This window comes from Myxocyprinus asiaticus, chromosome 2 (assembly GCF_019703515.2).
Source record: "Myxocyprinus asiaticus isolate MX2 ecotype Aquarium Trade chromosome 2, UBuf_Myxa_2, whole genome shotgun sequence".
NCBI lineage: Eukaryota > Metazoa > Chordata > Actinopteri > Cypriniformes > Catostomidae > Myxocyprinus > Myxocyprinus asiaticus.
This window is the reverse complement of record NC_059345.1, coordinates 48,338,111-48,626,468: the sequence shown is the minus strand read 5'-3', so window position 1 is coordinate 48,626,468 and position 288,358 is coordinate 48,338,111. Positions and strand designations below refer to the sequence as shown.

General features: G+C 38.9%; 1 long non-coding RNA gene across 1 annotated transcript in view; it reads right to left on the bottom strand.

Annotated features, from left to right (window-relative positions):
- Positions 1-283,601: 283,601 nt before the first annotated feature.
- Positions 283,602-288,358, bottom strand: part of LOC127410106 (uncharacterized) — an 8,040-nt gene continuing 3,283 nt past the window's right edge. The window contains exons 3-4 of the long non-coding RNA XR_007892080.1: positions 284,706-284,875; positions 283,602-284,002 (exon numbers count right to left, since the gene is read on the bottom strand). This is a non-coding gene — a long non-coding RNA (uncharacterized LOC127410106). The remainder of the gene's footprint in view (positions 284,003-284,705; positions 284,876-288,358) is intronic.

Here is a 288,358-nt window from a genome sequence, read left to right as displayed (position 1 = left end):
CCATTGCGCACCCTCTCTGTGTTTACACCAGCGCTTTTACCGAGAACGTCAACCCAACCCCCCCCACCCCCCAACCGGGCCCCGGGGCTTAAGCCCAGGCAAGCTCATGCATTAATGCGGCTCTGTCCATCACATATGCCCATAAACATACACACACATAAAAATCTGAGACGTTCAATGTGTGTGTTATTTTTTTTACAATTTAAGAATTAATTGATTCATCCATCTTTCACTCAGACAGTCTTTGAGATCACTTAATTTCCACATCTCCATTTAAACAGCAGTATAGTACTTTAAGCAAAGATTAAATTAAAATGAAAAAAAAAGAAATGAAAGGCAGGAAAAAAAGCATAGGCTACCTGAAGAAATGCAATGGCTAAATCAAACCCGAGGTATGCCAAAGAGGTAGCTATTAGCACTACATGCATTTATTATGAGATACAGTAGGCAGGATTTAATTATATGATGAAGTTGGCCGGGTGTATTTTGCTGCGAGTGACACAGGTTTATGCAAAGCCAGTCATTATCACTGTCAGAGACAGGGAGAGCCAGGTTTCGCTTTCATGGCTGAAGGTGTCATTAGAGCTGTCTTAGACCCTGCTTGAGCTTTCCTCTTTGTCCTAACACACCACTAGTGTCTGTGTTTGTGTGTGTGTGTGTGTATGTTTTAATATGTCTGCACAGTTCATCAGATCTTCTTAGAAGTCAACCGAATGCAGTCTCACCCAAAGCCATTAACCTTTTACTTTAATTCACAAGCAGTCACTGTCAGTAAACTCATGAATTCCTGCGATACTGAACTAAACTTCAGCCAATTTCTCTGGCTTTATGAATGCAATGAAAAGAGTTTGAAAGTCTGAGTCCACATTCAAAATCTAATTTAAACATGGGAGTGAATCTACAATAAAAAATAAAAAAAAATGAAATCAAAGAAGTATTTTGACGTAATATTAAAAGAAATATTTTAGATTTTGCAATGATTTAAAATATATATATACATACACATTATATGTCATATGCATGTCATAAAATATCGATACATCAATTATTGATCGGCACGTTATTTTATTTACGTATATATTTTTGAGGCATCGATACATTAAAATTAGGCAACATTTAAATTAGAAGCCTAATTTGCATGCTTTCCAAATTACTTAATTGGCCTTCTGTTTAGTGTAGTCTGGTGTAATAGCATTGGGAGACCATGAGAGAGTGATATAACATTTACTGAAATCGGGTCGTGAGTAGGAAAAGCACAGGTATCACACACAGAGGACGAGCTGATGCAGCGCAGCAGAAGGCAGTCCAAAGTTAAGAGTTTTTGTACTTCAAGACTGAACAAAGTGACTCTGATGAGTTTGCAGGTTAGTGTATGAAACTAGTGTAACTGTGCAAACTGAACGATTAGAAATGGTGTAATTTATTATGCAATTTCTTAGTATGCAGACTTGAATAGGTCTTTCATTCAAGCTGTCAAACCATAAAACAACGTACGTGTAACTGAAAATACATTGTGTAGGCCAAATGAAAAATACATACAGTATAAACAATACATCATCCAGTGATGGCTAGAGTAAATAATCTTTGTCGTTTGATAATGATTTGGGTCGAATTTAATGGAAAACTATGCAAATTACGCTCCGTGGCACTGCAGAATTTTGATGCTGAGAGTTGGTGGTGTGTGCATACCTCCGTAGAAAATAATTGTTTCGATCCAATTGTTTGAATTTGTCCAGTCTTCTTGTTTATTGTGAAGAATCCCCATGCTGAAATCGAATGAAAGAAATTTGCCCTTGGGGATAAAAAAAAAAAAAAGACACAACAGACTTTTAAATCTGTGGCTTGAAAAAAGAGGAAGTTAACTGTTTTATGAACAGAGTCTACGTAATATGACTAGCAGGGTAAGAAGGGGGTCTGAGACGGCCACATGACCATGTACTGTTAGCTGAATGAGAGCATCAGGGCTTGATTTAATTCGCTATGATAACAATCATTTCCTCCAGTCAGACAGCACACAAACAGCCTGTCCTTTTCCAGCTTGCACACTTCAGTTAAGGCCACATAAAGACCCCATCATCATGTTTACTTTTCTCTGTTTAATTAGTCCCTTTCATTCATTCTTTTTCTGTGCAGAACAGAAACTAAATTACCAGGTAGCATGATAGTTGCCATGTTGTTAACAGTGGGTCACTATACATTTACAAATTATTTTTATGTTGTTATAACATAGTTACTAAAGATTGCATTATTGTAATATTGTCACAGTGTTGACTTGCTTGATAACAGATGTTACAAAAGGTTTTTCCATTGGATTTTATCTTTAGTATAGGGCTTGCAGAGCTAATCCTTTTTATTAGTAGATTATTGGTCCAGAGCAAGGGTCTGCAACCTATGGCATGCGGAGGGGAAATCACTGGCACGCCAGCAACGGCGAGAGCGGAGGCTATTTTATTTATATAAATTCCGCACCTGCATTCCAATCTATGCATTCCTTCCTCATGATCATGCAGCATGTTGTCATGAGCTGAATGGGAGGCTTAACAAATAGTTAAAATGTGACAGGACTGCAGTATACCCAACAGATTCGTGCAGCGCGTGCAAGCCATTCACGCATCACGAGCCAGCAACGCTTCTCTTTTGGTTAATCGCGAGAGTAAATGCGCCTGCTTTAATTCAGTCAGGCTGCGTGGATGACAGCCATTGACCTGGAAAATATAAAATGGCAATCCATGTCGAAAAGGTTGCCGACCCCTGAATAGACGCCCTTAGTTTCACTTTATTTTCACTTTTTCATATTTGGCCATTACAGGTTACAATACAAAACAAATGCCTTGACTTGTAGTAGAACCAGTCGTCTAGTCAGTACAACTCATATACTGATGAAGCCTAGAATGGACCAATCACCCATATCAAATCACAAATGTTAAAACCTTTAGTTTGATACATAACCACTGCTACATTTCTTGTAGAACTGTAGAATTACTACTACTACTTCCCTTCTCTCCACCCAGACTGTAATTTCAGAAAGCATTTAAAGGCCCCTGTGAGAGATGGAGAGAACAGGAGAGAGAGTTGAGATAGACAGAGGTGTCAGAGCGATCCTGTACTTTTGTCTTTCACACTCTCATTGAGAGTTCTGCATCTCACTCTTATTGTACTTTTTATTCTCTTTACCCCCTGCTATCTTTGCCCTCCCAATTCTTCTCTTGCCATGGTTAAAGAATGACAAGAGCAAATGATCAAAACCTCCAGCTCCTTTTACCCTTGTCCATCACTCTGCATTGTGTGCCTCTCTTTCTATCTCACTGTCTGTTCCTTTCTCTCTCTTCAGCTGACAGGCTTTAGCTTCAGAATGAGTCAAGTTCTCTTCTTTTCCATGTGACCTGATTCCTTCTGCAAACACTGTACAATTAACAGTCAAATTGCAAAGAGTGGATATGAATTATATTGTAATATATTATGTTTAATATATATTATTATTAATATGCATTGGCAGGAATTTTTGGAACATTCTTCCTTACAGAACTGCTTCCACTCAGCCCCATTCTTAAGATGTCTGGTGTGAACGGCTCTCTTGAGGTCATTCCACAGCATCTCTATTGGGTTAAGGTCTGGGCTCTGACTGGGTCACTCCAAAAGGTGAATTTATTTTTTTATTTATTTATTTTTTTGAAGCCATTCTGTACTGGATTTATTTAGATGTTTAGGGTCATTGTCCTGCTGCATTACCCAACTTCTACTGATCTTCAGTTGGCGCATAGCCACCCAGACATTATCCTGTAAGATGTCTTGATAAACTTGGGAATTCATTTTTCCTTTAATGATGGAAAGTGGTCCAGGCCCCGAAGCAGCATAGCAGCCCCAAATCATGATGCTCCCTCCACCATACTTCACCGTTGGGATGATGTTTTCATGTTGGTATGCGATGCCCTTTTTATGCCATACGTTGTGCTGCGTTTTCTTTCCAAACAATTCGACCTTAGTTTCTTCAGTCCACTAAACATTTTCATGTCTTGCCAAACCGTGAACAAGTGGAAATGCTACTGGAACCATTCCTTGCCGTTCTCAGAACCGTTCAGCCCAATGTTGGAAAAATGGCTTTGGTTCAAACTTTTAATTAAAATGTACTTTCATATACAGTATAACTGACCCTTGACTGAATGTATGCCAGAATGGTTTTGTGTTTACAAACTATAAATGAAAATAATGAAATTTAAGTTTGGAAGATATAATTCACAAAAATAATTCTAATTTAAGAGGATTTTGAACAATGGGTTTTTAAAACGTACCTCGTGTCTTCAGAGACCCGGGACCTCATTCCACCCCCATACCTCATCCATGTTTTGCAGTTGTGACCAAACCTCTTTAGTATTCCTCATTCTATCTCTTATAAATAGTGTAGCAGAAAAAAATTATAAATAGGGTAAGAGTATTTTATTTTTTTCAAACTTCCATAAATTATATAATTTTCATGATTAATTAATGTCTATTTAAGTTTACTATCACAGGATTTTTTTTTATTACAAGAGAAATGAGTACTATATTCATACAAATAAACACTATATCATGTTGATTTTCTGTGCAACAATGAATTATCAACAATGGTGAATTATCAGTATTCCATATACGTGTAGACATACATAATATACTTCTTATTTCTTAATGTGGTGCTGATGTTTCAGTGTTTGATTTGATTTACATTTGACATTGCTAGCTAATGTAGAAACAACACTGAAGTAAACTATAGCAAGTGTAACACATGAACAGTATGATATGACTATTGTCATTTGGGTGTACTACTGAAATAATGTACATTGTTTATCTATTTAGACTCAATAAGTGCCTGAGAAAATACATATGTGTAATGTATGTGTAACTTAGGTGTAGCTGATGTGTATCTTATGTGTAAATTATGTGTTATGTGTAGCTCAATATGTGTTTGACCGCCAGTTGCATCTCATGACATTTCAGTGTGAAAATAATGAATCCAGTTGTCCTGATTTGTTGCATTATCTCTTTGATTTATGAAAAATAAAGATCAAAAATACATTTAATTTAGTTTTTTCTAATTGTCTTGAAAATATTTGAAAAAAATTGGCACTATCTGGGCATTTTGTACATCCATTTTTGTATGTAATATGTAAAAGTAATTGGGAAAATTACCATGCATTTAAGGGTTAAAACCAACTTATAAATCCACTGCTAGAGAAAACACACATTTAATTAATTAGATATTTGATTTAAAACATTATAGTTACTGATGGTTGATAGTTACTATTGTTCTTTTTTTATTTTTATTTTTTATTTATTTATTTATTTATTTATTTATTTATTTTTGCTCACTCATCACTTTTATTTATCTGGCTGTGTCTCTCTTACATACTGTATACATGAATACACACTCTCCACTAAGTGTTCTTTCCATCAGAAAATGTTCTTTTCCTTTAACTACGGTTCATGGCATGATTGAGGAGTGAATAGCAATGCATATGTCACCTAGTATCTGCCGACAGGGCCTGTGAGAGATACAGTATTGCTGCCGTCGCCCTTGCCGCTAGTACGCAGCAGTGCAGCCATGCTTATCTGCGCTACACTGCTGGTGCATTACCTGTCTGCAGGTTGCGGATCACTTCGGACAGTATCATTAAATGCCATGTCATTACCTGTTATGGAGTGATGCCCTAGTCCTGCTGTCTCATGAGAAAACATAGAGGGGGTTGTTGAACGCTTGTGTGCGTATGTTGCATAGAAATGCTGAAGAGGTGATCGAGGCTCAGGACGGACAGCGCGAAAGACAGAATTGGCATTAATTTGTTGAGGGGAGCTGGATTGACTTTGACTGCAGCAGGAGAGGGCTGTTAGTGCATGTGCTACATGGTGTTTGTCACTGAAGTGAGGGCAGGCTGAGCAGACATGCCGGGCGCTGGGAGAGAAGGTGCGGGCTGAGCGATATGGATAGGTGAAGTCTCCCGGTGGGACGTGCTGCCGGGCTGTATGGAGCTGGGAGGAGAGAGGCTAAATTGAAGGTTTATTTATCCAATTCGCTGTCAAGGTCAGCTTGTCGAGAAGCTGTCCTGTGTGTGCTCACCAAATGCCAAAATCCAGACGAATTGTTAAGAGAAAGCTGAGGGCCCTGGAATCAATGACCTTTGTGCATGAGGCATCAACATGCCAGAGTCTCTTAAGGCCATTCTTTACTTGCTATTACACGTGCCTTTTAAAACAAGAGGGAGGAGAGGAACCGTTGAACCACACTCACACACCAGCACACATCTTTACACTAAAACACAGATATACAGGTGAATAAATGGGTAGACAGACTTACACATAACAGGTCACGACAATACATGCCAGTTTGGGAGATATAGCATAAAAAAAAAACATTTATGTGTAAAGACAGACCCTACAAAAAGCTGATTACAATGAAATAATGGGAATGCAGTTAAAATTCCCTGTCCGCTGCATTGCTTTAAACAAAGATCCAAGTGTCACATTTCATAAAAAAAAAAAAAAAAAGGAAATGCATTTCATGATTATTACTGAGCTTAAATAAAACAAGGCGGGTTCAAGAGGGTCAGTTGTTTCACTTTGAATTAAGATAACTCTCAGAGAGTAATTGTTTATCATGCTGTGCAAGATTAAGTACAGATGGTTAGCAAGATGACGTGTACGTAGTTTTTGTTTTCTTGTACTGATTTCATACTCCGAGACTGAACAAGTTTTATGTACATAAAGTGTTCATATCTCTTGCATCTATGAAGAAAACATGACCTTATTTATTTTTATTTTTAATTGGCAAGATAAAAATGGCTGTAAACCCACTAGTTAAAATCATGTTATTATATGTTTTTATTTGTTGGAAAAGTGGGACGCTGTTTTAAAAAAAAATACTTTTTAACCCTCTGTCTTCAGATTTTGGAGTCAAAGCCTTGGAATGTCTTGTACGTACTGAGTTTGGCAGTGAAGGTTTAAACTCTGTCTGATCAAGATGTGAGATTGGGAAGCTTGCCAAAACCCAGTGTTAAGTGAAAATCTTCAGACCCCCTTTTTTTAAGGAGCTCAAAGAGCTCCAGCCTGTTGAAACGCTGCCCTGCTGGTATGCTTATTATATATCATCTTTTAATTATGCGTCAGAGAGGTATTTAAATTGCTGAGCACATGAGATCAGTGGGGGGTTGGGGAAGCTGTGTACAGTAGGGATGGGCGGATCGATCCTAAAGTATAGATACTTCCGATACTGATGTTGTATCAAAAATATCGATCCTCACACAAAAATATCTAACTAGGGACATTATTATTTGGTTACCACAAACAATAATCATAAGCTTCAAATTGAAATAAAATGGATTAGGCTATATTAGCAAATACTTGTACAGGATGGAAACTGTTTCTTCTTCCACTCATCTTAACATACATAAATGCTGAAAAACACAAGCAGACAAGCGCTTGTGCCGTCACAAGACTCGTTCAAACAAGAGGGATCAGTGCCTTGTAGAGGTAATGACAGACAATCAGAGAAACAGCTTCTGGTCGTGTAGTCTAGGGCATACGCAGGCATATGTCGTATGCCTACCTATGGGTTTTAGGATTTTGCATATGCCCACCTGAAATAAGTGATGATATGTGTGGCCACCAGAACAACTAGTAGGCTTTTGACCCGTTTTCAATCTAATAACACGATGCCGCAGCACCGTTGAGTGAATTGTGTTTTATTATTATTATTTTAAAAAATTTACAGTTTCCCTCTAAACGCGCACGGAGATGCACTGGGGAGCACTGGCAAGACAGACAGTCATACTAAGCTGATCTACCAATCAGAACGTTCATTTCAGACGCGATTGGATATTTGCTAACCAATCATATTTTCAGTTTTAGTAAGGGGCGGGACATTTCCAGCGTCTGATACCAAGCATCCCTGGAGAAACTATAATTTGCACTGCATATTTATTTCCCTGCTAAATGTATATATATATATGTATATACATTTAAATTTAACTTATGCAATTAAATTTTGTGAAAATACTGCATGTTATTGCACCCCTGATAGTTTTTGATGCTCTTTTTTTTTCTTTCTTTTTTTGGCCTTTTAATGCGGGCGGTGGTGCCTTTTTCTCATGATATAAAATAAGTTACATTTATATTTCTAAGTAGGAAAATAATTTCACTATACACAGAAAAGCACACAAATAATAATAAAAAAATAACCATTAATTTTTATGTAGGCTATATATGGTAATACAAGATAACATGTTAACGTGAACATTACTACTCATATTAGCTACAATGCTTAACAGTTTATTGTGTATTATGAATTAGTTAGAATAATAATAAAGTATTAACAATTTTCATAGTAGCCAAATAAAAGGAACATTAATGACACCTATTAATTTAAATACATATTTAACATCAAGTTAACATACAATTGTTTATAGTAGTGTACTCTACACCATGCCAGCAAGAAACTTACCCTGATATACATATTGCAAGTTTATGTGGGACTATAATTACAATAGTCCTAATTTTAATGGAGAAAAAAAAAAAAAAAAAAAAAAATCTTACACATTTTACATGAACTGCATATAAATGTAAATTTTAGAGATCGGGTGCATGCGTTTTTCATAAATTCACAGTATGCCCACCTCTTCAGACACTACTACACCACTGCTTCTAGAGTAAATTCAAGCTAAAATAACAACATATCTAAAGGTGACATTTATTCTTTCTTATAACTGTGTGTAATTGTTGTTAATAAGTAATTAAAAAAATAGTTAACCATGGATTTACTAAGGTAATATTGTAGTAATCCTGTTTTTTATTTTTTTTTTTTTTGTGCTGAACCCATTGTTTTACTACAGAAATATTGTAGTAGTAACCATGGTTAATTGTGTGGTAACTATGGTTTAATTAAATACCATGGTTAAACTATAGTTACTGTAGTGAAATGGTTCATTTGTGTAAGGGTTAACAAAACAGAAGTCTAATAATTTTTTGTTTAGGCTAAAAAAATAAATAAAAAAAAATGACTAAAAAAATATTATTTTAAATTACTCATTTTATCCCAAGTAATCGCAAAAAAAAAAAAAAAAAAAAATTAACAGAAGTATCAGAACTGGTATCGGTATCGATGATATTAGACTTGAAATTATTGGTATCGGATTGAAATGAAAATAAGTGGTATCGCCCATCCCTAGTGTACAAGTTCACTGATCTCTTAACGGGGTTATCACAATATTTCCAAAACTTGTGCACCACACCTTCTTCTCTTTGACCACACTGTTTTCATTCACAGTGTCTACTTTGGACATTGAGTTTTGGTTCCAGTATTTTCATTCAGTTACTGGGTTTTCAAATCACTGCACATGACTGAGCTGACAAAGGTTTGATAGGAAGCTTAATTCCTTTATAGCATGTGGACAGACGGAGCGTTCCTACAGAGGGACCGGCTCGTCAAAGTTTCAGAAGGCCCTGTCAACGTGAAAAGAACATGACCTTTAAGATGTATCAGCATGTTAGCTGATGCATACAGGGGAGTAGAAAAGGTTCCACAGCCTGAAAAAAATAAATAAATAAATATATATATATATATATATATATATATATATATATATATATATATATATATATATATATAAATAAATAAATTATATATATATATATATATATATATATATATATATATATATATATATATATAAGGTGTGAAAATAGAGTATAATAATGTAATATAGTAATAATTAGTGCTGTCAATCAATTACATTTTTAAATCACGATTAAGTGCATCAATTTTTGTAGTTAATTTCAGATTTTAAAGTGCTGAAATTGACACTATATATAGATATTTTCTTGTTACGATACATTTATTTCCATCTTAGGAAAGAAAACAAAACAATATGTAGCAATATAATGCTTTATTAACATTTTCCAAACAAAGCCTTCCACAATATAAAGACAATGCACTAAAATGTCACCAATTCAATAAAATTAAACATTTAGCAAAGTCTAAGTGGGAGTTTGACTAATTGAAAGAACTAGTTCCCACATAGGTTGCATATTTATTGAAATGGGCATTAAATCCCTTAAACTGTCATACTCCACAATATTAATTTGCTGGTATACTGTGGCTGTCCACTTTGTTACAGCAGTCATGAAGCTGGGTTCACATTCATCGTGTGCTGCTTTGAACCCTCCATGAAAAGCACTTGCAAACAAAAATGTCTCTTTCTGTATTTTGGTGATAGTTTAGACTTGATGTGCATCTGTGGTAATTAAAACATGCCTTACATAGGCTGAAAAATACATAATTTCTATCACAAGTCCCATCTGTGCTTGTTTTGTACATCAAATGTATTGTCCTTTCTCCATCATTTTATCTCTGACTATGAAGCGCTGTCAGAGATTCTTTTATTTACTGAGATAACAACCTCCACGACGCTATCATAGGAGAGAGCGTAATGGTCAACTAGCGTGTTAAGACAGTTCTGCCCATTAGAATGTCTATGGGACTGCCGCGTTATGCTATTTTATGTTAAGCTTGTTGGCTCCCTTGGTAGAAGGGCTGTGGCGTGTGCGTCAGTGTAATGACTCCGGGTGGACACATTACAAAGTTTCTGCCTTTCACACCTGTGTTTATGCTGTATTAATGGTAAATGTGTTGATCGCGATTAAGAAAAATTAATGCGTTAAACTATTTAAATTAATCGCATGCGTTAACGCATTAATTCTGACAGCTCTACTAATCAGCCAATCGTGTGGCAGCAGTGAAATGTTTAAAATCATTCAGATACGTGTCAGGAGCTTCAGTTAATTTTCACATCAGAATGGGGAAAAATGTGATCTCAGTGATTTTGACCGTGGCATGATTGTAGGTGCCAGACGAGCTGGTTTGAGTATTTCTGTAACTGCTGATCTCCTGTGATTTTCATGCACAACCTTCTCTAGAGTTTACTAGTGCCAAAAACAACAACTAAAACAAACAAAAAAACAAACAAAAAAACAAAAAACATCTGCAGTTCTGAGGACGGAAACGCCTTGTCGATGAGAGAGATCAATGGAAAATGGCCAGACTGGTTCGAGCTGACAGAAAGGCTACGATAACTCAGATAAACACTCTGTACAATTGTAGTGAGCAGAATACCATCTCAGAATGCACAACACATCGATCCTTGAAGTGGATGGACTACAACATCAGAAGACCATGTTGGGCATTATTCACGTAAACCTAAAGTCCACAGCAATCCATTTTGCTATTGAGTTGTGAATCTGTCCAAGGTAGACTTAAGGGATGTTCACATAAGACTTATTATTGCGTTACGTCTGCATACATTTTTAATTGATGATCTATTTACACATGCATCAGATTAATATTTTTGGCCATTGCTTTATGTCTTTGTTTATTTATTTTTTTCCCAGGGGTCTTGTACATTGAGCTGGACTTTTTAAAAATGGTGTGTAAGGTTTAAACATTTCAACTTTAAATCAAATGCTATCTTATACTAAAATGCAACCACCCTCTACAACTGGTCAGCGAGTCTGACTGTGTTCTAACTGGTGCTGATCATGCCTTCGCAGGGCACTTCGAAGGGAGCACAATCCTTGCTGTAGCATCGTTCCAAACAGATTTTTCAATAAGAATAGTTTAAAACGTGAGATCTGAATGACCATTATCACCTTTCAGCTGTCTGAAGCTCACAGTGGAGGGTAATTTTCTTTGAAGGGAATAAAGCATAGGGATAATCACTTCTGAATTGGATGCGCCAACGCGAGAGCTGAACGCGATTTTTAAAAAGTCGCTCGGCATGTCCCGCACCCACTTTCTGTTTCAGTAGGAGATACAGTACGTCGAAAAACCAAAAACGAATCGCGCCCGTCAAAGCACTTCACAGGGACTTGTTTGGAGTTTGGAGTGAATAAATTATGACAGAATTTTCATTTTTGGGTAATTTACTCCTTTGCGTTAATTTTTTATTTTTTTTAATAGATTTTTATAGAATTAATTAACTATTAAATGTATAGATAGATAGATATATAGATAGATAGATAGTGTACTGTAAGCATCTAAATATAACAACTGAATGATGCTTATGAAGTTACATAAATTAATTTACCTAATTTAATAACTCTTTTAGAGAAAGAAATTATAAAGTTTTCCACTATCCAAAATAAAGGCCTGTCTACTGGTTTTAATCCTGAATGCAAGTTAAAAGACCACATTTGAAAGCAGACCACAGGGCACAGATGAATTTGTCTCAGGTTTTTTTATTTTTTTTTTTCAGCTGGTCATATAGAATCCTTCTATGCGTTTCAGTCATGCAATTGGCATTTCTCACACACAACTCCAGGGTGACGGGGAATGGCTTGACTGACAGGAGCTTTCAATCACGGTGTGCAAGTTTCTCTCCAGTAGGAGAGACAGGCTGAGGGATCAGAGTCCGCAACCTACAGTGTGCCCTGTAATCATAACATACTGTATGCATGTAATTATTCCAACTGATGGATTTGGTGATGCTGGGATCAAACGTTCCTAAAATATTCCTTTATCAAAATGAAATGGAGGCTAACTGGTAATGTATGCCAACAAAACCATAGGGGACATGTTCTCTTTGGACGTCTAGTGATATATAACAACGTGATATATGAACCTTCAGTGATTATTATTCAAATACCCATTATCACAACACACAGTGAATAATCCCTATTGAGTGTGTGCATGTATACATTCAGTTTAGTTTCATTTGCATTGTAAGACTGCATTAGCATACAATGCCCCATAGTGTATCTGCTACTGTGGGCCGTGTATTAGCACACAGTGCACTTTTATCTGAGGATCAGGCCATTGCTTAGTTTTGCTCCTTTATTTTTCTCCTTTTTTTTCTTTTCTTTTCTGTGAATGCGCAAGGCAATGTGCTGCATATGTTGATTGGAGGAAACTGAGACTTGCAACTGAGCTCTGTGCCTGCATTTATTTGTTCAAACATGCTGGCCACTGCACATTTTAGATAGGCCCAGCCTTGGGATATTCATCCTTGAGAACACACAGATATGCCCCACCATACCACTTTCCTTTCGCTTTGAAACGCTGAGATAAATTGCAATAACTGTTGTCTTAATTGGGAAAACAAGACTTAAGGAAATATTATTGATCGATTTTACACTTAAAGGAATATTCCGGTGTCAATACAAGTTAAGCTCAATCGGCAGCATTTGTGGCATAATATTGATTACCAAAAAAATAAAATAATAATAATAATAATAAATTACTTGCCCCTCGTTTTCTTTAAAAAAAAAAAACAAAAAAACAAAAAACAAATCTGGGTTCCAGTAAAGCACGTACAATGGAAGTGAATGGGGCCAATCCGTATATGTTAAAATACTCACTGTTTCAAAAGTATAGCCACAAGATGTAAACAATATGCCTGTTAACATGATTTTAGTGTGATAAAAGTCTATTAAATGGCGGCATGGAATACTCTATTCTGATTGGTCAATGGCGCCATCTAGCAGTCTGTTATTGCTCTGTAACCACTTCAGCGCAACGAATCATACCACTCATCCGGGTTCTTTCGAGCCATCTCTCCGGATTCTTTGATCACTGTGAGATCGCTTCAAGGTAAGCAATAAAATATTTTCAACTCAGATCAAAGTTTCATGTCCATTTATTTGTTTATTTGTTTATTTCATTGTCTCGTAATAGCCTGGATAATGAGGAGGCAGATGGCCATATTTGCAAAATAAACACCAACAGAAAACTCTGATGCAAACCGGAGGTTGATTTCAACTGTTCAGAGATTTATTTCTTCTCACTTAATTACACAATTTCAATGCAATTCAAAGTGTCATGTCCATTTATTTGTTTATTTGATAAGTAGTCTTGTAATAGGTTGAATGATGAGGAGTCAGACGGTCATTTTCACCGTCAGACTAATTTTCATATCAGGTTGATTTCAGCTGTTCAGCGATTTCTTTCTTCTCAAATTATATAATTTCAACACAAATCAATATTTTGTGTCCATGTATTTATTTATTTGGTTAGTAGTGTGTAATAAGCAGGATAATGTACAGTCAGCCAGTTGTTATCGCAAAATAAATCCATTCAGGTTGATACAAGACCTCTCCGCTTCGCATCGGTGTCCTGATCACCCTGTCAGGATTTATTGTGCGATAACATCCGGCTGACTGTACATTATCCCTTACTTACTTACCTTTTCTGTGTAAAGTTATAGCCAATTTTTCAACTTCATTGCCATGACTATGTAAGGTCAACAAACCCTAAAACGACTATAAAAATTATGATTTAAACAAATGTACAGCTCAAATAATACATGAGTTTTAACAGAAGAATTAATGTAAATGCTTTAATAAAATTATAAACTTCACATTTCTGCCTTTAAACTCTCCAAAAATTGGCCCCATTAACTTCCATTGTAAGTTCCTCACTGTAATCTTGATTTTTGCTTTTTTTTTTTTTTTTTTTTTTTTTTTTTTAAGGAAAGGATGGACGAGTCAAAATTATTTTTTGTGGTAATCAACATTATCACACAAATGCTGTTGATTTGAGCTTAACTTGTGTTGAACCCAGAATAATCCTATACAATTATAAAAATAAAAAAAAGGATTGCATTTGCAGCAGTTGCAACACAAGCTTTGTTTGATGGTACAAAGAAACAATGGAGTATATCATAGATTAAAGATAAGGCTTACAAATGGACCACTTATAGTTGCATAATAAACTAGGATAGGTGATGTCCTCTATTTGGAGTGTGAAAACATTTTGTTAGTTACACGCACGCATTCACAAAAAATACACACATGCTCTGAGGGTGGAGGCGGTGTGTGTCCAACTATGGATGAGACTCAGATGCTCGGCGGACACTGTGTGGGTGTTGACTGATGACCAAACACCAGCACAGTATCAACTCACCATGGTACTCAATAAACTGCACAAGGACTTGGCAGCATATAGGCCAGCTGAACCCATACCAATTTGTGCGCGTGTGCATGAGTGTTTGAGCACACTAGCAGAACGTAGGCCCTTATCACAAAAATAATACACTGCTAACACATGTTCATCACTTTGAGGGTGATGACCTTTGCTCCTAGAGCAACTCAGCTACTGGAACATGCCAGGTTAAAACCCTGTTGGGTAATCGTGAGTGCAGTTTTGCTTTAGGGTCAAAACATGCTCTCGACCTCACAACTTGCTCATCTCAGTATGTATTTTAACCTTTGAACAAGTATGTAAATAAGCACTTGAGAGTGAAAAGAACAATTAAAAGAAAAACGATTGATGAAAAAGCATTTAAGGGTATTACTAAATAAAAATTTAAAAAGTGTGTCATTTCTGTTATGTGATATCTTTTAAAGTCTGTAACTTAAAAAAAATGAATAATATATATATATATATATATATATATATTCACTTGTTGTAATTTAAGTATTTCTATAAATAATGTATGTATCAAAACTTTATACCAGACTTTCAGATATATGTTCTGGTCAGACTTTGGGACATAAACTGTATAAATAACCAAGTTAAAATCAATAATGGCAAAAACAATTAACATGATGGAACCTACTACAGTATGGGAATAAAGACCAAAATTTAGGGATTTAGAGTAAGCTTTCAACTTGACATGCATTTTTATTAGGGATGCATTGATTTATCAGCCAATTATTGACCAAATTAAAACCATCAGCATATCGGTTTTAAGCATAAAAACACAGTTATGCAAAACTGAAGGTTCATTTATAATTAATTATCATCACACTTTGTAAAAAAAATAATGATAGCCACAGAATGTAGAAGATTTGGCACTCCTAAGAACATGTAATATTTAATTTATAATCATTCTCGGCCTCACATTAATGAGTAAAACCTTGTTACAGACGTGACAGTTGAGAAAGCTACACTTACCTATACATGATGAGGTAAAACCATCCAAAGCGTGGTATGGTATCCATTAAGGCTGTATGATTGATTGAATTAAGATTAAAATCACAATATGGTTTTATGAGATTACTAAACCTTGAAAGCTTAAAAATAGACTGCAATCAGCAATTCAATTCAGTCGCCATTATACAACAATAGAACTTAAAAGGGCGTTTTGATCCTTTGGTTAAACTTTTTTTTTTTTTTTTCCATGATGTGGTGGACATTTCCTTGGAATTGCCCAACATATGCATAATATGAATTTGTGATGTTCTACTTTGTACAGTACAAACATGTAAAACGTGAGTTCTGTTGTTTTGAACTCCAAAAACTCAAAAATGTTTCAGAAGTACAATTAATCTTTTTTTCACATCAATCATCATGCTTTGATATTAGTTATTTTTCAATATTTAAAAAAAATATATATTTTTATCTTCTATTTATCTTTCAATGTGGCTTTCTTTAAAATGTTAGCCTGTCATGTGTTCAACAGATACAATCCATATTCAATAGAAATTATGTATTTTTAGAACAATAAAAAGCTTTAGTTCCTCTTTGCACATTTTTAAAGCATAATTCCTAAGTAAAACAGTGATCTAATGACAAAATTAGGTAAGTGGTTAAATATCTGTATCAGTATCGGCCAATAGTTTTTTTTTTTTTTTTTTTTTTTTATTAAATATCGGTATAGTTATCGGCCCACAATTTTCATATCGGTGCATCCCTAATTTTTTTATTTTGTAAACCATCTTTTGAAATGTAAATATTTTGTAAAAAATTACATTATATTTTAAAGTGAGACAAACTGACTAATAACACATAAACTACCTAAAATTATGTCACTTCCTGTAGGAGGATGCTATTAAGGGACTGGCTTTTGTTAGTCAAAGGGTAGTCTCAGCCTCAGATGGCACAAGTCAAAGTCCAATGTCAAAGGTCTGGCTATACGTGAGATTAGTCAGAGGGATATTACAAACAAAAAATAAAAGGATAGAAAGTGATATTGTGGATGCTGGAAAAAACTATGAACTGATTTCAAACTGATATTCTGTAGCATTTCAATTAGAGTTTACAAAAATGACAAGGACATAGAAATTTACCACATACTAGGAGAGAACCACTTGGTTGAAAGTTCCTGTACTTTCCTTACAGAAATCTCATTGCACTTCTCTTAGATAAGTACAAACCAAAAAAGCTCTTAAAGCATATGCACACATCCATGCTATGATAGCTGAAGTATTAACAGTGGCATATTACACTGAAGTTTTAGTGATAATACAGTATATCTATAGGGTTTTTTTAGCACAAGGCTAGTGCACTCAACGTTTTGACAGATCGAGAGTAAATCAGAGAGCCAGTGACTTAACTGCCAGGGATAAAAAAAATCTAATTCCAGGGCCTTGAAACAACTTGCTTATTTTCATCTCAGTTTTGGCTCACTGCTAAAATAAAACATTGAGCGATGAATGCACTGACAGGTCATTGTGTGTCAAGCTGTCAGTTTGTAATGGGTACATCTTTCAGCTGAAGAGCTGATGGCAAGAGAAACAGGGAGGAAGAGGTGGAGATGGAGAAAGACCGAGAAATAGACACAGAGAGAGACAGAGAAAGTTGGTGGGAGTTACAGTATGTGCAAAGCAAAATGAAAAATATAGCTGCAAGCAGCGATAACAGGCCCAAGCACAACTGGTCCATTTCCACCCGGTGGCTTTTGGAAAAAAATGCAAGGTGGACACATGCATTTGGCATTTGACATTATGCTAAACAATTTTGAAGCAATCTGAGTAAATATAAGAGGACTATTTTAAAGTCTATTGTAAGAGCCACACTTCCTGCTTCCAGGTGGTGGCACTATGACTGTGACCCAAATTAGTCAAACCCATGTGATTAGCCCCCAAGGCTAAACATACATCTCAATTTTGATCTAAATCACACATTGCACATGGCATTAATTTAATGCCTCGCCATGGCAACACTGTTCGATATGTCAAAATCTGTTTGCAATTTAGCATCTTCAGTGTGTTGGCATAATGTTGTCTAAATGTGGTGACAATCTCATGAATCACCTAGGAGGAGTATTTCAAAGTTCAGAGACTGCAATATTAAAAAATCCAAAATGGCTGACTTCCTGTTGGGCAGACCTAATGACTATAATTATGAAAGTTTTCCAGCTTGATGAGAACTACATATGTACCAATTTTGGTGACTGTTGGTGAAAATGGGGGTGCTACAGAGCACCAATAAGTGCACTTTTGCCCAGAACTAATGCCAATGACTCTGATGTGTTTGCAAAATTTCATGAAATTTTAAGCATGCCCAGTGCCTCAAAAACACCCAAATATAGGAAGAAAGGAATAAAACAATCAATGCATTGCCATGGCAACATTATTTAAGATATCAAATATCCCTTTATAAATTTAGATCAGCAGTGATATTGACATTATTCTAAAGAATTTTGAAGCAATTCATGTAAACACAAGAGGGCTTTTTCAAAGTCTGTTAAAAGTACAATACTTCCTGCTGTCAGTTGGTGGCGCTATGACAGTGACCCATAATAACCACATCAATGTGATCAGCCTTCATTACCAAACATATTGCTGAATTTTCATAAAATGAACACAGAAGATATAAGGCACTTCCTGTTTTCCATTTTTCGCTGTAAAATGTATTACTTCGCCATGGGGACACCATTCAAAATATCAAAAATATGTTCCCAATTTAGCATCTACAATGTCTTGGCATGATGTTGCACAAATTTGGTGCCAGTCACATGAATCCCCTACGAGGAATATTTAAAAGTTCAGAGCCTGCGATTTTCAGAAAATCCAATATGGCCAACTTCCTGTTGGGCAGAGCTAATAACTATAACTATAAAAGTTGTCTGGCTTGGTGAGAACAATATATTTACCAAGTTTGGTGACTGTTGGTGAAAATGGGGGTGCTACAGAGGCCGTCTTGCACACCCATTTTAAAGGGGTGCTACAGAGCCCTCCCTACATGCCCAATCCCCCACCCCTGTAACTTTTGCCAAGTCCTCATGGCCGATGACTCTAAAATTTCATGAAATTTTAACAATGCCAAGTGCCTCAACAACACCCAAATATAGGAAGAAGAAAATAATAACAATTAATGCATTGCCATGGCAACAGTATTTAAAATATCAAATACCCCTTTACAAATTTACATCAGTAGTTTCTTAAATTATTTTGAAGCAATTCATGTAAACACAAGAGGGCTATTTCAAAGTCTGGTAAAAGTGCCATACTTCCTGCTGCCAGTTGGTGGCGCCATGACCGTGACCCAAAATAGCCACATCAGTGTGATCATCTGAATTTTCATCAAAATTACACATTGCACACAGAAGATTTAAGGCACTTCCTGTTTTCCATTTTTCACCATAAATGTATCACTTTCAGTGCTTGGGCCATAATAATAATAGTAATCCTTAGAAAAATAATAGGGCCTCCGCACTTTCAGTGCTTGGGCCCTAAAAGAAAGAAAGAAAACAGTGGAAAAGAAAAAGAAAAACTTTTTTCCTTTTCAGTTCACAATGCATCTTCTCTGTGACCAAACACTTGTCATGCGGAGGGGGTAGTTGAATAAATTTTTAATGATGCTGGGTACAACTGCCGCTTTGAAAATGTGCTGCACCTAATTTTTTTTTTCTTCGTTAGCCAAGGCTCACTAATGCGTCAAAAACGCTAGCAGCGTATCCTGAGGAAAAGCGATATTATTGTGTTGTTCTAATATCATGCCTCCCCATAATGTTCTCCTGGTAATCAAGCCAGATTTTTTATTTGTTTATTTGTGTATTCTATTTAATATGTTCTCTTATTGCATCATATCTCGTACAAATCTTGTCAATTACAATTTTGTGTGGATGACAGTCAAAATAATTATACACATTTCCTTAAATTCTCTTTGTGAGCTTGGTTAATCAAGCCTTGAATGAATGATTGTGCTGTTTATATACAGTCTGTCTGTTGACTCTCAAGTCCCTCATGCCAGTTTTCACCTCTCATTTTCAAACCTAATAAGAAAAATGAATAGATTAGGCTTTAGTCAGCGGCTCCTGATACAATCAAACTAAATGCATTCACAGCAAAATATAGAATATAAAGCACTGAATCCATGTTGATAATGCTGCCCTTCTTCTTCATCTTCTCTGAAGTGAATGAACGTGTGTCTGTTTGCAGAACTCCATAGAAATTGAAACTAGTGCAGGAGAAAGGGGGAGACAAGCAATATTTTCCAGCCTTATAAGTGTGAGTTTATGGGCCTTTTATTTGAATAAATGAATTGGAAGCATTTGATGTGATTGAAAGGAGCTTAGTATTCAAATGGGTGGCCTAAGGCCTTGGTGTGCGCCGCTCACTCCAAATCTCTTTAATGCCAGCAAATTCGGCTCCGCCATATGCCGAGCGTTGTTTGGTCTGGTGAGAGAAACCGAGGGAGGCTGTTACAGCCAACCCATGCATTATTTATTGCAAGATATTAACTACTTCAGCTCTGTTATTAAAACAAGAGGGGTTGGCCTTGAATAGCGAAGACGAATGTTAACAATTCATGCAATTGAATTCAACAGCCTTCCCTGCCCGGTGCTTTAGAAAACTGCAAGCATGTTTTACCAGTTCGCTCTGATCTTGTTGATGTGTTTTAAGTGCAATCTCTTTCCTTAGTCAGTTGAAATAGTTCATTAATTCTTAAAGCGCTTTCCGTGCAGTTAAATTGTAGGGCAGGATGAGCACACATTATTTTATCAGAAAAACCTGATTTTAAATGGGATAGTTCACCCAAAAATGAAAATGATGTCATCATTTAATCCATATGATGTTCTTTCTTCTATTGAAAACCAAAAGAGATATTAGGGAGAATGCTAGCCTCAGTCACCATTCACTTTCATTGTATTGAAAAAAGATGTAATGAAAGTGAATGGTGACAAAATTCATACAGGTTTGGAACAACATAAAGGTGAATATATGATGATCACATTTTCAATATTGAGGGAACCACCCCTTTAACTTTATAGAAAATTGTGAATGGCAGAACTCCAAGCCTGTGTGTTGAACAGCATCTGGGGACTTTAAATCTGAAACAGTAGGAAGGACAGATAAAGAAGGACAGAGAGAGAGAGAGAGAGAGAGATGAGAACCTCTTAGATGGATTTAAGGGAATTATTGAATTCATTTTGCTAAGTAAGCACAACCAATTTTGGCTAAAGTGCAACCCACAGAGGCTTTATGGTGGGAATGAGGGACCCTTGACCCTGTGGTCAAGGAGGTCAAGCTATTTCAAAGTGTCTGAGATGTTACCCCATCCCTCACCTTTCGCCCATGTTAAACAAGCCCAACACCAATCATGTCTGGAGGTGTGTATGTGTGTGTGTGTGCGCTCATGTGTGTATATGAGCTTAAATCTCAACCTCTGGCCCTTAGTTAAGAAGGGTGGGAGGAGGAAAATTCGGCCAGGCCCAGCGAGTCTTGCTGCCCATAGAGAATGAATGGCTTTAGCACTGCACTCAGACAGAAAAATCAATGCCTCATATGAGGAGACTGTGGGGGTTAGGCTCCCATGTTCATGTCAACAAGGCTATTGGTTTTCTTAATACTCCAAAGTTGGCGTTTCCCTTGTTGCGGGAGGGCCGACGCAGTGACTTGTGTGGTCAAAGCTTAACAAAGGGATTCTGCCTCCAAGCTCCAACACTCAAATCATGAAGATGGCCAGGGCAAGCCCGAATTAAATCTACAGCATTACACATGACCATTAGTTTCAGTCTTGTGTGTTTGTGTTTCCAGGACTGAGCTGTTACTGTAGCACTACTGGTACAGCTACTGAAGATGAGCAGGTACAGGACTGACTGAGCCAGAGACTCTTAAGTGCTTGTTATCTCAAGTATACTGCATGGTGGTATTTTAAAGCACTGGTCGGTGGTTTAAAATTGCGTTTAAAGAAGAGCCCCATTTAATTAACCATAATGCTGCATTTTTTTCAAGTCCTAATTGTGGAAAACAGTAGGATCTTTCAAAGTGTTGTAAGGTGGGTTTTTCGACCACAGTGTTTCAGCTGTAGGAATACCAAGGTGACTGAAGAAATGTTTGCAGCAAGATGGTATACAACTTACCAACATATCTTTTTTTGGTGGAAACCATGGTTTTAATACAGTATACTGTATCCATATAGTAACCATGCGTTTACTATATATTAACCATGGTAATTGTTGTGGTTACTATGGTTGTACTACAAATATTGTGGTATTTGTAGTAAAACAATAACACCCACAAAATATGATTTTTATTACCATAGTTTTCATTTTTCTGTATCATTACTATGGTTTTACTATGAATATCAAGATTAAAATATGGTTACTATAGTAAAACACTGGTAAATTTATTGCGAGGGAATGCAAAACTATTGCGAGGGCAAGCAAAACTTATTGTGAGGGAACGCAAAACTTATTCTGAGGGCATGCAAAACAATTTCAGGAAAAAATAAAATAAAAATCCTACCCTGTCTTCTTAGGGGCTCCATAGATAGATCACTATCGACATTCTCTGGAATGAAAGAGATCATACACACAAGCACACAGTAGAGTAATTTACAAGCTCCAAAGACTTGATAAGTTTGTCAAATTAAGTGTTTTGCTCGATTTATATCATAACAATGCAAATAAATGTATCTTTACATATTATATTTACATTTTATTTTATTTGTATTTAATTATCTTATCATTTATCTACCCTCGTGCTGTTCTAAACACTTCTGCAGAACACAAATGAAGATATTTTGTGAATACCTTAGTTTTTTTTTTGTTTTTTTTTGTCATACAATGCAAGTCAATGGGGATCAAAACTTTAAATCTCCAAAAAGCACATAGAGGTAGCATAAAAGTTATCCTTTCGATTCGAGTGGTACACTTTCAGAAAAATAAATAAATAAATGTATCATTTAATGTACAAAGCCGTCACTAGCATGGCACCCTTGTTTTGGGTACATTTTTATACCCTTAAGGAAACAAAAAGGTAATTTTGTTTGTTCCCAGAGGAACAAAACATAAATGTACCTTTAAAGGTACACAACAGGTCCTTATTAAGTTAAGATTATGTACCCAAAAAATAATAATACATTTTAACAAGAGGTACAAAAAAGGTCCCCTTTGAGGGTACCTTTAACATATATATCCCAAGTCTTCTGAAGCAATACTATATCTTTGTATGAGAAACAGATAAAAAAAATAAAAAAAATACATATTCAAGATATCTTTGATTGTGTTCTACAGAAGAAAGTCATACTGGTTTGAAACGGCATTAGGATGAGAACATGATAAGAGAATTATCGTTTTTGAGTGAACTATTCCTTTATTTTAGTCCTTTGTTTAAAACCTTCAGTAAATAATTTACAAGCTCACATCTGCATATTGCTGGCCTGATCTGTACAGATTACAATTCCACTTTTCGTTGGGGCTGAATGTCAACATGGATGCTTAATTGACATGATATAGACCTTTTCAAAAAAGGAAATCGAATCAAGTTTTAAAAAGCACACTTATTCTTCTAATAGTGTAAGACATAACAAACAGGTCTGATTAAATGTATTTGTATGCACAGAATCACACACACATACTCTTTCTGTCTTTAAGTGTATTTGATTCACTTTTATATAAAGGGAACAAAAACAAAAGAAATTGGTGCTGAGGAATAATTCCATTAGGGATCTCTGGTTGTTTGCCAGCCAGGTAATTACTGCTGTGGTATCTAGTCACAAAGACATATACTGAAGCTCACCCTACACACACTGTAGACACTTTGTTAAACACTGCCCTCTCAAAGAAACCAAAAATATTAATGTTGTACAGTTGTTCTGTTGTATGGTCCTCTCTCTGGTGTGTTGCTAATTAGGGCCCAAGAACTGAAATTGTGGAGGCCCTATTGTTCTTCTAAGGATTCTTCTTCTTCATCTTCTCTTTCTTCTTCTTCTTTTAATGTTTTCTGTACTTTTGGTGAAAACTCATGAAAGTTTGCACACACACCAGAGTCGTCAGCCATTGTGGGGGGGGGGGCATGCAGATTATTTCTTATATTAACAAAAACCCACTATCTGACGAGTTGGACCGACTTTTTACTAGACAGCACAGTGCTTTAGTAACAGAGCAAAGAATGGCATCTAAATCAGCCAAACAAACGAAGAAAGACACCGTTGCCAAAGACGAGACGCCCGCGGTGCCTGCTCTGGTTAGCCTGCTCAAGGAGCTCAAAGTCACCCCTCTACTGAATTTAAAGCTGCCATGACATCAATCGAGGCAAAACTGAATCATGTCCAAACTATGGTATTGGACCACGGAATACGTCTGACATCACTTGAATCCAATGCTGATCTATTGAGCGAGCGAATTCATGCATTGGAGGCTACATGTGCAGAGTTAGCTGAAAGCAACGTAAAGCTTAAGGCAAAGACAGCCGACCTCAAAGGCCGCAGTCGCCGCAACAACATCAGAATTGTCGGCTTACCTAAATCTATCGAGGGTGCTCGTCCCACAGAGTTTTTTTCCAGAATGTTGTCTGAGATCTTAGGCGGTAAGGTCCTGGCCTCACCCCCTGAGCTCGACAGAGCTCACAGAGCCCTGGTTTCCAAACCAAAATCTGAAGAAAGGCCAAGAGCGGTAATAATACGATTCCATCGCTATCAGGTTAAAGAAGCCATGATTCGTGAAGCCCACAAAAGAAGAGGAGAACTGCAATTTCGGGGAAAGCCAGTCACCATCTTCGAAGATTACACTCTGGAAGTTCATGAAAAACGTGCTCAGTATAGAGATGTTCATATGTTGTGTGTTCTGTATAATGCTTTGTAAAGCTGCGAGTTGGTGCTGATTGGCTATACGAGTTGTTACACTGTGTAAATTATGATTTTATAGCCTCCTTAAGTAACTTTATTAGAAGATATCTTTCGGTGTGGTTGGGTGCACACTTCTGGCCCTGCATTATGATTTTAGTTTTCCGCTTGATGTGACAGACAAACTAATAGTGGGCACCAATATTTATTTATTTTTTTATTTTATTTTTTTATAATAATATATATCAGTTCCATTCAACATACTTGTGAGGAGGTCTATTCTAAGTTCTAATTTGTGAGTTATAAATGCATGATTGTATAAGGTAAGGTAAAACTAGAAATGTTCTTTGCTGATTGTAATGCTTAAAAAGGTTTGGAAAAAGTTGGGGGGAGGGTTGGTAATGGTCACTGTAGTATGTTTTGCTGACTTTGTACTTTTTATGTATTTATGTATTTTTTTTCTTTTTTATTTTATTTTGTTTATATAATTATTATCCATTTCTGTATCTCTGGTTTGACGTTAAGGATGGACAACAGGTGCTGGTTGGTGCATTTTGGGAGAATGGGTCAAGAACTCTCTTGTTACACACAGTTTTTTTACCCATTTTAATGGGTAAAGAACTTAGATTTGTGAGTTGGAATGTCAAGGGTTTGAACCATCCAGTGAAGAGAAATAGGGTTCTCTCTCACCTTAAACAGCTCAAGGCAAGGGTGGCTTTCCTGCAAGAAACACATTTACGATGTGCGGACCATTCACGCCTCCAACAAGGGTGGGCGGGGCAGTTTTTTCATTCATCCTTTCAGGTGAAGGCAAGAGGTGTGGCCATCTTGATTGATAAAAGTATACCCTTTGTATCTTCGAACATCATTTCAGATAAGAATGGACGTTATATAACTGTATTAGGCAAGCTATGTAACATCAATGTTTCTTTGGCCAATTTTTATGCTCCAAATATAGATGATGTTAGCTTTTTTAAACACTCATTGTCATATCTTCCAGATGTGAACTCTTACTCTCTTATACTTGCTGCCTGGACCCATTGATGGATCGTTCTTCTTCTAAACCTTGTACCGTTAGCAAATCATCCGCCTATCTAAAACATTTTTTCTCTGAATATGGTATAATAGATGTGTGCCATTTTTTGAATCCTACAAACAGAGAATATGCATTCTTCTCAGGTGTACATCATACTTACTCAGATATCGATTACTTCTTCCTTGACAACACTTTGATCTCTAGGGTTCAGACTTGTGCATACCAGAGCATTGTTATATCTGATCATGCTCCTTTAATTCTTGACATGGCATTTCTAGATTTGTCTTGCTTCAGGAGAAATCGGTGTTTCAACTCTTCCCTCTTAGCAGATGAGGACTTTGTTTCTTTTCTATCTGAACAAATTTCCCCCTTTTTAAGCATAAATAAATCAGAAGTTGTTTCAAACTCAACAGTGTGGGAGGCTCTTAAGGCATACTTAAGAGGCCAAGTTATCTCTTATACTGCCAATAAAAGACAACAATCTAAAGAAAAACAAATTTTCCTTGCAAATGAAATATCTCAATTAGATAAACGATTCGCTAGGTCCCCTACACCAGACCTGTACAAAGAGTGCCTTAAACTTAAAACAGAATATGATTTACTTTCGACCAGTGAAACAGAGTATCTCTTGAGAAGAACTAGAAGTAATTTCTGTGAATTTAGAGAAAAAGCAGGGAAGTTAGTGTCCAATCAGCTATGTGGGATCAGAACAAAACAAACTATCAGTGGGCTTTGTCTAGAGAATGGGGAGATCACAACTAACCATGGTATGATTAACGATATGTTTAAAGAGTTTTACTCTACATTGTATGCATCAGACCTCACTCCTAAGCAGGACACCATGGGGAAATTATTTGGGAGCTTAAGTACACCTACATTATCTTTACAATTTAGAGCTCATTTGTAAGAGCCAATATCTCAGGAGGAGGTGGTAGCTGCCATATTTTCGTTACAGTCAGAGAAGTCACCAGGACCTGATGGTTTTCCATCAGAGTTCTATAAAAAAATTCTGCCCTGCTCGCTCCTCATCTGACCTCAGTCTTTTCTGAATCTCTTGAGAGAGGTGCTCTTCCCCCAACATTGAACCAGGCTTGTATTTCCTTATTACTTAAAAAAGATAAAGATCCACTAGACTGTGCAGCGTATAGACCTATATCTTTTTCTCATTGTGACATTAAAATTTTGGCCAAGGTATTAGCTTTAAGGCTTGAAGATGTCCTCTCCACTGTTGTCTCCCCTGATCAAACTGGATTTATCAAAAATCGTCATTCTTTTTTCAATATCCGTCATTTGTTTAATATTATTTACTCCCAACAACAGGCTATTCCAGAATGTTTTGTTTCTTTAGATGCCGAAAAGGCATTTGACAGGGTGGAGTGGGAGTATCCTTTTTTAGTACTTGAAAAATTCAGATTTGGCCCAACTTTCATATCTTGGATTAAATTATTGTATCCCTCTGCTGTAGTCTTAACCAATAATCAGTATTCAAAACCATTTAATTTACATTGAGTGACTAGACAGGGCTGCCCTCTGAGTCCTTTATTATTCGCTCTAGCCATTGAGCCACTGGCAATTGCTATACATGACTGCCATCAGATTACTGGGGTTCATCGTGGGGGTATCGGACATAAGGTGGCTCTGTATGCAGATGACCTGTTACTTTTTGTTTCTAATCCTCAGGGTACTCTGCCTACAGCTCTTTCCCTACTCGAAAATTTTGATCAGATTTATGGATACAGACTTAATTTGCACAAGAGTGAACTCTTTCCAATTAACAGTGCTGCTGTGCAATTACAATATTTAAATATACCATTAAGGTTAGTGAAAAATAAATGTACATATCTTGGGATTTGCATCACACGCCACTACAAACACCTTTTCAAAAACAACATAATCAAACTCTTTGAACAGACTAAGTGGTCCCCCCTAAAAATTTCACTAATTGGACATATTCATTCTCTTAAAATGACAGTGCTTCCTAAATTTCTTTACTTCTTTCAATGCCTACCCCTCTTTATTCATCTGTCATTCTTTAAATCTCTAGATGCTACCATTTCTTCATATATTTGGAATGGTAAGCATCCCCGCCTACACAAAGCATTTCTTCAGAGATCTAAAAGCAATGGTGGTATGCCCTTCCTAACTTTAAATTTTACTACTGGGCAGCTAATATACGAAGCATGTTATATTGGTGGCATTATCACCGGCTTTCTGATGGTCCATCCTCGGTTGTTGCAGAGGCTTGTGTTCATAAGCAAATCTCTCTTTCAGCGCTGCTTGGTGCTGCATTGCCAAGGATATCCTACACACATGTCAATTGCCCAGTTGTGAAAAATTCATTGAGGATCTGGGTTCAGTTTAGGAAAATTTTCGCCCCCCAAAACGTCTCCCTCCTAAGCCCCATTGCCCGTAATCACCTATTTCTGCCATCAGTGCAGGATGGAACGTTTCAGAGTTGGTATGACAAAGGGCTAAAATGCTTTAAAGACTTATTTATTGATGTGATTTATTTTGATCAATTATCGCAACAATTTGGCCTTCCCAAATCAGATTTCTTTAGAATCCTGCAAGTCAGACATTATGTTAGGCCACTTGTCCCAGAGTTCCCATTGTTACCCCTTAAGAACCCTTTAGACAACTTCCTTTCTCATAATGTATTGGCCAAAGGTTCAATTTCTGCCATTCATAATCTGATAGCAGACCTGGCTTCCTCTTCCTTGTCTAAGCTTAAGAGTGTCTGGGAGGAAGATCTTGGTTGCTCATTTTTAGAAGATACATGGAGTTCGGTTCTCAAGCACGTCCACTCCTCATCAATATGTGCTAGGCACTCACTCATTCAGTTTATAGTAGTACACAGAGCCCATATGTCAAAAGTTAAATTATCCCAAATCTACCCTGGAACTAATCCCCTATGTAACTGATGTGAAAGTGAAGATGGTACATTAATTCATATAATCTGGAGTGCTACTGGCGATCGGTATTTGAGACCCTCTCAGTGATCCTTTAATGCAAGCTAGATCTGAATCCTGTGATGGCGCTATTTGGGGTTGCCCCAGAGGAATCATGGTTATCAATATCAAAGCGTGAGGTCCTTGCTTTTACCTCCTTGTTAGCATGCAGGGCAGTACTGCTAAAGTGGAAGGAGACAGCCCCACCCACTTACACACAGTGGTCCAGAGATATAATGTCTTGCCTTCACCTCGAAAAGATTAGATATGCTTTACGTGGCTCGGAAAAAACTTTAAGACCTGGCAACTTGTTTTGGACTATTTTCATGGATCTAAATAATGTCTAATCACTGATCAAGCTTTTCATTATCATTCTAATTAGATGTCAAACCAGCTATTTTTATTTAAATTTATTGTATTGCTGGTCAGGGGGGTTGAATAATTTTGATTGCAACTGTACATATGTATGTGGGTATTTGTGTATGTATCTGTAAATGTCTGTGTATATATGCTGAGATATAAGGTCAGCAATAATGTGGTTTCTTTGGAATTATTGTTGGTGAGGGATGGGAAAATGTTGATTGTAATTTTGTAGCAAAATAAAAAAATAAAAAAACTTTGAATAAAAAAAAAAAGAAAATGGGCATGTATGGGGGGCCCCATTTTCACCTACAGTCACCAAAATTGGTACATATATAGATCTCATCGAGCTGGACAACTTTTGTATTGACAGTCATAAGTTCTGCCCAACAGGAAGTCGGCCATTTTGGATTGCTTGAAAAATACATGCTCTGGAATTTAAAATACCCTTCCTAGGGGATTCATTTTACAGGTATGAAGTGAGGGCGACATCATGACAAGACACTGTCAATGCTAAACTACGAACTGATTTTTTATATATCGAATGGTGTTGCCATGTTGATGTGATAAATTCACATAAAAAAAAAATTTGAAACAGGAAGTGACTTATATCTTCTATGTTCATGTGTGTTTTACATCAAAATTGAGCCATATGTTTGGCCTTGCGGGCTGATCACATTGATGTGGCTATTGTGGGTCACAGTCGTAATGGCACCAACTGGCGGAAGGAAGTGTGGCACTTTTAACAGACTTTGGAATATCCCTCCTATGTTTACCTGAATTGTTTAATTTTGTTTAGAATAATGTCAAGACAGTGCAGATATAAATGCTGAAGGGATTCTTGATATCTTAAATAGTGTTGCCATGGCAATGCATTAAATGAAATAATTACTATTTATGTATATTCACATGTTTTCACATGTTCATGATATTTTGCACACACATCAGAGTTGTTGGCCATTAGGCCTGGGCAAAAGTTAACACATGGGTGTAGCTGGGGAGCACTGCAGCACCACCTTTTGAAAAAAAGTGGTTGGGTTAGTTTCTTCTATGGTCACCAAACTTGCTAAATATATTGTTCTCATCAAGCCAGACAACTTTCAAAATTACAGTCATTAGCTCCATCCAACAGGAAGTCTGCCATTTTGGATTGAATGTGCATTTTTTTAAATCAGAGTCGTTGGCCATTAGGACTTGGCAAATGTTCACGCAAGGGTGTATGGGGGGCTCTGTAGTGCCCCCTTTAAAATGGGCGTGTAAGATGGCCTCTGTAGCACCCCATTTTCACCTACAGTCACCAAAATTTGTACATTTATAGTTCTCATCAAGCCGGACAACTTTCATAGTTACAGTTATTAGATCCGCCCAACAGGAAGTCAGCCATTTTGGATTTTTTTAATATTATAGTCTCTGAACTTTTAAATAGTCCTCCTAGGGGATTCATGAGACTGTCACCACATTTGGACAACATTGAGCCAAGACATTGAAGATGTTAAGTGTGAAAAGATTTTTGGTATATCAAACAGTGTTGCCATGGTGAGGCATTAAATTTATGGTGGAAAATGGGAAACAGGAAGTGTCACATATCTTTTGTGTGCAATGTGCGATTTAGATCAAAATTTAGATGTATGTTTAGTCTTGGGGGCAAATCATATGGATGTGACTATTTTGGGTCACGGTCATAGTGCCACCACCTGGCAGCAGGAAGTGTGGCTCTTACAATAGACTTTAAAATAGTCCTCTTATAGTTACCCATATTGCTTCAAAATTGTATGTATGTCCACCTTGCATTGTTTTCCGAAAGCATCCAGATGGAAATGGACCCATGATGCCTGTCAATGCTGTTTGCAGCTATATTTATTATTAGGGCCCAAGCACCGAAGGTGCTAAATCCCTATTGTTTCTAGAATGTTTTTTCACAATTATTATTATTATGGCCCAAGCACTGAAAGTGCAACCTATTGTTCTTCTAAAGATTATTTTTATTATTATTATCATGCTTCTTTTCAAGGTTTTCGGTACTTTTGGGGAACATAACATGCGTGAAAACTCTTGAAAGTTTGCACACACATCAGAGTCGTTGGCCATTAGGGCTTGGCAAAATTGTGTGTGTGTGTGTGGGGGGGGGGGGGCTCTGTGGCACCACCTAGAACATGGGCATGTTTGGGGGGCTCTGTAGCACATCCCTTCTGAGCTACAGTCACCAAACTTTGTACACATATAGATCTCATCAAGCCAGACATATTTCTTGCTGACATTCATAAGCTCTGCCGAAAAGGAAGTTGGCCATTTTGGATTGTTTAAAAAATACATGCTCTGGAATTTAAAATACTCCTCCCAGGAATTTCATGTTACAGGTACCAAATGTGGGCGACATCATGCCAAGACATTGATGATGCTAAACTGTGAAAGGATTTTTGATATATCGAACGGTGTTGCCATGGCCACGCGATAAATTAATGTCAAAAAATTGGAATAAGTAAATGTCTCATATCTTCTGCGTGCATGATTTGATTTACATAAAAATTTAGCCAAATGTTTGTCCTTGCAGACTGATCACATTGTTGTGGCTATTGTGGGTCACGGCCGTAGCGCCACCAACTGGCAGAAGGAAGTGTGTCACTTTTAACAGACTTTGAAATATCCCTATTATGTTAACCTGAATTGCTTCAAATTTTTTTAGAATAATGTCAATACAGTGCAGATTTAAAATTCTATCATAAATCATAAATACTGTTGCCATGGCAATGCATTAAATCTCATCATTCCTTTTTGTGTATATTCACGTTTTGAGGTATTTTGGCTTGAATTTTAAAGTTTATTGTTAATATATTTCTTATTTTTTATATAAATAAAATATAATAAAAATATAAACTAAAATGTAAAAATAATAGAAAATCTTGTCATATTTCTAACCCAGGTCTGAATGGCAATTACAAGAAATGTCCATTAGAAGGCATCCAAGCTCCATTGTTGAATGATTCCCAAAATAACACTGAGAAGATTTTTGTGTTGTCTCTAGAAGGGATCCTTCTTTCGTACGTTATGACAAATGAAGTATGTGTAACTGCGTTCTTCAGTTAATTACATTTCTCATTTCATGTGTTAAACATCTCCAGTTCTTGAGTTGGAGTTTTGGTTTCATCTGATCTGTGTATGTTTTGATTGCCGATCTGGCGCTGGAATGTGTTATTTTGAATTTATGATAAATGTTTGTTCTGGCTGTTATCAGAGTCGTTTAGTGTCAGCAGTTTTTTCTGCAGCTCATGGTCGTTTCCAGGAAATAGAAAAGCGAAATATGTCCCACATTGTGATTGCCTTCTTGGCCGTATTGTTTGTGTGTATGTAGAGCGTGTGTTTTGTCTTTATCTCTCTCTCTCTCTCTTAATCACTCTCAGGTGTGGGGTAACCAGGTGATCTGATTGTTAATGGAAAGCAGCGGCACTCAGTGTGTTTCCTTCCTTTATAAATCGAGTGTTTACTGGCTGGGTTGTGCAATGGTTGTTCATAAGCTGTGCCATTTTGGTCACCGGTGCTCTCGCATAAATTCCCACTGCTGGAGCAGATTTTTCTGAATTATTTTTTTTTTTATCTACACAGTGTTGATATGGCAACAAGTAAACAAATGAACTTTCGTCTTACTAGCATGTGTCGAAACGTTTAAACCACGGGTGTGACAACTAACCCCGCGTTAGTTTGTGCCCCGCGCTCCTCTAGGCTACGAATCAGAAAATGGCAATATATGCTAAACACTTGCAATGCTGAATGTAAGTGTTCATAAATGTTTTTACTGATATAAAAATGTCAGTTATTTACAGTAGATATATGCAATATACAGAATATGACAATATAACAAAAATGACAATTTTCATATCTGTATCATGTTTTTTTTAAACACTTGTGGAATTTAAATGTGTACATAAATACTCAAATATATTAACTCTAATTGTATTTGTTCGTATATGGCCAGTGGCGATTTCTCAGGGCCAGCAAAGGCTATTCTGCTGCATAACATGCCTAATAAATAAATATTTTTTCATCCTTTCATTCTCATTGACCTTTTTGCCTATGTATTTTCAATCTCTTTCCACTCATAATTCATCTACAAACGAATAGCAAAAAAAATATCAGAATTTATTCCTTGATGCTTACAAGCATATTTGATAACTGTTTCACAAATCTCATGCCCGAAGCAGTGCGTGAGTTTGAGCTCCACCCCGTCAGGCCTTCAGAATTCCACAGAATCCCTCAACACTGCAGTGAATAGGCATCTAAAGTCAGATTGTCAGATTCATCAGCCAATCCGATTGATTTATTTGTTCTTGTGGGTGTGGTCTTTAGGATATGTTCCAGTCCACTTGCCTTCTGGCTCGCCTTGAGTGACGCAATCACGCTTTAAGTGATGTAGGTAATTTGAAATCGAAGAGCGTGAGATCTTGCTGATGAGTCACTTACTGCTGGTATTGTCATTGAGAAAGAGATCCTTATGGTTTTACAAACCTGAGATGTTCTGCATGATCGTGCGATTGATTAATTAAACAGGAAAGGAGGGCTGCTTTCAAGCAAATTGGTAAGTGCTTTTTGCATTGTTATAGCAATATCAGGAGTTTTCTAAGTGTAAATTAGGCTGCTTGAGCATTCAGTGTCGGATCAAGTTTTTAAAAGTAACCGTACACCCTGACAAAACAATTTATTGCACGGGCCGTGGCTGTATTTGTACAGATTTATCGTACGTCTGTTTTAAACTTGGATAAGTTTTATTTCATTCTCCGAAGCAGAAAATTTCAATACAAAAATAATTAAGGGTCTTTCAGTACCCACAGGTTTCACCTAAATGTATGCTATTTTTGTGTGCATTGTTTTGGTTTTTTTTGGATGCTAAATGCATATTCAGTTATTATGCACTAAAATATTTACATGTAATTGCATTTAAAATGTAATTAGCACAATTACAGAGGTATATAATGATGATTTGTGAGTTTTCACTGCAAAACAACCCCTAAAAATTGCATTGCAAAATTTGAGAAAAGCAGCAGCAAATTCAGCCATTTTGTAATTCCAGCTAGCCAAATTACGTGGCCATTTCCTAAATACACTGTAATTTGATGACCAAACTTAATTAGTTGTGGCAGTGTAACTGATTACGTTGTGACAACCGGAAAAGTGAAATTCCTGTATTCGTTGCCACAACGTAACTTTGGAACGGTGCCAGTCCGTCATGACGACGTTGTGGCAACATCGAAAAACAATAGTTGGTTACCAACTGGTAATCTTTGCTTTTAATGATTATTCTATAGACGGACATGCAGTAGTCTAACCTAATTTATGTCCCTATTTTCCCAGCATAATTTAAAGGTGTAACACTTAAAGATGGAAAATGAGGAAGCTGGGACCGGCTTGACAAACAAATAGACATTTTAATAACACTATTCAATGTCCAAAGAAACAAAAACACGCACAGCTTTTCAGCCAGCTGCGTCAAATCATAATGACATTCAGACATGCAGACAAGCTTCATACATCTCTCTCCCGTCTGGGGCTTAGTGATGGGTCGTTTATCAATGATTCGTTCATTTTGAATGATTCTTTTATGTGACTCAGAAGAACGAGTAGTCTCAGAGTGATTAGTTCATTTTGTGTTGGCCGTGCATGTGCATTGGTCCGAGTCGTTCATTCTTTTGTCACATGACAGCCGTATACGCTTTGCATTGCTCACACAGGAAACAGAAATGATTAGTTCACCTCTGGAGTCTTCTGGTCCAAGTCGTTCGTTCTTTTGTCACATGACAGCCATATACAGATTCCAGAGGTGAAATACTCTTTCTGTTTCTAATAATTTGTCCTTAGCTGCATATTTTTTTCTTTTTTGGGACTATAATCAAAGTTTGCGTAAATAGACGTGTTAGGGGGATTTGGCTATTGAAAATGTAACATTTTAATTTAATTCTGCTCAAATGAACGAAATTACTTGAATAAAGATTCGTTCATTTTGCTGAATGAAACTCAAAGATCCAAGTCAATAAAATGATCCGATCTTCCCATCACTACTGGCGCTGTCTCTTCACCTTAAATACTCCCACCTCCCCTCGCTGGAATGCTTATCTTCCCGGCCTCGCTCTGCCCAGATGCCACGTGGCTCCACCCTGCTCACCACAAAAGGCTATTTAAACAGTTGCTTATGAATAATGAATGCAGACTAAAAGTTAATGTACTTAATTTATTTTGAAAGAGAACAGAGAAAAAAAAATGCAACATTAAAAGAAACTGAGACCTATTGCCACATAATTGCAACAAAATTACAAGGCTAAATGACTTCTGTGCTCATATTAAACTACCTAGACCAACTTAACACCTAATGCATTGAATTACATTTGTGAATTTAATTTAAAGAATTTTAGGGATATATAAAAATGGTAAATGACTAAATTACAATATAATCTTCAGATTTACATATTTTTTCAATAAATAATTATATTAAATTATAGCAAAAATGTAAAATTAATCAGTTAGCAATAAAATAAAAAAATATCAATTAAAAATGAATATATATATATATATATATATATATATATATATATATATATATATACAGTGGTTGTGTGTGTGGGATATATATAGTAGACCTCTGCCTGTCCTATGGAGGGAGTGGGAGCCAGGTGGACAATCCACATAAGACTTTAATGCCACACTTTTCAGTGTACATCAAAACATAAACATGCTTTTCTGCATAATAAACAAACACATTCAACAACACTCAACAGCCTTGCTTTTCAGCAGTCACTGTGGCACAGTCACACACAGCTCCGTGCGTCTGTCTCTCCCCATCTGCTGCTGTCTTCTCTCCTTAAATACTCCTGCCGCTCCTCCATGGAACGCGAAACCAGTGTGCAAACAGGTGGAAATCATTTACCACTTATCTCTCCGGCCTCGCTCTGCCCTGACACCGCTCGGCAATGCCCTGCTTCCCACAATATAGATAGATAGACAGATAGATAGTAGAGATATAACGCTTCAAATTTCTCATGGTTCTGTTTGTATCATGGTTTTAGGGTCACAGTTTTGGTACGGTATTTGTTATGTTCAGAAAAAGAAATATTACTGCCAAACCCAAAATAAATATATTCTATTTTGTAACAGACACTTCCAATAGATTTGTCCTCACTACAAATCACTATGGTTTTACAACAATAAATGGTATTTGTAGTAAAATCATAGTAACCACAAAATTAACATAGTTACTGTCATGGTTACAATACTATAGTAAAATCAAGGTTACTATATGGAAATTACAGTTACTATTGTAAAACAATTGTTAATTGTATCAAAACTATGATTTCTGCCAAGAAAACAATGGTGACAGCAGTCATTGTTACTTCAGTCATGGCTACTACAGTATTACTGAATGAAACCATGGTTAATTTTCCTTAGTGTCCTTAACTAACAAAAAATGCTCTAATTACTTACTCAACATTTAACTTAATACCTGCATTTGTGCATTAACATAATGTGCATTTCATATTCAATTCAACAATATTCAGAAGTTGTACATTACTATAGAATGAATAACCTTGCTGTGAAAATGTATGCTAGAAGAGATGTCGTAATGCAACATGAGTGTTTTAATCATAAGTGGAAATCCCACATCTTCATCAAAAGAGTAAGGGCAATATAATGTTGGCAATGAACACCCCGAGCACTTTAGTTTTTGTTTCATGTCTGTCCGTTCTAGCAGCGAGTGCCTGTTTAAAGACGGAAGGGATTGTGTCTGTGTGCAGTTTCGGGCTCACCTGCGGCTCTGTGCGCACCGCGCACTATATATTCCCAGGTGATGTCAGTGTAAATAAATAATCAAACATCGATGTTTTACCAGTATACGGCACTCGCGTCAAGCAATGTCTGCAAACAGTGCCTGTTTTGTAAAGGTTTTTTACCGTCCCTGTTTTGATTGACCACAAAATGAAAAAAGTTTCCAAACAGGAGACTTGAATGATGCATGGGCTTCTATCTTGTGGCTTGTTTTCTCAGCTGAACTGTGAATCATCAACTGATTTAACAAACTTACAGTTAATAGGACAACTTCTCCCTGTAGTAAGTTAACCCACGTGAAACACAGGTGAAGTGTGTCCATCTACAGAGCCATACAGGTACATTAGCGGAGGTTACAACTGCGCATATCTATTTGGCACTTTATTTTCTTTCCCAAAGTGTATGATCCAGATGCGTTATTAAACTAGAGATGAACCATGGAGCAAATGCATACCAAACCGTGGGTGGTGAACCATGCGGTTTGTTTTTTCACCGAGAACCGTTACACCCCTAATAGATAGATAGATAGATAGATTCACATTTATATTATGTATAAATGTATTTTAACAAATAGCATCAAACATATTTACACACACAAAAGCTAATCCTGTATAATACATTTCCGTTAAAAACAATTGGCATACTGTTAGTGGACATTTCAGGTGAATAAAGCTGCTAAATCACAGATTCAAAAATATTAACAGAATTTAAACTAGAAGGTAATAATGTTACTTAACTAATCTGGTGTGGTTGTTGCATTTTCATCAGTGGACCCTCACAATGAAATGCATGCTGTTTTTTTCTTCAGTCATTGGATTGGATCATATGCAGAGAACATGAAACATAAGTACTGGCGCTCACATGTCACATGTTTTAAAAATGCACTCTTAACATTTTTAAATGTTTTCACTGTAATGTTCTAATTGCAAAATAGACTTCAGAAGATGAAAGTTGAGTTTTTAAGCTTTAATTTGATACCAAGTTTGTGAACATTGATGGAGTTTTTGATATAAAACAAAGCATTTGTTTTATAGCCACGTTCAAATAGCCCACCTGTTGGCAAGTGACAGTTAACAGGTTTAAAATGGCCGTGGAAGACGGCCTCTGTAGCACCCCCATTTTCACCTGCAGTCACCAAAATTAGTACATATATAGTTCTCATCAAGCTGGACAACTTTCAGAATTATAATTATTAGCTTCATCCAACAGGAAGTCATCCATTTTGGACTTTTTGAATATTGCATTTTCTGAACTTTTAAATACTCCTCCTAAGGGATTCATGAGACTGTCACCACATTTAGACAACATTATGCCAAGATATTGAAGATGCTAAATTGCGAACAGATTTTGAAATATCGAATGATGTAACCATAGCAAGGCATTAAATTAATGGCAAAAAATGAGAAACAGCAGTGTCTCAAATCTTCTGTGTGCAATGTGTGATTTAGATCAAAATTGAGATGTATGTTGGGGGATAATCACATGGATTTGACTATATTGGGTTACGGACATAGTGCCACCACCGGGCAGCAGGAAGCATGACTCTTAATAGAGACTTTAAAATAGTCCTCTTATAGTTACCCAAATTGCTTCAAAATTGTTTAGAATAATGTCAAATGCCAAATGCATGTGTCCACCTTGCATTGTTTTCCGAAAGCCAGTGGGTGGAAATGGACCCATGGTGCTTGGGCCTGTCATTGCTGCTTGCAGCTATATTTATTATTATTATTATTATTTTTATTTTTATTTTTAACACATTCACCCATTTATAAGGCATTTATCATGCTTGAAAACTCAAGAAACTTGGCACACACATCAGACCTGCATAAAAAAATATTGTAGTGTTTAGGCTTGGGTGTGGTCGAGGAGCTCTACAGCACCTCAAAATGCAGGCAATGGTTGGGATGAAGTTGCTCAGATGTGCACAAGATTTGGTATGGTTACTGCTCTCATCATGTTAGACAAAGTTCACTTGGTTGTACTTGACTCCGCCCAACAGGAAGTCAGCCATGTTGGATGGAATGTGGGATTTTCACATTTTCCCGCAATATTTTGAGGGGCTTACGATGGCTGAAAACATATGAAAGTTTACACATACATTTTTCATAGGACATCTTTTGATTTGATATTGCAATTCAGCATAGACGTGCCTCATCGGTTCCACAGTGCCCCCTAGTTCGTAAATGCATATTTCATTTTTCAGAACTCTTGAAACTTGGCACAACCATCAAAGTTTGGCAAGATTTGATAATTCTTTTGTCATTTGTCTTGGGTGTGGCCAGTGGACTCCATAGCGCCCCCTAACATTTCAAATGAGTTTATCGCTGTGGTTGCCACAGAGTTTGTCTGATATTCACAAGTTTTGGTGAGGACATTGTTCTTATAATATGACATACATATTTCCCAAAAGGAAGTCAGCCAGTTTGGTTTGTTTGAAAAATGCATGCTCTGGAATTTGAAATACTCCTCCTAGGGATTTCATGTTACAGGTACCAATTGTGGGTGACATCATACCAAGACACTGACTATGCTAAATTGCAAAGGGATATTTGATATATCGAATGGTGTTGCCATGGTGATGCGATAAAATAACGAAAAAAAAAATTGGAATAAGGAAATGTCTCATATCTTCTGCATGCACTGTGTGATTTACATCAAAATTGAGCCAAATGTTTTTTCTTGCAGGCTGATCACATTGATGTGGCTATTGTGGGTCACCAACTGGCAGAAGGAAGTGTGTCACTTTTAACAGACTGAAATATCCCTCTTATTTTTTTTTACCTAAATTGCTTAAACAAAATTAGAATAATGTCAATAATTCTGAAGGGATTCTTGATATCTTAAATTCTGTTGCCATGGCAACTCATTAAATGTCATCATTCATTTTTGTGTATATTCACATGTTTTGAGGTATTTGGCATGCTTGAATTTTCAAGTTTATTGTTAATAAACATATTTCTTATTTTTAAATACAAATAAAATATAATAAAAATATTAACTGAAATGTAAAAATACTATAAAATCAAAGATATATATATATATATATATGCTTGTTGTAATTTAAGTATTTCTTGTTGCTGTTTTGTATTGTTGTGCACTGGAAGCTTCTGTCACCAAGACAAATTCCTTGTATGTGTAAGCATACTTCGCAATAAATCTGATTCTGATTCTATATGTCTAACCAGTTCTGTGTGGCAATGACAAGAAATGTCCAATAGAGGTCAGCCAAGCTCCATTGTTGAATGATTCCCAAACACTTTGAGATGTCTAGAAAAAAACCTCTTTTGTCAACTTCTCGCACATGTGCAGTCTGTTATGTATGTCTAAGTATGTGTAACTACGTTCTTCAGTTAACTATGTTTATCAAAAGAACAACAGATGAAGTTAAAGATCCATTTAAGATGGCTCGCAAAATATCAATGTATATATCTTAGAAATAACAGCTTGTATTCTGGAACAATGACGTCACTCTCCACCCCATGTGGTTTAAATCGCTCTGAACCAGTGTATGGTTTGTTTGTGCTGATTTGTGCTGTTAAAAGAAACATCATAACACATTCATTTTTTTGTATTTAACAAGATAGCTTTTGGGGTCCGTGTACTTTTGCGTCCATTCCTTTTTCTTTTTTTAACTAAAAAATGAAAAACTAAAAATGTGTTTTTTTTTTCTTTATTGGTTTTAACACTGATTAATAAAATAAGCAGATACAAACTCATTTCCTGTTGACCATTTCATTTTCTATTTAAAAAGGAATAAAAAGATTGGGGGAAAAGGCTTAAAAAAATTCCTTCAGTGTTTAAAAATTAGTTTACACCTTGAATATTTGATATGCACATGTGAGCGACACTGAAACGCACCTTTCATCTGATTGGTCAACTTGCCCCATTGTCTGTAACCTACTGCCTTAATCCCATCAGCTAGAATTAGAGTTGGGATCGCTCTGCAAATTTGTCTCAATTTTCATTAAATATTGTCCCAAACCACCACTAAATGTAAACTATGTATGCCATATGTATTAGAATATTGCTGCTTGGCACACCTAGGTGTTGTTGCGAGGTGCCTCTAATGGACGACGCGTGAGAGATCACAAGCCACATCACTTGGCCATATGCTGACTGGGAGTTGGTCTATTATATATTATTTTTTATTTTTAATAACATTGTAGCACTGTAGGGCACTAGAGGATCAGTAATTTTTTTCCCCAGTTACCCCCTGTTTCAAAGTTTTGGATAAAATGGTTGAGTCAATTTTCATCAGTGGACCCTCATGTTAGGCTCGTTTGAGATGCCAAATGCCTCCCCTTGAAAGTAGATGAGAGCAGGCTGGTGCAGTCTGGGGAGGAGTGAAATAAGAGCTGTCAAGTCGGACAGTTCTCACTTCTCATAGTGGATCAGCTGCTACAAGATCAAAGGCAGATATTGCATGATTCATGTTCAAGTGCTTTGTTGTTAATAAGTGGATGAAATTTAAATTCTGTTATTTAGTTCCCCCATAAGACGTGTCTTTCCATAAATTTTTAGTTTAATAAAGACACATATTTGAGATATTTCAGAAATATGATACCAATCACATATCCCATACAGATATTGCACTGTCAAAATGTTGGGGATATTCACATATAATTTATAAACATAAAAATATGATATTAGAGATCAAAAATAAAAATAAAAATAAAACATTTTAAAAGAGAATAAATCATCATGGTTGTTTAAGACAATGAGTATTAAGCTGTGTCGTCAGAAAGTCATTTCCCATCGTGCTTGCAGTGCGCACAGCTCGGAAAAAGCAATTGTGCCACCTGCCTGCTACAACTGCGGCTGCCTCACTCTCGTGGGAGTATTTTTGACAGACGTGGTCATGATATCAAAGCAAGCCGGACAGATTTCTAACCGGCATGCACTTGTCGGTGATCACCGGTGATCGGTTCTGCACAGAACCTGCTCATCTCAAACGCACCTAATGAAATGCATGCTGTTTTTTCTTCAATCATTGGATTGGACCATAAGCAGAGAATGTGAAACATAAGTAGCCTGCTGTCGCTCACATGTCACATGTTTTAAAAATGCACTCTTTTAACAATTTAAAATATGTTTTCACTGTAATTTTCTAATTGCAAAATAGACTGCAGAAGATGAAAGTTGAGTTTTTAAATTTAATCGTTACCAAGTATGTGAACACTGATGAAGTTTTTGATATGAAACAAAGCATTTGTTTCTTAGCCACACTCAAACGGCCCACCTGTTGGCCAATGACAGTTAACAGGTTTAAAATAGGCATGTAAGACGGCCTCTGTAGCACCCCCATTTTCACCTACAGTCACCAAAATTGGTATGTATATAGTTCTCATCAAGCTGGAGAACTTTTTTATTATAGTCATTAGGTTCGCCCAACAGGATGTCGGCCATTTTGGATTTTTTTTAAATATTGCAGTCTCTAAACTTTTAAATACTCCTACTAGGGGATTCATGAGACTGTCACCCCATTTAGACAACATTATGCCAAGACACTGAAGATGCTAAATTGTGAACAGATTTTTGATATATCGAATTCGCATTCAATTAATGGCAAAAATGTGATATCTTCTGTGTGCAATGTTTGATTTAGATCAAAATTGAGATGTATGTTTAGTCTTGGGAGATAAACACATGGATGTGACTATTTTGGGACATGGCCATAGAGACTTTAAAATTGTATTCTTGTATTTACCCAAATTGCTTCAAAATTGTTTAGAATAATGTTAAATGCCGAATGCATTGGTCCATTTCCACCCGCTGGCTTTAAGAAAACAATGCAAGGTGGACACATACATTTGGCATTGAACATTAGCATTTCTTCTGCATGCATTGTGTGATTTCAATCAAAACTGAGCTGCATGTTTGGTAATGGGAGATGATCACAAGAATGTGGCTATTGTGGGTTACGGTCATAGTGCCACCAACTGGCAGCAGAAAGTGTGGCACTTAATACAGACTTTGAAATAGTCCTCTTATATTTACCCAAATATGCTTCAAAATTGTTTAGAATAATTTCAAGACACTGCTGATGGAAAATTGTGAAGGGATCCTTGATATCTTTATTAGTGTTGTCATGGCAACAGATTAAATTATATGGTGTTGTAGTCAAACTGGAATGGTGGCATATATCTATTATGCATTGTATGATTAGGGTCAAAGTTTAAATGAATGTTGAGTTGTTGCGGTGTCCATCATGCATTGTTTTTCGAAAGCCAATGAGTGGAAATGAACCCATGGTGTTTGGGCCCGTCTTCGCTGCTTGCAGCTACATTTATTATTATTATTATTTTCAAGGTTTTCAGTACTTTTTGGGGTACTTAACATGCATGAAAACTCAGAGTCATTAGCTCCTCCCAACAGGAAGTCGGCCATTTTGGATTTTATGAAAATTGTAGGCTCTGTACTTTTAATACTCCTCCTAGGGGATTCATGTGACTGGCACCAAATTTGTGCAACATCATGCCAAGGCATTGTAGATGCTAATTTACGAACTGATTTTTGATATTTTGAAGGGTGTCACCACGGCGAAGCAATACATTTATAGTGAAAAATGGGAAACAGAAGTGCATTATATCTTCTGTGTGCATTGTGTGATTTTGATGAAAATTCAGCTGTATGTTTGATAATGGATGCTGATCACATTGATTTGGCTATTAAGGATCACGGTTATATTAGCACCAACTGGAAGCAGGAAGTATAACACATTTAACATACTTTGAAATAGCCCTCTTGTGTTTACATGAATTGCTTCAAAAATCTTTAGAATAATGTCAAGACACTGCTGATGTAAAATTGTAAAGGAATATTTGATATATTAAATACTGTTCCCATGGCAACACATTAATTGTTATTATTGCTTTCTTCCTATATTTGGGTGTTTTTGAGGCACTTGGCATGCTTAAAATTTCATTAAATGTTGCACACATATCAAAGTCGTCGGCCATTAGGACTGGGCAAAAGTTCACACATGGGTGTGTAGGGGGGGGCTCTGTAGCACCCCCTTTAAAATGTGCATGTAACAGGGTCTATGTAGCACCCCTATTTTCACCTAGATTCACCAAACTTAAGATGTATGTTTAGTCTTAGGGGCTAATCGCATGGATGTGACTATTTTGGATCACAGTCATTGTGCCACCACCTGGCAGCAGGAATTGTGGCTCTTACAACAGACTTTAAAAATAGTCCTCTTTTTATTACCCAAGTTGCTCAAAATTGTTTAGAATAACATCAAATGCCAAATGCATGTGTCCACCTTGCATTGTTTTCCAAAAGCCTCCGGGTGGAAATGGACCCATGGTGCTTGGGCCCGTCATCGCTGCTTGCAGCGATATTTTAGCCTTTTTGTTTCTCTTAAGAAGCTTTCTCCTTAACCACCGTCATCTGGTGTGAACACCCCCTCTGGATGCATTCCGGCACCATCGTTAGCCACATAGCACTACGGGCGGAGGAGGCCGAGAGAGGTGCAGGTATTTGTAGGGCTGGGGGCAGCAGAAAAAAGGGGATTAAGCATTGCTCACCCAGAGCAATCGGATGAAAACGCAGTGCAGATGTAATTTGTTTTCAATGGCTGTTTCAAAAGAATAATTGTGGTGACACTGGCTGATCGATAGTATGGATTTTTGTTTTGGAGAGCCCTGTGTGTGTGGTGCTAAGAGGAGCAAGGAAAAACAACACTGCAGCCTGAATACAATAAAAATGGATGGCGGGGGTCTGTGGGTATTTGTGGGGCTGCTTGCCTTCAGTGGGGCGGCAGGCATCATTGGCGGGATTACTTAACGTGTCCTTTGGGCTACCAGAGCTAGACTGGTTGTGTGGCTATATAGTAACTGCTGTTTCTTTCCCTCTCCCTCCCCTTCGCTCCTCTGCTACTCTTTCAAGGGGGAAAAAACATTGACTACACTTCAATAAACTCACTTAAGATGAAACACAGAAATGGCACACTAGAGAAAGGGAAAAGGGAGAGGAATAAAAATAGACTTGATTTGAGGAATAGATCCGTACTCACTGAGTGGACCTGACTGAATAAAGTGGAATAGCAGCATCTGACTGTACAATGCAGATATACTGTATGCATATAAAACACAATACAGTCTGATGCAATAAGACCACGTTAGAGTTAGTAACTAGCCAATGATGAATGACAGTAAAAGCTATGATATACTATGTATTCAAAGTAAAGCATATTCAGCATGTCAGGCCTTATGAGGCTTAGCACATCTTAAAGGAATGTTTCAGGTTCAATACAAGTTAATCTCAATCGACAGCATTTGTGGCATAATGTTGATTACCACAATAAATTAAATTTGACTCATCCCTCCTTTTCTTTAAAAAAAAGCAAAAATCTGGGTTTCAGTTCAGCATTGAACTTATGGCTATACTTTTAAAACAGTTAGTTTTTTAATTTTCAAAAATTTACCCCATTCACTTCCATTTTAAGTGCTTCACTGGAACCAAGATTTGTGCTTTTTTTTTTTTTTTTTTAAGAGAATGAGGGTCAAAATACATATTTGTGGTAATCAACATTATGCCACAAACATTATGCTGTCGATTGAGCACAACTTGTATTGAACCCGGAACATTCCTTTAAGTCTAGTCACAGTCGTGTGTGTTTTTAGTGGAACTTTGTAGACTACTGCAGAGTACATGTAAGACTCAGGTCATTTATTTTGTGGACTTGACCCAAAAAGACTCCAGGCGAAACTCTTTATAACCCATACTCTTTAGTTTCCGTCCTATGGTGTTTTGAATAAGCAGTGTCCTCATCCACATCTCTCATTAAAAAAATCTATAAAGCAATGAATGCATGTTTGATACCATTCAAATCACAGTACACCATACTGACTTTGTTTATAAAGGCAAGGACAAACTTCCCAGTTTTTTAAACTGTTCTTGCCTTAAAAAAAAAAAATAAATAAATAAAAATACAGCCATTATTTACTGCCGTTATTTTTATTTTATTTTATTATTATAAAAGGTAAAACAAATATTTACAGCCATTATTTTCTCCTATTATTTTTATTTAATTTAAATAATATAAATGGTTCAAAAATATTACAACCATTATGTTCTCCCATTATTTGTATTTATTTTAAATATTATAAAAGTTTCAAACATGTTTACAGTCATTATTTTCCCCACTATTTTTATTTATTTTAAATAATATAGAAGGTTCAAACATATTTACAGCCACTATTTCCTCCCATAATTTTTATTTAGTTTAAATAAAAAATAAAAAAATAAATAAAAAAATACATAAATAAATAAATTACAGGCATTATTTTATTCAATTATTTTTTATTACATTTAAATGTTATATAAGGTTCCAAAATATTTGCAGCCATTATTTACTGACATTATTTGTATTTATTTTAAATAATATAGATGTTTCAAAAATATTTACAGCCACCATTTTCTCCCATAATTGTTATTTAGTTTAAATAATTAAAAAAATTAATTAAATACATAAATAAATTGCAGGCATTATTTCCTTCCATTATTTTTTTATTTAAATATTATATAAGGTTAAAAAAAATATTTGCAGTAATTATTTTCTCTCATTATTTTTATTTATTTCAAATATTATATAAGTTTCTAAAATATGTACAGCCATTATTTACTGACATTATATTTTATTTAAATATTATTTAAGGTTCAAAACATATTTACATACATTATTTACTGCTATTCTTTTATTGAAATATCATATAAGGTTCAAATATATTTAGACATTATTTACTGACATTATTTTTTATTTCATTTAAATATAAAATAAGGTACACTAAACTGCCATTAATAACTGTAGAAATAGAACTTCTGTATAGTGCATCTACACTAAACTTAAACTTAGAAAATCTATTATATTTATATCACATTTAAATTTTTGCCAATGTTTGATCCAGGACATCATGTCAACAAAAGAAAAACAGACCAAAGGACCAATGACTATTTTTTTTTTCTTTCGTGTAATTTCATTTGCACTTTTTTTATATTTTGGGTTTTAATAGGATATTCTCCCCGGGGTCATAGTGTTGACTAAGGATGGAGATCATTTGTTAGGTTCTTTCTTTCTCTGACTCTCCCTCGTTTCTGAGGTGTCCTTAGGCCCTTTCCCAAATAGCCACTCTGTGTGCCCAATAAGCGGTTTGCACGTTTGGAAAATCAGACTTTGTTTTTCCAGCAGTAACTGTCTAGGGTCTTTCTAATTTGTCTGGGAAAATGTGAGGGGGCAGAGGTGGATATATCAGCAATATGTTACACATATTTGCTTTCCTGCGGTTGTGTGTTGGGGGTGTGTGTTTCTGTGTGTGTCCAGTGGTACAGGGCTATTTAAAAGAGTATCATTCCTCTCTTAGGCCTCACGTCCATGATCTCTTTCTTCCTTTTCAGTATTCCCATGTGATCAGTTGCCACCAGAGGCTCAGGCGCTGATTTATTAGCATGGCCTGAGCTCCTGTCCTCTGCCTGAGTGCATCTGCAATGGAAAAATTTCCTCTTTTTTAAAAAAACGGCAAACTAGGAGAATAGGGCTACATCATGGTTTGACTGCCTAATACACTTCTCCTCTTTCAGTTCCCTCAATCTCCCTGCCTCACAACTTGGTTCCATAACAGATTGATTTTTACTATACAGACTGTCATTTTGACTGGATATTATGAACAATGTCTTTACAAATTTGGATGTGTCAACTACTTCCGCAGGGACACTGTTTGAAGAAATATAGCACTTCAAAAATCTTTATTTATTATTTGAATGTAAAGGAGAATGAACTGTTTACAAACATGAAAATGTTCACAAACATACAAATGTTCAAATAAATATTTGAACATAAAAAAGTTTATGTAAAAAAATCATACTTATTCATTTATTAACCTATACCTTAAAGGGATAGCTCACCCAAAAATGAAAATTATTTCATAATTTAATCACTTTCATGCCATCCCAAATGTGTATGACTTTCTGTCTTCTGCAGAACACAAATTAAGATTTTTATAAGAATATCTCAGCTCTGTAGGTCCTCACAATGCAAGTGAATGGTGACCAAAACATTGAAGGTCCAAAAATCACAAAGGCAGCAAAAAAGTAACCCATATGACTCCAGTGGTAAAATCTATGTCTTCTAAAGCAATGCAGTCATTCTGGGGGGAAAACAGATCAGTACTGTAGTCCTTTTTTTACCATAAATCTCCACTTTCACTTTTACTTTCAGAATGCAAAAGTAAAAGTGAAATAAACGTCCATAGATAATGTGATGAACTATACTTGTGGGTGCTCTGCTATGGCACATGTGTAAACGTAAGAGGAACTGATTTCATACATCCACTAAAATGACGTTGGGACCAGATGGTTAAACGTAGTGTGGCTTGCATGTCCAAATAGGCTACTTTTTGGGTGCAGTGTATTTTAAAATACCATGGCATTACCATCTGATACCATCCCTGTACCATGGTCCCACCACAGTACTTTTTTTGTAATGGGTTGTGACATATTTTTACATATGGAGGAGGGTTAGATCTGGTGAGCTTGGACAGCCAAGTGTTAATGCAGCTCATATAATTGAGAAACAAGTGCCTGAGCATATTAGCTATTTTCCAATGAGATGCCCCTGGCATATAATCAAAATGCACAGGACCAGCAAATCTAGATTAACTCAGATATTAATCCAGTTATTGGTACCTTCTCCGAACATTGACATTAAAAAATCATTGAGGGTGTCATAAAGGCAGCAGGATAATAATCATTACCGAATGGATGGTCTGATCCACTTATGAGAGCAGGGGACCTATTTAAAGCCTCACAGATCTGCCACCTGCAAGTGGAGAGGGGTGAGGTTACCCTCCCACAATGATATGAATTACATGGAAAATATGTGTGCAGTAAATGACTGTCTTTATTATATATTATGGCATGTCTTGTGGCAAGTGCCTGTCCTTATCATTTCATTATAAGCTCAAGGAAATAACCTTGTGTTATCAAAGAGTGTTTGCAGAACAAACATAGACACTGGCCTTCAGGTTGTCATGATTTATTGTTGGTTTAAAGTAACCTAAATACATTGTGTATTATATTTAATTGTGTTGCACTGGTTTTTACCAAACTGTGCAGTGGTCTTAATTTGGAGGTCATTAAATCTGCCAGAGTTTCTGCTCTGCACACATATTCTCACCATTTAACACGGCTTTGCTTCTGTCCAGCAGCTGTTGACATTTCTGCAACATAGCTGCAGCATTGCGGAAATGTCTACTAATGGTTGTCTGTGGCTCAGTAACAGGCGTGGTGTATAGCTGGCGTGGTAGCGGTTAAGACTTCATCAGGCTGAGGGGTGTGCTTCTGTGGATGGCTCTGCGTAATTGTGAGCGATAGAATGATTCTGTGGTGGCAGACAGGTGAGAAACAGTTGTGTTGTGATCAGACAGAGATTTCTCCAGAGATCATTTAGGGTCCTTGCAGTCACACACACATGCAGTACATGCAAACAAAAACACACAGGCACAAACAAACCCAGAAAAATACAGTGAATATAGCTTTAGATCTATGAAACAGAAACACAATTATTTGCCTAGAACAAAATGCAAACAAAAAAAGAAAACATGCTCTAAAAATAATTTAGACACTTAAATCACACTTCAAAAATTGTATTGCATTAAATACAATATAATCAAGCCAAGTGGCATCTGCAAACAGATGATGATAGGACTTTTCTCAAAACTAATTTGCTTTTCTTGGCCATTCTTGCAATTACTTTTAACCAACTGTTCCAAGATAAAAAATAAAAAAAAATTCTGGATGTACAAAATCAGTTCTCCTCAAGTTCACACAGGTGTCCTAGCGGAGAAGTTCACCACTTAAGCTATGGACAAGCTAACAGACCTGATTTGAAATGTTTGAAAAATTTGCTTTTCTATATTTCTTTATAATGAATGCCACTTGCTTTAACCACTCTAGCTCAGATGGGTAAAAAAAAAAAAAAAAAAAAAAGATCAAAACATTAATAACTATAGTCTTGACCAACACAAAATAGGTATTGTTTTAAAGCTTAGAAGCTCTATTTTCCAATGCATGTAAGCATTATGACCAAAACTGAACAAGTGCTTTGAAATTTGCAGACAAATCAGATGTGTTTCATTTTGATAATGTATTAAACATTTTGCACTGTACATATAAATGTAATCAGTAAAAACATCAAACTCAACAAATAGCCATATGTCATATTTTGTTGTAAAGCTCATAAAGAGTACAATACAAAGAGCCTATTTGTTTACTCACAGACAGAAATATAGTGAGTAATAGCCAAGTTCTCATGTTGGACATACATTTTTCATGTGAACAGGTGTTACTTATATGCCGTATTTTTGCTTATAACTTCATGAAAAATAAACAGAACATAAAATATCACATACCATTACTTAAAGTAGGCAATTATCTTTAAAACGAGCACACACAGGGCCTGACTACCACCCCTGGAGTCACAAGTTCGAATTCAGGGTGTGCTTAGTGAATCCAGCCAGGTCTCCTAAGCAACCAAATAGGCCCGGTTGCTAGGGAGGGTAGAGTCACATGGGTAACCTCCTCGTGGTTGCAATTAGTGATTCTCGATGGGGCGCGTGGTAAGTTGTGTGTGGATTGCGGAGAGTAGCATGAGCCTCCACATGCTGGGAGTATCCGCAGTGTCATGCACTATGAGCCACATGATAAGATGCATGGATTGACTGTCTCAGAAGCAGAGGCAACTGAGACTTGTCCTCTGCCACCCGGATTGAGGTGAGTAACTGCGCCACTATGAGGACCTACTAAGTAGTGGGAATTGGGCATTCCAAATTGGGAGAAAAAGGGACAATAAATAAATAAATAAATAAATAAATAAACGAGCACACACAAAAAAGTAATTGGATGCATAGATCATTAGATAATCCAAACGAAGCACAATGTGCACAATGCACACAGCATCTGGGTATCTGGCTACAAACACGTTAGCTTTCGGATCAGATGACGTAAACGGAAATGCTATAGTGTCATGGAACACTAAACCAATGGGATTAAGTTTAGATTGCTCCAACCAGTGGTAGTAGTGATCAATCACTCTAATTACATATGGCCACCAGGAGATGTCGCCAAGTACATGACACAGACTCAATGATGACTCAAATGGCACAGAATGAAACTCTATTTTAATGCAGTATCGCTCTGCCTCTGTTAATTTGTACAAATAATCTGCCTCTGTAGATGAGGTATATCTAGGGAGAAATAATACCAGAGTTTTAGGAATCAACTTACCATTTGGCCGGTAACTTTTTAGGAACTGCAGCATAATACATGGTTAAGTACAATACAAGTTAAGCTCAATCGACAGCATGTGTGGCATAATATTGATTACCACAAAAAAATTATTTAACAATTTTACCATGATGATGTAATGTCAACAAACCCTAAAATGAATGTAAATATTATGTTTCCAACAACTTTACAACTCAAATAATACATGAGTTTTAATAAAATAATTAATGTAAATTAATGTTGTTTTGTAAATTTTGGCTTTGAAAAAGACTTTGAAAACCCCTGCATTAAGGTATACAGTTACACAGAGATATGGGGTACACACATATATTAGGCTTCCCTACGGACAACAAGATCTTTACACGTGTGTCTAAATCATTGTTTTATACAGTATGGTCAGGAGGCCAATTAAGCTTTGACTCAGATCTGGGCCCTGGGGAAGAGCACTGAGACCCAGAGCTCCAGAGCTTCCTTCCTCTTTTCCTCTATTCATCCTTCCCTTTCCTCCCCACCCCTCTGAGTAGTTTTGGGGCACTTTTCCGTTGTAATAAGCTGGCACACATAGTATTGATTTTCATTTAGATAACTTAATGCTTGCAAACAATCCACGCACCCGGCATCGGGCCCGGCTTAGATCTACGATTGTGCCTCGCTGTAATCTGGGGCCATTTCTCTTCCGGCCCGCTTTTTTTTTGAATCATTTTTCCTAAACTTAACCGATTCGGAATGGAAGGGACTTGAGAGATATAAATGAAAAGCGAGGTGGCCGTCTATCAATCACCCCGAGTGCAAACATTCCCCCACTGGCCTTTTCCCAACATTCTATTACCACCGGGTAGTTGGCCAGTCAAAGGGGAATAAAAATTACACAGAAAACATCATAAGTTAGGCTTGATTTGTCGAGCGCGAAGCCTGACAATTCCGCAGGACTTATATACCAGGGCTGGTGCTGAAAATCAGCCTTGTTATGGCTCAGGCATGTCTATAAAGATTGTTCATTTCATATAAAACAGCTACCTGTGCTGAGGGCCCAGGAACAAGAGTGATGTAGGGTATAAATATAGGTGGAAATCTATTAGTCCAGCCCCAACTGCTCAAACAAGCTTGGACTGGGTCCGCTGTTGTTACCAGGCAGCGCTGGCTTGTGTGTATGTGTTTGAGCACATTCGTGGGGGTGGGGGGTTAGTTACTGAGGCGACGGCCATCATCTCTCTGTGTTAGATGAGATGAGATAACGCGTTGATGTGTGACCGTTGCACGCCGACCACAGTGTCTGCCCACTGCTGGCTTTGGCGCAATAACCAGGCAATGGAAAGGGAAGAGAATGAGGGTCTCTACACGGCATAACACCCTCACAGCCCTGGTGTTAAATGCTGCCTGCCTTCTCCACCCCACCCCACCTCACCTCAAGCACAGCCTGGGCAATCCACCCCAACCCCTTCCCCATCCAAACGCTCATACAATAGCAGCTAATTATGCTGAAGAGCTATTGCATGTTGTTTTATGCTTTATTGTCCATTTACTCACAGCACAAAAGCTAGCGGGCTCACTAATGCACATTTTGCCACTGCACAGGATGCAAAATCAATTTGTCAGGTCATACTGATTATTGTCATTCTGTAGAGCACACGACCCTTTGACCTTTCAATGACCCTCTGCTGTGAGTTTGGATTTTATCCAGCCATAAATGTGCAAATGATCATAACTCATTTTTTTCCACGAACCATTAAATTTAATGAAAATTCTATAAAATAAATGTAATGCCAGTCTTGTGGGCTATTTTCAAAACATGACTCTTTTGCTGTATAAGGACTTTACCTTACTGTTCTATAAAGTATCTGGAGCACATTCATGGTTGTGTTATCATAAAATCCAAAGAGAAAAGAACACGTCTGAACTGTATTCCCTAACAAATAATTGTGCCCTAGAGACTAAGCGTTCAAGAGATATTTGCAGTCATGTGATATGGTAAATGTGAAGTTGGTGTAAAACATTCTGGTGTCTTCCATCCCCTCCCCCTTCTTGTCAGGGTATGACTTGTGGTCCATGTGTGGAAAGCTATGATATGTGTAAGTAATACTGGTAGATCCGTGGCACTGTTCTCTTCCCCCTGAGATTTATATGGCCACAGGGGCCGGTTGCTGTGCTCCTGTACTTTCACAACACTAGTCGGGTGTGACTGTCATTATATGACAATCATAAAAGAGCTGAGTTATGAGCTGCTTTCAGTTTCTTCAGTGCTTAATGTGGATTTTAACACATTCCTGTGCTGTTCCTCAGCCTATGAGGACAAAATGATTGGACTGTTTTTATTTGAAGAGTAGTGTGAGAAATTTTAAAGGAGTAGTTGGAAGAGCCATGGAAGGCTCGGGCACTGGTCGCAACAGGGGAAAGGTCTCCATGGCCGTGAACACCTGCAGAGACTGGGGAACGGTCTCCTTGGTCATGAGCACAGGCCGTGGCAGGCATGGGCGCTGGCTTGTTGTTCATGGCAGGCATGGGTGCTGGCTCATTGGCCGTGGCAGGAGTGGGCGCTGGCTCGTTGTCCATGGCAGGCATGAGCACTGGCTCATTGGCCATGGCAGGCGTAGGCGCTGGCATCAGCAGGGGAATGACATCCACGGCCATGGATGCTGTCAGTGGCAGGGGAACGGCCTCTGTGGCCGTGGGCACTGACAGCGGCAAGGGAATGGCTTCCGTTGCTGTGGGCACTGACAGTGGCAGGGGAACAGCCTCCGTGGCCGTGGGTGCTGACAGCGGCAGGGGAATGGCCTCCGTGGCCATGGGCGCTGAGAGCGGCAAGGGAACAGCCTCCGTGGCCGTGGGCGCTGACAGCGGCAGGGGAATGGCCTCTGTGGCCATGGGCCCTGAAAGCGGCAGGGGAACGTACTCCATGGCCATGGGTGCTGTCAGTGACTGAGGAGTGGGCGTCCTCCTCCTACTCTTCCAGGCAGAGGGAAGAACTGCTGCTGTAGCAGTCTCCGCCTCCTGGAGGTCAGCAGCAGTGGGCTCGGGCGAGGCATCCACTTCCATGTGGGGAGTGCCCTCATCCTCGGGAAGTCTCCCGAGGCACTGGTTGTGATAAATTCTTCCCATTTAATGGCTTGCCTGACTGCCTCGAGAAAGTACTCATCCTCAACCCGTTCTGGGACACAGGATCTAATATGTTCATTCAGACCTGCCCAAAAAAGATCAATTAGGCAGGTCTGATTGTATCACAGACCCGAGGACAGTGACAAAAATTCTAGGGCATATCCCCACACGGACTTGTCCTGCTGCCTTACCCCATGCAGCCTCTTGGCGTGCTCTGCATGTTGGCGAGCAGTAGAACCGGTTTGAGAAAAAAAAAAAAAAACTCTGCTTGGTCCATTCTGGCCAGTTTGTTTTGTCAGAAAAAGTGAAGCTCAGGACCCAAATGCAGAGTGAAAAATAAAGGTTTATATAATACAAAAATAAAACATAAAACTCCCACAAGGGGGAAAAACAAACACAAACTACCCCATAGGGGAAAACATAAAGTAATTATAATCTAGGGCTGGGGCAGAGGGTAACGGGGAATCAGGACCGACCGGACCGAACAGGACAGGGACTGGAAGCAAGACCAACTGGAATCACAAGACACACAAGTCTGGAAACAAGATTAACTGGCACTGGACAGCAAACACGAGGAGATTAAAATTGGGAAGGAAATCAAACAGGTTAGCAAATTAACTAATTGCAGGTGTAGCAAATGAACTAATAATGGGCAAACATTTAGGCGGGGTATGATATAAGAGAGAGAGGCACGCGGCAATATAGAAACAAAACAAAGCCACGTGCTCTCAAGACAACGAAACACCCGAATGGCATGAGCGCACATCACCAAGGTAATAAACGTCCATGTCAACCGACAAACAAGACGAGAAAATATGTAGCAATGGCAAACAAAGTGATGGCACACACTCTCACACTAAACGAAGAATAAGCGTACATCGGGCAAACGCCACGCGATGCACGCAACAGGCAATAAAAACAAGACAGAACACCTGTGTGAGACTTCGGCGCCACACACCCGACAACTCAGAATGAAGTGACCAAATCTCAGCACAACATGAAGACAACTCGACTCGGGCGCGCAGCGCAAAGCGAGCGCAACGCGCGTCCACGGTCGCGAGAGACAGACATAGATTATTAACGCGAGTGCATGCCTCCAAGTTTCTTTTCAAAGGATTGGTTCAAAAAAAACGATTCACCAGTTCTTTTATGTCATCATGTAATTGATGTCACTGTACATAATGCTAATATCCCAGCGTCGTGAAATACACACTCAAACACATCCAATAAAGCCATTTGTAACCACATATTGCTGAATATTACATTTTATTCAATTAAGTTATAATAAGAGTGTTTTTTGCCATCAGTGTTTCATTCAGTGATCCTGCACCTCGAATATGACTTACAACTATTGATTACATCTTGGATACGTTTACTACTTTACAGTTTTGCAACTAGAGCACCTAATACTGACAATGATATAATGATCTACGTGTCTAATATAAAGTGAATAAACAGCTCATAACAACTTCAAATATGATCTGCATGCACAATACTCAATAGTAAAATTCATTTACATCTCTCATCTGAAACGTTTTGCCCCCTCATTCAAGTCCTCAGTTCACACATGCTCATCATTAGCTTACTCATGAGTTCTCAGTATTTCGAACCAAAAGAGGTGATTCTCAGTTCAGTGTACTGTTAACTCGAGAACTGTTGTGATTGACTCAGTGTACTGTTTACACGAGAGCTGCTTTTCCCGGATCAGTGTACTGGTGACTTCAGAACTGTTGCGACCAGACCATCATCATATACATTGATAAAATGGTAATAAAAGTCATAAACTATTTCCAGTATGTTTTATTTGTTACACTCTCTGCTGTTCACTCGAGAACTGCTGTGCACAACTCATTGTACTGTTGCGACACTTCATGCACTCAGTGGTTGTGGCTTCCATATCTAGTGGAAGGGGCTGAGTAACCTGGTGGTTACAATGTGTTGCTAGTCTGAAAAGAAATAATTGTAAACAAAGGAGGATGTAGCAACAAGCGAAACTTCAAGACAGCATCTTACAAATGTGAGTTAAATGCTTTACCATCACCCACGCTGTGTGAATATATTAATTAATTTAGATATTTGTGTTGAACTGAGTGGCAACACATCACGTGCATTTGAAATGCCACTCCCATCAGCTGTTAAATGACTAATGCTTCCACGTAGTAAAAAAAAAAAGTTAAGTGTTCCATTTGGGACGATATTACACTTTGAAAATTCACACACTACATGGCTGAGTGCATATTGTATTCTGTAAGTGCATAGTGTATAGTGGGTCATTTGGGAAATATCTAGTGTGTAACTGTTTAAACTGCCACTGCTTTTTTTTTTTTTTTTTTTGCCTGTCTAACAACCATTAAAACTACTTTCAGAAATTCAGAAGTACTAAGTTTGTCCCCAATATTTTAAGAGTATTGTTTTGTTTGGCCTCAGTGCAAAGAAAAAAATAGTAGCCGCTCACAGCAACAACTTTAAAGCACATTATTTTTTTTCAATGTTAAAATAATTTCTATGTATCCCAGCTTAATATCAAGTCAAGCCATTTGTAGTTTGTTCTTTCTTTCTTTCTTTCTGCCTCTCATCCTGGACTCCTTTCCTGCTCTTTCCCTGTTGCCCATGTCCTGAACGTCAGGTGTAGATGCCCTGTACACGATAGCTCATCCTCAAACACCTCCAACTCTGCTTACCCACCATGCTGGCCACAGCCGTGGCCCTTCTCGCATAAGTGTCACCTTGTGTCATGTCACTGTGCAATTCCACTTGTTTGCATTAACCCAAGTCAAAAGGGAAGAGTGCAACAGAGGGTCCGCTGACATGGCACAGGGTGACGCTGACTCAATGAACACTGGCACTCTGACAGGAAGTAACTTGTCCACTATCGTCACAAAGACAGGTCGGCTCAAAACATTGAAGGAAGACTGAGAGATGAGAGTACCGATAGAGAGACTCCTTCAAGACTTGGCGGCTTGACTGACAGATGGTCTAAACGTTGCCTTCTGAGCACTCGGCCTCACACTGGGAGGTGGATTGAGTCTAACATCTCAGAGCAATGGTGTTCGGAACCCTGTTGAGTCACTTAGGATCATAGAGGACAATACAGTCCTTGTGTGAAAGAAGAAGAGAAAAAGAGATAAAGTCTTGAGGATAATAGTATAAGGAAGCTACATTATCTTAATTAAGCCAAGGTTGGTCTCTGTAGGGTGGTTAGGCACTGAAATCTGTCACTACTATACATTTCTGTGATTTGAGGTATTTTGGGGGCTTTGCAGAAGGTTTGGACAGTGAGTGTTTATGGCTAGCAGGCAAGGAGATAGTAGAGTGTGTGTGTGTGTGCACATGTGTCTGTCCACCAGGCCCAGAAGGGTCCCAGGGGAGCCATTATTAGAGTCTTCTTGTGCTGTGTGACATCGGTTTGGGCCGGCAAGACCCATGGGCTACCCTTCCCCTCCCCTCAACGGCCCACATGGATCAACTCTCTCTCTCACAGTCAATAAAAACCTATTGCACATGCAATAGGTCCAACCTACAGGGGACATCTTTATCCTGCAGGGAGTACAGGCCCCAACATTAAAGAGTAGAGAGTAAATTAAGATAAATAATAGCCATAATCTCCTGTAGTAGATTCCCACTTTTAGCCTTTTACACTCTGAACCCATTCTTAAACTCTCTCAGACCAGTGACAAAGCTTAAGGATACCTTTTTTCATATGCTGGTGACCAGCATATGTTGTGGTTTGAATGCTAGTCTGCAATATGGGATGTGTTTCAACAATGCTTTTTGACTGTCATAACAAGACTTCCTTTGTTAACCAAACATACTGGTCAGAAATGTTGCTGGTGAACAACAGAGATATGCTGGCCCACCAGCTAGTCCAGCAATAAAACCAGCACTATAAACCAGCCTAGACCAGCATGGGGAATTTTATATGGGTTCTTATGGATGTGATTTAGTTTAACATTTTTCCCCTCATTTTCCCTCCTCTCCCCTTCACAAAGCTCATGAACATGCCATTTTCCAGCACAGAGAGACTTATGAAAGCTCTGGAGGAGATTTGAGGAGACTGAGTTGGACCAAAGACACGAATAAGCTTTTAGCTCCCATGTACAGCACTGTACAGGTGCGGTGACACTGTCATGTCCTTGCATACACACCTTCTTTATTTACATATCCAGATGGATTTTCACACCCTAGTTTAGGGGGATGAGGTGTCGTTGGTGTGAACATGTTTCTGGCATGAAGTGTCACAGTGGGGGTTCATGATCTGGCCTCCCATAAGGCTTCATCAACACCAGCATCATTATTATCTTTTCTATAAGAGTCATTATACTGTAAGATTATTAAGTGTAGACTGAGTATTATGAGTAGTGTGAGGAGACATGTCTTACTGCCATGTATCTAAAGTATCTAAATGCTATACAGTACACCATAGCACAATGTTTACATATGTATAGTATTAGTATACATACTAGGGATGCAAAAATGTACAGTATGTATTCAGTATGAACTGTGTAATTTCTGCACCACTTAAGAAATCTGTTTGTATGAGCGTTATAACAACATTGGCTTAACCAATGATGAGGGGTTGGGACAGGAGTCAGGAATGGTTACTTGCGTAATCTCCATTCCTTGATGGAGGTAACGAGATGTTGTGTCGATGTAGTGACACTAGGGGTCACTCTTGGGAGCCGAGACACCTCTGGTCTTTGATAAAAGGCCAATGAAAATTGGCGAGTGGTATTTGCATGCCTCTCCCCCGGACATACGGGTATAAAAGGAGCTGGTATGCAACCACTCATTCAGGTTTTATGCTGAGGAGCCGAGACAAGGTCCGGCCATTTCAGCGGGTAGTTCAGCTTTGTTGCAGGAGGGACACAACGTCTCGTTCCCTCCATCAGGGAACGGAGGTTATGCAACCATGATGTTCCCTATCTGTCACTCACTCGATGTTGTGTCGATGTAGTGACACTAGGGGTCCCTATACAAAACGGCGCAATTGGCTGAACTGTGTTACGTGAACTGGCGGTGTGGGACAGGCAGACAACTGTGTGCCTCATAGCAAGCGCACCAGGCCAACACGTAACCTCCCCCAACATAGTTATGAGTGTCTAACGGCCCTTTGGGGACAAGTCGACTATCAAAAGATAGAGAAAGGCTAGCCCAGTCATGGCCTCTTTTCCCCTTCTTTTATTTCACTCCCTAAAAAAAAGGGGGGATTATCCGACTGAGCCGACCAGGTCTAGTCGGGGAGAGTCCCTCCCAAGGGGAGGACACCGCGGAGACCACACCTCACCCAGAGAGAGGGGGGTATATTTAAGTGGAAAATACATCACATGGTCTTGCCGATCATGTGGAGAAGTCTCATGGTAGATCCTACCCAACGGGGGAGGAGTTACTACAAACATGGAGACTGTGGCAGAGGGGGCTCTGCCCAAGGAAGATGCAGTTTGCCAACAGGGAAACGAATTAGTGGAATATATACATCACATGGGTTTACCATATAGGGAACCGCCACATGTGGAGCACCTACCCCATAACAGGGCTCTTAGTTAGCACATGTACTGGGCCAGCAGCGAGTCTCTCCGACAACTTGACTGCCACAGGGATCGGAGGAAGTCAACCAGGGAACATAGTTTGTGAACACTACTGGGAATTAATGGCGCATGTCTTCAGCTCAGAGGAGGTGAAAGGCGCTATGTGCAAGCGAAACACCCGGCCGGCTATCCTAGGCTTATCCGCTTGTCTTGCGTGCCAATACCCAGGATGAAACTGGTTCCATCCGGAGATTGTAGAACCTCGTAAGGTGTTGGGTGTTGCCCAGCCCGCTGCTCTGCAAATGTCTGTTAGAGAGGCACCCCTGGCCAGGGCCCAGGAGGCCACTACACCCCTGGTAGAATTGGCTCGTAGCCCTACCGGGGGCAGCATGTCCTGGGCGTGATATGCCATAGTTATGGCGTCAATGAGCCAGTGTGCGATCCTCTGCTTGGAGACAGCGCTTCCTTTCCGCTGTGCACCAAAGCAGACAAAGAGCTGCTCAGAGATCCTAAAGCCCTGTGTGCGATCCAAATAGATGTGTAAAGCGTGCACCGGACACAGCAATGACAGGGCTGGGTCTGCCTCCTCCTGGGGCAGCACTCGCAGGTTCAAAACCTGGTCCCTAAAAGGGGTCGTGGGAACCTTGGGCACATAGCCCGGTCGGGGTCTCAATATCACGTGAGAGTAGCCCGGACCGAACTCCAGGCACATTTTGCTGACAAAGAACGCTTGCAGGTCTCCTACCCTCTTGATGGAAGTGAGCGCAGTCAGGAGAGCAGTCTTCAAGGAGAGTGCCTTAAGCTCAGCTGACTGCAAAGGCTCAAAGGGGGCTCTCTGTAGACCCTGAAGAACTACAGAGAAGTCCCATGAGGGAACGAGGTGCGGTCTGGAGGGGTTTAGCCTCCTGGCACATCTCAGGAACCTGATGATCATGTCGTGCTTCTCTAAGGACTTACCGTCCACTGTGTCGTGGTGTGCTGCTATAGCAGCAACGTACACCTTCAAGGTGGAAGGGGATAGCTGCCCTCCAACCTCTCCTACAGGAAGGAAAGCACCGATCCGACTGCGCATCTCTGGGGGTCTTCCCGTCGGGAAGAACACCACTTAGCGAACAGATACCACTTAAAGGCATACAGGTGCCTCGTAGAGTGGGCCCTAGCCTGAGTGATTGTGTCTACCACCACGGGTGGTAGACCGCTTAGGTCTTCCATGTCCTGTCCAGGTGCCAGACATGGAGATTCCAGAGGTCTGGTTGTGGGTGCCAGATGGTGCCCCATCCCTGAGAAAAAAGGTCCTTCCTCAGGGGAATTCCACGTGGGGGGCTGTCGCGAGGAGCGTGAGGTCCGAGAACCACGTCTGGGTGGGCCAGTGGGGTGCTACCAGGACGACCTGCTCCTCGTCCTCCCTAACCTTGCACAGAGTCTGTGCAAGTAGGCTCACTGGGGGAAATGCATATTTGCGCAGGCCAGGGGGCCAGCTGTGTGCCAGTGCATCTATGGCGAGAGGTGCCTCGGTCAGGGCGTACCAGAGCGGGCAGTGGGAGGATTCTTGGTTGGTGAAAAGGTCTATCTGTGCCTGTCCGAATCGACTCCAGATCAGCTGGACCACCTGAGGGTGGAGTCTCCACTCTCACCTGAGGGTAACCTGCCGTTACAGCGCGAGGTCGCCCGGGATGTGAGTGGCTCGCAGCGACTTGAGGAACTGCTGACTCCAGAGGAGGAGACGGCGGGCGAGTTGTGACATACAATGAGACTTGTATGTCACATACATATGACATATGCTACCGTTGCCGTGTTGTCTGTCCGAACTAGCACGTGCTTGCCCTGGATCAATGGACGGAACCTCCGCAGGGCGAGCAGAATTGCCAACAACTCGAGGCAGTTGATGTGCCAATGCAACCGTGGGCCCGTCCATAAGCCAGTGGCTGCGTGCCCTTTGCAAACAGTGCCCCAGCCCATTTTGGAGGTGTTTGTTGTGACCACGACCCACCTGGAGACCTGCTCTAGGGGAATGCCTGCCTGTAGAAATGTGAGATCGGCCCAAGGGCTGAAGAGGCGGTGACAGAGCGAAGTCCTAGTCGGCTGAGGTATGAGAGCACCAAGTCCCTGTGTGCACCACACATCCCGAGAGCGATCTAGGATTAGCCAACCATTGGGATAGTTGAGGATGCAAATGCCCACTTCACTTAGCAAGGCAAGGGCTGCCTCTGCGACCTTCGTGAAGACACGAGGGAACAAGGACAGACCGTAAGGGAGGACCTTGTACTGATATGCCCGACCCTCAAATGCAAACCGCAAGAAGGGTGTGTGTCGAGGTAGAATTGAGACGTGAAAGTACGTGTCCTTCAGGTCTACCGTCGCGAACAAATCTTGATGCCGGATGCTCGCAAGAGTGTGTCTTTGCATCAGCATCTAGGACGGGAGTCTGTGTAAAGCCCGGTTCAGTACTCGCAGGTCCAAGATTGGCCAAAACCCACCACCTTTTTTTGGTACAATGAAGTAGGGGCTGTAAAACCCCTTCTTCATCTTGGCCGGAGGGACAATCTCATCAGACGTACCGGCAGGTGGGGCCTCGTGGCGGGGCAGAGCCTGAGGTGCCACACCGTGTTTTGGCCATGCTGAGTTCAGGGACATCCTTGGCGGCTGCAAAACGGGTGCCGTCTGCTTCCCGCGGTGGGCTCTATGCCGGGGCCGGGCCGCGGGGTGTGGGGGGGGGGGGGCTGCGGCGGAGCCGGTGCAGTCACTGCTGGGGGACGTGCTTGGCGATGAGCAGACGGGGTGTGGGATCATGAGCCGTGCCGGGGCAGGATGTACCAGATAACCTCCGTCTGCTACTTCACCGCTGAGGACTGCTGGGCAATGTCCTCGGTGTCGCTGGACTGGCCAACTTGGGAAATGGGGCGGCAAGGAACTGTGTCTTGTCGGCCTCTCCCATCTCGTCCAGGTTGAGCCAAAGGTAGCGCTCCTGGACCACCAAGGTGGGACATCGCCCGCCCAAGAGACCGCGCCGTGACCTTCGTCACCCAGAGAGCGAGGTCGGTCTCAGAGCGCAGCTCCTGCATCAATCCCGGGGTGGACTACCCTCGTGCAGTTCCTTTAGCGCCTTGGCGGTCTTGCAGGAGAGCCATGGTATGCAGGGCGGAGGCGGCTTGTCCAGCGGCACTGTAGGCCTTGGCCGTCAGAGATGACGTAAACCTACAGGCCTTGGACGGGAGCTTTGGACGCCCTTGCCAAGTGGCGGCGCTCTGTGGGCATAGGTGCACCGTGAGCGCCTTTATCCACGGGGGGATTGCAGAATAGCCCTTGGCCGCCCCACCATCGAGGGTAGTGAGGGCGGGGAAGCTGAAAGATCGGGACCGGGCAGTAAAAAGTGCCTCCCACGACCTTGTCAGCTCTTCATACACTTCCTGGAAGAAACGAACGGGGGGCAGAGCATGGCTTTGAGCAGCGCTGTGAGCCCAGGAACCAATCATCAAGCCACGAGGGTTCAGGGGACAGCGGAGGGTTCCACTCTAGCTCGACACTCACGGCTACCCGGGAAAGCATGTCGTCATCTCTGCGCCTGCCTGTCACTGGGCGACCGCACCCGAAGGGAGGAGCCCAGCTGAGGCTTCCATGTCTGACTGGATGAGCCCGCTCTCCGATGCTGCGCTCGAGAGCTCATCACTTTCGCAGGTTCCAAATAAGAGGTCAAACTCTCTGTGAGACGAGCCGGTGGACTCATCCGGAAGCCCGATCGGGGCAGACGAGCGTGCTGGGGAATGGGAGGTCCGCGGGGGGATACCCGGTGAAGGCGGTCCCATTGTGGTCCCCAAATCGCCCCCAGTGCTAGCCGTGCTGGCCTAATACCCATGGGTAGAAGGACCGAGGCCGGGAGCCTCTGGGGTGGCTTGCTTTCTTTTTTTTTTTTTTTTTTTTTTTGGGGGGGGGGTATTTTTCCCCTTTTTCTCCCAATTTGGAATGCCTAATTCCAAATTGGGAGAAATATTCTCTTTTTATTTCTGCTGAAGCGCCCAGGGGCATTTCTGCAGTGCACCAGTGCAGAGGAGGGAGAAGCCGTTGAAATGTGCCATCAGATCCAGCAGAGGTGTATGAACAGTCGTGGGAATTCAGCTCAGTGAGCATGACCGTTCGGCTCCAAAGAGAAAATCTGAATGAGTGGTTACATACCAGCTCCTTTTATATCCGTATGTCCGGGGGAGTGGCATGCAAATACCACTCGCCAATTTTCATTGGCCTTTTATCCAAGACCAGAGGAGTCTCGGGCTCCCAAGAGTGACCCCTAATGTCACTGCATCAACACAACGTTGAGTGAGTGACAGATTGGGAGTGACAATTGTCTGGGCAATGAAGGAGTCAGGAGACAGCAAACTGTCAACGTGAGTATTTTTATTACTCTTCAGCGTTGTTCATAAAACTTAAACAAATAAGGCACTCAGTGGCCAAGTAGTCACACACACAAATGAGTAAAGGCTTCTTATTGAGCATGTGCGCGCGCACGCACACACACACACACACAAACACACACACAGGTACAGTCTCACTCTCTAGTCTCTCTCTGCCACTCTGACGCCTCGTGCACCTTTTTATGTCCCCCTCCGCCATCACTACAACAAGAAACAGGTGTTAAAGATAACGATAACCCAGGTGACGAGCCTTACCGCACTCTCTCTCCCGCAGACAGACACACGACCATGCCCCCATCACCACACTTTCCAACTGAATTTACAAACTAAAGGCAAAACATTTTAAAAGGACAATATCCATCCATCCGTCCGTCTGTCCATCTGTCTGTCTGTCTACACTTTATTATGTTTTGAAGAACAGACGAAGAAAAGTCGTTGATTTGTGTCTGATTTACTGTGTGTTCAGAGGCGCTCTACCAATTATGTGCGCAGCACGAGCGCTTCTCTGAAAAATCAAAGTGGCTGGAAAAATTGGGCATTCACTAGCCACTGTGGTTGGTGGGAAAAAAAGTTTATTTCTTACCCTGGATGTGGGGTATCATATTTGTTAACTTTCATAAAGTAAAAGTATGTTTCGTGCACACAGGACCTTTTTCATGACACATGATCTGAACAATTTCTATCTAAATTGTACTTCAGACAGTCACAAATTGCTGCATTTTCTTCAATGGAGCAGTTTACATATGAATGGATTCATAAACAAATTACACAGAAACTTTTTACACAGATACTTACACAGTTTCATAAATAAGTCCCACGCACACTTGAGCTGTGGTATCTCAGTCAATACTTTGCCCATTGATAATTTCTCTGTATGAGGTGTTTACAAACACAATAAACACTATGACAGGAAAGAGAAAAGGGATCAGAGGAGGAGGAGGGGGTGGGATGAAAATCAGGAGAATTTTAGCATTCAGGTTGCACCGCAATTAAGACAGAACGCAAATGGATCCTCCCAGTTTGCGCAAATTCCCCTTAAAAATGTATCACAATGTGCAGACGTCCCTGACAGGCCAACATTATCCTCCGAGTTACAATTAATTACCCCCACGTCCGCCTCTTGCATCACATTTCCATAACTTAAAAGGAGCAAAGACCTGCCAGAGGAGAGGGTAGGTTAGTTAAGCATGCCAAACAGCGAGTTCACAACAACACTAGTCTAAGAGATTTAACAGATAAAGAATGACCTCAAACAAGGCTCATTTTTCAAGAAGTTTACATGTCAAGACTTCTTACAGCACATTGCGGTGGCGCAGTTGAAATGCTTTAACGAAAAGTCCATCTGGGTATAGTGGGGATGTTTCTTTTGTTTGTTTGTTTTGGTTAGCTTGTGGAGCGCTGGTGAGCCTTGTTTCCTTCCTCCATTATTTTTGTTTGGTGTTCTCCGGTAGCCTCTCATTTATAATGGGCTGGGGAAGAGGGAGATAAAGCAGATGGGGCGTTGAGACAGAGTGAGCGGTCAAATTCTGTGATGTTATCTGTATCCCAGAACGCACTGCAAGTGGACGCCTGACATGTTCTATACATCTTTCCACAGGAGCACTCATTAAACAAATACCACTTGATATATAGCTCTCAAGAAATGAATTTTTACCTCTGTGTGCAGGAGCTGTTTTCGTCTGATCTCTAGGGCTTTAGGAAATATACACACTTACTTACACACACATACCCAATGAGGGCTTTGGCTTATCCTGCTGTTTGTATTACTCTGCTGTATGTTTTTATTTGATGTAAAGACGACTCAGTTGCTCTTTAAAGGGGTCCATAGAACATGTACATCATCAGCTGTATATAAAGTAGAAGACGTTTCTGATTAAACATATCATGAAAATCAATAATTAGTTTAGCTGACCAAGACATATTTTATACGCATCACTGCAGATGATTGTTAAAGGGAAAGTTCACCCAAACCCTCATGTGTTTCCAACCCTATAGACTTTTTCAGAAACACTTTACAATGAGGTTCCATTCGTTAACATTAGTTAAATAAATATTTCAGGTTCAATACAACTTAGGCTCAATTGACAGCATTTGTAGCATAAAGTTGATTAACATAAAAAAAATTATTTTGACTCGTCCCTCCTTTTAATTTATAATGAAAGTGAATGGGGCCAATTTTTGGAGAGTTTAAAGGCAGAAATGTAAAGTTTATAATTTTATAAAAGTACTTACATGAATTATTCTGTTAAAACTTATATATTATTTCAGCTGTACGTTTTTACGGTTGTTTTAGGATTTTTGTGTTTACGGCATTACGTCGTCATGGCAATGAAGTTGTAAAATTGGACAACTTTACACAGAAATGGTTAGTAAGTGATTTTATCACACTAAAATCATGTTGACATGTATATTATTTACATTTTGTGGCTATACTTTTGAAACTGTGAGTATTTCAATGTTAGGATTGGCCCCCATTCACCTCCATTGTAAGTGCCTCACTGTGACCAAGATTTTTGCTTTTTTTAAGAAAAGGAGGTACAAGTCGAAATTATTCAACATTATTCCATAAATGCTGTTGATTAAGCTTAACTTGTGTTGAACCTGGAATATTCCTTTAATGCATTACAGTAGGTATCATGAACTAACAATAAACTATTTTTTTTACAGCATTTATTCATCTTTGTTAATGCTCATTGTTAGTTCATTGTTAGTTGATAATGAATTAACTAATGTTAATATACACACATTTTTATTTTAAAAATGTAATACTAGATATTGAAATTAACATTAACCAAGATTAATAAATGCTGTAAAAGTATTGTTCATTGATAGTTCACATTATGTAATGTTGTTAACTAATGTTCACAAAAGGAACATAATTGTAAAGTTTCACCCTTTTTTCTTTCATGGAACACAAAAGGAGATGTTAGGCTGAATGTTATTCTTAGTCACCATGTCCTTTCATTGCATCTTTTTCCCCCCATACAATGATTACTGAGGCTGTCCTTCTGCCTGACATATCCTTATATGTTTCAAAGTAGGAAAAAAATAATACGGGTTTGGAACAACATGAGGGTGCGTAAATAATGATAACAGTTTTCATTTTTGGGTGAATTTTGCATGCGAAAGTGAAATACAGAGATATTGTATAAATAGCATACATATTGTGGCTGTTTTTACTTTGGTTTAAGTTAAAGCATTTTAAAATAGACAGTATCTGAATGACACATTCTAGAAATTAGAAAAATCTTATGTAAGGTTATATTATTTTTGTCATTTTCATTTGTTTATTGTAAGTGGGGTAATTATCTTCCTATGTCAGTACTGCCAGGAAGGTTTAATTTAAATCATAATTTAATTTCACACAATCATTTGGTATTTTAATTGAAATCTCAGAGCATATGCCATGAAGGGGACCCGGTAATGAATTTGATCCTAATTTGCTGATGTGGTGACTTCCGTATCTAAAATACACTGAACAACATTTCAGTATAGAAATTAAAAGGACACAAGCAATATATAGAGTGATTTACATTTAAACTGTTATTTAAGTGGCATACACTACCGGTCAAAAGTTTTAAAACACTTACTCATTCTTTATTATTATTATTATTATTTATTTTTATTTTTTTCACATTTTAGAATAATAATAATAGAATAATAATAATAATAATAATAATAATAATAATAATAATAATAAAGTCATCAAAACTATGGAATAACATAAATGGAACTACGGGAATTATGTTGTGACTAAAAAAAATCCAAAATAGACCAAAACTGTGACATATTTCAGCATCTTCAAAGTAGTCACCCTTTACTCTTGACATTTTCTCAACCAACTTCTTGAGGTATCACCCTGGGATGCTTTTTAAACTGTATTGAAGAAGTTCCTATATATGTTGGGCACTTATTGGCTGCTTTTCTTTATTATTTGGTCCTAGTCATCAATTTCAAAAACTTGTTTTTTTTATTTTTTTTTATTACATTTTAGTTTTGTAATGAAATAAATGAATATGTTGGCACAATTATATTTTTGTCTACAAAACTAATTTCAAACATTTAATCATATGCCTTCAGATCAAAATATTTTTAAGATCATGAGAAACATTTCAGTCAAATGTTTCAAAACTTTTGACCGGTAGTGTGTGTGTGTGTGTGTGTGTGTGTGTGTGTGTGTGTGTGTGTGTATATATATAGTCACAACAAAGAATAAGCCCCTAAAGAGGGCCCCACATCTGTGTTCAAACCTGGTCCCTTCTGATATGTTGTGCATTCAGAATGGCGTGTTGCATGTCCTCTATGCCAGGGGTCTGCTGAACACATATCAGCCCAAACATACCATACATCTCGTTACTCATATACAAAACATCCTCTTTTCTTCTCAACCCTTCACCGAAGGGGTCACATTCGAATTTTCATGCATCCAAACATCTGATCTAAAATGTACTTTACAACATAAAAGAGTGCTTGAGTAAGTGGACGTCTCTTGCCTTGTGCTCCATATGCATCTGTTAAATGACTTGCTGATCTCATTAAAAAAAGCTAATGTACTTATGGAGACAGTACATCATTGTAAGTGTTGGGGGGATGGAGGGAAGGAGAGGGGACAGGCTGGGGAGAGAGAGCGGGAGAAAGGAGAGGAGCAGAATGAGGTGAGGTGGCTGCTGGTCAGTGGAGATGTCTCAGGCCCATAAATCTTGGCCTCTTCCTGCCTAGTTATTGTGTATTTCTTTTGGCCAGAGATTGATTGTAGCAGGGGAGAAGATGAATTTGCCCATGGACCTTCTTTTCTTCCTCTCTCTCTCTCTTTTTTTTAGCTCCTGATGCTTGGCCAAGGTGATAATGCTCTCGATTTTTTTTTCCTTTATTTGTCAACCCCCCCCCCCCCCACTTTGCCCTGTTCTTTCCTGAGATCATTTGTTTTGGATTAGAAACAGCGTGCTGAAAATGGGAGCCATGGGGAGCTGCACATGGAGGTCACTGGCAGTGGAAGAGACCGTGGCAGCATACAAGTGTCCCTGGTGTGATGTGAGCATGTAGCGTGCACATACGGTACACACACACTCACAATGGCACACCAATGTACACAAGACATACAAATCAGCTCTGGCTATGTACTCCTGGCCCTGGGCAGATCTGCCAGGTTTGATCCTGTGGGATGGCAAATAGACGCTCATGCCTGGATGTTCCAGCACATGCAGACACATCATAATTGAACGCTTGCTTTGTGCTCTGAGCAGCAGCAGTCACTGATCCTCCTTTTGCAGGCACTGCAGCTGAGGGAACCTCTCTCTTTCTCTCTCTCTCTCTCTCTCACTCACTCTTGCTGCCTTAAACTGGAACAATCAGAACATGCTCATACATGAACCCTAAAAAATAGGGCTCTGGCACTGTATCAAAAGTAGATCAGAGCCGCTGGATTAGTTTTGAGGTCAGGCATTGCCCATGCGAGCATATCAATCCACAATATGACACATTCTACAAAAAGGTGAGGCATGTAAAGTTCTGCACCACTAGCATCACCAAATGGAATTGCAAAAATAACTAGATAGGTAAAATTTGTCAAGACAAATGATGATATAAGCTTGACAAAGCCTTGTCTGAAAGTTTAAGCTACTTTTGTTTGAAAAGTTTAATGGTTATACAAACATTACAGTCAATAAGACAAACAACCAGCAACCAGCTAGTCACAAGCATGGTCAGATAAACAGTCAGATAAATTAAAAGTTTATGGCGACATCCACACTAATACATTTTCATAAAAAAATAAAATAAATAAAAAATCATTGGGCCTCATTCATGAAACAAGAGCAGAACAAAACTTTGTGTAAATTGTTCATAAAGCAGTTCTGACGTAAATTCTCGGATTCATGAAAGTTTTTCGTATTTTCAAAATGTTAGTTGGTATAAATGAAATGTACACCTGCTCCGGACCACGTGTGAATTTTGCGTAAGACATCTGAACGTGTTGTGTTCTTTCAGGCAAACTGTCATGACTATGTTTTGATAGAAGTTAAATTAAATAAGTAATGAAACAAATAACTAATAATTACATTTGTGAAACCTTAAAAAATAACAAATTACAAAAGAATGCTTTATAAAACCACAGCCTATACTTATTTAGAAACGTTTCTTTACTGCTTGAATTTATATTTTTAAAAGTATCGTTTTTTCAGCAGAAGTGCTTGATTTTTCTCTAAAAATGTAATGCCCTCTTACGTGACTGGTTGGACATTTTTTTATGTGATATGTGCTCTATAATTTAGGTTTCATAATTTAGTATAGGCATCAGTATATCACGTTCAGTTGGTAAAGTATGGTCAATGCTAATGCTGTTAAATCCATAAATAAACACATCGCAGGCAGGTGCGTACACAATACAATGAGGAAAAATAGAAAAGGCCTGCACATTGTTGTGTAGCTTGCAAATATTTAATATCTTACAGCGTTTCAGTCAAATATCTTCTTCAGGTATTCTATTAATTTCTCTGAAGATTCTTCCAGTTGCAAGTATATCACTGTTACCATCATGATTTACCCGAGATCATTTCACAAATGATGCTGGCAATGTGCAGTAAACTGAACCAGAGGTGGTGGTCCTTCAGGCGTGAACTGATTTTTTTTTACACTCATATCAAACCATTTTTATTGGTTTCTTGAACTGTTTTATTCACAAAAGAGCGTTGAGATGCCATTGCGCTTGCTAAATAAAATTATGGGAATGCACTTCATTCATAAAAATGATTTCATTACTGTTCCGCATAGATGTTAAAAGCATTTACTAGCGAGTCTGGTGCTTTCCTTATATTATGACGTTTTCATGGGTGTAGATTATAATAATTGTGAATGAATGTGCACACTCTTTATGAATATTTGGAATTCATTAACATATACATGTTTGACTGACAAATCTGGGGAGTTCAAAGCATTTGTGAATTTGTGAAAGTATTCGGGAATGTCCATTTTATGCGCAAATTACTCAGAATTTACTTATATATATACAAAAGTTTCATGAATGAGGCCCAATGATTTTGATACATTTACGCCTCTCATCTACACTTGAATGTTGTTTTACTCCACTGAAAACAGTGACTTTCAAAAATGTGCTCCATAACCACATATTCTGGAAAACAAATGACATTATGGAAACTCAAAATGGAAACTCAAACTGATTAGTGTGGATGTGGCCTATGGGATTTTTAGGACATTTGATTATCCACTTGGGGAAAACTGTAAGTCCGATCAGTTAGAAAACACATAACACACAAAGTCAGAACAGCCTGATGATCTGTGCCGAGTTTGGTGGATGTAGTTTGAAAGCCTTCGGAGGAGTTACATTTGATAATTTGGTCTTGGTTTAGGGATTTTGGAAAAACCCTAAACAAAGTGTGTAGGATAACTGTATATTGGCTTTGCCAAGTCAAGCCAATCCAACATAATGAGCATTGTTTGAAAATACTTCCATACACATGCCATTGGTTTAGCCAATGTGGCTGTGTCTGGCTGCTCAGGATGCTCAAACAAACAGAGCAATGTTTTAATAGCGCCACAGTGCTAGAGTGTTTACAATTTTTGGGAAAATCAACTTACTCTGAATGACTTGCTTATTGTTGACCCTGCATATTAAACTGGGACAGGAGGAGGTATTTTAACTTTAAAAGAAAATTAACTTTCACCTTTAGAATAATTAATCTAGCAATGTTTTCCTAAAAATAGACCAATCACAGTATACTGATTTTGGTTCAAGCCCACCCAAATTAACAGACTACAGGCTACTGTCCTGCTTTTATCCTGTGTCTTTCATACACTCAAAGAGACACCCACACACACAAACAAACACACACATTCTCAAATGAGAGCCGATAGAAAAACTTTGAAAGTCACGCGAGGCTCACTTTTTCCCTTTTCCTCTCTCTCCCTGGCTTTGACCTTTCTGCAACGTTGCCCCGTATTCACTGCTTGTCAGCACATGCTTTGTCCCGAGTCATCCGTCTCTGTCATCCATCACTCCTACCCTGAATCCCCTCCGTCCCATTAGCCTGGGATGAGAGAGAGAGAGGGGTTGAGGGTGGGGCGCCGGTGAGACCCATAGCCTGCGGGATCATTAGTGCCCCCCTACTATATTGGATTGTCGTTAAACCGGTGCACAGAGGAAGTCCAGGTGGCCTGTTGTTATTTATAACAAAGGAAACAACACAGCAGAACCATCTGACATCAGGCCCGCATGGACTGACCATGCCGCAAGTGTGTGTATGTTTGTGTGCATGTGTTAGAAGTGGAGGGGTTTTCATCATTGAAGGACAGCTAAAAGTGGACCTTCTCTCCTCTCTTTTACCCTCTCCATTCCCGGTAGGCTGAGAGCGGGGGACTTATTGAACAGATGTTGGGTACACCGTCGCCGGGAAGATTGATTATTTTAATTGCCAACACTTTGCTTTTTTGTAGCATCTGAATACTTAATGTCAGGTTTTGAAGGATGTTACACTGGCTGATCTTAATACCCCTAAACTCTCCCTTTTTCTCTCTTCTCTTTCTATCTCATTTTCATAAACTCTCACTCTTAAAGAAATAGTCCACACAAAAATGTATGGACCATCATGTTGTTCCAAACCAGTATGACTTTCTATCTTAAGAGGAACACAAAAGGAGATGTTTAAATTATTATTCTGGTCTGTCTTTCAATACAATGGCAGTGAATAGTGCCTCACTTTAAAGCTCACTTTAAAGGACCCAAAAGAATCATAAAAGATGTCTATTCGTGCTTCATATTCCATGCCTTTTGAAGCCATAAAATATGTTTTGGTTAGAAACAATCTGAAATTTAACCCAAAAATGCATAGCAGTATGTGGGTTAAAATATCTCATTTTTTACATGAACTGGTCATCTGACACTTCAGGTATTCCGGAACTTGGATCATGTGAATTGACTATTTTAACATTTAGTTAAATTATAAGAGAGTTTGCATCAATTCCCTTAGAATACGTGGTCATATATGACCCAAATGTCTTTACTAAGCTATGCAATGCACTTAACAGTGGTAATGCATGTGTAAAACATTTTTTTTTTCTTTTGCCATCTGTTATATATTTAAATGTATGTTAAATAACAAGTTCATTTTCATATTTTTCTGTAGTTTGCAAGTTTAGCAAGTTGTCTTTCAGCTGATTCTTTTATACAGAGTGCATGACATTATACCCATTACAGGGACAGTCCCTTATGGAGCAACCTGAGGTTAGATGCCAAGTTTACTGCAAGGGGACAAAGTTAATAGCTTCTCGACCACTCCAGGGTTGGGCAATATATTGAATATTCACTATATAATCACAATGGTTTTACTGACAAAATAAAAATAAAGCAATATTGTGAATGTGAATTTTGCGAGGATTAATTTAGCTTTTTACTTGGCCGTTAAGTTTCAAAAAGAGCACATCTTTAGACTAATTTCACGATCCTTCATGGCTGCACAATTAATCAAAATAATATAAAAATGCTGATATAGTAATATGTGATTAGTAAATTACAAAAGGTGTTGATTAAAAACAAATATACATGCTTTGTGTGCCTAAAGTTAAGAACATTTCAACTTTTGCTGCGATGCACTCTGACATAGGCATGCATTGATCAGTGAGAATCTCGGAAAAGTGGGACTAGCTGTGCTGTAAAATCGAAAAACACGGAGGACAAGCTCATACATGCAGTGTATTCATTTCTTTCCAAGCTACAAAGACAGTTATTGTAGAGGGAGAGCCTGGAGAAGTGTTTCAGTGTTTACTGGTAGGCCTTCATTGTCAAAAAGATATATTTTAGATAGCCATCTCTATCTAAGCCACTGGATTGCTGCTTGTTTTCAAACTGATTTGCATTCCCATCTCATAGCAGTTGTAGCGTGCATGTGCCAACCGCCTGTGTACTGTATGTGCACACAGTCAAATGATGTATACTTTGACAGGCTCACGTTCAACTGTACGCAGGTGCTAAGCAGTCATGTCAAAACCGAAGTATACTTTGGGCTTAAGTGGGTGGTGGGATCATGACCTCGTGATTTTTCATACTTTTAAAGCAGTTCACATGCATTGTGAAAGAAAAGTACTGCAGATTCAAGCATACAAGTTATTATACAAATCTACAAATGCGGCACAGTATAACAGAAAAGGAGGCAATGACAGTGTTTCACCAGATGCTGAACAATGTAAACTGTCAAATACAAACAGCACCTTCAGTGTCAAAATAAAAGCCCCATTTGAAGGTGAAGTAAATAGGACAGAAAATTACTAATTTTATATGAAACAAATCTAATCCTCAAAATAATTCAATATTATAATAATAAACTTGACTGGATCTCACAGTAACAATTTAGTACTATGCAATATTCAACTGGGTAGTAGTTTTTGAGCACCTTTTTTCCCTTAAAATATATGAAGGCAAGTAATGCTTTTTATTAAGCTACTATTTATCATTTTATATAAAATATACATATAAATATAAAAGTGCATATTAATAAAAATTATTAAATCTCATTCTCCCTTGTGTTCATTTAGAAAAAAAAAAAAAAAAAAAAAAACCTCTGGGGAAACATGCCTTTATAATTTTTAAATAGATAGACTGCTTTTAAAATATTAAATTTGCTTGGCTACTATGGCTGTTTGAATGAAATATTATTTTGAGCCATGTCAGAGCAAATACATAATTATTGAGGTATATATTGAATATCATCAATAGGCTGAAAAAATATTGATATTTTAATATTTTTGGATCTCATATCGCCCAGCCCTACTCCATAGTGTGTTTAAACCTGCATCTTTTCTTTTTTCAGTATGCCTTTACCACTATGAACAAACAATATAGCTACAATAAGAGTAATATACAGTAGCAACATAGAGTACATCAAAGGTTTGTTTTTTACAATTTTGTAAAAACATTTTACCTTAGTCCATTGTACACTTACAGTATATGTATGTGTTTGTGTGGGTAGGATTGTTGAGAAATGTTACTAAAAATGTCCGTTATTTTTAGAATATAAAATAATACAGTAAAAAAAGCGTTAATTGGTTAAAGGGTAAGTTACCTTAACATATACGGTAAAATTTTTAAAAAATTTTAACAAGACAATATAAGTAATTTAACTGTAAAATTTAGTTTTTAGATGTAGAAAGTATGATTTTACAATATAATTAACAGTAAAAATGTACACCGATCAGCCACAACATTAAAACCACTTGCCTAATATTGTGTAGGCCCCCTCGTGCCGCCAAAACAACGCCAACCCGCATCTCAGAATAGCATTCTGAGACGCTATTCTTCTCACCACAATTGTATAGAGCGGTTATCTGAGTTACAGATACACAATCCTTTTCTTCTGTATAAGAAAGAAAGTCATAATAATTTGGAATTGCATGAAGGTGAGTACATCATGACAGAATTTACATTTTTGGGTGAACAGACCCTTTAAAGTGAACTCTGTCTCTGCCTTTTGGACCAAACCTCAAATGCACAAGTGTTGTAGTTGGCACATTTGTGAGCGTCCTCTGGGAGTGCATGAGTGTGTGTGTGTTTGTATGTATGTGAGTGAATACAGTGAAGCACTGGATTATACATAGCGGTCCTTTGTGACATCTGGGTTGTCTCTCTCTCTCCCAAAGGGCTTGTGTATACCCAGCCTGTTAGTGCCTGTCTCGGATAATTAATTGTTAATGGCAGTACAGCTGGGAAGTTGATATAAACTCACAGAAGGACCTCTTGGAAGACACGTTTTGCAGTCTGTTATAGATTTCCATAAAGAGGTGTGTTCTACTAAATGCCCAATGGAAATAAACAGGGGTATATGCTTGACAGAACCACCCACCTCTTCATCTCTGGATGGAATACACATACTGCTCAGGGTGCAGGGAATGCTTACTGTTATAAAAGTTTCATATTGAGGTGTGGGTCCAGTTGATTTCTAAACTGGAAAACACACCCATGGTTATAACTACATGTAGGGCTAAAAGTTTTAAATGCTACATTCTAATGTGCATGTACGTATGCCATAAGTATTTTTTTTTTTTATTTATTTATTAATTATTTTTTTAATGTAATTTTACAGGCAGCTTTAGGGTTATAAGGAACATTTCCTCAATGCTTGACACGTGGGTTGCTGCAGGTTGCAAAAAATACAGCAATGTACCTTCATGACTGTTTGAATGTTTCCTCCTTAGATTGGCCCTTTAATATCTTACTTCTCTAATGGAAAGCTACAGTGTAAAATATTGTCTTATGTTTATTGTGTGTAGCAGTTTACATTCTCATAAAATAATAACTCATAAAATAATAATAATATCCTTCACTGTAAAGTAAGCATTAAGGCCAATAAAGAAATCAAGCGTCCCAGAAAAAAAAAAAAAAAAAAAAAAAAATCTCAGGGAGTTATTTGATTTCAGCAAGCCACCTAAAATGGGGCCAGAGACCACATCTAGCACTGAGGAAATGAAGACAGCTGCTTTACTTCCTGTATGTCTCCTGGCATGCAGTGCCTTAGAGAAGAGATTGACCACAAATTGTATTTTCTCCACAGCCATCGGGCAGCAGGGCAAGTGCACGTCCTAGTGTGTGTGAGTGTGCCAATACTAGGTAAATGTGGCATGTTGAGGGTTGTCAAGGCTTGGGGCAGGTGAATTGGGCTCTTTTATGCCACAATTAAAGAAACAGAAAAGTGGCGAAAAGGTTTGGTGTGTGTAGGGTATCTGTAACAGGTATAATATCAGAGAATATCTATATACTTAACATCCTCCTGCATCTCCAACTCTTATCTCTTTGCCTTTTGTTCTCATAACTAAGCATGCAACGATCCACAAATTTCATGATACGATACGATTAAAAATAAATAAATAAAATGCCACCCACAACATTTCTTCACTTAAACTTATTCAAGGATTTGACATAAATGCATTTTAAATCTAAGTGACACAACAGTGTCTGACATTGGCAACATAAAGCAGAGCTCTACAATAAAGTAACTTAAACAACAGCACTGCATTTATCAGCAGACTGCTATGATAAAAACACACAATTTGCATGTTTTTCTTGAGGAAAAATTTTAATTTAAACAGCACTTTTCACAATGCACATAATTTCAAAGCAGCTTTGAGGAAAATCAAGTCTTAAAGTCTTAACCCCCCTGTGAGCAAGCTAAAGGTGACCGTGGCAAGAAGAAGAGGAAGAAAAAAAAAACATCTTTAAATGTTAGTTTGTTAGAGAAAAACAAAAAAACCTTGAGAGGAACCTGACCTTTGGCTTTATGTTATTTGTACATAATAAAATATTATTCAGTGGTTTGAGTAAAAAACGATCAGTACACAAAATGTTTTTGCCCTCTTCCCCCGGTTTCACTTTGCTTGTAAACTTTAGCAGTCTTACCAGCTTATCCAATGCACAAAAGTGCTGTGCTCATAGCCGTTTACATTTCAAAGTCAAAAGCAGAGAATAATTAGTCTCATGTAATTGCGGGTTTCTTACATTGTCTTTTATTTTTTAATAAGCTGTTTTTTGATAGTTATGAGCATCTTGCTGTGCATGTAATCACGGTCCGTGTCGGCTGAGAGAGGCTGGTTGTTAATTGCAACTTGCTGCTGTTGTTTCTGCCTCGCAAATCCACCGATTTGTGGGGTAATGTCGGCATAAATAAAACTGCATGTTTGATGTACTGTGGCACCGGGACATGATACTGATGTTTGGCATTTTCTACAAGCTATAACGCTACAATCTACTTGCTGCTTGCCATCGATCTTCAAGCTCTCAACTCTCCTATGTAGACTAGTTGCTCTGTTTTCTGGTGAGCTCTTAGGAGGAGGAGCATTGCTTGGTTTAAATCACACTTTTGTATTTATTTATGTATTGTAAGATATATATGATATTGATTCAAGAGCGTTGTATCATACGAAACAGTACGATACAATATATGTTTTTACACCCCTACATTTAACACCTGTCCTGTTAATCTTTGCTCTTAGGAATTCCATACTGGAAATGTACATCAACATGTTATTGTAACTTGTTCTCAATTGACCAACTTGTTAAATATTTGATGTTCTATCAAGTGTCCATTTAATCTATGCAAATTAACAATTGTACAAGTTATTTTGATGGATCTGCTCTGTTACCCCTAGAGGAGTCTGATTTGCTGCGCTCCCCACTCTGTTTGTGGATGGCTGCATGGATGGGCGGGTGTTTGCCCATACCATACCACCAACACCAACAGGCTGCTTTAAACTGTCTAAAAGTAATAAGCAACAAAGTTATTCATTTGACAGAAGTGGTCCTTACCAAACGTAATTTATTCATAATTCAAAAACAGCTATTCTAAAAACTCACACAAATTACTGAGATAACTCATGGCGAATTAGCCTTCTGGATTGGCCTAAACAGTGATGCCATGACTGAACAGCTTATTCTATAAGGATATTAGAATATATTCATACTTACTGTAAAAGAAAATAAAATACAATAAAATAGTGGTATTCTCTCTTCTTGTTGATCTTTGATTCTACTTTTAAAATTTCTGCACTCCTCTATATTTGTTAGTTTTTTGCTGATGTTACAATAAACCCAAAATGCACAGCAGATGTTCCACAGATTAGACAAACAGTGATTTACACATGAGAAAATTTTAGCATGCTATCAAGAGCAGCAACTTTCCAAAGGGAGCTTGTGTGAGAATTGACTGGCTATGTTTCTGTCAGCCGGTTCTATGTGTTTCTGTCAATAGCCTGTCCTGATCAATGATATTTACAGGTCTTAACTGCTTCCATACTTCCTGTGCTAATTACACCTTCTCTCTGTGCTTCCGTCAAGTGGCATCTCTCATCACTCTCCACTCAGTGTAAATCAGAGACTCTGGCATCTGGAGCCCCTCATGTGGGGCGCTGAAGAGTGGGCCAGAACCAGGTTATGCTGGACGAGCTGTTGAGTTGATCATTCTCGAATGCCGTCTGTTCAGTTGAAGAGTCCAGTACATCAGCTGCAGGCTGATCCCAGACCAGCCTCATTAAAGAACAGCACAGTACTGAAAACCACATCCAGAATGAAAAGACCACAGACACTGCTCTCACTGAGGTCTACATTTATTATAGAAGACAGTGTATTTTTTTGTAACCATGCCAAAACCCTGTTTTCTGCTTTGTATGTATGAGCTTGTGCCAGGTTTAGAGAGAGGGAAAGAAAGCGGATGGATAGAGGAGAATTGGTGAATTCAGATGTTTAGAGCTCAAAGAAAGCGTTCAGTTATGATGTGTCTGCATCAGAGACTTACAGTAATCTCTATGCTCATGGATGTGTTTACCCGCTAAGGTGAGAATTCTTTGCATCAGCTGTTGAACATGTCTTTTAACATATCCTGTGAGCAATAGCCCATACAAAGCTGGCCGACTATTGAAATCATCCATTGTGTGCAGCGATGACTCATTATGCAAATATATAAGTAAAGGGTATCAGGTCTAAACCCTAACCTAACTCAAACAATAGCTGCGAGAGTAATCCCCAATGACAAATAAACTAAAAAAAGTGCCAGAGAGCAGTAAGGGAAGAGCGAGCACTGGGAGGGGAATAAGATGCCACCTTTCCTTAATGAGTGGGATGCAGAACAGCAGCCGGGCACATACAGTATCCAGCATTACTGATTTGTTGCCAGGTAGTGCACCAATTAACAGCACTTGTTATTATTTACATTTTGCACAATACATCACACTAATCGCCAGGTCTATTTATCACAGGTTGAGGGGAGCGATAGCACTGATTTATGGGGCTTATACTGAGAGTCCCTGGGATGGGGGTGACGGGCGACGGTGAGCACAAAAATCACTTTCGAGCACTCCAACCGTCTGCATCCATGTGGGGGCATCCAGTCCTCTACCTCCTTTGTCAATCACACCCTCTTTTAGCAATGCTCACCATTGCATTTTATGTTATAAGTGATCCATCTGCAGCATGATGTTATAGCCTCATGGGCTGATTTGTGGTCTTTGCATAACGGTCCATGTCAACTGATGAGGTCACACACATGATAAAAAGTCTCCTGCTTCTCTTCAAAATGAAACCCAACCTGGTTTCCTATAAAATGCATATTCAGTTTCTTTATGACGGGCCCTGTCGACAGCGCTTCTCCCATTCGGGGGGGAAGAGAGACATGCTGAAACAGATGTTTCTCATTCTCCCGGCTCATCCGCACTCCTCTGTTCTCCAATCAGCCAAAGCTCTCAAATCAATCCAGATCACCCAAGTACCAGACAGGGGGAGAGTGAGAGGGCTGAGCGGAGAAAGTGCTGTCGCCTTAGTTTTATGAAGTTTTCTCTCTCGGAGAGCAAACGGAGAGAAAGCAATATCCTCCAGCTCTTTTAATCATGTGACAGCATGCTGCCCTATACGACGGCAGGTGGGAACCATTGATCAAAGCCAGCAGCATCCGTGATGGGAGAGGGACAGGCCGGCACGGGCATAGGGCAAAGTGATTCCCACCAGCCGACTGCCAAGCCATTCGTCAAAGTTTTATCTGATTCTAAAGGTATTGGGTCTATCAGTCACAACATATGAAAGGAAGATTGACCCCTTGGTGGACATTTTTCTATATCAGAGTCAGTCTGATGCCTGGTGTCTGGTAAAAGGAGCATGATGGCTAACAAAAGCTCATGTCCAGTCTTTGTTAGGACACACCACTGTGCAATGGTTTAATTATGAAAGGGAGAGGAAAGATTTGACTGTTTTCTACATTAGAGCTCTGGTGTAAACTCCAAATGGCTCCTTTCCCCTGAGGTTTAAATTGCTTCTCGTCTGACAAAGCACCTGCCAGGAATTCATCAGCCACCCCATCCATCTGTCCATCAGCATGTGCCTTTACTCTGCCATCAACAGGTAATGTCTGGCTGCTCATGCTGCATGCTAATGAGAGTAAAAGAAAGCATCACACACACTGTCAGCTATCATTATGTCACAAATGCATTTTACTTAGACGAAGTGAAAGCGTGTTTCACCGGACTTGTTTGACTAATGTGTTAAAATTAGAATTCTTTCACAACTCTGAATCATGTTGTCCAGTTAAAAAACAACATGTAATAAAAAAGAGCTTTAATTACTTAGAGCAAATAAACAGAACAATGAGAGGGAAGTGGTGTATTTTTTTCTTCTTCCTTCAGCTCTGACAAACACTGACCCTGCTTGCTTAGCTCATGGGCAGTAGGGTTTAATTGGCACTTAATTATTACTTTTAGCCAGTGCATCCAGCCTTTCTTGGGACAGGTCTCTCATTAGAAAACAAGGAAGAAAACTGTATGTTATACATAGCAGAAAACACAGCACAATGCCACTTTTCAAACTCGACAACGGGTTGGATGAACTCAAAAATAAAACTTTTATACAAACATAATTATAATAGTATGTAAAAAAATGTATTACAAATATACATACTTACCAGCATATATATAGCACGTTTGATCTTAATTCATTCCTAATGCATTTGTCCAAGCATTAAAATATCAACAAATTTGATGCAGTGTATTTCATACAAACCTTGATGACATTGTGCACATTCCAAAAAGCTTTTTTGTGCCCTTGAAGAGCACTGCAGGCAGGGGACGCCACTTGAAGGGACGTTCCAAACAAAAGTGAGCAACTGAATCTCTTCACGAAGGGCCCTTCCATAAGGCCATTAGCAAAGGATACATGCCATGCTCACTTCAAGGAAGTAATTTTGCCTAACCTGATCCAGAGACTATTTAGAACAGACGGGCCACTTCTAGTAAAAAAATTGGGGAAATTGGAATGCCCAACGGTCAAATGATGTAGAAAGGAAGTCCTGCCTTACAAGTAAAAGAGCCAATCATCTTTTAGATACAGGCATCGCTTGTGAATCAACTTGAGAAAGCACATAGGCGTTAGCTATAAAAGCTGAGGAAATTGCATTTTATGCGTAAACTGAGGTAAAGAAGCACAGTTTCTGATATCAATGTTGTCAGATTTTACTGCTGATTTGAAATATGTTCTTTGATCGTAATCTTGATCAACCATTTTGGAGATATAGAGAAGTAGAGCTGCATTTTCATGACTGGAAATAGCTTCACAGGAACGTTCCAAAGATGGCCACCAGTGGACTGACTTGCTAGAAAGACTTTGCCCATTCTTAATGAAAGTTGTTAGAATAGTACGAGATGGCGAAACTGAACAAAATTGTATGTTGGGTCTACAACTTTTAGAACAACCAAACATATACGCTACTTTCGTCTAATTTCAGACCACAATATTTCCTTTCTTACATGGTACACAAAACATGTTTTATTGCAAACCGCAAGCTAACAATCAAGTCTAAAACCTTATCCAGACCCAAAACATAACCATTATAGTAATTTAAAAACCCCTGTTTTGTATGACAGAAGAAAGAGAAACATTCAGGGTTTTGAACATGTGTTTGAGAGATTTTTCGTAATTTTAACCCCTAAACCTAACCATAAAGTGGAATCCCTTACCATGATTTTAATTGGAAAATATTGCCATGGAAGAAAGGAAATATCAGGGTTCAGAAGGAGAAGAGAGAAGCATATGTGATTTGTTGATGTAAAAGTCGTACAATATAATACGATTTTGCTATCTCGTACAAATTAGTACGAATTGTCATGAGACTGTGTTGTTTTGCCATTTATTATCACACGATCCTGTGTGGTGAGTCCGCACAGTTTATTTCAAAAACTAAGGTAATTTATTTGAAATTTAAACCCTTTTAAACCCAACAGGAAATCATGTCTTTACCAGGCACCATACGAAGATTTGAAAGTACACAAGTTGAACATTTTAAATTGAATTAAATATATGAAGAGGCTCTATTTGATGCAAAAGCTGTATTTGTTAAAACAATCGTAACAGCTATAATCATAATTTTGCTGATATTTGATCAAGGTATCATTCCCATTCAAAATAATGTGGCAGTATATGCCTACATGTAGGGTGTTCCAATGGAGACAGTAATGCCCTGCTAGGGATGCTAACTTTTGCTTGGAATTCGCAGAAGATCTGTAATTGTTAAGCTTGTTTGTACTGTTGGTAAACAGGTCAAGCATTAAAGCCATGGCCTGTGAACTCACTACCTGATGAGAGTGCAGACCAACAAATGTATTGGCCAGAAAGCAGTAGGTACTCCAATTTTTAGTCTCATCTTTCTGTTAAAGTGAGGTAGCTCGTCATTTTTTTATCAACACCCATCGGCTTTGGACCCATAGGACCCCTTCTGGTTAGATTCAGACGCATTTAGGCAGTTCTCTCACAGTTTCAAACAGGGCCCTTCTGGCAATGTCAATACACCCTCAAGTTTCACAAGAAAACACACACAGACCTTCACAGTCAAGCTTCGATCTAGACTGTCCCATTGCCCGTATCCAACATTCACTCCAACAAACAAGTTTTTTCTTTTCTTTTTTCAGTGCAGCATTTTATGTTACCTATTGGCTCACCAAAAGTCATTACAAAGGCAATTTTTCCATAATGGAATTTGTTAGCACTTGATTAGCATTGAGTTAATAAACAGCATTGTGCGCTTTTTAGTTTGTGCTTCTCTCCTATTACAGTATTAAACACGTCAGGCAGGCTGCTAATACCACCCAGTGCTGAATCAGATAGCTTCTGGTTGCAATTTTGTTCGGTCTGTTGGACTTTGCGAGAGTCAGACACTAAGATATCGGAAGCGTGTCATAAGAATGAATGAGGCACTCTCGCATTGGAGCTGCCAAGCTGTCAGACGCTGGGCAGACTGCATGACTGACATGCTTTGATTGGTCGATTTAATATAGGGAGTGAGCAGGAGCGAGGGAGAGGCGAGTTGGAAACTTCACAGAGCGCCGATTTGAAGCGTTGTAAGACTATTTGTAAAAGACGTGGAGCGCTAACTCTCTAGGTATCCAGCTTGTTAAAGCTTTTTCATCCTTCTTGAGGAATTGTGTTAAAAATATTGCTTTGATATGGACTTACTCCAGCCGTGTGACAGACCTACGGCACGCTCTAACTGTGAGCAAAAGCAAGTCTATTTATCCTATGCTTTATCGACTGCTTGCGCACTCAGGCAAGGTTAATCACAGGTCTAGCAATGCATTCTGGGTAATAGGGTCCCTAGGTGTCACAGGGGGAAGTGTGAGCTTTAACGGTGGATCTCAGGATCCAATAAGGAGATGCAGGGTTTCCAGTTAAGAAATGAGTCTGGAGGAATAAGTACAGCAAGGTGCGATACTGACAAGGCAAGGTAGAATTTAACATGGTTACCACTTGTAATTCCATGTTACTACAAATATAGCATTATTGTTTTTTCTCCACATCAATTTAGGGGGAGATCAATATTCCGCTTTGTTTATCTAAGTGACAGGCTCTCGGATATTGCGTTTTTATGTTGCCTTTATAAAGGGGCATTAAAACACAATATATCTGAAGGTTTTTATGGAGCTGACAGTTGCTGAGGGAGATAGTGTTAATGGCATAAAACGGTTGAAAAATGGCTGCATCTCTTATTTATCTGTGTTTATTATGTACAAATATCCATCACAGAGCTATACTTTTCTGATGCACAATTATGAAGATGCACCTCAGGACAGACTCATCAATAAAACAAGAGGGATAAAAAGACTTTGGCTTAGCTCACCGTGTGTATATATGAAGTGTGTGTAAGTTTGGGAGTAAGGCAGAAGCACCCATGTGTACCAATGTGTATGTATGTTTATATACAGTATGTATGTGTATATGTATATTTTTCCCCCTTTAACATATTGAATCATTCAAGGAATACAGGATGTTGACACCTGCAATGTCTTTTCTTTGCCTCAATGCTTTCTTTATATATTTACTGTTTGGAACACCATAAGAAACATACATGCTTTCAGAAATAAGAGTGAGATAACTACAGTATAACTTCTATCTTAGCATGCAAGCGCTCAAAAGCATCCCATGAACGTTAATGATTGAGCACTAACCCTGTTTAGCATCTTTAATATTCACGTGTTAACATATAATAATGATGTGTCCGTCTGCTCTTGAATATTTGATTGTGCTTCTCTAATTGTCAACAGACTGTGACAGCCATCCAAGTTTCTGCTATAACATAAATCAATTACTCTCCACTGAGCTCCACCAGTCTGTTACTGTCACCAACAGATCAAAGACATATTCACAGAGTTTTCACATCTCAAAGCGAGTCTATGAGGTGTTCCTTAACCCACCTCATTGCACTGTCATTATGGGTTTATTAACAGCCTGGGGCAAAGTCACTTATGGTATTCCATCTTGATTAGAGGATGCAATTAGACAGCTATAAAAATCAATGCTTCATGTTATTGGATTGCTAAACAACTTTGCCTCAATGGCGAGTGAGTTTTTGAGGAAATGAAAAAAAAAAAAAAAAGCGTAATGAGTTTCGTGTGTCTTCTCCAAGTCTTCAGAATTAAATGTTCCAGTCAAAAACATATTGACCTAAAAATTTCAAGAGTGTGTACATTACTGAAGCTGCAAGGACACTGTGTGCTGGTCAACCCCTTTATTGTAAGGGTCAGTTTTCTCTGTCACACATAAGCACACATAGAAATCTCTCATGTCATGCATACAAACCAGGAGATAGTGGACACCAGCTAGCCTGTAGGCAATATGGGAGGAATATGTTTTTGGTCATATCATTTTTTTTCTTTTGCCAGAAAGCTGGAGCCTCTTAGGACCATCCAGAACAGATTGACAAATGTAACCCTGGGCAGAGCGTCAGATTAGATAATAGCTCAGCATTGGCAGGGCGACCGTGTCACCGCTGACAGTGGCTGAGGTCCGCTGTCATCCACATTGTCTATGTGAGTGTCTCAGGCAGTGTATTTGTGTGTATGTCTGTCTGGGTTTGTGTGTTTGCACCCCAGGCAGCAGAAAGCATTGAAGGGCACTCAGACAAACTGCAATGCACAATATCAGTGCCAAAAACAATGTCCAACACACGTGTCATCCTTCACAGTATCACTACACAGTAATGGCTGACAACAAAACACAAACATTGCCATATTTACATAGATGTATCATACTGTATAGAATAAAACCATGTTGTTTTTTTAATATACAAAATAAGATGTTAAATCATATCTACAATAATGATTTTATTATATTTGTTGAAATGTTAAATTTATTATTATTTATGGAAAACAGTGTCTGTTTAATGTATTTATGTTTATATATATATATATATATATATATATATATATATATATATATATATATATATATATATATATATATACATATTGTATTCATGTCATTTAATAAGGCCACTCTAACACAGAGAACACAAACTCTGAAAATCTAATAACAGTATTTTTTCAGATTAAGTTTTGAAACACTTGACTGAAGTGTTTCTCATGATCTTAAAAATCTTTTGATCTGAAGGTGTATGATTAAATGTTTGAAATTAGTTTTGTGGACAAAAATATAATTGTGCCAACATATTAATTTATTGCATTATAAATCTAAAATGTAATTTAATTTTTTTTTTTTTTTTTTAAATTGATTGTATACACAGATTTGTCATTCATTTTTAATATTAGTCAAAATTATATTCTCTTTTGTCAACATGGCAGTCTCCAAGAGTGTGATTATGTTTGTGTGTGCATGTGTGTGAGGATGTCTATGAAAAGTGAAACTGTCACAATTACCAAAACTTTTTGAAAGAAACGGAAAGATTTCAAAAGACTAATAAAAAAGATGAAGTCTCGAGAATCAGTTGCTATATACAGTACATATATATATATATATATACACTACCGGTCAAAAGTTTTGAAACACGACTGAAATGTTTCTCATGATCTTAAAAATCTTTTGATTTGAAGGCATATGCTTAAAAGTTTGAAATTAGTTTTGTAGACAAAAATATAATTGTGCCACCATATTAATGTATTTGATTATAAAACTAAAATTTAATAATAATAATAATAATAATAATAATAATAATAATAATAATAATGATAATAATAATAATAATAATAATAATATATATATATATATATATATATATATATATATATATATATATATATATATATATATATATATATATATATATATATATATATATATATATATATATATATATATATATATATTATTATTATTTTTTATTTTATTTTTTGTTTTTAATTGATGACTTGGACCAAATAATAAAGAAAAGCAGCCAATAAGTGCCACACATAGATGGGAACTCCTTCAATACTGTTTAAAAAGCATCCCAGGGTGATACCTCAAGAAGTTGGTTGAGAAAATGTCAAGAGTACATGTCTGCAAATTCTAGGCAAAGGGTGACTACTTTGAAGATGCTAAAATATAACACAGTTTTGATTTATTTTGGATTTCGTTTAGTCACAACATAATTTCCATAGTTCAGTTTATGTTATTCCATAGTTTTGATGACTTTACTATTATTCTAAAATGTGAAAAAAAAAAAAAAAAAAAAAAAGAAAATATATATATATATATATATATATATATATATATATATATATATATATATATATATATATATATACACACACACACACACACAGGATTGAGAGAGTTACTTTTGAAATGTATTCTACTACAGATTACAGAATACATGCTGTAAAATGTAATTTGTAACATATTTCGTTCAAGTCAGTAACGTATTCTAAATACTTTGAATTACTTCTTCAGCACTGGAAAAATGTTTCACTTGTTTTGACTATAAAAAATCTGCCAGTACTGTAAGACAAAATACACATGTTAAAAATACATTCTCTGAAAAACCTAAATATCTTATGCAGTGTTGTTTCTAAAACAAGATTAATCAAACTGATCTTGTTTTAAGGATTTTTAGATATTTTTACAGGAAAACAATACAAAAATTATTATCAAAAATACGATTTTTGCCCTAATATCAAAGGTCTTACTAGAAAAAAAGAAATTATGATCCAATGTGAATTTTTTTGATAAAAAAATATGATCGTGCCTGGTAACATGTGCATGTAAAATGGCTAGAAATAGCATTTTAGCTTAGTGTAAAGCTGACAATTTACACAAGGTTTATTTCTATTTCTTCTGCTCCAAACTTTCTTCAAACTTACTTCTCTGTCTGCTCGTATGAATGTAACACATCATAAGAAAGTGTTTCACCGCTGTTCAAATGCACTTTGGATCGCATCATTTATATGTATAAATGTTTTCCATCTGAAAGGACTAAATATTAAATGAAACAAATGATAATAAAATGCTAAATAATCTCTTCAGTAATCAAAATACTTTTTGAATGTAACTGTATTCTAATTACCAATGATTTAAATTGTATCTGTAGTGGAATACAGTTACTTATATTTTGTATTTTAAATACGTATTCCCGTTACATGTATTCCGTTACTCCTCAACCCTGCATATATATATAATATATATATATATATATATATATATATATATATATATATATATATATATATATATAGCAACCTACACAAACAATGAGCTGCGGTGTAATGTTAGCAGCATTTTTCCTGTTTTATTTAGCTTGCTTATTCACACACACACACACACACACACACACACACACACACACACAAACACTAAAGCTACAATCTGCTGACAACAAAGAAATATGGACAGACACAAATGAGAGCAGCGATTTGTAATAGGCAATTAAAGGTGTGAAGATATGGTTGGATGTATGTAATTATTGGGATTTTAATGAGTCAACGGGTAGCTTTTAGCTTCGAAAAGGTTGCTTGTCTTGTCACTGAGCCACGGTCCATGTCAAGAGATGGCCCTCTCTTCAACATCTTCAACTTGATATGCTACTCTGATGATGACTCATTAATGACCCAAAATCATTCTCTGAAATAACAAGACACAACATGACAACAGAAAAAAAAACAAAAAAAACAAAAACAAAATTACAATTATTAAAGTGATTAAAAACACACTAATTATTTAATCTGTGTTTAAAGTTTGATATTTTCAAACAGACTTTTGAGCACAATCAATGATGTGGCTTTTAACCTTGGTCATGAACTCTGATAAAATGAAAGTAAGATGCTGTAACAACACAACAGTATAAATAATAATAATAGCAATATTATATATTTAGATTTTGAAAGGGGCAAAACAGCTAATATTAAAGTTTATTCTGCAGGTTCATTTATTTCTCTCACTCCCTCATACAATATCCAATATGAATCGCTGCGGACTTCAGTGTTAAATTAACTGAGCTAAGTGAAGCAAATATGTTAAAGCGCACATCAGTGACATACGGCACAACCATTTCATCTTTGCAACATTTCTGAGTTAAGAGCAAATACTGACATATGTACTTCATGGCCCCATCGCACTTTTAAAAAGGGACCGGGCCAATTAAAATTGCATGAGGAAGGAATAATTAAACAGAATATTTTCTCTTTGAGAAATGAAGAAATCAAAACAGCGAGGGGCACATCTGATTTCCCTGGCCTTAAAATAAGATGAAAGGTAAAGCGGAGACACAGGGCTGAAACACTTGTCTTGTCAGGAGCTCTGTCTTTTTGTTCCTCGCAGTCCTTTAATTTGTCCCTCACTTCCTGCCATTGTGCTCTCTTATTGTATATGCTTTTATCGTTGGGGCTCGTTGGCATTTGAATTGGTAATTAAACTTATTTTAATATATTTATAAGACTCATCAAGGCAGCCCCGCATATCAAAGTGGCCATGCTTGTACTGATGTGAGAAATCAAAGCAGTGATTACTCCCTTACATCGGTGGGCTTTAGCTCTTAATTGCGGCGCATGTCCGAGAGATTTGTGGGGAGAGTGACTGGAGGATGACAGGGAGTTCTCATCTTAGGGATGCAGAGACGAAGGGGGAAAAAATTTATATTGATTTCAGCCGAAAGTCTCTGTAAACTCATTACTCGGAGTCGGCACAGCTGAACGAAGGCACAGGGTTGTTTAGAAGATGCTTGTTAGTGAATGCATCATCTGATCCTTAAAGGATTTTCTACATTTTGCATTCATACAACTTTTTTTATGCACATTTCATGCTAAAATATCTTTGTTATTGAAATGAAAATTCCATAACCCACTGTAATATTTTTGGCACACTTTTGCAAACAAACAAACTGATAAGCAAGCACAACATATGCTTTATTAAAGAGGTATGCCTGTATACTACAAGCCTGCTTAGGTATTAACAGGTGAATATATATTAGCACACAAACAAAGGAAGCAATGCCAGCTAACATAACTGAGATGTTGAACCATTAGTGCTGAGCTACAGTTTTGCCCTCACCACCCTCCCCAAACTCTAATTAGACCCACAAACAATAGCATGGCTGCTGCACTTGTAATGAAAGAAAAGAAGAAAGAGGCATAATGAAGGAATACATGGGCCGTTTTTGAATGTGTCTACTTCTCCTTTGTGGCAGCGGGAAAGATATGGTGCTCTCTAGTGTAGCGTCATTGACTCCTCCTGCCACTTTCCAGGTCACTAATTTTTCATCTATGAGTTCATTGTGTGCAGACCGATATGCTGTCTTTTTTAATGAGGTTATTTCTGGGTTATTACCTCGCTCCTTGCTAGGCCATCTTATGTGAGAGACCTAATTGATGTAAATCAAATATGGTTAAGCAGGGACCAACCCCTGGGCCACTCCACATTCATTTCCACATTATAACCACAGAACATTTACAAAACACATACATACCTTATCCTTATTTAAAATAAATAAATAAATAAATAGCATAGGAATGAGAGATTATTCCTCCTTATCATCAATTACCCATCTCTGGATTAGAGAGATGGATATGCAGACAGTCCCATTCCAGGCGTAAATGTGAGTGCATGCTCACAGATGCAGAAGAGTGACTTCTGAGAGAAAGAGAGAGAGAGAGAGAGAGAGAGAGAGAGAGAGAGAGAGAGAGAGAGAGAGAGAGAGAGAGGTGCTGGCATTTGACTTTTGCTGAATAAGCTCAAGGTGTGCATTCCCTCAGGTTAGAGAGGTTATTGTGGAGAAAAAGATGGGTGGGGTGGGGTGAAATGTTTTAGCAGTGCCTGGTCATTAAGCTCTGTCTAATTCAACTGTGAAATTAGGCCTGTGGAGAGAGGTTTGATGGAGGATGATAGAGCATCACAGATTTATCCTATTTAAAGAGTCCTTAACACACTCTCACTGCTTAAGAGGTAACCCAGCTAACACTCATGATATGTTATTCATGCTTTACCTGCATTCATTTAGGCCTATATAATTTTTCAAGCCACTATACAACAACCTTCAAGCAAAACATATGCTACAAGGTAAAGGGGTAGTTCACCAAAAAATGATTACTCTGATGTAAAATATGATAACTATGAAAATAAATATGATTTTTTTATTTACATCATTTGAGGGTGCTCATTTTGATTCAAACCTGCGTGAATTGTTTTCTGTGAAAAACATAGTAAAATGAGATGTTTAGGAGAATGACAGCCTCAGTCACCATTCACTTTCATTGCATGGACAAAAGATGCAAAAAAACAATCTTACTGAGATTTCCAGTAAACATATCTAAATATTCTTAAAACAAGATAAAATTACTTGAGAAGTAATGACATAAGCAGCCTGATCTCATGAAATTTATGTGACGATGGCAAAATTTTAGCAAACCAAAATTGTGTGCTTCATTACACGTTTAGCTGCAGTTTCTCAGTGAAATGTCCAGCGTGGAGCGCCAAAATCGTGTGATATGATGTAATCAGACAAGGTTTTTCCAAGTAGGTATAGCTGCAGGCCGGAGATCTCCAAATGGGGGCAGGATTACTCCAAAATGGGGTTGCACCAATTCCAAATATCCTCTATACTCCTCTATATATTTACTTTGCTTGTTTGGAGCTCCCACCCTTTTTGGAACTCTGCCTGCAGCTATATCCTTCTCAGTCCTTCTCGGTTTTTCAGGTGAAAATTAGATGGATGTTCTAATAAGTAAAACATTCCTACTTACAGTAACCTAAAACTTGAACCTAAACCTAACTAATAGTTTTAATAAATAAATAAATGAGTGATAAACAAAACAGACATCCTTACCCTAAATCCTTACCCTAAATAACTTTCATTTTATGAGACTAGGTTAACATAAGATAGAGAAATCTAATAAAATGCAGTAATGTTAATGTTTATAATATATATATATATATATATATATATATATATTTGCCAATGGAGTGAAAAAAGTTGACTCAAAGGGAAAACACATTCATTTTCAGTTGGTTCAGAGCTCTCTCCAGTCACACAGTTTTTAAAATCCTTCATCCACTATAAGTCTTCGTCAAAAGTTCTGGGCTTCTGTGGCGGCTCGTTTAGCCACCTGCCAGTCGTTTCCGCTGTCAAAAGAAGTGAAGACGCCACATGTTTACGAAGTCTGGAAACACACATGAACTGTTTTTGTTTGGGATTAGAAGTGAAGACTTGGATGCTGGTGATTATAAGCTGGCCATGACACTGAAACTCCAATATCACTCTCTAAAGTTCATCTCCTTCATGGCGCTAGTGATTAGCGCCACGTCCAGAACATCATCAAAGCACTCCCTCCTTCTCTCTCACTCCGGGCAGCTGTGTCCCTATAGGACTGGGAGCATGTGTGATGTTTAGCTTCTTTCAGTAAATCCAGGGCTTTGTGTCACCCCCTCCCCAGGTCCTCTTACCCTACCACTGTGACATGGCCGCTGGTGGCACATTGACGCCTGCATCCGTTCCTGACGAAGCTAAGCCGGATCAGCCATGTCGTCTGCGCACTCTCGCTCATTCCTCCTGTAACATAATCAAAGTCAGTCTGCAGCGAGAGAACATGCCTCAGAAATCCCCCATCATCACCAGCACTTCCACCTCACCAACATCATCATCAAAGGCTCCAAGATGTCCGTCAATCAGGTGAGCGCTTAGTCTGGGTGAGTGGCAGAAGGAGCCGGGAGAGTGACGTTAAGCAGACAGCTCCATAGCCCTCCGTCAGGTCTGGCAGGCTACAGTGACATTTGGGGTGGGTATAACGTCCCTCATACCGCAAGCTTAGCCTATTGAACTGCCAGCACTGTGCCAGTCCACGGCAGGAGGCAAGGTGCCACTTATCGATGGGACAGAGGCGTCCAACGGAACTCCGTTCTGGGGGTGGGTGACTAAGAATAAGCCAGGATCTGTTAGCAGACTTCACTTCCTTCAAACCTAACAAGGTGCAGCATCTAGACAGTACCACATTTGCATATGGAGGAGCGAGAGAGAGCAGAGTGTTACTGTAAAGGTTTTTGCAGGAAAATGTCAAATTTGCTCAGATTTGGTTAAAATTTAGGTCAGTTTTTTACCCCTCTCTGTCAAAACACTTTAATGTTTCTAGAGTGACTCCAGCAAACTCTAATTTGCCTTTAGCTAGAACAAAATAACAGGAATGACATTGAAATTTTCCCTCAGAGACTTGATTTGTAAGTGCTTATACCAATTTAGCCTCTTTCAAATGCAGTCATTGCTGACAGAAGGCACCATGCTGGGTATCAGGTGTAATTAGCCGTATTTGCTTGAGCTCTATTTCCATCATTGGCTACGACTATTGTATTGCACTTCAAGACATAAGGACTAAAGGTGCATCCTAGTGGGTAGGGTCGGATTGGCTATTGAAAGAAACGGGACCTTTCCCAGTGGGCCCCTAGCAGGTGAATGCACATTACAATAAATAAATAAATAAATAAACAAACAAACATAAAAAATAGCCAATTAAACAAATAAATCCTCTTTAAAATATCATATTATTATTGTCCAATATTTATTTATTTTTTCTATTTTATTATTTTTTTTTTCATAAAAAATACTTCCCCATAATGCTTAATTCCTGAATGTTTAATGCGCCCAGCTTTTTCATCACTTAAAGACGTTGGATCAAAGAAAGAAAAAGGAGCTGAACACACTGAAAGCGTCTTTGCAGTAAAATTAAAGCTAGATGCAGAGCAACAAATAGAGAAGAATGCAGGTGTCTCAGCTCGGTGTGTATGGCCCAATATCATGGTATGGAGGAAAATGAATGAACAGGACACAGGAAAACAGATAGATATCAAAATAATTCATAGTGTGCATCCAGATGTGGCAAAATGTACAATGTCATTGGGCTTGTCTACAAGTAGGCCTAACTGCATTTGATATTTATTTTTATTTTTAAACCCACTCTGAAGTTCTGAACTTGATCAACAGAGAAAAGTGATTGTCTATGACTACTGATGACTTAAAGGTAAGACAGATATTTTTTGCATGCCCGCCGTGGCATAGGTTGTGTATGGTCTTAGCATGTATTGGATTTAAAATTGCATTGAGTCATACAGTATGACCTCTATGGCAGAGTGTCAAATTCGGGACTTCAAAACATGCAACACTGATTTGTCTGCCTTTACTGAAATTAATGAGGTTGATCTTCTGCATAAAATGGTAAAACTTTACAATAAGGTTATATTAATTAACATTAGTTAATGCATTAGTTATCATGATCTAACAATAAACAATATATTTTGTACAGCATTTTTTAATCTATGTTAATGTTAGTTCATTGTTAGTTCATTGTTAGTTCATTAGTTCATAGTGCATTAACTAAGCACTAACCCTAACATTAGGGATACAAGTAATTTTGTAGTCGAGTAATCTAACACATTAAAAAAAGAGTAAAGGATTACTTGAAATTTAGAATTTAAGTTCAACCTTCAACTTTTTAACCTATTTTTTCTTATGAAAAAAATGAGCACTATACATAAACAAAAAGATCCAGATAAAAAAAACAACAACAACAAAAAAAAAAACATTTGCACTCACACATAGAAACATACTTTCCAAGTCTTCTGAAGCATTACAGTCACTTTAAATAATATCCTTTTTGGGACAACTAACAGCAAGATTTAGTTGAGAGAGCAGTTTCAGTATTGCCTACGGCAGGCAAAGGCACCAAGGAAAATCAAATTGCAATGTTCGAGTAGTGTTTTTACTAGTCAAATATTTAAAGCTGAATGAGTACTCGATAAATCGATTACTTGTGCACGTCCCTATTTAACATATGCAACTTTTTATTTTAACAATGTATAACTATTATGTTGAAATTAACATTAACCAAGATTAATAAATGCTGTAAAAGTATTGTTCATTGTTAGTTCATGTTAACTAATGTTAACAAATTCATCCTTATTGTAAAGTGTTAACCATAAAATGTGTAAAAAAATATGTTTACGTATGTACAATGTAGCCTATGAACCCATATGTTAATAATAATAATAATAATAATAATAATAATAATAACAATAGCCTATAGATAATAGATATCTATGGTGAAACCCATGTCAAGTGGGCAGTAAGAATCCTGAAATTTTGTCTCCCCAGCAAGTGGGAGTGGATAATGGTACCACAGAAAATAAAAATGAGGCTCTGAAGCTACTTAGCATCCACATCACAATGCACTGGTTTTGTAGGAACAAAGTTGGTTTGAAAAAATAAGCACTGTTCTCCATAGCATGTCCACCTTTAGGTTGGCAATATACTTTAATTTGTTCCTCTTATCAGTGAACACACCCTCAGCTAATGGCGATGCTGCTTCTTAAATGAAGTGCTGGTATCATCCTGCTACCTCTGCGGGCCTCTTCTTTAATTTAGTTGTTATAATTAGACATTAAATGGTGTCAGATTCTACAGCTACTAACAGGCCCACTCTGTTCTTCTTGTCTGCATTATCAGTTTGTGTGCTTGTAGAGGGGAGGAGGGGGCCCAAGAAAGTAAATTTTAATGAAAGCCTATATAGTCCAATTACCGATAAAAGAAGCCAAGTGCAATGCTGTAATGAGGTGCCACTACCTTTCCTTCTCCACCTTCCCCTCCGAACACATTGGTGGGAATAGCTAATCGCCAGTTTTATTACTTTTTTACTAGTTTTAACCCCGGGACTTTCAATCTGAGCGGGACGATCACAACAAACAAATATAGCGGAAGAGCCATCCATGCTAAACAAAGTTGGCCTAGAGGCGGGGGTGATGGGATGATTGGGGAGGGAGAAAATAGACAGAGGGATGGAAGCAATGGAGTGAAGACGCAGGGAGGAGGATGTGAATCCAATCCAGAGTGAGAGAGCGAGAGGAAGCCTGTCCTCATGTTCTCACTTTAATGGGTCAGTATTTAATTATTTGGAATAGTGGAGCTGCCTTTTGTAGCCAGGAATGTAGTTCCTGGCTACAGCACTTACAAGGCAGGCAGGTAATTAAACTGTAAGAACAACCACTGGCCCTTCTTGTCCTGTCTTTGGTTTTCTCTCTATCCCTCTCTCATTCTCTTCTTCATTGTCAGGTAAGATGCCATGCATCGGAAGACAAGTGGGATTCAGGAAATGGAGAGAATGGCAAGAGAGAGAGAGCGAGAGAGAGAGAACAAATTAAGGGTGGTAAGACGGTGTTACTCAGAAGTTTTCTTCAAAGCTAATAGTCGACACTTCTGGGGCCAAAAGCAGCATGGATACTGCATATTTAACTGCCCAACTTTAGTCCCCTATATCAGATAAAAGCAGTATTGTGTTGTAGTATTGCTCCCAAGTGAAGTGGCTACTTTATAAAGCCAAAAGCACATAAATGAAAAGAAAAAAAAAAATGTAAAAATGCAGGTTAGGTTACTGATCAGAGTGAATTCATTTTTTGCTAAATTATTTTTTACGTAGCTCGTTTTACTTATCGCAGCAGTTTCCTGGTGAAATGAGCTCTATGAAATGAGGCAACAATTACTTTTATGCACTTTCACACAAATCACAAGTAAAACGGCATATTATCAGTTAATAAACATGGTAACACTTTACAATAAGGTTCCATTTGTTAAGTTAATGCATTAGGTATCATGAACAAACAAATAACAATATATTGTTTACAGCATTTATTAATCTTTGTACAAGGTGCTGTAAGTGATTTTTTCATGGAAATTAATGCAAAAAAAGTCCCTTCTCCTTTAAAGTTATTAATGAAATAAGTGTCCTAAGATATCTCACCGGTCTCTGTGACAACTCTAGACACTATAAACAGCAAACAAAAATGTGTCCGTGGTCACGGATAATGACACTCTCTGCCTGTCAATCATTTTGCGTATTTTATAGTATTATAGTTGCAGCGAATCATTGAGGCATAATGCATTTTTATGCCATGTTGTTCTAAGAGTTGTCAATTGAGGGCAACAATTTCTGCTCTTAATAAAGCTCATTTGTTATCTCTGGAGTGTGGGGTGTTGGAAAGAGGGGGTGTGGCTAATCCAGTGGCTCAGTCTTGTGGAAGTAGAATGGCTGAAATCACTTACATCACCTTTAGTATTAGTTAAAAAAGTACAAATGTTTATTTTTACTTAATGTTAGTTCATAGTGAATTAACTAGAGTTAACATATAGTACAACATTTGATTTTAAAAATATATTAGTATATGTTGAAATTAATATGAATTAATGCTGTAAAAGTGTTAGTTCATGTTAACTAATGTTTTTAACTAATGTTAACAAATGGAACCTTTGTAAAGAGTTACTTTTTAGCACCACACAGTGGACATTTCCCCTCAGAACTGCCGCGATACTAAACCACGTAATGTCATTTTGCGAAAAAGTTGCCACAGTCGTGTAATTTTCATGAGATCAGGCTGGGAATAGTTCAATCAAAAAGTTTAATTCTGTCTTCACTTACACATCCTCAAGTTGTTTCAAACCTGTATGACTTTCTTTATACGTATTTATTCTAATAAATGTATTATTTATAAATAAATATTATTTAAAATGTTACATTTGTACAAAGTTATTTACAGCAGAATGTCAAAGCTGCTCTTTTCCATACAATAAAAGTTAATTGTGACCACAACTGTCAAGAAAGATTTTCACTGAATAACAATTTTCAGTAACAGTCAGTTCCTCACACAAAGTTCCAATATTTCTTCTGAAGACTTGGAAAATGTCATGAGTCATATAAACTACTTTTATTATGTTTTATTTATTTATTTATTTATTTTTGTCCTTTTTGGGGCTTCCCAGCCCCTGGTCACCCACTACTTTCACTGTATTGCAGAGAGCGGTGTGTACATTCTTCAAAGTTCTCCTTTGTGTTCCACAGAAGAAAATAAATCATACAGTTTTAGAACAACATGAGGGTGATTCAATTCTTACAGAATTTTCATTTGTGGATGTATTTACCCTTTAATAATTGTGTGGATGTTTTAGGCTATACAATGTCCACACAAGAATTATCTTGTTTCCAGGCTGTAAATTAGAGCGTCTGAGTTGTTGAAAAAGAGACAAAATTGTAAGCCAGACTGCACTTAGGACAGACGATGGATTAAACCATGAATGAGTGATTTATTAGCTGCTGCTGTCACGCTGCTTAGATGGATTACTACATACAACCTTTGACCCAACTTACCAGAGTCCTCACCACCACAGTGTGGGACGGAAGGTGCTCCGTGTGTGAACGTGCACGTGTGCGAGTTAGACCACTGGCCAGCTGTATGTTGGTGACAGGATGGGACCACTTGATCAATGGGCTAATGAACAACCCATTTCATAGACGGGATGAACTGACTCTCTTGTGTTCATCGAGTGTCTTTAGTAAAAAAACAACTCTATGCTCTCTGAACCCTATGGTGCATTATAGACAAAAACAATGCAAGAACAAGGACAACAGACGGTCCACAAAAGAACTAAAGGGTGTTTACAAAAGGTTTATCTTAATCTCTCTTTTTTTAAATTGATTCATCATTAACTTTACATCTGTGTGTTCTGAATGGAAGTAGAAACAGCTTCTTTACTGTCCCAACATGGATCATTTGTACTTCTACTGCTTAAAAATCTTTAATATCCCTGAGAGAAGCAGATACATCTTCAAGAAATATGAGTCGTGTTGGATGGTTTTCCCTGATCACAGCAAAGTACAGCAGAACAATAGAGATGGGGAAAAAAGTGAAGGATTTTTTATAAAAGGCAAATATCCACAAAGTGGGCTTGTGGATTTGCCTTAATGCTGCATATAAATCTAATAAACAATAGTGTCTTATTTGCTTGTTGTTTTTTTGCTCCATTTTCTTTTCTCAACCAATTGTTCTGACACAGATGTCACTCTTTCTCTCTCCCATTCTTCTTTTTCCATCCTTCCTCTCTTTGCTATCAAACACCTCTCTCACTCTCTGTTCCTTTCTCACTTTCTCACTAACTCTTGCAATAAAACCCAAAACATAAGGAAGAGGCTTTTGTACCTTTGCTGACTTTGTTACTTGCCGGCGTAATAAAGAAAAGTAATATGCTTTAAACATTAAATAAGACTTTAATTGGAGCACATGAAAAACGTAGCATGGGAAGATGTAATTGAATGTTGCCGGGGAGCCGGGGGAATTAAAATAGGTCGTTTTATGCTTTGCTTTATTTTTTGATTGAATCAGCTTCTAATTGGCCTCGACAGTAGTATTATCAGTTTTAGGCGGTATGTGAGGCACTCAGTGGCATGGCTCCTCCGTCACATGAGAAGAGAAAGAGGGAAAGACGGAGAGGAGGGGAGAGCGAGTGACAGAGACAAATGTCTTCGCATTGACAGCTGTCCTCCATATTGCCCTCCGCACAAACACACCACAAACCTTTGCATTGAATTAATAATCACCAAACAGTTCATGAGGAAATTAGAAATATAATTGCCTTTTTGTTCAGTTTAGGAAAGTTCGGTTGACTTGTGACAATCCCAGACCTGCAGGCTTTTCTCATTTCTAACAAACATACCAGAGAGATTAGCTTGTGACATATTGCAATGGAACACTGCAAACAAATAAAATCTGATTTAGGAGTGAAATGACTACGAAGACCATTTAAGGAGAATAATGAACCGGGGAACAAACCGAACGACTGATAACTGGAGGGAGTTGAGTGTCTTTTCACACTCAAGGACAGGAGGAACTTAAAGGCCCTGGAGATACCTTCTTTTTTTTTCTTTCCTTTCAGGACTTTCTCCTGTCCCTGCTCTCTCTTTCCTATCATCGTCTCCACACTAAAATTAGGTCTACTGTTAGCCAAGCTGCCAGTGCTCCACACAGGGCCTCATGGGAGCCACAATGGGAGCATGGGTATGTGTATGTGTGCTGGCGGGAATCCACCTTACCTTGGCAGGCGTTTAAGAGTAAAAGGAGGGCTAAAGTGTGCATCGGGCTTAATCCAGCTTCCTGCGGTCTCTCAGGTATAAGGTGGCACTGCCCTGTGAGAGAGGAATTGCTCTGGTCTAGAACATGCTCTTGGGAGGGTTTTGTTACAGTACATGAAAGGGAAAGCCACTGACTGTAAGGCTCTCCATTGATAATATTCTGTCTCTTTGTGAGTGTCTGTGTGCATGTGCTAGAGGAAAATAAGTAGAGAAAGAGAAGAGCAGAAAAAGATAAACAATGAGAAAGTCTGAACTATAAGTCTGTCTCTCCTCACCCTCCCTTGCTCCCTCATTCTCTCTCTTTCTCTTTCTCTTTCTCTTCCTCTTTCTCTTTCTCTCCCTCTCTCTCAAATGGATAATTCTGGTGATGGCCCTGACAGCCCATGGTTTAGATTTTGATTTATGTTCTTCCAAAGCTAAAATCAAAGAATCCATCTAGTGCTATTTTATGGCAGCTGGGATGATGAATGGTGCAGTCTCTGGGCCAAACGAAGCCGCTGTGTCTTTGCCCCGGATTTTAATTGCTAAAGTAGCCAGTCATTGCTCAGGATTCAGGAGTGAGCATGCGGCCGTTCTCTCCCTCTCCCTTCAAAGTGCACCGTAGATGGCCGCTTAGAACGAAAATTGAATTTAGTTTACTATAACTTGCTGTTAAATCATTCATAGTGTGGCCATAGGGAACTCGTGTAACAAGTACAAGTAATGGCTCTTGTAATAGACGGAACTTTGAAGTGTAAATTCCGCATGCATATTTAATGTATGGAGAAAATAAAATAAATCGAAGTAATACACCAGATGAAGATTTTATAAAATTGTATGCTGCCTTTCTATTGAAACAGCCCCAGTCTCTTGGCTGTCATGAGGTGCTCGGTTGCACTTTAGCGTTTCTTATTTGCTCATTATGAGTCACGCTCTCATCTTATCTTTATTTTGCAGCAGGGAAACAGAAATAAGTTGAAAGTAAAGCTTGATTATCTCAGGGCTTGTTGAGTAAAAAAGTTGTTGCCATGATGGACAAAGTGACAAATACCAAAGAGAATGAGATGTTCTGCGTGTGTAGGTGTGTGCTGTACTGAGAGCGCCTTGTTTAATAAGAAGTACAGAAAGCTCTGTGCTCCTAATTTTACAGGGATACACACTTTTTTGCGGCCGATAAATGTCATAAACACACATAAATAAAATCAGCTTGTATGTGTCATTAATCAAATAGGACAAGATGTCAAGATTCCCCCTCCACAAAAAAAATAAAATAAAATAAAATAAAAAAGGTGTAAAAAAGAGCAGTAACATCGCCCGCTAAACTCCCACAAAATCAATGATGCAAATGAGAAAAACAAGCAGGCAATAAATTCTTTCACATCTGCACACCCCAGTGAGAATTTTTTTAATAATTTTTAATAAAGCATGATTGTAGTTTGTAGCACTGAATAATTTAATCATGCAGAGATATGGAAGAAAGAGAGAGAGAGAGAGAGAGAGAGAGAGAGAGAGAGAGGGGGTGGGGGAATTCACATTTGAAAATTTCAATCTTAAATCTTTAGCTGGTTGATGTGGGTACATACTTATGTATGTAACCCATTTGTTTGTTTCCCCTCTGCTCTTTTGCTATAAGGGAGTTACGTCAATGATACCAATAGTCCTCAAAGGACATTTTTATTTATTTTTTTGCTGATGGAATTAGCATGGCATTATCAGTCAGAAAAAAAAAGAAAAATAAATCCAAAAAGAGTATGTATATATTTCTAAAATATATAAAAAAGAATCTAAATATGTACATGTATGTGGAGGCGTGGAGGAGCAGCCTCAGGTGAAACAAAGCCTTGCTAGTAATTTATAACAATGACACAGGAGCGAAGTTTCTCTAAATGAGGCATTCAGATAGCCAAACCAGTCATTTATCCTTATGATTAATACAAATGATATTCCTAATAATAAATATTGCTGCCTCGCAGCGAGCAGGCAGAGAGAGAGAGAGAGGGGGGAAGTGAGAGGGAGAGATTTAGAGAGAAAGGTAGCAAATCCATGTGTTCATACCGAACTCAATGTTTGACTATTTGTAACTATGTTCGAGTTTATCATTGTCATTGTTTTAAGTAAATGTTAAAACTCTATGTGCATTTGTGTGTAGGTGTGTCCATCTCTCAAAGCGTAATCACGTATTTTCTTTCTCGTCTCTGAAGTGTTCTGCTTCTTGAATGATCAGGTTGGTGCAAGGTGAAAGTAAGCCAGCATGTATGTTTCTTGTGTGCATGTGTATGTGTTTTACTAGTTTAACAACCTGAAATCACCTACATTGTGTGGGAAATGGCAATGTAAACAGGGTTGTGAATCATAATGGATTTTAACGATTCCGATTTAACGGTTCCATAAACGATTCTTACTTTTGAGGAAGACATATTTGGAAATAAGAAATGCTATTTTTATGGGCCCCAGCAGTCTGTTGCCAAACAATGAGACAATTTCAGATTTTATCAGAGCAGATAAAACAAATCAGATATAAATTTAATAAAGGTCTTTCTGTGAAACATGACAGAAGTCAGATTTATTAAAAAGACCCGGCTCATGAGAGTAATTAGTTTGAGAATCAGACTACGCTTGTCGCACTTTGCGTTTCGGGCTATAGATTCAGTAGAGGGGCAGCACTGCCTCTGAATTGCTTAGCAGCAAACATCAGTCGCTTTCACACAAAAAGCCTTTTCTAGAAAATTAACAGCAATTTTCAGTTAAGAGGTCATGTGTGAATGCCACACATTAGAAAATAATGGTAAATTTAGCACTGGCTATTTCCCTGAATGAGAAGTTGTAACATTACCTGAAAAATTTTGTTTAGATGTAATGTGTGAACAGAGTCGTAAGATTAACGGTTTGAGCACGTACGAGTTTAGGATGTGCTGACGTAATACGGAGATGGTTCCATTAATCTGGAGTCAAAAAAAAATAAATCATACTATTGGAAAGATAGTGAAATTATTCCATTTAGTTGGAGGATATACATTTTTTTTTTATTTTTTAGAGCCAACTATAGAGGAAATCTTGTAGTGTATCGTAGTGAAGTCATATGGTGAGCAGCCAATGGAAATCAACCGCATGTGGCCATAACACTAGACCACAAAGAAATTAAGATGGCAAGCAAGTGCTCAAAGTGGAGAAAACATTTAACGCCTCTCACCTCCAACACGCGTCGCAGTCACCGTCTTTTCACCCAAGACCGCATGCAAATGTGCTTGGCCCATTTCTTTTGAGACTCGAAACAGAGAAGAAGCAACATCAATGGCAGCGCTACCGTACATCCATGTTTGTTTACATCTGTCATGCGTCTCTTAAGAATCGGGGCAGGGGTTTATGAAGGCCGGAGTTATCCTCAGTCGTTTGGTGTGTGATGCACAGTTTTTGTCTGTAACTATTTACATTAGTGTGTGATACTTAGGGGTGTGCAGCAAAGCCGTTATCTGTGTCTGTATTTTTATTTGTTTATATGACAAAATTATCTGTATCTGTATCTGTATCTGTCTCTGTATTCGGATAGAACCAGGTGTGGGTGGAGCTTAAACCAGAAGTTCATTAAAACTAAATGAAAATCCCATTTTTATATGTTACTCTTATGTTTATAGTTTCTATTAATAAAAAATGCCTTGTGTATGCCTTTTCATAATAATAGCATAATAATAATAATAATAATAATTATTATTATTATTAATAGTATTATTATTATACAATATTTAGTTATTTTTAATAACTATTAATATATATTTAGTTATTTTTTTCTTACCAGATGAAGCTTAATTTGTTGGCCACATTAACTGTGGAATATGTTGTTAACTCTGGTTTCTCCTGGTATTTCTGATATTAATATCTGCTTGAAACAGAATGTTTGTCCGTCTGTTCATGTATGACGACATTATTGTGGAGGCAGGAGATGTCAAGCAAAATGCGAAATGTCAAGCACACATTTTGAAGTGAATAATAAATACAAATTTAAACATTAAATTAAAAATAATAAATCAATATAGCCTACAAACAGGTGAAACCTTATGGAGCATTTGAACTTTTTTCAGAATAAAGTCTTATCCAGATAATTACCTTAATCGCTGATGAGAAATGTGGTCAACTTTAAGAGATGGATAGATGAGCTCAAACGTGAAATCATCACTTCAGGTCAAGAATTTAACATCAGGCTATAAATAAATACATGAGAATCACGTGTGAATCGTGTGATACATTAACATAGACATTTCAAGAAGTGGAACGTGTGTATGATGTCGTATTTTAATTTGTGTTACACTTGACAATCTCCAGACATCGAGACCACGGCCATCCGATCTGAAATCACACCATGCGCATTTTCATTCATAAGGTTAACACTTTAGAAAAATTGGCTGCACAGATTCATAAATTTGTTGTAATTTAGAATATGTTCATTTTTCAATGTCGCTTCATGCTTGTGTTTCTTGGATTATCAGTCAAACAAATTATTATTATTATTATTTTTATATATCATTCGGATGAATCCGTTTTTTGTTTTGAAGTCATTATTAGTGCCTTTCTGAATAGGGTATTCAGCTTCAGGCACATCCCTAGTGATACCTATTTATTTATTTATTTATTTTTTTCTGTTCATATTTTAGAAGTGGTGTAGTGTAATCCAGCCTAAAAGTTCTTCTCTTCATCTGAGTGGGTGAAGAAATTTGTCGAATGATAAAATAACTAACTACTTTTAGCATTTTGGTGCTGATGTGTGAATGGAAGCAAAATGAAAAAAAAAAAAAAAAAAACTGCTGCATGTGTGAATAGCAGATGTGGTACATTTACTAGTAAAAGTAATCCAACAATTTTACTGCAATTTACCAGGTTGCATGTGTGAAAGCTAATGTCAGAGTTGGTATGCTGTTCCATCTGCATTGGTGAAAAAATGCTCATTCAAGAATCATCAACAAAGCCGAAAGCCATGACAATCACAGTTCCGCTATTTATTTTTATTTTTTTTATAATTTCCAAATAAAAAATGATTTCCAATTCCCAACCCTATTACTACTCATACAAAATGATGTTTTAATGAATCTCAAAATGCAAAAAGTTATGGGTAGGGTTAGGGATAGATAATAACATTTGCTCTGAGGAAGAAGTCCACACTTTGATAGAAGAACAAATGTGTGTGTGTGTGTGTGTGTGTGTGTGTGTGTGTGTGTGTGTGTGTGTGTGTGTGTGTGTGTGTGTGTGTGTGTGTGTGTGTGTGTGACCAAACAACGAAAGGATAGTGACTAGACGGAAACCCCATGTGAACATCTTCTCACAGACATAGTCGAACCACTTATTTCCAAATATCAACCCCTTTAATAAGTATTTTTCTCCTTGCTGGGCCATAATAATGCACAGAAGAGAGCTATCATAGTTGGAGAACGAAAGAAACAGTGGGAGCAGGGGCCTTTAAACAAATGAAACTGTCAGTGCAACATAAAGCCCCAGAGAAAAATTACAGAGTCGGACACCATACTTATGCAGAGTACAGAACTTCTCCTCTCCCGCTCTCTCTGTTCTCTTGCCATCCCTTTTTCTTCTTCTTCTGTCCTGCCTGCTGGAGCAGTAGTAATTACTTTACTTAATACTCAGAAATATTTCTCATCGTACACGAACGCAGCCTCCTGGATTCACACGCTCAGATGCAAACACACTTTCCCGTGGAGTTCACCCCGTTCTTTTTCCTCTTCTAGGGCTCTTTGGTTATTAAGTCATGTCCAACTTTGAACAACCACACACATGCGTCACTTCAGCTAATTACAAAGGGAGAAATAAAAGAGAGAAGGGGAGAGAGGGGGAATGGGTGAGGAGAGGGTGTCTATAGATGTCTGTATTCCCCTAAATCAAATATTCTCTACATCAGACAAAACTAAATAATACGCTTCTTACACCACCCACTGCCATCTGATGAGAGGAGGGGAAAATAGGAGAATTGCATATCTGTGTATCAAGATAGAAAGTCACTTCATTTTGGTGGAGAAGAATGCACCCATGTCAGGCACCCGATAAAGTTTATGTCTTCCTGCCACATTCAAAAGTAAACACCCCTGCGGCCTACATGACATCACTAAGTAGGTTAAGTGTAGTCTCGAGTCGTCATCGATCATTATGGAATGTAGCATATTCCGCGCAGCGCGCACGCTGAGAGGTAAAAGTTTTCCACTGTACTGAGATGACATTTAATTTTTCATATCTCCTCCATAGTCCTGGAATGAATTTTGGCAGACCTGATGCAATTTAGCAGCTTGGCAGTTTCAAATTGGGCAATGAATCACAAGGATTCAATGCACTCGAGTGGCTGCATAATATTTTCTCTGTCAGGAGAAAGAGAGAGCTGCTGAAGCTTTGGACAGTGGACCCCTCCTCTCTTTCTCAACTCCTTGTTCACTTTCCTTACCTCTCTAGCCTTGTTTTGTCTCTCACTACACAGACCTCTTGTAACATGAGAGCGTATGTAAGAGACCACTGACTTCTGTGAACGCATATTTGAATCCCAGCATAAACACACTTTAGCCATGATCCATTGAAAATAATTTTCGACCTCATTTAAAGGCAATCAGCTGTGTTGATTGAATGTGAGCACTTAAATAAATAGTCTGGATTCAAATACAAGTTAAGCTCAATTGTCAGAATGTGTGGCATAATGCAGATTACCACAAAATCTATTTCCACTTGTCCTTCCTTTTCTTTAAAAAAATCAAAAATCTGGGTTACAGTGAGACACTTACAATGGAAGTGAATGGGGCCACTTTTTTGAGTGTCTAAAGGCAGAAATGTGAAGGTTATAATTTTATAAAAGCACTTACATTCATTCCTTTGTTAAAACTCATGTACTATTTGAGCTGTAAAGTTTTTAAAGTATTTTAAAGGTCAGGGTTTACAGCGTTACGGCGTCATGGAAATGAAGTTGTAAAACTGGATATAACTTTACACACTAAAGGAGAGAATTTGAAATTCTTTTTGTGGTAATCAACATTTTGCCACAAATGCTGTCGATTGAGCTTAACTTGTATGAACCCAGAATATTCCTTTAAGTTCAGTCAAATACCTTTTTAATGAGTGTAAGAAACTTTATAATTACTAGAGAATTCATATTTTATCTCATTAGTGTTTTTATATTTTCAGACAATACCTGCTTTGATGCCTCATTCAGATATTAGGCAGACTAATAACATTACCGACTTTCATAAGGAAACATCACTCTACTGACTTTTATCCAATCACCCCAAAACTAATTTCAGATGATTCTTTAAAGGATTTTTATTTTTATTTTTTTTTTTTTTTTTAGCCAAAATGTGTCTTCTGTGGGTAACACTTTACAATAAAGTTGTATTTATTAATATTAGTTAGTGCAGTTGTTAATATAAACAAACAATGAACAATACTTTTACATTTTCTTATACAATTGTTTTACATTAAAGTTGTACAGTATATGTTAGCATTAGTTAATGCATTATGTACTAGCATGAACAAACAATGAACAATAGCATTTTGATAAATCAGCATTAACAAAGATTAATAAATGCTTTAAAAAGTAATTTTTCATTGTTAATTCATGTCTAATGCATTAAAGGTGAAGTATGTAACTTTTTTTGATGTCAAAATATGTTCTACTATCCCAGTTTATTGTTTATTGACAACTATAAGTAAGCCATTTGTGGGTTTACCTTCACCAAAAATATAAACACTGAGCCTCCCAGGCACTATCAAAACATTGATTTTTATATTTTGAGCGTCCCACTCAGCTCCACCCATCCCTTTCTAGCTCAAGCTATAGCGTGAGTTTGGGGCATGTCCACTTGAACTAGCTGTTCAGCTGGGGCAATATGAGCTATGACAGACGTGTACACAGGAACATAAATTTAGCTTCATTTACAGATGTTAAAGCCAAAATTCAAAGTTTTGTGGGAGGAGGCGGTGTATTAGCAACTTGCGCGGCGATCTCGTTACTGGCGCTCCCGTTTGCCAGAGCAATCTCATCATTGGTGGTGGTGTATTTGTGTGTGTCCTCCACCTTGTAAATGTGACACCAATGATGAGATCGCTCTGGCAAACAGGAGCTCCAGTAACGAGATCACTGCGCAAGTTGCTAATACACCGTCCCCTCCCTCCCATCAACAACATCTCGCGTAGGGCGCCAAAATTGCCAGAAAATGTGCTGTCGTTACGCATACTAGTTACCTGAAGAACCATCCTACTATGTTACTGGATGACTTGATTCCTCTGCCACTCTTTCTGTCCGTTGTGTATATGTTATAGTGGTCTTGTTCACTACGACATTAAAGGTTTATCACCTTTTATTTAGTATGGCCTATTTGTTCATAGGGAGTACAAAAGGGTGTGATGAGTCTAACGGGTGTTGGAAAAGGTTGTTTAAAAACATACTTTATTTTTTAATTCGTTTGGTACCACTAGTTTTGCAGAAATTACACACTTCACCTTTAACTAATGTATACGAATAGAACCTTATTGTAAAGTGCTTGCAAATTTTGGTCTGTTTTTTTGCACAAAGCTTGCATAATAGCTCCATAAGACTTTTGGTGGTCTAGACTGCAGACAATCAGATATGATGAGAGACTAGGAGTACTGCCTCTTCAGAAAATGTGTTTTAAAGCTAGTAAGAATATATATCTATTATATCTAGTTGATGCTCCAGATCAAACAATAAGTGCTTCAGATATAAATGTCAGTGATGCCTCTCTCCAATCTATCTACTTTCACAGACCAGCTATAATACATTCTCTCATCTTAAACAAAGAGCACTATCACTCCACATAAGACAACATACAAAACAGATAGACACACATACACATACATACGCCTCTCCGCCCACCTCATACGAGACACAGCATAAAAAAAAAAAATTTGTTTTAAAAGGTGAAGAGGTCCAGAGGGCCTCGCTGTATCAGATTTTTTGACAAAGAGCAAGCGCGGCCAGAAATCAATATTGCCTGTTCAGGGTGAGGCCAGTCAGAGCGTAGGTGCCACTGAGCATGCCTGAACACTCACTGGCCTCACTCTCCAGCCCAGTTGAACCCAAACAAGCAAAGAATGGACTGACAACGCTTTTGACACTTGCCGTTTATTAGGCGCTTCACAGCTAAAGCCAGTATAGCCCCACTGGCTCGCTGGCATTGTTGTTGAGGTGACCATAGCAGAGCTCAGGACGTTTTACATGACGCTCCATTTGTCAGGGTCAGCGTCAGGAAAATTTGTGTTTATTCTTGTCAGAAAAAAGCATGTGATGAATTGGTTTATTTATATGCTAAGGGATTTTTGGATGGCGCCTCTCTTGCTCACTCCTCCTCCCTGGGATGCACACTCACCTACAAAACCAGTAATTTCACCCTGTTTGCTTTGAGGAGATTAATGTAGCATATGTGAACAGCAGAGCCATGTAAACATGGCTGGTAACAGCAGACATTAGAGGCTAGGGTGGAGACATTAACCTTGATGGTAACTGAAGACAATGATTATTACTGAAGCTGACATTTTACACACAAGGAGCAAACAAATGTATATATGCAACAATATTAGTTATATATTATTTGAAGCAACTAGTTAATATATTTTTAATCAAAGTAATTTTATTTGTAGTATATATCATTATATGTGTGAACCGCAGTCGACCAAAGTGTTATGAAAACAGACTTTGCCAAGTGAGAAAATCGTTTTTTTAATTTTTTAACACATCATGTCACCATTACACATTCTTGGCAGGATTTATTTCTGAATTAATAGATTTAATTGTAGATTTACTTATAAATAGACAGCTTTTACTTTTTTAAGTTTTGTGAACAATCAAAACATAATTGGCCCAGCACTGAAAGTCATTTAAAGACACAATTGGAGACAAATATAATCTATATATATATATATATATATATATATATATATATATATATATATATATATATATATGTGTGTTTTTTTTCTCTTAAACTGATTCCCAGAGATTTTTACTGAGCCTCACAATTGTGTTCATGGTCCTCCGAAAGCTGAGGTGAAAAAGTGATTTCTGACAATCAGCCTATTCACTCTTCTCCAAGACCTGAAAGAGTCATTATTATTAAACATAATAATGGCTTTTAAATAGTCACATTGTGCTTTGATGCGATGAATAATTTAAGGTTGTCATTGTGTGCGCCCGCTGCCCTGGCCCTGTTTAGTGCGGAGATGCCTGGTCAGGTAAAGCTGTACCTGAGACAACAGTCAGCAGACTGCCACATTTGCGTGAATTATTTATCTATTTACCCCCTCCCCTTCACGTTTATTTCGAGCACCGTTAATTATGCTCGCGCAAGCTGTTAAGCTGTCGCCTGCCGATTAACAGAGTCAAGCGCAGACCCACTGCTGCCACCAGTGCACAGCAAATGGGACGAGGAGGAGGGGGAAATAACAGAAAGATCAGTTTTGTGACAGCATTTGTTAACTCAAACAGAGGGCCATAAAAAGTATGCAGTCTTTTTAAGGCAAAGCAAGTAAACAAATTCGAGTATGCTTCATTTAACGAATGTCACTGCTAATTAAAGACGCAGTTGCACAATGCAGCAGTGCATTAAAAGTTATAAGAAATTGCTCATCTTCACAAAGTAATTCAACTTGAGTTTACAGCTTCCAGCGGTTTCCACTTTCGCAGTCATTGCACTTGGGCCGCATATGGTTTGATGTTGCTTTCATATGATGTTCATGCTCAGGAGGGTAAGATGAACAATAGTAGAGCTATCCTGCTAACCCATTTGATTTATGTTTTCCATAGTATTTAGGCCACATATATGATCAGATTTACCTGCCCTATACTCTGCCTGAACAGAGCATGTGGAAAATAGTCAGGACATTGCTCACTGTACAATAATAGACAATGTTATGCTGTTATACTCTGACAGTAGGGATGTGCCTGAAGCAAATACCTTATTTGGAAAGGCACAAATAATGACTTTCAAAACCAAAAATAAATTCTACCGAATAATAGAAAAAAAAAAAAAATTGTTAGATTGATTATACAACAACAAGCACAGGGATAGAGCGATATATATATATATATATATATATATATATATATATATATATATATATATATATATATAAAGGAATAATTGACAACAGACAGTTGAATTATTGTAAAATAATACACACCCGAGGTGGTAATGCAGTCATGACGTGCAGTGGAGCGGGGTGAGACGAGAGTGAAAGAGAGTGAGAGAGAGGGAGCCCCAGGATGCTTTTCAAAATAGAAATAAATGTAGGATATTATAGACATTGTTTGTCATTCTTATCTGATGTACTTGACCAATGTCTTTGTTTTAGTTTGTTATTTTGCTGTGGTAGCCTGTAGAGCTCTTTGAAATAACTGAAATAATTTGGCGAAGTGATGCCATTTTACCGTTGTGCAGTCAAGACCTGGAACTACTTCATAGCTGTGCGTTTACTTGAAATAAAATTGCACATGTCCGTCAACCAATCAGAATCAAGCATTCAACAGACCAGTGGTATAAAAAAATGTAATAAATTAAACATATCTAAAATGACAACGCATTTGTGATTCTGTTAAGCCAATATCACTGAAGTACAAACTTTATTAATGAAAATGTGCTTGGTGTGATTTGTTAGACTGATTATCCAACAAGCACAAGGGTAAAGTGATATTTAAATAAACATATCTAAATTTACAACGTGATATTGAGTCTGTTAACTTACTCACAAAAGTGTAAACTTTATGAATGAAAATGTTTAAATCAGATGGCCACGCTGAAGTCTCCATTTATTCTGCATTTCTCAGAAATCTGAGCTGTCAAGAGTAACATTACTTAAGATATTATATCATAAACATTTTCCAAATGTATATTTAAAACCTTTTGAACGAAATATACAATAGCATGCATCTGTATCTTACTTGCTCCTTAAGCTGCACTAAACAAAATAGATTCAAGTTTAAAAATGTGCTTTTCAGTTAGTGTTGGTGCACTACCGGTTTAAGCCCGCCCTTATCCGGTTATATCTGAAAACAGATACAGATACAGATAATTTTGCCATTGCAACAGATACAGATCAGATACAGATAATGGTTTTGCTGCACACTCCTATCTGACACCTTTTTTATGTTTGCCATCCAAGGGGTCAAGGTTTTACTGGTTGGCTGGCATGGTGCAATAAACCCCTGCTGGTAGATATCATAACACCATCTGGCTGCAAAACCCATCTATCTCCATTGACATCCATTCATAGTCACGTTACCATACCTACATTAAAATAAATAAACTATTTTTAAGTGACTTGTTGAACATATCACAGCAGTTACCTGTTGAAATAAACACTAGAGGCACTACAACAGCAATGACTTTTATGCCCTTATGCAACACAAATCACAAGTAAAACAGCAGATTATCCATTCAGTCATAAACACTTAGTTCCAAAGATCATGCAAGTCAACTCATGAACTGAAATTGTCATAGAAGCACCATAAAAATTATATATTTGCTAAAGCAATCTCACATTTGCTTTTCATGATTAGGTTTAGGTTTAAGGTTTAGGGTAGGGAGGTCAGTTTTGATAACTTAAAACTCGATAGTATATTAACCTTGAAAAGCTATTCTGTTTGTCATCTCACATTTGTGTGACACAATTAATAAGGATTCAGTTTAAAGTTTAGGACAGGGAGGTAGGTTATAATTACTCCATTGAGCATTAACTTTTAAAACCTTATCTATTTGGGATAAATTTTAACTTAAATGTATAAGGAACCACATAATATACAGTAATTTTGCAAAAATGTCACCACAGTCATGTTTTTGTCATGAGTTCATACTGAAAAGTAGCCATGTATTCTGACGAAATGAATTTATTTTGCACATATAGATTTTACATTAAAAGAAAGTATTTCATGATATTAAAGTGGATGTTTTGCCAGTGCCTGATTTTTATTAAGGGCTCTTAAAATTGTACGGTGCACTTTTTTAGTGCCAACAGGCAATGCGCATTGTCATAACGCAACTTAATAAATCGGTTTAATAAATCAATAGTAATTGTATTTACTTAACCAATGTCACATCTTTGATGCTCTGTTATGCAGGACTTTATTTGACAAAAGTATTTCCAATGCCGTATTGTGGATTGTGCTGTGAACTTCTGTTTAAAAGCACATTACTTGATAAAAATAATACAATATTTTGAAAATTAATTGTTCTGTATTTATTTGATCACATTTTTTCATGAATGAATTTATCTAGAAACCATTCTGATGATGAAATTGAAATAAAATATTATGGAATTCAGAAAAAACTAAATATAGCAACAAAAAAGAAAAAAAATATCAGTATCAGCAAATAACTAAAAGGAAGTATATATAAAGGAAGAGCCACTCAGTTCTCAAAAAAAAAGAAAAAAAAAAAGAAAAGTGGTATTGGGACATCCCTAATTGTATCCAATATTACCTATATAAGATTCAATTATAAGATTTTAAAAATAACAACAAGAATGGGTCACATTTTGTAAGATGAACATATTTGAATTTGTAGTACTTTTTCTTTTTCATATTTAAGAATTTTTAAATCAGGTACTTTTTACATAAGTAATATTTTAATGGATGACTTTTACTTAAGTAATACATTTTTGTGGTATCTGTACTTTTACTTAAGTATGGAAATTGAGTACTTTTTCCACCACTGCATACTTCTGTGGGTGTCTTGCACCAGCCGAGCAACTACCATAGAGATGAATGGGGATGCTAACAGATAGCTCTCTTCAGGCATTACAGACCTCCTTGAAGTCATCATGGTAGCCTATTATGTGCTTCACAGAATGCATTTTTAGTCCTATTGCATCTGTTACAATGTCTCAAATACCAAAAGGTTATCTGAGATGCATGTGTGTATCTTTTGAGGTCAGTCAATTGTCAGGATTTTTCAAATCACTCTTTGATGATGTCACAAATGACATGGCTTTTCGCTGGTCACTTGGATTTTTTCCAAACAGCAGTCACGTATGTGTACTCCTCAAAGAGCGCTTAGTTGCCAAGACAATGACGTGGTCATCTGAGTTTAGTGACTCTCCCCACTGAAAGCACTTCCTGCTGCCACTTTGTAGTATCACATTATCCTAATGAGAATATGACTGGAAGGAAAGTGACACAGAATGGCCATGGATGGGCTGCATGTCAAATCCCTTTTCTTTAGTTTTTTTGTGAAGGGAGGTGAAGGAATTATGGGGAGAGAGAGTAGAGGATGGAGTTATCGTTTGTAATGCCGCAGGCTCATGGCCAGCACTGAAAACCTCCTGTCTGTATTGATGTCTCAGACTCCTGTTCTAAATGCATGGAGAGAGAGAGAGAAAACAGTGCAAACAGACAAATGCCTTCACGGTTGATATAGTTTAAAGCTTTTTGTTCTTTCACCTCTTCTCCTTTTCTCTAGTGGTTCAATATGTAAATCGATATTGATCAAAACAAAAGACTGCAGAATCATGTCTTTTTTTGCTCAAAATTATCCTCCAATACACATGATCTCTCTCTGAATTAATTCCTACACCTGTCAATATAGTAAATGAATGGAACACATCATGTGTTGATGAACTTCATCATTTGAATTTCTTCAATATGTTGGCTAAATTTGAAGTCTCTGCTCACCTGTTGCATAAACCAGGGGTTTTCAGTCTGGGGTCTGGGGACCCCCAGGGGGCCGTAAGAGGGTGGTAGGTGGTCCATGGAAAATAGTGTAAAAAATGTATAAAAGTATACATTTACCAACATTTTAATTATTACCATTTTATATTTTTTTTCTAAAAACTAAAAATAGATTTCAGTAGAATTGAAAATGTCTTTTTTCAGGTTTATACATCTAATAGTACTTTTAGCCGGTAGTAGCACGGGGCATGTGGTTAACTTATTTTAAAAAAAAGTACTTTTCAGATAATATCTATCTATATATATACACTACCGGTCAAAGTTTTTGAAACACTTGACTGAAATGTTTCTCATGATCTTAAAAATCTTTTGATCTGAAGGTGTATGCTTAAATGTTTGAAATTAGTTTTGTAGACAAAAATATAATTGTACCACCAAATTAATTTATTTCATTATCAAACTATAATTAAAAAGTTTTTGAAATTGATGACTTGGACCAAATAATAAAGAAAAGCAGCCAATAAGTGCCCAACATAGATGGGAACTCCTTCAATACTGTTTAAAAAGCATCCCAGGGTGATACCTCAAGAAGTTGGTTGAGAAAATGTCAAGAGTACATGTCTGCAAATTCTTGGCAAAGGGTGACTACTCTGAAGATGCTAAAATATAACACGGTTTTGATTTATTTTGGATTTTGTTTAGTCACAACATAATTCCCATAGTTCAATTTGTGTTATTCCATAGTTTTGATGACTTTACTATTATTCTAAAATGTGAAGAAGAAAAAAATATAATAAAGAATGAGTAAGTGTTTCAAAACTTTTGACCGGTAGTGTGTGTGTCTATATATATATATATATATATATATATATATATATATATATTATCATTTCTTTTGGCTTTAGTACAATTCCAGTATAGAAGCTAATTATTTAATAATTTAATTTTGCAAACAACATAACCCTTATCCAAAAGTGGCTAGTAAGATTGACGCAGTTACCCGCCAATGCCAGTTTTAACCCGCATTTGGTGGGTAACTGCGTCACTCTTACTAGCCACCTTTGCGGGTGAAGTTTTAAGGGTTTTTCTTGCATTTAAAATCTTGTGAAATTCAGGCGACTCGGAGCCGCAGCCGAAGCAATTTCAAGCTTCACTCAATATCGCGGTTGCTGGTGGAGACCACAAAGCTTATGTGACCCATTTGAATTCTACAGAGATCATTCTAGTATAAGCTCTATTTGAAGGAAGTCAAACCTCTAAAACTGCTAGACAGCCCTGACATTATAAACAGCACTGATGAGGTAAACAGATGACAAATATGCATCATCATTTTTTAAAATACACATCATCATCCTTACTGTCATAACACTGACTGGTACTGTAACTGGTAAAGATTCATATTAAATCTATCAGGGCAAATCTATTACACTTTATTTTATTACAACTGTGAAAGTTGTAGTTAAAGGTTGCAAAATGTGTTTAGGCTATTTCATAACATTTCATAACAAATACTATAGTATTATTTTATTTATTTATTTATTTATTTAGAAATACTATCAACATTAACCTAACAACAGTAATGTGGAGCTATCCATGGTCTTACCTGTGGTAATGGCCTTATCATTACAAATGCCACTGTTAAACAATGAAAGAAGAATGGTTAACTTTAATAAGGACAAATACAATTTAGAATGAAAGGGTTAAAATCTGAACTTCCATGAGTTATGGACAAATTATTATCAAATTTCCCTCCTGTTCTAACTGGCCATGTTTGCCCCACTTTTTGTGGGGTGGGGGATTTGGCTAGTGAAGATGCTGAGTGGCTAGTGACATTGGAAAACTACTAGCCACAGTGGTCGGTGAGCCATCAAGTTCAATTCAAACCCTGAACATAACATGTCTTAATTAGATAACACTATATTTTTTTCAGACCTTATAAAAGGGGTCTTTACACATTAAAATATATCACAGTCTATGTATTTTTATGTTTTTTTTATTGTTTTTATTTTTCAGAGGGGTGTCCCTGGCAAGGCCTGCATCATATGCAGGGGTCCTTGACATCAAAAAGTAAAACTCACCTGGGCTACTGTGCATGGAAGAAAAATAAAAAGCATGTCTTTTTACATTATGCACAACTGAGTTATGCATATTAGAGGGGAATTTGACTAAAACAACAGTTAATTTGACAAAAACACAACCTATATCACAGAGAGACACAGCGGGGAATGCTTGTCTCTTTTGTAATTCCTTGTCCCTTTTTGTCCCAGCATCACCGGGCGGAGTTGTACCCGATCCCATCTCAGACACACAGCTCAGCAATCTCCGTAAAAAGGATGAAGGTTTAAAAGGAGAAAGTTTATGTGGCACATCGGCCTGATTAAAAACCCACAGATCTGAATGTAATGGGCTCCTTTTACTTCATTTTTACCAGAGATTTATGAGTGGGACTGGAAATGAGTGGCAGGGTGTTAAACGGTCAAACACTGAAGGAGAGAAACTCCCCCTCTTTCCTGTGCTGGCCAACAGTACTTTTCTTTAGTGTATGTGTGTGTAGGTGGGACACTGTAGGAGCCTGGACAGTGTGTGCATGTTTGTGTGTGTGTCTGGCGGATTTCATACTGAAGTATGTACACACACACAAGCGCATCTCCATCGTGGCTCCCTTGGAATGATATCAGCCTTGCAAATGTGATGTGAAGCCCATGCACACTTGAGACTGATGTGCAATGCCAGTCAACAGTGTGGGGACAGCGCATGCAAACACGGCTGTCATCCCAGAGTGCAGAGAAACATCCCTCTATCTTGCTTTCCCTGCCGAACGGGGTGCCGCTGATAACATTAGCACATCATTCCAGTAATGTGCCCTAATCTTCAAAAAACATGCCCACCGCGTCCAACCGCAAGGCTAACCGCAGGCCTCCAAAAAGATATGCCGAAGCAGTCAATTATTCATCAATACCCCATTTATTAAGCCTTTAATGCCATTTATATTGCCCTTTATAAGTGCTGCCTCATGTATAATGAAGCACACACAGACTCTGCACATAATTTATCATGTTTATGGTGTGCTGAATATATTATTCATCAAGAAGAACCAATCATTAGGAGTCACTGCGTCACATTAGCGTCAACAGAAGATGGAAGCAATGTGGACCATGTGTGCCAGGGCGTGTGCAAGAGCAAAGGGGGGATACGGGCAGTGAGGGCATGATGGGAATGAAATGACCATTGAAGAAGAGCTAGCGTAGCATTAGTGCCAGCAGCTAATGCACAGAGAGAGGCTAATGCAGTGAGTGGATGTGGGGACTAGCGTTGCAAACGTCCCTCCCTCTTAGCATGTCACGCAGAATCTGCAAGGAATCTGTGTGTGTTTGGACGACTCTGTTTCTTACTTCTGTCTACTTGACTAAAAAATGCCAAAGATGCCACATTCCATCTGTAACAGCGGTGTGTGGTGGACTTCTGAAATGAGAAGGCAAAGTCCCCTCTCTTGGTTTTAGTAATCCAATGTAATTTCATGTTCCAGTTTGGTCTGAACAAGGTTTCCATGGTTAAAGGCATATGGAGCACCATTAAACTTACATTATGAACAAACAACAAATACTGTTATTTTTATGCCTGCTTGTTTATTAAAACCAAGTCACATCAAAATCTTAATACAGTTTATTTATTTATTCATTTTTTAATGTATTTTAAAACATGTTTCACATTGCTTAAAAAATAACAAATACAATATTTCAGTTACAAGCATATTTTGTGTATTTTGTATGTGTTGTCATTAAAGGGACAGTTCACCCAAAAATGAAAATTCTTTCATCATTTACTCACCCTCATGCCATCCCAGATGTGTATGACTTTATTTCTTCTGCAGAACAGAAACAAAGATTTTTAGAAGAATATCTCAGCTCTGTAGGTCCATACAATGCAAATTAATGGTGATCAGACCTATGAAGCTCCAACAATTACATAAAAGCTACATTAATGTAATTCATAAAACTCCAATGGCTAAATCCATATCTTCAGAAGTGATATAATAGGAGTGGATGGGAAACAGATCAATATTTAAGTCCCTTTTTAACACAAATCTCCACTTTCACTTTCACTTTCAAAATGTGGAAAGAATGTGAGAGTGAAAGTGGAGATTTATAGTAAAAAATGACTTAAATATTGGTCTGTTTCTCACCAAAACTTATCACATAGCTTCTGAAGATATAGATTTAACCACTGGAGTCTTATGGGTTACTTTTATGCTGCCTTTATGTGCTTTTTGGAGCTTGAAAGGTCTGGTCACAATTCACTTGCATTGTAAGGACCAACAGAGCTGAGATATTCCCCAAAAAATCTTTGTTTGTGTTCAGCAGAAGAAAGCTGTATATATCTGGGATGGCATGAGGGTGAGTAAATGATGAGAGAATTTTCATTTTTGGGTGAACTATTCCTTTAACTGTTGTTTGACTATAATAATAATTATTATTAGTAGTAATAGTAGTAGTAGTAGTAGTAGTAAAAGTCACCTTTTCGCATAATTAGTCAACAAATCATCTGTGGATTTTGAGTGGAAATTTTATGAAGGCATTTGTCATGTTTGTGAACATGAGAAGCAGAAGAATTATCACATTATCAGATAATTGCCAATCACAGCAATGTGGAGGCACTGCATTTTCCCACGTGACTGTGTGCCTGTATTGCACTGTTAACCCCTCATATTAACGGCACACTATAGGATCTCAGTGAGAACACAATGATCTCAAGGGTAGGAAAAGAGATGCTGTGTCCCTCTGAAATTTTATCCACTGGTGTCGCTGTTGGACAGTGTTACATTGGGAAAAATAAGTGCTTTACACACTGTTGGATCACTATATTTGATACTCATATAGAGAAAATGCCACCAATCTGTAAGAACAGACAAACAGCGTGTGTAAGTATATGTACTGTATGTGTTCCTGAATTTGATTTCGGCTTTGTTACCTGTTTCTGCTGTATGCTGTCCACCCCATCTCATTCTTTTTCTCTACTCAGTTGCAGTGACCAGCTCGCTTTTACGACGCTCAGTTTGGTTTCAATTATTCATATGGCAGGAGGGACCATTCAGCATGGCCTTTTGGTAAAATGCCACAAATACATTAACCTATATATCTGCATGATGAGAAGTGGGGACCTAAAATAATGGAGAAAAGAATCCATTCTTAAACCAAATGTTACCTTTGCATGTGAATGGAAGATGGCAGATATGTGAATTATGGGTGTATTTGCAACAGTTGCTCTCTTAGAGAAATCAATAAAATGCAGGCAAAGCATTGATGTCAGGTCAGGTCAGGTCTCTGTCTACAACATGTTGGCCTGCATGTCTGCCTCAACACCTCAGTTGCAGGTGAAAAGTACTGATGCATATTTAAAACATAGCATGTTTATGTCAATAAACTGTTTGCATCTTGAATATTGCATTAAAGATGTGTTAACATTGCTCAGTACGCTAAACAACAGCACTCTGCTTTGAAGTAATTGAACAATACCTATGCAGATCTTATCTCACAATTCTTTCTCTCCAGGTGCAACTACAAGATATTCTGTTTTGCTCAGCAGGAATCTATATTCATTGGTGATAAGAGCACACACATTTGTCATTTCAGGGCTGGTGTGTAATAAGCAAACAAGGAGGATTGCGCCAAGGTAAAGCAGGGTTTCATGGTCCTGACCACAGATATTTGGATATGGTTGTGACTAGATGAAAGTGGACGAGGGAGAGTCCGCTTTTGTCAAGGCTATTATGGCAGGTGACTTAAAGCCTTTGACATGCAGTTAATATTATAAAATATAATAAAATATATTATATATGTGTGTGTGTGTGTGTGTGTGTGTGTGTGTGTGTGTGTGTGTGTGTGTGTGTATATATATATATATATACCCCTGAATGTCACACATTATGTTATTACGATTGAATATTTTTTTCACTAGATTTTCTGACAAATATATCTCTACTAAAAAGAAAAGAAAATAACTTTTATGTAAAAAGAAATGTAAAAAATTATTAATATTATTATTATTAATAATAATAATAATAATAATAATAATAATAATTAAAAAGAACATTAATATGTTGCTTTATGGCAACCCTGTACCACAATGGAAAATGGTCCAATGTTTATATATATATATCTGTTTTCCATTAATTAAATTAATATTTTTTAATTAATTGATTTATTTATACACTTGGAATTTCCACAAACTAAAATTGATTGAATGATTATAATGCGTTTTTCAATATTGTTGATTATTTTCACTGTCACTAAAGCCTAGCATATTCTCACTGTTGTCAATCAGAAGTGAGCACTGTGAACTCTTACCCTTTCTGTAAAATATTGCTGTGTTCATGTTTATCTAAAAAATAAATAAAAAAATACAAACTGTGAAAGTGTTATTTATGCATAAATGGACTTATATTAAGGGGAACGTTTCTAAATAAATTAATAAATGCAATAATATAATAAATGCCACTATTTATAACAAATCACAATGAAAAATGCATTAGTGCAATTCTCACAACATTTACTTAACGTATCAAAGATACAGAAAAAATAAAAATAAAAAAGAAGAAGAAACAAATAGAAAAAAATATTATGATGCAGAAGAAACATTGAAATGTGTTTAATAGAGCAATTTGTGGAGCACTTCAGCAGGCATCTCCCCTGTAAGGGTAACCCCAGGAAAAAGTTATCTTGGGGACAAATGTCATGTTGCTTAAAAAAGCATATTATTAGTTACTTTAAAGACTGCCCTTTTAATTACAACAATGCATTATGTTTTAGATTTTTTAAAAGGTGAGAAAGTAAAAGAAAATAATTTGTTGCCATATGGCTAACCGTACCATACAGGGTTAAATATAAATCTATACGGTATACCAACATATCAGTCTAGATATAAGAAAGAAGTTTATTAAGATTTTTAGAAACTTTTGAAAGGAAAAAGCTGAAGTGTCACACTAAAACAACTGAAAGCCATTAACCTTCCCTTTAATAAGAAATCAATTTCTAAAATAAACATGGTACAAGATTAACCCCTTATATGTATGTGTGCTTTGCCAAACATTATTACATATTTTGGGTCTTTAGCAACCCTGCACTTATGTCTATCACAAATTAATCTACAAAATGCCAAGATAGTGTAACTTTCCAAAGCATTTTTAAGTCAATTAGAAAATAATAAAACAATGTATTCCATTATATTTTGGTGTTTTATTTTTCATATATCAAAGAGATGATGCAATAATTGATGTAACGTGATTCATTACTTCCACACTCAACTGGCAAATGCATATTGAGCTACACATAAGCTACAACTAAGATACACATTTGTATTTTAAGTCTAAATAGACGTACAGCTTACAGAATTTCAGTAGTGCACCCAAATGTCAGTAGCCATATCATACTGTTCATGTGTTGTACTTGCTATAGTTTACTTCCATATTGCTTCTTCATCAGATACTTATGTCAAATGTAAATCATGTCAGTCACTGAAACAACAGTTCCATTTTGAGTAACAAATAACATATATATTATGTCTGGGTACACGCATATGGAATACTGATAATTCACCACCATTGCACAGATAATCTACATGATATAGTAGTAATTTATGTGAATATTATACTCACTTGTCTTGTAATAAGCAAATAAATAGATATCCTCTGATAGTAAAGTTAAATAGATATGAACTAATCATGGACTTAAAAATAAACAATATATTGTGACATTATTACAAATCTTGGGTCATAAAGACCGTATACACTTTGGTAATTAAACCATTCACTATTTTTTTATTATTATTATTTATTTATTGTTAGACGATTCATAAGAGAAAGGCTGAGGAATACTAAAGAAGTGGGGGGCATATCTCCAAAAAATGGATAAGGTAAAGGGGTTGGAATGAGGTCCCGTGTCACTAAAGACCTGAGGTGTGCATTTAAAGGTTAATTATTGAAGAAGATGGTTAATTCAGCAGAATGGTTAACCTTTCACTGGGTGGAATAACAACAAGATTAGTGCTGGCCACTTACTTTTGTCCATTGACTTTTTTTTTCCATGTGTTGTAGAGGGTGGACTTGGAAGGGTGTGACTGGGAGACAGGGACAGTTCTCCACATTATCCACATGTACTTCCATAATTCTTTGGTCTATTTAGCTAAGACACCTAGAACATAAAAAGTTAAATCTGTTCACAATATTTTTGGATGTTTTAAATAAAAATTGGTGAATTGTTTCCCGCTTTAACACCTTTCTAAAGTCGAAAACTACACTGAGGAACAGCACATTTAATGTTTTTAAGCAATCTTTCCTTTGTGTTTTGTTCTCCACCCTCTCATTCATATCACAAAGGAAAAAAGATGGAAAGACATTGAAAGAGATCTCTGCCCTCCTTAAACGAAATAATGGAAATGTAAGGGAACATGAGGGAGAGAGAGGATAAGATGAACTCTGCTCTTTTCTAGCATCAGTAGAGGCCTCCTCCTCAGATTACACTGTTTAAACAATGCACTTCTATTGCCCACAGCTATTGTCAAACACATTGCCCTGCATAGCAGCTGAAAAAACTTTATATTATGGCTATTGATCTTTTTTCCGTCTCTTCTTCCGTCTTTCTAAGATTAACAACAGGTCATTTGAGTGGTATCCCAGCATCTGTGAGTGGATGGATATTATTGGTGTTTAACAAAGCTTTTCAAATGACTCCTTGAGTGACTGAAGTTCAATGTGAAATGAACGAATGTCATTAAGGAAATGAAGAAAAGAGTGATCAGAATAAAAGCATTGGGTGTGAAACATGTAGGATGTCAGTTCGAGGAGAATTTCAAAAGGGTGATTCAACAATTAAAAAGTGTTCCACTGTTTAAATTGCCCACATACCAAAGGGATTAGCACTGTGTTTTAATGGCTTTAGTATGTTGCTTTGAAGATACTCTATCACAATCTTATTGTACCATTCTTGCCTTTCAGCCCTCTATGTGTAATTGACTCGTAGTTCAGTGGATGATTGAGTATTTCCATTATACAATACAATAGATGTGTTTCTACTATTGGGCCAAATAAGGGAGTGCTAGTGCGTGCCAGGGCCAGTTGCGTTCCCACTGTCACGTCCAGGGGCTTCATCCTGCCTCCTCTGGGCTTCCTTGGGGCCAGGGGCCAAGCATCCTGGCTCACCGATTACACTTGGGCCAAAAAAGGACAAATGGGGATTGAGACGAGGTCAATGTCAAAGTCTGAGTTTCACAGAGTCAGGTCAGAGGTTTGAGCACCAAGATACTCATTTTTTTTTTTTTTTTTTTATCTAGCTACCAGTTTACCTACATTAAGACGTGATTTAGTATATTGTTACTGAACTTGGCAAGTGGTGTATCCAGTGCACAACAGTACAAGTTCTGAAAAAATGAAAAATAATTTGCAGGCACAGTAAAAATCCGTGTTCATTTCGAGGGCTAGTTTGTCTCCAAGGTCTGAAGTTTCCCCCTTGCTTGTGAAATGGGCGGGGTGTGTGACGTTGGCAACAGCATATTAAAGGCAGGTTATAGGGCAACACTACGTGGCTATTGGCCTGATGGTGGGAATGCAGATCGATTTTAGTCTTGTGGCTCTATGTCCGAGGCTATTGACCCTGGCTGACCAGTTGATAGCCCTGGCTCGCACTGGCCCGATAGTGGAAAAGCGGCTAATAAGTGCAGTGGCTGTTGAAAATAGCAAAATATGGTGATATTTGTGTGCACACTCTTTCTCTCTTTCTGTCGCCTTTTACTGATATAGTGGTGAATATATCCAGCAAGTGTTTTGCCATTTAGTTTCAAGTTGGAAATTCACACTCTGAGATCCACCACGCTTCTCACCGTAACACAGCCCATCACTCGCGACATCTTGTCTCATTAGGGAGATGGTGGATTTCATCGTACGCTGGCGTTCGAGAGGAGAGAGAGAGAAGGAAATGAGAGTAGGAAAGAGTTACAGACATTGCTAAATGCCACCGTGCACTTGTTATTTGACAGACTTGATATTTTGGGCATGATCCACTTCCTGCTGAAAAGTGGGCCTGTGTCCTTGTTTGTGTGCATGTGTATGTGTATATACACTGCTTTCAGTTTGAATGGGGCCTTTTTTTCCCTCTTCTCTTCTCCCCTTCTTGTGTGCCATGTCTCTTCTCCTCATGTGGCACTCAGAGTGTCAGTTTATCAGTGTATCACTTACATCTCTTAATTCAAAGGGCACCATGCATTGTAACCTGCAGGGCAGCCATGTCATTGAGACAGACACGTTTTTATTTTTTTTGGCCGGGTGGGGGGGTGGGCAAACGAGGATAAACGAGCAGCATTTATCCTGGGGACCTGTCCATCTCCCTGCCCAAGTAAAACAGACAGGGGGAGGCTTTGAAGAGCAGGCCTTATCAGTCCAACCTTGGCTAGTGAATTAGCAGACCCTTGAGTGATAAGACCTAGAAGCCATCCAGTGAAGGAACGAGGAGGGGAAGTGTGTGCAGGGGGATTTGTTGGTGACAGCAAGCCGGCTGGAGCCTTGTCGGCTGTCAGTCACTCTCCCGCCAGCCTGTGCCAGTCTTTATTTATTCCAAGCCGTTCGGCTATCCGCCGGCCAATCCGCAGATTCCAGCTGTCTGAATGGCTTTGCTTTTATTGTGAATGAGAAATGTGTGTCTGTGCAAGGAAAGAGTGGGAGGAGAGACAACAGTAGCGAGATATTTTGTGGGAAAATAATAAAAATAAACATCCTTTCAGACTCCCAATTTTGAGATAACAACCCCACCTACCCCCCTGTCCGAGTGTATTATTCCTCCCAAGGAGTGTATATGAACACTCCATTAGCACTGTCTATGAGTGGGCTGGCTGCTTCTGTTGGACCCTCATCACATTCCATTTCCCAATTTTATTTTATTTTTTTTCTGTTTTCATCAGCCAATGGGAATTTCACACTCTCTCCTGATGCGTGTTCTCACACTGCTCAGGCACAATCAGATTGGATTTCCCATTTCAGATCGGTGCGGAGGAGAGTCAAGTTTGATTGTGCCAGACAGGGATGAATTCTTCAGCAGAAATCGGACCTGTCGGGACTTGTGATGCATGCCCGTCACCTCGCAATGACATGATCTAATGTGAGATGATATTGAACAACTCTAGTTTGGCACTTAAGCGTTGGAGGGGGTTTCAGGGCTGACAGCAGCCACTTTATTGCTTTAATCCCAAGGTCTTTTAACCCTGTTTGACACAAATTGAGGTTGGCTTTTGTAGAGAGGGGGGGAAAATATCCACATTGGCTTCCTATCTCCATTCCTCTTCACCTAAAACTACTTTGAACAATTTATGCCAGCTTGTCAGCTTCATGTTGTGACTGACAAGTTGAGCCAGGGAGAAAGAGAGAGGAGAGAACGAACGAACGAAAGGAAGAGAGAGGTCTATTTTGTATTTTGCAGGGGAAAAAATACCAGCATGAAAAAGATGGCCTTGTCTTTTAAAATTACATGCTAGTGTTGCTCATTTAAAAGATATTAAATGCAGTGTCCACCAACAAATGGCTAACATGATGTGATAAAAAGAGATAAGACATAACACTGTAATTACAAAAAAAAAGTACTCCAGTGGAAATCAAATTACAGAGCATTATATCAGCTGTCGATTGTGATATCAGTAAAACCTTCTATTTTGAGAGGTGAAGGTGCTACAGTGTGCCTTTAATTAATTACATTGAACATTCATTATTTTGGAAACAGTCTGTGTTAAAACTGCAGGGATTAAGATAAATTGTGTTTACCAGCTACTAAGAGAGAGAAAAAGGTTTATGAAAAGTTAATCTGATGTGTATTGGTAGAGATAGGTCTAGCTACAGTGGTATCAACAGACTGTGAATAACTGGCAGACTCTTCAAGAGGAGTAAAAGGGGAAGTGTAAGAAACTAGAGGGACAAATCTACTGAGCTATGGTGATCACATTTTTTTATATGGTAATATATATAAAAAATAATAATTATAATAAAAAAAATAAAAATAAAAATATTAAAAGGCAAGTTCACCCAATAATAAAAATCATCATTTACTCACCCTCATGATGTTTCAAACCCATATGACATTCTTTCCTCTGCGGAACACAAATGAAGGTATGTTGAAGAATGTATGAGGTGCTTTTGTCCATACAATGTAAGTCTATAGAGTGCAACAGTGCCACACCGATACACCGACACCTACGTCATTCACAGTGTGTCATTGGAGTGGGCGGTCGCTCCAAGGCACTTTTTGTGGGCTTGATTGGCCGCGGTTCTCTGATTGGTGAAGCTTTCTCTGCTGGACCATGGGTAATGTATTTGTTTACCATGAATTCTGCTATCAAACACTATTTATAAACAATGAAGTTGAAATTAAGAGACTGATGTCTTCAACGGTAGCAAATACCATCGATGAACTACCACGGAGCTAATGGTAGGTTTGTCTTTAAAGGTTCATAAGTAATCATTGAAAATCTATTTGTGTATGAAAAAAAAAAAGATAGAATGGACCAGACTGTTGCGCTCTATAGTAATCAAAACGTTCAAGCTCCAAAAAGCGCATAAGGAAAAAGTACTCCAAATGATTCAAGTTGTAAATTCCACATCTTGTGTCAAGATACATTAGCTTTTCGGTGAGAAACAGACTAAAATGTACCTCTGTATTCACAAAAATCTTGGCATCAGCAGTCTTCTCGGTGTATTCATGAGATAAGCACGTTCACACACTTCCTCGCATTTAATGTATGCACAGAGCACTGTACACAAACCAGACACGGTGCTGGCAGGTTTGTGGTTTTCATGCACAATTGGCTATTTTGAAAATGCAGTTGCAGGTTAAAATTATATAAGTCTCAGGTTGAGTTTATGGGCAATACTTTTAAAATGTACCACAGTTGTCAAAAGGTTGATGATAAACACTAGAACCATGTGTAGCATCAAAATATCACTGTCTTGAAGCCTGCACTTTATTCCAATTTGGGCTAAATGTCAACATTTATAGTAAATAAGTACTTTTTGTAAGGACTCTCTCTTTTTGGTCTGTTTCTCACACAAAGCTGTATTGCTTCAGAAGACATAGAATATACAACTAGAATTGTATATATATAAATAAAATAAAAAATGCTACCTTCATGTGTTTTTTTTTTATGCTCAAAAGTTTTGATACTCAGTGACTTGCATTGTATGGCAACAAACAAAACAAACAAACAAACAAACAAACAAAAAAACACCTTATACATTCTTCAAAATATATTCATTTGTTTTCCTCAGATGAAAGACAGTCATGCAGGTTTTGAAAGGCATGAGGGTGAGTAAAGATGATCAATTATCAATTAGAAATAATTCAGAATTTTGGGGTGAGCTATTCCTTTAATAATAGTTCAAAATGCATTTCTGAACATGATAATTGCTACAATGTATCACCTAGTCCAGAATTAGTTTCTAGAACTCCCACAATGCACCCATTAAACAGTGAACATATATGCATCTTCAACATTTGAAGTTCTGTCACGTTTTGCTTTTGATAAAAGGTTTGAATTTCAAAAGTACACCTTTAGAATTTGGATTATTTGTCCATCAGTGTTTTCCCCCCATAACCTTCCATAAAGACCCTCACTCAGAATGAAACTATACTTTAAGCCCCAGAGGAGTTATGGATCTTTCCCTCCTTCAGGCCTGCCCTCAGGCGCTGTAGAGAGGGAGGACACACTGGCTGGGACAGGCCAGACTTAAGACCTCTCTGTTAAGAGCCCTTATCTAGGTCAGCTCTGTCTGAGGAGCTGCCAGGGTCTATCAGAGGGTCTTGATGCACATATCCTTGACTCTGCACTCAACACTCACACATGTATTTTTATTTATTTTTAATTTTTCCTAAAAGGCCTTGTGGACTGTGTTCTAAAGGGGTGCAGCAGGGGAAGTAACATGGATCAAATACGGTCAAGAACACTTAAATGAGTACAAGCTGCACATGAAAAACACAGCAGCAAGATTTTTCTGAGCGTTTCCACCAAAGAGAAAACTGTAGATGTGAAAGCTGGCTCAACCTGTCAGAAAGTTGTGCTTTATTTTCAAAGAGGCCTTCTTGCAGATGGCCGATAAAAATGACTGATAGTTGAAGAGCTTTAGGTTGGGAAAGCACAAATGTTGATACAGCTCCCCTCAAATAAGTAGTACACATCTCTTATTGGTGTTTATTTTCTCTTAATAATACAATTAAATTGCATTGCTTTTTCCAGTCCCATTACTTTACCTCATAGACACATTATCACATTTTAACTACAGTCGGACTGTGTTTTCGTAAACCGTACAGAGTTTCACTTCGACCGTAAACGGGGGCTGTTTTATTAAGTAGTTATCGATTTTGATTTGATTAAACTCACACTAATTTGCTGCGAATGAGCTGACATTTAATCAAATAAAAATCAATGGTGTCTTAAGAGCTTCTTGCTCATCTCTGGAATAGTGGAACACAGTAGGTACATGATAAATTATCACTCAGAGTTAGCCAATACAGCAAAGCATGCCGGGAGGTGGGAGTGGAGGGGAGGGGTTTAACACATGTCACACCACACACACTAGAGAGGGATCTTGCAGCTTACTGAGGACACTTGGGCTCAGTGTTTCAGTTCACTTTGAATAATTTATGCACCGAACCTTCAGCTTGAAATCTTGATTAGTCACTGATCAGGGCTGCATTTCCCCAAAACATCATAAGCTTAAGTTGATCGTAGAAGCCATTGGTGCCAAAAAATTAACAATGGTGTTACTACAGTAATTTGGTGTAAATATAGTAACCATGTTTAATTTTGTGGTTACAATTATTTTACTACAAAATACAATGCTGATACTATGGTTACTGTAGTAAAACCATTTAAAATGTGGACAAATGGTGATTTTTTTAGTGAAGCAGGCAACTGACCAAGGAGGATGTTTTGATGGCACAGGCAAAAAGTCGCTATATAGAGACATCGTTATGAGAGTGTGTTTGACTGACACTTGACACAAATTTAGGTGATATTATTTGCAGCCTGTGTTAAAATTATGAAAGACTATTTTTCTAAAAAGTTTGATTCAGAAGGGTGTTTATTCAGGCAGCACCAAAAGCTAGCCCAACACGAGTGATGACCAGCTGAAGTCTTTTCAGCTCAGTTAGTGTAATTAGAGTCAGCTTCTTATGCTGTACCTATAACTGCATGTGAAAACAGACATAAATGACATTAGCTACTCACTTAGAAGTTTTTGCTCTCTCTTTATTTTCTCTCTTAGGGAGGTCTAAAGTGCACTCTTTTCCTTTTCACTGGCACTTCATCTGCATTTGTTTAATTGCATCCGGCATGCCAGAGATTGACCTCTGTGCAAGAAAACTTCCTCTCTTCTCTCTCTCTGCTTTCATTCACATAATTTACTATCATGAACAGTCACATCGATGCATAAGCATATGATCACATCTGTACAAAGTCATGCAGACAGAGCAAGAGACTGACAAGCAAATGGATTCATTTGAAATCTGAATCATCATACATGCCCACTGTTCACACGTTTAATGGTGATGTGCCCTCTGTGATTGGAGGTGGTGACATGGTGGATTTGAACAGGAGAGGGGATTAGAGGGAGACTTACACAGGCAATTATGCAGTAATCTGTTTTTAAACACTGTTTAGAGACAGCAGTTCTTGCCAGCTTTTCAAAGAGGGATCTGGGGAAAATTTTGTATGGAACACAGTAAGGGATTTAACAAAGCCATGTAAACAAAATCCCACAGGAGTATGTAGAGGAGGGCCTCTGTGAAGATTCGGCACAAAAAGCCACTAGACTGCATGTAAATGTCATTGTTACCGTAATATTTTCTCAAAGTTGAAGAAGCACTCTTTTGCTTACCATATATCACAGAGGAGTTTATTTAACCTGATGGGTGTGGTGTGGAATTCAACTATCATATTCTGTTGAGATTGACTTCACTGACTTATGTTTGGGGTCTCAGAGACCCCAAATGATTTATGTAAAAATATTAAAAGAAATTTCAACATTTAACATGATACTTCAATGTTAAGTATGTTTTTTGAGGAATTAAAAGTGCTTTCTTCAAAGAACATTAAGGTGAAGTTCCTAATTTAAAGACACAATTGAACCTTGATCTTAAAAACATACTGTATACTTCTACAACCTTCGAGCAAATTATAATCTTCAACTTCAGCTACCTTTACAATGTCTTTTTATTGATTTTCAGTTTTCTCAACCTGCCGGCTCAATCTGAATCTCCCTATTGGATAAACTAATGGTAGCCTTTAATTTGGTGGCCTGCAGTAGCCCCAAGAGTCAGAGGGTCAGCACACACATCAGATGTCAATTATACCACTTCTATACATCATATTGCAGTATCATTTGTCTTCATCCCTCTCAGTCACAACTTTGACCTCCTCTTTCCCATTAGAAGGGACCCACACGTACCGACCACCTGCTTTTCAAAAGTGCCAGTCTGTCTGTCTCAATGCATCTGTCTGTCTGCAATAGATCCTGCTCATTAGTAGCACTATGGGCTGTTAATGATTCTCTATGCTGGATATGCAACGTATCATGTCCTGTGTGATTTTAATTTTATTAGTACTCTATCAATGTAAACCCTAATGTTGTCATACTGGAAAAAAAAAACAAGCTGTCTTAATTAAACATTACTTGAAATGTCAAGTTTTGGGATCATAACTCAAATATCTATGTTCTTTAAACTTATTTTTCTTTAAAAAAAAAAAAAAAAAAAAAAAAAAAAAAAAAAACATAGACTCTTGAGTACAAAATTAAGGCTATAGAAAATACCCATAATGCCTTGAGCTTGAATTATTTAATTATATTTCCTTAGTCAAAGGGTACTTGTAGAGGCATTTAAATACTGTAGTTGTGATTTAGAATTCATAGAGGTTTTAGCTCATTTTTTAGTATTTATGTTGTTTTGTGTGATGTCACCATTAGGGTGATCTGTTTCTCTTTTGGTCAAGCTGGACCCTGTAAACACAATCTCAGTTCTCCTGGTACATGTGCAACTGAAGTACAGGTGTCTATGCATTTCTGTGGAGAAATAAGTTTATTTAATAATTTACCTAGAATCAGTTCTAATCTTCTTTATTTGAGCTGTGTTATTGTATTATATAAATTTGTGTCAGTTCAACTGAAATTATTAAGTAGGAATAACAATATTTAAATAGCAAATCTGAGTTTAGTCTATTTGCATCTATAGTAGTTACCTTAACTTTAGTAGTTAAGTTAATTCTATATGATTACCAAGTCAAGTGAACTTAATTGCACCATTTTTGGGGACATCATTACTCAAATCAATTGTGTAGTAAGGATTTGCAGTTTTTAGCTGTTAGCTTTCCAAATGTGTTAAATAAAGCTGATTATAATGACATTGCAACATCAAAAATAATTAAAGTAAAGAAAGAAGCGGACATCAAAGAAAAAGGTAACATTTTGCAATGGTGGACTGCTATCCCATCTGGCCAAATGGCTATTGTGTCTCATTGTCTAAAAATAGGATGAAGACAAATTGTTATCATTTGGGAAAGCCCATGACAATAATGATGAATGAGCATTTTTTTTTTTCCTTTTCAGTTTGCCCTCTCAGAAGTCATTGCTTAAGGCTCTTTCCCTCCCTCTCTCCTTCTCGCTTCCCCCTCGTCCCATCCCTCACTGTGCGATCAACAATGTTAAACCACTCAATCGGCCTCATCTGCATGGGCCTGTGCAAATGGCCCTGTGTGTCATCAGCACTCCTCTATGTAATCTGGTCAACAGAAGCACCTGATATGATGATTGATTAGCAATTTAAAATGACAACAAGGACCCCCTTTGCCTAGACTGGAGCCAAACTTTCCCATGACTAATGTCCCTTCTGACAGGAAAAGATAAGAGACATCCTTCACCCCGCTCACAGCCTGTTTTTGATAAATAACACTGCTGATGGGGAGCTCTGAAGTCATTATTGTGTGAATACTACATTATCGGGCCTTTCTCCTGGATACATATGGTATTAGGTGCCTGTCTGTCCCACAGATCACACAACAGAAAATGACTTTCAGATTAAAATACTAACTGTACTGAATGCCTAAAACTTCCAATTGTGTTTCTATGAGTGTTCATTAGTCGTCCTTAATGTGAGCTAAAGTTGTGAAAAATGCATTGTATCAAATCCCTAGCAAGTTGTTAAAGGCATAATTCACCCAAAAATAATTAAATTCTGTGCTGTGCGACTAAAATATGTCTGTTATTATCCATGGCTAGTAAGTATTCAGATTTTACTCGCCAGAGATTGAGTTGTGTAGTGAGGAAGAAGAACTTAAGCATCACAATCCTTTTAATGAATAATGCAAATAAGCTGGCAAATAAGAAACTGGATTTAGTCAAGACTTTGATTCAGCCTCGACTGAGAGCACACAGTCTAAAGGAAATGTACCTTATGCATGTAGTGGATTGCGGTGTCACATTGCTTTAGTTGAGCTGCAATATTTCATTTAGATTGCATTTAATGACGTCAACTCTGCTTTTGGTTAAACTTATCCACAGACTGTTCTCACAACATTCTCTGTTTTACAGCATCTACAGACCAGTAACACACTTGTTGGATGTCTGTTGGATAGTAAAAGTTTTGCAAAATTGAAAGCTTGAAGATTTGAATTTGAGAACTTAAAATGTACAGTAAATACAGTATGAGTACATGCAAGTCAATACACATTATACAAGTAAGTTTTATTTTGGCTCGTTCCGTGTATTGTGTGTACAAAGCCGAGATCCACACAGTCCATTTTCATTTCATGTCTCTTTTAATACCCTTTCTGTTAATTACAGTCATTGGTGATAAAAAAAAAAAAAAAAAATAATAATAATTCTTATCATACACTGCACGGATAAGGGGAATACCCACCATGCAACTTCTCTTTAATGTGAGTTCATTCAACCTAAACATTTGCTTGCGGAGCTGCCGGTTAAAGAGACAGTTCAATGCAGTGCTTGTATACATATCAATGTAAACTCAATGAAAATTGCACAAGTGCAAATAAACAAACATGTAACAAAATTTAGTAATGTAGTAAGGGTATAAATGTGTAAGGGTATAAATGTGTAAATACATAAATATTACATAATGAAATATTTAAACTTCAACAAAAATTGTAAATATTAAATAATTTAACAAATAGGCTCATGCCGCAATATAAATGTGAAGATGCCCCCTTCTGGGTTTGCTTAATATCTTTTTTTAGTTTTCAGTTGCAATACGCTTATATGTCATCAAAAGTCTTTGCCAGCCAATGCCGATTCTTTCTCCAATGTGTCCGTAGAGGGTTGTTCCAAACCTTACTTAAGACTTTCTTTCTTCTGTGGAACACCACAAGAGTCACTCTATTACATGCAATAGCAATGAATGAAACTGGAACCTTTATCATGAAAGAGGCCAACATAATATTAGGTGTATTTAACTACTATGCACTTAAGCATTTGATACAATGTACGTAATATGTACAAATGTGTTGTTGCATTGAACATATATTTAAAGTAGTTACACTGTTAAACTTACCCCTATTCCTAAACCTAACCCTAACCTAACCCTTATCCTAAACTCTAACCCTAATCTAAACCTAATCCTACCCCAGCCCTTACCCTAAACCCTTATCTAAACCCTAACTCTACCCCTAAACCTACCGTATCTCAACCTCAGTAGGAGCCATTGTGAATCTTGTGAGAATTTTGTAGAACATGTAGTTACACAATAAGTACACAGTATTGTATGCATTTTAATGTAAGTATATAGTAGTTAAAGACACCTAATATAAAGTGGAACCCATAAAAGTAACTCCTATGATTTATGCGATATATTCCAAGTCTTCTGAAGCCATATTGTAGTTATGGGTGAGAAAATGACTGTGAACTAAATCATTGAAAAGTTCAGACTCAAAAGAACGATTAGTTTACAAATCAGACATCACTACTTCACTCATTAACTCATCAGAGCTAAGCTGGATCTCAAGATTTTCCATAAATAAATTTCCGATCTGAAATGTAGGTCTTTTCATCACACAAATCTATCTTATGACTATAGAAGACAGAATACAATACTAATTTTATGATACTTTTATTGTGTTTTTGTTTCCTTTTTTTAGCTTGATAGCTGTAGTCCCCATTTGTTGTAATTGTTTGAAGTAAAGTGACCAGTACCTTCATCGAAAAAGTCTCCTTTTGCGTTCCACGATAGAAAATCATACAGGTTTGGAATGAGGGTACATCATGAAACAAATCTTATTTTTGGTTAAATGACTGAGAGGAACCTTCAATAAAAGGTGTGTTATTGGTAGTGCTCAGACAAATATGTATCTCCTCTGATTATAGACAAAAATCTATAATAGATTGAGCAAATAAGTGCTCTGGCAAAGGCAGCCATAACCATATCAGCTTGACTTTTCTTGACTTCACTTTGCATGATTTGGCTTCTTAACCATTTTTCTACAAAACTGTGTAGAACAATACAAAGTTTTTTTCATTTGTCAAACTACGACTTTCGCTCTCTTGTGCATGTTCAATTACAAGTAAACAAGTCAACCCTTGAAAAGCCTTCTAATTTCTTCAAATGAAAGTCACACCATGACTGAAAGACAGCACAAGCTGTATTAGTTTATAGTAAACACAAGTGCCCAGTGAAAATAGCTCATAAATACAAAAATGCAATCAAGTGCTGCCAAGTTTCTGCTGACCATCAGCCTAAACATTTCATTTGCTCTCCTAATTTGGGCCTGATTGTCATTATGTAGTTTACAAAACATGTGCTTTTGAAGAGCTCACCATGTCTGAATCTCCAATAGACCATAACTGACAATTTTCACTTTTTTAGTGGTCATAATGTGTGTTTGAATCTATCTAGATGGCATTTCTTTTATATTTATGATAAAAATGGCCTGTTAATAATAAAAGCAATAGGATGATGAGTTTGGCCATCCAACAATTGTTGTTGGTTTCATTTGCACTGACGCTGTGCTGTTTCAAAATATTTAGTCAGCATATATTTATCATTTATTATCTCTATATCTGTTTTTTTTTTTAATGTTTTTTATTTATTTTATTTTTTTATTGCAATTATTTTATTTTCCTTTTTTATGAGTTGTCCTAAGTTGCAAAAAGGATTGCAACTCTATAGCCTTGGCCTTGAAAGAGAGAGGAAGAGAGAGAGAGAAAAAGGGTTCAGAGCTAGTTCAGCTGCAACGCTTGACAAATTATTGGTGGAATTGTTGCATTCACAGTCACTTAAAGAGGAATCCGTCAGAGACTGCCTGTTCCACAGCATACAGCACAGCTCCTCGTTCGCTGTCCCCACTCTCTCTCCCTCTCACCTATGATGGATTGAGCCTAATGCAAATTTACAACCATTTTATATGTCGATGCCTCCCCTGCCCGAGCAGGAACATACCTCAACATCACGCTTCAAGATGTCCGCCTCAGAACACCCGGCATCATCGGCCTCCTCTCAATCTCGCCTTTCACAAATCTCAGCAGAATAAAGATAAATGCCCCGACTTTGGCTGCCTTAACATTGTGCCACAGAAAAACACCTTTAATATGATGCTCATGGCCTGTGTCAATGTTTTGTGTTGCACATATACACCAGTGGCCCTTTTGCTACTTTCTTGCACTTTTGAGAACATGAAAGACTTTTCTTCTTTCTTTACACCCTTTTGATTTATATTTGAATGAGTGTGGTGATGGGTGACGTTTGCAGACAGCAAGGCCGGGAGAGACAGAATGGTAAGGATTGACACCTGTGGGAAATCACCTCTAACAGCTGTTTTGTGTTTACAGTGAGAGTGGAGAGGGATAAAAAGGGCAATCCAGACCGCCAGAGGAGGAGAGAGAGTTGCGTGCAGCAGTGTGTTTATGTGTGTGATCAGTTTGTTGCTGAAAAGCAGTATTTGAGTTTGTGTGAGACACAGAAAAGTGTGAGAAATAAAAAAGACTTACATTGGAGTGTTCACCCGGCTCCAGCTTCCTCATTCCAAGGGAACTTGACAAAGTCAGAGACCTTGTCAATATGAGCTTCGATGGTCCTTCCTGCACTCTGTTCTTTGTTTTCATCAAGCTCTATTGCAAATGAATTCAAAGTTGTGGTTTGAAAGGAAAGACCATAATGTTTTACATCTCAAAAAATGCATAAAGCAGAGCCCTCTGTTTTCACATGGGGGAATATTTTCTGTTGTAAGGATTGTTAAATTATAGTGATTATGTCAGATGTGCTGTATGGGTTTTTTGGTAATGGGTCTGGATTGTGCCTCCAGTCCAGAATAGGAGATGTCTTCATGATATAATATCACCCTTTCTGAAGAGAGAGAGACAGTGAGAGATTGGATAGAGAGTGTGTTTTTCCCCCTATCAGCTAGGAAAAGGCAATGTTGTGCCCTTGTAATTGTGCAGGTATCCCATCAATCAACTGTGCCACCCAGGATAATAAATATAGAGTACACACAGGCTCCTTTGAGATTTAGAAAAGGGAACAGGAGGTGGATATATATATATATATATATATATATATATATATAGAGAGAGAGAGAGAGAGAGAGAGAGAGAGAGAGAGAGAGAGAGAGAGAGAGAGAGAGAGAGGCAGAACAGACATAGAAAAAGAGATATAGAGAGAAATAATAGCTGTTTCAAAACCTAGTGAGCTGTTTCACTACCTACTACCTACATAGACAGCTTCCTTCTACGCCATCATCTTTATGTCATGGAACATTAAAAGTGACTGATTTGGAATGCTCTATATAGACATCAGCTCCATGCTGCTGTACATAAAAATAGCACTTCATATGGGAGACTTCGAAATTGATTTTAAAAGAGTTGAATGTTAGCATATTGCTAAGCCAATGGAACAAAATCGTTATTAGCATAAAATGCATAGCACATGCAATATTGGGTAAAATAACCCATTTTTAATTATACTGAAATACTTTTAGTGATATTTAAATTAATTTTTAATCAACATTTGATTTTATATTGCTATTTATATTCAACATGATCACACAAGAACTCGACATGTTGCCACCTAATTTTATTGTACCCTGATATCGATCTCATTCTGAGTTATTGACAAGCAGCATCTCTCATCAGACATGTGTTTACCGTTTTCTGTGGTGCAACTGGTAGCGTGTTGCATGAGCAGGCTCAAAGACATGGTTTCTTTCTGGTCTCATGGAAACCAGGAATTAATCACCGCAACTCAAAGGAGGCAAGACGACAATGTTGTTGACATGGAGTGAATTTTATGCTACCAGCTAGTGTTGGCTTTTCATTATCTTATCTCAATTAATACTTCTCACTATCATTCCGAGGAGTAAACCCACCCTTTTCTTTAAGACATATTTTAAAAGGGGGTTTGATTTTGTCAAACAATGATGGGTTTTCTGGACCTCAGCGATGAGTTTCTCTGCAATGTCGTCTGACATTTTAAATGTCTGAGCCCTTTAAAGTCGGATGGATTTTGATTGGCTGTCAATGTTTTTTATCAATCATCAGCTGGAAAAAAATTGCTCTGAAAGTGATCCCAATTATATTGTTCTTCTGTGTTATCGTTATAGTTGTGGTGTGGACTCCGCTATTCTCTTAGGGTCAGAATTATTTTTAAAACTTTATGGTTATAGTTATTGTTATAGTTATCGTTCTTGTTGTGAACAGGCCTTTAGAGTTGGGGTTTGGGTTAGGGCGTATGTAAAAAATGTTCTTTTTGACTGTATTACATAATTTTCAACTAAAAACAACTTGCTGTACAACCCGCTTTTGGCAGAACTCTGTAGACATTTCACCCAGAATCTGGAGCTCACACATGCACATACATTCAACAACTTCCACTGTCGGCCATTGGGGGCAGTAGTTTTTTTATTTTGGTAAGCAAACAGACTGTTTTCAGCTGAAGGTCTTTCAACCTGCTGTCTCCAAATTCACATTCTGTAATATTACTATTATATTACATAGCTTGTCGCAATGTATCATAGAATTAACTTCTCAGCAAAGGAAATGTGCAATACTACCTTAGAATTTGGTCAAAACTAACTTAGGATGCAGCATAATGAAGGTGCCTCCATAGGGAGCTCTCTAGGTTTTGGAACAGAGCAATAGAGATAAGTAAGAGAGTGAGAGGCAAAGAGGGAAAGGAAAGGAGAAAAGTGTTTCAAAGCAGGTGTGCCATGATATCCATGCATGGTGACAGATGGACTTGAGGGTATGGCATGTGTCTTCCACTCTGAGTCCTCATCCACTCACCCACTCAAACACACACACTTTTTGCATTATGATTTCTATTGTGCATAGCACCTTCATGCTCTTTGAGTGTATGTGCTACTGTGATTGCAGAGCTCACTGCACACAGATGGTGCTCAGACAGTGCAGTGGGATGTTCGAAGTGTGTAGCTACAGTCCACACACACTCCAGCAAAACACTATGCTCTCAGAATAAAGTACACATAGCACACTCCGACTTTGACTGACGACATTCATGTTAATATGGCCTGAAATATATAGTAGCTATATCATAGATTCCAAATAAAGGATCAGGGTACAAGTCTTAAAGAGTATGTGAGGTGACACATGGGCCAAAAATGACATAGAAGCACAAAAAAATGGTTGCTTCAGCAATTGTTTTTCATGTTACATTTGATTTTTATGCAGCCTGGTCTCATGAACATTATGTGACTTTGGCAATTTTTTTGCTAAACAAAATTACGTGACTTATCACATGTTTGACTGCAGTTTCCCAGTGAAATGTCCAGCGGGGGGTGCCAAAAGCAAGTGAAAAGGTGTTGTAATCAGATGAGGTTCTTAAGGTGAATATTATGGAGGTTTTAATATGAAAATGTACCTCCCTAACCTAAAACTTTAACCTAAACCTAACCAGTAGTGATCTAAAATCAACTGAGAAGTAGACACAAAACAGACATCTTACCCTAAACCAACGCCTAAATCTAACCGCTAATGTCCAAAAACAAAATACGAAACAACCACGTCATCTCGTGTCATTTCTATGACACTCTCGTCTCATGTGTCAGCTCGCGTGCTTGACTGGTCTGGTCTTCCGGGTTCAAATTCCAACATTCTTCCTTGCCACAGTCACCTTCGGCTTGCTCACTGGGGTTATAAATACAATTATTATTTAATTACTTATTTTTAAACACAATTCACAATCGTATTTTATCAAACTACACAATGATGAATCTAAGACATTATAGATATTACAGTTTTATTTTCTGTTGATGCCTGATCTTCTGTAAAGCTGCTTTGAAACGATGCGTGTTGTGAAAGGCGCTATGCAAATAAAAATGACTTGACTTGACTATGAGGTAAGCTACCGCGAAAGATAAGCACATTGGAATAAGTGTGTAAATGTTGATGAGTCTGTAATACAAGCCTTAATTTTTTTAATTTTGTTTAAATGATGCCTTATAGTAAAAGTGTTTAGATATCATAACATAGCAGTGTGCGAGTAATAGTGCGAAAAATACATGTTTATAAAGTCATAATCAGCCGTTGTAGTTGTCATTTGTGTGAAAGTGAATAAAATGCACAGTTGTTGTAGCGCATGTTAATTTCACCAGGAAACAGCAATGAAACGTAGAATTCGGCCCGTAAAAGTCAGTTAGCAAAAATTTTGTTATAGTAACATTCATTCTATTAGACTTGGTTGTTTTTATGACAACAGTTAGGTTTATGTTTAGGGTAGGGAGGTAGATTTTGTGTATTTGCAACTCGATAGAGCATTAACCTTAAAAACCTAATTTGTTTGGGAGAAAATTTTAATCGCTTTTAGTGCCACAAAGTGGCAATTTCACCTCGGAACTGCCGCAATACTTGTATGGAACCATGTAATATCATTTTTCAAAAATGTCACCACAGTCACGTTATTTTCATGAGATCAGACTGGCTTAGCTGTATAACTGACTTGTTCTAGGCAACCCCATTTCCTACATAGCTGTGCTAGTTTCATGTCTCTTATATCACTCAACGGTCTCTCTCTTCTCACATAATAAAATAATTTCCACTCAAATCAATATTTCATGTCCATATATTCATTTATTAGGTAACTAGCCATGTAATAAGCAGGATAATGTACAGTCAGCCGGTCATTATGTCAAGTAACAAACCCCTTCAGGGTGATACAAGACCCCTCCACTTCATGTTGGATCACCCTGTTGGGGTTTATTTTGCAATAATGAACAGCTGACTGTACATTATCCCTCACTTAGTCTTTATGAACAATTTAAATAGTCTTCACAGTGTACATTTGAGTATGACAGGTTAGCTGCATAATGTTTTGCAACACCCTATTTTTAAAATAATATCTGAGTGAGTCAGAATAATGTTAATTCAGTGGCTGATTTTAGAGAATCTCTTAAAAAATTGCATGCTTGTTTTCATTTTCTGTAATTGGGATCATTGTTATGATGAGGCATCTTTCTATGCTGCAAGTAGTTGCATTGTGTATGTGCCCATGTATATGTGTGAGTGTTCATGTGTGTAAATATGTAATGCCGTCGATCAGATGCTGTCCTAACACTGGCTTTTTCATATCAGCTCCCTCATTAGCACCATTAGGCTAATTACCATGGGTTACGCTCACCATGACAGCAAGTGTATGAGTGGTGTAAACACACAACATGTCGAGAAGAGCCATGGCATTAGTCATGACAGGGCTGATTAACAGAGAGACTCGACCGAGAGAAACCTTTAAAACAATTCAGACAACACATCCAACATGTGAGCCAAGAGAACCGTGTGCCTGATAAACGTCCTGTATAAACACCAAAAGTTAAAACACATCACATTTAACTCTCAAACCCCCTACCCACCATGCTGCCTCAACAGATCCACTTCAGATAAACCAAACAAACTTTCCTTAATAAATACCACTGGGATGCCAAATTCTGAATCTTACAGCACATTTTAGGAAGACTTTAAAAACAGAGAAATGTATGTATCTCGAGAATGCTAATTCTGCTTCTATCAATCCCAAAATGTTTGATTTCCGCCTCATGACTTAGAGAGAAGAAATACTAATTTATTAAATTTCCTCTTCACTTAACGAGCCCATTTGGTGAATTTGCGTTTGATCCTCACCGGCTCACTGAGGCGTAAAGACGGCAGCGTTGAGATGGATCCGTCAGTGTGTGTGTCACATAAATATCTTATTAGCTAGTGATCTTATAATCATAAAGCTACCCATTTATACACTTAGGAATGTCATGTTGGTCAATTGCACAAAAACTCAGCACGCATGCAATATTAAATGCTAAAATCTTCTGCCTACTCCATTATAATGGGTTCTGAAGATTTTTTTCTTTTTTTGCTTCTTTCACCATATTTTGATATGCATATGTCATGAGTCACTCATCATCCACATGTGACTCTATGGTAGAAGAAGGTATTATGTCTTAATGGAGATTATGTTGCTGTTTCCCATCCACCATCAGTCATGCCATTAAAGGCTCCTTGTGGCCCTTAAATAGAAATGTGCATGGTAACCATTTGGATAACCCAGAATGTTCACTAAAGGTTATTTGGTTATTTGTTGAGAGTCGGGACTTTGGAATAAAGAACATTTATTGCAGTAGATATGCGTCACCAGATATTTGAAATATCAGCGCTTAAAGTGCACAGTGAGCTATGAGTCTAAATAGTACAATACATAGATCTCCAATTGATAAAATCATACACATTAAAGTCAAACAAAAATAATCAAACGTTCACTGTTTGTAGCATACTATTCTTAACCATCAGAAAATATGTAATTTACAGTAGGTGCCAGAGCAGATATGTGCTCTGCCCGTGCAGGTTCACATTTCCGTGAGGCAACAAATGCTAGTATTGTCATGCAGGTACTAAAAACTAAATGTTTTTCATTTTTCAACTGTATTTTTTCATTCCGGTTCCAGCGTTCAGCTGCCTTTTTCAAACTGCTAACCGGTTAGAACTAAATTAAATAACGGTTCATAACGTTCTTTTTTTTTTTTTAATTTTTTATTTTATGGCAGTACTCTGTGCTAAGAGTGATGTACCAGTTTCAGTGTTACCAGATCTTTCTCTCAAAAAAAGGGACCTGGTCTGTGAAAAAATATGCCCAAAATAAGGGACTTGCTTCAATCAAAATAATTGATAATAAGCAATTCATTTCCTTTTCCCCCTGTGTGGAGGAATTTTCAGCATACAGTGTTAGTAGTCTATATAAAATAAAGCATTTTCAGTAAATGTATTCTTAATATTAAATATATCTCCAAAAATATTTCAAAAAATACATCTGGCCATCTAAAACTAAAATCTAAAATCTCTCTCTTCTGCATGCATGCACACACTGCTTGGGCGTGTTTGGACAAAACTTCATTTTATGCCGGCCCAATTAATGTATTTTCAACATGTAATAATTATATATATATATATATATATATATATATATATATATATACATATATATATACATATATATATATTTTTTTTTTTTTTTTTTTTTTTTTTTTTTTTTTACAGATCTCCTTCTCATTCAAAACCTGGCAACATCAAATCTGTATCAATGCATCAAGTCTATAAATAATTCATTGAATACTTGGAAACAACTGAGAAATTTACTTTTTACCTCAATATTTTATCCTTGTATCTGGAGAAATCATGCATGTATATGTAGTAATTATATATAGTTGTCTAAAAGGTCTTCAGTATGTCGCAGAAGACTAGAAATATGTGATACAGTGGTTTCCTTCAGAATCAAAGCGCATTCTTATCATGCTCTACTAAAAAGAGAGAAGCCTAATTTTGGGGGCAAAAGGAAGTGTTGTAATTCCGAAAATGTACCGTAATAAACCATTTAGACTTTTTAGAAAAAAAAATAATAATAATAATAATAATAATAATAATAATAATAATATTGGAAAGAAATTAACTGGTTATTAACCACTTACCAACATTTTAAAATAGCATTTTTACTCCAGAACAATTGAAAGGCACTTCCCATTCCCGTTTTTGGTTACATTCTTCAAAAATGTTCATTAGTTTTCATTTTTGTTTTCGTTCCTTGGAATGTTTTCAGTCCTTTGTCATGTGCATTATACTGCTGTTGTTTATAAGCTTAGATTTTTTCAATGGTTTAAAATCAAATGGCATTATAATTTTTTTTTTTTTTTTTTTTTTTTTTACTAAAGTACAATTTATCAAGTGCTGAAACTTTGAAAAACAATCTGGGATCATGTCTTACAGTCATATGAAGTTTTGTTTGCAACCATAAATTCTTAAGAATTTCAAATCTTTATGACATGTGTGCTAAAATGGTCAAAGATGTCCATCCATCATGTGTTTACATATAAAAACGATATAAAAACAGCACAGATGCACACAAAAACATGTGTGAACAACCCCTTACTCGCCCAATACCTCACCCGAAAAGTTTGTCAGGTCCCTTCGGGCTCGTGTTGGGTTGCAGACCTCTATCAAATGTGTAAAATAACCAGATCATTGTTTTGGTATTTAAATTGACTGACAGACTATCCGTTCACATCCCCAGTCTAACATCCATATTCCATATTAACTGGGAAAATCACTTAAAGCTGATGTAAATTTTTCTGTGTTGAAATACTTTCTCCTATTCCAGTTTAAAGAGATTTTTCAGGTTTAAAGTTAAGCTCAATCGACAGCATTTGTGGCATAATATTGATTACCACACACACAAAAAAAAAAAAAAAAAAATTGACTCGTCCCTCATTTTCTTTAAAAATAAAAAAGCAAAAATCTGGGTTCCAGTGAGGCAGTTACAATGGAAGTGAATGGGGCCAATCCTTAAACGTTAAAATACTCACTGTTTCAAATGTATAAGAGTAAAAGTAAAATGTATACAATATGTGCTTTAACATGATTTTAGTGTGATAAAATCGCTTGCTAATCTTTTCTGTGTAAAGTTATAACCAATTTTACAACTTTGTTATCAAAATAATGTAATGCCGTAAACGACCTTAAAACATTGATATAACAATTTTATAGCTCAAATAATACACATTTTAACAGAAGAATTAATCTAAGTGCTTTTATAAAATTTTAAGCTTCACATTTCTGTTTAAACTCTCCAAAAATTGGCCCCATTCACTTCCATTGTAACTGCCTCATTGTAACCTCGAAAGCATCCGGAAAGCTTTTTGAAAACAATGCCGTTAGTGTTGAAGAAATTACACACTTCAGCTTTAAAAAGATTTATTTTCTATGTTGATATATTTCCTAATTATAAAAAGGTTTGGAGAGGGCATATTGAAAGGCTTTTTTTTTTTCTTTTTTTTTTTTTTTTTTTTTTTAACAGCCAGTAGAATTTAGTTACATCACAGCTATGAATAATGGTTTGCTACTTGTTTGTTGGTGACAGGTGGTATTAGGGGAAGGGACATTCTCATTTTAGAGAGCATTTGATTGGACAAAAATCTATGTAGTACAAGATGAGTCATTGCTATTTTTTGTCCAAAAAGAGATAGACTCATTTTTAAATGCCTATACTGTACCTGCTAAAAAGTGAATTTGTCAAGATTTCGCAGTACACTAGCATATAGATAACCTCAAAGCAAACACAAATGGACTAAAAGCCACAAAACTCTCATTTTGATTTAATGGGTTCTTTAAAAGAAGGAAATGGTGAAAAAAATAAAAATAATAATAAAACATTTGTTCTATAGGTTATTTGTATGTAAATGCCTTTGTTCACCTTTCATTTCAATTGCTTCTTCATTGATGTCTCTAGATAATTAATTGATAAGCCTTTTTTTTTAAGTGAGAGAACAGTGGCTTGATGTTTATTTGGACAGCTCTCTTGCAGATGTTTCTATGCCATGTGCCCTTGCTGCTGCTTCTGGTCATGATGTACTGTAGCTCTATGAAAGGATGTGTGAGGAAGTGATGACAGGATCTCTTTAGCACGGTGGATGGTGAAAGCTGATATAGAAAGTTTAATATGAACTAGTGAGATGTGATAAACAGTAAAAGAGAAAGGATGGGGTGATCAGATGAAGAGAAGGGAACAAGAAAGAGAAGGAAGAAGGTGCAGAGAGAAGAGAGAGTGGATTATTATTCAGTTATCAGCGCTCTGTAGAGCAGAACTGACACGGACAGAAGCAGATTTCCTGGTTCTCACACATCCATCTGCCACCTCCCCATGCAGAAAAAGAGAGATAGAGATGGGGGGGGGGTTAATAGATAGAGGAGGAAACACACATATGCAGGCATACCCTACAAATCATACAAAATTACACACATGCAGCACAGATGTCTACATGTTACTCTTCCACTAACATTGGTGCTACAACATGACTTGGAAGCATGCAGTGGATAAACAAAACCTGCATCAGTACATTTACAACCCATTAACCCAACGTCCTTCAGTTTAGAGTGCGTGCCTTCCTAATTACTGGCATGAAGGCCATATTTTGTGTCTTTATGTCATGAATGGTGGGATGGCTCTCAAAACCGGAGCTGACTAAATGGACCTGAGAGAACTGCAGAATGTTTGCCCTGCCTATGTTGACACCAAAAAGAAAGGCAATCACAATGGCTGCCAATATATATGGACATCAATTATTTTTTAATTGTAGGGGAGTACGGTACACTAATTAAAATGAGTATATCTTGCCATGCCAGGGGCAAAATTAATAATTAATTTTTAAAATTAATATTCACAAGTAGCGCTGGGAATATATTAAAATGATTTTGTGGTTGCAAGGCTGATCTGGCTTGTAGCTCATGAGATGGTGTTGCTGCTAAATTAGGCATCTCCATCTCCGTGGCTCCTTGCATGCCCCCTCGGTCTCACCTTTTTTGCATCGGCCCAACTGAGGTACTGAGAAGCATCTGATGGGGCTGTTGGCCAGGGCAGCTTTGGCTTGTGAATCATGAAAAGAGGAGGAAGGTGGAGGAGAGGAACTGGAGTGGTGGGAGCCTGCTCTCCGCACAATGTGTTCCACGCTACACTGGAGTCAAGTGCACACTAACATCTAACATTTGCCCTGTAGATGAGATCATGCCTCATTTCTGATTGTCCATTTTTTGGCTCTCAATTGATCAAGGCATAAATCTTTAATCTCAGTAAAGAGGTTATTTAGCTAATTCCTCTGGAAGCTGTGACCTTCCAGTAGTTCTGTAGGGTCATAGAAATTATATAGATTAATTTTACCATCATATATCTGTTTTAGTAACACTGGCCATTTCACAGGAACAGATCATTCATTTTTACACACAGCGCAATAAGTGTGAATGTAATGTTGTTCTATTTTATAAATTAAAGTATTGTGAGTAACACCTCAAACTGTGTGATGATGTGGTATCTCATCACTCTGAAACTCTAATTAAAGCAGTATATCGTCAGCTCCACGAGAGAGCAACATCATTTTCGAAATGATATCTCGTATTCACAGGCGTCATTTTTCATCATTCTGCAAAATCATGGCTCCCTCCCCCCTGATATCAATTTCACCTCCGAATAAAAAAAAAATAAAAAAAAAAGGATAATGACTTGCGTCTTGCTATTTCAAAAGCCAACACCTCCCCCCCCACCCCACCCCACCCCACGTTTTCAAAAAGGGTGAGGGTGTTTAGTAATTTTAATAAGCCTCCTCAGTACTATTGAGTAGGGTCTCTTTGTTCATATGGCAAGATTAATTATACTGTCAGGCATTTTCAAGGCCTGCTTAACAAAGATTCAGAGATATAATTGGGCCGGCCGGCACTTGACAATCACAATCAGCATTAGACGATTTCACATCCTCCCCTAGATGCACAGCCACACACACTCCACCTTTACATCAAAGAGAAAGTCATTTTTGCCAAACAGACAGAAAATATCACTCTACGTTTACATGCGCAGGCCCATGCATACACGTAGCAGAGCTGTGATAGGGGTGTTGCGGTGTCATTTGTTATGGGGCGAGAATAATGTGGCTGAGCACAGGGGTTTCCTCTCAAGGACAGGCAAAACAAGGAAATATAATTGAGTGACACACCGGATTTGAACTCTTGCATTGTTGCAGACTTTTCATCGGGGCCCTGTTCCCCACCTCCTCCACCCTGCCCCAGCACGCTCAGATTAAAGTGAGGTTAATTTTGCATTGCAGATAGAGGCGGGCGAAGAGAGAGTGAGAGATGAGTTCCATCTCTGCTTGTGTCTCAGATTGTTAGCCGATGGATTGTCTGTGTTGAGTGGAGTGTGAATGTGTGCCGTTTGGAAATGCGTTTGTGCCACTGCAGTGGATAGGGACTGCATCAGGGCTCGTTATTGTGCTTGCTTCGGCCTGAAATATAGTAAAGAGTGGTACTTTCTGTTTCTGTGACATGAGAATGATTTTGAAAATAATTTCTATGTTGCTATCAACTACTGTACGCATGTTATAAAGTAAGAGACAATTAGCAAATGTGTATTAGAGTGAAGCATTGTTTTGTGTCAGCAGCAACATAAATTTTCTTTGACAGTATTAGAACAACAAAAAAAAAATCATTTCACTTCATGAACCTTGTGTGTATGTGTCTATATGTGCATCTTTATATACAGTATGTGTTTGATATTACTGTTATGTGAGTGTTCTCTCTCAAGTATATTGTTGATGGGCACGCCCATCAAATTACTAAGCTCTAATGAGATAATAATTAGAAGGAGAGAAGGAGGGAAAGAGAGTTTGAATTAGACAAATTGTTAAAAAAAAAAAAAAGAAAAAAAAAAAGACTGGCATTGCTATACATGTTAAAAGTTTCTTAGAGGTCATAAAGAAAAAATACAATTATACCTCTAAAAGTTAACAAAAAAAAACAAATGATTTATAAAGACACACACACACACACACACACACACACACACACACGTTGGTACGGCTATCCTTATGAGGACTCTCCATAGACATAATGATTTTGTTATACTCTATGAACTATAGATTCTATCCCCTAACCCTAACCCTACCCCTAAACCTAACCCTCACAAAAAACTTTCTGCATTTTTACATTTTCAATAAAACATCGTTTAGTATGTTTTTTAAGCGATTCGAATTATGGGGACACTAGAAATGTCCTCATAAACCACATTTATAGCATAATGCCCTTGTAATTACCAGTTTGTTACCTAAAAAAATGTACTTATAAACCATCCAAACCCGCCCACACACACACACACACACACACACACACACACAAACACATGTTGGTGCAGCTATCCTTATGAGGACTCTCCATAGACATAATGATTTTTATACTGTATGAACTATAGATTATATCCCCTAACACTACCCCTAAAGCTAACCCTCACAAAAAATTTTCTGCATTTTTACATTTTCAATAAAACATCGTTTAGTATGTTTTTTTTTAAGCAATTTCAATTATGGGGACACTATAAATGTCCTCATAAACCACATTTATAGCATAATACCCTTGTAATTATCAGTTTGTAACCCAAAACATGTCCTTGTAAACCACCCAAACCTATTAGAGATGGGCATTTTGAGCAATTTTGTATTCGAGTACTCTAACACATAAGAAACTGAGTAAACAATTACTTTAAATTTACAATTTAAGTTCAACCTTCAACCATTGAACCTGATTTAAAAAAAAAAAAAAAATGAAAAAAAAAATAGCATTATGCAAAAACAACAACATCTAGATTTGATTATGAAAAAAAAAAAAAAATTTTTTTTTTTTTTTTTTTTTTTTTTTTTGCACTCACACATACAGTAGAAACATAAATTCCAAGCAGAGATGGGGGCTCGAGTTAGAGACTCGGAACTGAGTCGCACACGAGTCGCATTTTAATATACTTCTGACTCGACTCGACCTAAAATTACTTCAGACTTGACTTGACTCGATAAAAAGGACTCGTGAACATTTAATTATTAATTCATATATAATTTGTCCTGTATTTTAGCGTCTTGCAATCAGCACGCATACAGTTTTTTTGTTGACTTAAACAGATGGCAAGTTTTTGTCAGTATTATACCTAATGATATTGCATTACATTGCATTGTATATCATATTGCATTGCGTGTGTGCTCATTTTGAGCCTTGTTGAACTGACTGTGAGAAAAACTGTGGCACCTTTATTAAAAACAGAAAAGGTCAAGTTGTTATTTAAGTCTGTGAAATCATAAAATAAAATGTAATAAATAAAATAACATTTTACAAGTTCAGGTAGAATCTTATTAGTAACCCAGATTTTCCAAAGATCGTACATTTTGGCTATAAAATGTAATTTTGCAAATATGATTTTTAAGTAGAGGATTTTTTATTTTTTTATTTTTTATATTATATATATATATATTTTTTTTTTTTTTTTTAAGCATGGAAGATATAACATTTAGTTATAGTTATATTTACGTTATATTTAGTTACTTGAGACTCGACTCAGACTCCAGCGTTAAAGACTTCAGACTTGACTCGGACTTCAGACGAAAGACTTGTGAACATTTCTGATTCCAAGTCTTATGAAGACAGCTAGACAATCACTTTAAATTATGATTTTTTTTTATTTTTGGTTCAACTATTCCTTTAACAACATCAAACATTGACAGAGGCAACCAATGCATTGAGTTGTAACGGCAAGATTTATTTGAGAGAAGCAGTTTCATTGCTGCCCACAGCAGGAAAAGGCACATAGAAAATCAAACTGCAATATTCGAGTAGTGTTTTTACTAGTCGAATATTTAAAGCAGGTCAAGTATTCGATTAATCAATTACTCTTGCACATCCCTATATACTGAGCACTTTATTACGAACACCTGTACACTTATTCGTGCAATAATCTAATCCAATCGTGCGGCAGCAGTGCAGTGCATAAAATCATTCAGATACGGGTCAGGATCTTCAGTTAATGTTCACATTAAACAACAGAATGGGGTGGGGGCTGGGAGGAATGTGATCTCAGTGATTTTGACCGTGACATGATTGTTGGTGCCAGAAGCTGGTTTGGGTATTTCTGTAACTGCTGATCTCCTGGGATTTTCATGCACAACACTCTCTAGAGTGCCAAAAGCAAAAAACATCCAGTGAGTGGCAGTTCTGCGGACAGAAACACCTTGTTGATGAAAGAGGTCAACGGAGAATGGCCAGACTGTTTCAAGCTGACAGAAAAGGCTACGGTAACTCAGATAACCACTCTGTACAATTGTAGTGAGCAGAATAGCATCTCAGAATGCACAACACATCAAACCTTGAGGCGGATGGCCTACAACAACAGAAGACTATGACGGGCATTTTATTAGGACCATAGTGTTCCCAATAAAGTGCTCAGTAAGTGTGTGTGTGTGTGTGTGTGTGTGTGTGTGTGTGTGTGTGTGTATATATATATATATATATATATATATATATATACAGGGTTGGGAGGGTTACTTTTGAAATGTATTCCACTACAGATTACAGAATACATGCTGTCAATGTTAATCCTTATTAGTATTCTATTGATTTTTGATAATTGATAATTATCTTTGATGATTGTTGAATCTGAATGATCAATAAGCTAGTGTTAATTTTAATTAATTTTTCATCGATGTTAACAATTAACGATTATCTTTGATAATTGTTGATTTAAAGGATTAGAAAAGCTAACATTGATTCTCATCAATGTTCTATTGATTTTAATAATTAATAATTATCTTTGATAATTATTAATTATCGCTAATAACCAAACTTGCTCCTAAACGTAGCGCACTACATTTACTGGAGCCCCATATAAGGTTTTAATGAGTTAGATTCGATTAATTAATTTAAATATTAATTAATAACTAAACAAATAATGATGAATTATTTCTGATAGTAGCACTGATCTAAACAACCAGTAAAGCCCTACACTTACATGTTTGGGTGCTGCCCAAGCAGAGACAGTGTTCATGGACAGGTCATGTCCTCACTGCGAGAACATGACCATGGCAACATTGCTGTTGCGGCTTTCTTTCGTCAGAGGCTCCCCGCCTCGGTCCTTCTACCTACGGGTATGAGACCATTTCAGTTAGCACTGGGGGCGATTTGGGGACCCCAATGGGAGCCGCTCCGCCGGGTATGCCCCTGCGGACCTCCCATTCCCCAGTATGCTCATTCACCCCAGTCGAGTTCTGGGATGAGACTGCCGGCTCGTCTCACGGCGAGTTTGCGGTCTCATTCGGGGCTCGTGAAGAGGATGAGTTGTCGATCACAGCATCGGAGAGCGGGCTTGTCCAGTCTGACACTGAGGACTCGGCTAGGCTCCCACCTTCGGGTGTAGTTACCCAGTCGCAGGCCAATGCGGAGCTGGAACCCTCCACTCCCCCCTGAACCCTCGCAGCTTGAGGATTGGTTCCTGGGCCCAGAGCGCCACTCACAGCCGTGCTCCGCCCCGGTCTCTTTCTTCCCAGAGGTGCATGAGGAGCTTACGAGGACGTGGTGGCACCTCTTGCTGCCCGGACCCAGTCTCTCAGCTCCTCCGCTCTCAATACCCTCGATGGTGGGGCTGCCAGGGGGTACTCGGCGATTCCCCAGGTAGATAAGGCGGTCGCGGTGCACCTGTGCCCGCAGAGCGCCACCACCTGGCAGAACCGCCCGAGACTACCATCCAGGGCCTGTATGTTTACGTCGTCTCTGGTGGCTAAGGCCTACGGTGCCGCTTGAGAGGCAGACTCCGCCCTGCCACGCCATGGCTCTCCTGCAAGTGCACCAAGCCAAGGCACTAAAAGAACTGCACGAGGGTAGTTCTGACCCGGGAGTGATGCAGGCGCTGCGTTCGGCGACTGACCTCACTCTCCAGGCAACAAAGGTCATGGCGTGGAATCTCCGGCAGGCAATGTCCACCCTCGTGGTCCAGGAACGCCACCTTTGGCTCAACCTAGTCGAGATGAGGGAGGCCGACAAGGCACAGTTCCTTGACGCCCCCATCTCCCAAGCTGGCCTATTCAGCGACACCGTAGAGGACTTTTCCCAGCAGTTCTCGCCGGTTAAGAAGCAGACGGAGGCTATTCAGCACATCCTGCCCCAGTGCGAATCAAGATCCCGCACCCCATCTGCTCATCGCCTAGGGAGTCCCCCTACTGCAACAACACTGGCTCTGCCACAGCCCGCCCCCACACCCCAGCGTGGAGCCACCCGCAGGAAACAGACACCTCCCGTCTCACAGCCCGCCGCCAAGGACCCGAGCAAGGCTTTGAAGAGCCCCTTAGACGGGTGACCCAGGGACGGGAGACCCGCTGCACTGGAGGTGGTGAACAGACCACTCCATCCCCCAGTGGAGGGCCGGGAGGAGAATCTTTTGTTTCCTTTTCTGTTAATTTCACCACATGCCCAGAGGGCTGCGATACCCACATTGTCAACAAAAGAGCGGTTTCCTCATTTCCTGGGTCACACACCCGGTGCTCACGACCGTCGTTATCACAACCGCTGGACACCGCCCCTTTATGGCAGGCATGGTGCCCCGGAGGCGGGCCCCCCACCCCGGCACACCCAACTGTGGCACAAACACACCCACACCAAGGCGGTTTTGTTGGACTACGGGGACGACTTCCCTCCTCCCCCCTCCCTGACCGGTCCTATGGTGGGTATCCGGAGCCAGGTAAGTGCTTTGACATCCCCAGACTCAGCATGGCCAATGGTTCGGGGCGCAAGCTCCTTCAATGTGGCCCCTCAGGCTCAGCCCTGCCGGTACGTCCGACATGATTGTCCCCTTGGTCCCCCTCGCCCGGTGTTTGGAGGCATGGCTTGCACTCTCCAACCCGTCACGGTGGCTGACCCGGACCATCCGACTCGACTATGCGATTCAGTTCACCAGGCATCCGCCCAGGTTCAACGGTGTCTGACTCACCTCTGTGAAGGGCGAGAATGCCGCTGCCCTGCGTGCGGAGATCGTGACCCTTCTGCAGAAGGACGCGATAGAGCCTGTCCCTCCAGCCGAGATGAAGAAGGGTTTCTACCAATCTTGGACCTGCGAATACTGAACCAGGCCTTGCACAGACTCCCGTTCAAGATGCTGATGCAGAAACACATTTTAGCAAGCATTCGGCATCAAGTTTGGTTTGCGACGGTAGACCTGAAGGACGCGTACTTCCACGTCTTGGTTTTACCTCGACACAGGCCCTTCCTGCGGTTTGCTTTTGAGGGCCGGGTGTACCAGTACAAGGTCCTCTCCTTCGGTCTGTCCTTGTTGCCTCGTGTCTTCATGAAAGTTGCAGAGGCAGCCCTTGCCCCGCTAAGACCGCATCCTCAACTATCTCGACGACTGGCTAATCCTAGCTCACTCTCGGGATTTGTTATGTGCGCACAGGACCTGGTGCTCAGGCACCTCAGCCGGCTGGGGCTTCGGGTCAACTGGGAAAAGAGCAAGTTCTCCCCGGTTAAGAGCATCTCTTTTCTCGGGTTGGAGTTAGACTCAGTCTCTATGATGGCGTGCCTCACAAGCGAGCGTGCACAGTTGGTGCTGAACTGCCTGAAATCATTCAGGCGGAGAATGGCGGTCCCACTGAAGCAATTTCAGAGTCTCCTGGGGCATATGGCGTCCTCAGCGGTGGTCAAGCATATGAGACTGCTTAAGCACTGGCTTCAGACTCGAGTCCTGAGATGTAATTGTGCCACGGGGCACATGGCGTGGGCATCAAGCTGATTTGCCGCTGTTTGTTCAGCCCTTGGACAAACCTGGAATTTCTACGGACAGGGGTTCCTCTAGAGCAGGTCTCCAGGTGAGTCGTCATCACTACAGATGCCTCCAAGTCAGGCTGGGGCGCCGTGTGCAATGGGTATGCAGCCGCCGGCTCCTGGACGGGGCCGTGACTGTGTTGGCACATCAACTGCCTTGAGTTGCTGGCAGTGTTGCTCACCCTGCGGGGACTTTGACCACTGATCCAGAGCAAGCATGTGTTGGTCCAGACGGACAGCATGGCAACGGTAGCATACATCAACTGCCAAGGCAGATTGCGCTCCCATCGCATGTCACAACTCACCCGCCTGTGTCAGCAGTGACACAGCAACAAGTCGTTGCGAGCCACTCACATCCCGGGCGACCTCAACAGCGTGGTGGATGCACTGTCATGGCAGGTCACACTCAGGGGAGAGTGGAAACTCCACCCCACATGATCCAGCTGATTTGGAGTCGATTCAGTCAAGTGCAGGTAGAACTGTTTGCTTCCCGGGAATCCTCCCACTACCTGCTCTGGTACACCCTGACCGAGACTCCCCTTGGAATGGACGTACTGGCACACAGCTGGCCCTGGGGGCTACGCAAGTATGGATTCCCCCCAGTGAGCCTACTTGCACAGACCCTGTGCAAGGTCAGGGAGGATGAGGAGCAGGTCATCCTAGTAGCACCCTACTGGCCCACCCAGACTTGGTTCTCGGACCTCATACTCCTCGTACTCCGGCGAATTCCCCTGAGGAAGGATCTTCTTTCTCAGGGACAGGGCACCATCTGGTACCCGCGACCAGACCCCTGGAACCTCCACGTCTGGCCCTTGGTCTGTTCGCTAAGTGTTGTTCTTCCCGACACGAAGACCCCCAGAGGGGCACAGTTGGGTCGGTGCTTTCCTTCCTGCAGGAGAGGCTGGAGGGGCGGCTGTCCCCCTCCACCTTGAAGGTGTATGTGGCCGCTATAGCGGCGCACCATGACGCAGTTGACTATAAGTCTCTTGGGAAGCACGACCTGATCACCCTCCCAAACTGCGCCTCATTCCCTCATGGGATCTCTCCATGGTCCTACAGGGCCTGTGGGGAGCCCCGTTTGAGCCCGTGGAGTCAGTTGAGCTAAAGGCACTCTATTTGAAGACTGCCCTCCTGACTGCACTCACCTCCATCAAGAGGGTAGGAGACCTGCAGGAGTTCTCTGTCAGTGACACGTGCCTAGAGTTCAGTCCAGGATACTCTCACGTGGTCCTGAAACCCTGACTGGGCTATGTGCCCAAGGTTCCCACAACCCCATTTAGGGATCCGGTGGTGAACCTGCAAGTGCTGCCCCAGGAGGAGGCAGACCCAGCCTTGTTGTTGCTGTGTCTGGTGCGTGCTTTATGCATCTATTTGGATTGCACGCAGAGCTTTAGACACTCTGAACAGCTCTTTATCTGCTTTGGAGGACAGCGGAAAGGGAGTGCTGTCTCCAAACAGAGGATCGCCCACTGGGTCACTGACGGCATCACTTTGGCATATCACGCCCAGGACGAGCCGCCCCCCTTGGGGCTATGAGCATACTCTACTAGGAGTGTGGTGGCCTCCTGGGCTCTGACCAATAGTGCTTCTTTAGCAGACATCTGCAGAGCAGTGGGCTGGGCAACACCCAACACCTTCGCAAGGTTTTAAAATCTCCGGGTTGAGCCGGTCTTGTCCTGTGTGTCGTCAGGTATGAGCAGGTAAGTTGTGGGACAGCTGGCCGGGTGTACCACTTGAGTATAGGGCCTTTCCCCTCCCGGAGGCGAAGACATACGCTTTTCACCCCCAGTTGTGTTCACGAAGTCGTGGACCCTGGATGTCCTTCCTCCTTAGCCCTGTGGCAGGCGAGTTTGTGGAGAAAGTTGTTGCCAGCCCAGTACGTGTGCTAACTTACTGCTCTGTACTGGGGTAGGTGCTCCACATGCACTGGTTACCTGTTTGTAACCCCGTGTGATGTATCTTCCGCGAGACGTTTCCCCAGTTGGTGAACCCACGTCTTCCATGGGCAGAGGCCCCTCTGCCCCTGGTCGTCATGTTTGTAGAGCTCCTCCCCCCTGGGTAGGGCCTACCACGTTAGACACTGCCGACAAGACTCGGTAAGACCATGTGACATATTTCCACACAAGTCCTCCTCCTCGGGCAGGGTGTGGTCTCCACGGTGTCTTCCCCTTGGGAGTGACACCCCCCCCGACATGGACACTATATGGCCCCAAGCTGAATGATTTTTCCTTTTGGAGAGAAGAAAGAGAAGAGGCCGTGGCTGAGGCAGCTGGTCCCCATTGTTTTGGCAGTCGACTTGTCCCCGAGGTGCTGGGGACTGTACGACACTCATAAGAACATTGGGGGAGGTTACGTGATGCCGGTTGCGCTGTCTACGAGGCACACAATGGTCTGCCCATCTCGCGCCACCAGTTCACATAACACAGTTAAGCTAGTTGTGGCGTTTTGTATAGAGACCCCTAGTGTCACTACTTCTACACAACGTCAAGTGAATGACAGATAGGGAACATCCTGGTTAATTTCGTAACCTCTGTTCCCTGATGGAGGGAACGAGATGTTGTGTCCCTCCTGCCACAACACTGAACTACCCACTGAAATGGCCGGGACCTTGTCTCAGCTCCTCAGCACAAAACCTGAATGAGTGGTTGCAAGCCAGCTCCTTTTATTCCTGTATGTCTGAGGGAGTAGCATGAAAATTCCACTTACCAATTCCCATTGGCCTTTTCTCAAAGACCAGCTTGCAAGCCAAAGAACACCATCCCAACCGTGAAGCATGGGGGTGGCAGCATCATGTTGTGGGGGTGCTTTGCTGTAGATGGGACTGGTACACTTCCCAAAATAGATGGCATCATGAGGAAGAAAAATTATGTGGATATATTGAAGCAACATCTCAAGATGTCAGCCAGAAAGTTAAAGCTTGGTCACAAATGGGTCTTCCAAATGGACAATGACTGCAAGCATACCTCCAAGTTGTGGCAAAATGGCTTAGCGACAAGAAAGTCAAGGTACTGGAGTGGCCATCACAAGGCCCTGAACTCAAACCAATAAAAAAGCGTGTGCGAGCAAGGAGGCCTACAAACCTGTCCCAGTTACACCAGTTCTGTCTGGAAGAATGGGCCAAAATTCCAGCAGTTTATTGTGAGAAGCTTGTGGAAGGCTACCCAAAACGTTTGACCCAAGTTAAACAATGTAAAGGCAATGTTACCAAATACTAACAAAGTGTACGTAAACTTCTGACCCAATGGGAATGTGATGCAAGAAATAAAAGCTGAAATAATTAATTCTCTACTATTATTCTGACATTTCACATTCTTAAAATAATGATCCAAACTGACCTAAGACAGGGAATGTTTTCTATGATTAAATGTCAGGAATTGTGAAAAACTGAGTTTAAATGTATTTGGCTAAGGTGTATGTAAACTTCTGACTTCAACTGTACACTTATTTAGCCAAAGGAAGAGAATAATACATAATTTAACAGAATAAAATTGTTTGTATAAGCGCACATGAAGATCTATACGTGATTCGTTTTTTGTCATATTACACACACACGCACACACACACACACACACACACACACACACACACACTCACACACACACACACATACACACACACATATATATATATATATATATATATCAGTATATAACCAAGTACCTAAATGTTCAAAATGTACTCCTAAATTGGTTTTTAAATTGCAGTGAATATTTTAAAAGTTGTACATGTAAAAACATTAAAAAATATCTGGATGTTCATAAAACATTAAAGTTACTGAAACACTGGGATCTTCACGAACAACACAGAGACAGCTTGATTCTACATTCATTTGAGTTATTACCAGATTTCTCTGTGAAAACAAGTCAGAAGGAGGAGAAGAGGGGAAAGCTTAATTGTGACAGATGATAGTGATGGCATACTAAGTGTGATATTTGCTTACTAGTCATTGACCCATTCAGAAGAACATCACAAGGGTCATTAGGTGCAGTGGCACAATAGTTTGTCATAAGCTGAAGACCAAACCTAATTTCTCTCCAATAGAGTTCAATTGTCCTTGAAACCTGTGCTGCTACATATCCCTCCTTTGAATCAAAATATGTCTCCTAGAGAAAATCCTAAACAAAAAAAAAACCAAGAAAAACACAAGATTAAAAAGAATCTGATGCAGTCTGGAGTATGGCTCATCAAGTTTACACATTTTTGTCAGATCTAATTCTTAAATGGATAGTTCACCCCAAAAATGAAAATGCTGACATGATTTACTCACCCTAATGTTTTTCTATGGAAAACAAAAGGAGATGTTCGGCAGAATGATAGTCTCAATCACCTTTCACTTCCATTGCACCTTTTTTCCATACAATGAAAGTGAATGGTGACTGAGTCTATCATTCTTCCTGACATCTCCTTTGATTGTACCATAGAAGAAAGAAACTCGTCCAGATTTGAAACAGCATATGGGTGAGTACAGTAAATGATGACAAAATTTTCATTTTTGGGTGAACTATCCATTTAAGACTGCTGTTGTTGGCAGTAGTTACAGTATAAATGTAACCTAAGTGTTACTGATAGTAATTGGTTTACCGATAAGGCACTTTCAAATTAGTCGTTATAGTGTGATTGTCCAATAGAGGATATCAAAGTGTCCTTGACCCTCTTATCAAGGAGCCCATACTGTACACCATAATGTAGTGTGTAGTGCTGGAAGAATGATCTGGAAACTCTGTTAATAGATCAACTGAAGAGGTGGGGGGAACAAGATGAGATGTGCAATTACCTGTATAATTCAATCAGCTCAAGATGCATAATTTTCATTTTATTGTGGAAAATATTTAAGACTCTATTGATTGAAGAAGTCACATAAAGGTGTCCTTTGTGCATTCATCACACATTTAGATGGGTTTTATCTCTGTGCATAAAGACTTCGCTTAATAACGGGGTCAAGGTGCTCAGCTTTAACATTAGCAATGTATCTGAGATCCTCCTGATGTGTGGGGGCTAAAATCTAAGGTGACGCCTTTTTAACTGGTCATAACATACAAGCCTTTATGACCCAATAAAGGAAAAGCCAGCAAGGTCCTCACAGAGCGCTCATCGGGATAATGACAAAATGAAAATGGTAAAATAATGAGCAAAAATACAGAGATCTTTGTGCTAGTAAATCTAAAATAATCTTCTCAACCATTTTTAGTACCGAGACTGGCCATTTTGACTCAAATACATGACCTATGTGTTTTATACAGTGGTCTTTTGCTAGAAATATTACGTATTTTGCTATTCATTCTTTATTCGGGCTGGTGGAACGTTGACAAATCCTTTTAATAAATAAATCATAACATAGTAGTGTTGTGAAGATCTGCCTCGAGCATTTTCGTAAAAACTAAGTAATTCGCCCGCTAACATATGTGAGAATCAAAACGTCCATAAAAACGCTCAACTAATCCATTACCCATAATACATTCATGAGTATCTTTTATATAGTCCTACCGTGGAAGTAGGATATAAAGGAAGTCATATTATCATTCAGAACATATTTTCTCACACACACACTACATATTACCACTTCATTCTTTACAAGCATAGCCACTGGCGACATTCACACCTTGCTGAGATATTTGTATCGTAAGCCATAACAGCAGTAAATTCAGATATAATGGGACTTTTATGACTTTTACGCTTGGATTCATAAAATCTTTGCCAAATGAAAATGAAGCATTGCCCTACAGTGTATCTTAAGGCAGGCATGTAATACATACAGTGTCTTGTAAGTTAGACCTAATAAACTGATTGAGGTCTCTAATTGATACAGTACATGGGAAATACATATTGGATGTGTTGAGCTTGTCAATCAGAAGAGCCAAAGAGAAACTGTCTGTAACAATACTTACATGATTCATGATGATGCAAAGATTTCTCTTTTTATAACTTTGATCTGAGAGGTACATTTATCAACAAAATGAACAAACTGAAGTACAAGGTGGGTATATTGCCACCTTTTGAGTTTAATGAGAACTTGAGAGGCAATTTCCATGACACTCGTTCAGTGTAACGAATATAACTTATTCTATAAGTTCTATAACCAATGTGACAAAAATAGCTAATTATCACTTTTATCTCAAACGTTCTACACCATACAGCTCTAAAACCTATGGCCTATTGTTTAGCCATTCTTGTGTCTTTAATTGTCTGTTCTTTATGAACCAGCTGATACAAGTTTAATTACAGTGAGACCTTAGACAACAAAAGCCTCATGGACAATTTTTACATCCTTAATGAGCATTTTGTTGTCCTTTCACTTGATACTGATGTCACATATTTTTTTTTTCCTAATCATTATAAATTGCATCATGACAAAAAAAAAAAAAAAAAAAAAATGGAAAAAGGAAAGAAATGATCTGCCATAATTTATAGCTGAAATCAAATTAATTGCTGGTGTGACGGGTGATAGGGAACTGCAATTGAGCTTATGCAGTAATGAGGTATAAGGGAGAAAGGGAGGGAAAGAGAGAATCAGTGCTAGCTGAGGAGCATTGTTTACCGAGCCATGAGATGTTGCCTGGTGTTTTGTGACCAATGCTGAACTAAAGAAAATTCTTCCTTTGGGGGAAAAAATGGAGAAAAAAAAGAGCAAATAAAGGCAGGGAGAGAGCTGGTGGGTCTTGTGCGACACAGGTGAGCTGTCTGGGCAAATGCCACTGGATGTGACACTTTTAAAAAGTCTCAACATGTAAATCAAAAGTAGTTTGGGCTTAATGGATGTGTTTTAGCAGATGTATCCAAGGCAGCCAGGTCCGACGCCATGGCAACTGCCAGCCATGTCGGCGGGGATGATGTTTACAATAATGGGTAGAGGCAGTCCAATTTCGTGAAACACGAAGGCGCAAAAGCCACCTCTCTCCCCGGCCTGCCTCCTCCACCTTGGAAAGGAGATGAGGTAGAAAACAACACTAACTTCATGTACAAGGCTTTTGGAAGAGGGAAGCGCCTCAAAAGAACATCAAAATCAATTTCACCTTGGCAGGGCGCTTGTCAAAATCAAGAAATATCACACAGCGGCCTCTTTCCAACCTTGTTTTGTATAACTGTATTTGTAGCCGCAGGATGTCAGTCACATGCAAGCACACACACACACACACACACACACATGTACACACACACAAACAAACACTGGCTAACATGCAAGACCCAAATAGACTGCTTTTGTTGTGTGACAATGCTGAGATGGAGTATACACACCCACAGACAGTGAAAGACACAACAAGGACCTGAGGGGAACACTTTATAGACTCGGATATATTTCCTGAATGACAGGAGTTTCACCAGGGCTCCTCTTTTTCCATGCTGTTTTCTCTGTCCTTGCATCCACCCAACATTAAATGTTGGACTGCTTGATTAATGTAAGATGACATTGTCTCCACTCTCTCCTTCTCTTGACTTCAATCTGCTTCCGATTTATGGGAGTTCATATAAATACAACGTTTAAAATTAGCCTCACCTTTTCAAAAAATTAGTAAACATTTTTGTCACAAAGCAAATTAACTAATTTTATATTTCCGAAGGGATAAACTGTTTAAGTTAAACAGAGCCTCAATGATGTGTCACCTTGTTCGTGGGACTAATAGTCTTATTATGTGCTTTATTTTTACCCAATATACATTTAACACCTAAGTTGATATGTTTGTGAACTAAAGAAGAACAGAAACAATTTTCTGTGGTGTGTAATCAGTGTGCATTTGTGAAATTATTTTTTACGAGGACTAATGAAGACTGCTTTAGCTTCACACATTAAAAGTGAGAATGGGTATGTGGCATTCTGTCTAATGGTGGTGAGCTCTGAAGTGAGTGCTTGGTTTGAGGAGGTGAAGAGGTAACAATGTGCTTCTTGACCTCTCACAGCTACAGACCAAGTGACACCAGCGTCACAAGCGCAGGTGCAAGAGGACCAATTTAAGCCTGCCGAGGAACCCCTAAATCCCCGCTGCCACATCCACCCCCCTCCACTCTCCTCATCTAGACTCCAATCTGACCTACATGCCCTTGCTCTCAAAAGCTAATGCTAGTCCAGTGTCCTTCACTGTACTGATTACAGAAATGGTCAAAAAAGAGCAGTAAGTGGGCAAAATGGAGTGCAGGAGAGCTGCAAACCTCACTGAATGACTTGGACATGTTGGAGGGTTGGTAAGAGATGAGCAGAGCGTGTGAAGGGGAGGCAGGCTTTCACCGTGATCTAAATTTCACACCGTTTGCAGCCAGAAGTAAAAAGCCACGGTAAATTGTGCTGACAGTGGTAGTTTGAAAAGGTTAATTGGGCCATTATCTTCCTGTAGAATTTGAGGGATTTGTGGACAAGCGGGATACATGCCTATCTCTCACAGACTAAGACTATCGCCATGCATTTGTAACATTCTCTGATTAGATAACAAGTTGTGTTCTAAATACAAAACACATTTGAGATATCTTCTCTTTAAATGCAATGTAAACCCTAAAAATAAGTTAGCATAACTAAAAAAAAAAAAACTTTCAGATTTTGATTTTGCACTACACATGCATGTTAATTGCTCTTAACTCGAAATATTGAGTAAGCTAACTCATACATTTTCATGTCACTTAACTCTAAATGTATCTCTTTGGCTGAATTTAAAATTATCATGTAAGCTCAACTTAAATATTTCAAGTAGAGGGAACCTAACTAGCTTGTACTGCTAGAACTAGCCTGTACAGTGAGTGCTAGCATGCTGAATGCATGCTAATTGAAAATGTTATGATTTGTATAGCATAGAAATTGTGCAATGAGTAAAACAGCAATATACTGTAAAAAATAATCTTAAAATGTATGTCTTCAACCTAAGCTCAAGCACCTCTATTCATCATAATTGTAACCCCCCAAAACTTCAACATTACAGAAACTCTTCTAAATAACACAACAAAACATTAACCACTAACAAGTCTCCCCCTTTACATTCATCTTCTACAGACACAGTACAGTATATACTGTAACACTCACGCTGCGTCCGAATATCCATACTTCCATACTATATAGTATTGCAAAAACATTATGCCAATGTATATCCGAATCCTCAGTATTCATAAACAGTAAGTGAGAAATACCTGGATGACATACTATTTCCGGCAAGACTTTCAGCACGGCATGACGTGGCACCTCAGGCTCTGCCCCACCGCAAGGCCCCACCTGCCAGTATGTCCAACGAGATTGTCCCCTTAGTCCCCCTTGCCCGGAGCTTGGACACATGGCTTGTGCTTTCCAACCTGTCACGATGGCTAGTCCGGACCGTCCGACTCGGCTATGCGATTCAGTTCGCTAGGCATCCGCCCAGGTTCAGTGGCATCCACTTCACCTCAGTGAAGGGCGAGAACGCCGCTACCTTGCATGCGGAAATCGCTACCCTCCTACGGAAGGGTGCGATAGAGCCTGTCCCTCCGGCTGAGATGAAAAAGGGCATATGGCATCCTCAGCAGTAGCCACTCCGCTCGGGTTGATGTATATGAGACCGCTTCAGCACTGGCTCCAGACTCGAGTCACGAGATGGGCATGGTGCCGCAGGACACATCACGTGGCCATCACCCCGGTCTGTCGCCGCCTCTTCAGACCTTGGACCGACCTCACATTTCTACGGGCAGGCGTTCCCCTAGAGCAGGTCTCCAGGTGCGTCGTGGTTATGACAGATGCTTCCAAAACGGGCTGGGGCGCTGTATGCAACAGGCACGCAGCCGCCGGCTCCTGGACGGGCCCGCGGCTATGTTGGCACATCAGCTGCCTCGAGTTGTTGGCAATTCTGCTCACCCTGCAGAGGTTTCGGCCATTGATCCTGGGAAAGCATGTGTTAGTTCGGACAGACAACATGGCAACGGTGGCATACATCAACCGTCAAGGCGGTTTACGCTCCCGTTGTATGTCACAACTCGCCCGCCATCTCCTCCTCTGGAGTCAGCAGCACCTCAAGTCGCTGCGAGCCACTCACATCCCAGGTGACCTCAACACTGCAGCGGACATGCTGTCATGACAGGTTACCCCCAGGGGAGAGTGGAGACTCCACCCTCAGGTGGTCCAGCTGATTTGGAGTCGATTCGGGCAGGCACAGGTAGACCTGTTCGCTTCCCGAGAATCCTCCCACTGCCCGCTCTGGTACGCCCTGACCGAGGCACCTCTTGGTATAGATGTGCTGGCACACAGCTGGCCCCCTGGACTTCGCAAATATGCATTTCCTCCAGTGAGCCTACTTGCACAGACCCTGTGCAAGGTCAGGGAGGACGAGGAGCAGGTCATCCTAGTAGCACCCTACTGGCCCACCCAGACGTGGTTCTCGGACCACTCGCTCCTCGCGACAGCCCCCCCCCCCCCCCCGCGAATTCCCCTGAGGAAGGACCTTCTTCTGGCACCATCTGGCACCCGCGACCAGACCTCTGGAATCTCCATGTCTGACCCCTGGATGGGACACGGAAGACTTAAGTGGCCTACCACCCGCAGTGGTAGACATGATCACTCAGTCTAGGGCCCCCTCTATGAGGCACCTGTGTGCCTTGAAGTGGCATCTGTTCGCTAAGTGGTGTTCTTCCCGATGCGAAGACCCCCAGAGATGCGCAGTCGGGTCAGTGCTTTCCTTCCTGCAGGAGAGGTTGGAAGGGCGGCTGTCCCCCTCCACCTTGAAGGTGTATGTAGCCGCTATAGCAGCACACCACGACACAGTGGTGCCTCATTCCCTCATGGGACCTCTCTGTAGTTCTTCAGGGTCTACGGGGAGCCCCCTTTGAGCCCCTGCAGTCAGCTGAGCTTAAGGCACTCTCTTTAAAGACTGCCCTCCTGACTGCGCTCACTTCCATCAAGAGGGTAGGAGACCTGCAAGCGTTCTCTGTCAGTGAAACGTCCCTGGAGTTTGGTCCAGGCTACTCTCACGTGATCCTGAGACCCTGACTGGGCTATGTGCCCAAGGTTCCCACGACCCCATTTAGGGATCAGGTGGTGAACCTACAAGTGCTGCCCCAGGAGGAGGCAGACCCAGCCCTGACGTTACTTTGTCCGGTGCGTGCTTTACGCATCTATGTGGATCACACGCAGAGCTTTAGAATCTCTGAGCAGCTCTTTGTCTGCTTTGGTGGACAGCGGAAAGGAAGTGCTGTCTCCAAGCAGAGGATCGCCCACTGGGTCATTGAAGCCATAGCAATGGCATATCACGCTCAGAACGTGCCGCCCCCCGCAGGGCTACGAGCCCATTCTACCAGGAGTGTGGCGCCTCTCTAACAGATATTTGCAGAGCAGTGGGCTGGGCAACACCCAACACTTTTGCGAGGTTCTACAATCTCCGGGTGGAGCTGTTTTCGTCCCGTGTAGTGGCAGGCACAAGCAGGTAAGTCCATGACAGCTGGCCAGGTGTATTGCTTGCGCATAGGCCTTTCACCTCCCCTGAGCTGAAGACGTGCGCTGTTGACTCCCAGTAGTGTTCACAAACTGTGTTCCCTCTGTCATGTGCTAACTAAGCCCTGTACTAGGGTAGGTGCTCCACATGTGTTGGTTCCCCATAGGTAACCCCATGTGACGTATATCTTCCACTAATTCGTTTCCCTGTTGGTAAACTGCGTCTTTCTTGAGCAGAGGCCCCTCTACCCCAGTCACCATGTTTGTAGAAACTCCTCCCCTGTAGGGTAGGACCTACCATGGGACTTCTCCACATGACATACTTCCGACAAGGCTCAGCAAGACCATGTGACATATTTCCACTCCAAATACCCCCCCCCCTCCCCCGGGTGGGGTGTGGTCTCCGCGGTGTCTTCCCCTTGGGAGTGACACCCCCCCAACGTACACCTGGTGACCCCAGTCGGTTAACAAATTTCACTCTTTTTTTCGGGAGAGAAAAAAAAGAGGATAAGAGGCCACAACTGGCCTAGCCTGTCTCTATCTTTTAGGCAGTCGACTTGTTCCCGAAGGGCCGTTCGACACTCATAACTGCGTTGGGGGAGGTTACGTGTCAGCCTGGTGCGCTGGCTACAAGGTACACAGTGGTCTGCCCATCACACACCGCCAGTTCATGTAACACAGTTCAGCTAGTTGTGGCATTTTGTATAGGGACCCCTAGTGTCACTACATCGATACAATGTCGAGTGAGTGACAGATAGGGAACGTCCTGGTTACTTTCGTAACCTCTGTTCCCTGATGGAGGGAACGAGACATTGTGTCCCTCCTGCCACAATGCTGGACTACCCACTGAAATGGCCGGGACCTTGTCTCAGCTCCTCAGCACAAAACCTGAATGAGTGGTTGCATACCAGCTCCTATTTTACCCATATGTTTGGGGGAGTGGTATGCAAATACCACTCGTCAATTTTCATTGGCCTTTTTTCAAAGACCAGAGGTGTTTCGGGCTCCCAAGAGTGATGCCTAGTGTCACTACATCGACACAACGTCTCGTTCCCTCCATCAGAGAACAGAGGTTACGAAAGTAACCAGGACATTTTTAATTAAGAGAATCGTTTTGATTATTTCTATGCTGCGCTGTTGATGCTGAAAGTGCACATAATGCATTTAAGGTGAAGTCTGAAAATATGCCATATTGATGAAAACCAACTTGAATCTTTGCTTTTTTCTCCCTTTAATGTTTTTTTTTTTTTATTTTTTTTTTTATTATTATTATTTGTATTATTTATTTATGTATTTATTTTTTGGGGGGGGGGGCCCACATTAGCTCTTGAAACGGGCTCCCAGATGCTTAAGGCCGCCACTGCACATGATGACATGAAGTTCATCAATAGTGGACCTTCCAGGAGTAATGACCAGTAAACATGTTGAGACATTGCTCAGTGTCCCTCACACAAACATAATATAAATACATTTTAAACGTTAATTATATGGGAAAGTCATACTTTTTACATCTAAAACATTTAATTACATGTATTGTCTTTTTAAATATATTACAGATTTTATATGTATATTTTATGGTAACTACTCATTAACCAATTATTATTATTATTATTATTATTATTATTATTATTATTATTATTTTACTGTAGCATTTTTACAGTCTTTTACCATTAAAATGACAGACATTTTTTACAGTGTATATTTAAATAATCAAGTTCATTAAACCCAAAACAATAAAACAATTAAGGATATTAAAAGGTGTCAGTTTTGTGGTCTCAAAAGAAAAAGTTCTAAATACTCGTCAAGGTTAATTAATTTGAACTAATTTGTATGATTTAATTATTCCCTACTTAGAACAATTAATTCTTTTGAGTATTAGGGTTTACAGTGTATATACATTAAAGGTGCTCTCAGTATTTTTTCTTCCTTGTAAAAAAAAAAAAAAAGGTTTTACTACTAAAGAAATTAATAGCAGTTTTGAAACATATGTACAACATCATGAACACTCACATGAGATGAAATCTTTCAAATTAGTAACCTTATAAAAGCTGTTTTATTCTACATGGAGAGGGTCCCCTCATAGGGGCTGCCATGATATGATCACATGACCAACTGAATACTACTGGCTTAATCTCAGTAACCATCTTGTTATTTAATACTTTCCCTCATTGATTAAAGTAATCATGGCTGACTGTGAATACTAAATTTCTACAATGGCATCTGAAACTGAAAACTGTTTATTTTAAATGATGCTGCATCCAAGCTGCTAAGTGTCAGTGTAAGTCCAAGATGACACAAAGAAAAAAGTTACTGAGTACACCTTTAATATCATTATGTACCTCTGTTACAGTGTTTTTCATGCTTCAATATTTTTAAAAGAAAACCCACTTAAATTAGAATACCAGAGCTGTCGGAATAAACACGTTAATTGCATGCGATTAATTAAAAAAGTTTAACATGTTAATTTGTCTTAATCGTGATTAACATATTTACCATTAATACAGCATAAACCAGCATAAACACTTGTTGGGAGGGTGGAGCCAACACTGACACACACAGCACAACAGTGCTTCACTGTCAGTGATAAAATGATGGAAAAAAGACAGCTTAGCGCTATTATATGATGTACAAAACAAGTCGAAATGGGACTTGTGATAGAAATAAAGTATTTTCAGCCATTGCAATGTGCATTTTAATTATCACTGAAGCACACAAAGTCTTAACTATCACTTCTCTTTTACTGTGGCGTTCAAAGTGGCACTGGATGCTGGCGTTGACGCTCTGACGCAAAACATGAACGCAGCTTCACGATTGCTGTCAGGGGCGGCGCCAGGAAATTTTGATTGCTGGTGCTGAAGTGGTGCTAAATCTTTGACAGGGGGATGCTGAGCTTTGGTCAATAAATATGTGCAAAACCCAGCATGGCCAAGCAATTTTATTAATATCAGTTTGCATGTGGTGACAACAGAAGTGAAATTTCTATGCTGCAGCCTGAATAAAACAGGCAACACACTTTCAGAGGTGTTTTCAGCTTTTTACAGTACAGGTACAACAAAACAGTGTACCCTTATTGGGGGTCTGGGGACATGCTCCCCCGGGAGAAACTTTTTGCAAAAACGGCACTAAAGCATTTAATTCTGGTGACTTTAAGAGCAGCATTTTTACCTTTTCACAAATATATATCTTGTGAAACAATTAATGTAACTACGGGCTACAAAGTATTGATAAAAGACTTATTCACACAGCACATCCAGCACTAGTTAAAGTTTCTCAAAATCAACTACCTTTAAAAAAAATTAAAAAAAATTAAAATAGCCTGCTGTGGCAGAACCATGGTATTGTGATAGTATCAGATGGTAAAACTGCGGTGCATTGATGTAAACCATGGTATTTACACAGTGCTCCAATGCACATGTAAAAAATACATGCAATGATACTTTTTGATACCTGTTTGTTTGGAAAAATGGCTTTACCTTGAGTTGTTGAAAAGCTGAACAAGCAGGTGTTAAATTTAATAAAAACATTATTCATCACTGTCAAATGAAGGATGCACTTGCAGGTTTTGATTCAAAATATCGCCGTCACTGTATGAAAGGGGAGAGCCGTAAAATGCCACCTACAAAATCGTCTGTGCCTTCTCTTAAAAACAGCCATTTTTATCGTAGTAAACTCCACACGTTCACTCCAATAGGACTGTTGAGTGTAAAACATGTTGAAGATTAGTGGACAGGCAGCCAGTTCATTAAGTGATGCGCTGTTTCCTCACAAAAGCAGTTTATTATTCTTGTCTCTTGTCTGCTCACCAGTGAACCGCAAGAAGAATGTCTATGGGACTGCTGTGTTATGCTTTTTTTGCTAACTTTGCAGGCTCCCCTTGGTAGAAGGGCTCTGGTTGTTACAAAGCAGGGTCCAGGGTTGTGAGGTTATGGGGGCTGCTCCACCATTACTGAGAGAGAGTTGTTGTGAGACATGCAGTTGGAGTGCGCTTAATAAACTTTCAACAGTTAAGTTTACCTCCTCATCTGCTCTGTGTATCATGAGTGTAAATATTCCACTTGATTGTTTTCTGTTCTATTTATTTCAATTCTGTTTTTATGGAGTGAGAGACACTCCAAACGATACAGAGTGTGAGCTGTCTGAATGGTTCGAACCATTTTGCTAAACCGTTTTCCTTATTATTTGAAAGAATCGACTCAAATGGCTAATTCATTCGTAAATCGGGCATCACAAGTTCTGATTCTAAACCGGCAACAGAAATACAGGATACACGACATGATTGCTCAAATATTGTCAAGGAAAATGTTTCTTCATACAATCTTAATACAGAGGATAATCTGCTGGCTGTTACAAACATTTGCTGGGGTGCTACAGAGGTGCTATGGACTATCTTGGGGAGGTTGAGGCACACGCAAGCTCCCTAGTGCCGCCTCTGATTGCTGTAGGAAAGAGGATAGTCACAGTCTTCAAGCAGATTAATATTGTTGAGGATGAGAGTTTAAGAGATTTAATGTCCATTGTGATAATTACTAAATCTATGGGGACTAAAGCCATCTTTACACAGCAAAGGTGGCACAGAAGCTGCATCTGAAGTGTCAATTAGGTTTATTTTCACAGAGCAGGAATAAATTAATTTACACAGCAGTTCCAAATGCATAAATAAAGTTATGAGATGAATATTTTAAATGTAAAATTATGAATATAGAAATATGAAATGAATGAAAATATGAATGAATGCTCAACCTATGGTGACTAATTCTTTCAATAAGGCAACCTCCCAATTAGACTTTGGGAAATGTTTAATGTTACTTGAATAGGTGATATTTTAGTGCATTTCTATCTTTATGCTGTGGAAGGCTTTGTTTGGAAAATGTTAATAAAGCATTATATTGTTACATATTGTTTTGTTTTCTTTCAGAAAATTGAAATAAATGCATTTTGACAGGAAAATAAGTACATATGGTGTCAAATCTCAGCATTTTCAAAATCTACGATTAATCGTGGTTAACTAAAAAAAAAAAAAAAAAATGCGATTAATCATGATTAACATTTTTAATCAACTGACAGCCCTAATATTTGTAATAACTCTTGTGTAAAGAAATGAACAATCAAACCACACAGGCATACATCAAGGGAAGTTTCCACTATATTATGAAGGCAGATTTTTACCAAAAGATTTAAATATGTTCTTAAGACAAAATTATTCTACATGAAAGTCAGGTCAGAGCATGTTGTCACATTTTCAACGGGGCAGGTTGTCACATGAGTTTTAAATGTTATAAATTTACACAATTTAATAATTACAACATTTCTTTGGCCAAAACAAAGTTTGGGTACTTTTTGTTTACATTACCTTTTTTCATTTTTGTTATTTAATGAATGATTTGTGATTCATAATTGCTTTACTTTTTAAATTGTGCTGAAAGCATGTTAAAAGCAAAATAATAATAATAATAATAATAATAATAATAATAATAATAATAATAATAAATAACTTAAGAAATGAACCTGCCCAGAGAAATATTCATGATTAAAACGTGTGACAACTAGCCCCAGTCTTCCCTATGGGGTCTAAAAGTCTGAGACCATGTTAAACAATATTGGATTCTAAATTGAATTTAAACCTGGAAATAAACAAATACATTTTATGACATAAAAAATAAATAAAAAATTCTTTAGATTCTGCACTATTTTTAGGTCACTAATCAAATAAGCAAATTTGTGACATTGACCATATTAACTGCTTTGTACAAAAGGTCAGATTTCGTTGCTTCCATTGAAGTACACAATATGCTCCTTTGAACAATCTCAAATCATGCGTGAATAACATGGATCATCAGGTTTTGCACAAACTTGTGGAGTCCATGCCAAAGTAAAAGGGGGACAGAACAATTCTGATTTTTATTATTATTATTATTATTATTCAACTTTTCACTCAAATTGTTATGATAATGATTATATAATTTGTTTAAATGTTTGTCAGCATTAATACTGTATATATTGTTGATGAAGTTTTAAACAGGATGTGTTTTTATTAGTTAATGAGATGATAAACGAGTTGTTATGTGGTCAACTTTTTGAGGAGGAAATGTAGCTGTGTCCTTCACCTGACCCCAGTCATGTGCTGATCTTATCTCTGGCATTAAAGGGCCATCTTATCAGTGACTCTGTGATCGTGCTCTAACACTTAAATCGTGATTGTTCTAATCTGTCGGTGGCTGTCTGCCTGAGAGATAAATTAATGTATCCATGAGGGGTTATGTAAAAGACTTATGGTGCGTGGATGGAGCTCTGAACATTCTGAGAAACACACAGTGGCTTTTGAGTGTCTAGCACCTGACACCTGTCTTGTAAGGGAATCCACACGCATATACAGTGAGCTCGTAATCTGTTTGTGCTACTACAATTAGACTAAAGAACAGTTGTACTGAGCAGCCACTAGCTGCATCCTACATCCTCCTTCCTATACTTTGTCACTTTACTACCACATCATTTGCAGACTCTTTATCGCTGTACTTTAGTATTCTACAGTATTAATTAGTGTACTAATTACTGCATCACAACTATTTGCACAATCTGCCACTTACTGTACTGCACTGCCACGTTACTGTGCTGTACTGTGTATTAATTACAGACTCACAACAAATATACACATCTGCAGGGTTGGGAGGGTTACTTTTGAAATGTATTCCACTACAGATTACAGAATGCACGCTGTAAAATGTAATTTGTAACGTATTCCGTTAGATTACTCAAGGTCAGTAACGTATTCTAAATACTTTGGATTACTTCTTCAGCACTGGTAGATTTTTTCACTTGTTCTGACTATAAAAACTCTGCCAGTACAGTAAGATAAAATACACATGTTAAAAATACATTCTCTGAAAAACCTAAATATCTTATGCAGTGTTGTTTCTAAAACAAGATAAATCAAACTGATCTTGTTTTAAGGATTTTTAGATATTTGTAGAGGAAAACAATACAAAAATTCTTATCAAGAATATGATTTTTGCCCTAATATCAAAGGTCTTACTAGAAAAAAGAAATTATGATCCAACGTGAATTTTCTTGATAAAAAAATATTACCGTGTCTGGTAACGTGCATGTAAAATGGCTAGAAATAGCATTTAAGCTTAGCGTAAAGCTGACAATTTACACAAGGTTTATTTCTATTTCTTCTGCTCCAAACTTACTTCAAACGTACTTCTGTGTCTGCTCGTATGAATGTAACACATCATAAGAAAGTTCAAATGCACTTTGGATCGCATCATTTATATGTATACATTTTTCCATCTGAAAGGACTAAATATTAAATGAAACAAATAACAATAAAATGCAAAGTAATCTCTTCAGTAATCAAAATACTTTTTGAATGTAACTGTATTCTAAATACCAATGATTTAAATTGTAACTGTAGTGGAATACAAATATGTAATCCCGTTACATGTATTCCATTACTCCACAACCCTGCACATCTGTCTCTTTACTGTACTGTTCTGCTGCTAATTCTCCACCTGAAGTCCATTTTAAGCAGTTTACTGTATTTATTTGAACTTAATTGTACTATGACAATGTTTACACTACAATTGCAATCAATCAGCACTTTTATTACTGTCTTGGTATTTTGTACTGTATACTGCCAACCTCATGAAATATCTTCTTTTAAATTTGTATCTTCTCTTTATTTACTTTTATACTTTATTTTTAGCTTTGTTTACATACCTTTTGTCTCTGTGTTGTCTGTATATGTAATTGTTCTGCACAGCCTCATGTTCCTGTAATCTGAGCTTCATCTCACGCATTTCAATGCCCGTAAAGTTTTCGAATTATAAACTAAACTTGACTTGTCAGAGCTAGCACTGACAGCCGTATTCACAAGCGGATAAATGTTAAATATCAGTCATGGAAAACACACGCATCTACGGGCATCGGCATTGACATCCAATAGCTCTCCTCTTCTCCCACTCTAGCTCTTGTCTCCCTCAGGCACAAATGCTCTTACACACTTCCACCCGAGAGACTAGCCTCTGATTACCAACCACTCATTTGTTATGGTCTCTGGCAAATCAGTGACGATTCAGATGACAAATACGAGGAAAAAAACAGCTGCTGTCAGGGTGTGATGTGTTAATTTCTTGACAGTTTCAGCACTGAAACCAATTACTGATCTAATGGCAGGGAGAAAGAAGCCCTCAGTAATGGCTAATTAGGCTCCTTCAAGACCAAAAGAATAACAGAAAACAAGGGGAGGAAGGGAGAAACAAGCAGGTAGTCACTGGAGCACCAGAAAGATTGTCTTTCCAGTGTCTTTAACTTTCTGTCCATCACATTCTCTCATTTTTAACCCTCATGTTCTGTTGGGATTGATTTTACTGTTTTTATGTTTGGGGTCCCAGAGACACCTATGATGCACTTGTTCAAATTATGATTTTAATTTCAAACTTAAACTCTTATATTTTCCTCACATTATTTTAATAAGTTCATTTGGTTTAATCAAAACCCAGTACAAGATATTATTGAAGCTGCTTCCCTCTGCCACAAAGTAGCCATGCATTTTCAGAAGTGTGACTGGTATCCACTGTAGTAGCGTTGTTTCCGTTTGGGGTCAGTGTGACCCCAACAAAAACACCTTGTAAAAAAACAATAAAATAAAAAAAAAGTAAAATATTTTTAACAAATGGTACAAATGTATCTCTACTGTATTTTTACTAGTCTGAGAATCTCATAATTTGAAAATGCATTGCAATATTTAGAGTAATGTTTTATTTTTAAGACCAAAAATTTACAACAGCAAAAAGATCCAACTATGTAATATTATGTAACAATGCAATTTGATTTATTTATTTATTTTGTATGGAGGACAACTGAAGAAGATATCAAATAGAAATTTTGTTTTAAAAATTAACAAAAGTCATGAAGTATCAATCTGAATTTGTAATGTATTCTATGTATTATTTACATTGAACAAAAATGTAATGCAATTAAATATCATTAAATAAATAGTTTATATTATATTATATTAATATTATATCAATATTATTATATTATATTATAATAATTTTTTATGATACAGTATGTTTTTGGTAAGCCTCTCTCTCTCTCTCTCTCTCTCTCTCTCTCTCTCTCTTCTCTTCATCTGTTTCTCCCTAGAGGGAGTGTGTTGTATCATGTACCCTAGGGTTGATGTTGATTTGTTTAACTCTGGCTCAGGGATCATTTCAGATACATTTATTCGCTTTAACGTATGACCCTGCTGAGCTGAGCTCCTAGAGTGGAGTAATTGGGAAGGGCTCGTCACGCCACAGGACCTTTGCCATCCACCTTTTCATTCTAATCCCCAATTCTTCAGCTCTGTGAGATCTTGCCCCCATCTTGTTTCGCCAAATCGGCTAATGATACTTTTGTCAATGGCAAGTTGGGAATGGGATCATCATGGAGACATTATGTTAAGGCTAAGCAGATTGTTGGATGGTGTCTGGGGTGTGGATATGTCAACCTGGAGATAAATATGTGTATTTTAAAATGGTAGGAGTATGTGTTCATTGCAGGTCTTCATATTCGTGTGTAGGGAAAATTAAGCTCAAAAGGGGAAAAATGTTTAATGAATCATTATTAATTAATTTGGGAATATTAATACATTTGGGTAATTTTGAGGGAATCAATTTTAGACAATTAACGTATTCGTCCACCGAATATTTGATACAAATGCCTATCAATTCTATTAAATTGTCACCATTTTGGCCATAAGCAGTAACAATTTAATATAGATTAAGAGTGATTCTTTTAGAGCAATGTAGTATAGATTGGCCCAAACCAGTGACCTCAATTTGTGAACATAAAAAATAATCAAACAGCAACATGTGAATAATTCTAAGACAAACTAACTTAGAAGGGGAATACTACACACTAAACTAACAAACGTCCTGGTTACTTTCATAACCTCCGTTCCCTGATGCCGTTGTGTCGATGTAGTGACACTAGAGGTCACTCTTGGGAGCCCAAAACATCTCTGATTTTGAAAAAAGGCCAATGGGAATTTGCGTGCCACTCCCCTGGACATACGGGTATAAAAGGAGCTGGCTCGCAACCTCTCATTCAGGATTTGTGCTGAGGAGCCGAGACAAGGTCAGTTTCAGCGGGAAGTTCAGTATTGTGGCAAGAGGGACACAATGTCTCGTTCCCTCCATCAGGGAACGGAGGTTACAAAAGTAACCAGGATGTTCCAAAAGTAACCAGGACATTCCCTATCTGTCATTCACTCGACGTTGTGTCGATGTAGTGACACAAGAGGTCCCTATACGAAACGCCACAATAAGCTGAACTGTGTTACCTGGACTGGTAGTGCGAGACGGGCAGACAGCTGTGTGCCTCGTAGCCAGCGCACCAGGCCATCACGTAACCTCCCCCAATGCTCTTATGAGCGTCAAACAGTCCCATTTGGGACAAGTCGACTGCCCAAAAAATAGGGATAGGCTAACCCAGCCGTGGCCTCTTTTCCTCTCTTTTATCCCCAAAAAGAGTGGAATTTGTTTACCGACTGGGGGCCATAAGTGTCTATGTCTGGGGGGGGGTGTCACTCCCAAGGGGAAGACACCGCGGAGACCACACCCCGTGCACAAGGGGGGGGGGGTATTTTGAGTGGAAATACATCACATGATCTTACCAAGTCCCATAGTAGGCCCTACCCAAAGGGGGAAGAGCTCTACAAACATGGTAACCGGGGAGGAAGATGCAGTTTACCGACAGGGAAATGATTTAGTGGAAAATATAGCACATGTCACCTATGGGGAACCAGCGCATGTGGAGCACCTACCTCAGTACAGGGCTTAGTTAGCACATGTACTGGGCCGCAGTGAGTTTCTCCACAAACTCGTCTGCCACAGGGCTAAGGAGGAAAGTCATCCAGGGATCTCAACTTGTGAACACGACTGGGAGTCAAAAGCGCATGTCTTCACCTCATGGGAGGGGAAAGGCGCTGTGCACAACCAGTTCACCCGGCCAGCTGTCCTGGAACTTACCTGCTCGTACCTGACAATACATGGGACGAGACCGGCTCAACCCAGAGATTATAGAACCTCTCAAAGGTGTTGGATGTTGCCCAGCCCGCTGCTCTGCAGATGTCTGCCAAAGAAGCGACATTGGTCAGGGCCCAGGATGCTGCCACACTCCTAGTAGAATGGGCTCATAGCCCCATGGGGGCGGCACGTCCTGAGCGTGATATGACATTACGATGGTGTCAATGACCCAGTGGGCTATCCTCTGTTTGGAGACAGTGCTCCCTTTCCGCTGTCCACCAAAGCAGACAAAGAGCTGCCCAGAACTTCTAAAGCTCTGTGTGCAATCCAAATAGATGTGTAAAGCACGCACCGGACACAGCAATGCCAAGGCTGGGTGTGCCTCCTCCCGGGGCAGCGCTCGCAGGTTCACCACCTGATCCCTAAACAGGGTCGTGGGAACCTTGGGCACATAGCCCGGTCGGGGTCTCAGGATCATGTGAGAGTAGCCCAGACCGAACTCCAGTGCCTTAAGCTCAACTGACTCCAAGGGCTCATAGGGAGCTCCCTGTAGACCCCGAAGGATTACGGAGAGGTCCCATGAGGGGACGAGGCACGGTCTGGAAGGATTCAACCTCCTAGCGCCTCTCAGGAACCTAATAATCAAGTTGTGCTTCCCCAAATACTTACCATCTACTGCATCGTGAGGCGCCGAAATAGCGGCTACATACACCTTCAGGGTGGAGGGAGAAAGCCGCCCCTCCAGTCTCTCCTACAGGAAGGAAAGCACTGATCCGATTACGCATCTCTGGGGGTCTTCGCATCGGGAAGAACACCACTTAGCGAACAGACGCCACTTCAAGGCATACAGGCGCCTCTACCACTGCCACTTAGGTCTTCCGTGTCCCATCCAAGGGCCAGACATGGAAATTCCAGAGGTCTGGTCACGGGTGCCAGATGGTGCCCCATCCCTGAGAAAGAAGATCCTTCCTCAGGGGAATTCGCCGGGGGGCTGTCGCAAGGAGCGTGGGATCTGAGAACCATGTCTGGCTGGGCCAGTAGGGTGCTACTAGGATGATCTGCTCCTCGTCCTCCCTGACCTTGCACAGGGTCTGTTAAAGTAGGCTCACTGGGGGAAATGCGTATTTGCGTAGTCCAGGGGGCCAGCTGTGTGCCAGCACATCTATACCGAGGGGTGCCTCGGTCAGGGCGTACCAAAGCGGGCAGTGGGAGGATTCCCAGGAAGCAAACAGGTCTACCTGTGCTCGACCGAATCGACTCCAAATCAGCTGGACCACCTGAGAGTGGAGTCTCCACTCTCCCCTGAGGGTAACCTAATGTGACAGTGCATCCGCTGCGGTGTTGAGGTCGCCCGGGTTGTGAGTGGCTCGTAGTGACTTGAGGCGCTGTTGATTCCAGAGGAGGAGATGGCGGGCGAGTTGTGACATGCAATGGGAGCATAGACCGCCTTGGCAGTTGATGTACGCTATCGATGCTGTGTTGTCCGTCCGGACCAACATGTGCTTGCCCTGGATCAACGGCCAAAACCTCCGCAGGGCGAGCAGTACTGCCAACAACTCAAGGCAGTTGATGTGCCAACAAAGCCACGGGCCAGTCCAGGGGTGCATACGGTGCCCCAGCCCATCTTGGAGACGTCTGTTGTAACCACAATGCACCTGGAGACCTGCTCTAGGGGAACCCCTGCCAGTAGAAATGCAAGGTTGGTCCAAGGGCTGAAGAGGCGGCAACAGATCGGCGTGATGGCCACACGATGTGTCCTGCGACGCCATGCCCACCTTGGGACTTGAGTCTGAAGCCAGTGCTGAAGCGTTCTCATATGCATCAACCCAAGCGGTGTGGCCGCCGCTGAGGTTGCCATATGCCCCAGGAGCCTCTGAAAAAGTTTCAGTGGAACCACTGTTCTCCATCTGAATGCCTTCAGATAGTTCAGCACCAACTCATTCGTGAGGCGTGCTGTCATTGAGACTGAGTCCAACTCCAGACCGAGAAAAGAGATGTTCTGAACCGGGGAGAGCTTGCTCTTTTCCCAGTTGACCCGAAGCCCCAGTCTGCTGAGGTGCCGGAGCAGGAGGTCCCTGTGTGCGCACAGCAACTCTCAAGAGTGAGTTAGGATTAGCCAGTCATCGAGATAGTTGAGGATGCGGACACCCACTTCTCTTAGCGGAGCAAGGGCAGCCTCTGCGACCTTCGTGAAGGTGTGAGGGGACAGGCACAGGCCGAAGGGGAGGACCTTGTACTGGTACGCCTGGCCTTTCTAATGCAAACCGCAGGAAGGGTCTGTGTCGAGGTAAGACCGAGACGTGAAAGTACACGTCCTTCAGGTCTACCGCTGCAAACCAATATTATTACCGGACGCTTGCTAGAAAGCGTTTTTGCATCAGCATCTTGAACGGGAGTCTGTGAAAAGCCTGGTTCAGTACTCACAGGTCCAGGATTGGTCGCAACCCGTCACCTAAGTAAGGGCTGTAGAACACTTTCTTCATCTCGGCTGGAGGGACAGGCTCTATTGCTCCCTTGCACAGAAGGGTAGCGATTTCCGCACACAAGGTAGCGGCATTCTCACCCTTCACCGAGGTGAAGCGGACGCCGCTGAACCTGGGCAGGCGCCTGGCGAACTGAATCACGTAGCTGAGTCAGACGGTCCGGGTCAGCCATCACGATGGGTTGGAAAGCGTGAGCCATGCACCTAAACTCCAGGCGAGGGGGACCAAGGGAATGATCACATCGGACATACCGTCAGGTGGGGCCTCGCAGCGGGGCGGAGCTCGAGGTGCCACATCGAGGAGACTCGAGCCCTGTGGCCATGCTGAGTCCAGGGACATCGAAGCACTTACCTGGATCCTGCCACCCACCATAAGATTGGCCGAGGAGGGGGGAGAAGGAATCTCGTCCCTGTAGTCCACTGGAACCAACCCCATGTGGGCGTGTTTGTGCCACAGCTGGGCGCACTACCTGCCAAAATGGGACGGTGGACAGTGGTCTTGACAACGCCCGTGCGCACCGGATATGTGACCCAGGAGACGAGGGAACCATTCTTTTGTCAGGCTTTTGGATGCCACAGCCTCCTGGGCATGCGGCGACAAAAGATTCTCCTCCCAGCCCTCCACCGGAGGATGGAGTGGTCTGTCGACCAGCCCCAGAGAAGTGGGTATCCTCGCCCCTGGGTTGCCCATCCCGTGGGTGCTTCGAAGCCTTCCTCGGGTTCTTAGCGGCCAGCCGTGAGACGGGTGGCGTCTGCTTCCTGCGGAGGGCTCCACGTCAGAGCTGGGCCATGGGGGCGGGCTGCAGGAGGATGCCCTTGGCGACGAGCAGACAGGGTGCGGGGTCTTAAGTCGCGCCGGGGCAGGATATGTTGTATGGCCTTCATCTGCTTCTTCACCACCGAGAACTGCTGGGCAAAGTCTTGTCAATGTCGCCAAACAGGCCAACCTGGGAAATGGGGGCATCAAGGAACCGTGCCTTGTCCGCCTCTCCCATCTCGACCAAGTTGAGCCACTGGTGATGCTCCTAAACCAACAGGGTGGACATCACCTGCCAGAGACCACGCCATGACCTTCATCGCCCGGAGAGGGAGGTTGGTCACCGAGCGCAGTTCCTGCATCAATCCAACTACCCTCGTGCAGTTTTTTTAGCGCCTTGGCTTGGTGTACTTGTAGGAGAGCCATGGTGTGCAGGGCGGAGGCAGCTTGTCCAGCGGCACCGCAGGCCACAGTCGTCTGGGACGACGTAAACCTACAGGCGCTGGACAGGAGCTAAGTGCACCGCGAGCACCTTATCCACCTGGGGAATCACCGAATACCCCCTGGCCGCTCCACCATCGAGGGTAGTGAGAGCGGGGGAGCTGAAAGTCCGGGACCGGGCAGTAAAAGGTGCCTCCCACGATCTTGTCAGCTTCTCATGCACTTCCGGGAAGAAAGGAATGGGGGCGGGGCGTGGCCGTGGGTGGCACCCCGAGCCCAGGAACCAATCGTCAAGCCACGAGGGTTCAGGGGAGAGTGGAGGATGGTCGTGGCCACCTGGGAAAACATGTCCATCATTTCCGCGTCAGCGTGAGACTGGGCGAACTCACGCTGAGATGAGCTGGTGGTCTCGTGCGAGAGCCTGATCGGGGCAAGCGAGCATGCTGGGGAATGGGAAGTCCATGGGGGGATACCTGGCAGAGGTTGTCCCATTGATATCCCCAAATCGCCCCCAGTGCTAACCGACGTGTCCTCAAACCCATAGGTGGAAGGACCGGTGTGGGGAGCCACTTACGAAAGCAAGCCGTGACCGCAACGTTGCCATGGTCATGTTCTCGCAATGAGGACATGACTCGTCCATGAACAATGTCTCCACGTGGGCAGTGCCCAGACACGTAAGACAGTGATCGTGGCCGTACGAACGACATGTTCCGTGTGTGCCGCTCTTTTTGTGAATGAAAATATACTCTTTTAGAATATACTCTCTTATTTTCGCTCTGCCAAAGTGCCCAGGGGCGTTCTCTTCACTCCACGGGTGCAGAGGGGGAGAAGCCGCTGAAATGCGCCTTAAATCCAGCAGTTCTGAGGTGCGTCTTTGGAGGGAATTGAATTCAGTGCACTGAATACACCCGCTCGGCTCCGAAGAGAAAATCTGAATGAGTGGTTGCATACCAGCTCCTTTTATACCCGTATGTCCGGGGGAGTGGCATGCAAATTTCACTCGCCAATTCTCATTGGCCTTTTTTTCAAAAAAGCAGAGGTGTTTGGGGCTCCCAAGAGTGACCCCTAGTGTCACTACATCGACACAACGTCGAGTGATATATACCTCAGTGGTATATATCACTCGAGAGGTATAAAGTGTCTCTGTTAGTAATCTGAGGCCTCATATTCAGGTGGAAGTCTATGTCAAGCAGTTAAGCATGGATCTTGTGACCCTCAGCAGGATTTGGTGTGAACTTGTCAATGTGCCTTGCCAGCTTGTCAAGGTTTTTTAAATACATTCCACGTGCTGCTTCAGGGTTCTTTGGGATGTTTACCCTTTTATTACGGTCGGAGAGGGGTTCTTGGAAGAGGGCCACTGAGGTTTTGTGCTGCGGGCCCTTGTGTCTCTCATTATGTGGAAGCTTTTGGTTGTAGGATGCTGCTTTGTCAACCAGGGGTGCTGCTGTGGGATGCCTGTCCATCTTAAATTGTAGCTTTAACTCGTAAGAATGGTTCAGTTCATCTCTGACCATTTCAAGCTTATCTTTGGTGAGGTCAAGTTGCTGGGTCAGGGTTTCAGTTTCAGTTCTGGACATTTCCAGATGCCCTTCCAAGGCCTTGTTTCGAGAGTTCATGTCTTTCAAATAAAACATGGCCTTTCCCATTTGCGCTTTGGTGTGATGGAGTTTCTTTTCCAGGTCCTCTTGGGCAGCTTTAGCCTGCTGCTTTCTGAGCTTGGCAGCTGTCAGGGCTTCCTTGGGCCATTCGATTTCTCTCGTTGATACTTGTTCCAGTTGCTTGGACACCTTGCGTCATTCTTGGGCTTCAGCTTCTAGCTTGTCTATGCAGCACATGGCATGTGTTAGCACCTTTTGGGTCTTTGTGGACTGCAGCTTTAGGTCATTTACTTCCTGTGTCAGACGGGTGGCATTCTTGTCGCTCTGTTTCATCTGGCCTATGAGGCTTTGGGCCAGTTAGTTGGTGACAATTTCCAGCATGACACTCAGTATCGCCTTCAAGTCTTTCCAGTGGGCCATTGGGTCAGTTTTCAGCCACATGTTGGCACACTGTAGTGGAAGACTAGGGAGAGAGAGCTGACACAGGTCTGCACGGGGTTAAGGGTCTAGGTTTAGTGTTACAGCTAGGTGTTGGCTTCAATGTGTGGGGTCACAAATGAAGGGTAGTAACAGCTAAGTGTTGTTTTCAGTGAATGTGAGCAACTAGTGAAGTGTAATTAAATGTTTCTTTATTTTCCAATCTGGCAGGACTGACACCATACCCCTTTTTATGCAGTACAGTTGAACTGCTTACCACAAATGCCTCAAAGGCATGCTCTTGGGGGTGTTGACTGTTACCTGGTGCTTTTCTCTGCAATTTATTTCTGGACGTGGCTGAGTTTGGATGCCGGAATTTGGATTGTGTTGATAAACACAAAGAAAGTAGTTGCGTGAGGTTAAGACTAGGGAGAACACACAAAATTTGGTTAATGATTTGACATTTCAAGATGACTCTTATTGATGACAAATATTTTAACCAGAATTATCTGTAGTTCGACAGGCTTTGTCTCTAGACTGTAAACAGTAGGGAGAGAAAAGTTAGAGGGAGACAGAGAATTAAAAATGAAATGAAAAATAAACAAAGACTAAATGAACAAAATCCACCAATAAATATTCTGTGGTTATGCTTAATAGCAATAACAGGGATTCTGATTGAGGCTTGGTGCTCGTTGATCGTGATTGTGTAACAGAATTTTATTGGAAGGATTTTATAAATGTAAAATTCCACAATGGGGAAGTCTTATTCTGTATGTCCAGGAGATTGAGTCGATAATGTCCAGAGTGGGGGCCCTCCACATAGAACAGAATCAGCTCAGTGCCAAACACACAAGTGAAATAAAATAAAATGAGCCAATAAGTAATTAAAAATATGCTGTAAACTAATGGATGGTAGATAATAAATAAGAATGAGAGGCAGCTGTAAGTTTTCTGTAAATGTACACTGTTTCAGACTTATTATTATCAGGTAGTTCAGCTTTGATAAGGAATTGATAAAAGTGGTAATAAAGAAAATGTGAAGATCAATTTTAATCAGCTCTCCAAACTCAGCTTAAATTAACTTCAACTCAGTTGCTCATTGAGAGACAGTAATTTGTGTTTTGAGATAATGGAGAGGGAGAAAAATTAAATAAAATGCATAAGAGAGAGAGAGACAAACGTATGTTTAAAGTTTGAGAAGATAAAGGGTTAAATTGCTTAAAGTTTGTTCAAACACAATCTGTATTTAACTGTAACAGGCTGCTGGATCCTAACTGCTAGCTTTTGATGCTAGGGTTTAGTATAGGCTTTCGATGAAAGACCGCTAACTTGTAGGTTTAGCTGCGCTGTACTATGTTATTAGCTTAGCTGTGCTGTGCTATTAGCTTAGCTGTGCTATGTTAACATAATGGCGTCGGCAGGTTGCGCATGCACGGTTAGTTGCCCCGGAAGAGTCTCTTTAGGACTTCCCATGAACTTTCGTCATCATAACAGCCAACATCAGTGATTTATGATCTTTCTCTAGCAATTCTGAAACACAGTTTCATCGGTTCACATGAACATCAGCACATTCCACAATGCACAAATCACAGCGTTCACATCCAGCTCGTAGCTCAACATGGCGCTTGTGATCTCAGTGCATTCAATACGAATCTTAATGCACAAATAAACAGCACGCTTAGCAGTTTGCAGCGTGGTATTATCACTAGTTCTTTTAAAGAGCAATTCTTCAGCAATGCAAGTTACAGACAACTCACGTAATTGTTTTACACTTATACTTTCAACTCGTTCAGAGCGAGATTAGTCTATATTTAGGCGGCAGGTTCACTGCGGATGTTTCAATACAACGTAATTTGATCAGAGTGGATTTTGTGTCAGTTTCTGGATATGCAACAGGGTCTTTCCACTGAAGTTAAACAGATTTACTGCAAATCTCTACCGTGATCAAACATTTACACTCCCGTTCAAAATTACACTCGGACAATGATGCACATTACACAAGTTATTTTCAAATTCGGTCAGTGAGCAGGCACAAAAATGCGAACATCTACTTCAATAATTAAACCACAGACAGTTAAGATAGTCTAGTTGAATACACTGGAACATCACAATGTCATCAATCTAGCTATAAAACAATGCCATTTAGAAAGAGATAGAGGAACATCACTCGTATCTTTTCCTTACCGCACTGCGAGGAGATTTCTTCATCCTGGCAGGGGAAATTTCAAACTCCTTTCGTGGAGTTTTAGTTTAACTGGAACTTTATTCCATAGAGTGTGTCTGGGTTTGTTTTCGTCAGATAGTTCAGTTCAATTTCTGTGCTCTTTTCATGAGCGCTGAAGTCGGCGTTCAGCCTTTAACTTATAACAGGGAGGTAAATATGAGCTCGTTCTTTCTCGTTGTCATGACAACAAACCAGCGCATAATATATACGTCACAGACACGAAGCTTCTGTAGTTTCTCTGTTCTGTTTCTGGATTCAAAGAAAAGAATGACTGTGTATAAAATGACAAATAACTCATTTAGATTGTTGCCCGCATTTCAACACCATTATATGTAGAAAATTTGGTAGTTTAAATGTACATGGGATGGGTTAAAGTGCCCACATTCTCCACCATTATTGTAGGAAATTTGGTAGTTTAAATGTACACTGGATGGGTTAAAGTGCCCACGTACCCCCACCATTATATGTAGGCAAACAGTATGTGTGAGCTTGGAATTAAATTAAACTGTCCTTATTCTACATTATTATATAAGGAAATGTATAATGGAATTAGTTGCATTCGACAACCATTATAAATTAGATAAATGAAAAATAACTAGATTATTTGTCTGAATAAAATTATCCACCATTAAAATTGTAATACAATGTCTTGTTGTATCCGCTCACAATTTCTATTGTAAGGAACTAACTTTAATAAGGGAATTATGATTAATTCACTTATTGGAGTAATATTATTCTCATGGCTTATTGAAAATAATACTATTTTAGGTATAGCTTTGAAGCTAAATCTTTTAAAAAAAGGGATGAGATTATAACAAAATATACCACAGTCAAATTATCTTTGAATATAGACAAACTTTATTGCTATTCTAAACATAAACTAATCTAACACATAAAACATGAAACAGGTTGGTGAGTAGTGACAGAATGTGAAATAAATGATCAATACAGAGAAAATGAACTTTATGGAGTTTGTTGATAATGCCTTAAGAACCATTTATCCTTCTTTGAGTCTACATCGATTTGCAATCAGATTACCCAAAGTATTTAACTAATACACCTGTATTTGCGTGTTGTTGCATTTCCTTGTGTTGTGTTTCCTTGTGTTGCTTGTTTTTTTTGGCATTTGAAGAAAGTTTGTTCCGTCTATGTTTTGGACTCTGTTATGATCGTGGATAGTTATTGTCTGGATGGATGATCCTGGTGGGCTTTGAAGTGAGGCCTTCGACAAGGAGGACTCGCGACTCCCTTTGGGTGTGTGAACCACAGAGCAGAGAGTGAGAGGCTTCCTTGGGATGAGTCCCGAGTTTTCCTTGGACTCTACATGGCACGGAGGATGAAAGAAGCAAGAGAGCCGAAGAGATGAGATCAAGCGACGGTTCCAAGAGAGGATTCCAAGAGAGTTCTAAGAGCAGAAGAGAGAACATTTTTCCTTGGTAGGGAAGTTTTGAACTGAAATTGGCCACACCCCAAAGGTGTCCTGAGCCAATCAGAAGTGGCTTTTTAGAGTCACGTGGTCGACTGGTCTGTCCTTTTCAAAGTTGATTTATGATCCTTTGTGTGGAAGATTCATACAAATTCCTGCTCAAAATATTGCATGTTTAATCATGAACTTTTATATCTTGAAAACTGTGCAAGAGACATGACATTCGTTGTCATCAACATTCTCTACATAAACAAGCAAGCATTTACATACTAAATATGACATACTTTCATGAATATTACTCATGTAAGTAACTGTAAGGGGAGTTCAGTGGAAAGGAGGAGGCGAGAACTGGCTTGACAATTTAAATAATAATTTAATGAACAATTTAAACAAAACACACAACCAAAAAACACACAGTACAGCTGTCTGCAATTCTCTCTCTCTCGAACTGTCGTCCCCGGCCGCCTTTATCCCTCGCGCACCCCATCAGGCTGATTGGGGACCGGGTGTGTCTCATTCCAGCCCGGCCCCGCCCTCCTCGGCTCTACAGTAACAAAACATGAAAATCCCTGATTACCAATCATACTGGTTAATTCATTGGTTTTACAACATGGATAATACATTACACATTATGAGAAACCTGATTGTCGGGGTATATTATCAGTTTAAGCCTTAAATAGTTACCATTTTTAGTACAATGAGATAAGTAATACAAGATTAAAGATTATAATCATTGATTTGTAAGTTATAAGTGATTAGAAATCACTACACATATTTTAAAAGGTACATTAGGCTCTAATCATTAATTTGTCAGTTATAACAGTGATCACAGGTCATAGAGTCATTTTCAGAATTATCTAGCAAGGCTAGATATTGTGTACATTGTGGATTTAAATGCATTCTGTACATTTTAGAGGGTTTACTCAGCGAAGTACAACATTCATGGATCCCTTTTTTGCTGCTGTTTGCAGAGTAATGAGGATCTCATGAATATCTCATGACTAATTATCATCCAGAATAAAGAGTCATAGAATTGGCATTGTTTTTTTTGTTTTTGTTTTTTTCATTGTAATTCAGGAGGATCTCACAAGGGAAGCTTTCAAAGAAAACCTGCTTTCTGGAAGTTCAGAAGGTCATGTGGAGGGGCCTCTCTGACCAGTGACCTTTTTTGCTTTAAATCATGCCATTTCAGTCTCTTTGTAGAGATGGTCTTGATAGCAGTATCAGGACAGAACCATTAAATGTGGGGGCATTTCCTCAGAAGCATGAAGTTCTCAAGTTATGTGCTATCTGGACAAGTCTCTTTTGTTAGTTTTATTGGCCAGATGTGAGCTTCTTCTAAGCTTCTTTTTATCAGCTCGAGCAGAGTCTTTTAATTTATGACATTGAGGAATTCCAGTGTTAGAAGTTTGGGTTTTCCTAGATCCAAGTCATATTGCTACAATTCTTCTGCATCTAATATCCTACAGTGGTATAGTGCATGATGTGATTTTTTTTATTTATTTATTTATTGTAGTATAGTGTATGTATGATTTGTCTGTAATGCAGTGTAAGTGTGATTTTAGTCTCAATCAGCTCGTTGGGCTCCCCCCTTCTCTAGCCTGATGGAGCCTGTGTGCCTCTTGATCTGGTTTTGGTGGACCCGTTTGAAGATGGGTTCTTTCTGTCCCCAACGAATCTTGATTCTGTTAGCGACTGGGAGAGTTTATCAACAATCACATGAGGGCCGGTCCAGTGAGACAGGAATTTCTGTGACTAGTGGTGGGAGGCTGTTTGGCATGATTGTGCAAAATTGTAGTACCAGTCTTTGTCACCCATGTTGAATTCTTCTTGAGACATCTTTTGGTCATATAGGCCTTCCGGCCTTCTGCGCTTTTCTGGAGTTGATGTTGGGCAAACCTGAAGGTTGTTCTCAAGTGGTGGTGCAAGTCTTCCAGGTACTGGTGGGTAGTATAGGCTGTAACAAGGTTCATGTAACCTGGCTGGTACAGCAGATGCAGTGGCAGCATTATTTGTCGTCCAGTCATTTGCTGGAATGGGGACACCCCCATAGATTTATGTGGTGTCCCCAGATGGCCATGAGTACCAAGGGGAGTTTGATGTCCCAGTCTTTTTGGTTTGTGGATGCAAACTTCTTTAGCATGCTGTCCACTGTTTGGCTGGTTCGCTCTACTTGACCAGATGAGAAAGGGTGGTGGCTGATATGAAATTGTGCTTGTACGCCCAAGAGTTTCCAGATCTCCTGCATGACTTCAGCTATGAAGTGGGTGCCTCTGTCAGAGTTTACCCTCAGGGGCAGTCCAAATCTGTCGAAAGCATGGTCCATCAGGAGACAGGCTGTGGATTGTGCTATGTTGTTGGGAGCTGGAAAGCATTCTACCCACTTTGTGAACTCACAGACAACATTGTAGGAAGTATTTGTTGCCTCTGGCTGACCTAGGTAGGGGTCCAACCCAGTCTATTTGGATGTCTGACCAGGGAAATGTGATTCCTTTTCACTGTAGTGGGGCTCTGTAGTTTGGGTTTGCTGGTTGGAACCAACAGCACACCAGGCATCCTTTCACATATTCTGCTACATCTTGCTGCATGCCAGATCAGTATGCTACTTGTCTCAGAATTTTGTACGTGGCCTTGGCACTGTGGTGTCCAGCACATGGTGTGTCATGGGCATATATTAGCATGACCCGCCTTTGGCACTGTGGAACCACAAGCTTAGATGCAGTGAGGTCGTCAGGGACATAAAGGAGTATGCCATCTTGGAGTCACAGCATGTGTTAAATGGCATAGAGTTTCCTAAGGGATGGGCATGCTGCCAAGTGTGAGTCTGCGATAGGATGTGTGGTGGCATCAGAAAATGGGCAATAAGGGTTTTCAAGGTGGGGTCGGACAATTGGAGGGATACAAGGTCATCACTAGAGAACTGTGGTGACAGTTTGATGAGTGAAGAAGTTGGTTGTTGTGGTGGCGTGTTATGGCCGCAACAATTGGGGTGGGTGGGTGGTTTTGAAATGACCAAGGATTGCCGTGTAGTGTGCTGGATTTGGCGAGGGCATCAGTTTGGTCATTGTAGTCTTTGTCTTGCCCAGGTTATTGTGAGTGACCTCTGACTTTCTTCCAATACACCAGCATGTCGTGCTCAGTGTTGATGTTATCGACTGCTTGGAATAAGTCTTGATGCTTGACTGGTCTATTGTTTTGAATGTTTTGAATCCTTTCAGATTGCCTTGATGGTTGTAGGAACATCTATCCATCTAAGCTGTGGGCATGCCTTGGCACACATTCTCTTCAAAGTACCTGTGATTAGTCTGTTCCTGTATTGGGGGTTCTTTGGGTTTGGAAGTTTCAGGAGGTGCATCATCAGAGCAGATTTAGCAGGCAGCCAATCCATTGCCCAATGGGGATTCGTGGTTTTGGGCATATCGTGCCTCAACGTCACGTCCCTGAAGGGTCATAAGCCATGTGACTATGCGTGCATTAGTGACCACACCATCTCGGATGATGGCAGGTTTCTATGATAACCTTTTGTGCACCAATGTAATTGGAGAAGCGTTGGATGGCCCATACAGTGCAAAGCAAGGCTTTTTCACAGTCTGAATATTTGCATTCTGGTGGCAGCAGTGCTTTAATGGCATAGGCGACTACTCTCTTGTCTTGGTCGTAGCGCTGGTATAGTCCTGCACTTATGCAGTGTTTGGAGAATCCTGCCTCCAGGCAGAATTCTCTTTCAGGATTAGGGTCAGCCAGACATGATGCAGAGCACAGGTGTCGTTTGAGTTCCTTCATGGCATTATCCTGAGCCTCTGTCCACACAAATGTATTGCCCTTCTTCAGAAGTGAGGTTAAGGGTTGTGTGATGGTTTGGCCTGATTTGAGGTTCTTAAGGTCAACCGGTGAGTTTGAGGGTTGGTGAGTCATTGGGGCCCACATAACCTCGTTCACAGTGTCCATGCAAGCATTGAGTCTGACCAGGATGTCTGCTCCAATGTAGGCATCACGGGGCAGATCTGGGACAACAAGGAAGTAATGCATCAGACATCTCTTGTTCCAGTTTAATATCAGAGCACAGACTCATTTGACCATCGCCATGGTTGGCAGGCAAGGATTTAGAGGGAATTGAGTGTGCTTAGTAATGTAAGGCAGTTCTGGTGTGCCTTGAGTTAGGGTGTTGAAGAGTCTGGAGCTGATGGCTGAGTTTTCAGCCCATAGGGCAGGTACCGTACTGGTCACTGTCTTGCCATGCAGTTGCATTCCTGTTATTATTTGTGGGCAGTAGGAGTCTGGGTCTATCATTGGCTGTAGGGCACACAGTTGTGGAGCTTGGTCCAATACTGAGGCTGTGTCTTTGTCCTTGACAGGTGGGCCATTGACAAAATCTGTGACTAGACACTGCACCTCTGGAGGGTTTACGGGATGGAGAGGTAGAGGTTCTTGAACTTGGGCCCATATTTTTAGCTGTTTGAATTTTATCAAGGGCTCAAAACAGTCCAATAAATCTTTTCCAATGAGAAGAGGGAAGGTCTACAATGGTGAGATGTATATTGGATGCATTAGGCTCATGGGGCTAATGGTTAGGTGTATTGGTGCCACCCGTTCCAGTTGGATTCCAGTTTTAGAGTATGCCTGCACATTCAGTGTACATCTGTGGAGTTGAAGAGTTCGGTTTGTTATTTTGGCACTTTCTTGTACCTTCTCGAAGAGCTGGGATGACATTAGGGTTATGTCGTCTTTGGTGTCTAAGAGGGCTTCCAATCTCACTTGGTGTTCCAGAGTGATGGAGAGGTAGATTTTCTTGGTGACTCCTTTTTCAATCAGGGAGTTGGGGAACCTTGGCCTGAGTGGTGACTGGCAGGGAGTTGGAATTTGGGTCTTGTTGGTCAGTGGGGAGGCAGACGACCAAGATAGCACTTTCTGATACCTCAGGGTTCTCGTTAGTACTTGATTGGGGTAGATCCGTTTGGCTTGGTTTACTTGTTGTCTCTAGTGTTAGGCACCCAGGTTGGATCGCTGGTTTGTCTGAAAATGAGGTTTGTTCTTTGTTGGTGACACTCAAAGGTTGGTCGATGGACTGCTGAGTCTTGTTGTGTGCAGCAGGAGGTTGTACTATGTGAGCATTGGTTGTCTGTTCCACTTTTAATCATAAGGAATCTGACTTATCCTTGCAATCCTTCTTGGGTGAATTCTGTTTAAAATATTCCTTTAATAGCCTTAGTAGTTCATTTGAGTCTTCTGTTGGCGGATTATCATGACCTCACGCTGGCTCGGTTCTTGGCCTGTATGCATAGGGTCAAGGTGGATTCTGTCAATGATTACTTGGATTTCTTGTCCCTGGCTGTGTCGACCGATTGTCCTTAGATGCCCAGCTGGATGTCCATATGGTTTTCCCTTTTGGGTTTTCCAAGGGATGTGGTTGGTCCCATGGCTTCTCCCAGTGGTTGGTGTGATATCAGTGTGGTGGTCATGTTCCTTCCTGGATGGAGGTTTTTTCGACCTTTGTTGAAAATCTTGGTGTTGTCATGACGCTGCGTGCCTTCTAGTGCCAGCCCTGGGCTTTGGGTGGTAAGGCTCAAAACTGATGACTTGGAGGTCTTTTCTGAGGTCATCTTTTGCTTGTTGTAAGCCTTGTGTTCTAAGTCACGTAGTTGTTGGGTTGTCATTATGTGAGGACAGGCCACAACCCCAAGATGATGGTTCACTGTGGGACGAAGGTTTTGAATGAAGAGATTCTTGAAGTTGTAGTCTTCTTCCATCTCAGGTTCATTCCGGGCCCCGAAATAGGCTCATCGGTGTCGGCCGTAATAGACTTGAGGAGTCTCGTACCATGTCTGTTTGACATCCAAGGCAGCAGTCACTCCTGGTTCAGATCCTGGGTCTGAGAATTCTTTTACCAGGGAGTAGTTGGTAGTCAGACTTTTTTTGGGCAGGCTGCCTGTCCAAGAAACTTTGAAACTCAGGACTGGACATTATTCTCAATAGTTACAGTCTTTCTCTGGTGGTCGCATGAAGCCTTTTCTGTAGATGAAAGTCTATGTTTTTTTTTTTTTTTAAGCAGGCATGGATGGGGTGAATTGGTTAATATTCCTTGCTAGTCTGTCAAGTTCTTTGAGGTCCATCCTATGGACATCTCCAGCGCTTGTTTGGATGGGTCTCCATCTTTCAGCAGTAGAGGGAGATCCATGGGAGGAGGCTGGTGAATTTTGTGTGGTGGGGCCTTTGGGATTCTGCCTTGCTGGCAGGAGGTGAGACCAGGGGATGTGTCTCCTTCTTGGGCTCCCACCTTAGCTTGTAACAGTGTTTTATTTCTCCTCTGACCATGTCAAGTTCGTCTTTAGTTTGGTCTAGTTGTTGGGTCAGGGTGTCGATCTCAATTATTGACATCTCCAGGTGGCCTTCCAAAGCCTTGATTCTGGAGTTCTGGTTAGTGAATTCAGATCTGGATTTCTCTAGTAGCAAATTGGCACATTGGAGTCTCTCTTCTGCATCCTCTTGGGCAGCTTTTACTAGCTGTTCTCGGTGTTCAGCAGCTGCTTGGAGATTTGCCAGGGCTTCTTGGGAGTTTCTCTATGTCTTTCTTTGATTGCTTCTCTATTTCATCAGATTCCTGCTCTGTTTCATCAAATTTCTTGAGTCGGTCTCGGTCCTCCATTTCTAGTTGGGCAATGTGGTCTTGAGCTTGCACCATCTCTTTCTGGAAATCTATGGTCTGTAGCTTTAGGTCGTCCACTTCTCGTTCAAGACTGTCAACATTCCGTTCCAGACGGTCAGTTTTCTGGTCACTCAGATTCAGCTGGGCTAAGAGGTTATGGCGAGGGAGCCAGTGATTTTGGACAGCTCCTTGTGATTGTAGCTTTGGGTTGGATCATGTTTCATGAGTTCTTGTATGTTGTCATCTAGCACCTTTTGACTTTTGTGCCATAGGCCATCTGCAGCTTTGGGTAGCAGATGGGCTGTTAGGCCACTAAGCCATTCCTCCTATTCTTCCCAGTGAGCAGCAGGGTTGGTTGGCTGAGACATGTTGGTGAGCTGTGGTGAAAAGCTTAGAGCGAGAAAGAGCTGACACAGATCTTTACTGGGTCTAGGTATGGTGGGGCAGCTAAGGTTGTAGTGGGAAAGCTAGTGAAATATAGTGGTGATTCAGTGTGGGTTTCAGTGGGTGTGAGTTACGAATGAGGTGTATTATTATTATGTGTTAAAAAACAGCAAACAAAAGAAAAGTATTTTGATTTTTTTCTACAATTGAAATATTCTTTCCTTCTGAAACAAAAATCCTTTCCAATCAAAGAGCAAGAAATGTGTTTACTCTTTTTTTTTAATTATCAGGATTGACACCATACACCTATCATGTGGCATAAGTGGACTTTTACCACAGGCAATTTTAGGCATAACGCTGGAAAAAACGATGGTTAACTGACACTTTTTACAATGAGTTGATTTGAGCCGTGGATGGGTAGGATGTCGTGATCTTGCATTGGTGGAAGCAAGGAGAGGGACTATTGGAGTGGGAATAGATGAGGTAAAACACACGTAATGGTTTAATCAATGACTTGATATTCAACCCAGTTCTTATTGGTGCAATGTTACTCAGGATTGATTGATGATTTGTCAACAGGTTCAGTTCCTGACTTTACAAGGAATAAGTAGGTAGAAGACAGTGGGGGAGGAGAGTACAGGGCAAGGTAGAATAGGTGTATAAGTAGAATACGTAATTAAGTAGTGAAATTCCACTATTCACGTGCTGCTCAGTCGCGCTATTAGTGTTATAATCTAGATGTAATGTGGGTAATTGTTGGGAGTGAATGCTTCATATCCCTCAAAAGATTTATAATTAAAATTGGACATTTTTTTAAACCAATGAAAACGAGATGGAGGTCATTTCCGTTTCACTCTGAAAACCCAGTGATGACAAATTATCATTGTATCTTATATTGCAGGGCCTCAAGGAGAAATTGCTCTCACTTGAGTGGAATCCATCAAGCATGGCTACCTCACCTGGCTGTTCCCGAACACACAGCTAAGAGGGCTTGGACTGCTATTCACCATTCCCCAGCAACAACACCATAGGGACTTTTAACACAAGGGACAACACTCAAAATGGAGCAGTCAGGCCCCACCCAGGTGGTATGCTGACTCAGCAAACTGGAGTGTCCAGTTGCTGATGTCTGCCTATGGGGTTGGGGTTGGTGCTGGGGGCGAGTCAGAGTCAGATGAGCCAGGTTTCCAGAAACTCACAAGGGCGGAAACAATCACCTCAATGCCACAGCAACACAGACAAAACAGAAAAGCACATAAACAAAAGGAAAAAAAAAATGGAAAGCGGGGGGAAAAACACAGTCAATCAGGATTAAATCCTAATTTTTAAGAAAGGTAAATAACTGAGATAACAAACAGAAACTGAGGGATAATAACGGATCAAAGAATAACAGAAGCTGGATAATAACAGTAGTAAAGAGCAGTAATAAGTCTTTCTGCTTAAAATGCTTCACAACTTATTATTATCTGATATAATTAAACTTCAAAGAAGAAATATAGTCATAAATCAACCAAATGAGAAATAGAAAGATTTTTTTTTAAAAGTTTAAATTATTTTATTAACTCATTTATTTATTAAACTTGAATTTAATAAATTAATTGTTTGTAATAATAATAATAATAAACTTTTATTTTGTATAGCGCCTTTAAAAGTGGCTTCTCAAAGTGCTTTACATAAGTAAGAACAAACCAAAAACAACAAAATACACATAACCATAGAATACAAATACACACATATACAATAAAAGTGAATCAAACACAACATAAACATAAAACATCAACTGAAAGCCAACTTGAAAAAAATTGGATTTTAAAGCAAGATTTGAAAATACCAAGAGACTTTGACTCACGAATGTCAACTGGAAGTAAATTCCACAGCCTAGGAGCGTAATTTGAGAATGCTCTATCACCCATTGAGTGCATGCGTGTATGAGGGACTACTAAAAGGCCAGCTGAGACGAATGAAGGTTACGCTTTGGAGTATAATTAATTACAAGGTCTGAAAGATAATTGGGAGCCACACCATTAAGTTCTTTATACAGTATGTAAGCATGCGAACTTTAAAGTCGACCCGATACTTAACAGGGAGCCAGTGCAAGGACTCCAAGACTGGGGCAATATGTTCACCTGTTTTAGTCCGAGTTAAATCCTGGCTGCTGTGTTTTGGACATACTGCAGTTTATTTAAGGTAGACTTTGAAACCCCAGCAAGGAGTGCATTACAGTAATCGATGCATGAATATACAAATGTATTGATCAACATTTCAGCTACAGAAAAGGATAGCATTGGACACAACTTTGCAATGTTTCTGAGATAAAAGAATGATGTCCTGACTATATTTTGCATGAGGTTCAAACATCAGAGAAGAATCAAAGATCACACCAAGATTCTTCAGTTTTCCCTGAAACTCAAGTACACAGTTGTCAATAACCAGTGGTGTCAGACTAGCATTACGAAGTTGATGATGGGTGCCAAGCAACATCACCTCGGTCTTATCACTGTTTAAACAGAGAAAATTATTTGACATCCAGATTTTTATCTCAGAAACACATTTGGAGAGGAATGTTTCAACATTGTTTTGACCATGCATGGAATGTATATAAATTTGCGTATCATCTGCGTAAAAGTGATAGGTAAGACCAAGAGACCTTAGGAACTGGCCTAACGGGAATAAATAGAGGCTGAAAAGTAGGGGACCCAGAATGGAACCCTGAAGGACACCAGTGTATACTAGACCAGTCTCAGAACTGTGCTCACCCAAAATAACAAACTGTCTACGCTCAAAAAAGTAAGACTTAAACCAATTCACAACTGTCCCAGAAACACCAAAGACAGTTTCAATGTGGGTGAGTAAAAGATTATGGTCAACAGTGTCAAATGCAGCACTAAGGTCAAGGAGGATAAGGATCAAAGGAGATCCTGCATCAGATGCCATTAATAAGTCATTGGTGACCTTAACCAGAGCCGTTTCTGTACTGTGGAATTTCTGAAAACCAGACTGAAGTGGATCAAAGAGATTATTGACGGTGAGATGATTGTACAACTGAGTGGCAATGACACGCTCTAAAATTTTTGCCAAAAACGGGAGATTATAGATGGGACGGAAGTTATTTAGATTATCCAAGGCAACGTTTTGCTTTTTTGCAACCGGAGTAACTGCAGCAATTTTTAATGCTGCTGGAACGACACCTGTGCACAGCGATTCATTGATTATGTTGAGCACCACCAGGCACAAGTAATCAAAGCAAGACTTGAATAGATTTGTAGGTAAAGGATCAAGTATGCAAGTGGAAGTTTTCATACCTGATACTACTATAGCAAGTGCAGCATGATCAAGCTGCAAAAAGTTTTAAAAAGGAGTACTTGAAAAACTGGACAAATAATGATGAGATGTAAGTAAGGCAGGTGAAGAGAGAATTTGTTTACGGACGTTATCAATTTTAGAATAAAAAAACAAATTAAGAAAGGTGTTACATAACTGATGAGAAGCAGTCAAGATGTTGGCATCTTTGACTTTGAAGAGTCTATTTATGGTTTGAAAAAGATGTCTTGGATTTTGTTGATTATCCACAAAGATATGTGTGAAATAAGAGGATCGAGCAGTTTCAATTTCTCCTCTGTAGTCACTCAGTGAATTTTTCTATGCCAGATAATAACATTCAAGGAAGATAGACGCCATTTTTTCTCCATTCTATGACAATCTACTTTCATTGAGCGCAGATTGTCATTGTACCATGGAGTGGAACGAGTATGCGAGATTTTACGTGACTTTATGGGGGCAAAGGAATCCAAATTAGTAGTAAGAGCATTATTTAATTGTAGTATTTGTTCTTCCAGCGGGATAGGGTATAAAGTACTTAAAGATGAAACAACAGCATTTGTAAATTCAGTCAGGTTGACTGATTTCCATTTCCGAAACGTAACAATTGTGGATGAACATAGAAGCGGCAATTCCAAGGTAAAAAAACAGCTAAATGGTCAGAGAGGCCAATATTCACAGTAACAGGCTTATATACAAATGATTCATTTGCACACACTAGGTCTAAGGTGTGACCTTTACAGTGTGTAGGGCCAGTTACATATTGAGTGAAGTTAAGACAGTCCAATAAGGACAAGAAATTTTTAGCCATGACAGAATTTGCTTGATCAATGTGAATATTAAAGTCCCCCAAGACAATAATTATCTTAAACTTGAGACACAACATTGACAATAAATCAGCAAACTCAGACATAAAAGCATAATTTGGCTTAGGAGGTCTGTAAACTGTAGCAATGACTGTAGTTTGTGGGGCAGAGATACTCAAAACAAGGCAATGTTGTAGGCTGTGATATAGACACTGAGCTTATGTTATATTTCAGGTTGTATAGTACAATGATGCCCCCACCTCTGCCAGAGAGTCAAGAAAAATCAAACAGCCCAAAACCTGGAGGTGTAATCTGAGCAAAACAAAGACCATCATTTTGTCTGTGCCAAGTTTCAGTTAAAAACAATATGTCCAGGTTGTTGTCCAAAATAATATCAGGTACAACAAGAGCCTTATTGTTTACAGAATGTACATTAAACAACGCGGCATTAATCGAGGTCGATGTCACCAATGATGACAAGTTATTAAGGGTAACACCAGCAGAATACTGTTTTTTAGTCTTTCGCTGGAATGTTGGAACAGTAACGGAGGTGAAAGATGAGGGAACATAGCCCCATTGCGAGCTTCGGTGAATATACCGCGCCGGACGCAACAGGCCAACGTTTCGGCAAAGATCATAAGTATCATTTGCAAGATAATAGTTTCGCTTTAAGTTCAACAGTTGTTGTGAAGTATACCTTAAAGCCATGGTCGGTAAAATCGCCTCCACTGTAATCCCAATGAGACTTAAATCCACAGGTCCTGACAGTATAATAAAACTCCACCAGGGAAGGCAGACAATTAAAATCAAAAGTTCAATTAGCATATTGTACTCCCTTCTCATCACAACCATCAATAGTTGAAGGATAAAATAACAGGGAGAGGCAGGGATAGAGACATTAAGAGCGAATCTCTCCTCCAATAGTTCAAGATGATCAGCAAGGTGGAGTAGCGATAGCGGCAGCAGGGAGAGTGTAAACTTTCCTCCGGCAGTTGCAGAAACTCACCACCCAGAATTCAGGATGAACAGCAGGAAGATGTAAAAGCAGCATCAAGCAGCGGGGAGAGTGCAAGTTCACTAAGTAGCAGTAGCAGAGGAAACAGCAGCACTCAGAGGGCAGTATAGGCAGCCAGGGAAACACAGGTTAGCCACGATAATCCAAAAACCATAGATGGTTTAGATGTGTAGAGGAAGAACGACGCAAAATCCAATAAAAATCCAATAAAAACAAACTAGAGACGAGGACAACAACAACAATACTAACAGCGTTCACAGCGTGAAGCGGCAGCCAGACGCACACAGCGTACTTCACACTTGCTCTTAGCACACTTGTCATCCAGTAGAATATATCTAACAGAATGAAAGCAAAGCGATGGAAAGGAACAATGGTTGAAAAACAGAATAGAGAAGAGACCAAGAAAGGTTTATTTGAAATGTAAAGAAAAGCTTTAATGTTCCCACATTGCCACACACACACAAGCTGTATTCAAATGCTACTGACATAGGATGCTAACCGCTAACCTTCAGGGCTAATGGTTTAGCATGAATTTAACTATAGAGGACCACTCTGTTTGCTAAGCTATGACGGATGTTTGTGCACAAAAATGTGGCGTTGATGGGTTGCGCATGTGCGGTTGGGAGTTGCCCCGGAAGAGCCTTCTAGGACTTCCCGTGTCCACTGGTTATCATGGTAACTGACACCACACGTTATTGTGGGACACGCCCTCGTTGGTGCCTAGGAGCAATAACTGAAGCCAATCCCATGAAACATTGGCATGTTTCAAAGAAAAATGGTCAAGTTTTCAACAATGCACAAATAATACTGTCACGTTTATGCCGAGGCATGGACTATATTATTTTATTCAAAGCGGGTCTTATGACGTGGTGCTCATTATGTTATTCATTCAGAGTGTTGAAATGCTTACAATTTCAATAGTTCAGAGCGTGTGTGTCTTGTTGATGGAGCGCATACTATTTCATTGATTCAAAGTGTTGGCACACTTGCAATTTCATTCATTCAGTGCTTGTCTTCCTTATGGGCGCTTGCTGTTCCATTCATTCAAAGCGTCGGAACGCTTATAATTTCGGCATTCTGATTCTTGCCTGTTCACAGCGATATCTTATCTCTACTTATGTGGCAGATCTGCAACTATTTCAACAAACAATCTGTTTGATATCAGCGGATCTCAAATTACTATGCCAGTTAATCTGAACACACTGATTTACTGTAAATTTCAAGTTTACTAGCTTTCATGCATGCAAAATAAAACTCCTAGTCAAATCAGACTAGGCCACTGATGCACAATGTTACACAAGTGTGTTTATTAAATTTGCTCAGCGAGCACATACAATGGGAGATCTGTTAGTCAGGTACTCTAATAGAAAAACCCAGGGAGTCCCAGCTCAGTTGAATGTCATCGGAGCATTGCGATGCATCAATATGGTTGCAGTAAGGCCTTTACAGAAAGACAAAGAGGCGCAGTGCTCGGAGTCTTTCTTACGCCTGCACTGTGAGGGTTTGCTTCCTGACATGGGTGTTTTTATAGATTTTACTGCAGTTTCAACTAAAACAAACTATGACTGTTTTTATGTCAAACAGTTTCGTTTTATTCTGGTGCCTTCTCATGCGTTGAGAGGCAAACTCGAGGCCTCTATTCTCATTCACACAACAACACTGACAACAGGCCGGTGCACATCACATATGACACATCAGCCTCGTTTTATCTGTTTCTGATCTATTACCTGGCATAAAATAAAAGATAAACACTCAAAATGACTTGTTATATGCTCATAAATTTAGATTAAGCTACTCACATATCTCCACCATTATATGAAGGAATTTTAGGTCATTATTGGTTAAAAGGAGGAATAATGATCTTATCTAGGGAATCTAACAGAATTAATATTTAACACCCAATCAACATCTTCATCCACCGATATGTTGAAACTCGCATCTTTATCAATTCTGGGAGGAATATGACCTCGTGGCCAACGAAATTATATCCTTAATTTTATAAGCAAGTAACAGGATCCGACAGTTTAAGACATTAACTTTGAGCATGAAGTACAAGGCACTTCTCTTTGAATACAAACAAGACTTTATTAAACTATTCTAAACCTAAAGCATAAACTAATATAGCATGCACACACACAAACATGCAAAGTGAATGGTAAATAAAATCAGATTTGGAATACTGGAAATGCAGAATATTGAGTTATGGCAATGTATGAAATTTAGCAAACCATGACAGAACAAACCACCAATCTATCTGTTTCACCTTCGTATTAGCCCACAATAGCGTTATCGATTTTTATCTAATACACCAGATTAGTGAGACATGGACATACTGTACTTGGTTACTTTGTCAGTTGAAGAGTTGTTTCTTTCATTGTGTCGGTGGTCTGGGAGTTGAGCTAAAGATGATGTGAGGGGTCAGAGAAGCCAATCGGGAATGACGAGTCAAGAGATGAATGAGCTGGGTTTCATTCATAGGCAGGATTCTGCGGTGCATTCAAGGGTCGAAGGCAGTTGCGGCGAAGTAAACTACTATCGTGAAAGACTTTGCGGAAAACAAAGACTGGATGATAATGCTAACAGCTCAAAAGAAAACGTAGGTTCCTCCTCCTACTTAGATCCTAGATTGAAAGCTTCCTAATGAGATACTAGATTAAATGTTATAATGGTTACTCCATTAACTTAGAGCATGGTGATGCTTGATTATCTGTTATTGTAGTCAGGCTAAGCCTGGTGTATAAAATGATCTTGTATGCATAGAGAGTCAAAATTTCAGAAGGTCATACTGAGTCTGCCCTTTGTCACTGTCCCATGGGGTGCAGGGCCTCCTGGACCAATGGCCATTTTTTAAAAAAAATCAAGCTGTTTTGCTGTCTCCTGACCAACCTGAAAGGAGTTTTAATCTCTCAACAGGGGACTCCTCGAGGGGAGTGCAATCTTCCTCACCGTTCTTTTGTTTAGAGAAAGGGTCACAGGATGCAGCTAGGAGACTTTCGGCACCAAATGTGTAGATTCCGTTTTATGGCCTGGAAAGGCCCTAAGGTCATTCTTCCAGAAGGTTCGCTTATTGCTTTTTGCGTCCTTTGGAATGTTTCGCTGTCTGGTGCACTTAAAGTCCTACACTAGTGACGTATGCGCTGTCACGTGTTGACCCGGAATTACCTCCCAGTGCCCCTGACTAGTGGTTGCTATGGGGACGAACACACACAAATTCAGTTCCAGCCACACACAAGAAATATAGAAACATTCCAAGCACATGCACAATGAACAAGTACAGTAACTACATGCAGTGTGGAGTTTAAACTGTGTACATTCAAAGTCTATGCACAATGATTTATTCACAACTTGAAAAAACCGCACAACGTGGAGTTTATAACTTTATTCAGGGCTCTTACTCCCTTACAGAAATTAAATATCTCTATTCAAGTGGCTATTTCAACTCAACGGTTGTTTGAGACACAATGAGACACAATTATTTCTCAATTTTGCTTGGCGAGCACACAATAGATTATTACTAGCTAGTATTTAGCATTACAAGTTAACAGCTCAGAGAGATTTACTTCAATCTGTCAGCAAACACAAGGCCTTCACAAGGATAAAATGAGGAACTTCACTCAAATTTCCTTACATAATACTGCAATTGAGATTTCTTCATCAAAATGCAGTTTACTTTTACACAGACTGGGATTTTTTCACCAGACAGATTAAATATAATTTGCTACCATTTAAATGATTTGAAAACGTGAAGACACGTAATACCGCATTTAAACAAGTCGACTAGACAAAGGGACAACACAAAACACATCGTTCTACTTTCCTGCGTTATTATCCAGGTTTATAAAACAGGTAAGCATTCACACTGGCAAAGTTTATGTTCACAAATCAAAGTTTGGACGGCACACGCATTCTCCAACAATACGTAGGGAAAATTAAGCTCAAAAGGGGAAAAAAAATAATTAATCATAATTAATTAATTTCAGAATATTAATCAATTCGGGGAATTTTGAGGGAATCAATTTAGCCAATGGATTAACGTATTCATCCACCAAATATTTGATACAAATGCCTATCAATTCTATTAAATTGTCACCATTCTGGCCATAAGCAGTAACAATTTAATATAGATTAAGAGTGATTATTTTAGAGCAAAGTAGTAAAGATCAATTGACTTCAATTTGTGAACATAAAAAATAATCTAACAGCAACATGTGGATACAAATACTAGTTTATTGACTATTCTAAGACAAACTAACATAGAAGGGGAATACTACACACTAAACTAACAAACTGTCACACACACACACACACACACACACACACACACACACACACAAAAGTAAAGTAAAGTAAAGACCTGAGACCGCTACTTGAATCCATCAGTCAATTTTGTAGCTTCAATCAACATTAACTCCCTGCGTGAATACAGTAGGTAAATCTTAACATAATGTACCAGTTCAGTGTATGTTAATGTATGCTCACCTTTTTCTTGCCATGTTGGAGAGAGAGGGACAGTCTCTGAGCAATTTTGGAGAATAAGATAGTCTCGCGGTCGTTGGTCTGGATGAGCAGGATGAAGTCTGAGTGGATGAGCAGCAATCTTCTGATGAAAATTGACAACTGACTATTGGTTCCAAGTAGTGGGTTTTAATCCTTGGATTGACACCTTGCAAGGTGTCTTAGTAAATCCTGGTACTGCATTTTAGGTGGGAAACTGGTCCTTTGTCTTTTGGACCACCCTCATTTGCATATCAGGACTTTGTGGATTAATTCTGTACTCATTCTTATAATGGCAGTACTGTTCAGATTTCTATGAGACACCATATTCCAACATTTAGGAAATGAGAAACTGATTACATTGATATCAAACATGACCTATCTAGTACATTGACTAGTCAGCTAAATATTCAGACACATACGTATTAAAAGAATCATACTAGTACATTACCATCCACATGATGGATACATAGATCTACTATAACATTAGTTAGAACATAGACAATGTTTCCGTATAAGTTAGTGAGTTGCCAAATTCAGAGTTCATCATTTCTCTGCCCAATCATGGCCTCCAGAGGGGGTGAGGAATGTATCTGTGTTCTTTGATGTTCTGTTCTCCTGTTAAGATGGCACCAGAGTGGGGAGAGAAGAGGTGAACCCAGAAGGGTGATGTGTGGGCATTCACACATCTGCCTGGTTTTATGGCCCAGTCATAGAGAGGGCCTGGTTGAACCATTTGCCTCGATTGTGCTCACCAAAAATTGAAGAAAGTGAGACCAATGTCTGATGAGGCACAACACATGTCAAGGGAAACCCTGATATCTTGTTTGAACAAACAAATGCATATGCATGGATACATACCTACACAAACACAGTATTTCCTAAAATTACCTTCCTGAAGTAATACCCTTTGTAGTCAGGTACATATCAAAAAAGCAAAATACAGATCACATATAAAAATATATGATATTCAATGGTATTATCATTAGATAAAATTATAATTGATTAATTTTCTCCATGCAATTGTGCAGATAAATGTGCATGAACATCAAAGATGAAAATGAATATAACTCTGTTTATAAATAAATAATTAGTTTTAATTTATTTAGATCAAATACAGATATGGCCTCTAGAGAGAACTATGGAAATTCACTCTGTGTTATTAGTTTGATTGCTATTAGTCTGGTTAAAAAAAAAAAAAATAATAATAATAATTCTGTGACATATTTTATATGCTAATTATTTTGTTTGAAGTCTTTTTTTCTCCAGAATGAGCATGTAAAATGAGTCACAAGTGTGTGATTTCAACATTTTCATCCAGAAGCCTCTTCACTGTTTTAGACCAGCAAGAACGAGATGAATGCATTTCATAAGCAGGAGAAGATTGCTGTCGTTCACTGTTGCATAAATATTGAAAAGTTCAAAAATCTGTTGTTTTTTTTTACTCTCTAGCTTTCTTACTTTGTCTCTTTCTCCTCAATGTATTTATTTCTCCACATATTTACACTCACTAAGCACTTTATTAGGAACACTATGGTCCTAATAAAGTGCCCAACATGGTCTTCTGCTGTTGTAGCCCATCCACCTCAAGGTTCGATGTGTTGTGCATTCTGGGATGCTATTCTGCTCACTATAATTGTACATACTTGCGGTTTTCTGAGTTACCGTAGCCTTTCTGTCAGCTTGAACCAGTCTGGCCATTCTCTGTTGACCTCTCTCATCAAAAAGGCATTTATGTCCAGAGTTGCAGCTCACTGGATTTTTTTTTTTTTTTTTTGGCACCATTCTGAGTAAACTTTAGAGACTGTTGTGCTTGAAAATCCCAGGAGATCAGCAGTTGCAGAAATACTCAAACCAGCCCATCTGGCATCAACAATCATGCCACAGTCGAAATCACTGAGATCACATTTTTCCCCATTCTGATGGTTGATGTGAACATTAACTGAAGCTCCTGACCTGTATCTGCATGATTTTATGCATCGCACTGCTGCCACACGATTGGCTTATTAGATAACCGCATGAATATGTAGGTGTACAGGTGTTCCTAATAAAGTGCTCAAGCTACTTCATTGAATAAAATAAAATAGATGTTTAGGAAAATGCTATGATTTACTGCATAGGAAAATCAAGTTCAAAACATCACTTAACATTATGCACCATAAAAATAATAATGCCTGTAATTTTAATTGGTAGGCGACCCCAACAAAATTTTAATTGCAAAAAAAAAAAAAAAAAAAATACTGGAGTTTGATCTGTGAATGTCTAAAGTTACAGATCAGACAACTGGCAATTGTTATGACTATGCACAGTTATTCATAATCATATTATTCAAAACAGACATACAATTTCATATTTGTTCAACTGTTTACCCATTAAGCCTTTCAGATAAACAGGATGTGCAGCACTTTGCAATGATGGACTGCTCATACCATTTTTTGGTCATCAGTAAATTCCAAAGCCACTTTTGCATAGAGTTGTAAAGAGTTTTGTGTCTTTTGCACTGTATCTGCAATCTTGCACCTTTTTGCCCATATTAAATCATATCCTCTATGGTAAATTGTGAAAATGGTTTTCCTTCTGCTGTGGTTTACTGACTGAACTGGTCTGCTATTGACTGCTATCTCTCTGGAGTTCTGGGTCACTAGATCTCTGCCATATATATTGGTGTCAAAGTAGCAAGTGTACATAGTCATTAATCCAATGGCTGGTCTGGTCATCAGGGATAAGCAGCATTCAGATTTAGCTCAGTTTTAAATATACATAAAACAAAAACAGCCCCAAACAGCATTTCTCAGTGCGTTAGCTCATGCGCTAACCAAGCATGCCGCTAATAAGCGAAGAAGCCACTTTCCTGTTCTTTGCCGGCTCTTCTCGTCTCTCCTCACCCGCTAATGCATGCGTCAGTGTGAGGAGGCGCTCTGCGTCTCAGACAGGCCGATCATCGCTTGATTTATGGCACTGACCATTGCCTGCATCTCTCAAGCTAATGACACATACACTAAAGTCATTGATTTGTATGAATGCCCTCCGCTCTTCATCTATCACAATTTAATGTAAGGGGCTTCGCAATGCAGAGGTGGAGAGGCAGAGAGGAGCATAAAGAGAAAAGAGGGATGGGGCCACCGGTCCCCCCTCTCCCAAGTCATGAGTCATTTGATGCTACTTTAATATATAGACTCCTCCGTTTATGTAAATGGCAGTAGAAACAGGGTGCTATGTTCAATAAAGCAGATAATAGCAACAACAAGGACTGCACAGCAGAATTACCTCCACACCTACTGGAAAAGGTACGTGTTGTATCTCTGCCTTACTGCAATTAATTAGACAGTGAATCTAAATTAAATCAAACACTCACTCTATAGCCAAACTGTGCACTTTACTTCCACTTTAAACATCCTTCAATAATAAAAACATGCAGATTTGAAACTTGTATTCTTTGCATTGAGTCAAGAGGTCAGCGTCTGATGTTTCCATCTTCTGTTGGTCACGTGTCTTCTCCTCATCTGAATTCGCAGGTCAGACTTCATCAAACTTGAACTTTGGTACGCAGTGGAATGTAAAATTTATTCGTATGAGCTTGCATTTTCAGTATACCATGTTCAGATGCGTTTGAATGGAAGTGAATGGAGTGTGAAGTGTAGTGGGACCACAGCTTAAACTGTGTATTTTCTTGTCTGTAGTGGCGGAGTTCAGTTTGTAATTCTCATAGTAGTGACTATAAAAATCAACCACAATATGAATGGAATTGTTGGTCGGTAATGTGCCTAATACAGCAGGTTTGTTGCCACATCCTGACAGGGTTCTTCTGGTTATACTGTAGTGTGGGTCTTAGATGTTCTGGTCAACAACTACCTGACAACCGTGGCATGATTTACACTATCCTGCTGTTGCCTTTTTGATGCCCAGCCACGAGACTTTGGTTCCTAGATGCCCTATGTCCCTAACATTCCCAATTGTCCCTGATGTACCAGAGCTAGTGCCCTGGACTGAAACGATTTTGGTATATGTTCATGTTCCAGGAGAAATGAATGGGCAATGCAACATACAGTAGCTCGTTTGCTTTTGGGGGCATTAGATGAAGTTATCGTGAAGTCACACAGCAGGCAACTATGCTTCTGGGTTCTTTAGAGCAGCAGCTTTGAGCAGCGCTGCAGTTTTAATAATCTGTAAAGCATTATATAATAATGTTTGTTAATGTTAATTAAAGTTATTATAAAAGGTTATGAGGTTTATAGTGAATAAATATATGTAGTTTATTTTTGAACTATCGCCAAAACTTGATTCAATAGGCCTGTATGATTTTGTCGGACATGTAACAGGTAGATGAAAACACATTCCCACATGTTTAACTACTAAAGCCTAAAAAATATGGCATTTTAAAATGACAACTATAGTCAAACATACAATTTGCATCTTAACTGCTTAAATTATTGGTCCACATACATTAAATAACTTATTAAATATTCAAATTTATTAACATCTGATTTTGATTCAACAAGTTACTTACTGCATTCAAAATAATTGCAAAGACAAATGTTACATTATTTTTATTTGCAAATCCTTCCACAAACAGCTTGCACTGCAGTGGTGGAGACAGGGTCCAGTTCATCCCGATAGATCTCACATGGTGGCCATCATTAGATGATATTTGGCCTCATATCTGTCACAGCGGTTGCACTTTGGAAATTAAAAACAGCCTTTTTTTACAAAGTTTGTGCGATTCCTTCGGGAAGTTAAAATCTACCATCACCAGCTGCAGGGAAATGGGTCTTATTAGAGCAGATACGATAAAAATAACAGTGATCTGTGAAATATCATAATTTTTTTCAAATCCTGAATTTGTGCTGATCCACTGATCCTGATGGAAATCTAAAAAAAAAAAAAAAAAAAAAATCGAAATCTCCAGTAATCTCTTGGAAACTTGCTGTTTTGACAGCAACCTACAGACATCACTTTTGGGGTATTTTCAGCTTAACATTAATGGAGCACCAATTGAAAGCAGTTATTTTCTGGAATACCAAAGAACCCGGAGGTGCCGCCGTCGAACGTTTGTTTGTAAACAGTAACTTCATCTATGCATTGCAGTCTTGCTTGCTGTCAGAGCTTTGGGAATGCCTTGACAACAAGTCTGCAATTTTCTGCTAATTGGGTATGTATACCACTTTGAAGTCATATGGCCAACCTAGTCTCATAGACTGAACGTTACTATAACTACATTTTTGCAAACTGAATTTTACAGAATCAGAATCAGAATCAAATTAATCAGCTTACCAGCTATTGCCAGGTATGCTTACACATACAAAGAATTTGTCTTGGTGACAGGAGCTTCCAGTGCACAACAATACAATACAGCAACAAGACAGAGATAATAATAAAAATTGAATAAAATAAAAATTGAATAGAAAGTAAAGTATATATAGAATACACAATAAGACAATATATACAGGTGCATCTCAATAAATTAGAATGTCGTGGAAAAGTTCATTTATTTCAGTAATTCAACTCAAATTGTGAAACTCGTGTATTAAATAAATTCAATGCACGCAGACTGAAGTAGTTTAAGTCTTTGGTTCTGTTAATTGTGATGATTTTGGCTCACATTTAACAAAAACCCACCAATTCACTATCTCAAAAAATTAGAATACATCATAAGACCAATAAAAAAAACATTTTTAGTGAATTGTTGGCCTTCTGGAAAGTATGTTTATTTACTGTATTTGTACTCAATACTTGGTAAGGGCTCCTATTGCTTTAATTACTGCCTCAATTCGGCGTGGCATGGAGGTGATCAGTTTGTGGCACTGCTGAGGTGGTATGGAAGCCCAGGTTTCTTTGACAGTGGCCTTCAGCTCATCTGCATTTTTTGGTCTCTTGTTTCTCATTTTCCTCTTGACAATACCCCATAGATTCTCTATGGGGTTCAGGTCTGGTGAGTTTGCTGGCCAGTCAAGCACACCAACACCATGGTCATTTAACCAACTTTTGGTGCTTTTGGCAGTGTGGGCAGGTGCCAAATCCTGCTGGAAAATGAAATCAGCATCTTTAAAAAGCTGGTCAGCAGAAGGAAGCATGAAGTGCTCCAAAATTTCTTGGTAAACGGGTGCAGTGACTTTGGTTTTCAAAAAACACAATGGACCAACACCAGCAGATGACATTGCACCCCAAATCATCACAGACTGTGGAAACTTAACACTGGACTTCAAGCAACTTGGGCTATGAGCTTCTCCACCCTTCCTCCAGACTCTAGGACCTTGGTTTCCAAATGAAATACAAAACTTGCTCTCATCTGAAAAGAGGACTTTGGACCACTGGGCAACAGTCCAGTTCTTCTTCTCCTTAGCCCAGGTAAGACGCCTCTGACGTTGTCTGTGGTTCAGGAGTGGCATAACAAGAGGAATACGACAAATGTAGCCAAATTCCTTGACACGTCTGTGTGTGGTGGCTCTTGATGCCTTGACCCCAGCCTCAGTCCATTCCATGTGAAGTTCACCCAAATTCTTGAATCGATTTTGCTTGACAATCCTCATAAGGCTGCGGTTCTCTTGGTTGGTTGTGCATCTTTTTCTTCCACACTTTTTCCTTCCACTCAATTTTCTGTTAACATGCTTGGATACAGCACTCTGTGAACAGCCAGCTTCTTTGGCAATGAATGTTTGTGGCTTACCCTCCTTGTGAAGGGTGTCAATGATTGTCTTCTTCCCCATGATTGTGTAGCCTAGTGAACCAAACTGAGAGACCATTTTGAAGGCTCAGGAAACCTTTGCAGGTGTTTTGAGTTGATTAGCTGATTGGCATGTCACCATATTCTAATTTTTTGAGATAGTGAATTGGTGGGTTTTTGTTAAATGTGAGCCAAAATCATCACAATTAAAAGAACCAAAGACTTAAACTACTTCAGTCTGTGTGCACTGAATTTATTTAATACATGAGTTTCACAATTTGAGTTGAATTACTGAAATAAATGAACTTTTCCACGACATTCTAATTTATCGAGATGCACCTGTATATATATATATATATATATATATATATATATATATATATATATATATATATATATATTATATATATATACACACACACACACACACACACACACACATACATATATATACATACACACGTACACATACGTAGTGCAAATTTAAATAAAAATCTGTTATATACAGTGCAAGGGAATGTATTGGCAGAAGAGGTAGGATGTGTTGGATAAATATAAAAAGACTAAACTGTGAATTGCCCATAACTATTGCTCAATGGGCCAGTTTTATATATATATATATATATATATATATATATTATAGTGGTAGAAGAGGTAGAATATGTTGGATAAATATAAATAGACTAAGCTGTGTATTGCACATAATTATTGCTCAATGGGGCAGTTTTAACTGTGGAAAATACTGTTCCTGTGCCTGACGGTTCTGGTGCTCAGAGCTCTGAAACGTCGGCCAGAAGACAACAGTTCAAAAAGGTAATGGGCAGGGTGAGTGGGGTCCAGAGAGATTTTTCCAGCCTTTTTCCTCACTCTGGAAGTGTACAGTTCTTGAAGAGAGGGCAGGGGGCAACCAATAATCCTCTCAGCAGTCCGAACAGTTCTTTGTAGTCTTCTGATATCCGATTTTGTAGCTGAACCAAACCAGACAGCTATTGAAGTGCAGAGGACAGACTCAATGAATGCTGATTAGAACTGTATCAGCAGCGCCTGTGGCAGGTTGAACTTCCTCAACTGGCGAAGGAAGTACAACCTCTGCTGGGCCTTTTTCACAATGGAGTTAATGTGGGTCTCCCACATCAGGATGGAAGTGCCCAGGAACCTGAATGACTCCACTGCTGCCACAGTGCTGTTGAATGGTGAGGGGGGTCAGTGTTGGGGTGTTCCTCCTAAAGTCCACAATCATCTCCACCGTTTTGAGCGTGTTCAGCTCCAGGTTGTTTTAACTGCACCAGACAGCCAGCTGTTCAACCTCCCTTCTGTATGCAGACTCATTGTCATCTTGGATGAGGCCAGTGACAATGGTGTCATCTGCAAACTTCAGGAGCTTGACATAGAGGTCCTTGGCGATGCAGTCATTTGTGTACAGGGAGAAGGGTAGTGGGGAAAGCACACATCCCTGGGGGTCACCAGTGCTGATTGTATAGGTGCTGGAAGTGAATTTCCCTTGTCTCACAAGCTGCTGCCTGTCTGTCAGAAAGCTGGTAATCCACTGACAGATAGACATGGGAACAGAGAGTTGGTGTAATTTAGTATGGAGAATAGCTGGGATGATGGTGTTGAAAGCCGAACTGAAGTCCACAAAAAGGATCCTTGCATATGTCCCTGGTCTGTCCAGATGTTGCAGGATATGATGCAACCCCATGTTTACTGCATTCTCCACAGACCAGTTTGCTCGATAAGCAAATTGAAGGGGATCTAGAAAGGGTCCACTGATGTCCTTCAGATGGGCCAACACCAGTCTCTCAAATGATTTCATGACCACAGACGTCAGGGCGACGGGTCTGTAGTCATTAAGTCCTGTGATTTTTGGTTTCTTTGGGACAGGAATGATGATTGAGCATTTGAAGCAGCATGGGTCTTCACACTGCTCCATTGATCTATTGAAGATCAGTGTGAAGATGGGGGCCAGCTGGTTAGCACAGGATCTAAGACACGCGGGTGAAACGCCATCTGGGCCCTGTGCTTTCCTTGTCTTTTGTTTTTGGAAGTCACAGCACACCTCTTCTTCACAGGTCTTAAGTGCAGATTGAGTAGCAGGAGGGGGAGGAAGGGGGTTGCAGGAGGTGTTGGTGTTTGTGTGAAGTGAAGGTCAGAGTGGGTGTGGGGTGTGAGATTGGGTCTTTCAAATCTATAGTAGGACACATTCAAGTCGTCAGCCAGTTGTTGGTTCCCTACAGTGTTGGAGGTAGGAGTCTTGTAGTTAGTAAGTTGTTTTAGGCCACTCCACACTGATGCAGGGTCATTAGCTGAAAACTTGTTTAACCACTCTGATTTCCTTATTCAGTGTGTTCCTGGCCTGATTGTACAAGACTTTATCCCCACCTCTGTAAGCATCTTCTTTGGCCTGACAAAGCTGCCTGAGTTCTGCTGTAAACCATGGTTTGTCGTTGTTGAATGTTAAATAAGTCCTAGTAGGAATGCATATATCCTCACAGAAACTGATATATGATGTAACAGTATCTGTGAGCTCGTCCAGATTGGTGTCTGCAGCCTCAAAAATACTCCAATCAGTGCAGTCAAAGCAGGCTTGTAGTTCCAGCTCTGCTTCATTCGTCCATCTCTTTACAGTCTTTACTACAGGCTAATCAGATTTTATTTTCTGCCTGTAGGTTGGAAGAAGATGAACCAGACAGTGATCAGATAGTCCCAAAGCTGCTCTAGGGACAGAGTGATATGCATCCTTTATTGTTGTGTAGCAATGATCCAGTATATTTCTGTCTCTGGTTGTAATGTGCTGTTTGTATTTGGGCAGTTCACGTGCAAGGTTTACTTTGTTAAAATCCCTAAGATTAATAATAACTGAGTCCGGGTATTGTTGTTCCGTGTCTGTGATTTGATCAGCCAGCTGTTGTAGTGCAGCGCTCATGCACGCGTGTGGCGGGTTATAAACACTCACCAGAATAAACGAGGAAAACTCCCGCTGCAAGTAGAAAGGCTTACAGTTAATAAAGATTGCTTCCAAATTAGGACAGCACATCTTCTTTAACATTGTTGCATCTGTACATAAACCTTCACTGATATAAAAGGATGTTCCACCGCCTCTCATTTTCCCCATTAAATCCGCGATGCGATCCGCTTTGAATAGCTGGAAGCCCGGCAGATGTAATACTTTGTCCGGAATGAATTTACTCAGCCAGGTTTCTGTGAAGCACAAGGCAGCAGAGGTTGAAAAGTCCTTGTTTGTACGGGTGAAGAGATGTGGTTCATTCGCTTTGTTAGGAAGAGAGCGGAGATTCGCTAGATGAATACTTGGCAGGGCTGTTCGAAAGCCGCGCTGACGGAGCTTGACCAGTGTGCCTGCTCGTCTCCCTCGCCTGCGTCTCTTGAACAGCACAGCTGCGCCTCAGAATAAAATGTCTAGTAAAGCGTCCGAATAGTCAAAAACTGGGAAAAGATTGTCTGGTATATGCTGCCGAATGTTCAGCAGTTCATCCCTGGTAAAACTAATTGGAAAAAGATTACTAAACACAAGACAAACAAACAAAAACAACAAAAGAATGAGGCGGCCATCCACAGCGCCATCTTGATGTATGTTTATGTGTCAAATTCTACAATTCGCTACAACTACAACTGAGCTACAACTGTGTGTTTTATTCACTTTCACAGAAATCATGACTAAATAAACAGCGACGATCAAACAAAACATAAATATAATCTATTTTAGACTATAAAAAAATGTACTGTTCCACAGATATGAGACATAGTTCGCAAACGTTAACTGCACTGAAGATGAAGAGCACTTTCCCTTGATGCTCGATCTTCCCAGTGAGCGTGATCTCCGAAGCAGCCATGGGACGCCACGAATATGGGAACATATGTGACTCTATTGGACTTAGACAGATATAATTTTTTATGTAAATAAAGAGTTCTGCCACATTCTTTTTTACATGCAAAACTCATTTAATTTAATTAGCGAAGGTACAAATACATCTTTGGAAGTACAAATAATCCATTTAGAATTCTCTTGACTCAAAAATCTAAGGGGGCACATGCCCCCTCCGTCTGAATGGGCATGACACCTCTGCACAATCTGACATGTGAGATGAGTGTCATAGAAGCGATACAAGATGAAGTGGTTGCTTCAGAAAATTTGCTTTTCATTTATCATTTTGTTTTTGGATACCATCTGTTAGGTTTAGGCATTGGTTAAAGGTAGCCACAGGCCGTGCCTTTTAAGTCTAGGCCTTCAGTGCGATTTGTGCCATTAAGAAAACACAGTTTCACAATGAATAAGATGCTGTATGCATTACGTAGCAGTCAACTAATAATACCAACTGACATTTTAAAAGCACGTCCATGCATGAAAGCCAGAACCAAGAAGGTCTAATACCAAGAAAAGCTCTCTAATAATACTTACGATTTAAATTTTTCTTGCAGTAAATTTTGTTTTTGTCAGGGTACACTTTTCAAAACTTGATCCGACACTTAATGTTCAAGCAGCCTAATTTACACTTAGAAAACTCCTGATGTTGCTATAACAACGCAAAAAGCACTACCAATTTGCTTGAAGTGAAAATCAGTCCTCCTTTCCTGTTAAATTAATCAATCACATGATCATGCAGAACATCTCAGGTTTTTAAATCCATAAGGATCTCTTTTTCAATGGTGATGAGGCAGTGATGACAGCCGAATCGTCAGCAAGATCTTGCATGCTTCACTTTCAAATTACGTACATCACTTAAAGCGTGATTGCATCACTCAAGGCCAGCTAGAAGGCCTGGACTGGGACATAAGACCACACCCACCAATAACAAATAAATCAATCTGATTGGCTGATGAATCTGACAATCTGACAATAGATGTGCATTAATTTGCCCTGTTGAGGGATTCTGTGGTAATTCTGAAGGCCTGACGGGGTGGAGCTCAGACTCATGCGCTGCTTCCGCTAAGGAGCATGGCTTCAGGCATGCGATTTGTGAAACAGTTGTCACACTTTGCTTGTAAGCATCGAGGAATAAATTCTGATTGGATAAACTTTTTGTTTTTTACTATTCATTTGTAGATGAATTTGGAGTGGAAAGAGTTGAAAATACATAGGCAAAAAGGTCAATGAGTATGAAAGGATGAAAAAATATTTATTAAGGGCTTTGCTGGCCCTGAGAAATCGCCACTGGTTAAAGGTAAGGATGTCTGATTTGTTTACCTTTTAGATCACTTTTTGTTAGGTTTAGGTTAAAGTTTTAGGTTAGGGAGGTACGTTTTACTCATTAAAACCTCCATCTAATATTCACCTTATAAACCTTGTCTTATTACGACACAATTTCACTTGCTTTTGGCGCCCCCCGCTGGAAATGTTACTGGGAAACTGCAGCAAAACATGTATTAAAGCACGTTATTTTGTTCTGCAAAAATGTTGCCAGTCACATAATGTTCATGAGACCAGGCTGCATATGGCTGTAATCTAGCAACCCATCACTCTATATGGGCATGGGGTTTAGAATCAGTGCTATATGGCCTCTAGGATTGGCAGAAGCCCATACAAGGGCTAAGGCTCTTTTTTCTGAAGATCTGCGTTCACAGTATGTCAGAGAGTGGCTAACTTGGTTCGAAGAGTATGAGTAGAGATTTCTCACTGCTTCAGGGACACATTACTTACATTTGATGTTCTCTGATTTGAGATTTTCCCATGTGTCCTCATCAATCACATTGCTTGTGGCATCAGAGTCAATTAACATTTAAAATTTCACACCCCCTACAAAGTGTCTCTGTCATATTATTCTCATTGACTACAAATGCAAAACAGTTTGTTGCTCTACATTGTCATACCTTATATCTGTGTTGGCAGGTAACAATCCCCAGTTGCATGCTAAGTACATGACAGGGGAGGACATGGGAGTCATGAAACTGTGTGGAATTACTTAGAACCATCTTTTAGCAAAAATGTTTGATTGAGACTGTATAAAGAGACGTTTATACTATGCATTAATACTATGTGCGGCTTTGTTTTAAGATAAGTTCATTGAGGGTAACATCACGGTGTTTAGCTAACTGTTCCAGCAATGGAAGTAATGCCAATAATGCAGGTCTTTCCATGGATCGCCACTCTTAGTGCTGCATCGCTACTTTGCATTATTAAACTTGTCACTGAGCCCCTTCCACTTTTGGTGACAAGTTATCTGATTATCTGACATCATAAAAACATTGTAGAGTTTTTGAGGTTTTGCTTTGTGTTGTGAATCATATAAAAAAGTATACACATGCACAAAATCTGAGAGATGGACTTCAAAGTTCTCAATTTTTAATTATAGTAACCTAGGTAACTATTCCTCACCTGACACGCGATTGTTAAAAGAAATTGTCATGTCCAAACCACACCCACACTTTTCGATCAGCCGAGTTCTCCTAGGCCAAAAAATTCATAGATGTGCACGAACAGGAAAAATATCACTCAACGAACACCTTGGCAGAACAAAAACATCACTGCATTTCATCATCATTGTTAGGCACACTAAAAGAAGCCTGTTCACCTAGTAAGTATACTTTTTCCTTTACACATACCATGGTTCCTGAAAGCCCTCCTGGCTTCCTCTCAGACAGGAAGGAAGCAGTGGGTTTTGACCTCGTTGGTGTAAAATCAGTCTGTGAGCAGGATGAAGAGGGATGCATCAGGGATTCCTGTTCCGCGGGACAAATCTTATCACCTTACAAGATGAGTCTGCATTTTTTAAAGTGTCTGGCAACTAAATGTGGCACACTTCAGAAGTTTTGTGGCAGCAGAGACCACAAATTCTTTCAATAAATTGTGTTGAGAAAGTACAAAGAAGTCCTTGAACTTTGGACCTTACTATAAAAGTTTTGTATGGTGGCAGGCTCCATTCTGGTATGTAATGCCCACTTTTCACAATCCATTCTTGCTGATTAAATCCCACCCCACATTTTTTCTCACTAAATATTCTGTTTAGCTCTGAAATACATCAACTTACGAAAGTAAAATGGGTTGCGAATGGCATTTAAACTTTAACATACTGTGACAACAAACACACATACAAAGTCTATTTTTTCTTTTTTTATGTTATAGTCATACTATTGTTGCTAATTATCCTGGTTCCATCTTGTGCTGAACTGGTTGATGTCTCTAAGAACATGAGGTTGCTAGGTCCACACCGCCATTAAAAACCCAGCCAGCTAATGATGGCAGAAAACGAGCAAGGGGCACTCACCGTGAATCCATCCATCTCAACATTTTCCTTTGCTGTTTTAGCACATTTTTTTTTATTTTGCTCTTGCTATATCATGCATAAAAAAGCTTTTCCACCTCAAAATGAAGGAGCTACAATTGCTCACTTAAGATTGTTCACATCTCTGCCAGCAAGACTTCTGCCATTTTGTTGTGAAAAATTGTTACAGCTTTTCATTCTTTTAATTATTTTTTGTAAATATAGCAGCAAACAGAACACTAAAACATGTTATCACTTTATCAGTACTTTTAGCAGGAGTAAAACTTTAACACTTAACCACAATGTATGTAAATATACTGTAGTATCAAAGATATTTAATTTATGATTAAATTATCAAAGCATTTACCTAGTCTATACCCTACATGTATTACAGGAGAAAAAAAAAGTGCAATCTGTGAGAATAGGTAAAAAGGTAAAAAGACACAATGCTCTGTTGGAATTTAAGATGCAAAAGGGTGATACTTAAAAAAAAAAAAAAAAACAAGCTCTTTTATAGCTCAATAGACTTAATGGAGTTCATTTTTCATTTAAGGATCAACTTTGTCTCAGATGTTTCTGATTATTGTATTTATATAATACAATATAATTTAACCTCCTGAGAGCTGAGCGTGATTGCTGTGTGCATTTTCCATTTCCCTTTTTGATTTGTAAATAGTAGCACCTAAAAAATATGCCAAAAAAAAATAATTATGTTGTATGTGGACATCGGGACTAAGTTGTGAAATTTTTTATTATATCAAGCTATAGAAAGTCAGATTTTTTTTTTTTTTGTTCTTTTTATGTATCAAATTGTTTATGCTTCCAGGAGTGTTGGTTATTCATGTTTTTGAGACATTACAGACATTACATCTGAAATTAGCATTATTAATTCTGATTCACTTTACATCTGAAATTAGCATAATTAATTCTGATTCAAAGTAATGGTCTGCATACTCCAATCACTGCTAACCATTTTAAAATAAAATTACACATGATAAATTCTGAATCTCTGTACTGATTACCATTGTCTTATGTCTGCCAAACATAGGATTTCTAAGGGGAAAAAATGAGCTAAAGTACACATTAGTGTGCATTATGTTTAGTAGTGTGTCATTTTGCAATAAATTGCTCAATTTTTTAAAATGGCATATCAGATGAAACTAGAGACTCTTATATATTGACTTAAACAGGTCTCAATGTAAAAACGTAATTAGATTTCTTACCAGATGTAGTTTTGTTGGCGTTTCTCCCATGGACAAACTCCGCTGTGGTCGGCACCATGTTGTTTTGTCACATGATTCTGTGCGTCAAAAGTTTAACCCTTTACTGACAGCACAGAGTCTCCTGAAATGAGATCAGTTGGTATAAATTAGTTTAAATTATAAGTTGTATATAGCAAAGCCAAAATACAACATCCATGCATGTGTACACGTTGTCGCACAAGGATAATAGATAGTAATATAATATAATATCATACAATGTAATAAGTGTTGGGTAATGTTACTTTTTAAAAGTAACTTGTTAGAATATTGCGTTACTCCTTAAACAAAGTAACGTAATTAATTAATTAAAAAGTTATTTTTTTATGGAAAGTAAAGCGTTACTTTACTTTTGCGTTACTTTTTTTCTCACAGCCACTTTCTCTTCTGCAATGTTATGCATTCCATACAAATAAGCCATGCATTGCATACAAGAGACATAACAGGTCATGCTAGCTACTGTACAACACTCATGTCAAAACAACATTCTAAACAAACAGATATTTAGAAAGTAGGTCTTCACATCATATTTATATTAAAGAATCAATAACATTAATATGCATGATTTGTTTTTCCATCAACATGGCATCCAATCTGAATTATGAAGAATAACCACTGTCTTACCTAAAGCAGCAAAGTCCAACACTTGAACCTTCATCATATCTGTCATCATGTGCAGTGCCCATTGGCAATACCAGAGACAACTTAAGATGTTCTTCAGAAGTCAGGATAAAATTCAGTGGGGAATGCCAGTCTTAACATGTTCAAGGAACAAGTCTGATGAATAAATAAATATTTTTCACTCAGTGCACACTTGTTTTGAGTTGATCCACGCTGCGTACAGATGCCACAACTTGGCGCAGTTTGATACAACTTGAACGGAATAGTATTTAATGCTACCAAAATGTCATAAAAATGGTTTGTTTCATGAATTAAACTACTTGTTTTATAAAACAAAAATGTAGAATATTTTTAGAAACTAAGACATTTTCTCTGGGTGGCCTGGGTAGCTCAGCATGTATTGACGCTGACTACCACCTCTGGAGTCGCGAGTTCGAATCTAGGGTGTGCTGAGTGACTCCAGCCAGGTCTCCTAAGCAACCAGATTGGCCCGGTTGCTAAGGAGGGTAGAGTCACATGAGGTAACCTCCTCGTGGTCATGATTAGGGGTTCTCAGTCACAGTATGGTGCGTGGTAAGTTGTGCATGGATCACAGAGAGTAGCATGAGCCTCCCGTTCTGTGAGTCCCTGCGGTGTCATGCACAACGAGCCACGTGATAAGATGTGCAGATTGACTGTCCTGTGCCACCCAGAATGAGGTGAGTAACCGCGCCACCACGAGGACCTACTAAGTAGTGGGAATGTGGCATTCCAAATTGGGGAGAAAGGGGGATAAAAAAATAAATAGAAAAAGATACTAAGACATTTTCTCTGCATGCACAAACCATGTAGAAAGCTGCTCGGAGCCACTGATCCAGAGTCTTTTCTCATCCCATTCTCCCAGTTAAGGGGAGCTGTAACACAGAAAAGTTTGGCTGCATAAGTCAGTGAATTGAGCGAGTATTTCACCGTGTGTCATGTCGTGTCCAATGGAAGACTAGTCTTATAATCCCTCTGCCTAAATGCGTTTACTGATTTTTTAATGCAGTGTGTATTAACACATGAATCAACAGTGTTTCACTCAACCGAATGTTGACCTCATTTTACTTTAAACACAAAAATGCATGTTAGTGAGTTGATTGACAGGTGATGTCTGTATTTAAAAAGTGATTGGCTCTTTTGCAAGGCGGGACTTCCTTTCTACATCCATTGACTGTTGGGTGCTAGAGCTTCTTGGCTGGGTGTTCCAATTTCTCCCATTCATTTAAATAGAAGTGGCTCGTCTCTCTCTGCTAAATAGTCTCTGGCCTCACACTCTATAGAACTGCAATGCCAATCATGCACTACATCTCCTCCCCGAAGTTTGCACACTTTTACACCTGATTTCTTGCAATACAGGGACAGTAGAGGTGTACAAATGAAACGTGTTACTTTATTTAAAAAGCAACTCAGATATTATGGGTCTAAAATAAAAATATTGCGTTACTTTACTCGTTACTCGAAAAAAGTAATCTGATTACGTAATACACGTTACTTTATTGTGTTACCTCCAACACTGAATGTAATATTAGAATAGACACAAATGAGGCAATTGTTGACATACAGACATACAGTAATAGTACAGAGATATAAAATTAATATGGATAGCACAGCTCAGTTTCAATTTGGTCTTGCAAGAGTGTGAATAGAAATTTTGAAAATCAGCTGACATTGGTATCTTTGTAAATCTGAACACAGTTCAAGACATTGTTAAGATCTCTTCTGAAACTCTGGAGGATACATGTGAGATTACTGGGGTCTTTTTCCCAAGATTTGTTTTTTTCATTCTTACAGTCTTCACTGTAAGGTTCACAACAGGTGGTTCCTTCTGCCATGGAATTTATCATTGCTAGACTCTTCCAATACACATCCACAAGTGAAAATCATACTCATATAATGTAGGTTTCACTTGATTACCCTGGATCCAAACAAAGTGCCAAGCTAATCAGAGGCATCTTTGATTTTATAAACAAAAACATTCCAAAGGAAGTCATCTGTGTTTGGAATGTCCGTGTTGAACCTGAGCATCTCAAAGCAGATGTGCTACTCGAACCAGGTTTGAAGAAACAAAAACAAAACAACTCCTCTGTCTTTGGTTACTCTGAATGCTAGTTATAACATTCGTCTGATATCCTCATCTTGAAACTCCCTGTCTGGATCAATTTAAAACAATGTGGCTTTCACGTAATTTAACTTCAATTAATCGTAAACAGACTGTTTATTCATTGTAAATCTGTTCTAAACTGAGCATCCCCTTCATTTTTAAATGAAGACAGACATTCTGAAGAGAGGTGATTTCTTACTCTATTCATAGGAGATGGTTTGGTACCATTAAGAGCAGCTTGATTGCCAGAGCCTTCCAAATCATCTTCCGTACTAATAACAAGACGTCATTCCTTTAAACGGTCATCTTTTGCAGAGAGGTGGAGCATTTGTCATATACAAAAGCTTTCAGTGAAGCGTCTGTCAGCGTGGGCTCCAATTATGCAGGCTTGACATCTCTAACAAGGTGCGGAGGAAAGGATTTCTGGACAAACAATGTCCGTCCATAATGAGAGACCCTCATTTGAGTGTCTCCTTGCACTCGGGGATTGATTCCACCACAAACTATAAGGCGAGATGTTCTTGAACACTGGATAAAGTACTGTAAAAACAGAGAATTAGTATTACAAAAAAAAAGTTGTTTTCACCCAGTGTTGCTTACTGTTGAGGGCCTGAGCTAAAACTTTGCTTCCTAACTCAAAACTTGTGTGATTATAAATCATGGCAGGGACAGTGTCAATACTGAGGCAAGGAAAGGGGGGCCAAGAGACAGGGATCATGAGGAAAACGGTACAAAATCCGTTCACTGGAGGCTAATTTCGCCCTATTCACACGCATAGCCAAACAAGGCATGGATTGTCAATACAGGGGGAGTCATGATCAATGCTCCGGGGCCCGCTGTATTCACATTGATTTCTGCACTCTCAGATTTCCGAGTAGGCTCTTCATCAACACGAGCACTTTGTCCTTCCTAAATAATCGGATCGAATGTAGGGAACCGACGTCCCAACAGACCGGCATGTCTGTGATGTCACTTGAGGTTGAGGCCAAGCCAGGTTAGGTGCGGCAGCAAAGAAAATGATTCAACCATCACCTAGAACTGAGTAAAAAATAAAATGACCACGCACTTCAGATGCTGTACAAACATGGCGCTTTTACAAGTCCAAGTTTATATGCCATCTATCAAACAAAGTCAGCCTCTAATGTTTTAACCTTTGTCTTCCCTTCTGGTAAAATAGCCCCCTGTGTCTTTAATTTTTGATTTGCCTCATGATAAATATCCTGAAACATTTTACAGAGAGGCAGGTAATCCTGAAAATTGACCTTCATTTGAATTTTTCATAAAAAGAGAGGGAAAATATGAATAAATCCATGTCTACTTTTGTTCCCAAAAACACATTAATCTGAGCGTTTCAACCCCCCACCTCCGAGTGAGACTACGCTCTATCAAACTTCCCCTGTCGCACTCGCAGAAACCAAAATTTAATTCCTCCTCCCGAATGTGTTTCTGTCAATATAAGAGATATAAATAGCTGTGGGAGACAGTGACCAATCATAAATCTAGCTGAATATTTAAAGAGGGTCTTTGGGCAAGAGAGAGAGAGGAAAGGGAAGGGTCGCTCAACATGCTGCTCTATTTGATCAATCGTCTTAGTCCTACCTCTGCACTCTGAAAATTACAAATTGGAATCATGGAATCAGGGGCAGTTTATCATCTCATTGAAGCAGGCCTGTGAGCTCATGTCCTGTGTGGGGGGTTCAAAACCAGTGTTTTGTGGGCAAAACAATACAGAATTCCTTCTTAAGTATTGGAATCTTTAGATATCAAATATATTTGTTTACAAGCCAAGCCTGATTTATCTGTTGATAGAAATTATAAGCAAATACAAACATATGAACCGACATATAAGTAAATAAGAGTAATTGTATCTTGTTCCATTCAATATTATCCCATGTTAACAGTGATGAAATCATGTTATAAAAATGTGATGTACTGTAATAGGTGATGTCCTTTCATGCAAAGACATAGTTAAATTCTCCCTGTCTTTTTGTAAGAGCTCTCTCTCTCTCTCTCTCTCTCTCTCTCTCTCTCTCTCTCTCTCTCTCTCTCTCTCTCTCTCTCTCTCTCTCTCTCTCTCTCTCCAGGGAAGAAACATGCCAGCAAAGAAGAGACACCAAGAGAGACTCTGTAGCTCATTAAAGGACTATTTTAATAAGCTGACTCCAGGCTTGACAGAAATTTAGATACCAGGCCCTGCATGCTTTAATTGTTTTAATTAGTTGATGTAATTGGCCTACCTTATTGTATCACTAGAGTGATGGTAATATGTCACTTACAGTCACAGAACTTATTCTCTTCATGTTCTCATCTCAGCGTGAATGTGCTTCGTACATCAGCTTCATGCTTGTGGAGCATGCTGTTTAGTTATAGAATAGTTATAGAATAAAATTTGCTATTGATAGTCTTTTTTAATGTTTTGTAGTCTTTGCAGCTGTGTGATGGACAGAGAATTAGACTTGGCTGCAGTTTTGTTAACACTGAAGTGTCATTTAACATCATGAAACTAAAACTGATTTGTGGAAATACATTATACTATGATAATATAAACAAAGAGTGAAATACACATAAACCATTTAAAAATATATATTGTGTAAAAATTATTTCAATAATATATATAGTAATTTCCTCCACAGATATCTACTAAACACAATACAAAATTTAAGATGTGATGGATATTACACTGTAGTGGAAATGTTCATGATGCATGTACATATACATCTTGGACAATGTTAGTAGACAAAAAAAAAAAAAAAAAGAAAAACCTTTTAATGAGACTTTACAGTGAGAAGTTCACAGTGCTAAATGTGCCCAAAGTTGAAGAAACACCCTTATGAACATCTATAATATACGTAAATTATTATTATTTACAATATATAAAAAGTATATAAATTAAATTGTCTGTTCATATGTTATATCGTATTCAATGAGACACAAGTCTGGTCTGCGTCAGCAGAAAGCATCCAACAACAACAACCCATACAAACATGAATTACCACATAATTAGACTTGCAGATTTCATTAACAGACACATCTGCAGAGAGAGGTTTACAAGATCTTCTGCACGTCTCCACTGCTTTTATTTTGGCATTTAATACCCCACACATGAGCTTTCTGACATTTGTCTATCAACCACACTCTGAGTCACAACCAGTAATTAGTGTCAGAGAAGAGAGAGAGCAGACAGACAGTCTACCCTCCAGTGCTGTTTAATTATCAAACCCAGAGGGCTTCTCATGAGTGACAGGGACAGTATATGGGCAAACATCACATTAGAGGATCTACTCACACATTAGCCCTGCAGTCTCTAATCCAATAGGAACTCGAGGCATGTGGTTCTTCCATGTCAATGCCAGAAATACAGACCCATTCTGCATTGATTTAATTCTGAGCTATTTTTGATACACAAAGCTCTTTGCTGATGTCATGTAATCATGGTTCATTGTAGAACTTTTTAGGTCACCACGTCTGCATTCTTCCAGTCGTCTTACCTTTATACATCTACTGGGTTCCTTCTCTGTCCCTGGGGTGAGGAAAATTGTTTTGTAGAATTCTAATCTGTCTGTGACCTCCTCTGATGGCCTGGGTATTAGAAGATGATCGTTCATTCCCAAGCAGGCTATAGTACACTGCATGCAGCCAGAAGATAGCAGGAGGTAAAATATGTATTGGTTTTTGCCAAGATTTTTTTTTTATGCCATGCTGGAAGACAAAAAGCAAGACAAGAGGGAGGGATATCAACATTCTGAATCTGCTTATTTCTCCTCAGATATCCAAATCCCCCCATAAAAATCTAGCCAATACTGTGCTATTTGTGAAAAATGTTGTACATTTTCTGTATATTCGCCGGTTATCATTTCCAGCTCCATACAATCTCCTTGCCCTCTTATTTCTCCTTATTTTGCCTCTTTCCCCTTCTCTCCTTCCTTTTTTCCTCCTTCCCCACTCTTCTTCTGACAAGCCATGGGTTTTCAGCAAAGAAAGCGAGCATTAATTAAGACAGTGCCAGCTGTAATTTTCTTGGGAAGTAAATTTCTGCACAACTAAAGGTTACGGGGACCTTTTCACTGTCAGAATTTACTACAGCCTGTGAATGTTAATGCAGCTAATGAAGACATGCTCCCAGTTTCTGAACTTAAAAGTACCACTGCAGAGAGAGGAAGAGCGAGGTAGAAAGAGTGAGATGAGGAAAGGAAAAAAGGATACAAATGAAAATCCATTTTGACGAATGCAGTCAGATCAGCCATATTAATTTGATGGAAGCGCTTGGTTTAATTGCAACATTTGGAGGCTTTGTTTCATTACTAAGCAGGATCAGCATTATCTGTGAACATATGTTTTGATAAACACATTCCACACAGAGTCCAGACACAGAATGCAGACTTGGTGCAAAGTAATCCTTTTATATTGCTTTAGTGAAAATGGGTAACTATTTCAGCTTTTATTTGCAATTTATGTACTGTAAGATACTTTGAATAATAATAATAATAAATAAAAAACAGCTTGCATTGTGAATACTTTTAATGTTCCCTTTTGTTAAGGGTTTATAAAGGGATGCATTAAAGACTTAAGTCATTTACAAATGCATAATAAATGATTTGTAGAAATATGCATAAAAAGGTCAAATTTCCTCCAATACTTGGCAAATAGTAAGCATTTTAACTTACATGTTAAAATGTAAGTAAAATGTAACCCACTTATTCATGCTTTTTATTTTTTTAATTAATCAAAAACATAAAATGCCCTAAGTCAAGATTTTTGTCACAGTTTAGCAAAAAAATAAAATAAATACAAAATAAAAAAACAATAGACTATTATAGTGAGATTATAAAAGGAGAGATTAAGTCGTTGTGGTACAGTCTGCTATGTGTCCACAGGTATCACTTTACAATAATGTTAACATAAGTTAACATGAACTAACAATGAGCAATACTTATTAAGCATTTATTAATCTGAGTTAATGTTAATTTCATCATATAGTAAAAAAAAAAAATGTTTTAATAAAAAGTTTTATTTGTTAACATTAGTTAATGCACTATGAACTAATGTGAACTAACAATGAACAACTGTGTTTTTATTAACTAACATTAACAAAGATTAATAAACGATGTACAAAATATATTGTTAATTGTTTGTTCATGATACCTAATGCATTAACTAATGTTATCCTTATTGTGAAGTGTTGCCTGTCTGCATTGTTTATATTAATTAATGTCTTGAGTTGACTCACTTGTGTTGTCACTTTCCTTGTCACGTTGATGTCAAATAAATGGTGTCCCAACTTTTCACACTTTTCATGCTCATTCACAGCATATATCATATAACAAACTCTGATGGCCATTGAACCATAAGGAACTTTATATACATTAAGTAGGTTTATAAGGTTGGCAACTTCTTAATAAATGCTTCACAGTTGTCCACTTCACTACAGTATGGTAAATGTTCATACATTTTCTAATGTTGAATATGTTTTATTAGGCATTTATAACATGTGAGGTAAAAATTATATTTTCCTTTGGCTTGCTTGACCAAAAAGCATGCCAATGAAAAAATGTGGAAGCCCAGGATGACTGATAGGACTGCAGTGTAAATAAACATCTAGCTGAGGAGTTCAGAGATTGCTGAAGTCCCTCTCATGGGTTTAAGGCTGTGTGAGATAAATGTTTGAAAATAAACATGGTTCCACCCTTTGAGAAAATATGGGAGGCTTTCAAAGGAGAGGAATATAGATGGAGGTCGCGCCAATAGAGGGAGCGCCATGTTGGGGGCAAAGGTGCAAAATGGGGACATTGTGTTGTTGGTCTGAATGATTTAAACACATCAAGCCCTTTTGAGCCACAGACTGACACATCCTCTTAGTGTAAGTTTTTAATATAAATGTAATACACAGAGAGATCAACAAAAATCAACAAGTCCACACACAAACACAACATACAAGCACATACATACACACTCCCATTTTAGCAAGCTTGGCCAGGAGGATGATTTGATGTTGCGGATACAAAGTAGGTCTCAGCAAGGCCTTGAATTTTCACATGCTCAACACTAACCCTGCTGATGGGACAAAGAGATGGTGATCAGAAAACAAACAATACAACCTTCTCCCCTCTTCCTTTCCCTGAAGCAGCAGAGTCTTCCACAAGATGGCTCTGAAAGCTGCAATCAATGACAAGGTCATAAAAAGCGGGGCGACACAGCAACAGAATTCCTGAAGAAAGTAATATTTAACCTGAGGCTAGAGAATAATTTGACTTTCTCTTGATCAGTTTAAAAAATCTCCTCTGTCAGTGGCAGCAGCTTTATACAAATGAATGGCCTTTAGTGAAAATCTCCCGCGCTTAGGTTATTAATTGTTAAAGTGCATACATTAAACAAAATGAGTAAAAAGTAATTTTAATAAACTATCCTCTCCCAAAACCTGCCTGGAAAGGAGCGCAGAACACAGCACGATATCTAAGCAGTGTGTGATCCTTCACAATAATATGGCACAAATAAGAGAGAGAAACAAATGCGGTGTCCACTAGTATCTCATTAGGCTTTGAGCCTTCAGCACAATTAGCAATATAGAATTGGCTTACTGAGACTTCAAGCCTGATTGCTTTGAAACGTTTTTTTTTTTTTTTTTTTTTTTTGTTTCTTAAAAAATATTTAGATAATTGGCTTTTGCATGCAGATCAAAACAATATCCATGGCCAAAACAAAATCATATTTAACAGAATATTCAGATATAAGCAGAACATTCAAAAAAATGCCAATGCATAGAATATTTGAAAGCTCAAAGTATTGAGCTTTCAAATATGTTATACAGTAATACTGAATATCATTTATCGTTTTCTCTTTGATGAATTTGAATCATCCGGAAATAACAAGTTCACATGCTTGAAATGACACATTTGACTGAATTAAGGATTCTTGTGATAAGCAAAACACAAAAACATGCATTGATTTTATTCAGAGCTATTTTTTTTTTTAAACTCAAAGCTCTTTGCTTAGCTCTTTGTCTTAATATGTATTGCCATTTTAGCTACATACAGGGTTCAATCCGTGTCCCCAACTCGTGTAATCAAAAACATGTTCCAAACATACAAAGAAAACAAACACCTTCAACACTGTACACAAAGCCTTTCAGGTGGATACTTTTTAGTAATCTTGTAAAGGGTGGACACTTTGAAGAAGCTAAAATCTAACATTAGAAATTAGCATAATTAATTTTGATTCAAAGGAATGGCCAGCGTCATCCAATCACTGCCAACCATCTTAAAATAAATTTTTACATTATAAATTCTGAATCTAGGTACTGATTATCATTGTCCCATGTCTCCCTAACATGTTGAATGGTTCAAACATCATCTACAGCCTGAAACTGAACTTTTGGTTGGATTTTAGGATGCTCATTACCAACACGTTCTCACTCCCGAGGTGTCAAATACTGCCGCTTGTGCAAGAGCCCAGCGTGTCAATCTTCAGACGCCAAAAGCACCCTCTGGCGTCTATATCCAACATACGCAGAGGGCAGTGTAAAAGGGAGGCATCACTGCCAATCTTCGGATATTGCGTGAGTTTAACCGCAATATGTTTGATCATGTTGATTATTTTAGATCCCCTAACCCAACCCCATTCCTGAACCTAACTAATTATCAACAATATAAATCATGAATGAGGTTTCATGTTTAACATCGTTGATAATTGGTTAGGTTTGGCAATGGGTGTTTTTGGCATCTGTAGATTGATACGCTGGGCTCTTGCACAAGCAGCAGTATTTGACGCCTCGGGAGTGAGAACAGGTTGCATTTTTCTAACTAAAGCATTACCTTTTTCAAGTGTGAATCAGAACTACTCAGATAGATGTGCTGTATCGTTCACCTTATTTTTTTTTTCCAACTGATTTCACAAGTAGCTGCATTAGAATCAATATATGACAGTTCTTGAAAATTAACAATGGTGGTATTTTTAGACGATGTGGCTTTCAAGAGATTGTTTGTTGCTAAATTAGCTTCACCAGGATACCAATAGCATTTAGAGTAAATTATTTTATTCAATGTCAAGTTGTATTCCCTTATTTGAAGAATATGACTTTATCAAATATACAGTAGCTTTATGAGTGTAATTGTGAATTTTGAAATGTTTTATTCTGTATTGTGTTATTTATTCTTTCATTCTGGGTAGTTAACATAAGTGACATTCTTGCAAAATTTATCCTGGAATATGCAAATATAGCTTGGTTTTTCTTTCTCCACCCCCACCCCCCCAATTTTAGTTGGGAAGTGTGCATTGCAGGTCGGGGACTTGTACTTCAACGTTCAGGTGTAATCAAATGGTTATATCCTATATTGCAAATACAAAGGTTTCAGGCTCAGTTGCAGGAAGTGGAATTCTAAAGTCACTAAAACCGCAGTCAAATAGTGTCCTGAACTCCAGGTTACTTTAGGGCAGTGCCACCACAATTATTGTACCATAAGTCACTTTGGATGAAAAGCATCTGTTAAAATGTTTACTACGTTAGAGATCTTGAGGCCTGTTGATGGATCCAATCAAATGTGTTATCTTTTGTTTACATCAAAGAGAGCATTTAAACTGTACAGATCAGATCAGCAAACTCTCACACTAGCTAACACAAGCTACTCTTATACATATTTGCATGTATGGCCCTGTTTACACCTGGTATTAACATGCATCTCAAATGCACAACCAGATTTTAAGCGGAGGGTCTCTGATTTTGTAATTACATGCATATTTTACTATATGTTAGTATGTTTATGCACACTGATAAAGCAAAAAATTAAAAGGCAGAAAAAGTTGCCGTGGTTCTTCCAAACATGCTTCAAAATATTGACCTCACTGCAAAAGTGTTTTTTCAAGTGGACTGCTTATTGTTATTTTTGTTGAGCTCCTATATTAACTTCAGATATGTCTGTTTTACATGATCTATGTCATTGTATACTGATGTCAGGCTTTTTAATGGGGTTTTCAAGCTTTTTGATCAGACTTTTTTTATTATTATTTACTTATTTATGTTTAAAGCTGCACTACGTAAGATTTTTTGGTTAAAAATAAACAAATTACCATTATTGATTGAGTACATAAACAATCAGAGTTCAAAACTATGTTCTTACCTTACCCCGATTCACTATGGTAAGCCTTTAAACATTATTTGTATTTTGAGCTGTCGGGTCGGATTTGGCGCGAAATCGCTGGCTTATGTCATTCATCCTTGTGTCATTACGTCATATCCGTAACCACAGCTGTCTCATGTTCCTGCTGGAGAAACCATAGATCTATACGGGAGAAACTATGTTCCCATGTTAACAGTAGATTGCGGTAATACTCTATTTTAGTTTGCGACCCTCCATGAAAAAGATGAAACTACGTTAGTTCAGTTCAGTCAGTCACACTCACACAGTTCAGGACAGCAGTCTGGATGGATGTTTATCTGTAATCCGTTTGGCGAAGTTGTTTACCTGCTATAATGCTTGGATATATTTTCTGGCAGCTTTGTTGAAGCTAATATTGCTTGTCATGCTTGTATGAATCGAATGTTACTCATGTGTTAACTGATAGCAATGTATTTACGTTGTCGGTAAATAGAGTTGCTGTGACATGTTTACTAATATTTATGACTACAGAAATTAACTTCTTGTAATTGTTATATTGCACACTGTATTTAAGCATATTATTTTCATGTTTAATAAAATATACTTTATCCCCATTATTATTGAATCCTTGTTTTATGTTTTTAGTTTACTGTGTTATTGTGTGCATTAAATAGACATACTATTGTAGTATTATGGTTCACCTGCATTATCAACTGAGGCTTTGTAATATGATATAATAATAATAATAAAGTATTCCATTGAACTTGTATTAGCTATATCATAAGTTTCACCTCTTAAATTGATAAATGTAGTAAAATACAACATTAATAGTAGATAAAACACTTGAATAATCATATTAAAATATAGTGGCGGTGATTGAGGTGATTGAGTCCCCTGTTCTCTATGTAAAAGTGCTTTGAGTGTAGTGTCAGAAAAGCGCTACAAGTGTAAAATTCATTTATAAAAAAATAAATGTAAATAGGTGTGTTTTTTATCTTCATCAAAGCAAGTAATATTTCAGTTTTAAATGTTTAATCGTATAACATAATATCAACATGAAAATAGCACATTATGACTCCAGTGGCCTATGTCACAAAGCAGGATTAAGCAGCTAGCTAGATAAGTTTAAACTTAATGTTGGGGCTTCGTTCAGGATCGGGTTTAGTTATTAGCATTAATTAATAATTATCAAAGATAATTATTAATTATTAAAATCAATAGAACATTGGGTAGAATCAACATTAGCTTATTAAACCTTCAAATCAACAATCATCAAAGATAACTATCAATTATCAAAATCAATAGAATATTAATAAGGATTAATATTGCCGGGGCACCACCCTGGAATCAGGGTCTAATAACCAGACAATATAGCAGTCTCAATATAGGATTGTTCTCTTAGGAAAGTTGATGTCCAGAGAACATCGACATTCAAAAGGAAAACAATGAAGGCTTGAATCCGAGCACTGACATCCCCTGACAGCCCTTGGCACAGGTGTATGCAAAGCAATACCAAAACACTTCTCTTTAAAGTATAACAAAGTTTGTTGATGCAGTTATATCAATTAATAATCAATACAATGCAGTCGATAAACTTCCGACTTCCAACTACAAACTAACATGACTAGATACGGTAACATGATTAGATATGGCAACAGATAAGCCTATAATACATGAGAGGAGGGTAGGTGTGTGTGTGTGTGTGTGTGTGTGTGTGTGTGTGTGTGTGTGTGTGAGTGTGTGTGTGTGTGTGAATGGGTGTATGTGTGTGTGTGTGTGTGTGTGTGTGTGTGTGTGTGTAAGGAGAGAAAGAGTGCACAAAATGGCGGCTGTGGCTCTCGTGGAGAGTACGTCACGTGAGGTTTCCGGCCAGAGCATGTGTCCGCGAATGTGGGCAGAGAGACTAGTTAATGGCGTCTGCCCGTTTAACGCGTGTCTCTGCTGGTACGAAAACTTGGGGACAAAGCTGGGCTCTATCGCCAAGTTATCTGTTTGCCAAATGTGTGTTGTTAATACGTGAGAGAGAGAACAGGGTGATGGCACCGAAGCCGGTTTAGCAAACGTGGGAGAGAAGGCAACCATTAGTTTTAACACTCAGAGACGCGGTGAACGGCTCGTAATCCATCCGCCGCAGTCGTTGGTTCTTTAATGGATAAACTTAGTGTGCCGGTCTCACCCGCGATGGCGGAAATGCTCAAACAGCCCAACGTGGTTGGACGACAACACAGCAAATCTCATTCGTGGTAACAGTAAGTTACAATAATACCTTGAGTATTAATAGTAGCAATGAGCGGACACTGCAGTCCGTAAGCTGTACAAGCAATAACCTTGATACACAAGAATAACACACTATAATAATCTATCTCTGCCCAGACGTAAATCTCTTACTGGAGTTGCGTGAGGACGTGGGTAGAATGTGTGTTCATCCATTGTTTGACTCTGACTTGGTTCCTCAAAGCTTGGGTGATGATGGGAGGCTGTTTCCTCACTCTGTCAGTGGGTGGTACGCCGGCTGATTCTCGGTGGGTTGGCGTAGAATTCAGCGAAGTCAACTCGGTTGAAGAAGGAAGAGAAATCTTCTTTCTTCACTTCTGCAGGCAAAAGGGTGATTGCTCAGCGGTCTCCTTCGTATCCGTTAGCATGTTCGGTGGAACACGGAGAATCTTGGCTTGTCCAGCGAGATGGAAATTGTATGGCCAAAGTTCAGGTATGTACGTTACTTCCTTGGGCAGTAAGGCTACACCTGGGAGCAGCAGGGCTGCAACTAGATGCGGCGAATACTGTCGCTGGAAGCAAGGCTTAGGAGGAATCTCTGGGGTTTTATACTCTCGATGACATCATGGTTGAGGGATGCATTCTGTCGTGCGTTTCATCCAATAGGAGTTGAGAGTTCGATCCTTCAGAATTTCACACCTAGGTGTAAAGTGAGCAAGGCTTGATGGGATCTGTAGTGTGTTTGGACTCCCTTTGTTTGATTTTGGCACCATTTTGTTTTATCAGGCTTTGAGTGTTCCTACAGGCCTGAGTCAGGCTTTATGACTGTGTGTAGGCCTGCCTTTGTCTCCTATCTGAGCACATGAGGCCCAACATTAGTTTAAACAAACTCTGAATTTGTGGTACCAGTAAAGTGAATAGGCTTTCATCAGGGTTCCTCGCCATAGTAACATATGCTAATCGACTAACCTGCTCCGGGGCAGGTTATGTTCCCTATCAGAGATCTCATCCAGATTCTGGACCAATCAGCTGTAAGCAAAGTGACAGTTACAACCCCCAGTATCTCTCACTCCAATTTAAAGTGTACTTCAACAAGACAATTTTAGAAATTTACAAAATAAGCTATTTATGATCATTGTTTATTGCAAGAAATATATATTTTGGCACTATTGCATTTGTTTAAAGACACTTATTTTTTTCCCCAATCATTTTCCCACACTGGCCATAAAATATGTATGAATAAATAAACCTAAAATAATTATATAATTTCAAGATATTAATACAATATCAATACTGATCGAAAGATTATTTATGTTAATATAATATTTAATGAAGAGATTTAATGATAATCTCACATTTAGTTAAAGGCTTCTCATCTGCACTGCGATATTTCTACGGTGCGACTAAAGCTTTCACGCGAGTGTAGCGGTACCAGCTCGTGCTAATGATCTGCTCTGCTCTCTGACATGCATGCGCAACAACTGGACTTCCCTCAATATTGCGGCATGCAGACCTCAAAACTGATGTGACCCATTTGAATTCTAGTGAGACTTTTCTAGTTTAAAGCATTACGGAGGACATCAAGTCAAACCCATCAAACAGGCAGCCCTGACATGCCAAACAGCACTGAGGAGGAAAAGAGCAAAACTGTGCTATGCGCTAAAAAAAATAAAAAAATAAATACACATCATCACCTTTATTAAGTTTCACGATTTTACATGATTAAAAGTAACTGTTCTATTTAGAATTTTTTTTATATAGTTTCATATGAAATAATCTATAGGTAGAATCTATTAGACTTCATTTTTATATCAACATTTGCAGTTATAGTTATAGTTTAAAAAAATGATTTATTATTATTATTATTATTATTTAAGACTAGCTACATTGACCTAATCATGGTAATGAGGAGCCTTTCCTCCTGTGTAATATGTATGTTCTGTTTGAATGTTGTTTGAAATTAGGAAACAAACGGGATAATAATGGGCTCATAGCCTATAAATAAATATGCTCTTCCATTTTTAAAAGGAGGGAGAGAAAAATTCCTGTAGCTTTTGTTGTTAACATCAACAACACAAATAATGCCACTTGATGCGTGCCCTTATACTTGAAAACCATGATCAAAACTATGCAAAATAAAAGGAAATGCAACCCAGTATACATTAAATACAGGTTACGTTTTTAATATAGTGGGTCGCCACTTGACTTCCAATGTAAAATCTGGGTTCCGAAGCAAAACCAGTTGAAAACCACTGGTGTATACCATTTACTCATTTTCCAATTGCTCACATTTTTAGTATTCAATAGTGTATTAATGTCTCATAGTATTAAATTACATTAAGTTAGTAATTTAAATTAATATTAAAGCTTTTTATTTCAATTTTTACATTTTCAAATAAAGATATTAAACTTTTAAAATTACAAGCATGGAAGTTCTTGTTGTGGACCTATATAAAGTTACTTTCACATCGATAAATTATCTATTTTAATATTTTCATCACATTCAGATTTTTTTTCAAGCTCTGCCAGCAGCATCAATGTTTCTTCTTGCTGTGTAAATGCCTTTAAATTCTTTATAATTTACTAGTGATCCTCTGTGCTGTGTAAATGTATTATAATTATACATGATTTCATAGTGATTATTCGTGTTGTGTAAATGTGTTTTGATTGATCTTATTTTTTAAAGTCCCCTTGTGCTGTGTTATAACTGTGTTTAAATTCTTAGAATTTATCATAATTTTCATAAACATCTTCAGCAGAGAAGTAAATCTTGCTGACTCTCTCGGGAGATGTGATGCGCTGTCTCGACTCGATTGGCTGTTTGCTTCATTCATGTGAACGTGCACGTGAACTAATCATAACCTCAGGATAAAATTCTGAATTGATAGAGAAAGTTGGTTATGAGTGTCTTGATACCACTTAACCTTAATGAAGCCTGATTGGATTTGGTGAGTTTTGTCAAAGTAAAACCAATCCTGGAATCCAGAATTTGTTTTTTTGTATTTTGTTTATTTTATCTTATTTATTTTTATTTTTGTGATACATGGCACAGCTCTGAAAATCTCCCAGTAATGATCACACACCGGCGATGTCCTGTTAAGCTCAAATCAAGAGATACATCCACCAGAGGCCTGTACCATGAAGGTCGCTGAATGAACTCAGGGTTTCAGGATTGGTTTCAAGTTGACAAATTCAAACCAATCCAATCAGGCTTAATTGGAAGCATGATGTAGCTCATCAACTTTCTCTGTGAACTCAGGCTTCGATCCTGACTTTAAGATTAGATTACACGCTTGTGCACATGAATGAGTGATGTTTGCAGCACACAACCAATCGTGTGAGAGAACGCGATTCACTTCTCGCGAGAGACTCAGCAGGATTTACCTCTCTGCTGAAAGCTGATGATTATGAAAATAAGAATTTAAATTCAATTAAACTCTGCACAAGATATTGTTTTAAAAATATTTTTAAAAATCTAATGCATTTACACTGCTCAAGAGTTCAGCATGAAATCATTAAGACTTAAAACACATGATTTACACAGTACAAGGGATAACTGTAAAATTATGAAGCAATTAAAGACATTTACACAACAAGAAGAAACAGCTGCTTCTACGAGAGCTCAAGAGGACTGCTGCAAACAAATTCTTAATGTGATAAAAATATATATATATAAAACAGCTGGTATATCGATGTGTAAGTGAATTCGTATAGACCCACAACAAGAACACAATCTTATTAATTTTAAAAGCTTAAATTTATTTAAAATATAAAAGCTTTTATATTTATTTGAATTGAAAACTTTATATCATTCAAAACTATTACAAATAAATATAGGCTACTATTGATTACAAAACGAATGGAGACTATAAAGATGAATATTCTTTTTTTTTTTTCTTTTTCAAAATCTACCAGTTAGTATATCTAAAAGTGTTTTTAGACAATGGAATAAACTACTTTGTAAATATATATGGGATAATAGGAAACCTAGAATTGGTCTAAAAATTCTTAAGTTGTCATAGGACTAGAATTCCCAAATGTAATAAATTTAATTTAAAAAAAAAATGTAAAAATAAATCAACCTATATTGATTTGGAACAAAGAATCTAAAGTGAAATGGAGGAAGATGGAAATGTATCAAATGGGGAAACTTATTAGCATATCCCTTTTGCTACCCAAACAAATCAACAAATTTAAATCAATAGATTTGTATTAATAGTACTTTCAGAATTTGGTTAGAAAAATAAATAAATAAAAAAAATAGTAAAATTAAGAAAGATAGAATTAATTTACAAGAAATTGCTAAAGATCCTGATTTCATTCCAAATACATTAGATAATACATTTAAGTTTTGGGCAGATAGAGGTCTGAAAATATATCACCAACTGTTCGCTGATAAAGGAATGGATACCTTTTAAAACCAAGCAAAATGTATGAGCTTCCAAATTATTATTTTTTTATTTATTTTTTATTATTTTTATTATTATTATTATTATTATTATTTACAGGTAATAAGTTAAAGTAAAATAAAATAAAAAAGGAAATGCATCCATTAATAAATTATATAATCGATACATACAATACAACTAATCCAATAAAAATGTTAGGAATTTTAAAGAGTGCACATTTTTATTAAAAATAAAAATCAGTCAGCAAGACTGGGAAGAAATATCATATAATAAATTCCATACTACTCAATCCAGTGTTTGGAGGGAATATGCTTGGAAGCTACAAATGAGATTTAACACCTATTATTCAAAGTAAATAGTATGGTAAAATGTGATTGTTGGAGAAATTGTGGAGAAAAAAGGCTCATTACAGTCAAATTCTACAGTGCTCTAAACTGACAACTTATTGGAATGAAGTGATTAGACAGGTTATTGAATATTTAATTGCGCAATAGAAATACATCCAGAAAACCTTATGTTGTGTAAAATGCCATTGTCCTTAAGAAATAAAACTGAACAAAATATACCAAATGGAGAAAGTAACATTTAAAATTAATAATTAAAGTCTGTGATGTGAATATAAATGGGATTTGCTTAAAAATATTATAATTTTTTGTGATGCCTTAACTTTTCACTTTATTTGAAATAAAATATAACATGTAAATTAATGAATTACACATTATTCATAGAAAATGCTGTGAATGGTTATTTGATATGGTTATTCAAAATAACATTGTGTTTTGTTTTGTTTTGTTTGTTTGTTTGTTTTTATATATATATATATTTCTCTTTCTTGATGTACAATGTGTACATTGTCTTTAATAAAAACAAAATGCAAAAATAAAAAGCATAAAGGCTACCACTGATTTATTAAAGTGAGCACTTGGAATACTCTATGCAAAAAAAAATGTATACAGTAATAAGATGTATTTGTTCTTTTTATAAAAGATGTCTTTTGTGTACTGCTTATATTGCTTATATTATTATAACTTCAAGTAAAATACTGTATGTTCATCTCAAGTCCATGAAAGAAGAAGGGGCTTGGGTGGCATTTACCCCTTTCCATAGAAATCTTGAGCTTTTAATATTTTAAAAACAACGATTTTTTTGCAGGTAACACATTAATCCATCTTACTGGCTGTTTTATAGATAGCCTAATATATTATGTTTATATTTTTAAAGATATTTTTTGCAATGGCTAAAGAGGGTAAATGAAAAGCAATTCATCTGAAATAAAATACAACACTCTATATGCTGAAAATCTACATTTAGATTCTCTAATAAATAATTTATCATGAAGAGCTGATTTTGTGGATTTCATTTGTAAAGTGTGCTTTTTTTTTTTTTTTTTTGCGATTAACATTTTTTTTTATTGATTCAACCATTAAATACAAATAGCAGAACACACATATACAGAATCAATATCCAACCCCCACTAACCCCCCCCACCCCCCCCACCCCCCCCCCCGAACCTCACACAACCATAGACACACAACAAAAATAAATAAAATAAATAAAACTAATCACACACATAAAACCCCTACACCCCTCTCTCCACTTTCCCTCCCTGAGAGCCCTCCAAAAAAGACAGATATCTGCCCCACTTCTTCACAAACATGTCTAAACTGCCCAGTTTTCTGGACACCCCCTCCTCAAGAGCTGCCACTCTGGCCATCTCTGAACACCACTCCTGAAACGGGGGTGCTCCAGCCGACTTCCAACTCCTCAAAGTGATCTGTCTGGCGATCATAATACTAGTTAGGACCCAGTTTTTCATGTGCTTATTCTCCAAATTAATGACTACCCCATCTCCTAAGATACAGAGTCTGGGGCAAAATAAAATTTGAGAGGCCCAAACCTCACACATAAAACTCTGAATCCTCATCCAAAATTCTTGCATCTTAACACATCCCCAAAAGACATGGGTTGTGTCTCCATCTTCTGATTGACATCGCCAGCAGGTGGGTGTGTCTTTAAGACCAAGCCTATGCAATCTAGAAGGGGTCCAATAGACTCTATGTAAAATCTTAAATTGCATGAGGCGAACCCTTGCATCTCTAGATGCAAATTTGACGTTTTTTAGAATCCCAGCCCACTCTCCCTCCTCCAAAACCAAATTTAGATCTTTCTCCCATAATCTCTTAAGAGAAGTTGAAGTTCCGTCCCCCAGACTCTGAATTAGTAGGGAGTAATACACCGATGCCTCATGACCTTTTCCAAAAGCAGTAATCACCACTCCCAGAGTATCTGCCACTTTAGGGGGGTGTAAACCACTCCCAAAAACAGTACAGTGCAGGTGGCGCAGCTGTAAATACTTATAGAACTGAGATCTAGGAATCCCAAAATGTTGAACCAAATTTTGAAAGGATTTTATTAAGGGGTCAAAATTAACTCTTAATAAATCACACAAATTTGCTGGAAATAAAATACCCAAATACTTAATGCCCTGTTTGGGCTACTGGAAAGCGTCTGGCTGGAAAGCCGTTTCTGGGCAGTATGCTGTCTGAGCCAAAGCTTCGGATTTAGATCAATTGACTCTATATCCTGAAAACTTAGAAAAGGAATTAATAATTCTGTGGAGGCAAGGCATAGATCTACTGGGGTTAGAGACAAATAATAAAATATCATCTGCGTAAAGCAAGAGTTTATGTGCCATACCTCCTGCCACCACCCCTGGAAAATCATCCTCCTTTCTTATTGCGGTTGCTAATGGTTCCAGGGTAAGACAGAACAATAATGGGGAAAGAGGGCAACCCTGCTGGGTGCCCCTATCCAGAGTAAAATAATCTGAAATAAATCAATTTGTTTGTACCGCCACTACTGGGTGTCTATAAAATAACTTAATCCATCCAATAAACGTACTCCCAAACCCGTATATTTCCAAAACCTTAAAAAGATAATCCCATTCTACCATATCAAATGCCTTTTTGGCGTCAAGTGAGATGGCAGCGACTGGAGTCTGATCATTCGCCACTGACCACATGATATTGATGAGACGCCTAATATTATCAGAAGAGCTGTGGCCCCGAATAAACCCCACCTGATCGATATGTATAAGAGATGTCATAACTTTACTTAATCGGTTAGCCAAAATTTGTGATAAAATTTTTACATCTAGCTGGATCTGGGAAATTGGACGGTAACTTTTACACTCACTTGGATCTTTGTCCTTTTTAAGAATCAGACTGATCCGGGCTTGTGTCATGGTTGGCGGAAGTTTTCCATTCTTTAATGATTCAGTATAAACTTCTAACAAAAGTGGAGCCAATTCTGTAGCATAAGATCTAAAAAATTCAGTGGCAAACTGTCTGGTCCTGGAGCCTTGCCTGTAGGCAAGGTCTTAATTACCTCATCAAGCTCCTCCAAGTTTATCTCAGAATCAAGAGAATTTTTTTTGCTCAGTCGTCAATTTAGGGAGTTCTAATGGTTCCACAAAGTAATGTCTTCATCAGTAGACGAAGATGTGGAACTATAGAGATCAAGATAGAATTCTTTAAAAACATTATTAATATCAATGGCCGAGGTAAATATTTCACCACCAGCAGATTTCACTGAAGGAATGGTAGAAAAAGACTCTCTCTGCTTTATATCTAGCCAAAAGCTTCCCTGCTTTGTCCCCCGACTCAAAGTATGACTGTTTTGCCCTAAACAACCAAAATTCCACTTTCCATGGCAAAATAGTATTATATCTGTATTTCAAACGGGTCAATTCTCTGAGGCCATCAGATGACACTCGGTGCTTCAGCTCTGCCTCTGCACTTTTAATATTCTCTTCCAATTCCACTAGTTCTCGTGCTTTGTATTTTTTTGGTGAATGAGGCATACTGTATGATCCAACCCCTAAGAACAGTAGTGCCTCCCAAGCCACGCCCACAGAGGATACTGAGGACCAGTTGGTCTCCATATAAACATTGATTTCAGTCTTTAACATCTGTTGGAAATCAGAATTTTGCAAAAGGGATACATTAAAGTGCCAACTATATGATGTATTTTTCTCTGTATGTGGCAACATCTCTAAACTCACCAGGGAGTGATCTGAGACTAAGATATTTCCAATTGAGCAATCAACAACAGATGAAATGAGGTACTTATATATATATATATATATATATATATATATATATATATATATATATATATATATTCTAGAATAAATCTTATGAACTGATGAAAAAAATGTATAGTCCCTACCAGATGGGTTCAAAAGTCGCCAGATATCTGCAAGACCAAGATTTTTACACATCCTGTGAAGTGTCACTGTTGCTCTAGGGGGCTTACACCCTTTTGCTTCACTATGATCAAGGACTGAGTCCATCAAAAGATTAAAGTCTCCTCCCAATATCATATCATGAGGGGTGCCAGCGGCATGCAACATCACTTCAAGATCTATAAAAAATGCCCTGATCATCAGCGTTAGGTGCGTATATATTAGCCAAAATCAACCTTTGCTCCTGAATTTCAGCAAAAACAATAATGACTCTCCCTAATTTATCTTTAGTCTGTTTGAGACATTTGAATTGTAGATGTTTATTAATCAATATAATGATTCCCTTGCTCTTACTTTAGCCAGCACTAAAGAAAACATGTCCACCCCATATCTTCCCAAATTTTTCAGCTTCCTGCGGTGATGTGTTTCTTGAAGAAACACTATATCATATTTCTTATATTTAAGAAAATTAATAACCTTCCTTCTTTTTATGGGGTGCCCCAAACCATTTACATTCCATGTGGAGAGAGATAGTACACTCATATTAACATTTGACATTTTGATATAGCAGAAAAAATAAATTGTGTGTCCCATTCCCCATTAGTGAAACAATCAAACCCTGAACTTCCCCCCAAACAAAACAAACAGAAAAAAGAAAAATGTGTGAATTAACCCCACGCATGTAAGCGCCAACCGCCGACAATCCCTCTAAACTCAAAAGGTCCATGAACGCTCACGAGCCCCCATGAAAACTTTGCCATCGGATTGCTCAATTTTACCTCACAAATTTGTGAGGCAAAATTACATAACAGAAAATACTTTGTAAAATAAACCCCAGCCAATAGGATTCATTCACAGAACTGTCTCAAAGGTGTGATCTTCCACAAAACAAATTCCAGCTGATATAAAACTATTCATATTCCTCAGACAGACAAATGAATGTTCAGTGAGCCAGCTGTTATGAGTTCAGCGGATGACGTAATCATTACAATGTCCCATAAAAATACTCAACAAAACAAACTCCAGCTAGCAGGAGGAATAAGCACAAAGAACGAACAGATTAATCCACAGCTGTTCCAAAGGAGTGTTATTCAATAGAACAAGCTCCAGCCGCTAGGTGGAACCAATACAAAAAGAAACAAAACCGGCATCCCGGTTCCCCGAATGGTCGAGTCAATTCACTTGGAGGCCGCATAAAAGTATATACCATAACTTACTCAATCCGTCAACTTTATAAAAGACATCCTTTGTGTTAGCATGTAGATATTTTGCGGTTATCTGTAGTGTCCACTCTCAAACTGGCCGGGAACTTCAATGCAAATGTAATCTTCCGTCAATGCAAAAGTATCTTTAAGGAAAAGTGTTATTCACAAAACAAACTCCAGCCGCTCGGCGGAGCCAATGCAAAAAGAAAAAAGAAACCAAAATGACACCCAGCTTCCTCAAAAGCCAGAGTAAGTACAGCGAGTCAACCCACTCACATTGATTCTATAAAAGACATTGCCTGATTGGGACATGTAAATACTTTGTGACCATCCTTCATTTCTATTCTCAGTTTGGCTGGAAACATCAGAGCAAAAGTGATCTTTCGCTAATGTTAGAGTTTCTTACATTCCTTGATCCGATCGCGTTTCTCTCTTGTCGAACTCGCAAAGTCCGGGAGCAAGAAAATATTATGGTTCTTCAAGAAAGCTTCCCTTTGCTCCTCGCCTGGCGCAACACAAGATCTTTATCGGATGATCTCAGAAATTTGGCCAGGATTGATCAGGGCCTTTCTCCCTCAGCAAATCTGTGAGCTGGGACTCTGTGAGCTCGCTCGATTTCCAGTTTATGGCCTGTTATGTCGAGCAGACTCGGGAAAAGCTCGTCTAGGAATTTCACCGTATCTCTGCCCTCCTCATGCGCAGGAATTCCAACAATTCGAACGTTATTCCTGCTGCTTCTATTCTCAAGATCTTCAAGCTTTTCAAGGAGATGTTCCAAATCAACTTTGGTCTCAGGCGGATTAGCGTTAAATTCCCTCTCCAAAGACTCCAGACAATCGATTCGTCTCTCAACATCAGTCATTCTTGTAACTATTTCAGAGAATTTTATTTCCATCGCCGTAATCCATCGACGTATTACTGCGAGATCCTCAGCAAGAACCTTCGTCAGCATTACCGACATGTTGGACAACTGACGCAAATGTGTAACTGGGTGTATCAAATTTCACCAGATTATAACATGAAAATAATTTAAAATGTAGCACACGTCTGCTCACACGTCTGCTTGCATGGTGTCACGTGACCCTTTGTAAAGTGTGCTTTAAGAGACATGGGGGAGTGACTTGATAGCAGAGATGTAATTTTACTCACAGCTGATTGGTTCAGCATCTGTTAGCGATCTGTAATCCAGAATGAAACCTGCTAAGGAGCAGGTTAGCCATGCAGCCTAAGTTGCTATGGCGATGAACAGCGCTAAAAGCCGACCAACTTTCATGGTACCTAAAACCTGGGGTTGAGGCAATCTAAAATAAAACTTACCTGGCTAACCACTGAAACCAGCTTCATGGTACAGGCCTCAGAAGAGCAGTGCCGAAACACAACTCACATAAAAGTGTTCTTCCTCAAATTGCTTGCAATTTTAAGTTTCAAACACAGATGTCGCTAGAGAGCACACAGTTACGTAGTGCAGCATTAAGCTACATGTAACAGACAATGTTTAAAACTCTTGTTTTAGTTCCATGGGTGAGTAGGTTGCCCTTCATTGTTGTCTGGCATGCATGAGGACAGATTAGCATATACGCTAAAATTCAATTTGGTCATATGTGTTTCTGACAACTTTCGGATGTGGTTTGAGTGATCGAATCACAAATCATGGATTTACTCAAAACAGATATCAATACCAGGTCTAAATTTGGTCTATGTGTATGTAGAACAGCTTAATAACAGGCGGGAAGGAGAACACAGGGAAGCAGGTTTTTCCTGGCTCAGGTAGGACTTTTAATAGGCCACTTCAGTGCTTTACAACTTCACAAACTCATCAGCTTCACAGGCACGTAGGCATTTAACACATCAGCTTCATAAACATGTAGTCACTTAAACACTTCAGCTTCATAAACATAACAGGTTAAACATAACAGCTTCAGGAGCACCGTGGCCTTCTTTGCACCAGACTCTCTCCCTCTCTTTGCTGGTGGTGTGGCTGCTTATATGCCGCTCTCCCCATGCTCACTGGAATTAGAGACAGGTGTTACACATAATCTAGCTCAGGTGCAAGCACCCTTACCGCTTTCTCTCTCTCTCCGGACGGACGCTCGACCACGCCCCCACTGCCACAGTGTATGTATGTTCAGAGCTGCACTTATGCACAGGCTAATCTGGGCTGCATCTCAGGGTCCCAGGTTGTTGGGGGGCCCCAAACCGTGTATGTCAGAAGTTCGGAGTGGAAGCAGAGCAGAGTGGGAGTGTGATTTTGCTTGGATGGAGGACCATTTTTTTTCTAAAAGGCAAAGCGTCAGACTGTTTACTCTTGCTCGAAGACCGCTCCACTCTGTTTCAGAGTTTTTCATGAAACCATAGACAAAAGAGTTTTCGGAGGTACTATAGGCTACCTCTTGCTTGTTTCCCAAATTCCATCATTTCCTGCACCTTCTTATGAAGGGAAGATTCCACGGCAGATATATTTCTATATTTGTGTCCAATTTTATTATCTCATTTGAAAAAAATATTCAAAATTAAATAGGAGGTAGGGGTGAATGACATGAATGATGGTATTGCACTACAAATAATTTTTACGTGTCAATGAGACAGAGTTGTTAAATTTATTTTAGTTAAAACGTTTTAACTAACATTTTTGGTCATACCGTAGATCACTCGTTATTTGTTCTTCATATAAATTGTTCTATACAGGAGCTGTCAAAGGTGCTAAAATAAGGCTGAAACTTTCACCAGTATATGGAGTTTGTTTTCTCAGCATGAAAATATTAAAGAAACACTGCCAAACATGGAAATTCTATGTAATCTAATCAAGGTGCTGAAAGCTATTAAATACTATTGAATTTCATAAAATAAATAATGATGGCTTTAGAAAAAACATGGTTTCAGGTATAGGCTAGGCCTATCTGTCAAATTTACTCCTATCATATCACACGCACAGAAACTGTTTTAAATGCAATCCTTTGACATGCTATTGAGGTAAAGATACTTTTGGGAAACGTGCGGTAGAGATTAAGTAGCTGCTACTTACCTGCTACTAATGTTCTACTTAGAGGCATACCATTCTATTTATGTATGTACATTTAATAATATAGTGATGTGTGGGATATGAAAAACCCAGAGCAGAGTTCAAGCAGAGTGATTACAGAATTCTTTGAGCGAGTAGGGGAAAAAATCCACTCCACTCACAAACACTGCTTCTTTTCTCTCTGTGTTTGTATCCAGAGTCACAAACACCCAGTGCTATATTTGGTTCTCTCAGAAATATCTTTCATTTGTCATTCTGAAATTGTAGCACAAAATTAATCCAGCCCAGGGGCCCCCAAACACCTAAGTCCTGCCCTGTCTATCTTAGTCTGATGGATGAATTTGGCTGGAGTAAAACACTGGAACTGCCATCAGTTTACTTCGTGGGTCAGTTGGTCATCAGAGTCCCATCATTGTCCTTGATAAGAATAAAAGCAAGAGATGGAGGTAAAGATTCATCCATTTGTGTGTGTTGGGTTGAATATGCTTGATGTGTCCTGGTTTAGCAATGAAAATCACAGGGGCGTGTAAAACTAATGAAATTAGTGTGTCCACGTGTGTTATAATGGCAAAGGGAGTAGTTCACTGCACACAACAGTGGGCAATAGCAGGGAATAGATGTAAAGTAACTGCATTATCTAAAGGAATTACTTCATATTACAATAATGTGACATAGAGCTTGTGTTAACCATTCCATATTTAACACCACTGCCAGATCTCTGCAGACCAATATGAACTATATTCTATAATGGCACAATAACAGCTAACAAAAATTACATTTCATTAGAACACAGCTGAAAGTGTTCCAGGCAATGCCTGTACAGGAGAAATGGGGATTTAGAAAGGTTGAAGTTCAGGCCAGTATCTGTGGTTTAATATCAAGGCAAAAGTGGGCATTTAAGTGTCAAAAAGGTAAAACATTTGCCTACTCTCCAAGGCCCCCCATTAACTAGATGGGGAGGAAAAAATGTGGAGGGGTTTGGGAGGGGTGAATCTCTTTAATTCTGTGGCGTTCCAGTACTCCAGGGTTAAATATCTGCCATCGTTTCCATGTATTTGCATCTGATTAGCATAGAAATGCTCATTGGGGGCTAAAGCAAAGCCATGAAGACAAGGGGAGCTGGTAATTTCATTAGGTCACATATCTGAGTGTTTAACTTGGAACCCATGATAATGTATTAATTGTTGTCGCACTGCCATGGAAATAGACCAGCAAGATAACCACAATCTATTTGCTCACACTGGAAAAATGTTCTATTTGTTCTAGATGTAGAAGAGAAGTAGATGGATTTGGGTCCACAGAAAATGTTTACCTTTATCCCTTCCCCTAACCCCTGACCATTTCTTATTTTTGCCTCATTTGTAAGTAACTTCTTCAGGAACACAATTATATGCAATTCAGTAGTAGTGGCATTCCATTTTGGATATTAGCTCTTGAATAGTTATCAGCCCCTCAGCATAGTATTATGAGTCATGACAACTCATAATTATTCATATGAGATGGCAAAAACATAAGATATTGTATACAACTTGGCTTGTATGAAAAGGTATGACTTTTATGCCCATTGAGACCAACCAATCAACAGAGTTTCAAACCAATACAATACAATCATCAAATTTTTAATTAACCTCCTGTTCAACAATTTATTTAAAAAATGAAGACATCTGTGAACAAATTTGATTACTCATTCCATATTTATTTATGCAATATACACTCACTTAGCACTTTATTAGGAATATCTGTACACCTTCTTATTCATGAGATTATCTAATCAGCCAATCGTGTGGCAGCAATGCAATGCAAAAAATCATGCAGATATGGGTCAGGAGCTTCAGTTAATGTTCACATCAGCCATCAGAATGGGGAAAACAAAATGTGACCTCTGTTATTTTGACCATGGCATGATTGTTGGCGCCAGATGGGCTAGTTTGATTATTTCTGTAACTGCTGATCTCCTGGGATTTTCACGCACAACAGTCTCTAGAGTTTACTCAGAATGGTTCCCAAAACCAAAAACATCCAGTGAGCAGCAGTTCTGCAGACAGAAATGCCTTGTTTATGGGAGAGGTCAACAGAGAATGGCCAGACTGGTTCGAGCTGACAGAAAGGCTATGGTAACTCAGATAACAACTCTGTATAACTGTAGTGAGCAGAATAGCATCTCAGAATACACAACACGTTGAATCTTGAGATGGATGGGCTACAACAGCAGAAGACCACATCGGGAGCTTTATTAGAACCATAGTGTTCCTAATAAAGTACTCTGTGCGTGTAAAGATGTATGTTCATAAACTGTAATGCGCTTCCTTTGTTTAATTCCAAACCCCAATGTTTTCTTTCTTACGTGGTACACAACACTGATTTGCTTATTACAATCATTTGTTAGCTTTAGGTTTTAGATAAGGGGTTAGAGGTCATGCTTAGGTTTAGGTTTGGGTCAGGGGTTAAACTTAGGAAAAATCATAATAACATCATTCTTTGGTTCATTTTATTTTTCTCTTTTGGGGGAAAAGCCATATGTTTTTTTTTTTTTTTTTTTTTTTTTTTTTTTTTTAAATTCGTACAAATTTGTACTCAATTTTGCAATCTCGTACAATTATGTACCTTCATCCTGTCATAACAGCTTGCCATCTATTCTGTTCAGTTTTGAGATATTGTTGTTCCTTTTCATGTTGTTGAATTTTCTATGCAGTATTGTGTGTAAATTTACTTGATAACAGTGCATTGTTATCTCATTGGTTAAGGCATGGTTGTTGACCAATCGGAAATATCTGTTGTGATTTCACTATTTCCACCTTTTGGTGATAATTGTTCCTATTTATACCTGTCCTTCATCTGATGAAAGCATAACTTGACAGAGACTGTGAGGCTGAAACATTGGTAAATAAACAAATATGCATTTTTAAGATGAGCTGTGTGGTTAAACAGTATATATACAGTGTTTTCCCCTATACAGGTATACTGTATGTGCCATAACCTGCACCTTAAAATGTAAGGTGTGTGAATACTGCAACTGCTTTTTCTTTTTAAATGGTGTTAGTGGAGACAGTTCGATGCCTTCACAATGTGGTAGAACAGATTTAAGCTGCTGTGAGGGAGTACCTAGTTGAAGGCATGTGCTTCTGGGAAAATGCAGTATATTACAGGGAGGAAAAATAGTGAAAAAAAAAACAACAAAAAAAACAGCAATAACGTGAAGCCAGTAGGTGGCTTTTAGAACCACAAGTCTGATCTGTTACATAAATCATTCTTAATGCAGGACTAAAAAGGGTGCATATTTCAATGAGGGGAGAGGGAGACGGCAAATCAGTGAAGTTAGTCATAGATATACGGGTGGTCATACCTGCAATTTATACAGCAACAGTACAGAGCAACACATTTATTCACACATACTCACCACACATGTATTCACCCACAGGCTACAATGTTCACACATATTTTAATAATCGTGAAATCTTCCTAGTTGGTCTCCAACACGGTAGCAACTCAAATTGATTGAAGTCTGCGGGAGAGAACTTTTACAAAAATAACTACACCACATTTGCCATCCAAAGATATGTATCACCATGCCCAGTATCTAAACCAATCACTAAGAAGTAAATCTTTGCTAAATGTTCCTTTCCATTTAGTTCAGTTTTGTTCATAAACAGTTATTAAATAGATAATAAAAACTATTGTCTGAGATTCTCAGAAAAACATTTGTCTTTTGAGACAGTCATCAGTAATTGTGCAACTAAAGTATTTTAAGCACAAACAAACAGGGTGTGAATTCGACCTGCTTGCATGCAATTTGCGTATGGTGTATGGTGTCAGGGAAATTTGTCACTGATATACATGCTGTGCCCTTAAGAAAATGACAGCGCTGTCAGCAGGCAGAGGGGGCCTGTGACACTTTGGACATTAATCCACTGAGGAGATAAAGAAAGTACATGATAAATTAAGCAGCGCATATAAATTCTTAAGAGTCTCCATTTTAATGCCGGTCATTATTCAACACATTTTTCTAAGAAATGCCACATAGGCAGGAACAAGTAATTAGAGGGAGAAAAGTGAAACTGTCACCCTTAATGGTTTACTCCAGCACCTCACCTTCTCCAACAAAGAGCTGAGCGGGGCCAAAAAGTAGTGGGAGTGGGGTAGAAAAGAGTCATAGAAGGGCAACAAATGGCTATTACACCACAGCCAAAGTGTTTGCAGAAGAAGGGGAAGTGTTCGATTCGAGGGGATCTTTAAATGCCTTCAATTGGCCCATGACGGTGATGTTTGGTCTGTGCCATTTGGACGTCAGGGTGTGGAGAGGAACACGATATCTTTAAGCCAGCATCATGTCACCATCTCATCCTCTCCCCGATAGCCTAAGCCCTCAATAAATCTTAAGTCACAAGGGATATTGTTAGCATTGGGCAAAGTACTATTAAAATGAAAGGGAAATTTATGGGTGACAGTTTGTAACAATTAATCTGGATGTTGATTAATAAAGTTGGTTGGACATTCTCATGAAACCTGGGAGGCTATGAGCATTGTCAGACGGATCATTTTATTCATTATTTTTGATTAATGCACCCGGATTCTGTGAATAAAAGAGGAGAGAGAGAGAGAAAAAAAAAACTAATCCGCTATGCAAAATCATAAATAGTGAATGAGAGTGTGTACAGTTAACCTTGGCCATGGCAAAGAGATCTTAGGGAAGGAGAAATGTGCATATTCAGCAAACAAATGACTACAGGGATTAAAAAAAAAAAAAAAAAAAACTTGGGGAGTTTGATGAACATCACCTCTCCAGACCTGTCCATCTTCCACCAGTGCCAGTGATTAATTAGTTTGTTTATACACTCAATTAGCCCAGCCAAGCAGAGAGAAAGTGTGAGAGAAGTAGAAGCAAGTGTGAGCAAGCTGAATGCAAGGGTGAGCAAGCTGACTGCAAGGGTGAGCAAGCCAACTGATAAGGACAAAAGTGGAAAATAAATGTGATACTGGTTGTTGTTGTTTTTTTTAAACACTTCTCTGTTCTCTCTCTGCTGAGATGGAGGTCCTTGAACACAGAGCAGCTTTATGATGTGACATTAAACTCACCCTTTACATTTTGGAGAAGATGGGAGAATGTAACTGAAAAGGTTAAAAGTTTGTATATAGGTGTTTCTTCAACTTTGGGCACTTTTAGTCCTGTGGACTGTAAGAAAATAAACTCCCTTAAAACACACTTTTCACATTCTCACTAGTTTAGTAAATTTGTCTACTAACCAGTGCTGGGTAGTAACAGATTACATGTAATCTGGATAATCTGGACAAATTACTTTTGATCAGATCATATTACATTTTAAAATACTCAATCAGATTACAGTTACATTTGTATGGATTACTTGATTACATAATCAGGCAACGGCAGTAAGTTGTTAATTATTTATTGATTCCCCTAATTATTTTTTTTATTTTTTTTATTTATTTCATTCAAAATCAGACTGCTGCTGATAAACACTGAAACATTATGACTATTCACAGGTGAAGCAAATAACATTGATCATCTCCTAACAAGGCCACATGTCAAGGTCTGGGTAGCATAGATGGTAAGCGAACAATCAGTTCTTGTAGTCAACATGTTAAATGCAGGAGAAATGGGCAGGAGTAAAGACCTGAGCGACTTTGACAAGGGCCAAATTGTTATTGCCAGACAACTGGGTCAGAGCATCTCTGAAACGGCAAGGCTTGTGGGGTGCTCCCGGTCAGCAGTGGTGAGTACCTACTAACAGTGGTCTCAGGAGGGACAAACCACAAACCAATGACAAGGTGTTCGGCACCAAGACTCATCGATACACAAAGGCAACGAAGGCTATCCCATCTGATCCGAACCGACAGAAGGTCTACTGTGGCTCAAATCACAGAAAATTTCAATTGTGGTTACAGGAGAAATACGTCACAACACACAGTGCATCCTACCCTGCTGCGTATGGGGCTGCATAGCCGCAGACTGGTCAGAGTGCCCATGATGACCTCTGTCCACCACCAAAAGTGCCTACAATGGGCACGCGAGTGTCAGAACTGGACCTTGGGAGAATGTCACCTAGTCCGATGAGTCCCATTTTCTTTTACATCACGTGGACGGCCGTGTACGTGTGCGCCGTTTACCTGGGGAAGTGATGGCACCAGGATGCACTGTGGGAAGACGACAAGCCGATGGAGGGAGTGTGATGCTCTGAGCAATGTTCTGTTGGGAAACCCTGGGTCCGGCAATTCACGTTGACATCAATTTGACACGTGCCACCTACCTAAACATCGTTACAGACCAGGTACACCCCTTTATGGCAATGGTATTCCCAGGTGGCAGTGGCCTCTTTCAGCAGGATAATACGCCCTGCCTCATTGCACTCATTGTTTGGGAATGGTTTGAGGAACATGATGAAGAATTCAGGTTGTTGCCCTGGCCTCCAAATTCCCCAGATCTCTATCCGATTGAGCATCTGTGGGATGTGCTGGACCAACAAGTCCGATCCACGGTGGATCCACCTCGCAATTTACAGGACTTGAAGAATCTGCTGCTAATGTATTGGTGCCAGATTCCACAGGAAAACTTCAAGGGTCTTGTAGAGTCCATGCCTCATTGGGTCACCACTGTTTTGGTGGCACGTGGAGTACAAACAGCATATTAGGCAGGTGGCCATAATGTTTTGGCTCATCAGTGTACATACGGTAAGCCTCGAGTGTTTTCAGAAGAGGGGGGAGGTTTGTGGAATTTCATACACAGACCTAAAACTAGCCACTAGCCAAGTGGCTATAATTACACTGAAGATTATTTCACTTTTAAAGAAACACAAGGCAAAAATGTTACTTTGCAATGTAGACTCTGCCTTTCATGTTTTCTCAACTTGACATTGTATATTTAACCAACACCAACTCCTGACGAACATATACACCCTGTAGCTCAAGACTGGTTGCCCACTGAAGCTAAGCAGGGTTAAGCCTGGTCAGTACCTGGATGAGAGACCTCCTGGGGAAAACTAAGGTTGTTGCTGGAAGAGGTATTAGGGAGGCCAGCAGGGGGTGCTCACCCTATGGTCTGTGTGGGTCCTAATGCCCCAGGATAGTGACAGGGACACTATACTGTAAAAAGGCACTGTCCTTTGGATGAGATGTTAAACCAAGGTCCTGACTCTCTGTGGTCATTAAAAATGAGTAGGAGTGTAACCCCGGTGTCCTGGCCAAATTTCCCCATTGGCTCTTATCAGTCATTGCTTCCTAATAATCCCCATCCAATAATTGGCTCAATAACTCTACTCGCTCCTCTCCACCAATAGCTGGTGAGTGTGCTTGTGCACTAAGGCTGCTGTCGCATCATCCAGGTGGATGCTGCACACTGGTGGTGGTTGAGCAGAGTCCCCTGTTCACTGTGTAAAGCGCTTTGAGTGTAGTGTCAGAAAAGCGCTATATAAATGTAATGTTCATTCATTCATTCATTACTTGAATTATCACTCTGTTTGTCATATAACCATGTGTCACTGTATATTTGGAAAGGTTGTGTCCATCAAACGCATCAAAATACAAAAATATACATCATTGCTGATTTACAGCCTAATCCACACATACATGCCGAACCAATTGCATTAGCATAGTTAAGTTAGTTTTAGTTTTGCAAATTGCTTTTGTACTTCGCTTCAAAAATTTACATTAATGAGCTTTTGCGATAACTTTTGAGATTTATGTCCTTTGTGACATTGATTTACAAATATAACTTGTCTGATCTGTCACTCACTCAACGTTGGTGTCGATGTAGTGACACTAGGGGTCACTCTTGGGAGCCCGAGACACCTCTGGTCTTTGATAAAAGGCCAATGAAAATTGGCGAGTGGTATTTGCATGCCACTCCCCCGGACATACAGGTATAAAAGGAGCTGGTATGCAACCACTCATTCAGATTTTCTCTTCGGAGCCGAACGGTCATGCTCATTGAGCTGAATATCACTGTTCATTCACCTCTGCTGGATTTGACAGCGCATTTCAGCGGCTTCTCCCTCCTCTGCACTGGTGCACTGCAGAGAACGCCCCTGGGCACTTCGGCAGAAAAATTAGAGAGTATATTTTCTGAAAGAGCATTTTTTCCCCTCTAAAAGAGTATATTTCTCTAAAAGAATGCACACACAGAATGTCTTTTTAAAGACGCGTCTTTCTAAATATGCCTTTCCGATTGTGTGTTATTCCTGGTTGCGGTCGTTATCTCTCAACTTCGGATGGTCATGATCGCTGTCTTTCGTGTCTGGGCATGACCCACACGGAAGCAGCGTATGTGAATGGTTCATGTTCTCACTGCGAGAACATGACCATGGCAACATTGCGGTTGCAGCTTGCTTTCTTAAGAAAGCAAGCCACCCCAGCGGCTCCCCGCCTCGATCCTTCTACCTACGGGTATGAGGCCAGCGAGGCTAGCACTGGGGGCGATTTGGGGACCCCAATGGGATCATCTCCGCCGGGTATCCCCCCGCGGACCTCCCATTCCCCAGCATGCTCGTCTGCCCCAATCGGGCTTCCGGATGAGTTCGCCGGCTCATCTCATGGCGATTCTGGCTTCTTGTTCAGAGCTCGTGAAGATGTTGAGCTCTCGAGCACAGCATCGGAGAGCGGGCTTGTCAAGTCGGACGCAGAAGCCTCAGCTGGGCTTCCCCCTTCGTGGACGATCGCCCAGTCACAGGTCGATGCCGAAATGACGGATATGCTTTCCCGGGCGGCTGCGAGCGTCGGGCTAGAGTGGAACCCTTCGCTCTCCCCTGAACCCTCATGGCTTGATGATTGGTTTCTGGGCCCCGCTCCAGTGCCATTCTTCCTGGAAGTGCATGAGGAGCTGACGAAGATGTGGGAGGCACTTTCACTGCCCAGCCCCGACTCCGCAGTTCCCTCGCTCTCACTACCTTCGATGGTGGGATCGAAGTGGATAAGGCGCTTGCGGTGAAACTTTTTCAGAGGCTCCTGGGGCATATAGCATCCTCGGCAGTGGCCAACCCGCTCGGGTTGATGCATATGAGTCCGCTTCAGCACTGGCTCCAGACTTGATTCCCGAGATGGGCATGGCACCACGGGACACACTGCGTGGCCATTACATTGGTCTGTCACTGTCTTTTCAGCCCTTGGACAGACCTCTCATTTCTATGAGCAGGTGTTCCTCTAGAACTGGTCTCCAGGCGCATCGTGGTCATGACAGACACCTCCAAAACGGGCTGGGGCACTATTTGCAATGGACATGCAGCCGCCGGCCTCTGGACGGGCCCGCGACTACATTGGCACATCAACTGCCTCGAGTTACTGGCAATTCTGCTCGCCCTGTGGAGGTTCCGGCCGTTGATCCAGGGCAAGCATGTGTTAGTTCGGATGGACAGCACGGCAGTCGTAGCATATGTCAACCACCAAGGCGGTCTGCGCTCTCGCTGTATGTCACAACTCATCCGCCGTCTCCTCCTCCGGAGTCAGCAGCACTTCAAGTCGCTGCGAGCTACTCACATCCCGGGCAACCTCAACACTACAGCGGACGTGCTGTCATGGCAGGTTTCCATCAGGGGAGAGTGGAGACTCCACCCTCAGGTGGTCCAGCTGATTTGGAGTCGATTTGGACGGGCACAGGTGGACCTGTTCGCCTCCCAAGAATCCTCCCACTGCCCGCTCTGGTATGCCCTCACGAGGCTCCCCTCAGCATAGACGCGCTGGCACACAGCTGGCCCCCTGGCCTTCGCAAATATGTGTTTCCCCCAGTGAGCCTGCTTGCACAGACCCTGTGCAAGGTCAGGGAGGATGAGGAGCAGGTCGTCCTGGTAGCACCCTACTGGCCCACCCAGACATAGTTCTCGGACCTTTCGCTCCTCGCGACAGCTCCCCCCTGTCGAATTCCCCTGAGGAAGAACGTTCTTTCTCAGGGACGGGGCACCCTCTGGCACCCGTGCCCAGACCTCTGGAATCTCCATGTCTGGTCCCTGGACGGGACGCGGAAGACCTAAGCGGTGGTAGACACGATCACTCAGGCTAGGGCCTCCACTATGAGGCGCCTGTATGCCTTTAAGTGGCGTCTGTTTGCTAAGTGGTGTTCTTCCCGACGCGAAGACCCCCAGAGATGTGCAGTCGGATCAGTGCTTTCCTTCCTGCAGGAGAGGCTGGAAGGGAGGCTGTCCCCCTCCACCTTGAAGGTGTACGTTGCCGCCATAGCAGCACACCACGACACAGTTGACATTAAGTCCTTAGGGAAGCACGACCTGATCATCAGGTTCCTAAGAGGCGCCAGGAGGCTGAATCCCTCCAGACCGTGCCTCGTTCCCTCATGGGATCTCTCCGTAGTTCTTCAGGGTCTACAGAGAGCCCCCTTTGAGCCTTTGCAGTCAGCCGAGCTTAAGGCACTCTCCTTGAAGACTGCCCTCCTGACTGCGCTCACTTCCATCAAGAGGGTATGTGACCTGCAAGCGTTCTCTGTCAGCGAAACATGCCTGGAGTTCGGTCCGGGTTACTCTCACGTGATCCTGAGACCCCGACCGGGCTATGTGCCCAAGGTTCCCACCACCCCTTTTAGGGACCAGGTGGTGAACCTGCAAGCACTGCCCCAGGAGGAAGCAGACCTAGCCCTGTCGTTGCTGTGTCCGGTGAGCGCTTTACGCATCTATTTGGAACGCACGCAGAGCTTTAGAGTCTCTGAGCAGCTCTTTGTCTGCTTTGGTGCACAGCGGAAAGGAAGTGCTGTCTCCAAGCAGAGGATCGCCCACTGGCTCGTTGATGCCATAACTATGGCATATCTTGCCCAAAACATGCCGCCCCTGGTACGGCTACGAGCCCATTCTATCCGTGGTGTAGCGGCTTCTTGGGCCCTGGCCAGAGGTGCCTCTCTAACAGACATTTGCAGAGCAGCGGGCTGGGCAACACCCAACACCTTTGCAAGGTTCTACAACCTCCGGGTGGAACCGGTTTCGTCCCAGGTAGTGGCACGCAACACAAGCGGATAAGCCCGGGATAGCCGGCCGGGTGTATCGCTTGCACATAGTGCCTTTCACCTCCTTTTGAGCTGAAGATGTGCGCCGTTAATTCCCAGTAGTGTTCACAAACTTTGTTCCCTGGTTGACTTCCTCCGAGCCCTGTGGCAGTCGAGTTTTCGGAAAGACTCACTACTGGCCCAGTACATGTGCTAAGAGCCCTGTTCTGGGGTAGGTGCTCCGCATGTGGTGGTTCCCTGTAAGGCTAACCCCATGCGATCTATATCTTCCGCTAGTTCGTTTCCCTGCTGGCAAACTGCGTCTTCCTTGGGCAGAGCCCCTCTGCCCCAGTCTCCATGTTTGTAGTAACTCCTCCCCCATTGGGCAGGATCTACCTTGAAGGCTCTCCACATGGTTGGAAAGACCATGTGACGTATTCTTCCACTTAAATATCCCCCCCCTCTCTTTGGGCGAGGTGTGGTCTCCGCGGTGTCTTCCCCTTGGGAGGGACACCCCCCAACTAGACCTGGCGGCCCAGTCGGATAATCCCCCTTCTTTTATAGGGAGTGGAAAAAGAGAAGGGGAAAAGAGGCCACGACTGGGTTAAGCCTGTCTCTATCTTTGGGTAGTCGACTTGTCCCCAAAAAGGGCCGTTCGACACTCATAACTATGTTGGGGGAGGTTACGTGTCAACCTGGTGTGCTGGCTATGAGGCACACAGCAAGTCTGCCCACCACACACCGCCAGTTCACAGTTCAGCCCTGTGGCGTTTCGTATAGGGACCCCTAGTGTCACTACATCGACACCAACGTCGAGTGAGTGACAGATAGGGAACGTCATGGTTACTGGTGTAACCTCCATTCCCTGATGGAGGGAACGATACGTTGTGTCCCTCCTGCCACAACGCTGAACTACTCGCTGAAATGGCCGGACCTTATATCAGCTCCTCAGCATAAAACCTGAATGAGTGGTTGCATACCAGCTCCTTTTATACCCGTATGTCCGGGGGAGTGGCATGCAAATACCACTCTCCAATTTTCATTGGCCTTTTATCAAAGACCAGAGGTGTCTCGGGCTCCCAAGAGTGACCCCTAGTGTCACTACATCGACACCAACGTCTTGTTCCCTCCATCAGGGAACGGAGGTTACACCAGTAACCATGGGGGGGGGGGGGGGTGGCGGGAGGTAACCCAATGTTCAAGCCAAATCTACGCCCTTGCTTGGTTACATGGATGGCCTTTGTTTTTACGAAATTTGTTAAAAGAAACTTGTTAAACATGCCGTGAATAACTTGTCCTGTTCATAAAAAATCTCCCATAAGAAATACATGTTAACCTTCTTCCAATTAGGTATGTTAATGGTGTGAATTATTCTGATCAGTTAAAATGTTTTTTTGTATGAAACACAAAAGTGATTTGTTATTTCACTCATGAACAGAAAATTAATGAGTAAAAACCAAATAATCATATTCATTTTCATATTTTGATTCATTAATTAAGTTTTCTTAAATCGTTTAAGAAACATTAGGTCAAAATGATACAAGATTATCCTATTCAAAAGCATGTGACATCACATAAAATTTGTGTCAAAGGTAATCCAAAAGTAATCCAAAAGTAATCAAATTAGATAAAAATGGTAATTTAAGGCTGCGTTCACACTGCAGCTAAATGTGGCCCAAATCATATTTTTTCACTCACATGTGAGACAGATCTGTTAATTGAATGACAATGTGAACAGCCAAAAGCGCTTTCAATCTGATATTTTTGAATCCAATCTCGGCCATATATGTGGAAATAAATCAGATATGTATCTGATTTTTTCCAATGTGCTTTCAGTCGGAACAGCCAGGTCAGATTTAACGTGATTTTTTTTTTACATCAATCTAACTCAACATTCGTCACTTGCTCACTTGATTTACTGCAACCTGTTATGCCTGTTATGGTTTCAACTTTTAATTTCAAGTCATATATTTTCCAGTTAATGCATTCAGTTCCTTTTTAAGACAAGAAAAGAAAATTATCGTTTCAGCAATTGGGTTCAGCAGTTCGTTTGAATTTTACAAAGTAAATATACGCAACGGCTCTTTGCTCGTCACTCGTACAAAAAATATGGAATAATAACAGATAAACCCAGCTGTCCTTCGATTTTTCTTGCTCATAATATTACATTCTTGAGCTTCAGTGCTAATGAAAATCCACCATATGCCAATTAATTTATCCATCTGGTCTTCCATTACTTGCTGATTTATTTATTTATTATCATTAAGTGTCCTATTCGTGTTAAAAAACCCACTAATAACCATTTTAATAAGTTAATTAATTAATTATACATATTAAAATAATGAACATGGGTCTGTGTTTGTTATACGCATGCTCAGGGAGTGTTATACGCATGCAGGTCAGTTAACAAGCATCAGCTGTTTAGACCAGTGTCTGATATGGGCTATATATTTCTCTAAAACATTTTCACCACATGGTAATTTCCATTACATCTCAAACTGTATTGTGTTTGAAAGTATTCTGTGGTGGAAATGGCCATTTAAACATTTTTGAGAAAAAATGACAGATGACTTTGTGTAGCTAAGGCAAATTTTCTTAGATAAAATTTTAAGTAACCTAAATACAATTAAATAATGTTTTCACACATTTTGCATAATATGATAAATTATAGCTAAATTGAAAATGGCTAAATTGCACAATACAAATATTCTGTTCACAAGTGATATTTACCATGATTCTCAAGTCACAAGTCTCATATTCATCTCAAGCATGCTCATATTCATCACAACTGATGGAAATTAATAATTTGTGTAACCATTTATATAATCTATTTTGACATAAAACATTTTGAAATTGTTTATGATTGTTTTACCCTGTGATATCTGGGCAATATCTGGGCTGTGGCCACATCTGAGTGACATTCATAATTTGTGTAAAAAAATATTTGAATCATTTTCACACAATAAATATTTAAATTGTTAATGATTGTTTTAATATTTGTAAAGATCATCATAGTTTTCCAAATGTAATAATTAAAATTTTTTTATTGATTTTTCATATTTTAAGAAGATAAATAATAATAATAATAATAATAATAATAATTATATATATATATATATATATATATATATATATATATATATATATATATATATATATATATATATATATTTTTTTTTTTTATCTTGTCCACAACCCAGACATTGATTCATAAAATATGAAAAATCAATTAAAAAATTTTAATTATTAAATTTGGAAAACTTGGAAATTTGGACTATTAGCATGGTAAATAGTTCCAAGACAATTTTAATGTGAAATCTGTTAGTTTTAATAAAAATCAATGGCTGGAGCTTACAACTGGCCATAATTAAAGAAAAACCGATATCAATCAATCCCTTCAAACAGACCCTTAAAAAAAAAAAAAAACATTCCACCTGACACTCACTATGAATTACAGTAGATGTACTTCCAGTGACTATTTAAATCAACAATATTAATCTGTCATTATGGCTGCAATGATGCTTCTCTTTAACTTACATAGAAATATCAGACTTGAGCGCACACATGAGAAGCACGCTCTTTTATACATCTGCCCATCCATATCCCCGCTGCTGGAACATGCTGTATGGTGGCATGTGATAACCTAAAACATGAGAACGAGAAATCAGATTAGCATGGTGAGTTTAATGAAAATGGTGCGGAATTTTCCGTCAACATCCGCTGCTTTTTATTGAGAAAAGATGCTTGGCCACGTCATACAGACAGAGCGTGTACCAGATATAGCAATTTCCATGAGGGACCAGACCTCAGGAGATACAGTTGTTTCCAGTAACACCCTTTTGCTGAACATTTCATGACCTGTTTGACAAATTTTCACCCTTTGCTGTATGCTTGACTATTAATGACAGCAGACAATCAAAAAAGCACCAGTTTTGTTTCTAAAGAAAGATGTGTATAGATGATATAAAGCTCAAGACGCATGCTGGAAAATTTAGTGCATCTCATAACATAAGGTAACAATCATTCTGAAGGTTCCACATGAGCTGCATCCATATTGTGAGGCAAAGCCATCTTTATCTCTTTAAACTTGAGTTTGTAAATGGAAACATCCTTTTTATATTTTGGGTCAAGTGGGTTGAGACTAACTTGATTTCTCCACATTTTGCAAATGCTATGTGTGTATTTCTCTCATTGGGTGGGGGGTGGGGGGTGGGGGGGGGGGGTGGTCATAAGTCATAAGATTAAGAAACACTGATGACTTTTATTTTGTCCAATTGTTTCTATCACGCACAAACATAGGAGAGTGTGCAACATGCATGGACCTGATCATTTAACATACAAATCACAATGAAGGTGAAAACTAAAAACAACATATTAAGTATAAAATGAGCTCTGAATAATCACTAAAAGACACATAACTGAAAGTTACAACAAATAAAATAACAGCAGTGTATCTAAAATTGGCAAGAAGTAAACTAAGTACACACTAATCTGCATAATTTATTCATAATGCAAATAATTGCTGGGAAATGGAGCGCGGCTTCTTATAACAGTATTATTAGACACAGATCGCACACCTTGCTGAATAATGCACACACCAGACTGAAATGCAGGAAATAAGTTATGAAAAATATTGCTATTTGAGCCTTTGAGGCTTATTTTATGTAAAGGATAGCAGAAACAGCGCTTGACAAATCATCAGGTCTTTTCACATTTTCTCAAGAATAATCTGCTGGGGTAGGAATTAAAACACTGTCGATATAAAGACGCAAATAGCTCACAGAGTGAACATATGAGCAATTAATCTGGAAAATAACCAAACCATCCAATCTGCAAAGATCTCTGCTCTCTAAGAGGTATGTGTTTATTCTTTACATTTTTTACAAATGTATATTTCGAGGTGTTGTGTTTATAGGCCCTATTTAAAATATGCAATTATATTTATAAATAATTATACATTGCTGTAGTCAACTTATTTCTCTGATGTTTTAACTTTTATTAACTTTTGCACACATTCTGGCCAACTTTTGTTTCCATTGATTTTGCTGCTCCAAATAAACATTTACACATACAGTATGTGAGTAGTTGAAATGGAATTTCTAGCATTATCAGCAGTGTCATATACAATTAAAACTATCTAAAACTATTTTAAACAGCATTTTCTTATTTTGTGTAACTTTAATGGGTAACACTTATGGTTGTATTTGTTAACATTAGTTAACTACATTAGTTAACACGAACTAACAATGAACAATACTTAATCTCAGTTTATGTTAATTTCTACATATTTTTAACATTAGTTCATATAATATAAACTAACATGAACAAACAATAAGCAATTGTATTTTTTAATAAACTGACATTAGCCAAGATTAATAAATGCTGGGAAATTGTATTATACATTGTTAATGATACCTATTAATTATAAATATAATTATAATATTGTAAAATGTTACTCAGTAATTATCAGACATGCAGTTGCCATGACCTCATATTAATTGAGACATTGGTTTATTTGTACTTCTAGAAAAAGGCTGAAAGTTGATCAGAAATGGTAATCAAAAATAAGGCGATATAATGGTGGCTTGTCACAGCACCTAAAATACACATATTCATTTATGTATGCATGTACATTTTAACCTAAAATCTTCATGTTGGGAAAAAAGCTATTGGACATGTTATTTGACATCTACCGAGCTATACAGTACAGTGCTTCTTTTTAGTGCTTTATATATATATATATATATATATATATATATATATATATATATATATATATATATATATATATAAAATCTGCTCATCACGTTTGCAGTGGTTCTAGGATGTTTTAAAGTTATGACAATTTTCACACTTCCATTTTCATGATTTCGGCTAGGGCCCCACAAACCCACGGGCCGGCCCTGATGTTAGATGATTGTTACAAGTTGATGCATGAATTTCCTGTGTTTAGTGCTGGCTGGAATAAATATAGACACATAACAGTGTTTATGGCCATGTGTCGTTTTGATTGACGGCTAGAGCCGCTTTCCTGGGTGCCTTATGCGAAGTGCATCCAGTCACTGGCTTTCCTCATGCTGGACATTAATTATGGACATATGCCTGTTTATCTGATGACACCAAAGCTGATCAGCGCATCCTGTCCTCGTCAGACATGCATGCATACACACAAACATGCGTGCACTTCAGCGCACCCTTTTTCAATTTGTCACATCACATTTGCTAAAACATGGCAGCTTGTCTCTCTCTGTCCCCCTTCCTTTGTGTCCTCACATCCCCTTCCCTCCCCACATGATACAAATGGAAGGAGGGTTCTGCAAGGTTTTGACTCACTGCCCCAATAACTCAGCAAGGAGGCACAAACGAGGTTGCTAATGGACCTGGCCCACAAATGCTTGTCACACAAACATTTCTGCTGTCACAACACTTTATCAGAGAGAAAAAAAGAGAGAGAGAGATGTGTGTAAATAGACTAGTGGTGCTCTTTCTTTGTGCTTGTGTCCTAGCAACACGTCTTAGTATATTTTGGCCTGCTCCGCATGAGTATGAATTGAAGATGAATGGTTTTTACACGCAAATTGCATCAGAGGCTAATAGAATTTCTTAATAGTCAAGCTATGAGTTTCAGCCTAAACACAAGCCACTCGTGTCGGAGCCATATCACTGATTTATGTTGCAATGAATTATGTCAGATTACCAGAAAATTGTGTGGCAAATACCATCAACCTTTGACATGTGATGGATAACTTTTTAAAGGTGAAAAAATAAATGACGATACCTTTTATTTTGATTTGATCTTTTTTTCTTTCTTAATTAACTATTATTTGATAGTCAACTTAGTCTCATGAGAACTTAATAATTATTATTTATTACAATCGTACTCGATATTGTAAGATTTGGCTCCTTCACAAAGGTACAACTTTTTTATTCCCATACAGACCAACCAATCAACAAACAGAATATAAAATTGATCAATACAGGCATCAAATTTTAGCTAGACTCCTAAAACACTATTTTTAAAAAGGAAATGTCTGTGAAAAAATTTGATGACTCATTCCATATTTATTAATTCAATACAAATGACTCATGTATGTCAATAACCTGTAATATGCTTCACTTGTCTCATTCCAAACCCTGATGTTTTCTTTGATCCAGTTAAAATCATGGTTAGGTTTAAGGATTAGGTAAGGTGTTGCACTTTATGGTTAGGTTTAGGTTTGGATTAGAGGTTACATTTAGGAAAAAATCATAAGAACATTGTTCATTGATTCGTTAATTTTTTCAATGGGAGTAAAAGTCGTACATTTTTATACAAGCCAGCTTGTATGATTTCTTACAATTTCATCATCTCATTCTATTATTACAACATGTCATGAGACCAGGCTGTTGATTGTTCACCCCAAAAATGACAATTCTGTCATCATTTACTAATCCTCATTTTGTTCCAAGCCTGTATAACTTTATTTTTTCAAGGGATGTCCCGATACCATTTTTTGGAGAACGAGTACAAGTAACAATACTTTCTTTTTGGTACTCACCGATACCGAGTCCGATACCTGTTTTTTTTTTTTTTTTTTTCTTTTTCTTTTTTTAATTCTGAATTCCATATCAACAGTTTATTTCAATTTTATTATCAAAATAGTTTTTAAATAAATGAATTCCTTAAAACTTTAATCAAATGTAAGTATAAAAATTCATTTTCAACATGATATTATATTATTTTTATCAAATGAAGTAATTGTATACGGAAACTCACAGCACAATCCAAAATACAACATTGTATTTTGTCAAATAAAGTGCTGCATGACAGAGCATCACAGATGTGAGATTGTGCTTAAATTTAATACAATTACTATTTATTTATTTAATATTATCAATACTGTAGTAGTAATACAGTGAATATTACATAACTATACAGTAGTTATTTATTTCTATTGTATTTTTTCCCTTTAAATTGAGATTTTATTTTGGTGGAGCTTTTATTTTGAAGTGTTTTTGTTGTTATGGCCAAGGAGCTCTGGTGTTATGATGGTAGTTTCAAAGTTATGCAGCACTTTATTTGACAGAAATACATGACTGAAAGTGATAATTAAACCGTAAAAGTCTGTTATTTTATTAAATAAATATGTAGTCTGTATGTGCCTCGTGCTACAAAGTGAATTATCGCTCTGCCTGCTGTCACCTGCTACAAACAGAGCGTGCAATGCTCATGATGGTGTTTTCCGTGTTTGAGCCAAGGTACTCTAAAAGATATGAGAACATTGTGTCTTTATGTCTGCACAACACCGGCTCCACACATTCAAAAGTACTCACATTTAAAGCGCTGCACATGCAAACTCTATATATCTCATTAAATCACAGCCTTTGCGGTTTAATAATCACACTAGGACATGCCATGATTTTAATTTGTGCACAGAATGTTTACATAATGACATTCATAAGTCAGATGGTATCGGTTTTTAGTATCAGAACATTTTTACGAGCCCGGGTACAAGTACATGAGTGTGGTATCAGACCCGATTACGATACCATTATTGGTATCAGCACATCCCTACTTTTTTCCATTGAACAAAATTGGAGATTTTAGGCAGAATGTTAGGCTCAGTCACCATTCAATCATTGCAACTTTTTTCCCCATACAATCAAAGTGAATGGTGACTGAGACTAACATTCTGCCTAATATCTCCTTTTGTGTTCCATGGAAGATAAAAAGTCATACAGATTTGTAACATGAGGGTAAGTAAATGAATACAGAATTTTTATTTTGGGGTGAACTATCCCTTAAAATGGCTTTTTTCTTTTTTTAAGTGTCTCTTCCGATTAAAAAGAAGGATTCCTAACTTAAAGGATTCGGCCTAAACACCCCCCAAGGGTAGATGAGTCTGTGCTGAGAGGAGAGGCAAAAAATAAAACTTGTAGAGATTGCTTTGCTGTGGGATCAGATGTATCTGTGTCCCCAAAGGTCCACATATTTGCAGCTCTGCATAATTCCAAACAAATCGCTCTGCATTAGTAATGGAGATGCTCCCTATCCCCCACGGACCAGCAGCACTTGTAATGCTGCTGCTACGCACTCTGGCCCGTCCTTCAAAAAAGCCTAACCAGGAGGGACTTGTTTAGCGTCCCCCCACCCCCCTTCACACACTCATGCTTACATGCTAACACTCTACAGCCCGAGTGGACTGAATTATTCATGCTGATCTTCAAATGTGTTCATCATGTTTCACAAGTCAAACTGGGAGTTTTGTGAGAGACGCAGAGAGCGAGAGGTATGTATTCATCCATGCATCCATCTTTCGCCGCTCATCCAGGACCAGGTCGCTCTGACAGCAAACTAAGCATAAGCAGCCCATGTGTCCTTTTCCCTTTCGCAGTTTGAGTGTTGTCACTAATGCCATGTAGACAGGAAGTGGTCAATTATGAACTTCATGGAACCCAGTTATTCAGAGGGGTCTGGATATGCCACAAATCATAATGTCTGTGTTAAAATTAGATGTGGTACATCTTAGGTTGTGTTAACCTTATAAGATCTTTATATAACAGTAAGATAATACTGTAAATAAGCCTTATACAGTGATAGTGGCTTTAGCTATAACCAATGGTTTTTAAAACAACAACAACAAAGCTTCACAAGAGAATGTGCCTTTGGTGCCTTAAGCTTAACTGTTAGGATTTTTTTGGTAGGCCAAACTGACATGCACACAAACCATTTCTGATGTTGAACATTTCACAAGACAGGCTTTTAGGCCTGGCAGCATGACAGTTGAGGGAATAGACTGTGCAGGAATGAGGGGGGTAGAGGGGTAACCATGCAACTTTAAAGAGACAACGCAATGCAAGAACAGTTTGTTTTCTGAAAGACACAGAGAAACAGACAGACAAAGGGAGAAGAGAGTGAGAAAGAGAAAGACATTCCATTTTCTTTTCACATTTACAAGCCAAGCTAAGAGTCCACTTTTGACATTCTCTATCGTGTCTGCCTCTTTCCATTACAACCTTTGTTTGCACTCTTTACATTCCAAGAAACAGCGACATACTGTATTATGCTAATTTAGGAAGACCTATTTCAGTGGACATTGTGAAATTCCACAAATTAATGCTGTTGTTGTGTTGTGTGAAAAATGAAAATCTTGTTATCATTTAATCACCCTTGTGTTGTTTCAAACCCATATGACTTTCTTTATTCTGAGGAACACAAAAGAACACTGTTCTCTTTCATTGCATCTTTTTTTCCCTCTCTCTCCACAATGAAAGTGAATGGCGACTGAGGTTAGATTCTGCCTAACATATTTTGTGTTCCACCAAAGAAAGAAAGAAAGTCATGTAGGTTTAGAAAAATAGGAGGGTGAATTTGTGGGTGCATCTCATTGTATCTCAAGCAAAATCAAGCATCTTAACAAAATAATAAGCATAATACTGACTTTTGCTTTACACTGTCAGAATAAAAGTTACTGTGAAGGTATATTTTTGTTAACATGCATGGATGTTGGTTTTTGATTTGCTATATGCAATGCATAATTTAAATTCATTTTAACCGACTGATCTCAGTTTAGGAGAGTCTGGGATGTCAGTAAAGGAGTCATGTGACAAAAAAACATGGCACCGATCACAGCTTTTTTCACACAGAGGTTTTCTTTGGGAGAAATGCCAACAAAACTACATCTGGCAAGAAACCTAATTACATTTTACATTGAAACCTGTTTGAGTCAAATGATTAGAGTCTCTAGTTTCATCCTGTATGCCATTTTTTTAAATCTGAGTAATGTTTAGCAAAAAACTATGCTGCTAAACACAATGTACACACCTTTAGAGCCTATTTTTGCTTAGAAATCCTATATTTACTGTGCATTATCACATTGAGAATCAATGAGTTCATTCAAAAGCTAAAAAAATTTGCTTTCAGAGGATTTAGAAGGAGTTAGGATGAAACAAAGGTGCATTTCGAACTGTTCTGAGACAGTACAGAAAGACAGCACACTGGAGGTAAAGTCATTCTCTAAATAGGGAGCAAGGGAGCATCCTATAGCTAAGTGTATTTACTCCTAAAATCAAACCAAAAGTTCAGTTTCAGGCTGCTGATGATGTTTGGACCGCTCAACATGTTAGGCAGACATGGGGTATAGATTCAGAATTTACAATGTATAATTTTATTTTAATATGTTTGGCAGTGATTGGATGATGTTGGCCATTACTTTGAATCAGAATTAATTATGCTAATTTCTGATTGGTAAAATGCATCAAAACTGGCTAACACTTGTTTGTTTGTCATTGCAAAGACAGAACACTGAGATTTTGTTGCCAAAGCAAAAAAAAAAAAAAAAAAAAACATTGTAACATAAAAGTCCAGTCAAGTCAAATAATTTTTATTTCTTTAGTTTTTTTTTTTATTTCTGCTTTCCCCAATATACATTGTTCAAAAGCAGCCTTACAGAAAATCACATGTAATGTCTGTAACGTCTCAAAAACATGAATAACCAACACTCCTAGGCCCCGTTCCCACCTGGTATTATGATGCGTCTCGAGTGATCCGATCACATGTGGTCCGGTGAGACACATCACTGTTTACACCTGGTCACTTAAATGCATCTCCTGTGACCACTTGTGTTAAGATTTGGAGGTAAGGGTCTCTGTTTCATGAGGACATACAGTACTGTGCAAAAGTTTTAGGCACTTAAGATGTTTCACAAAAACATTTGTCTTAAAATGGTTATTTATATCTTCGGCTTTAGTGTGTCAATAGGAAAAATACATTTTAGACTCCCAAACATTAATTTTGCAATTAGAAAAGATTAGAATAGAAGAACAGGGCACTCTGCAAGAGATGGCATTGCCCCCACAAAGCCCCCCACTGAACATCGTGTCAGTCTGAGATTACATAAAGAGACAGAGGCAGTTGAGACAATTGAGTTCATATGTTAATGTAATCTTGTGTTGAAGCAGTAAACGTATTTGGCTTGCTGTCCATATACTGGAGGGCTCGGAGCTCAAGACTCGACTCGAGTACTGATTACCCCCCCCCTGCCCCCGGACTCTACTTATTTAGATAATTAATCTAGAAAATAGGTGGAGATGGGGTGGAGGTGGGATGTCAGGAGAGTTGTCACAGGAAGCAGGTAAGCAGCGGCTTATATACTCCTACTCATTGGCTGTGAAAATTAACATGCTCCTCCCGAACCTCTGTTAATTAACTCCATTAGAAGAACTGTGGTGAATTCTCCAAGAAGCTTGGAACATCCTGTCTGCCAACAACCAAGAAAAACTGTGTCCATGTGTACCTAGGAGAATTGGGGCTGTTTTAAAGGCAAAGGTTGTCACACCGAATATTGATTTAGCTTTTTTATGTTTACTGGAATTTGTATGATGTTAATTGATAAATGAAAACTATGTATGGCATTATCTTTGAAGAAATCATCACTATGTAACATTTTTCACAAGTGCCTAAAACTTTTGCACAGTACTGTACATCAATCAGTATGTCAGTGAGTTACTGCATGATAATAAAGCGCAATAAAGTAAGAACAGACAAAGAAAGCATGAAAAAAAAATGCGCGCTGTTTCTCCCAGATGCAGTTGAAATTTAATCTAAGCACAAATGCAACATGTCAAGCAGAATTATCCTTTATTTTAGTGGATTACCTGTATTAAAGGAGATTCAGGTTTATGTTCTTATCATCTGTGTTGATATCAGACACACAGAAGAAGATCTGTGAAGCTCTCATGATTGTGTATGCATCCGCTTTTTAAAATTTTCCGATCAGACGGTTATTTCCTTTAAAGCCGCTCGGAATCACCAAAGTTTAAACTCTTGTTTTAGCGCATTGGTTGATTGACAGGTGAGGGGTGGCGCTTCATTGCTGCCAAGACTCATACTGGATGGATTAGCATTTATACCTCAAATGTGATCTGGTCACATGTGTTTTTGACCACATTCGTATGTGGGTTTTGTGATCCAATCACAAAATGGTTTAGACCCTGTTTAGACCTGTATGTAGGGCTGACTACATGTGATCGGATAACCTGAAATGAAAAAAAAAAAAAAAATCTGACTTTCTATAGCTTGGAATTATTTACAATTTCACAATTTAGACCTACTGTCCACATGTGTTGACATACATTTTTAGCAAAGCTATTTGTGCTAGAATATTTTATTTATTTATTTATTAGCATGTTTATTGGGTGCTATTAGTTACAAATCAGAAAGGGAAATGGAAAATGCACACAGCAGTCACACTCGGTTCTCAGGACGTTAAAGGTGTATATAGGCCATTAGGGTACAGTAATAACTACCCTAGATAAAAACATACAAATTCTAAATATTCTTTATAAATGAGTTATAACTAGGTATGTCCCGATACTACGCTCATGTACTTGTACTCATACTCATAAAATGCTCAGATACTAAACCAATACCATCTGACATAAGAATGTCATTGCGTAAACAATCAGCACACAAATTCTAATCACATTATGTCCTAATGAGATTATTTTACCGCAAAAGCTGCAATTTAATGATATAAATATATAGTTTGCATGAGCGGCGCACTGCAAATGTGAACACTTGTGAATGTGTGCAGACAGTGTTGTGTCGATGCCAGCTGCATGTACCTTTTAAAGCTCCTCCATGGCTCATACAGGAAACACCGTCATGAGCATCGAGTGCTCTATTTGTAGCAGATGACGGTGAACAGAGCACAAATTCACTTTGTAGCATGAGGCACATACAGAGTACATATTTATTTATTTAAATAGCAGGCTTTTGTGGTTTAATAATCACTTTGTATCACGTAGCGATGGCTTATCCGGAGTGGGAAGCTCCCGTCTTATGTGAGAGTTCCTTGCTCATAACAACATAGAAACACTTCAAAATAAAAGCTCAATTTAAATAAAAAAAAAGTATCACAGAAATTTTATATTCACTGTTATACTACTACTACTACTACTACTACTACTACTAATAATAATAATAATAAATCAATAGTAATTGTATTATATTTAAGCAATATCTCACATCTGTGATGCTCATGATGCAGCACTTTATTTGACAAAATACAACTCCAATGTATTTTGGATTGTGCTCTGAGGTTCTGAATAAACTTAATTTGATAAAATAAATAATACAATATCATGTTGAAAATTAATCGTTATACATTCATTTAATTAAAGTTTTAATCAATGTATTTATTTAAACACCATTTTGATGATAATATTTAAATAAACTGTTGATATGCAGTTCAGAAAAAAAGAAAAACAGGTATCGGAATCGGTATCAGCCTGTACCTAAAGAAAAGTATCGGTACTCGTACTCAGGCTTGGGACATCCCTAGTTATTGCTAACTAGAGGTACAAAAAAGTTACCCTTGAGGGTAGCACTCCAGTGACGGCCTTTGTACCTGAAAAAAATTACAGTTAAGTGCTGTTTTTTTTTTCTTCTTCTTCTTCTTCTTCTTCTGAGAGTGTAGCTGAAATTGTTTGTGGGATTGTCAAAACATAAATAAATAAATAAATAAATAAATAAAATGCTTCAGAATGGTTTCATTTTAATGTCGATAAACTCACAAAAAGTAAAGAACAGAAGCTTTGATTTGTTATCTGTGATATTGCAGTCCTCTTAGGGCAATTCGGTTAGCTGACTCTGAGAGGACCAGGCCGAGTTCTTACCAGCTGCTCCAGCAACAACAAAAAAGGCAATAAAAAGCATTCATCAAAAAGCCTCAGTGAGTGGGGCAATTCATTCACAGGCCAGGGAAGAGAAATATCATCAATATTTGACATTGTTTTATGGAGAAGCCACTTGATTTCATCCCATGACACCCGAAATGACCATAAGCAATCAATTACAGAGCTCAAAAATTGTGTGCATTTCTTATTTTGGGGGGCTAGCTTCTGTTGTCATTTTTTTTCTCACATATTTTAGTCAAACCAGGGCCACTGCACCATAAACAATGTAGTCTGAGCACTTGTTGTTGCAACATTGCCAGAGCATTTTGGGAACACTGTTGATGCGCTTGAGATCTGAGCCCATGTAACTGTGTTATGGTGGTGTTGGTGGTAACGGCAGGTCCCTAGGAGGCTACGACGAGTGTGATTTGTGGCTGTGGAAGACTAATGAAGTGGTCGGCATGCCACCCTGCTTCTTTTGCAAGATCAATTCGGTGGCGTGCGGCAGCAGCATGTTTTATGAATGATGGAGACCTCCTCAGGCCATCCATATACCTGAGCCTCGGTGTCACTGCTGGCCCCCTCTGCACCAGGAGGCAGGGAAGTGGTCATCCTTCTTGTTTGCAACACAATACATTATTGCAAGCAGGCTGCATCAACACTAACTGCTGAGAAAGACAGAACATAGTTAATGACTTTGTGATCTCCTCCTGGAAGCATTCAAAACGAGTGCTCGGATGTATTCCAACACGCAGCGGCATCCTCTCACCAGACAGGCCTTTAAGATGATTGTCATTAGTTGAGTCCAGCTAGCAGCAGGTGACTGCAATCTCTGGAGAGCCATATTTATTAATACTAAATAAATTGAAAGAAGGATTTTTAGATATTCACATCTCTGACCTCGATCACTCCGAGATGGAGATTTTCAGCATGAGTTTGTGTAATGAGATAGTTTACCATATTTAATTCAGCTCGGTGTTCTCGGGATTCACAGGGTAATGGCGTGTTTGTCTGTGTGATTAAGTGCCATCTCTATCCTTGTGACATTGTTGAACTTCACCATAAAATAGGTTGCTGAGAAGAAAAGGAGGAAATGCAATCGGATTCAATATCATTTTATCATCGAAAACACCCTCATTATAATTAGCTTGTTTTCTGCGAAGAGAAATGTAAAGCAGTGTTTTAAAAGCAAGGAATGACGCCCTTTGGCTTGCTCAGGCGGGCTACTCCAGCGAGTGTGTGTCAATAAGAAGAATCTAAGGCCGGTGTTTTTGTGTTGCAAGATCACAGTGCAGAGCTCATCCGAGGCATCAATGGCATTTTGAAAGGAGAACATCATATATAAAGTTGTCATGAATACAGCCTCCAGCAGAGAGGATGAAATGGAAAACACAATGAATACTTGCCAAAGTTTTGTGGAAGCAATGAAATTTAAAGGCCTTCCTTTATTTTTGCTCAGATTAAAATGAAAAAAAAAAAAAAAGGTGGAAGAAGGAGAAAGGCTCTAAGAGTAAGGGAGCTAGAGAGGGGGGATCGATACTTGTACTTTTAATCTGATCTTTGTGAACGATTGACTGGGGTTGTCTTTAAATCAACCCTTCTCTGACAGTAGTCTTCTTTTATTATAATCCGTGTGTCAGAAGTGAGCAGGTTATGGAGACAACGACAAGGAGAGAAGCACTTGAAACTCTCTGACACAGAAGCACCTGCCTCAATATGAGTTTTTTATGTGCCTTCTCATTTCGCTTCAGAACGAGATAAGAAAAAAGCTTATGAGCTGGTGATTGTTTCAGATATTCGGAGAGAAGAAAGCCAGCTAACTTATCAATAAACTTAATCGAATGGGATGGTGGTGTGCAATAGTGGCTGCTGAGACATCACAGTGGTGTTTAATATTAGATGTTTCCCAGGTATTCTTTTCTTTTCTTGGAGAAGTTTTAGAAAAGTGTGCACATGGGTAGCTGACATATAATATGTTCATTAGCTTTTCTTTTTATCAAAATTAGGAATTTAGGTTCAAATTGATATATAAGTATAAGGGAAAGTGTACATTTTTAGGTTCTGATCGCCATTTCTTTTAAGTTCGTCACCATTTTTAATAATAATAAAGTAGTTCCTTTTAAATGGTCCGGCAGAGTAAAAATGACATTTAAAAAGTACTAATAGCCAAGTTATATCCAAGGTTGTCTTCCAATTACTGTAATATGAGGTCATAAAAACTAAATCCATATTAATTGTAAAGATTTAGAAAAATGCTGTTTAAACTAGCTTTTGAGTAAAACATGCCACACCGCAAGACATGTCAAGTTCCCAAAAGTATTTGGGTAATTGACAAATAAGGTTGTCCGAGATTGGAAAATTAGAAATCTTTAAAAAATGTAGTTTAAAAAACTTGAAAAGTTCATAGAAATGTATTCTTTGTGTGCATGTTGGTTTCTCCAATTTTTGATAAGCATTTATAGCATTTCTACAACAACAACAACAAAAAACTAAATGATTTAATGATTTTAAAATTGTTGAGTGGTGTAACCATCAAGTAAAAGGTATTAAAATACATAATAATGAACACATTTTATTTTTTTTCTTATTTTAATTTTGAAATTCATGATATTTATCTTAAGGCTAATCCATTTGACCTGAACAAAATGGGCCTTTTCATAAAAATGTCAAAATAATGATAATAAAATAATAATTATAAAAATAAAAACTACACAGACAATCAATAGGGTCTAAACGGATCAATCACATACAGTACTGTGCAAAAATTTTAAGCAGTTTTAGACTGACTCTGTAATGTTGAGATCAGAGCTCTGTGTGGGACATACCATCTGTTGCAGGAATCCTTGTGCAGCTTCTATTCTATTTGCAATAGGAATGTTTGTCAATCTCAAATGTATATTTCCTATTGACATAATAAAGCAGAAGATCATCTTAAGACAAATGTTTTTGTGAAACATCTAATGTGACTAAAAAAGACTTTTGCACAGTAGCCTACAGTACATATATATTGAAGTTTTTCAAAAGTTAATAATATTTTAAAACACATTTTTAACTGCTTTTTTACTATTTTATTTTAATAAGAATAAATGATCATCTCAAATTACTGATGTCAAAATTTATTTTTTCAAGAATTTCAGCTTTTAATGAGACTTTATTTTCTCTCTCTCTCTCTCTCTCTCTCTCTCTCTCTCTCTCTCTCTCTCTCTCTCTCTCTCTCTCTCTCATCTCGCTCTCTCTCTCTCTCTCTCTCTCTGGACGGTTACACAACTTAGACATTTTTTACTTTGAACTCAGAAATGTAAAATATTTTCCTCATAGTAGAGATTTATTCAAGTAATTGTTTTTTGAACTGCATTTTCTATGTATTTTTGAATTAGATCAAGACGTCTCAAGTCATTGACCGATTTAATGTCCACTACCCTCAAACAACCCAGGTTGGGTGCAAGTGCAGGGCACAATGCAACAAACTTGGAATAAAGAGTAAATGTCCACACATTGATATTATTGCTCCAAAATTTTATTTAACAAATGCACTGTTTCAGACTCTCAGATTTTCATCACACAAAATCATGTTAAATAAAATTTTTCGAGAAATAATATCAGTGCACAGTCATCCACTCTTTTTCCACTCTTCTAACAATTTGCACACAGACATGCCCATTCAGTCTGTTGGTCTTTCGACTAATATGCATCACACCAAAATGTCCTCAGACTGGATGTGTATATCCTCGCAAACTTGAGTTCTTTCTCTCTCCTGCAGTAAGGCCATCTGCTCTTCATGTATAGTGACCGGAGTGTATCAGCTCAGTTGAAGGCAAAGCCCATTGGTAAGGGTACATAAATAAACTTAAATCAAACATGCATTCTCTCCCTGTGATACTGCAAACTCACACACACACAAGTCCAGACCCACCAAAGTAATTTACAGGAAATCGTTCAGTGCAGACATACACACACCCATAAAAACACACTTTCACACACTCTGGCTCGGTCGCACACATGCTTGCAGGCAGGCATGCACACAGCTGAAAGTAGTCTCGGGGTAAGATTGACCATGAGATAACTCTGCTAGAAAGAAGCCCTCTCTTGTTCCCCAGAGTGTTCTACATTTATTTTCCTTTATATATTATTCAAGTTAAAATAATTAATTCAGGATATTAAATCAAGATGTTGGAAATCAATCCAAACCTTGTCTAGGTCTGGATTTCATTACCGCGCTGTGACTGTGACTAGTTAAGCAGGGCTTTGCTTCGCAGGCACGCCGGAGCTGTTACGTGCCATCCGATTGGCTGGTTAAACAATCTTTTTATTCACCGCTGTCAGAGCACTTACATGTAATCTGACTGGCTTGTGGAAATATTTTGGCATGCTTCCAATTGGATGGTCAAGCTATCACTTATAATGAAACATAGCATTGTCATGAGCCAGAAAGCTATATGGGTGATTCCCATAGTTTATTTGAATTATATATAGCTATACATTCTAGCAAGTGATGAAATGAAATATTAAAACATGTGTTTCCAAAATCCTCTAATTATAGAGGATTTCTCAAATAAATTAGAAGGAACAGGCCGACTCAGGGATTTTAAATCTCCAGACCTGTATATTGTATCATTTATGTGTTCCCTTTCTCTGTCTCTGCAAGAAGACACGATGGCTACTGGCTTTATGGGAAATCCGCTCTCCATCCCGAAAGTCTGCCTGAATCAATATTCTTGTGAGATGACACCATAGTGGATTTTATGTTGATGGCTAGCTCATTTTGGAATGGCGACATGTTTCTTCTCCTCCACCGACAGACATGGTATAATTTTGTGGTAAAAACGTCAATCAGGCGGCAGGATGCTTTGGGCTGAAGAGGCTGGATTCAGGGTGAATTTATTGATGGAAAATGTATCTATATACTGTTTGAGACACTCTTAACCCCAAATCTGGATGTTGGTGATAATTCCCGGTTGTTAAAGTGACAGCGCACAGTGGCCCTCCACGAGGCAGAGAATGTAAGAGGACGGCTCTGCCTATTAGTGTGCAGTATTTCACACACTCATGCATGGGGATGAGCTGAGTGAGACCTGGGTCAATACAAACACACACATACACAATAACTAAGAGTACACACAGATGCACACCCACATACTCACTAAAGTATAGTTATTACCCAGGGATCAGTAGGAAGTAGGTAGCTTCATCTCTCTCTCTTTCACACACACATAAACTGCAACAACAAAGACTTGCTCTCTCTTCAAAGTTATGCAGTCATGGTAAAGGTTATTTTTGAGATGCCTGTAGTACACTGACTGCTATGGAACGTATCAATACTGGATTTATACAATCAATCAATTTCAGCTCTGGTCAATTCCCTTCATCTTGAAATTGTTTAGTCTGTTCAATTTCATAGATTTGTCCATATTCTTTAAGATAAGCTTTTGATATCTCAAAGCTCTTTTGAAAATGACAATCAATATCTGTCACAGATATCAAAGTAAATAATTGCCCTAATTAATACCCAATGGCAATTTCGTATTGATAGTCTGGGCCTGAGTGCTGTGAATTCAGCTGAAGTGTCGCTTATTTTTAGATTGGATGGTACTCGTTTTCTGGGCTTGCAGCAAAATATTTTGGATGTTTAGTGTGTGTAAATGAGATGGCAGACCAGGTTGGTGCTTGACAACACTCTGTATCTCTCAAACGCACAAGCAGACACACAAAACATAAGCTGGTTTTCCGATCACGTCAGTAGCGGTAGTTAAAGGCTGTGCTGTGCCACTAAGGGAGCTGTCAAAAGGGTCTGGACTTATTTCATGTAAGGTACCCTAGCCATTAGCTCACACTGACCTTTCCTGCAATTTCCTACTGTCAGATTCACAACACTCTCCTGTGTAGTCTGTGCTTGTGTGTATGTGCTTGTGTGTTTCTTCTGTGATTGCATGTGAGATTTTGTTTTTATCTGAGTTCTAGCTTATGAAAAAAGAAAATGCTCAACCACATTAAAACACTGCAAGGTAAAAATGTATTTGATCTGAAAAAACAGGCCAATATATGCACTCTCACAAACCAGATGCAAACATGCACATTTGTCTATTCTTCTAATCCGTAGTAATTGGAAATTAATTCAACGGCCGTCCAGAGAAATCGATAAAGAATTAATGAAAGGAAAGAGGGAGTCATTAAAAGCAATAAAGAGAGAGGTTATGATGGCATCAGTGGCAGACAGGGAGAGGGGGTTGGGGGACGAGAAGTCTCATTTCTGTTTTTTCCTTAATTTGAATAAAAATTAGAACAATTTGGAAAGTGTTCAGACGGTGCTATATTAAAACTACTGTATGTATGTATTTATTTATTTATTTGGTCTTTCATATTTATTAGGTATTTATTTTATTTTTTGGAAATAAATAATATTAGTATTTGTCAGAGATGTTTCTTCATTTTAAACTGTCTTTCTAATCATGTATATTTTCAACAAATGATATCCCTAGAATAATCAATGACATACTAATTGAGGTATGTTTCTACTCAAAATCTATTATTTATTTATTATATTATTATATATTGTCACTCCACCATACACAAGTGTAATGATAATTGAAAAACGTGCATGGTCCACATATTATATACATACAGGAGAATGTTATTTATGCAATTTACAAAATAACAATATAATCTATACACATATTACGCAATATACATCATATACACACTATTGTAATACATAATGTTCCCTTTGTTAAAAGATAATAAAGGGGTTCCTTAATAACTAATCATTTATTTATAATTGCATTACAAATCATTGTTATGCGTTTATAACAACATTCATAAAAGTTTGGCCTGCAAAATAGTGAGCCATTTTACCTCACATGTTATAAATGCTTAATGCACTTGTTCAACATTGTTAACCTTTAAAAATGTGCCTTAATGTAAAGAAGATACCTGTAAAGAGTTTATAATATACACAATTGTAATACATAATGTTCCCTTTGTTATGGGATTATAAAGGGGTTCCTTAATAACTAATAATTTAATAACAAATGCATTTCAAATCATTGATATGCAGTTGTAACAACATTCATAAAAGTTTGGCCTGCAAAATAGTGAGCTATTTTACCTCACATGTTAAAAATGCTTAATGCACTTGTTCAACATTGTTAACCTATGAAAATGTACCTTAATATAAAGTGAACACCTGTGAAGAAATTTTTATATATACACAATTGCAATACATTATGTCCTCTTTGATAAGAGATTATAAAGGGGTTCCTTAATAACTAATAATTTATTTTAAAAAATGCATTGAAATCATTAATATGCACTTATAACAACATGCATAAAAGTTTGACCTGCAAAAAAGTTAGCCATTTTACCTCACATGTTATAAGCATGTTATATGCACTTATTCAACATTAGAAACCTATGAAAATTTACCCTAATGTAAAGTGGACACTTGTGAAGTATTTATTAAGGAGTTGCCAACATTAGAAACTTGTACATAAAGGTTCAGTATGGTTTAATGGTCATCTGGCTTTATTATATGAGATGTGATGTGAATGAAGAGAACTTTAGGTAAGGGACTAGGTAAAACCATTAGTTTGACATCAACAAGTAAAATGACAACACAACTGTGTCAAGACTTGAAAAAATGTCATAATCCCTCCTTTTAATCTCACTTTAATAGTCTATTTTGATATACTGTGTAATACATCATGATTAATATAAGTATGAATAAGTGTATTAAGCATTTATAATGTGTAAGTAAATTAGCTCACTATTTTGGACGTATTGGATTAAAGTTCTATTTTTTTAATGCATGCTGCTATAACTCCATATACATTATTTGATATACCCCTGCCCTGTATAAACCCTTAACAAAAGGGAACAATAATGTAAAGTGTTGCTTATACAAAAATAAAGGTTTGCTTTGTAAGTACTTACTAACAAATATCCATGGTTCTCAAAAACAGACTTACAGTTCAATCAAAATTATTCAACCCACCTGACCAGCAATACATTATGGTGATGTGAATCAACTAAAACCTCAGTAATCAGTCAAAGTAAGTTTTTAATACACATTTGAGTGATTTTGAAAACAAAGAGTTCAGTTTACCCAAATTTTAAAATAAAAAAGAACTAATTCTCTCCACAAATGTCAATGTCAAAAATATTCAACCCCAAAGTCAGTCATTTGTGGAGCATCCTTTATCCTTAATAACAGCAAATAAATGTTTCAGGTGTGTTCTCAGGCTTTGGACACCTCTCTATTAGAATTTTTACACATTTCTCATGAGCATGAATGACATTGACATTCTTTGGTTTCTGTGCTGCCACTGCTTCCTTGAAATCCCAACAAAGGTTTGCAATGGGATTTTAATGATTGTCTGAAAGTGCCATTTAAGGACATTCCACGACCTATCCCTGAACCAGATTTTGGACAACTTGGATGTATCCTTGGTGTTATTGTCTTGCTGGAAAGTCCAATGATCACCAAGCTTCAATTTACACACTGAAGGCATCACATTTTTCATGCCAAAATGGCCTGATACCTGAAAGAATCCATGGTGTCGGTCACATAGTCAGGATAGCCGTTTCCTGCAGCCGCAAAACACCCCCATAACAGGACTGACCCACCTCCATGCTTGACTGTGGGGATGGTGTCGTTCTTGTCATCACCTTGTCATCTTACTCCAGACGTACTGCTGACCCATGGGTTTAAAACTCATTTTTAGTTTAGTATCATACGTCTATAAAACCTTCCAGGACTCTACAGGTCTTTCCTACTTCTTTCCTATTACTTCTTGAATATTCAAGTCAACATTTCCCTTGGTGAAGTTTTGCTTTCTTCCACACCCCAAGAAGGTTGCTGTTGTACCATATTTAAAAAAGTTTATGAATGTTGCTGCCAAGTTTGTCTATTGGAAATTGAAGTGCCTTGGAAATGTACTTTTTGCCATGACCTTTCTTGTGTAATGAAATAATCTCCTCTATTAGCTTTTGAGAAAGCTTATTTTTAATTGCATTTTTTACATAGAAATAAATTTTTGCTTACAACGCTAAACTTAAATGTTAAAACTTAAATAAGTGCCATTGCAGATTGATGACTTAATTTTGTTTTAAAACAATTACTTTTGTAGCCTTACATATTTAAGAAACAGCTACATGCAATATGGGTTGAATAATTATGACATGGCTGTATTTTTAAAAATCCTGCTATTTACAAATATTAGGTTATATATTCACACTATGACTTTGAATGTGTCACTCAACTGATATAGATGTAAAGTTTAAAAATTCTGGGTCATCAGAAAAGCTTACCTTTGTAAATCCTTACTGTCTTGGGGGGTTGAATATTTTCGATTGCAAATGTAAATATACATGGTATACAAACATACTGTACTTCTGAACACTGCATGCACATATGTGTATATATACCCACACATACTGTTTGTCCATGAAATTAGCTGTAATAGAAAAAGAACACTATACTATAGGCAGTACACACACCGCACAGAAAGTATTACAACCCTTACATTCACCTATCCCATTCACCCAGCCCATAAAGCTGACAGACTGAGACAAGGCGTCTGTGCTGGGATAATAGAGAATGGCCAGTAGCTGCCAGTAATATTGTTGGATAAATGATTATTGATTAGATAAAGGTTGAGATAATCATTAGCCTTTATCCTTTTCACTCAGTGTCTCTGACCTTTCTGTCTCTCTCTCTCTCTCTCTCCCTGCATACTCGAGTTATCCATATGACGATTTGATCATCTGTGTCACACACACACACACACACACACACACAAACACTTAAGCATGGGATAGAACGAATGTGGAGGAGTCGAGTGAGAGAATAGGAGGGTGGGAGAAGAAATGAGAAGTGTTTTACTGTCTCTACTAGAATATGTTTTATTATTTAGATTCCCTTTCCTCCCTTCAGTCCCTTGCACTGATGCTGTAGAGGATAATATCAGTTATTTTTATTGATTCAAGCCTTGCATTCCTAACACTACCATTGCAAGTTTACTTAATTACACTTGTGTCCGGATCTAAAAGAGATGACTTGGATTCTGAAAGCACTTGACATGTGCTCACCAAAGCAAACAAATCCATAATAAATCAACTGGGGACACCAACATCTTTGTTGTATCAACCATATGTACATTTGTGCATGAGAATGCACAAGTCAAACATAAACTGATATAAATGTCAACCTAATGTGCGTCATGTGGTAAGATCTAAATTAACTTGTTTAATATAAGTAAAAAATATTATTTAACAAAATTTAATCAACCTGAATACATTATGTTACATTAACAAAACATATTTTAAGGGTTAGACCAGGTAGAAATATCAACTTAAGGAACAAATTGCAGGTTACAGTGTATAAAGAGATGAGGAAGACATGATAAATCTGTATAACAAATATTTTTTTTCTGTCCAAATACCCTAAGACCACAAATGCAGAAATGGATAGGCACATGCGCTTAAGCATTTATCAGATTATTTAACAGGTGGACAATTTAGTAATTATGACTTAGCCTGAACCTGCATCACTACACTGTAGAAATGTTTTGTTAGGCAACTGAAAATAAATAAATAAATGTGCTTCATATGGTTATTTATCTACAATATAGTAAATGATTTAATATAAGTCAGAAATGTTCTTTAATATGATTTTAATCAACTTGGCTACATTTTAGGGTCAGTTTTTTTCCTCCCTAAATTCCTTAAGATAAAATATTCACCATGTATGTATATATTTTATCCATTTATTTTTAAGTGTTTGTGCGCAAAAGAAGAGCGTGAAAGGCCTGCATAATAACACGCTATACTATTGTTCCTATGGCGGCTCTATTTATTGAATTATACTGAATTTACCTCTTAATAGCCAGTTAAGCGGCAGCAGACCCTGGCTAACATCTGGCTGCAATCAGCAGCGGAAATCCGCTTCTTTGCCTTTTGTTCTATTTATTCACAAACCCATGCTGGAATTGCAGTGTTTATTTAAAGTAATACTGCCCACAAAACTACTGTACGGAGAGATATTTGGACGTTTTTACACAGAATTACATTTCCTAAACAATTGTCTTTAACAATGACTGTGGTTAGCTGCATTGTGGGGTTGTGGCTTTAATGTTTTGCATGAACAGAAATGTAATTAGGCCCAAATTTTAGCATTCTGCAGCGGCTGTATCAGACACAGGATGCATCAGATGCTTCTAAGGAAGTGTACTCATCAGTTAGCCTGTAGAATAGAGCAGCATTTACCTGTATGGTTGCCAACTGTAGGATTGAATGACACATTTTACTCTGTGCCTCAGTGTAAGTGTGTGTGACACATCTGTTTTGTATGGGGGTGTGGGCAAGAGTGAAAATTGTCTCTTGTAAATGAGAATGTGATTTAATAATTTACTGTCAATTATTTTTGGCACTGACTTGATTGTTTTCTATAATAAGCTTTCAATTATATTTGTATTCCCTTCCAAAATACAAACATGATGACTTAAAATATATAGTGACCAGAAATTCATGATCATTTATTTTTTTGGTAATACAATTACTTAAATGACTTACACAATGCACAATGTCATGTAATGGAAAATCTCAACTCATTTAATCCCACGTTACATTTGTGACTGAAATTTAGTTTGAAATTTAAAGGTTCTTAAAAGAGTTGTTGATGTATTTCACACAAAGTTTTCAACTTTAAATCAAAGTGCAGACTGTTTTGATTTAATGTGAATATGTTTAAATGGATGATGCAAACAGACACATGACCTGAGCCATTTAATTCCACTTTTCCCCTCTGAAAAATTATATCTGTTTCAAAACTCAATAAAAGAAAAAAGAAAAAAATTAAACCTTCCATAACACACACACACACACACACACACACACACACACACACACATGTTGGTGCAGCTATCATTATGAGGACTCTCCATAGACATAATGATTTTTATACTGTACAAACTATAGATTCTATCCCCTAACAGTACCCCTAAACCTATCCCTCACAAAAAACTTTCTGCATTTTTACATTTTCAATAAAACATAATTTAGTATGTTTTTTAAGCAATTTGAATTATGGGGACACTAGAAATGTCCTCATAAACCACACTTAAAGCATAATACCCTTGTAATTACCAGTTTGTAACCTAAAAAAAGTCCTCGGAAACCACTTAAACCTGCCCACACACACACACACACACACACACACAAAGTGAGAAGTGACCAGTTGGAAAACAAAGAGCCTCATTTCTGAATATGTAACTCATTGGGTCCCATTACAAAATTGTAGATTTTGAAGTATGCCTATTGCTACAATAAATGAAACAAAGAAAAATTTTAAAGAAATATGTGTATTAGTACAAACTATAACATTCTGTTACTTTATTATTTGGAATTTCCTATTATGTCTTACTAAGCAAGCAAAAGTTGACTTGGTTAATTGAGCTATCCATGGAATAAAATGCATGTCTTCACTTAGCTGGGGAAAAAATTGGGGATTAAATGGGTTGATTTATAAATACTCTTAATTAGTGCAAGCAACGTAATTGTTGATTAATTCCCTTGATACTGTAATCACAATTGTTAATTTCGATTAATATAAATTACATTAGCCATATTCTGATTATTCTCATATACTGATAGGCTTATGTACTCAACAGACATGTGATGGGTTACAATACTTTATCACTGTAAAAAATGAAAAATTAAATGTACATACAAATGTTTTGATGCTATGGGAGTAGATCTAAATGGAATGCCTTAATTTACACTTTTCACAATTAGTTAATTGCAGCAGCCATAATTGTAATCTCAATTACTTTCTCAATGAATGGTGGAGCCCTACATTAAATCATCCCTCCCTCCCAAAAAAGACACAGTACCAGTAATGCCAAATCGGAATTTGTTTTTATTAACACTTTTTTTTTTTTTTTGCGTACAACAGTGACTCAGTGAAGGAAAAAAATATGCTGATCCAGAACATTATGGAATAGAATATCCTAGCAAAGCAGCACATATGAGTGTTTTTGAAAGACGGGTCAGAGCCTTGGCAGCATGAAAACAGAGTTCCAGTAACCAGTTCAAACGTTTCTTTGTGGTGATAAAAACCATATGGATGTCAGTTACACAGCTTAAATAAGCATTTGCACAACTCGAAGGCCAGCTCTGCACACCCGGCTGACTATGAAAATAATTAGTGCGTGAGCTGGAGAGCTTGTGGTGGCTAAGCTCACAGCTAACAACCCCCTGAAGAGCTTCTGTGTAAGCGCCCCTCAAGGCCTGTGTGTATGGAGTATCTAGGGGGACAAACACAATTGTGGCTTTTCAATAATGCTTTTCTCCAGCTGCAGCAACATTTACTTTTAGTTGGAATGAGAGAAAAGAGGTTTGTAAATGAGCAAAATATGTGACAACTGCCTTATAATTGTGTTTTATGGCTTTGTGTTTGCTTAAAGGGGTATTAGCAAAATGTGCAATTGAGATTATGGACAGACAAAAAGTGAAATAAGCATTCAGAGTCTGTGAAAGGATAGGTTTCACCCAGACACTCTTACACACACACGATCTGTCTTTCTCATCATTTCTCTCATAAATAACTTCTTTCAGTGGTATTTCTTTCAAAATTGCAATATTTTAAAGCTAATATATTTTAGCTGTCCATTTAATGTGTTAATATAGTGAGATTTATTAGTAAATTATGCGCTAGTCACTGCCATTGGCTGATTTGCCATGTAATCAAAAATGTAATCTTGTAATCCATAAAAATAAATGTAACCTGATTTTGCACAGATTACATTATTATTTTAAAATATAATGTAATTTAATTATAAATACTTGATTAATCAGATTACAAAATCCATATTGCATGCAATCTGTTACTTCCCAACATTATCTTGTCAGGACGTGCAGAGAATGAGAGGCTCGGGAACCAAGCACAGAGTTGAAAAAGCCAAAGTGTTTATTTATACAAAAAAAAAAAAAAAAAAAATCATGACCTACCCCATAGGGGGAAAAGTAATCCAGACTGGGGCAAAGGAAACTGGAGGCAGGACCAACCAGACCAGTTGGGGAAAGGGAATAAACTGACTGACATCAACAAGACCAACTGGAACCGAACAACTGACTAGGTACACAAGACGAACTGGCACTGGACAGCACACCCGAGGAGGCTAAAATAGGGAGAGAAGTCAAAGGGGTAAACAGGGGGCAAATTATCTAATAATAAGCAAACAAGGAGGCAGGGTATGACGTAAGACAGAGAGACACATGGCAATGCAGAAACAAAACAAAGCCACGTTCTCTCACAAGACAACAAAACACTCGAATGGCATGAGCACACATCGCCAAGACAATAAGGCAATATACGCCCAAGCCAACCAACAAACAAGATGAGAGAATGCATAGCAATGCCAAACAAAGTGATGCCACGCATTCTCACACTAAACAAAACCTGAGAGTACATCACAAAGCAAACGCCACGCGATGCATGCAACAGGCGACAAAAACAAGACAGGAAACCTGTGCGAGAGTTCGGCCACACACAAACCCGAAGTGACCGAACCTCAGCACAACATGAAGATAGCTCGAAACCCGGGCCTCAGGACAGAGGCAGGGTCTGGAGGTCTGGGAGGTGGCCTCAGGGCAGAGATGGGGTCTGGCAGCCTGGGAGGTGGCCTCAGGGCTTTGGTGGGGTCTGGTGGCCTGGGAGGTGGCCTCAGGGCAGAGGGGACAGAGTACTGGGTGGCGGCTGCTGGACAGGGGTCAGAGGACTGGGCGGCAGCCACTGGACAGGGGTCAGAGGACTGGGCGGCGGCCGCTGGTCAGGGTTCAGGAGGGAACGGCTCAGGGGGCAAAGCTGTGGAAGGCTCAGAGGGTTCAGGGGTCAAGACGGCCTGGAACGCATGCACTGGCTCTGGGACGGATGAGTCTTCAAATGCTAGCTCTGGGATGGCAGAAGCTTCAGGGACTGGCTCTTTGACTGTGGCAGGCGTGGCCGCTGGCTTGTTGACCGTGGCAGGTGTGGGCACTGGCTGGTTGACCATGGCAGGTGAGAACGCTGGCCATGGCAGGGGGATGACCTCAGTGGCCATGGATGCTGACAGTGACAGGGGAACAGCCTCCATGGCCGTGAACACTGGCAGTGACTTGAGAACAGCCTTCGTGGCCGTGAGAACTGGCAGCTGCAACTGGGGAACGGCTTCCATGGCAGTGAGCACTGGCAGGGAAGGGGGAACGGCTTCTGTGGCCATGGGCACTGGCAGTGGCAAGGGAGCGACCTCCATGGTCGTGAGCATGGGCAGTGACAGGGGAACAACCTCTGAGGTTGTGGGCACTGGCAGTGGCAGGGAAACAGCCTCCATGACTGTGAGCACAGGCAGTGACAGGGGAACAATCTCCATTGTCATGGGCACTGGCAGTGACAGGGGAACAGCCTCTGTGTCTGTGGAAACAGGTAGTGACAGGGGAATGACCTCCGTGGTCGAGGGCACTGGCAGTGGCAGGGGAACAGCCTCCATGGCTGTGAGCACAGGCAGTTACAGGGAAACGACCTCTGTGGTCGAGGGCACTGGCAGTGGCAGGGGAATGACATCCGTGGTCATGGGCACTGGCAGTGACTGGGGAACAGCCTCCATGGCTATAAGCATTGGCAGCGGGAAGGGAACGACCTCTGTGGCTGTGGCAGTGGCAACTGGGGAGTAGGTGCCCCAAATGCCATGCAATGCACGCAACAGGCGACAAAAACAAGACAGGACACCTGTGCAAGAGTTCAGCCACACACAAACCCGAAATCTCGGACAGAAGTGACTGAACCTCAGCACAACATGAAGACAGCACGCAGCCCGGGAGTGCATCACAAAGTGAGCGCAACTCCTATCCGTGGTCGCGAGAGACAGACACAGAATATTGAGCATGAGTGTGCAGATCCTGACACAGATGAAACTGAACCTGACAGGGAAGTCAGGATCCAGGCACCATGCTCCGGACATGAAACACAAGACAGCTTACCCGTGTTCGCGAGAGACAGACATAAACTACTGACACGAGTGCATGCCACCAAGATGACATAAGCGCGATGCACCCACATCAACAGTCTATCTATCTATCTATCTATCTATCTATCAGCCTGATGTCATTTAATTTACGTGACAATGGCAAAAATTTTGCAAACCAAAATTATGTGCTTCATACCAGTTTGGCTGCAGTTTCCCAGTGAAATGTCTAGCAGGGGGTGCAAAAAGCGAGATAGTGTATTAAAAGCAAATTCGACATGAAAAAGTCATTTACTGAAGCAATAACATTATTTCTTGTCACTCCTATGGCACTTTTGCTTCACTTTCACTTGGCATCCTTGGCTAGGCTCGAGGCACTCTCTGCGTATGGTCACAGTATATACTGTATTTGATTAAGGATGCACTTCTCAGCCAGTAAAAAAGTGCATTCTTTTAGGTATGTATGCAAGTAATATAAAAACTTAATTAGGGGACGTGGGCAGATGTGGGTATTGACCCATGACCCGAATACATGAAGTAAGAACAACAACCGCAGAAATAATCCGCTCTGGTATTGTTAAAAGAGCACCATTTATGCACAAGAAGCAGTTTTTTGGTATATATATATCACTTACAGTGGGGAAAGCCGTCCGTCTTGCTGTTCAATGCCTGATTTTTCTAACCGTGCGTCTTTGACTGCTCATGCGCCTGGAATTATTTGCACAAATTAGTGGATCCACAAGGTGGAAATATTCACATTTGAGCCATTGCTGTCACGTAGAAATGCTAGAAGAAGACATAATCGCCAGTAAATAACAGGAGACAAAGGTAAAACAACAACAGTAGATATGCACATCAAGAGCTTGTGTGTGAGGAGGTTAGGAGATACCTGCATTTGTATTACTCGTGTCTGAAGGAATAGAAAGACACCTTTATGGGTCTAAACTCCTGAAGAGAAATTGTCCGGCATCTCATAGCAGTTGTAGCGAGCATGAACTAAACGCCTCTATATGCACTCACCGTCAAATAGAGTATACTTTGACAGGCTTGTGTTCGACTGTATGCAGACGCTGTGAGTTCGTGTCAAAATCAAAGTATACTTTGGGCTTAAGTGTCAAGTCGAACCGCACTTCAAAATTTCACCGGAAATAGAAGGTCAACCAGGTATTTCTCACATACTGCTTCATGAATACTGAGGATTCAGACATACTACTCTGTTGGCATATTGTTTTTGGCATACTATATGGTAGGGAAGTATGGATATTCGGACGCAGCGTATGTCTCATAATCCATAGTCCAACACTCTGTCAGGTAAGCTAGACCGGAAGTTAATCATATTGGAATAATTGCATAAATGTAGGTGGGTCTGTAATACAAGCATTAAAATTTATCGTTGTTCAAATGATACATTAGAGTAAAAGTGTTTTGATATAATATCATAGCAGTGTGTGAGTAAAAGAGCAAATGTTATAAATAAACAGCCGTAGTTTGTGTGAAAGTGAATAAAACACACAAAACGTTGTTGTAGTGCCCCTAGTGTTAATTTCACCAGGAAACTGCAGCAAAATGTAGAAAGCAGCACATAAAACTCAGTTTGCAAAAATGTAGTTATATTAACGTTCATTCTATGAGACTAGGTTGCTATTGACAGATAGCTATTCT